The sequence below is a fragment of the Nyctereutes procyonoides genome, unplaced genomic scaffold (genome assembly GCF_905146905.1).
Source record: "Nyctereutes procyonoides isolate TBG_1078 unplaced genomic scaffold, NYPRO_anot_genome, whole genome shotgun sequence".
Taxonomy (NCBI): Eukaryota; Metazoa; Chordata; class Mammalia; order Carnivora; family Canidae; genus Nyctereutes; species Nyctereutes procyonoides.
In genome coordinates, this window is record NW_026575136.1 from 36804637 (window position 1) to 37092994 (window position 288358).

The 288358-nt window shown below is 47.2% G+C and overlaps 1 protein-coding gene across 6 annotated transcripts; it reads right to left on the reverse strand.

The window, feature by feature from the left end:
- Positions 1-82508: 82508 nt before the first annotated feature.
- On the reverse strand, positions 82509-200051 carry LOC129495510 (zinc finger protein 516-like). Of its 6 annotated transcripts, XM_055303090.1 has the most exons (6): positions 199952-200014; positions 185593-185697; positions 148247-150179; positions 100348-101805; positions 94707-94811; positions 82509-86792 (listed from the first exon to the last, which is right to left on the reverse strand). In XM_055303090.1, exons 3-6 carry the CDS (start codon positions 150003-150005, stop codon positions 86776-86778), a joined length of 3339 nt encoding a protein of 1112 aa, XP_055159065.1. In that variant the 5' UTR covers positions 150006-150179; positions 185593-185697; positions 199952-200014; the 3' UTR covers positions 82509-86775. The 6 variants fall into 6 exon arrangements, with proteins under 6 accessions (XP_055159065.1, XP_055159066.1, XP_055159064.1 ...); XM_055303091.1 differs by lacking the exon at positions 185593-185697 and having other exon boundaries at positions 199952-200051; XM_055303089.1 differs by lacking the exons at positions 185593-185697; positions 199952-200014 and adding an exon at positions 196318-196392.
- Between the last annotated feature and the right edge of the window lie 88307 nt (positions 200052-288358).

Sequence of the window (288358 nt, forward strand, 5' to 3'; positions counted from 1 at the left end):
CAACTCACTGTCACAAATGAGCTTCACCTTTTCATCTCTGGACACAACAATCCCCAAATTAAAGTATGCCTTGGCTGACAGCACCAATGCTCACAGACCAGAATGTTCTGTTCCACACTCTTTAACCTCCAGACTGACAGCCACTTATTTGTTACTTGTGTATATTGTGGGGAGAGTCACCAGAGCAGGAAGTGCAGACGTAGAGGGCAGGGGTCACACCTGTGTCAGAACACTGGCTTCCCTCAGAGGCCTGCTTTAATCCTCTTTAGTGTTCATTTTCCCCTCACAAATGGTTTTATTAATAGTTACCTCTGGGACTTAACTGGAGAATTAAACAATGTCACTGAGAGATCTCTGGGGAAGGACAGCTTCCCAAAGATCTCCTTTCCAAGCCAAGAATTCTTGGAGCCAGAAAGGGCAGCTCTTTCTCTCCTCCAAATGCACCACTCTGTTCCAGCTGGGAAGCAGAGCCTTCCTAAGGATGTGCTTCCCGGGTGATGGATGATGAGGCCACCCCCAGGTAGGGATTGGGAGCTCCAAGCCAGTGTGATCTCTTAATCTGTACGCAGAGAACCTCTTGCCCTCCCTTCCTAAAGTGGCACATTACGTGTCCCCTGAGCACTGGGGGGGAGGACGAGGTCATGGAAACCTCCAGGAGAATCACTGCCAAAAACCAACTTAGAGCCGCTGGTCCTCACCAGTACATTCTTTAGGAAATTACTCAGACAAGTCATGAAGCCAGGGCATTTGGATTGATTTGGTTGTTGCTGTATTTTGTTTGCTCTCCTTCAAGTTCATTTGCTGTTCATTTCCTCTTGTAATGATAATTATCTGCATTGAATTGATCAAAAGTGAAGACTTGTTTCCTTCTGATTGGTGCATCAGGGACCGGTGAGTGGTCTTCCCGCAGCTCTATCCACCCCCATCCCAGTGCTGCCTGAGGAACTGAGGTGTGACCACTGTCTCAGGCCTGTGTTCCAGCCCTACCTCAGTACCACCTGCTCTTGTGGTCAACTTGGGACCAAGTCGCTGCCTGTATCCTGCCACTCGTGATTGCCCAACCACGGGTAGATCAAGCTCTGTGCAGAAACCTCTCCTGTTCTTTCATAAACTCTCTGCTCCAACCTGACCAGTCAATATGCTCTCCTCTCACACAGAGAGAGGGCCAGGGGCTGACAAAAGCCTCTTCCGTGGCTCTCTGGGGATGCCTCGTGGCTTCAGGCAATTGTGTATCCCTGATGTGCCTTGGTACCATCTAGACCAGATGTTCTCTAGGACCTCTTTCCTTTCCAAAGCTACAGGTCCTGACACCATGCCCCTGCTTCTCTGTGGTCCCCACCTAAATGTCCCCCTGCCAATTGCTCTGCCTTCATTTCTTATCCTATGAAATGGGTATCATAATAGCACTCACCTTGAAAAATAACAAGGTTCAAACAAAAACCCTTCACATTGAGCATTTAATGGATTGTAGTAAATTCTCAATAAATGATAGCTTTAATGTTCATATGATTATCTTACTTTTACTTCCTTGAAACACCAGACCATATCCACCACCACCAGGAAGCCTTCCACACAAATTTGATCTATGATAATCTCCCTCGCTTGGGAATGTACAGCCTTAATTGAATGTTACTCTTGTTTGAGACACAAACACATACACTCTTCAAATACCATTTATGCATTCTTATGTTAAGGTGTGATGCAGTCCCTCTAACTGGATTGCTAAGGGCACCTCATGCTGTATTTCTTTGTAAGTGCCATGGTACCGTCCATGACGCTTTGTCTACCACCAAGCAGCTGGAGTTACAAACCCTAGAAACTCTCAGGGGAAGGCCGAGTGTCCCAGTGTGCCCAGAAGAGGGCATGTCAGGTAAGCTGTGAGGAGCCAGCTCTGGAGACCAAGAAGTCCACTTCACAAAAGGTCAAATTGGCCTTGATACATCCTTTTCCCGGGACCACTCATGGCAGAGCAGAACTGAGTAAGGAGATCCCCTTGGCTGCTTAATCCACTTGCAATGCTAAAAAAGTTAGGGAATCTTAGGGTTTAAATTCTGCAATGATATTCCTGTTTGCCACCAGTCATCAGTGAATACTGCATTGTTTGCCCATAATGACTCACCTCAACAGACAACGTGCCTGAAAGTAAAACAGAGGGAGAGAGACCAGAGAGCAAGGGTGGTGGTAGTTCACCGAGTTCAATACACCTCAAACACGCAGCGCTCCTGTGTCATAATGGAAACATCAATCTTGAAAGAATTACATCAGTCTCAGAAGACACCCGTTGCCAGGAAGAACGCCGCACCACAGAGCCAGTCAGCAGGGCTGGTTCTACTTATCTCCGAAGATCAAACACACAGGAACACTGGAATCGTCCACAGAGGGCCTCTAATGAGCCGCGCCTCGTGTGGAGATTGACAAGACAAGGCCCAAAGTTTTTCATCGATAAAAGTTGAACAAGAACAGGCAGCTCCTGCTTCCCTCGACCTCAGTTCTGCTTTAGCAGAAAAACACCCGATGCTGATATTTTCCATAAGCAGCTAGAAGTCATGTGTAAAGCTGCAGCACAAAATGGATGGAGCCTTCGGGGGCCTGGGGTGCCCACAGAGCATCACCGCAAAGGCAGAGGGTGCAGAGTATGCAGGTGAGCTCCAGGATGACAGCAGGAGAAGGGCCACTTTATGCGTAACTTCATTTTGGGAGGATTTTTGGCGGGTCTTCCCAGATTATGATGTCGTTATTTTATAATGATCTCAGGAAGTAGGAAGCATTATATATTTTAAAATAGAAAGAGATTTTCATCCCAGCAATGATGCAGCATCACAATAGGTGGTCAATTGTAGTAATAGCCCATTGTACTTGGGATAAAATGATGCTTCTCAACTATGGTGTTGGATTTTCTGAAGCCCTTTTAGGGAAAATAGTATAAACTTCTGATGTAGCTTTCTGGGGGAAAAGCTTTGGCCATGAAGCAAAAGTAATTTTATGCTAAAACAACTCAATGTGAGTTCTCCTTAACCACCAGGGCTAACCAGAACCTTCCAAAAGAGCCAACATAGATATTCTGAAGACAGAATGTTCTCAGTGGTCCTGGAAGATTAAGTCCTTGACAGTAAGATCAATGGCCTGCAAAAGAGCCCCTAAATCAGGATTTCTCAACCTTGGCACTATTGACGTTTTGAGGGGGATAATTCCTGGTTGTTGTGGCTGTCCTGTGCATTGTAGGAAGCTTATTGGCATCCCAGGCTTCTACCCACCAGACACGAGTAGCACCCTCTAGTTATGACAATCCAAAATGTCCATCGCGATTGCCAAGTGTCCTTTGGGTGGGAGTGACAAAATCTGCCTTCTGTTGGGAACCCCTGCCCTAAGTTAACAAGAAGGTCTCCTTCATTTGTGACATCAGATACCAGTCTATGCCTGTCTCCCAACTAAATGAACCAACGCATTTACACTAGGACACTTCAGCTTTGGGGATGGGGAGGGTAATCCCTTACATTCTTCCAAGAGATTTTCCAATAGGAGAACTTCCAAACGAACCAGGTGATCCCAATGGTCCCAGGGTTTCTCATGTTTCATGCATGGGACGTGGCCCAATGGTGCTCACCTCCTGCCTTATGACTAACTGTTTCATCCTCCCCAGGGAACAAATCCTCTGGCTTTCGAAGGACACCCAGACAGATTGCTTAATGATCATTGGGACATTGTGGCACCGATTTTTAAAATGAAACACACATAAATATCCTGAGCCTGGGGGTTATTTCTCTCTAATCTTGATGGCCTCTCTCATCTTAAAATAATTTACAGGAATCCTGCGATGATAGTGGGCCCAGGGTTGCTTTTCCTTGCATTGCTTTACAGAGATACTTATCAAATGCCCAAACAAGGCCCATAAATCGCTCACTTCCCTGGTCGGCTCATACAGTTCTGTGTCCCATGTGGTCTATCAAAGGGTCACTTGGTGAGAGGCCAAGCCGCCAGACGTCTTCCTTCATTGCTTTTTTAATTTCCTCTTTTCCTTCCTTTATTCTCAGAGATACTACATCTTTAAATAAAAGGCAATGTACAACTTAACAGGGAATTTCATTTTAAATAAAATGTTCTTGAATTTAAAAAAGAAGAAAAAAAAAGCAAAGGGGGAGGGGGGGGAGAAAAGCTTTTCTTGATAAGTTGCCTGGAGCTCTTGGCTCGGGGCATTGGCCTGCTTCCCACCACCGCGCTCCGCACAATCGCTTACTTTGAGACAACCAGTCAATGGCAGCAAAGCCAAACAAAAAGGGACCGGGCTCATTGACTATTTTTCCGAGGCCTTGCTATTTACAGGAGATGGGTTGCATCTGCCTTTGCTCGCGGCTTTCTCCGCCTGATGGCTGGCTCTTTTCATGGATGATGTGTCCTCCCTGAGCCTGCTTTGTGTGCCAGGCTCGCCTCACGCAGGTGGCCAGTGTCACATCCCCACAATGTCTCCTTCCTCTTCAGAAGGGTCTCTTCCCGGCCTGTGGATGCCCAAGACCCATAATGTGCACCTCATTCACCATTAACACCCAAAGCCCATCAGCAGGAGTCAAGTTCTGCTTGACAGATGACAAGGTCTATCTACATTGTGTCCCCTTTTTCTCTATTTATGAAGAATCATGCATCTCATGCCTGAATATGAAAGCAACCTGGAAAAAGGGTTGTTCTCTTCGTTTGGAACAAAGTTTCTTACCGCAGCACTGTCCCTTGGAATGGGATGCAGATGACAATGGGCTCCCTTCAGAGTGTAGGTTAGTTCATGATGTATAATGGTCCCTCAATATGTGGCCTTCACTGTTTTGTGCAGGACAGGTCCAACACATGGGCAAGTGACAAGCTGTCCCATGTTATGGCTGTGACATGGCATGATTGGAGTGAGGAAGGGATTTATGATGAACATGGACATCTCCCCACCTGCTTGCTAAGATACCTCCTGAGGTGTGTACACTCTTGGCAGAGAGAATACACTGGTGTTAGCTTGAACACAAACCCAAGAAAGCAATGATAAAGTGACCAAGCAACTGAAGGAATGAAAATCGGTGGGATGAAGAAGGGAAAGCAGAAGCCACCTCTCAAAATCCTCCTTGTCTATGACCTTCCTTATGACCAGGGGTAAACCCAGTACCGATGTAACTTCTTTTTGCACTCAGCTGATCTTATCCCAGGGACAAAGCAAGTATGAATTTTACATCTAAAAGCAGCTCATTTCCTCATAGAAAGGAAAACATGACACAGAGGGGGCTTTCTACTTTACCAAGGGCCACACAGATGAGATGATTGAGAAAATGCTGAATGGGAAAGCTGCCAGGACTACAAGCACAAAAATAGTCATAGGCCATCAACCATCATCAAAAACAGTGATAAAAATCTCCCTGAGTTAGAAGGTGATCATTTTGTCACATCTTTTCTCTCTCCTTGTATTTAAAGCTCTCCAGCCTCACATCAAGAAAGTATATTGTAGATCCAGATTTCTTTCAAAATGTGGGAAGTACCTGGGATGAGAACATTCACAGGATTTAGAAAAATGCAAACATTTTTAACTTCCAAAAAGATTTTAACAGTTACATTAGGGTCTTTTGTTATTGTTTATTTTTTAAAGATTTTATTTATTTATTCATGACAGATACAGAGATATAGGCAGAGGGAGAAGCAGGCTCCCCATAGGGAGCCCGATGAAGGACTCAATCCCCAGATCTGGGTTCACTCCCTGAGCCGTAGGTGTCCCATGTTATTGCCTATTTTAAATTCTTTTTGAAAAAAAGCTCAAAAGAAATTGAGAGACAGTGAGGTAGAAGTAATGAAGAGGAGCACAGAGGGAGGGAGGGGTTTCCTTATAGAGCTGCAAGGATAGCATTGAGTTGACCTGGAAGTACTGACATATTCAGCAAATAATATGATGCTTCATATCAGTCTTTTAAACATTAGTCTAGAGACTTACACTTCCAAAAATGTAGTAGACATGTTTTTCCTTGTCTCTCTCACTAAGAACAGCTAATCACTTATAAAACAAACTGCATATTACCTGTACACAAGGAGAGTAAAGGCTAGAGAGGTGTAACCATACCAGCAGGACCTTGGGACCCAAGGAACACCGTATGGTATCATCATCAGCATCATCACCATCATTATCATCAGCATCTTTTTTCTCGTATCTACTAGACTGGGTACTAGACTAGAGAAGCCAGGAACCCAGCAATACTAACTGGAGCAGACAAAAAACTAGTGACAGAAAGAGCCTGTTCTCACTAAACAAAGGGTCAATTTAATATGAGTGAAAAGTTTTGACAAAACTCATTCAACTCCAGCCAAATACTACAGAAAAAAAAAACTGTGGCCCACTTCATCTCTGCCAGTCAGTGGAGAGTTTAGATTTCCATCATCGCTGGACTATAACAAGGCATCCCACCTTCCCCCCCACCCCGCAGTGTCATCAAAGAAGGCCACTTGGGGAGCCTAGATTTCCAGCCTTCTGCAGAGTAGTAGGCAACCCTCCCCCTCCCCACCAGGGTGGTACCAGGAATGAACAGGAAGAGCAAAGTCACCCACCATGGTCACCACATGGGGAGCCCCTCCAAGCCAAGTGGTATTAGCAAAGGCTGAGTGGCAAGTCCAGGTGCCCCCCACACTATTATTCAACAGTAACAAGGGGCCCATACCTCTCCATTTTCCCATGTCAACAGAGGCCAAGTGAGAAGCATGGATTTTCATCCTTACCCTTCCTCACCCTAACAGAGCAATGTCAGACAATGCTTGCTAAACAGAAGAGATAGATATGATCCAGGACTCATGACATAAAACAAAAAATTAAAAGCCCAGCTTTTGATCAATAATCATTTATCATAATAAGAACCAATAAAATCTCAATTTCAATGAGAAAATACAATAATAGACCCCTACACTGAAATGATAGAGATGTTAGAATTATCTAGCAAGGACTTGAAAGCAATCATCAAAAAAATACTTCAATGAGAAGTTACAAACATGCTTGAGAAAGATGAAAAGAATAGAAAGTTTCAACAAAGCAATGGAACATATAAAAATAGAACCAAATAAAAATTTTAAAACTAAAAGACAATAACAACTAAAATTAAAAAAAAAACTGAATGTATAGGCTCAACAGGAGACTAGAAGAAGAGGAAAGAATCCATGAACTTGAAGACAGGAAAATAGAAATTATCCAGTGTGAACAACAGAAAGAATGTAGATTTAAAAAGAAAAGAAAAATCAATAATAGTAGCCAGAGCCTGTTGACTGCGACAAAATATCTAACATGCGTGGTGTCAGTCTTGAAAGGAGAGAAGAAGGTAGGATATTAAAAGTAGTCAAAGACTAATCACTGAAAATGTCCTATATTTGGAAAAAGGCATAAATCTACATACATATTCAGGAAGCAGAGAAAACTCCAAACAAGATAACCTTGAAGAAATCTGTGACAAGATGCATCATAGTCAAATTCTGAAAACTAATTTAAAAAAAAATCTTGAAGCAGCAAAGAGTGAAATGACATCTTACCTAAAGGAAAAAACAATTAGAATGTTAGCAGATTTATGATAAGAAACTCAGAAGGCCAAAAGGAATTGCCACCACATTTTTCATGCTCTGAGAGAACAGAACTGTCAACCCGTGATTCTATAGCTGGGAATAAAGGAGGAACCAAGTATTTTAAGATGAAGAAACACTACGAGAATGAAGAAAACACAACAAACCTTCCCAAAAAAAGATGGCTGAAGGAGCTCTCAGAAATAAAATACTAAAAGGTGGATCCTGGAACTTTAGAAAGGAAGAAATGCAAAGATTCAAAAAATAAGAGTAAATACAATAGACTTTCCTTCTCCTCTCATTTAAATTATACATCACAGTTGAGGCAAAAATAATAGTATTGTACAATGTAGTTTCTGTGTATGTAGAGGAAATATTTGTGACAATTGAAGTCTAGGAGCACCTGGCTGGCTCAGTGATTGAGCATCTCCCTTTGGCTCAGGTCATGATCCCAGGGTCCTGGAATTGAGTTCCACATCAGGTTCCCTGTAGGTAGTCTGCTTCTCCCTCTGCCTACGTCTCTGCCTCTCTCTTGAATAAATAATAAAATCTTTTTTGAAAAGACAGGTACAGTCTAAATCAGGGACAACAGATGACATAAAGGGAAATAGTGTTTATACTTCACTCAAGCTGGTAAAGTCACAGTAAGAACAAGAAAGACTCAGAACATTTGGAAACTAACAAAACTTCTAAACAGTCTGTGTCAAAGAGCAAGTCTCAAGGGAAATTTTTAAAAATATATTGAATGAATAATAACAGAAATATATCCAAATTGGTGAGATGTAGCTAAAGCAACACAATAAGGGAAATGCATAGCACTAAATGCTTAGCTTAAAAAAGAAGAAAATTCTCAAATCCATAATCTAAATGCCCGTGTCAGGAAACTAGAAAATCAAAGAGCAAAATAACCTAAATCAAGCAGAAGGAAGGAAACCATAAAGACAAGGACAGAAATCAGTAAGATTAAAAAGAGAAAAACAGGGGCACCTGGGTGGCTCAGTGGTTGAATGTCTATCTGCCTTTGACTCAGGTCATGATCCCAGAGTCCTGGGATCAAGTCCCATACCAGGCTCCCTGCAGGGAGCATGCTTCTCCCTCTGCCTGTGTCTCTGACTCTCTCTGTGTGGTGTCTCTCATGAATAAATAAATAAAATCTTTACAAGTAAATAAATAAAAATAAAAACAGAAAAAACAATAGTGAAAATCAATAAAACAATGAGTTAGTTCCTTGAAAGAACAAACTTCTAGTGAGATTGAAAAAAAATAAATATTTATATTAAATCATTAACATTAGGAATGGAACAGCGGATATCATTACAGACTCTGCCGGCACCAAAAGAACAAGGGAACATCACAAACAACGTACAATATAAACTTGATAACTGAAATAACCAGTTCTTCAAAAAGTAAAAATAACCACAGCTCATCCAATATGAAGTAATTATTTGAGCAGCCCAATAACTATTAAAGGAGTTGAGTTTCTTATTTGAAAACTCTTGGAAAAGATACCTCCAGGCCCAGATCATTTCACTAGTGAAGTCTGCCTAACTTTTAAAGGAGAATTTAAACCAAACCACACAATTTCTTACAGAATATTGAAGAAGAGGAATACTTCTTCTAGACAATTAAAGGGAATAATGCCTGTATGTGGCCAGTAACCCCTTAGTTCAGGGGGTTCCTGATTCATCTTATAATGTCAGTATTGCCTTGATAATAAAATCAGACAAAGACAGTATGAAAAAAACAATTATACACTGATATCTTTCATGAATATAGACATAAAAATCTTTAACAAAATATTAGCAAATAGAACTCAGCAATTTTATTATTTACTATTATATTTTACTATTATGATTCATAAACATGAACCTATGTATTTAGAATAAGCAAGTAAATTTTATTTCAGGGATGCAAGATAGATTCAGTATTTGAAAATCAACTAATATAACCCACCATATTAACAGACTAAAGGAGAAAAATCATATGACCACAAGAATTAATGCAGGAAAGACATTTGACAAAATTCAGCATCTATTCATGATAAAATTATCATAAAACTAGGAATAAAGGGGAACTTCCTCAACTTAATAAAAAACATCGACAAGAATCTCCACATCTAACTTCATACTTAAGGGTGAAATACTGAAGGCTTTTTACATAAAATTGGAAACAGGGCAAGGATGTCTGCTCACACCACTGCTGTTCAACATAGTACTTTTAGTTCTATCTGCACAGTAAGCCAAGAAAAAAATAAATAACAGGCACACAGCCTAGAAAATAAGAAATCCCTATTTGCAGATTTTTCTATGTAGAAATCTCCTGGAATTTACAAAAAAAAAAAACTGATGAAACCAGTAATTAAGTTCAGCAAGTTCTCAAGATAGGAGAGCAGTATACAGAAATCAACTGTATTTCTATGTAGTACAAATCAGCAAGGAGAAGCAAATTAAAAATGAAATAATAGTTTAGTCTTTCAAAAAATACTGAGATGTAAGTACAACAAAACATGCACAGAACTTGTATGCTGAGACCTAAGAAATGCTAAGGAAAGAATTCAAATAACATCTAAATAAAAGAGAGATATACCATACTCATGGATTGGAAGACTCAGAAGTAAAGATATCAATTGCCCTCTTGTTGATATACACATTTAACACAATTTATATCAAATCCCAACAAGATTTTTTGCAAATATTTAAAGATTATTCTAAAATCTAGCTTTTAAGTCAAAAGGCCACAGAATAGCTAAAACAATCTTGAAAAATAAAGTAGGATAAATCACACTACATGATATCATGTATCTGGCTACTATCTGGCTACAATAATCAAGACTGGATGGTATTGGTAGAGAGACAGACACATAAATCAATAAAACAGAATAGAGAACCCAGAATTACCCATCACAAGTATACAAACTGATTTTTGCAAAAGCAATTTAGTGGAGGAATTGTCTCTACAGCAAAAGGTGTTGGAGCAATTTGATATGCACAGGCAACAAAAGGAAAAAGCAATGCAACCTAAACCTCACATCTTAGACAAGGATTAATTTTTGTAAGTAATTGATTGAAATGTAAATGTAAATCTATAAAACTTTTGGAAGCAACCAGGACAAAATCTTCAGGATTTAGGATCTCACAACAAGTTCTTAGACATGATACCCTCACCATAAAAGAAAATTTTCTATGAGTTGGACTTGATCAAAATTAGAAACTCTCTACAAATGACCCTGTTAAAAGGATGCAAAGACAAGCTACATACTGGGAGAAAATACTTGTGGACCACCTATCTGAGAAGGGACACATATCTAAAATTAAAAAAAAAACTCTCAAAACTGGAAAAAAATTGAAATTGAAAACAAGAAGAAGACAGTAAGAGGCATGATCCCAAATAGGATATACAGATAGCAACCAGCCCATGAAAAAGTGTCCCACATCAATAACCAATAGTCAGTGCAAATTGAGACCATAATTAGATATTACTGTAGACCTGTTACAACAGCAAATGTGAAAATCAGTGACAACACCAAATGCTGGGGAGGATGGAAGAAACTGGACCTCTCATACATGGGGGCAGTGTAAAATGTGCATTACTCTGGACAATGGTTTGGCAGTTTCTTAAAACCCCAGGGATTGGGGATCCCTGGGTGGCGCAGCGATTTAGTGCCTGCCTTTGACCCAGGGCGCGATCCTGGAGACCTGGGATCGAATCCCACATCGGGCTCCCGGTGCATGGAGCCTGCTTCTCCCTCTGCCTGTGTCTCTGCCTCTCTCTTTCTCTCTCTCTCTCTCTCTCTCTCTCTCTCTCTCTCTCTCTCTGACTATCATACATAAATAAAAATTTAAAAAAAACACTAGACATTTACCTACCATATAATTCATTGCACACCTGGGCACTCATCCCAGAGAAATGAAAACTTGTATCCACATAAAACCTACACACAATTGGTGGCAGCTTTTTTTTTTTTAAGATTTTATTGGTTTATTCATGAAAGACACACAGAGGGAAGCAGAGGGACTCCCACCTCCTAGCCCAGGGATGCATGAGGATCATCCTGGCCCATGGACCAGTGCCCAAGCCTCTATGCCTCAGACCACAGGGCACTCCCGCAGGAGGGGCAGAGTCTGGGGGCAGAGGGTGTATTTCATAAGCAAACACCAGACGCCTTTCACATCCTATCCACACCCTCCAGATTATTGTATTTCTCATTACAGTTTAGCAGGTTTTCTTGCTATTGTGACACTCAAGAGGCATTGCTTACACTGGTGGATGATCCACAATGCAAGCACTTCATCATTGAACGTAACAAACAACTATTGATTGTCGACTATTTCTATTTATGTTAAATTTCAGGAAAAAGGGATAAAGCAGCCTATCCTATGATATCATAAAAAGAAACAAGGAAACATTTGATATGTGCTTTTCAGGTTTGTACAAAACCTGAGGTTTGAGCTTTCCTATATCCCAAAAAAAGAAGAATGGGTAAAACAGAGCCAACATTCTAATCTGGCCGATGGCTCCCTCAGAAGGTTTCCCTTTGGAAAAAAAAAAAAAAAGAAGGTTTCCCTTTGTACAGATTGTACTTATGTCCACATATTACATATATACATTTGAATTGAGATTCCATCACATCAAAATGAAAAAACTAGATCTCATTACCAATAAAGTGAATTAAGAAAATGTTTCTGGCTCCGAAAGTCTCTACTTCTTAAAAGGAACAAAATTAGAAGGGCCATAAACATTTTAATCATTTCCTTGAATGTGTGCCGTGTGTACCTGGTGAATCTCTTCCATAGAAAACACTAGCCTTTCCCTAATGGCACATTTTCTTAATGGCTTTGCTGTTCCTGACTTCATTTCATTGCACTGTTACTTGTTATATCCGATGTGAGTTAATATCACACTTAAAAATATTGAAAGGCATTTCTCCACCACATCAACTCTCTCCACCTGCAGAGCAGAGAACATGACCATAAGAAGAAAACACCTTCGATCCAAAGTCTCCAGGGAGTACTGGAGGAAGAAGACAAGATGTAGTAGGGCACCAGAATAAATACATCTCGAAACATGGAAGGGAACTGTCTTCCCCCAGAAAACACTCTCCAGGTAAATAGGGAACTTAGATCCCCACACTGCTGGATGGGAAGCTGGATGTCATGGCCTTGCATGCCCAGCATCGAGTGGCCCCTCCAAAAGTGCATGAAACCAGGCAATCTGGGAGTCCACTTAGTAACCCCCTCTTCCAAAATGGAAGCCCAGCACCAAGAAGCACATTTGGCCTGCACCCTCACAGTTGGAATCAAACCCCATCAACAACCACTTTTTCAGTAATAAGCTCTTTTTTGTTGTTTGCATTAATCGTGTGGCCGTGTTGTTTATCACAAATTCACTAATGACACAGCCATCTATTTACATGTAACCAGCGGATGCCTGCACTTAGCAAAGTCCCACAGAACTGAGGAGCATTGGGCAGCCCAGGTGGCTCAGCGGTTTAGCGTCGCCTTCAGCCCAGGGCGTGATCCTGGAGACCCGGGATTGAGTCCCGCGTCAGGCTCCCTGCATGGAGCCTGCTTCTCCCTCTGCCTGTGTCTCTGTCTCTGTCTCTCTCTGTGTCTCTCATGAATAAATAAAATCTTAAAAAAAAAAAAACTGAGGAGCTTCGTAGCAGACATCCTTAGGGGTCATCTAAACCAACACCCAGTCTGCCCCACACCTACAGATGAAAAGCCAGTCTAGAGAAAGGACTTCTCAAGTTAGCCCCTGTCAAAGCCAGCCCATCAACCAAGGTCTCCGAAACCAGCCAGGCCCTCGCTCCATTACAGCAGATGGTAATTCTCATTCGATGGAAAACAGAAAAGTTTAGAAGGTCCTGGGAGGCCCTTATTTCTTGAATGGAAAGTGAAGACTTGACATTCTTAAGAGTGCCGGTCAACTCCAGACAAGCCATATTAAATGATGACGTGGGAACAGGGCTGCAAAAAAGCTAAGGGTTGAGGGGAAGGGGGCATTTAAAAACAAAACAAAACAAAAAACCAAACTGCTATACATTTCAAAGCACTTAGAATTATTATTTGCCTTTCATATCCTTGGCTGCTTCTTGAATTCTGGGTCCTGTTCAAATGTTAGTTTTACTGGAATGCTTTATTGAGGCCAAATTAACATCCAAACTGGAATTAATGCTCACCTTTGTTCTGCAGACTCAGACTCCCAGATGTTACGGAGGTGTTGAACACATTTTAACACTCAAGAACATTTCACACCAGAAAAACACACCAATTTACCAAGAGGTGGGACCCTCAAACTCTTAAATCCTAATCTGTATTGGCTGCTAGAAAGGGATTTCCATCCCCCTCCCTCCCTCCTCTCTCTCTCTCTCTTTTTCTCACCCCCGCCCCCCGCCCCCCAGCTTGTGCTTGTGCTATGCCGTGCATGAGAGACTGCCGGAGGGCTGGACTCCTCTCTACAATACTCTAATCCCTCCAACCGTGTTGCCTACTTTATGTTCAGCCCCAGGCAGGAAGAGGGAGATAAATCTTGTTCCCTGTGGGTTGTCACATCGCCCAGCGTGCTGGGGCCTTCCACTCAATGTCTCTGGGCATCGGAGTGCCAAGATTCAACATGGCTGAATACTGGGTTTGGTTTCGTCTTGGCAGAGGCATGGACTTTCCGCAGACAAATTAACATCGTTTCATCTCATTTTGACACCATAATGTCTTTTCCATACACCTGCTCTGACATTTTCATGAAATCATTGCATCCTGATCAACTGAGTAGGGAATTAGCGTTGTTACACCAAACATTCTGAAGACTGCAAGTTATTTTTCATATCTAAATATCTCATCCCCATATGGCGCTTTGGAGAGATATATTCAAAATCTAACACCCTGCAAATTTAAAAGTCTAAAATATGCATATTTGATTTTTACAGTCTCTCTATTTACAATGTGTAAAGGCGTAGCTGCATTCATACTTGGGTAAATGGATAACTTTTATAAAGTAAATCCAATCCAGGACATTGATAGAAAAGGAAGTCTCCCATGTTTTGGCATGTTTAATTAAGAAATACTTCTGGATTGACATAACCGAAATTTAAAATAATAGTGATCATTACTGATGTAATAGGTTAATGATAATATTCTTCATTTTTGAAATTCTTTCACATTCCTCCTACCACGTATGGTACAATAAACTGCAGTATGATTCGTTGACTATAGGCTTAAATTTACAAGCAGAAAACTGACACTCAGAGACATCACAAGTTATGTTTAAGGCACCAACTCTGATTAATGGGGAGAAGGGGATGAAACCACGTTTTTGTTTTTGCTTTTGTTTTTGTTTTACCTCAAAGCCGTCATATCACAAAGCACACTGTGGAGAACACAGTTTTTAGGGACTTTGCATGCTACTGTTTGTGATTGTTGCATAAAGTGAATTTCTAGATCTTTGAGGCTTTTGCTTTATTTTTTGGTCCAAGAAATAGCTAACCTAAACCCTCCACGTGTGGGCTACGAGCAGTTAAGCAAATGCTCGGAAAGGCCCACACCAGAGAGCTTTGTGTCAAATACTGTGGCTGTGGAATAGGATGAGGTGGGAAGGCTTTTTAAGTAAAGTCTCCCAACTGTGGTGCCCTGTGTGTGTTGGCCAGGAAAACCTCTCTGGTTTGCTGATAGAGAAAAATGTAGAGCAAACATAACAAAATTGTTCTCATCAGTGTAAAATGGCAGGAACGGCTCTTGAGTTTGCCAGTGCAAAAACGCACATTTAACAAATTTGAAACAAGTGCTCTTCTGTCTAAAATGCCTAATTTCCACTTTCTCCTCATCCACCGCCAACACTTCAACTCATCCTACAAGATGTTAGCCAAACGCTGTTTGTTCTATTAGCTCTTCCAGATAAAACTAATAATTATTAACTTTTTTTATGCATCTATTTTCACCAAACACATTAAACTATGACACTTAATTCAATTAACTCATTCCTGTGTTCATGCCAATTTCCCATCCTCTCCACTCCCAAAATTTAGCCTGTACGATCCTACAGGACAGAGATGGGATGCTATAGCTTACAAATCGGATGCTATAGCTTACAAATCTCCAGTTATTAGCACATGAAAGCTTATTAAGTGAACAAATTTTATAGCAGCTTTCCAAAACAAAATATTACCCACCCCCTTCCTTTGCAAATGATCTCCCTACCTATATACCATGCAGGTAGAAAAATTATTAAATCAATATATATTCAAATCAATTCAACAAATATTGATTTCTGCATCTAGTTTAGAGATGCAATGCCATGCACAGACCTGCCATTTCCCACCACCCTCTTCCTAGTAATAGGATGGCTTTTATGCAATTTAGAGGCCATATTAAGATACTTCCCCCTTGAAATCAAGTTCATATGCAAGCATCTGCAATTTAGATACAAGGAATTTTGCAAAGAACCTGGAAGTGAGAGGTGAATCCATTCTTCTAAGATAAGTTTCTTCCCCCTGGCTCCAGAAATTGCACTTCCTGGAGTTTAAGGCATTAACACAGGAGAACGCGCACAGGAAATTTTCCGTCACTTGCTTGTAACCTCATCTGGGTCTATTTGTTCTACTGAGCTGTTAATTCCTCACACCTCTGGTCATTTTAATGGGTGTAAACTTGATGGCATTAATGACGTTTTTGTGGTGACTGTATATGGTTCAACCTTTCCAAAGTTTGCCATAAACAGCAAGGAGCTAAAGATGGATGATTTTTTTTTCTTTAAGTGCTAGGCAGTGAATATTAAAAACAAAGTGTTTCAGTCAGTATCATGGGTCAGGCAGCCTAATCCCAGTGAGATTATTTGTGTAGGCAATGGGTTTGGGGTTTCAGAAACCACCTGGAAACTTTTTGCAAGGCCTGTGTTTTTATGGATACGTGGCTGGAAGGTTGATATTTAGCCTACATCACCCTTGCTCTGGGGACATTTGTGTATCATGTTGTCAACGGAAGTCTTAGTTCTGGCCCCACGTACTCAAGGCCTGTGCGTGGATGGGACTCTCCCCCATCATAGGCTCTACCTTCCACCTATATTCTGATGCTGCAGAAGCAGAAATGGGTCCCAAACATGCACTCAACAAAGCATAACGATCCTGCTCCAAAGGCCCCAGTCATCAGCAAAGCCTCTCTTTTATAAAAATAAAAAGATTTATTCCCTTTTGCTGGAAAACCTGAAGGCTGGTTTCACCAGAAGGAACCCAACTCGAGAGTAAAAGGCCCACCCTCGTCTTCAACCCGTAACCCACATGTCTGAGTGAGCGTCTTGGCGTGGCCCCAGCCCCAGCCCCAGCCCCTGTGACATAATAGAGCCAATTTCCAAGGGCGAGAGCAGCAGTAGACTAATGACAGGCTGCAGGCATCAGAGCAAACTGTAGCCCGATTTCCAAGTCACTGGCAGGGGGATGGCATTAGGCCGTTCTCCTCAACTCCGGATTCCACCGTTACGTGTCTGAGCGATAGCACAGGTTTTTAAAATTCCAAAGGGTTGGTGGGGGATGATACCTGCCTTTTCAGCAGCATGAGCCCCTCTGCCCATGTCTATGAGACGCTGAATGAGCATCATACGTGTGAGAGAGATAGTAAGAAGCTGGAAAGTAGCACCCAGGGCGAGTGTTTCCAGCACTTTCTTGAACCAAGTGTTACATTCAGGAATCTCCATTCTTCTGCACATGCCCCTGACCATCTGCAAACCCATCCCTGTCCCCACTGGACAGGTTCCATCCTCCAATATTTAATGAAAAAACATCAATAGGGGTGGGATGACTGTCGATGGATCTTGGTCAGCATGACTGTGTCCGTGCAGGACAGGAGCTGGGCCTCCCCGGCTCCCATCTGCCTTTACCGTGAACACGTTCCTGCAGCCGTTCTGGGGAGAACACAGGCATCCTTTGCTCTGGCTGCTGTTTATCCAACATTGCCTTGGTCTATTTATTGGGAATCCGAAGCATCAAAGAGGCTCAATGGCAGATAAATGCTGGTTTGGTGTCAACGTGTTTGTGCCCAATTCCTCATAAATGGAGGCAACGTTTATGCCTTCGGATGCCTCCCAGACCACAGCTTCCTCCCAGGCATCTGATGGTGCAGCCAGAAGTGCACAGCTGACATCCCCCGTCTGTTCTGGCTGCTGCACAAGCGGAAAGCCATGGTGATCGGGGCCTCCTGAAGACTGGTAATAAGAGAGCCATTTAGAACAATGCTGTCCATAGTTATGGTTCTTTCATCTTGAAAACTAACAACACAGGGTCACTGCACTGGAATCACTCCTCAGAAAATTACGGCACTCGTCCGTTATTCGTATTTTTTATTGGTCATTGTTCAGCCAAGAGCCTAGTTGTGTGGGGATGAAAGAGAGTGAGCCCACACCAGATTTGGGAACCATCTGACACCCTATATGTGGACAGGTTTACAGAGAGATATCTCGAAACTGTGCGAGGTAAACATGGTCTAAATCCCCTGCTTTGGGAAGATAAGTGCTCAGGGTTCTGTGAGCTAAATGCACACTGCTAAAATTTGATTGAAAACTTTGTGACATGAACACTGAAAATCACAAGAAGGAGGCAGGCAGCTTTTAATCTTCTGTTGGATGACAATTCAGGAGGAACTGATAATGGTACCTGCTTCCTGATAAACCAGTCAATATTGCAGATGGTAGATACCAGCAGGAAATAGACACTGCGAAAACAACGGGGGGTGGGGATGGAAGTATTTCCATGCTGGCACCTGCTCTCAGCTCTGGTCTACGGTCAGACCTACAACTTGTCATATAGTGTTATTACACCACAAATCCAGAAATATCCAGATCCTTCCAGGTAGACCATCCTAACATATGCACAGACATTCTTGGGCCATATCATTGCACCATAATGGACAACCCATGTAACGTGATCTTCGAAAGAAATCTCTCTACCTCTAGGAAAGCCCAATTTTCAGGAAGAGAATTCCTAGTTCGTCTCTGCTTTAAATTCTTTTTTATGGCTTTAATGCACAGACAGGTACATGCACACCAACACAGAAGAATCAGAGCGATCACTGTGTTAGCCAAAAGAATCGAATATCCACACTGGCAGTGCATGAAACAAGGTAAGAGCGAGCCTAGAGTTTCTCATTGTGAGCGGGCGTGTGCATCAGCATGCATGCACTAGTGTGTGTGCATGCGCTCGTGAGCCCATACACCTATGTGTGTGTGCCAGCTGCCGGTGACACTCTTCCTGCCCCCCTTATCTGGAGGATATTTGAGAAGATATCTTTGAACATGGTTGTCTTAAAGGATTTTATTTATTAAATAACTCACTAGCCTTTCCTCCTGGAAAAATTTCCAACTATAACAGAAAGAAAGCCAAGAGAGAAGAATGTTTATGACAAGGAGGGGCTCTGAAATATCTTTGCTTCTAGATTCTTTATTAGGTAAAACTATGTCACACCACCATTCCTGTTGGAAACTGTTCATTTAATTTCCCTCTTTTGTAGATATTTTGTTTTCCCCTAAATGTCAGTGCTTGCTGGGGGAAAAATATTTTTAGTTGTTTCTTGTAGAGCTTCTTGCAGAATGCCTCCACCTGCTGGAAAGATGTGAGCATCTTTGTTAAGAGCAGCTGAGGCACTGTGCACTCGGGGATGCCTATTTTCATATCATAGGGGAAAATAGAAATTGTAAATGTGTAGAATAGATGTTTATTGATAAACATCACATGTAAATTAAATATTATGTGTCAACCTACCCCGAAAATGTGTAGTCAGGATATTTTAAATATAGTTTGGATTGAAAATAACTTCATTTTAGGGAAAACAGGGTTTACATTGATGCAAGCAATACAGAATATTTATCAAAATATAGTCAATTAAATATGAAATACAAATCATGGCATTAAACTTCTGAATGGTAACAAATATTTCCATTTCCTGAGCTACAGCGCATCATTTTTACCAGCGATTGGGAAAGAATCTGCATACTGGTCTATACAGCATGCTTGTTTTACACAACGGTGCATTGCGATAGGCATCCATGTGCCATGGCACATATATAAATTCTGAGATTTCGTATAATTTACCTGATAGATCAGGAGCTATTACAGTCAGCTGTGTAAATTCATATTTTGGCACTCTTTAAAAAGTGGATTATTATTGACCCAATAGACCATAACAGTTCCAAAGAAGCCATTACTGTCTGTTGTGTAAATCCTTCATGGTGTGTGTTTTATTGACCCTTCGGAGCCATCAGGGCCCGTCTTGTCAGTCTGGCTGCCATGTATGTGTACCAAATGCACAGCTAAAAATGCCTCAGAAATTGAAGCTATAGTCAAATGACTCTTGTTCCTGCCCAAGAAGCCACAGTGTGAAATTGGACATTTCTACTGCAGGTCCTTTTTCCATCTTCAGAATTCTATTTCACTGTATTTGTAAGGAGGTTGGAAATTTGAAATGTGGATAATAAAGTGGTTACTTGATTTAAAAATCAAAAAAAAAAAAAAGAAAGTGTGGATAAAATGTCTGTGCATGAAAAGACATCTCAAAGACCGAGTGAATTTACCAGTTTCCAGGAGGTTGGCAAAGACACAGTGAGATTTCTCTAGTTTGGGCTTCTGGGAATCCAAATGAGATCTTTATTTAACTGCCTACATGCTTATTTTGTGTTTCTCCACTTACCTGTCCTCTTCTCACATTAAAAAAAAAAAATGGGGACGCCTAAGTGGCTCAGCGATTAAGCGTCTGCCTTGGGCTCAGGACGTGATCCTGGACTCCTGGGATCCCACCTCAGGCTCCTTGCATGGAGCCTGCTTCTCCCTCTGCCTGTGTATCTGCCTCTCTCTCTCTGTGTGTGTCTCTCATGAATAAATGAATAAAGTCTTTAAAAAATAAAGATAAAATTAATAAAATTAAAAATGGCCACTAGAATATTTTGCCAGAAAAACCTCTTAGTTATCTGCACATTTGATAAAAAATAAAATGAGATACTTGGAGGCTGCCAGCTGTAGGTTCAGGGCTCTCAGTGCTCTCCAGGGCCGGCAATGGGTCTGAGTTAGGCCATCCTCACACACACACAAATGCCAACGTGTTCCAAGCGGTGAAGCTGTATGCTACTCTGCTTCCTGCAGTGACCAAAACTATGCAAATCAGCGTGGATTCCCAATCACCGGAGACAGGATCTATCCTAGAAATCATGCTACGAACAAACGTTCAGGCTGATGTTACCTGCGGGAGATGGAGACTTGATGTCATTAGGTGTACGTCCTTACTTTCTGGCTTCGAGCAGATGGTTGGAACATTTTTGAAGCTCAGGAGAAAGTGTTTATGGAATGATAGTTTCAAAACAGAGTCAGCAAAACCGACTGTTAGACAAGCCAATATTCTTTCAAGTTATAGAAGAGAACAAGAATAGAAAAAGTGAAATTAGCACTATAAAACTTTATTCTCTGCCCTAAGAAATAGTAAATACGTACCTTCTAGACTGTGTTATTTTGCTCTATACTTGTAATTGATAGTTTAAGATCCTGACGTTCAGGGGTGATGTGCCAAGCTGAAGGAGCTGGCTCTTTAGTTTATATCAAGTCACATACAGACAGGTAAGAACTGCACCTTCCTAAGGAATCGCCAGGGAGACTCCTTGGGAAAATTGAATTTATCTTCCTGTTGCAAATATCTGCTAACCAGTGCACCGTATCCCCTACATGCACAGGAGGAAGGAGCAAGGCACGGCTTCCCAATGCTGTGGAATAAAGCATGAGGAAATCCTTCACAGAGCCCTGGCATGACGGATCTCAATGGGTCATCTGCCTTTCTCTGGGGGAGAATCCATCTGAACTCATCCCAACGAGCTAGCTTTGTACCCGCGGTGTCCGGCGGCCACCCAGAGAAAAGAGCCATGTCACGAGAGTGTTGATATAGGCTGGCGGCCACCGCAGAGCTGAATGTATAGGACTGTGCATCTTGGGAGGGAATCCCAGTGCTTGCTGGTGCCCACTGGGCCTGTCCACAGCTTGCAGGTTGGGCAGGAGAGGGTTAATGCACAGCAGCTGCCTGGCAGGGACCAGCTGAAGCAGATCAGCTGGGAACCCTCCTCCGCCTCTGCCACATTAACCCTCGGAAACGATCCAGAGACCCAGGACAGACGGCCAGCCCTGCTGCATCTCTGATTCATTTATTCAGGACACACACACACACACACACACACACACACACACACACACGGCTCATTTTGCCTCATGATCCCTTTGCCTCTTGCTCTGATTTGAATAGGGAGTTCTATTTGCAAGCACAGAGCTTGCTAACAGGGCTATTTTCGCCGTACAGCATGCCAAGTTGCTGCCTGTTTAAAAAAAATATTTGCACACACACATCCCCCCAAGTGTGACAGCCTCAGGTGCTGATGATCCTGTCTCCTGCCAAAGGAACCCCAGGGGTAGACACAGTCCTAATGGAGCAAATACCCCCTGGTTGAGAAAGTCCTGCTGGCCAGTCAGGGTTGGTGCGGTTGAGGTCATGGAGGGTCCGGAGCTGAAACTCTCATCGAAGCTGAGAGTTATGGCACCCACGGCTGCATAAACGAGGGCTCGCCAGAGCAGCACCCGACCAGCGTTTCACAATCAAGAGGGCAAACATCTACTCACCTCGTTACCAACAGAACACAAAATTCCACTGCTCTTTCACTTTGAAAGAAGGGGGTGGAAGCACGAAGTTCGTTATTTGAAAAAACTCCAGGACAATTAATATTTTTTTTAGGATCCCCCTTCTTCCCTGTTTTTTTATCCAAATTCTGGTCTAGCCCATGTATAAGGACACCGGCACCCTCTGTCACCAACAAGTGTCTGAGCGTTTGGCAAAGTGGCGATGCGAGTTCTTTCTCTAATAGCTGGATAAAAGGGTTACAGACCCAGAAGGAATGAGGGAGATCCTAAAGGCAGTTCCACATGATCCGCATCTGAAGGGGATTCTGTGGCTCCGGTGTCCGCAGCACATGCCCACCCTCAGAGTGTGACAAATGTGTTTGTGCCATTGATACATCATAATTCTAACACTGTACTAATTACAAGGGCCACAATGTATATAATAAAAAGTGTATGCCTGGAGCCACTCAGCAGACTGCCTTCTGGGGTGTGAGGCTCACCCTGATTTCTGAGTGTGAAGACATCCACCCCTAATATGCCCTCGATTTTGATCTCAGGCATGGGCACAGCTCGCAAGGCTCAGAGTGGCTGCATCCTTTCCATCAATTCTGGTTGGATCCCACTATGTTTTCCTCAATTTTATTCGTCCTTGTATTTCAGGCCCAATGTGTGGATTTGAAAGCCAGAGAAACTGAACCTTGAAAGGAGCACTGCATTTGGGGCAGCCCTTCTTGGCTGCAGGAGGGGAGCAGAGATGCTTCTCACACAGAAACATGTGGTTTCTGCGGCACCATCTCGCATGGGGCAGCCAGCAGGTGCATGCGGCCCAGTCACTGCAGCCCAGCGGGGCAAAGCCAGCACCTCGCCGCGCAGGAGAGCACCCCTCCAGCCCAGCAGGATGGGCAGGGTGTCCTCGAGCCCCCCACCACCCCGCCCACCCCAGCAAGCCTGGCACCACCTGCTCCAGGCCTGGGCTCTGGGCCTGGGTTAGAAGGCACTGTGTGAATGGCAGCCACAGAGCACCAGGACGCTTCCTTAATAGGAATTTAAAAATCGAGAAACACTCGAGATCGTAGAATAGAGAATCTTGATTTTTCTCTCTTACTCATATCTATAAGTCTATTAAAGTGTATTAAAGTCTATCAGGCCTGCTGAGGGATGCAACTTTGTGCAGAGTAGGGAAAGATCTAAAAAAGCAGAAGTGGAAGCAAGGGTCCTCCTTCACACTCTGTAGGATGCCTGTTTGGGAAGAAGCCCACCCAGCAAATGGGTCACCAGGATGGCCCGCTCTCCAGCCCGAAAGGGAGACACTCTGGGAAGCATTCGCTGTTTGCTCTGTGGGAAGGAGAGAGACCTCTCAGGGTGCATGGGGGCGTATCCTTGTTCCAAAGGAGAGAGAACCAGCCCCATTTCTGGAATTCTGGGCATTTTGTAGGGGCTGGCTGGAGCAAGGGGATGGAGAGAGACAGAGCCAGCTGTGTGGGACCATAAGGCATTCCCCCCCACACACACACCCATACCTGCCCCAGCTCAGATACAGAAAATTCTAGAAGTCCTGGGTGAACCCTGACCCCATAGACAGCACAGCACAGCAGCAGTGGGTGGTGGGGGTCTCTGAGGCTGGTTCCTTAGTCGGCAAGTGGGAGTGGGACAGGAATCCCAGGGCTGACAAAACAGGGAGCCCCCAAGGGAGCTGATCCGTGGCCTCTACTTACCTGGACATCTTTAACACTCTGGTGCGCTTTGTGTTAGATCCGAAAAGTAAAGGATCAAGTCTCAGGCCTCCACATTTCAAGTTCATTTAGTGGCCTGCTAGAACAACTAAGGGGCCCCATGCTAGAGTAAGCCACCCCGGCCCACGCGGGACAGAGGGTCTCCACTGGTTCTGAGGCCGCGGGAGCTTCGAGGGCCCCTGGGAGTGGGGGCCTGTTCACAGGCACATGCTGGCAGATGACTCTCTGTGTCTCCACCGCGGGCTACATCATTTACGACCCATTATGTAATGACACAGGCCTTATAAATTGAAGAAACGTCTTGCAAGATGTTGTAAATAAACATTTCTGGAGAACAACTGGGGCCCAGGAAACGCGGGGAGAGGGCTGATTCTGGGGCTGGCTCCCCGCTTCGTCCTTCCAGGCCTGGCGGTGACCACCAGAGGGGATAGGAGCAGGGGAGAGGACAGGAGGCTGCACCCCATGAGGGCAGATGCACCCCTGCCCTGACCCACCTCCTGACCCGGACCCCCGGCTCGTTTTCCGGTTCCGACGCTCCCTCCACGGGTTCTCCCCAAACGTTCGGAGCACCCTAATTATCCACTTTACGTCTCCCTCAGGTGAAGATCCCCAGGAGCCTCGCTCTCTACTCTCTCGTGCCTGAAGCCAGCAGGCAAGCGGCACCGCTGACGCCGTCTCTGCCCCTATTCCCTGTGACTTCTCCCGCTTTTAACCTGAATCTCTAACCTATTTTAAACCTGCCATCGCTCCCACATTGGGAGACGCGGTTCTTTCTTCTCTTGCCATCTCGTCCCCGCAGATGAACTTGCAGCGCAATAGCGCGCTCAGCCTCGGACCCCCTGCCGCGAGCGATTGTCTCGGGGAGAATGGGAGCAGCCCGCAGCCTTTGTGGAGGGGGATGGAGAAGACAGACGTGATTATGATTTTGAATCCCGAGCTCTCCTCTTTTCTTCCCTTCATTTTTTTTCCTGGATCTAACAGCTGTTTCCCATCACAACTGGTGTTTGAAAGACATTGCAAAAATGAGTGTATCACTGCCACAATTAACTTTCTTGCCATCCATGCCTGATTTCATCACCAGGGCCCTGATTTATGATTGTTTGTCCCCATGGCCCAGTCCGCGGGGAGGGGACCCTGGGCACCGTGCCCTTTGGGGTGCTGGTGGTGGTGGAGTGCCCGCCCTCCCCGGGGGGAGGCGGGCGAGGGGCCCCAGGGCTCCTTGCCCAGGACAGCCCCATCACCGAGGGCGCCAGTGTCCTTCTCCTCCTCCCCCGCCAGCTCCCTCCTCACACACTAAGGTCAAACATACTTCCAAGCTTCACATTAGTTCAGACATGAAAGTGCCGAGCTTTGGTGGGGAGGCTGCTGTCAATGGTGCCAAATTATGCGTGTCCAGTTTTTGTGATGTGATCTACTACTGTTCATTAGGGACTGAGCTGAGACCATCGACTCATTTTTCTTAGGGCCGCGAGCTGGTCTGCAGGGAGCCCCAGCACGGAGAGGCCGATCAGTCCTTTGCTCACTCAGCAACTTTGCTCTTTGGATTTTTTTTTTTAATGAAAAATTTTCATGCAAAATAGCAGAACCAGGTCTTTGACGCCGGAGTGACTGGATCAGATCTTGCACACATCAAGGGCCTAGATCTTGTGGAAGCAGTAACCACTTTGAAGTGTTTGGGAATCTGGGTGCAGGCAGGCAGCGGGTCTCCTGGTCCCAGGTGGGAAGGCTGGGCCTAAGGACGGGCCATCTGTAAAAACAAGGCAGGAGGACTTGTCTCACTTAGGAATTTGGGAATTCACAAGGAATGGGATTTAGCACCTCAGAAAGGCTCGCAGGCCTCACTGATATATCCAGGTTCTCACCGGTCAGTGGACTCCAGAAGATGTAGGCGTCTTAGGAAAAGCATCTCTTTCCAAGCCATCAAGATAGAATGGAGGAGACTCAGGGGAACCCGCAGAAGGCAGGGGGCTGAGAGACTCCCTCCGGGGGCTGTACCCCGTCTCGGCAACTTCTGATGGCAGAGAACCGCAACCCTCAGGGCAGAGAAGGGGCATGGGGGGTCCCAGAGGACGTGGCGCAGGCCCACCGATGGGGGGTTCGGTAAGCCCCCCACCTGCACTTCCTCCCCCCTACCTGGAAACTCCCCCCAAGTCTTCACTGATACCGAGCAAATGGCCCGGCCCGGCAAGGCCCAGAACATACGGAGCCTGCAGAGTCCTGGAGAGCAGGGCCAGCCAGTCCCCTTCCTGAAACCCTTCCCGTCGCAGCATGGCCACACCTGCTCCGGTGAGGCCCAGCTGCGCCAGAGGCAGGAAGCGGTGTAGGCCCGATGACCCGTGTCCCCCACGCGTTCCCTCTCCCCCAAGCCCCAGGAAGTTACCTGCTATTTTACAGATTTTAAAATAAATAAAAGAAAGAAACCCTCCTGAAAACCTGCCCTCGGGGGGCAGTATAGAAATTTGTGCCCAGCCCCGGCCCACAGGGTCGCGGGTGCCAGAGCCCAGATCCCTGCAGGTAAAATCGTTGGTCACCAGAAGTAATCAAAACCTGTTTGCAATTAGTGGGGAAAGAGGGAAAGATCTGAAAGAGCTGTCCCCGAGGTGTTTACCGGTGCTCTTTGGCTTTATGTCTGTGTGTCTGATTAGCCCATGTTTCTGGAGAAACTAAGAAAAAACAGCAAAGCCTTCAGTCCCCCCGTTGTTCTGAGTTTTTGTTTGTCTGGTGTTTCCTTTCTCAGAGAGAGCTGAGCGGTGGGGACGCTGTTCCTGGTCCATCGTGCGGTCCTTACCTTACAAAATTCACGGACAGAGGAAGGAAGCAAGGCTGCCTTCAAGTGCCAAAGGAGGTGGGCATACGGATGGCCTCGTGTGCCCTCCCCTGACATCCCCATCCCCGTGGGCCAGTCTCCCCTCCTGCTCGGGGCAGGCCCGGGGTGGGGGGGTGGGGGTATCGCAGCAACTGGATACGCTGCCACCTCCCGAGTCAGGGAGGAGAAAATGAAAGAGCACCGCGGTCCATCCATCTCCCTCGGCATGTTTATACGTCCTTAAACCAAAAAAATAAAAAAATCTGTTTACAAAATGGAGTGTCACGAACATTGTGTAAAAGAGCACTTCTCTGCTGACTTTGATCTCTCTCTGAAGCTCCGTTAGGGAGACTGACTGGCGAAGGCTGGGGGCGGGGTGCAGTGGGGGGAAGGGACTTCTCCAAGAAGAAAAGCTGCTTGCACTTCCTCCTGGTTGCATTTAAAGCAAAAATCCCGTGAAATCCCTTGGAAGGAGCTGGCAAGGGCCCCTGGCCAGCTATCCCACTGCCCAGACGCAGCGTCTGGGACAGAGGAGGGCACCCAGCTCGCAGGGACAGCAGCCACAGTCTCCAGCCTCCACCGCCAGCCAGGGGGGCACCATGTACCCCTGCTGCTCTGAGGCCCCCTAGTACCCTGTACTTCATCTAGGCCCCACACTACAGCCACAAAACGGGAAGAGGACGGGCTGGCAGGGAGAGGAAGAAAATACCCATACTATTAGGATTTCTCCATCCAGTTCTAGTCTACATTTTTATCTGTCAAGGGACAAACAAAACTGTATCTACAAAGGGAATTCCACTTTGTACTGTTGACATTCAGGCCGGGAGGGTTCGAGGAAGAGCAAGAAGCAGCTAGGGAGAGTAGGAATTCATGAGAAGGGTCTGTGACCGGCTCAGGTGGTCTCATAGCCTTAGAGGGAACTTCAGAGCCACCCCCTACCCTCAAACCACCCCACTAAGTTCCTCTTCCTGGAACAATGCAAGGCCCTCGTTTCCATGAGTTGTCTTTGGAGGATCCAGAATTTACTTGGATCTAAGTTCTTCAAACGTTGCTGATTGTGTTGCCTCATAAGACATACTTGATCTTAATCATTGAGAAAGTGGCTCCATAGTGAAATGTCTTCTCTTAGGTGTGTGGTTGTTCATCTACCTACTTCACTGAACATCCAAACCTCTCCTGAAACCTCCACCCTCCACCCGTGCTGGGCAAGGTCATAGTTCCAGTGTAAGTTCTGGGTCATGATCGAAAAGTATAAGAACCTATTATTATAGGTCAAAGTGAGTTAACCACATAGAAATATGAGGCATAGCCCCTGTCCATAAAGCAAAGCAAAAGAACACTCAAAATAGGCCAAACAACCATCACAAACCATTAGTGGAAGAAATAATGCTATGTAATAAATGGTCCAAAATGTGGTACAGACCATGAAAAAGGGTAGCCAGTGAAAGCCAACTAGAGTGCTGACCATGAAGGTGAACTAGCAAGAGAACCCACAGAAGGGGATCTCTGGTGATCAGCAGGTCCTGATATAACAGGCAGTCCCGTCCCAGACCCTCAATGAACATTTGTCCACACTCATGTATACAAAGGCCTGCAGCACCATGAAGCAAGGAAAATATGGGGCCCACTGAAGAAATACATTCAGAAAACCACTCAGCACGGTTAAAGGGTAGACATGCTTACTTTTTAGGAGATTTGGGGAAAACGTCTGTTATCAGCTACATGGAAATTAGAGCATCTTCCCTGCTTACCCCAAAGGGATGCTATGGAGAGGTGTGATATAAACATAAAGCAACAAACAGTTGCCATTTAGTTAGAGTCCCTTTGAGTTCTACTGAGAACCCACCTGGGCTACTCTAGACAACCCAGCGTGGTGAGGCCTCTGGGCACTCACTATACTGAGGTAGATAATTATTCAAGGTCACCCAGCTACAGTGAGCCAAGGACTAGAATTTGGCCTCTGTGTGCAGACTCTACATTCTTTTCACTCTATTCTTTCTTTTTTTTTTTTTTTGGTAAGATTTATTTATCCATTTTATAGAGAGAAAGAGAGCATACACGTGCAGAGGAAGGGGCAGAGGGAGAGAGAGAGGCAGAGAAGCAGACTCCCCACTGAGCAGGGAGCCCACAAAGGACTCAATCCCAGAACCCTGAGATCACGACCTGAGCTGAAACCAAGAGCCAGCCAGCCACTCAACCAACTGAGCCACCCAAGTGCCCCTATTACATTTTTTAATAAATAACTAGACTTGACCACGAGCTCACATAATGCAACGTTTTGAGTGGTTACTTGTGAAACACACGCTCGGGGCACCTGCTAGGAAACAGCGTCCCCCACAGGTGGGGGTTCTGTTAGAACCGTTAGGTGTTCTCCTCTCCCTCCTTCCCACCAGCCTGGGAGATGCTCTAGCGGTCCTCCTCTTACAGAAGCTGGAATTATACAACCAGACACAAGCCAGAATTAAAAAGCAGGGTTACTGGCCTCAGATGGGCTCTTCACTCTGTCCTGGAGCTGCCATGACCCTTGAGGACACCTGAGCCTCGTCCCTAAGCTAGGGAGCAGGAAATCAAGCTGTGCAGCCCTGGATAAGGTGCAGTCATCCCCAGATTCCTCATCTATGAAATGGGAGCATGAATGCTGCCCATCAGAAGCTGCATGTGAGTTAAAGTAAAATGTTAAATTTAATTTTTTAATATAATATAAAATTAAATTAAAGTTTAATTTGATTTAATTAATTCAGATTAATTAAATTGGAATAAAATAAAATTAAGCTAAAATTAAAATACTACCAACCTAAAACTGTGTGTGAATTAAGGGGCATAATTTATGAAAAGCACTTAAAACAGTGCCTGGCACATTTAAGTGCTTTTCAAATGCTCGTGGCTAGAAGTATCATTATCACGATCACCATTATCATCATTATCATGATTATTTTGCTCGGGGCCAGGATAGGTCACTCAGATTCATACCTTTGGCCCAAAGAGTAATCTGTGTAGATTTTACACAGCAATCAACAAGAATATGATTTTGAAATCATTTCTAACCGTGTCCTGTGAACCACACCCTTATCTTACATGGGTATTTAGCAGAATAATCAAAGTCTGCGGTCTGCCCCCAGTACTGCTGATCATGTCTCATCTCCAACAACCCAATGATGTCCGACGTCAATTGACTCAAATAAATAGACAAGAAATTGAAAAATATTGTCTTAGGGAAGGAGACACACTGGAAAGTGCTCAAGCATGTGTCCAGAGCATTTGCCCCTCCTTCCCCGCCCCCGAGGCCTCTTCATTTCATTCTGAGCCTTGTCTCTCAGACTCAGCTCCAGACTCTGCACCTCTGGGAACCTTCCGACCTTTCACGGAGCCACACCAAATGCCTGGCTCTGCACTACGCCACACTCTGTGCACACGGTTTCGGGGCATGCTCTACAGATGGCTAAAACATCTGGTTACTCACTCCCTGCTTGACTATAAACTCCTCGTGGGTAGGAGGGATAGTCATATTGGCATAAATGCATTCCTGCATTCAACAAATTCTGCATCTGTCCCATCCCAGCACTGTGCTGGATGGTCCATTTCTAATGCTGCATGGTACTAGCCAGGTACAAGGGAGCCCAGAACTAGACAGATGCTCAAGGAATACTGGAAGAATCTTAGGCATTGACAATTTCCAAATAGCCCATCAATCTAGAATTAAACTATTTATTTTGATTTAATAATATTTTGACAGCATCCTACATGCCAGCTAAATTGCATGCTTCAGGGAATATCAAACTCTGCCCTCAAAGAGCTTTAAATCTAGCAGAGAAAAGGCAAAGAAATAAACAAAGAAATAAAATACAAATATAAATGCCATCAGAAAAGTTCAGGAGGGGACTCCTGGGCAGCTCAGTGGTTGAGCATCTGCCTTTGGCTCAGGGTGTGATCCTGGGGTCCTGGGATCGAGACCCGCATCAAGCTCCCTGTGAGGAGCCTGCTTCTCCCTCTGTCTGTGTCTCTGCCTCTCTCTCTCTCTCTCTCTGTCTCAAATAAATAAATAAATAAATAAATAAATAAATAAATAAAATCTTAAAAAAAAAAAGAAAAGAAAAGAAAAGAAAAGTTCAGGATCCTTCAAGAATTCAGAGGAGAGAAATTCACCAGCCATATCTCAGGTCAGAAGAGGCCCCGCAGCAGAGGCGCTGTAGGGGGAACATGGGTGGTGGGTGGGATTCCTACAGGACGAGTGGTGGTGGGCAGAGAGAAGAGAGGAGGAAGGTGCCTGGGTGGGACCCTGGGAGGCCTGGCCAGGGCAGGACAGATGTGGGTTTTATAAGAGTATGTGCATGTCTAGTGGAGTATATTGGTTTGCTAGAGCTTCTAGAACAAACAGCACAAACCAGGCGGCAGACAACAGCAGAAGTTCACTCTTCTCATGCGTCAGAGGCCATGCTCACTCCAAAGGCCTGGGGCAGGGTCCCGCCTTGAGGTCCTCCCCAGTTTCAGGTGGTTTCAGGAAGTCCTCAGAGCTCCTTGGCTGCTGGCTGCATCCCTCCAATCTCTGCCTCTGTCTCCACAGGCTTTCTCCCTGAGCGTCTGTCTTCTCCTAAGGACACCAGTCACTGGATTACGATCCACCCTACTCAAGGATGACCTCGTCTTCATTATTTTAATTTTATTTTAAAGAAGACCCAGGGGCACCTGAGTGGCTCAGTCAGTTCAGTGTCTGACTCTTGGTTTCAGCTCAGATCACGATCTCAGGGTCATGAGATGGAGCTCCAGGTCGAGCTCTGCGCTCAGCAAGGAGTCTGCTTGAGATTCTCTCTCCCCCTCTCTCTGCCCCTCACCCCTGCTCATGCTCTTTCTCTCTCAGTCTCTAAAATAATAAACAAACAAATAAATAAGAAGAGCTACAATAATCAAGGAATATAATATATTCACGATTTTTAAAATTTTTATCTTACTTTTTTAACTGGTGTGTACCTGAGGTATTTAATTGTACAGTTAACAAATTGTTTCACAATACCTCTACATATTGGATCATTATGTCGTGCACATGATACTAATGGAATGTTACATGTCAATTATGGCATCTTAACTTGATGACATCTGCAAAGACCATCTTTTCTAACAAGCTCACGTTCATAGATACCAGGAGTTGAGGCTTCAATAAATCTCTCAGGGCAGAAGGGACGCACAATTCAACCCACTGCAAGGACACACAGGAAACAGGTATGTAAAGGATGCTTGGGCCATGCTGTGCAAGGCTGTGCTAGCAGAGGGCTGTGGGCTGGCTTGCAGTGATGTCCCTGTTCACACTCCCCGGGCCATCCTAACACCCCAGTCCACTGTGAGAAGCTCACTCCTTACTCACATTAGCCCCCACCTTGGAAAGGGGATAGGCTTGGAGAAGGGGCAGCATCGCAAACCATCACCTTCCCCGGGAATGCTAACCACTCTCCACGGTACTTCAGGGGCTATAGGGACGGCTTCTGGGCCACTGAGCACTGCGTAACCCTGTGAGGTGATAAACCAGAGAATGACTCTGTGGTGGCCACGGGGAGGACGGCAGTCCTGTCGAGACAATGCAGGAGGCATGATCCATGCCCACCATGCTCTCGTCAGATATTGACAGCCCATCTGACAGCCGAACTCCAAAGATGCCACAGCGAAGCCCCGCGCACTATTACATATTCAGGTTTTCATTCCACTCCTACTGCATAGTCACTAGGTGACAGTTCCTCCATCAAAGTACATGTACATTAGGCCTAAAAATATCTATTAGGGTTTTTTAAAACCATATAACTTCCATGCAAAATGAATCCCAACCAATTTCTACTTAGGGTTGAACCACTCATAACTGTTGAGGTAGGGGCTTTATGTCTCACTGAGCAATTGTCACTTCGAGATGCATTAAAATCTTCAGAAAACACATAACTGCACAAAAACTTATTTTACACCCCCGATGATAAATTTTAATAAAAACACACCACTCAGGGGTACCTGGGCGGCTCTGTCAGTTAAGCGTCCAACTCTTGATCTCAGCTCAGATCTTGATTTCCAGGTTGTGAGTTCACACTCCGTGAAGAAAGAATACACTGCTCAAAGATTCAAGCCACAAAATATATACATTTTTGTAATTTAACATTTTCAACATACGATATTTTATATAGCCCCCTTGCCCGCACCTCCCCCATGCACTCCCCATTCAGAAGGACATTACTCTGTGCCCTGACACCCTGTCCAATGTCCGGCCCACCTGCCATATAAATGTGTAAGTGCTCACACCCCCTTTTCCTGCAGAGATATACAGATAAGTGTGCAGCCATTTTTTCCAAAAGTTTATCTCTTCTCTCAAGGTGATCCATTTAAAAGACGTGCTTCAAAGTATGGGTCTGTGTCAAGTGTGAAGGAAGATCTTGCCCTTCAGGGGGGTATGATGTACAGTGCAGAGAGGGGAATAACGAGGAGACGTATCCTGGGCCCCCAGTGCTTCCATCACGCAGCGGCCTCCCCTGTGCCCAGAGGCAGCCGCCAGCTCGGGCCTGGATCTCGAGCCTTTCACACAGATCCCTCAAGATCAAGGCAGCTGGTAGACCACAAAACCATTCTGCAGCCTCCTGGGAAAACTGGGCTTGAACAGTTGTGGCTCTTGGGTGGGAAACATAATAATGTCCAGTGTCAGAAGATCCTGCGGGAAAGAGGCTCGAAGAGGTTGGAGGCACAAAGCACCTGGATGTTGGTAGCAGCATCTCCGGCAGAGGGTGGGTTCTCTCTGGCACCCAGACCCCTTACAAGGGAGTTTAGTTTTGTTGCAACGGAGGCTTAGTATCTGTATGGTAGCGACACCAAAGTCGTGACCCTCTGATGGGATCAGACACTCAGTCCTGGGAAACATGCAAACCGTTCACGCACCCAGAGCACTTGAAACCCGGCAGGGAGGGCAAGCTGGCACTGGTCTTAGCCACCAAGGTATGACACAAGACGTCATCGGCACTCACTCCGTGACCTCTACACACGCATGTGTTTGTTTGCCCCGTCTGGGTGCAAGGCGCTGCTCGCTAAGCCCCTTCACACTGCTCGTCTCTGCTTGCCTATCTGTGTTTCCAGGGCATCAAGCAATCCCTACACGGCCCTGTGATTTGCATGCATTTAGACAAGAAACGGAGCCCCTCAGCAGCCTGTGTCGTCACCTTCAATAAAGATGCTGTAGAACAGTGTCTAAACAATTGAAGGCAACCGGGCTAATCCTGTGAGCAACGTGCTCATGGTACCGAAGGACACGGAGCAGTGCTAGTGACATCTTGTGGCTGCAGCCCGCGACAGCGCTCCTCACACCTCGCCCTGGTGACACAAGCCATCCAGGGGCATCAAGCACCCTCCTATGTCATCACTCAGACATCCACAGAGAGACATCCGGGGCGTGAATAGGCCACTGCCAAGATCCGCTCATGCACCTGCTGGAACCTTCTCTCCTTCCCTGTTGATGAGCCTCTCGATTCCCAGATGTGCCAGCTTCTTTCTCCCCGCAAAGCCCTTGAATTGGAGAGTAGTTGGTCGCTGTCACATCATAGTTCTAATCTTTGTTAAATTCATTCAAAAAGATTCTTTTTTTAGTGTCGCTGAAGTCAATACTTGAAAACCCGGAGCCCCTCAATGAGAACATTCCAGGAAACACCAGCAGGACCATCCTCAGAGCGACATGAGTTGGGTGCTTCCCATGCAGAGTGACACAGGGAAGGTGAAAGGTTAAGATATGAGAGACACCTAGTGTTTCCCCCATGCTCTTCCTGGCACTTACATTTTATTCAAATGAATTAAGAGACATTTTATATAAACAGTGAGTTATGAGTTTGGATAATTTTTGAGGCATTGACTCTCAGAAAAACATAACATTATTTAATCAAAGAAAGCAAATGGGATGATGTATTTCTTTTAAAGAAACCGCATTTCATGTTTGGAGGCCACCAAGATATCGAATACAAATGAATTTGTTTTACTTTGAGTACATACTATCTTTTAAATCTAATCTATGAAACATACTGCATTGGTGCTCATTATTTGCAAAGATAATTATTACAGCACATCATCTTGACTGCACCAATTTTACCATTCCAGGCATTTTCCTAACTATTGCATAATCTACTTTCAGGACAATCTTTCAAGGTAGGATATGGAGACATTGCCATACTCATTTTTTTTTCTGTAGAGTAAATGGAAAGATAGAGTTTTTCTCTAAAATTATCCAACTCATGATATATTAAGAACTAGTAGACCCCCCCTCCCTTATTGCTGGGCCTAGCACCACTTCCATAAATTCAAATCCTCTCAACAACCTCAGGACAACCGTGTCCCCATTATTTGGCAGTAGCAGCCACACCGGATGCAGAAAAGCCCAAGCTGGTGCTTCCCAAGAGAAGGAAATTCAGAGCTCCTAGAGGAGTCCACCCGGCCTTGTGTCCTTCATATGGGATGTTCAGTTTGCACAATGCACCTGTGTACACAGATAGCCCCTCCCGATGTGATGCAGTATACAGCCTGCACAGCTATCAACACCAGCTTCTGGGTATGTTCGATGCTCTGTACTTCAGCCTCATGGCCTGGGAGAGGCACGGCAGGGGTTGGGTCAGGTTGAGCCTTCTTTCTGTACTCCTACCTTCACTACTGGCCTAGATGCTGGCTCCCAAATGGAGGATAAAAGAAAATTTGATGGCTGGTGCCTCAAGGGAATTCCCTTTCCTATTCAAGTTTCAAAAGACAGTGAGAAACAAAAAGGCAGAGTTTTTTTTTCCCACTAAAAAACATTCAATTAATGCCCTAGAACCTGAGAATTGCACAATACAGGAGTCTATTATGTGTTGAAGCACTGCCATAGTCCCCTGTGTGTTAAACACAGGCAAGACGTAGGCCAGCGTCACCCCAAAATAGCCATGCAGTGTTCTCACAGTTGTGATTTTGCAAACTATGGGCAAGAAAAATTACTGTTTAATTGAAGGGTCTGCTTTTAACTGATCATGGGGCCATTTTATTGTCATAGTCCCCAAATCAATTTTATTCCACAAAAGAAATCACAAAAATATTAAATGTGTTGATGATCTACCCACACATTTTGTTCTGACAGCCCACTGGCCTCTGGTCTGGACCCCAAACAGCCCCAAATGGGGTTGCAGCCCTTTTGTTCAGGAGCCCAGAAGGAGGTCTGTGGCAGCATGTTCATTCGGGTGTCATCAGACTAGCTTTCAGCTTTGACTTCAGTTGCTTTGTACGTTCACAGCAGACTCTGAAGTTAGTTGGTGGTTGGATTGTTTCCTCTCCCTGGATATAAACTTACCAATAGACTGGAACTACTCCCTTGGATATAAGGGCTTTGGGAAGCGCATGCTGTAGCCCTTGCACTGGTGGCCGCGCCCTCACTGACATCCATTACTCGGTCAGAGGACTTCCCAGGCCTTAAACTGACCTCCCAGGGACAACTGGACAGAGAAGTACCCCTCTTGCAAGCGCTCAGAATATTGACTTTCCACACCATTCAGAAGGATTCTATTCAAACATTAGCTGAGTGACTTGCTGAAAGATTTACCAAACTTGACAAAGAAAAAGTTTTCAGTGAATAACTTCGTTGTCTCTGTTCTGCTATCCATTCCGATAAATATGGTAACGCCAGAAAAAAAGGTACTTAATTCTCAGGCACCAAAATGCTCTCTTCTTCTCAATGCACTGGTGCCACTTATTAGGCAGCCCCTACTGTGCGCAGAGTGCTGTCCTGGGTGCCAAAACACTGAGCCTAAATCGAGGCGATGCAGTCATGACTTCGAAATAGCTTAAAACCAAGGGAAGGCAATAAAAACATGGACATTTTAACCAGGACTGGCAGGGAAGACAGGCCCTGGAGCATAGCAACAGAACACATCACCATGACCAAATACCGAGCACGCGGCACTTTGGAGATTTGAAGAATGAACATGCCCCACCCTGTCGCAGCCCCCAACTCCCTGCAGGACACCGATGCTTCTCCCAGGGTGCATCGGGAAGTCAGGGGAAAAATGAAAAGGAAACATTGAACAAACATAACCAAGCTCCTTATTTGGACATTTCAATAAAGGACTAATGTATTTTCTTCCTGTAAATCAAGGCAAATGTGGAAAGAAATGATTTCTAAGTTGGATGCTGACCTCCCCCATCTCTCTGTGGCTTCGTTTCATAAAGCACAGCTAACCGAATGATAGATGGTGAAGTCACTTGGGCAGTAGCCAGTAGCTATCTCCTTCTGTTCTGAGACCTGCATCCAAATTTGAGCCTGTGAAATGGCTTGGGTGATCTTAATTTGACAGTTGTCAACATTTCAAAATCATTGCCAAGTTCAACCAAATGGAAGTCTTTGATCAGGCCTGGCTCTCTGTGTATGCATGTGCGTGAGTGTGTGCGCCTGTGTTGTGTGTCTCAGAGAGTTGCCAATCTGAGCCCACATAATACACCTGTGTGCCCTTCTTCCGTCATGTCTCGTTAGCATCTCTCGACATGATGAGTTCTGGGGGGAGGGAGAGAAAATAGCACTTCAACTCCAATAAGTTTGGTTCAAGAAGGAGACAAAATTTGCAGATGAAAATTTTTGGATAGTGGATTAAATCAATTAAACATTAAAATCTGAAAAAAAGAAAATTATTGCACAGAATATAAATGTTTGCGCACACACACACACAAAAAGAAAGGACATGATCACAAATGAAACAGTTCATAGTAAGCATTACTTCCTCAATGCATATATTTTTCAGTATGAGCATTTCAGTCTAAGCTGAATTTGAGGACAATTTAACCGATTCAACAGCCACAGAAAGGCAATAATAAAAGTAATGAAAATAACCAGGAAAACAAGAAGACTTTTCTGAGATCTGCCATGTACAGGATAACTTATTTGAAAATAAAACTGTAGGCACAGCAAATATGGAATCAGCATAGGGAAGTCGTTGAAACAAAAAGGCAAAAATATCTCATTCTTCCATGCAGGGAGCACAGCACTGACTTTAGGAAATTTTTCCTTTATCCTATAAAGGGCCCTCACGCAGAACCTACGGGTCATTTCTCCTAGTGCCAAATATCACAAAAGCATGAGTAGAAGATAAAGGATATGTTTTTGAGACATACTTTCTTTTTTCACTTCTTTCAATACGTTAGGATGACTATTTCCCAAAAGTTAAAGTGTTACATAAAAGTGTAGACACGTAAATACAAGGCCTTGGGTCAGAAGAACACATATTAAGTGTCTGACAAATATTTGCAGAATAAGTAAATAAATAGATGACCAATGGGCATAAACAAATTACATGGTTCCATAATGTGAGAAATATATTGTCTTTAAAAGCTGAGATACAAGTTACGGTTAATTTGTGTTTCCAAAACTGTCACCAGCTAAATCACACTGTGTCTCTTAGTCTCATGAAGATATTGCCAAGTGACTTGATATACTATAATTAGCTCACTGGAACAGTAACTGAGCAAAAGTCTCTGAAAGTTTCTCGATCTTGTGAAATAATGACACCAGTCTCCCTGCTCACATGCTTTGTTGTGTGGATGTGTTGATGACATGGGGTCCATCTGTCAAGACAACTTACAATTTCCCCTGCTGCCTTTCATACGTGGCCCAGCAGAGGTGATCCTGGGGTGACCAGATGCATTTTAGAATCTCCCCATGATGGCTGTACCTCCCTACGTGGTGCTTCCACTGCAAGGGCCAAATTTTGGTTTCATGAAGGAAAGAGAATTTCCAGAAATGGATTCAACAGTTTAGAGAAACAGAGGTGTCTTCGCAGCCAGTGTCTCCCATTTCTTACTGATGCTGAATGTTCATCTGAGGGCCTGCGGTGATGGTGGGCTTTCTAGATGTCCATCAGCAGCAAGAAAGGACAGAGACCACTGTCCCTGCACTGGGAGCTCGGTGTGTTAAAAGGAGCCCCAGACATCCTGCAGCAAATCTTGCAAATTCACATACCAATATCTCTGTTGTTGTTGTTTTTAATTAAACTTATTTTGAGGTAGTTGTAGACTTGCAGGTAGTTGCAAGAAATAACGGAGATCTCCTGGACCATTTACCCTGTTTCCCCAAAGGTAATGTCTCATAAAACCATAGCACAATAGCACAAGCAGGATGGTGACGTGGATTCAGCCAAACATAAAACATGCCAGCCCCTGCCTGCCTGGGTACAGCCAGTCTCTCACCCTTCCAGGTCCGTTCCCCCATACCTATCAACTTCCTCTCCATTTACATAGTTTTATCCTATCAGCCATGTCATATAAATGAAACCAAAGAGTACGCAACTTTTAGGATTGGCTCTTTTGACTCAGCATAGTTCCCTGGAGATTCATCCAGGTTGTTGTATCAACAGAAGTCCATTTTGTTGCAGAAGAGTGTTCCCTGGGTGGATGGACCACAGCTTGTTTCACCACCCACCCATTGATGAACATTTGGGATTGTCCCTGGTTGGGGATTCCTATGAACAAAGCTACTTTGAGCATCCATGTACCATGTTCATATGAAAATAAGTTTCAGTCCTCTGAGGTAAAGGCAAGGAGTGGAATTTTTGGATTGTAGGGCAAGTATACGTCAGGTTTTTAAGAAACTGCCAAATCCTTTTCCAGAGGGGCTGCCACATTTTACATTCCCATCAGCAATGTACAGAAGACCCAGTTTCTTCACATCTTCACCAGAATTTGATGTTGACACTATTTTTTTACTTTGATCATTATGATGAATGTGAATATTTCATTGTGGTTTTAACTGGTACTTCTCTAATGGCTAATGATGCTAAACATCTTTTCAGGCATTTTTCTGCCATCTGTATATCCTCTTGGGTGAACTGTCTGTTCATGACTTTTGCCTATTTTCTAATTGGATTGTCTGTTTCCTTACCATTGAGTTTACATCCAGCTCACAGATCCTGCCTCCTTCCCCTCATCCGTTACGCCCATCCATCGAGTTGTTTATTTCATTGATGATATTCTTCATCTGAAAACTTCCATCTGTTCCCTTATATCTTCTAGTATTTTGCTAAGACTTTCTAGCTCTTGGCTGAGATTCTCTATTTTTTTTTCTCATACTTCCTCTTTTTTCCTTTGTTTCCAGCATGTTCATAATAGCTTATTGACACAATTTTCCGGATATTTCTTTAAAATCTTTTTAGGTAATTCTAACATCCCTGTCATCTGGTGTTGGTATCTATAGACTATCTCATTTCATTCCATTTGAGATCTCATTGATTCTTTTTTTAATTTTTTATTTAAATTCAATTTAGTTAACATACACAGTATTACTAGTTTCAGGAGTAGAATTTAGTGATTCATCATTTGCATATAACACCCAGTGCTCTTACATCAAGTGCCCTCTTTTTTAAAAAAGATATTATTTATTTATTCATGAGAGACACACAGAGAGAGGCAAAGACACAGGCAGAGGAAGAAGCAGGCTCCCTGAGGGGAGCCCAAAGTGGGGCTCAATCCCCGGACCCTGGGATCACAGCCTGAGCTGATGCTTAACCACTGAGCCACCCACTGAGCCCCATCAAATGCTCTCCTTAATTCCCATCATCCAGTTATCCCTTACCCCCACCCACCTCCCTGATTCTTGGTGTGACGAGTGACTTTCAACTGAAGCTTGGACATTTGGGGTAACATGTTAGGTCAGGATTTTATCTAAAACTTGAGTTTTAGTGTGCTTCCTTTACACTGCTCCACCACCCCATCACTGCCAGAAGGGGGCAGCAGTGCGGGTCCCTCAACTGTACTCCATGGGCACCCAAGGGTGGGCTGTCATTACTGCTGGCAGGGAGTGGGAGGTAGTTCTGGGTCCCTTGGACCCACACCTTCTGGCAGAGGGGTGCTTTGTGTGGTGACCACTTAATACAAGGCCTCAGCTAACACCATGGAAGGGGTTGGCCCTGTTACTCCTAGGCAGTGATGATTGTCTTGTCTCTGTACTCAGTGGCTCTGACATCAAACCAGTGGAGATTTCTGGGAACATCTTGTTACCAGCTGATCCATGATAGGGGTTGTCCTGGCTCAGACTGCCATGCCAAGGTATCACACTCTGGACTGAAACATCAGACATGATTTTCTCTTGATTCAGGAGGCCAAAAGTCCAAGATCATGGGGCCAGCAGGGTCATTACTCAATGAGAACTCTCTCCTCATGTTGCAGATAGTGGCTTCTCTCTCTGTCCCCACGTAGCCTTTCCTTGGTGCACCTACTTGCAGGGGAGAGAAATGTCCCTTTTCCTTGTCATATAGGGTCACCAATCCTATCAGATCAGGACTCCAACCTATGACTTGTTTAATCTTTATCATCTTCCTAAAGTCCCTTAAAAGGTTCCAACATATGAATTGGGGGACCCATTTCAGGCTATGTTGGGGCTGGAAGTCCAGGCTTTAATGTGGTCTCCACTGACATGTCCCCCTGCTTGGCAAGGTTAGGGAGGCCTTCCCTATAGCCTAGCCAATGCAGTCATGGAGACAGCCATCTAGGCTTCTCCTGGGAGGGTAAAAGGGTGAGCAATGCAGTTTGCTGCAGTGTTTGGCCAGCAGTTATTGCTCAAAATTGTTTCTTACCCAGCGGCCTCTTTCCCTGCCCTTTTGGCTAGGGACAGCACTTCTCTTGGAGCTGAGATTTTGTCTGCGACATGGCAATTCCAGGTCACAAGCTTCTTCACCTCCAGGTCTTGGGTACATGAGGCAAAAGGAAAACCAGAGTCCTTCCGTGGGACCACAGTCCCAAGCCAGTCTCTTCTCTGTCTACCTTTCATTGTCTTCTTAAGTGTGCTTTCCATGCAATGTTTTTAGTTGTATTCAACAGAAAAAAGTAGGTTTACCTAAATATAGATATCTACTGTTTTTAAAGAGCGCCAATTAATTGTCAACATTACAAAATTATCTGTAAGTCTACTTCTATATTTTTTTTGAAAAATCATAAGTTTTCCCTGGGAGAAGCAGCTGGTAAGACCTACATTTGGTCCAGTGTTGTTCCATTTCCTTCAGTTGCCAATGATACATTCACCCATTTCCATTACCTGCCTGGTCCTGTGGGAAGAGACACAGCCAAGCTTTAAGGGAGGGTCTGATTTGTTGTCAGTATCAGTCAGGGTCCACCCAGAAAGACAAAACCAGTAGAAAAGATATATGGATAGATTGATAAATTATAAAGAGAGAGAGGGAGAGAGGGAGATTATAGATAAATAATTGATAGATTGATAGAGAGATAGATGATAGATAGAAGATAGATAAACTATAGGGAGAGAGATGATTTGTAGATTGATAGAAACCTAGAGAGAGATAAAGAAAGATGATAGATTATTAGAGAGAGAGGTAGGTAGATAGACATATTATAGATAAATAGATGAGAGATAGATAGATGGTAGATAGATAGATAGATAGATGATAGATAGATAGATAGATAGATACCTGTAAGAAGTTTATGACAAGAATCCACCTACATGATTGTGAGCCAAACAGATCCAAAACCTGTAGGGCAGGTAGTCAGGGAGGGATGATCCAACAAAGGAATTGCAGGTATAAACCTAGCTGCCTTTTGGAGTCTGGCTCAAGGAATGCCTGAGCCTTCTTTTACATGACCTCCCCTGGTACTTGTTCAGCCAACATACCAGGATAATCTCCTTTACTTGATTAACTGATGAGGGACCTCAATTGCATCTGTAAAGTCCCTTCACAGCAGGTGTACCCTAGTGCTCCCCTGTCTAAGTGGGCAAGGTGTGTGTGCATGCTACAAAATGGCAGCTCGTGCCTCCCATCTGTCCTCACTTAGCCAAGGTTAAATGACACATCAAAAAACCCACAGTGAGGGAAGGGGGTTTCTTTTCATCACAGACATAAAAAGCATCAGGACAACCTATTCTCACTCAAGGAATTATTCAAAATGTATCACTTGATCCACTCCTAGATATATGTTCCAAAAAACTGAAAGCAGGTACTCAAACAAGTCTATAGCACACACATAGCATCACTATTCACAACAGTCAGTGGTGCCAACAGCACAAATGTACATCAAATAGATGAATGGATAAACAAATTTGGATTTGAATACAATCCATACAATGGGATTGTATTCGGCCTTAAGGTAGGATGAAACACTTATTCATGTTAAAATATGAATGATCCTTGAAAACATAATGCTAAATTTAAAATGTCAGAGGCAAAATACCACAAATTTTATGATTCCATTTATACAAAATATCCAGAATAAATAAATCAATGGAATTAAAAACATAGATTAGTGGTTTCCGGTTTAGAGGTGGGCAGGAAGAGAGAGAAATGTCTTAATGGATTTGAAAAATCTTTTGAGGTGATAAAATTCTTTTCAGACTACTGAGAGGTGGTGGTTACACAAAATTGTCACTGAATTCCAGTGAATTGTTCACTTTAAAATAGTTAATTTTATGTTACATGAGGTTGACCTCTATTTTAAAAAAGGCATCACTGGATGAGGACATGCTCAGAGGAAGATAGTTCTCCCCCACACTCCCCTACATGCTAGTCTGAAATACCCAAGGAAGGTAGACCTTGTGCATGGGGGGATGGGGCCACTTGCTAGCAGGCAGTTTAACAAAAGCAGAACGGGATATCTCCCTAATATATCTCCCATCTCTTCAGCTTCAAAGACTGAAACACTCTCTCTCTCTCTCTCTCTCTCTCTCTGTCTGTCTGTCTCTCTCTCTCTCTCTTTCTCTCTCAGAAATGGTGAGTTTATTCCAATGTTTATATGATTTCTGGGAATTGACAGGTTTTTTTTAAAGAAAATGAATATCCCACAGATCCTGTATTGTCACTTTGCTCACTACAACTTGGTACCCAGAGGTAAGGAGAATAAAGCTTCAAGTTAGAAAAACCCAGAGACACCTCAGTGCATAAAGAATGAGAGGAAGTCAAAGTGAAGCAGATGAGACAGTAAACACACTTCTTGTATTTCTTATAAAGTCCTCTTTCCCTCAGGCTGCACTTCAATCCCCTCTCTGCCAGGCAAGGCTGAGCAATGAGCATCATGGCATCCAGCAGCAAGCAATGTCAGTCTGAAAAAGAAATCAGATTGGGGCCCAGAGGACAGAGAAGGAAGCAAAGCTACTGCACGGCAAGGAGTGAAGACCTCAAGCAGAGGCCAGTCTGCCCCATCTACCCCACCAACTCCCAGGACCTTCCAGAATCATAGGAGTCTCAGGCATAGGCAAGCACTGAGCACCATTGTTTGCTGCTGTGCGTATGACTGGTTTTACTCCCAGGCTGGTATAAATTGGGAGACATAGTTTCCCTACCACACTTGCTGCTTTTGTACAGCACTTGGCCTGTGTACTACCCTCCATGCCCTTCCCTGAAGCCTGAGGATCATTGGAAGGAGCCTAAAAGCTTGTTGGGCTTATTACCAAAAGCAAACGTTAGCACAAATTTTGGGGTTTCTCTCAAGGATGACAACGAAAGAATCAAAAAGGGGAAAGAAGTGACCGCACATGGCTGAGTATGGCTGACTTGGCGCTCAGCATTTACCCCTCAGGGGTTCAGCTTCTCTGGGGGCTTTCAGCACAAAGCCACAATGATTGGAATGAGTTAGTGCTTGCAGAATTGGTTAAGCTACATATTCTGTGCCTCTTATCCCTGTTTTCAAATAGGACTATACTACAACTAGACCAACTATCTCAAATATATGGGAAGTTATTGTATTTTCAAAGCATCCTTGGAGAGGAGTGTTCTATAATTTCCCTTGGTAGCATGTTCCAATCTTAATAACACTCAATATTTCAAGGTTGTTTTCCTGTGTCTCCTCTTTTTTTTTTTTTTTTACTAATAGTTTTTGTTCATTTGTTTATTTGTTCCATTTCTCAAGATCTTTTATTATTACGGGAAAACTTTGCAACTATTCCAGCCAGTTCACAAACTAAAGAGGTTACCTTAGTTTATTCTCAAAACTATTTACCCAGTTGTCATTTATAGAGTTTTCATGCCAATAGCCCATGATCCTTTGAAGTAGGTAGAATTAAATTATTTTCTTAACTCTGAAAAAACAACTTTAGGAAATCAGTGCTGTATTAATGAATGGTAGATTTTCTTTTTCTACAAATAACTGTTTGTGTACACATCCTTCAAATAGCAGAAACATATATGTAAATAATTGCACCTGTGACAGGTTATTTACAGAAAAACATCTGTGCTACTTGGGGTCAAGATACAGAAGGAAAGTCAATTCACTTCCTAGTGTTTATACATAGCAAAAAATATTCCAAAAGTCTCTCACATTCTTATCCCATAGTTACTTCGGTCATTAATTCTCAATAATCCTATAAATTGGTCCATTTTGATCCCATTTTACAGAAAATCTGAGGTTGAGCACCAGGCCACAACTCGTAACCCTATCTTTGACTAATTGTGGACATAAGTGACCCTTTGATTGATAGGGAATGCCCCAGTTAGCTATACCCCAGAGAGGGCCACATATTGATAATCATGTGGAATACTGTATATGAATATGAAGTATTTAACATTTCTAATATGAGATGTCTCCTTCCACTTAGTTACCTCAACCTTTACTAGAGAAAATGTGTGTGTGTGCGTGTGTCTGTGTATGCATGTTTCTCTTATCTTCTATAATTGTTCAAAGCAAATGTTTGCCTAAGACCAGAAATCCAAGGATCCTGGAGCTAAGCTGCTATTAGTTTTAATTTTACTTCTCTTTGTTTTGCTTCCAAAACTAGCCATATATTAGAATCACTTAAAGGTGCGTCTGAAAATTTCATTTCCTGGGCACCAACCCTGGAAATTTTATTCCGTATGTAACCATGTATAAGTATATAGAGTAAAAAAATGAAAGTTCTATTTAACCACACACACACACACACACACACACACACACACACACACACACACACCATTGCCCATTAAAATCAGAACAAGACCGGTACTATTGCTACCATTATTCAATGTTGCTTTTTCAGTCCATGTAGTGAAATGGAAAGAGAGAAAGGTACAGAGAAAGACAAACTCATAGTTGCCTTCCTAGTAAATCCAAATGATAAATCAAAATTGTCATTGACTTCATCCTACTACATGATAACTACATGATAATATAAAAGTTTATATATATATATATATATATATATGGTTTATTTTGCAAAATAAACCCAAAAATGTAAATAAAAGGAAGAAGATTGACTTTTTTTTTTTCAAGAAAGGGAGGAGGAGGGGCAGAGAAGGATAGAGAGGATCTTAAGCAGGTTCTACACCTAGTGTGGAGCTCAACACAGGGCTCTCTGTCTCATGATCCTGAGATCAAGATCTGAGCAAAAATCAAGAGTCAGACCCTTAGCCAACTGAGCCACCCAGGGTCCCCAAGGTAAGAAAATTAATTTCTTAATGCAAAAGAAACTACAGATTCCCAGGAATGGTAGTAATGTGCAATACCAACATTAAAGAAAATATAAACTTTACTGACAGACATAAAAAAATATGAATAAATGGAAAATCATTTTGCTGTGATGACTCAATGCTTAAATATATTATCTTTACTAAAATAAATTAATGAATCCCATAAAAATCTCAATTGATATCCCAAGATAATTTAATTAAGTCTGGTTAGCTGACTCCAAAGTACATATAACAGAGGGAATGCACAAGACAACTATTGAATTTAAAGTGACCAATAAGAGACAACTTGCCTCAGCAGATAATAAAAGCATAACAGAGCATAGTAATTGAAAAAGATTATGTTGTGGAAAGAACTGACAATAGAAGAAACAGAATCCAGAAATAGAAGTTTTCTCTGAAGCAATTAAATATAAAATAAATATTGTTCAAAATCAATGGGGAAAGATTAACTCTTCAATAAACTCACTAGAACAGCTGTCTCATTTCCCATGGTAAATTCAGGATGGCTATCATATTAATGTGAAATATGATGATATTTTTATAATCCCAGCTGGAGATATTTTTATCAAACAAATATTAACCAGAAGCTATGAAAGGAAAGATTAAAAGATATTCTCAATTTCTATATTTTTATTAAGAAACATTATAAATAAAGATAGAAAATACTTACAGTAGCTAAAACAGACCCAAAATGTCAATACTCATAAAATACAAGGAGCTCTTTCAAATCTATGAGAAAAAGCTAGGCAAAAAGGTAATGGATATAAATAAGCTTACAAGAGATTCAAATGGCACAAAATTCAGAAAAATATGATCATTATTACCAATAATAAGAAAAATGGAAAACAAAATAAGATGATAAATTCTACTTTAGTATGACAGAATAGCTTATATTAGACCAACCTCCTACATGTAAGAAATTTTAAGTCTGAAAAAAATATAAAAATTATCTAATTAGGGAGTGATCAAAAAAAGCATAAACTAGGTGAGAATTGGCCCTTGAAGGAGGGGAACTGCATAGAGTGATAAATGTAATGATGTGACTTTTAGTTGAGAGCACACACCCAACTGAGTCAAATGAGGCAGCTGAGACTCAAACAAAAAGCCAAGCATTACTAGCATGAGAAGTCAGTAAAAACTCTGGGGTGGTCAGATTGTTAGAAAGTTAAAGGAGGAAACACAGATAGGAGGATGTGTCTCCCATGAATAAATAAATAAAATATTTTAAAGTGGGGGGCAATTTTAGCTGATGCCCATCATAGAGAAGATAGGGCTTGGAATTTGAGTCTAGTCAGGTTAGTTGACTGCTGGAAAACTCTTCAAAAAAAATATGAAGTACAGAGTCCCTGCAATGTAATATCTACACTCTCAGTACACAATAAAAAATTAGTAGACAAACATAAAAAATAAACAAAAATATGACCAAGGTCAAGAGAAAAAATAGTCAATAAAAACCAACTCCAAGATGACCACCAATATTGAAATTTTCAGGAAATAATTTCAAATCAAATACAAATATGTTCAAACTCTTGAAGGAGAATATGGTCATAATGATTTCTTAAAATGGGGAAACAGCAGAGAAAGTGAAACTATTAAACAACCAAATGCAAATTATCAAACTGAAAGCTATACTAACTGAAATAAAAATTATATTGAATATGGTAAAAAAAAACAAAAGCAGAAGTTTCAAAAACTGAAAATGAATTGATAAAATAATGCAATCTGAATAACAGAGAAAAAAAGAAAGAAAAAAAGGAAGGAAGAAAGGAAGGAAGGGTGGGCCATATGAGTCAAAAACCTGAGGGAGAATATCAAGTCTAACATACATATAATTGGAGTCTCAGATGGGAAAAGCAAAAAAAAAAAAAAGTTAAGAAATGATGGGTGAAATTTTCCCAATTAAGCAAAGGTTATCAACTTAAACATTCAAGACTTTCAGTTAACTCCTAAGAGTAAAATGCAAAAGAAAGAGAAAATATTGACAGTAACTGGAGAAAAATGATATGTTATATATAAGAAAAGAACAATATAAATCATATTTACTTTCTCATCAGAAACCATGGAGGCTAAGGGCAACAGAACAACAGAACATCATTAAAGTGTTGGGGGGGGTACTATATAAATTGAGAATTCTTTACCAAGCAAAAAATATTCTTCAAAAATGAACTTAAATGCATTTATTTCTTGTTCCACATACTTGCATAACAAGAAATCCTAATTTTTTTAAGCTCAAGGTAGATAACACTAGATGGCCCTATGACCCTATAACAAAGAAAGAAGAGCACTAGAAATAGTAATTATAAGGGCTACTATTAAAATAATGATTTTTTAACTAATTTAAGACACATGACTATTTAAAACAAATATTATAGCAAATATTATAGACATATGTAGTTGTGATATATATAATCACAACAGCACAAAGGATGAGAAGAAGAGAACTATACTGTTGTAAATTTCTTAGCTATTACATAAAATAATACAATGCTAACCCTACACATAATGTTATTAAAGATGCTATGTGCTAGCTACCAGAGATACCTGTAAATATAAAAAGAAATATAAAATATATACAAGTTAAAAGTAAAATATTATATGTATATGTCTTTATCAAAATAAGCTTCAATGGCTATATTAATATCAGAAAAATAGACTTTGAAGCAAGGAGTATTATCAGAGATAAAGAGGGACATAGTTCATTATGATAAAAGAATCACCTTATCGGGAAGACAAAACAACCCTAAACATGCATGCACTTAATAAAAGAGCTTCAAAATACCTGAAGCAAAAACTGGAAGAACTAAAGGGAGAGATAGACACCCGTACAATCAGAGTTGGAGTTTCTGACAGTACTCTCTTAGTAAGTTACTGGACAATTAGATAACACTATTAACCACACAACTATAATCTATGTGTATTTTCAACTGCACCTGGATGGTTCATCAGGATGGATTAATTCTTCAAAATCTGTATTCTTTGTAGTGAGTGACCAACTAAGTCTCTACTTGGTTAGTTTAGACGTGAGCTAATGATTGGTGAGATTTTTTTAAATGCTTTAATCCAGTACGTCTTTGGCCTTTTGACAAAGAGCTCTAGTGCACAGAAGTTCCAACATCTGTATGCAAATATTTGTGGAATATAAGATGGTGTGCAGGTTCTGGAAAGCTGAACCAGGAGCAGGCACCTTGTTGGCTCCTATGTAGGGACATGACTTCAATACTTAGGGTGCAGATAAGCATGCATTAGCTTTCACTCCCTACTTCCCTATGGACTATAGGTCATTTGGAGTTGAAAGATGAGGTCCTTATCTTTCTCGGCTGTGCATACAGCCTGCACATGCATGTGGGCTTGCAGCCTACCAAGAAAAGAGCAGAGCTTTTCACAATCTTTCATGGACAATTCATTCTCTGGATTGTCCTTTCAGATTTTTGGCCATACTCTTGTTTGCACCAAATGATATCACAGTCTTAGGCAACTATGTCATTAAACAGAGCTGATTGTTTTCAACAAATGCCCTGGGGACAGAGCTTTTCCAGCAGAATGAGGTCTGAGTTAAGTCCAACTATAACAACCTATTAATGCAGTTCCTCCAGGCAGCTGCTCAGTTGGTGGGAATACTCTGGGAATGGAGCTTTTGGAATTCCAAATGTGTTCATCCTTATTTAGTAGCTGCAAGTCTGTTGGTTTCCACAGCAATCATGGTTGCAAGGCCACTTGTGTTGTTCAAGGCTGCAACAGAGCTTGGGAAGCCTCTGAGAGTCAACCATATTAAAATACCACAAACCTCGCCATTGGAAGTCTCAGTAGCTTTTCTTTAATAAATACTTCTTAGATCTAGTTGCAGCTTTTAGTTAATTTCTGCAGTTCTGGAAAAGTTGAATTTAACGATTTTGCCTGTATTTTTCCTTACTTACATAGAGGACTGGTACATTACTTTCCCACTATAACAACTCACCACAAATGTGGTGGCTTAAAATCATGCATATATCATATCTCAGTTCTGGAAACCAAAAGTCTGAAATGAGTCCTACAGGGCTAAAATCAAGATATTAGCAGGGCTCCATTTATTCTGGAGGCTCTAGGGAAGAACCTGTTTTCTTGCATTTTCCAGATCCTAGAGGGTACCCACTCTCCTTGGATGGTGGCCCCTTCCATCTTCACAGCCATCAATCACATCTCTCTGACCTCTGCTTCCATTGTCATATCTCTTCCTCTGTCTGTTTCCCCTGCCTCCCTCTTCCACATTTAAAGAACTCCTGTGATTACACTGAGTCTACCCAAAGAAGCAGGATAATCTCCTCACCTCAAGATCCTTTACTTAATCACACCTCAAAGTCCCTTTCACCATTTCACCAGGATAGGTAACATATTTACGGGTTCTAGGGACTAGGAGACAAACATCTTTGGGAAGCTGTTGTCCAGCCCACCACAAACAAATTTAAGGAGTTCCTCACTGTCATCTCAGAAGGCCTGCCCCTTGCAGGCCTTCATACCCATTCACACCCACTTAATCCTATAGAGTTGACTGTCTTCTGACTCATGGAAAGAGCCTGTGCCTCGGGCCTGTGCTGACTCCTTGCATCAATCAGCTCTTGCAGGTCATTCTTCATAACAAACAACCCCCAAGATCTCAGTGGATTTACAACAACAATGGTTTATTTTTTGCTTATGCTACATGTCACTGTGGCTCTACTGCAGTTCTACTGATCTCTGCTCAACTCTCTTCTTTATTCTGGTGTCCCAGCTAAAAAGATTTGCCCCCCAGGGACATGTCATGTCAGACATGTCTTTTCCCTTGATCTAAGACAGAGATTCTCAATCAGAAGTCATTTTGTCACCAAAATCCTAATTCGACTAGAGAGGTGTAGGGAGGACATTTTGCATCTCTGAATAAAATTATAGGTTGCTTCTGGTTTGGAGGATAACTTTAGCAAAGCCTAATGACCAAGATAAAATTTGTCTTCAATTGATCACTTAGTATCTTGTTCACATGACTGAGGACTTCCAGCATCACCACACGAGTAGATATGATTATATCATTATAGGGAAAAAGGTTGAAGTGAAAATACAAATCTGAAACATCTATTGCCTTCCATTACTTGTTTAGTTATAAGAAAATAAACTATATGAATGTTTGAATTAAGGAGGAACAGGGAAACATAATAAAACAAATATGAGCAATGGAGAATAAATGGATTATTTGGACAGAATATTCCAAATTTCTTATGCAAAAATAATTTACCAAGCCAATATATTTGATCGGCTCACAGATTCTTCAAACAGTTAAAAAGATCCATGTGCATAATCCCAAATTATTTGTCCTGAGATTGTATTATACTGATTTTGTAGCAGATTTACCATCAAAATGAAGCTTTATTCATGCTAATGGTAAAGTTGGCTTGCATTATTCCAAAACAAAGCACGCCGATGACAAGACCTCAGGCTGGGATAAAGACTATACAGTGTAGAGCCCACAGAAAAATTATCTGCATGCAGACATAGAATTTGATTGCTATTTACTTTCTCAAAACAGAATCTTGAGTTGAAATTTTTAACAGTTCCAAATATGTACAGTTGGAATATTATGTATCATGATGTTCCACCAACAAATCCAAGTAAGTTTAAAATTAGAACACATACACAGATTAGTTCACTCTGAAAGATGGAGGGTAAATCAGAATGTAAACATTTTCTCAGCCTAAGTTTGATGATAACTATTTTCGTCCACCTAAAGTATCAAGAATCGATGACCCGGCTTCACAGGGACAAGAAGTTCATTCCTCATCCGCTGCACGGTGCCTGGTCTAGTGCCAGCCAGGCTAGAGTTACTCTCTAAACGCTCACTGAATCTAAATACGGTTCCGGATGGGGAACATGGAACTTGCATGGGACTCAAGATGTTCGCTTCCCCTGGAGGACATGGGTCATGAATGAATGCAGCCAACACGGTCATTAAATTTTTATGCAGATGTCTAACCGAGAAGCCCTGTCACAAGAATATGGAAGCGACAATGTAAAGGTACCTCTGTTACAGGCTCCCAGTCTGACCAAAGGAAATGCCTTCCCTCTCCTTCCTTATCTGTACTTAAACCAGTTGGTCCAAAAAAATAAATAAATAAATAAATAAATAAGAGGAAAATAAGATTTTTGGCTTGTGGCTTTAAGAGGAGTAAAGTTTAGTTAAATATTTAAGCTGCAATATCTTGCTCTGTGCAAACCGAGATGATAACAGAGCCTGAGATTATTGTGTTTATTTTGATATTTACTTTCTTTCCCATTCTACCAGTTTGTGCTGGGAAGTTTCCCTGAGTTCTCAGACTCAAAAACTAAAATTCAAATAAATGGAAGCTGGGAACGGTTTATTTTTTGTTTACATTTTTTTGGATCCAGTTGCTGAGAAAATTGAGCAGAATGAAAACCCACCAAGATTGTTTTGAGAGGTGGGAGTGTCACAAACCTGTGAGCCTTGAAAATGTAACCTAATGCCCAAGGCACAAAAGGAAGAAGGGATAAGCTGAAGGGGTAAAAAAAAAAAAAAAAAAAAAAGGCTAAAGAGCAATAAAACCAGGCAGTGAGTCCAAAGGAACTGTAACTTTGCTCTTCGATGTTATAATTGCCTCACATTTGTTTTATTTTCAGGTGATCTGTGTTGCTCCAAAAACTTGCAACTTGGAGTCTCTTATTTCAGGACACGGTCAGATGGCCCAGGTCAGGCCACAGACAAATGGGAAGAGAAGGGTTCTGGAGTAAGACATGCCTGCTGGAGTGGGTGATCGGTGGAGAAAACACCCAGAGGGCAGGTTGAAGATGAACATCATCACTGTCCACCTCTGAACGAGAGGAATCTCCCAGCAGGAGGGCTGCAGTGATAAAGCACCTGAAAGCAGGTGATTCTCAGCAACAGGCACGCCCAGTAGGGTGGCATAGATGGCTCCTTCCTCTATGTGCCCAAGGCCACAGATGCTCGCTTAAAATCCTCCAGCTGCCCCCACCCCCGGCCAGGAACTGCCCCACACCATTCACCTGAGACTTCGCTAGGCCAGCATGACAGAGCTGCATTCCCCTCTAGCTCAGGTCTATCCCAACTAAAGATCAAGGTGGGATTGAGCTCCAGTTCCTTCCAGGAGGCTGCCTCAAGTCCAGCCTCGGTCCTCTGTTGAGATGAGCTGCTGGCTGTATGCCCCAGCCACACTGCATGGCCAGGCTCCTAGCAGTGGGCTTAGATCTCCAGGGCACATGGTTACAGGCCGTGCACAGCTCCCAAGAAGGGGCTGGTATCCAGAGCGGGGTGCAGGGCAGGACGACGTATGTCACAACAGATTCTGCACCACATGCATGCCAGCATCCCCCCGGTACTCTGCACGGGTTGGTCAGCTGCTATTTCACGCAGCAGTTTTGGCAGGTCCATCTGGCTCCACGGCCAAAAGTTCTGAGAGTGGTTCTCCGGTGCTTGGTGACAGTGAGGACACTGTGGCCCTGGAGACCAGAGGCATGATGCTGACTCTCGGGGCTGCAGAATGAGGTGAAGCAGGTGCCGTCCTAGAGATCGAAGCAGAGTGGCGGCTTCCTGCCTGAAGCCAAGGTTCCCTTGCTGAGCAGCTTTGCTCCACTGTTCCAAAGATGGTCCCAGAAGGCAGCCGCGTCTGCATCTCCAGCCCCCCAGCAATCCTAGGTGTCTAGTGCCCTGTGTGCAGCCCCTGTTGCCTGGTGCCTAGAGCGCCATTAGTGCCATCAGCTGAGCCTCCCGAGAGGGCATTGTTGTCCAGCACGATGGCAAGCGTGGGGCTGCTGCTGGGGATGGATGTGGAACCGACCAACACTGGAGATGGGGAGATTCTGGGGGTCCTGAGTGCTCCACGGAGATACCACTGCTTCAGTACCAGCTGTGCCCACCTAGAATGCACCTGCAGATTGTCTGTGAGCAGGCGCATTTCTGGAAACTATGGAAAACTGTTTGCAAGACTGCCCAGGGCACAGTCCTAGAGACTGGGCATGAAGTGAACTCAAGACTTGAAAGAGCATATTCCTGACCCCTCCCAAGCCTCCATTGAGAACCGTTGGCAGCCCATTGTCCCCTGAGGCAGGCTTTTCTTCCTCCGAGGGGCACAGATGGGGGTCCCGGCCCTGTGCCAGTCATCAAACATATAAATATGAAAAAATAGAATCCCTGATCCCCCAGATTGATAACCTGCAAAGAGATCTGGAAATATATAACCCACATGCTATGGATGGGCAGGACAGGGTTGGCATCAGAGCTGGGCTAGGGATCTGGGGCTGGGGGGGCAGGTCACCATGCCTCCACGATTCCTACCGAGATGGTGGTATTCGTCTCGGCTATTGAAGATGAGCGAGAGTTTCCTGTGAGTGGATGAAACAAAAGGCTGTTTGGGCCAATGGGATGACGTGTGGGGGCGTGCCACCAAGTGGGACACAGCTGGACCCCAGATTGCACTGGGCAGGGCAGAGGGAGCTTCGGCAAGAGAGTAAGCGGGAGCCCGGGCCCTGCTGGTTTGCGTTCTGAGTGGGACCTCACCCTGCGGTCGGTGGGGGGGCGGGGGGGTGTCCTCGCTCCCTGCCAACTCCAGCACAGTCTCCTTCAAACAGATTCACAGATCCTGTGCCTGGAGGGGAGGTTTCAGGCAACAGGCAAGGAAAGCCCTACACCGTGTTTCTCTAAACACATAAAAGAAGGCCATTTAGTTCTAAGCAGGAACATTCTAACAAGTACAAGGGCTGCTCGCAGAGAACAAGCGGCCGCAGGAGGAACGTGTGCAGCCCAAGCTCAGCATGCGGGCAGGGCCAGAGCTCAGGACGGTCACACATGCAGCCACGGGAAGAGCTTGCGAGGGAACGTGGGGACCAGGAGCCAGAACAACATCCGAAAATACTAACCCCGGTAGGAACAGAGGTTTGGAGACAAATCCTGACATAAAATTCAAAGGGATGTCACTGGGAGGAGTCCGATCTTAATTTTGTAAGGGAACACCGGGCCAGCCACTAGGAGGTATTTCCTCCACAACCTGGGAGCGACACAGCCCGACACCCCGCAAGACCAAACAGAGCCCTGGGCAGAGGTTTGAAGCCAGGGAAGGCTCCTGGCCTTCCAAAACCCGGTAGGGGAAGACTTGCTCGCACTACAGGAGGAGGAGGGGGAGACCTCCAATATTTAAGGCGATATATTGCTTTTTTGATCCAGCTGGAATCTGGGAAAATCACAGGATTGTCTGCGCGTGTGAATGCAGCCCCCAAAGAAAATACAGCTTCTTGGCAGGGATGCTGAGCTGCTGAAACCTCCCCAGGCCCCGCGAGAGACACAGCTTTGCTCTGACAGGCTAAAGGTCACGGGCTCTCTGAGCAGCAGGGTTTTATCAGCATTCCAGGAGATTCCACACACACCCTCTCACAGAATGGATTCTTTAGGAAATGAAACACTCCTTTTTAACAACTTTGCACGTGTCTGTCTGTCTGTCTCTCTCTCTCTCTTCCTTGGAGTCCATTGGGAAGCCCAGATGTGAAAAAGAAAAGACGGTTCTCTGCGGTCAATCCTCTGCTCCTCCATCTTCCTGAGTGGACGCCAACACTCAGGCAAGACTTTCATCTGTTTAGGTGTAAATAACACGGGATGGGGAGGAAACTCCCCCTTCCCGTTCATTACTGTCATGGATTTGAAGAGAAAAAAGCAGAGGTCATTTATTATAGGTTATTTTTCATGCAAAACACCCCATGTTAGCTGTCATTCAAAAGGATTCGGTCTACGCCCTCACTCATATATTAACAGGGCTTCAGGTCATAACCTTTTATGGCATTTGGAATTCCAGAACCTCTGATTAGTGCAATATTTACATATCCTTCAGGAAAAAATGTTCCTCCATAGAAATGCATGAAGTGCTGTAAATTTGTTTGGCCTTTAGTCTAGACTATGCATGAACTCTGAATTCAAAGCAGGGTGCATTAAACTATATTACTTTGTCTTGTGATAGCGTTTCCATTAATGGGACACCAGTTAACCCTTTAGGAGAGGGGCTAGCCTTTCAAACCAAGAACATCAATCGAGGGAGGTCTCTTCAATAAAATTAATAGTTGCCACTTACCCGAACTACCTTGACCATCTGATCCCATTTATATGTTTCTGTAGAAGAGAAATATTCCTGTCCAAATCAGGCCTTGATTTAATGGCCTCCATAGGATTTGAAATGGTGGAAATTTACTGGAAGTTTTAAGAACATCATTGAATTACTGCATCATCACCTTATAGAAAGAGATCACCAATCATGACTCTGTGATCTCCCATAAAAAGGGAGCACCTCCTGTTCCCTTTGCATGATCAATATATCCCCTCTTTTTTTTTTTTTTTAATTTGCCAAACTCCATTGTTCCACTGGCTGCGATGGCTATATTGAGCCTTCACCTGGCCTGTTACCTTGGCCAATGGGTAGATTAGTTCAAGGCTGCCAAACTCCCATATTAAAATAGTGGCTCCCAAAGCTCTATAGACTCAATGTTACTCTGCAAAGTGATATCTTAAAAATAAAATGTAACCTAGAAAAGTTGTCCAGAGTTATGGCCAAAGCCCATCAAGAACCAGACTTCAGCCTTCTTACCGGCATTTCTCTACCCTCTAGAGCAAGGAATATACTGTACTTTTTCAGAAACAGAGTTTACAAACCTCCCTTAATCTGATACTCAGAGCTGCACTGTGGTTTTGAAAAGACAGAAGTGTAATTGTTACTTTCTCCCCAAAATGGCTTCCCCTCCACCCCAGGACATCGCACATGTGCTTGCCTAGTGTAAGTTCAAATTTCAGAAAACATTTTTCTTTCACTTATCCTAACCCCCATCTGAAACCTTGAGCATCATTTAAGATATGTTGGTGTTCGATGAAGAAAGAGTTGTATTTTTCACTTGTAGGGTTTTAAGCTGCCTGCCGTGACCTGACTCTATCTTCCCGTGCGTAAAAGGACAGGCTCATGAGTGTGCAGCGCTAAGAAGTAGGAAAGAGGCTGGAGACCAAAAGTGGGTGTGACCTGTGAGCATTTATGATGCTGGACCCGATTCACACCCCCTTCAAAACAACTCTCGGGATTTCTCTCACCCTTTCAGGTCACATCCACACCTGCTTCCACTCTTTCACCTGATATTCCTTCTTACGCACCATTTCCAATCTTGTTCTTCTCTTTCCTCAAAAATGTATTCCATCTTTCTGACTGATGGTCCACGCAAAAACATGTAAAAAAAACTATAGGTATCTAATATATCCACATTTCCAAAACATCTGTGACAGCAAATAACAGTATTACACTTCCACCCATCTAAACAGAAAGAATATCATCTCTGCATTTTATTAGTTAAAAGAATATTTTAAAAAGTAGTCCAGGGATGCCTCAGTGGCTCAGCGGTTGGGCGGCTGCCTTTGGCTCAGGTGGTGATCCCGGGATCTGGGATCTCCTGCAAAGAGCCTGCTTCTCCCTCTGCCTCTCTCTCTCTCTCTCTCTCTCTCTCTGTGTGTGTGTGTCTCATGAATAAATAAATCTTTAAAATAAAATGTAGCCCATTCACCCTAGCATCTAGGAAAATGTGCTATTTTTTTTAGCTTGGTTAGAGAAACAAGTATGGTTGAGATAATACAAATTTCCTTGGCAATGAATCTTCACTTTGGAATATGAAGCATTCAGACTTTTTCTCCCAACTTCTGCGACATGTCTTTGTCACGTCAGGAAGCTGGTTTGCAGAGTGACCTCAGCAGCTGTCATCTGCAAGCTCTTACTTACTAGATGTCAGTCCCGGGGCTGCCCAAGGTATGTGTACCATATCATTAATAGTCACTCTGCTTACCTCCCTGGGGCTGAGATTTTGTTCTCAGCTGGAGACCCCAAGTTTCAGAGAGAGAAAAATCAACTTGTCTGCAATCATGGATAGGTTGGTGGTGGAAGAAAGGAATTTGAACGTGGGTCTGACCTCAAGCTCTTAACCATGAGTTTATTCAAGACGTGCACCTCCTCTCTTTCCATCTGTTGCCACGCCTGGCGCTCAGCTGTGATGGACCCGGCCAAGGAGGGGATGGCCTCATGGTGGACCACTTGTTCTGAGAAAGATCTGAACCAAAAGAGCTTAATGCTGCCCAGGCATGAAGGGGGGCAATAAATCATGTCTGAATGAGAAAATAAAATGAAAAGGCTCTATCCACAATGCTTTCAGAAACAGACTAGCCTTACCAAGCTTTGTTATTTGTTTGGTCCCCTTCATGGGCCTCTGAAAATGCAGGTACGAACATGCATTCCCAAAGCAGATGGAATGGCTGCAGGATCATCCAGTGTTTGGGATTATCCCAAAGGCACATTTTTATTACTGTGGGGAGTCACAGCAACTGCCAAAGTCAAAAATTTTCAGGCAAAGGAGAACAATAAATATCTGACCACATGACTAAACCAAGATCCAGCAAACTGGACATTGTTCCCCCCACCACCTGTAGACCTCATGACACACACCAGCAGCAGCTGAGCAATCTGTAAACCTTTCCAGAACAACTTGAACTTCCCAAAAGTAAACAGGCAATGAGCATGTCGTCTAGAAGGAAAGGAGGACTTGCAGTGCACGGATCACATGCAGCATGAGTCCGAGAGGAGCCACCCACTCTGTTAAGGGTCTAAACAGGACTTCGAGAGGCACAAACCAAACTTTGAACGTTGATTGCACGTCCCAACAACCTGTTGGCTGCACACACGGAAATAGTTTTACTATTTTGTTTGCTTATTCATAAAAGTGAAATTCTAGCATCAAGTTGAAAAGAAAATGAGCGTTTGTTATCACTTCTGGAGAAGGATTTTACCTCCACCTTGGCCAGGAAAGTCTCTCTGAAGGATGAGCTTGCAGAGAGGAAGGGAGAGGCAGGTGTGTGCAGACCCCCTCCAGGCCAGGGTGGGTGGCAGGCCCAGGGCAAGTGGCACCGCAGACAAGCTGGGAGCTGCACACAGGGCCAGCTTGCCCTTTCGGATCTGCCAGTGCTCGGGCACCTTAACAGCCACATCCATTCCACATGGCCATCACCCTCCTCCTTCTAACGGCAGAGACGGGGGGGGGGGGGAGCTAGGACCCCTTCCAATCACCTCTCTCATCTGGCCGGTTGAGTTCTCTTGCTTTCAGAGGAGAAGTGGCTCATTCTGTGCAGCATATGGATTTGATAAAAGTGCCTGGGTGCGGATGTAGAAAGGAAGGATGTATTTATTTTGCACAGGGATGAACCCGGTGGCTCAGCCTTGTCTTGAACAAGCCCTTCTCACCACAGAGAGAAATCAGTCCAGTCGAGTTTTGTGCACACATATCTTTCTCTTCCACAGGAATATTTGCTTGACTGACCTGACAGTTTCAGAAACAGATACTAATGCATCTGCTTATGGAAACAAAACCACACGCAACACTTAACTCATTACCATGATTTAGCAGAGGCTCCATGTTGCTTTTGGCTGAGGCTCTGGAAGAAAGCTTGTGTATACAGACTTAAATTTTGTGCCGATACTTTGTTTCCCATTCAAAATATTTCCCATCAAAGACCAGGCCCCACATCCTTCGGAAAAAGATGCCTACACAGGAATAACCCTGCCGTGGAGACGTGTGCCAAGCTGATTTTAAAGATTAAGTGAAAATAAACATTATTTTATGTATGTGGTGGCAGTGAGCTAAACAAGCAGGTGGAAGGGCAGCCTTGCTCCCGCTCCAGACGCCCTCAGATGACGCCTTCAGATGTCTGCTGAGCAAATGTACCACAGTGCTAACAATTATTGTACCCAAATGTACCCTTTCCCCCAAACATCTGTCTTCTTTCCCCCACCTCTAAAAAAACACACATACCCGAAAGGAAGTTACCATGGTGCGGAAGTTCAAAACTATTATATAAATACTGTCTGTTCTCTGATACTTTCTGTCCCTCTCTCATGGCTTTTTGCGCATAGAAGATATGAAATAGACCTTTGAGAGTTCTACTTTATGCTCCTGCAGCCCATAACGTGCACAGCGAGAGTCATGAATATAACTTTTACACCCAAAGTGAATCTGTAGCTGAGGCAGTGCTTGTCCCTTTGCCCAGTGGACTGGACTAGTTACATCGAGCAGACTCCAAGAGGGACTGTTGTCTACTTCCATGCCGACTGATTAACCTTGAATTCTCTTGTGGCCACAAACAGTTCACCTCATACCAGGCCGCCTTCTTATCAATGGGTGTTACGAGTCACAAAGCATTTGGGCAAGAAAATGGGGAGGAATCGTACCACCAGAGGCACAGAAGGTCGGCCTTCTCTGGAAAGGTAATGAAAGACCTTGTCTGGGCCCTGGGCCATTCAGATTAGTAGTTATCAGGCTTTTTGGTAAATCTCACTATGTAGCTACATGCAACCACTACCTACTCTTCCGTGGACCGACGGAGGCTTTTCTTTGGCAACGACAAAAAGGTGGCTCTCGGTACACAACGAGGAGAAATCCGTAGGCCCTCCCACAACACTGTCGTCCACTCCTTTACTTCTTGGTGAAACCAGTTCTCAGAGAACTGCAAACATCTAATAAAAATTTTTAAGACGCACTAAAGAACGCGCCGTTGGGGGACCGTGGATACATTCAGGTCGCGTGCAGAAGGCACTCGACACAAAAACAACGGCTCGAGAGTCCTCCTCCTGCCTGGAGAGAGCGCATCCTTTTGGCAAGTGAGCAAATCTGGTCAAAGAGCACAGCAGCTCCACTAGGGCCACCCGAGCCCCCTGGGGAAGGAGCACCCCGGGGGGAGCCGGCGCTACTGGAGCCCGACGCCGCTGAGCCCGCGAAGTGAGTTGGGCCGCGGAGAGCGAGCCGGGCCCGGGACGCCCCGCAGAGGAGCCGGCGTGGTGATGGGCAAGCGGACAGACTGGCTAACAGACTCGGCATTCTTCTTAAAACTCTCTCGTCTAGTAGCCCTCAGCTCAGAAATAACCACAGAGATTTCTAAAACACGTTCCCCAACTCACTAGTTTTTTGTTTCTTTCAAGAAGGCAACTTTTAACAGATCCGTTTCCCTAAGAAACGTGAGTGAGCGCACCAAGACATTTTTAACGACTCGCGCAGGGAAACCCTTTTTGCCCCTTAAACATACTAGGGAAAGGGACAGAGAGCAGCCATCGTGCTAAGTGTTAAGCTATATGAGCACATTTATTAAAAAAAATAATTCCAAGTCTAGGACAGGTTACTCTGCCTTTAAAGTAAAATATGCAGAGAGCGCATAAAAATCGACGGAGAAAAAAATGAAACCTTAGAGGAATAGCTCATATTCTTCCAAGGTCTGCAATTTTCCCAATCGCCCTCAGTCCCCTGCAGGCAGCCTGGGGCCGACCTGAGTCCAAACGACTCCCGCCCCGACCGCCAGCTCCATCATCCACCTGGAACCTTCCTGGCATCAGGACCCTTGTGACTCTGCGGTTGTCGTCGTCATCATCGTTGTTCGGCTTGTAACTCTTCTCCCCATTGTTACACTCCCCATTTGTTACACTAAAAATGCAGAATTAAAGAAAAACAAGAAAAGTTTAATGTTATAGGGAATGTGATTGATACCATTGTGTCACAAGAGTTTTAATATTATAAACTGAGTTTTACGTTACTCTCTTAGGATAGTGACATATTTAACATTTTAAGACTAGAGATAATAATTTGAAGGGGTAAAATAGATATTATTAGATGATTAGACTGTAGTGCTTTGTCAAATTCTTGTATATTAAGTACAAAAACACTACCATAAACACAACGGAAGTTCTGCCTTCCACTTGCGTGACAGATGCCCCACCCCGACCTATGCTCAGGCTGCGGCCCACCCAGGATCTGCCTCAATGCCTTGGCACCGCCCGGGTGAAAGCCGAGAACTGTATTTTCTGCCCATCGAACATATCAAACCATTTGTCGCCATGTCTGTTTTATTCCCAGGCAGCCCCCACCCTGCCAGCCCAAGACCCCCATTCCCAGCAGGGAAGGGCTTGGTTCCAAGGTGACCTGGAACTTGGAACCTACCACTCGGAACAGTCCCTCCAGGGCCGGCTTCGGCGATAGGAGCAGGTGCTAGGGTGTCCCCTGCAGGGATGCGACTAAAACCTCTGAGGTGACAGCATAAGTCAGAAATGCGGATGGGGAGGGATCAGATCTGGGGAGGTTCCAGCACTGGAAATGGAATGGGGAGGCCATGGGGAACAGAGTGGCTGTGAGTACCAGGTACGTGCAGGGCTAGAGCCATAGCCAAGCAGTGAGGCCTCCTTTCCTCGGTGCCACCAGTGGGGAGTTCAGCATTTTGAACAGATGTCGACTCATCCCATGATAGTTTTATAGGAGGCTCAGTCATTGTTCCTTTGCGGATTCATGAAACCCTTCCTTTCCTGGCACACGTGCTTCTGACCCTCTGCTCCAGCCCCACACCAAAGGCTGAATCCTGCTCACTGAGCCCGGACAAGGCAAGGAGGCACTCGGGGCTTCTTCTCTCCCTCTGCTTGTTGAGCAGGAAGTTACATACAGAGAGGGTTGGAAACCTAAGAAGGTGAGGATGCAGAAATTAAAATAGAAGATAAAACCGGGCCTTGCTAGCCCTAGTTTCACGTGGGCTTATGCGAGCTTGGGGGTTTGACAGCAATAGGCTGCCAGAAGTAAACCCAGCCTGTTATCACAGGCTGGTTAAAGGCACTGACAAGTCCTGCTAGCCATTGCCTCAGGAAGCAGCAGGGCTGTGCCAAGTGAAGAGACAGACAGAGAACCGCAGAGGTTTCCCACACCAGCTCACCTGCTAGTGACTCTCCCCAAATCCACTCCTTGCACAGAGGCTTTCATCACCCCCCCCGGAATTCACGTTCATCGTCTCTGAACCCAGAGGGGAAACGTGAAAATGACCTTCACTTTGAAATGCAAAAAACACAACTGCATCATAACCATCCTAATTATTTTCCTCCTCCTAGCTTCCTCCTATTGTCAAACATATGTCCTGTATCTATGTCATGTTGCTACGGATAGAATTTAATAGGATACAGATTTAGTTACAGACATAGGTACAGGCTCGGGTACAGATACAGACACAGGTTACACAGACATGTGTGCTTATGTTTCCATTAGCTTCAAATGTAAAGATCTGTGGCCATGGAGCAAGCCTGGTAAAGCAATGATCTAGCTAACTGTTCCAACAGTAAGAACATCCACCCTGGGTCGGCTTGGTTCACCCTGAGGTTTTCTGGGACCATCTGAGAAGGGAACGCCTGCCCAGGGATGGCCTATCCTGGTGCCCCCTCTTCTGGTGGTAACACATGGCACCAAAGTACATGCACGGTCAAGCCTATGTGAGAAAGTTCACGTCAGTGGCCAGACACATTGACCCTCGTTTCAGGTCCAAATGATAGATTTTGAGTGTGATTTATCACTTCAATAATTGAACGTTCCCTCATTCACCTGACCAGAACTTAAATCCAGGCAACCTCACGGGACTCACTCCCAGGGCCTCAGAAAAATCCAACACTCGAATTAAAAAGATGGTAATGCGACCAGCTCACCTTTTTTTGCTGTCATATTTTGTTCTTATGAGGCACCATGTCAATCAGAGCAGTTCACATAACCCTTCGAGATAGCCGTCTTTTTATCGTTGGGCTGAGGATGGGAAGGAAGTACGAACTCAGGGCATGGCATTTGCCACAATCTCAATCAGGAAGGAAAGACAGTCAGTGGGGGCTCAAAATTGACCCAAGGTAGCAAAACATTTGCACAGTGGCTTTATTTGAAAATTATTTGGAAGGCATTTGTCTGGTGTTCTACGTTCTAAAGTTCTGCTGGCATAGACCTCTTCTCTTATGTACATGGGGAGAGGGTAATCAACATGGAGCCAGCTCGAGGATCCCTATATTAACACCAGAGTTTTGGCCAAAGCATCAAGCAGTACTCGGGCTCGATGAAGAGTTTATTCACATTTCTCCCTTGTTAAGGAAAACCAATCAACGTACCAAACAAAGACAAAGAGATATTAGGAGTCAGAGTGTTGTGTATTTATCCCCCAGACTTGGGAACAGCCAAATATATAAACCGGTTCATAACAAAATTGAAGATACCCTATTGATAATACTGCAATAATAGTAGGGGGCTCTAACAGCCCACTCACATCAATGGACAGATGGTTTAAGCCGAAGATCAACAAGGAAACGAGGGTGTTGAATGACATGCTGGACCAGACGGACTTCACGCATATATTCCGAGTGCTTCGTCCTAAAGCAGCAGAAAACACATTCTTCATGCACGTGCACAGCACATCCTCCAGCACAGATCACATGCTGGCCCACAAATCAGGTCTCAAGGTAAAAAAAAAAAAACAAAAAAAAAAAAAAAAAAAACTTTGCTCAAATACTTTAGTTGATATTTTCTGAAGACTCAAATGGTTACAGTTAATTATACAAGTCTATTCAAAGTTTAACCATTTAAAGCTTTCAAATAGCCACATTTCGTAAAGGTAATAGTAAAGGATTTTGCATCTGTGCACCAGCTTCTGATTTTCAGAAAACACCCCCATCAGATGCTCAGACCCAGCTTCTGGGAGGGGTAGGTTTTACAAAGTGGGCCTGGTTTTCTTTTCTTTCCTTTTCCTTTCCTGTTTCTTCTTGTGGTTTTATTAAACCACAAAGCTAGTTGGAAAGAGCTGGAATGTCTCATACAGGGTTCTTGGTGCACTGCCCAACTTTACCATGGCCAACTCACACCCAGCGTTGGTCCATTCCAAGATCACAGTGTGGACTAAGGACAGATCCACGTGTCCCTACTTGACTGGACTCTAGGCTCCCTGAGTCAGAACCCACATCTGTCTTGTGTCTGCGTGCCAGGATCTTAATGCATGGATGAGGCCACCTGCATATGCCCGAACCCTGTGCCCCCATGATGCTGGGTGTGTGGCATGTGGTAGGCACTCCCAGACCCCATCAACAAAACCAATGATAAAGTGACAAGGCTTATGCTGGCTGCATTTATTAACAATTCCTTTGATTTCCAAAAAAAAGCAATATTCACATCGTTTCCCTGTGAGCAGCTGGGCACCCTACAACGCTGACGAGACCGGAGTCTCTATGTTGTCTGGCCTGATCCGTTCAGAGCATCACCACACCATAGTGAAAACAATCACACTTTGGAGCCACACAGACCCAAGCTCAAATCCTGTTTCTGCCACTTGTTTGCAAAGTTTGAAAAGTTTGCTGACCCCTGTGGAACCCTAGACTGGTGATGCTAGTATCTCTGAATCTCCAAAGTGCAAATAACAAAAATCATCCTCAAGAGGTAGGTAAAAACAAGATGAGTATATGAAGAGCACAACAATATGCTTAAGACTAAAATAACTCATTAAAATGCCACAAAAAGCACGGGTGAGTGGGAAGAGGACAGAATGAAAAGCCAGCTCCAAACTCAGTGAGAAAAAAAAAATATCAGAAGACATTTAGTGATCCAACTGCACTATTATTAATGTTATTATTTATAAAGCATGTTAAGTGAGTAAGACATTTTACCAAACACAGACAATAATATGGTCTCTATTTTTACTTAACAATTGCAAAGACATAAAACAAGCCTCCTGATGGTCTGACACAGTCAGATGTTTCGATGGTGCTTTGCAGCAAATGAAGAATCCAGTTCCTGCTGTTAGCACAGCACATGATTTACATCCACAGAGTCAGTACGTTACCACACCTCCTCCAAAGAACCCAGAGAAATGTTGGGGGGAGGTAGGGAGAAAGGCTGAATCTCGCTGTTGGCTGAATCTTTATCCCATAACTTAAAAAAAAAATTCCAACCAAAGCTAGAATAGAACCCAAAATGTCAAGAAATAGGAAAAAGAATTACTATTCTGGAAGAAATTACTAGAAGTGCTAGTAAGTGTATACTGTGGATATAAATCCAAGTCTTGGCCAAGCTACGGAGGATACAGGGGGATACAGAAACTTCAAGGCCTTTCTCCCTGGATGTGGCCTGGGGGAGAATGCGTCCCCCAACCCACTGTAGACAGGTGACCTCGTGGGCACTCACTTACCATGGGCACTGTCCTGTTGGACCCGCTGTCCCTTCTGCAGGTCGGCCACCTCTACAGCACTGATGACGATAAAGGCCGGCGGTTTATCTTGGCTCCTGTCCCTACTGAAACCAGAGAAACAGCCATCTCATAAATGAGGGTGTTTATAGGGAGCACTGGGATTGGGTTTCAAAATCTCAGAAATTATAAGACAGCCATTTCTACGTCTTTGTACCACCGAGCTAATTGCGGGGACTATTTTATATTATGACATGTTCATGGCACGACACGATGGTGGCACATGGACCTGTCAAAACAAATAAACCTTTTTTTTTAATGAAATCTATTGTACAAAGAGCTAAACAAATTATGGGGTAGAGGCAAATGTCTACACCATCAGCATCTAATACCTGGAGAAAAATAGTGGAAACTTTCAGGAATTTGATTGAAAAATGAATTGATCACGAATGAAAAGCTCTATCAGGAATGTAAGATTTGGCAAGAGTGCAGCCAAGATAACACACTCCTCTACCATTCAGATATCTGGGGTTTGGAGCATCTCAACACAATTTACAACTCGGATTCCAAATGACTCCGTGCAGGGTCTGAGAAGAGAGGTCAAGGCCCTGGTGTGCTAAAAAGAAGGGAAAGGAGACAATTTCCAGGTTATTGGGCTAGATTCATTCATCGTCACTAGAATGCAGAGATTGCTGTACGTATTCAAATTGGCACCTTGGATGTTTTAACCAGAGATTAGAGAACAGGCCCCAAACCGGGGTAGCAATTAGTGACTGATACAGTCAGTACAGACCAAATGTAAAAGAAGAGACTGCTTTCAAAGGACCTGCGTGACGGCGTTTGGGAGAGACCACACAGGTGTCGGGATGGGCCTGCCATACCCCACCAGAGCGGAGATGGAGCAAAAGAACCTTTCTTAAGGGTCACCTGACAAGATGTATGGGCAGCATTGAAAAAAAGGAGTAGCAGCTTCGTATCCAAGGAACTTACCAGAGAAAGAATGAAGTAGTGCCCATAGATGGGGGAGCAAAAGTGCTTATCAGAGCTTTGTTGATATTATTTTAAATAGGAAATAACCCATAGGCCCATCAAAACAGAGGTGAGTGTGCAAATAATATATCCACAATACAAATCGCTTTGCCACCACTTAAAATGATATCATAGATAAAAATCCTTAGGCATGGAAGATGTTTACATCATAGATGAAATAAACAAGTTCGCAACCAGTATGTAAAATAGCTTATTTTGGAGAATACAGTCTATCATATCCTATCCTATTAGTTATCATATCATATATAAACTCTGCTTGGAGTCCTATTTACCAAAATGCTAACCGCAGTTGTCTACTCATTATGGGATTTCAGGCTGTTACCTTTTCTCTTGTTTACCTGTCTTTTCTCATTTTTTATAAAATTAGCATATTTCACCTGATATTAGAGGGAAGCCATTTGGAATAAAAAAAAATAAAATGAAAAGGAAAAAAATGGTGGATACTAGTGAAAGCTAAAAAAGAGAGAGAGAGAGAGAAGGAGAGAAGCAGCCGACGCAGAAGAAACCCGCCGCCAGCACAGGGCAGAGGCGGAGAGCTGCAGGCATGTGGCTGTGGTGGCTACAGATGAGCCGTCAGCCTGTGATCGCCCTGGCCACTGGTTCCTGAAGTGTGACCCCAGGTGCAGGTCGCAGCCTCCTCCATCCCCAAGCGTAACAGGAAATTTCCCGTGTCCCAGCCGCCAGGAGCTGGGAGATTCTACAGGGCTCTGGAAGGTGCATTGCAAGGTTACATGGTTCATCATTAGCCGGAGACAGAGCGCACGGAACAGCCCAGCCATTGATTTTTTTTCTACCAATTCATTTAAGAGAATACTGTTATGCCATCTACAAGGGGAGGTGACATGCCTGGACAATAGTTACTCACTAGCCAGGCTGGCCCTCACCACGGTGACACGTCTTGAACTAACTGCGGGGAGAGCACGAAGCAGCCACACACGGATCTACGGCCAAACCATTGCTGGCGGCCTGTGGGGAAGTCGGGAGGGGATGCCAGACAGCCTAGGGGCTCGGGGCCGCCAGGCAACTCTGGCAGCACAGGGCGACGGTGGGGAGGGACACAGTGGCCCCGTCCCAATGCACCAGGCGCCCGCCTCCCGGAAAAGCTGCTGGTGGCACGTGAACCAAAGCAGAGGCTCCGGCCACCCTGGCCTAGGGACAGCCACTGGATGTCGGCCACACTTCCCCTTGTCACTTCTCTACCTCATCAATATTAAGGCCATTGCCATGATTTTTCCCTATGTGAAAAGTATTTCTTTCATTAACCTCAAGTCAGTTGAAAGCGGGCTGGTGTAAGCCTGCTTTCTCCATAGCACATTACTGGAAATGTCCACTTTTTTTTTTTTTCTAATCCCTTGCACGGTTTTGGTGTTGCTGCCAAGACAAACCTATAAAAGGATCATTTTTCAAAGAGAAAGGATTTGCGTGAATGTAACAGGGACTCGGGTTTGCTTCCTGGGTGAAGTCCCTGGGAGCCAGCCCCAGCTCTAACGGGTGTGCCAGATGCCAGTCCTGGGGCCCGTGCCTGGGTCCGCAGCACTCTGCCCCATGGGAGGGGCTTCTCAGGCATGTTAGCTAACGTCCTCCACATCCCTGAAAGAATTAGCCTAGCTTCGCCCTGACCCCCAAGTTGGAGAGCTTCCCTACCCGACACAGCACGAAGCCACTTCCGCGTGTGAAAACACACACCAAGCGACGTAGGACACTGTGTAAAGGGCCTGGATCGTTCCGACAAGGAGCCGAGGGTGGTAACAACTGCATTACCTAACCTGTTTTACCTTTGACTTTTTTCTTATCGAGATCGTGTGCAGGTCAGTGCCTCCCAGGGAGGGCCACCCCATCTCCAAAGAATCACCGACGTCATCCAGGGGCTTCCAGGCCTCACCCGGCGAGCCATCTCCCTCTCTGCAGGCCCAGGACGCAGTGTTTCTGGGGGCAGAGGTGAGTACGAATGCTAGACCACAGGTGCATGCGTGTCCGCCTCCCCGGCCATGGGCATCCCTCCCTGGTCCCTGCACCTCACTGGCCCGCACGAGTCCCCAGATGAGGACTCAGCTGCCAGCCCATCCTGGAACCCCAGGGAGGTGGCCCACGGGCAAACAAGGAAAGCAGATGAGTGTGGTAGAGAAGAAAGTATGGGAGCCTAGGGACCCTGGGAACCTGCCAGCCCCGGGGACTCTCCCGCTGCTTGCGAGAAGCGGTCATTCGCTCGATTTGATGTGTCCCCATGGGCCCACATGTACCACGATAGAGGCTAGAAAGCTCTGGAGACCTATGTCACGGAAGCAGCAGGTCTCAGGTAGCTCGCAGCCTCCAGGAGCCCCCACCCGACCCCCAGCCCTTTAGAGGGGCACATGATAGACCCCTGGGTCGTTAAGTCAATGCAATGGGTCCTCCCTATGTGCTGTGGGACTTTTAGGGTGAGGATTACAAGGGATCAAGCCTTTTTTCTTGGTGTATTTTCTTTCCTTCTCCTCTTTGGAGCCGTGTGCTAACGTTCCCAGGGGAACCTGCAGTCGGGGCCCAGCATGCCAATGGCCAGAAGGGAGCTAGGGGTCCTCAAGCTATTTGCATCTGCTACCTAAAAAATCTGACTTGCATGTCTTTCCATCTTCATTGGTCATCAGGTGAATATGAAGAACACAGAGCCCGTGTCCATGCCACCCCGCTGCATATGTGGGGAGTCAGCCTACACCTCCCTCAGCCGGGTCCCCACCCTGTCCCATCCATCACAGAGTCTTACCCCGTCTGCCTCCCAAACCCATGGCCGTACCGGCCACGTGTTGCCCCCTCAACACCTGGCCTGCAACTGGCTGTCCTCCCCCCGCCCCCGTACTTGAGAGTCTCTCCTTCCAACCCACTCCTCACCCAGCAGCATGACGAGCTTTTAAAAAATATAATTCAGCTCGTGTCATAACCTGCTTTAAAAAACATATCAGTGTCTCATATCTTCACTGAGCCTTAGGAGCAGAAGTCCTGCCCCACTGTCACCCTTACGTGCTGTGTTTCTGATGGCTCCTCATGTGACTCTACCTCCCCATTCTTCCCCTGCACACACAGCCTCCCATTTCCCCTGCTAAGTCAAATTCCTCCCTCTGGGACGCTCTTCCCTGACCCTCCCTTGGCAAACTCCTATTCACCCTTCTGGGCTCAGTTTCAACACTACTTTGGATAAAGGTTCCTCCAGAACCCCCATTTTTAAATGTATTTGCATAAATATTCATTAAATGCAAACTGTATTTGCATAAATATTCATTAAGTATATTAATGGCTCCCAGCTGCCTCAACCAGTAGCACGTGCAACTCTTGATCTGAGGTGGTAGGTTCAAGCCCAAGGTTGGGTGTAGAGATTGCTTTTTTTTTTTTAAGATTTTATTTATTTATTCATCAGAGACACAGAGAGAGACAGAGAGAGGCAGAGACACAGGCAGAGGGAGAAGCAGGCTCCATGCAGGGGGCCCTACGTGGGACTGGATCCCAGGTCTCCAGGATCACGCCCTGGGCTGAAGGTGGTGCTAAACTGCTAAGCCATCTGGGCTGCCCCTAGAGATTGCTTTCAAAAAAATAAAAACTTTCAAACCAAATAAACAAAGATATAGTCTGTGTGAACAAATACATAACCCACAAAGAGGTCTCATTTGAACTCAAGTCCAGCTTATATATTTTTTTATTTTTCTATGAGAATACCTGGACAAATACAGAATTCCTCTCAATTTTTTTTCTTTGCCTAAATTTTTTTTAAGTTTTCAAAGAGGGAAATGCAGTCAGACTCACAATACTTGTTTAGACAATTTTCATTTATTCAAGAGACAGCCCCAGAATGCCAAATATACCTCAGCTCTGGACTGGGAGGTGAAGGGGGGGGTGCCATGACGTGCTCCTAGTGAACTGCTTTCTGTTCTAGGTGCTCTCAGGCCATCTCCTTAATTGCGTCTTCCAGAAGACTACTCCAGCAAACCGGTAGGCACTCTGCAGATCACCTACCTTATTATTTTTGAAAATCAGAGCGACATGAGTCTGTTTCCTGGCACTTCCTCGATTTTCCCAACCCTACTAAGGTCACCAGTGGTGCTCTCATCTGCAACTTGTTTCTGTGTCTCCAGGTGGAATCGATCCAGTGTTAGGACATGTAAGCACATTTCAGATTATTTTGGAGACACTGTACAATTTCATTTTCTCTCCTTCTCCTTCCCTCTTGGCCCTGCCTGCTGCCCCCGCCAACCTTTGCCAGAGGGCCCATCTGCTGTGAGGTACCAGACACATACACACAGCTCTGCTTCCCGTCGGGAGGCTTTTCCCAACATACCAGCTCATGGTTAGAAAATCAATAATTTATCCCAAAATAATAAACAAGCTTATCGATTTCAGCCATTTTATATGACAATCACTTACCTATTTGCCTTGCAATTATTTTAATAAAATATTTAGGTGACAAGATAAACTCACTGCAATACATCATGATACACTGAATTTTGCTTTATTGCACTTGACGGGTAGCGCATTTTTTTTTACAAATTAGAGGTTTGTACAACCCCACACCGAGCAAGTCTATCAGCGCCATTTCTTCCAACAGCATTTATTTGCTCACTTCGTGTCTCTGTGTCACATTTCGGTAATTATTGCAATATTTCAAACTTTTTCATTTCTATTACACTAGATGTGGTGATGTGTGATCCATGATTATGACCCACTGAAAGCAATGATGATGGTTAGCATTTTTTAGTAATAAAATATTTTTAATTAAGGTACACACATTATTTTTTTAGACTCAGTGCTATTGAACACCTAATAGACTAGTATAGCGTAAACATAACTTTTATAGGCACCGGGAAACCAATAAGTTCATTTAACTCACTGTACTGCAATATTCACTTTATTGCAGCAGTCTGCAACCGAACCCACAGAATCTCTCAGGTATGCCTATCATTCCTGCAATAAGGTCACTACGTTCACCCTGCAATCTCACCCTTAACAGATCCTTCTTTATCATCTCCTGAAGTAGTGCTATGAGAAAAGAATCTGGAAATCCCCGATGACAACCCTCTGCCAAGAGACCATTTGCCAATTCCATCACTGATTTAAGTGGCTCCCAATTGCTTTCATTTAACAGTGCAGGTTTGAATTCTACTTCTCCAAGCAAACCTCTCAGAAGGGGCTCCTTACTTTGGCTGATTGCAAGCCAGCAGATACCCAGCAAGCAAAAGGCTTGACTTCCATGGGCAACATGGAGGCGCACAGGCAGGTGGATGGTGGACATCCTGCCATATCTGCTATTGCAGTAGGTGTGCTCCACCTAATGAATCCATCTCCATGGCTCCTCAAGACCCTCATCCTCACCTCAACAAGGATGGGTCTCCTTAAAAGCATAAGGGCCTCATTGTAGTTAGTGTGTGCCTGGATCTCACTCTACATTTCAAGCTCCCCTCCCTGGCAGCTCTCTCTGAACCTATAACTGGCTACATCCCTTCACTCCTGTAGGAGCATAATCTCCTATTGTACTCTGATTTCTTTTTTATTTTTGTTTTTTCCTTAGGAAGCTCACACATTTCCCTGGCTTTAGCCATGAGTAATGAGTCACACACAAATCTTCATTTTTAATCTTACCTCCTCCCTAAATCTGAGTTCTAAGTTTTCAGCTATTTTCTTTTCTTTTAGGACACTCATTTACATATGAGGATGATGGCAATGATGAGAATGATGATAGTGATTGTGGTGGTGATGGCGATGTGGATTGATGGTGGTGTTGGTGATGATGGTGGTGATAGTGGTGATGGTGGTGGTGATAATGATGGCAGTGGTGATAGTGGTGATGATGGTGATAGTGATAGTGATGATGATGTGGTGATAATGGTGATGATGATGGTTATAGTGGTGATGGTGGTGATAATGGTGATGTTGGTGGTGATAATCATGGTGGTGATAGTAATGATGGTGTTAGTGATGATGATGGTGGTGGTGATAGTGTTGATGGTATTGGTGATGATGGTGCCTCTGAAAGGGGCATCAAGCCAGGAGCTGACTGAAGTGAGGACACACAGTGAGAAAGATCTAAGGAAAGAAGTTTCCAGAAGCACAAATGTTTTGCCAAGGATAATGTTTTATGTACCACAAACAGGTTGCATACTCCCCAGGATGCTGCATGTTTGTTGACTAGAATATAGAAAAATATAGGGTTTATATTGAGCTTCAGCAATATTGTAAAATGATGACCAAAAACATTAGATACGAGTCTTTCTCCAAACCAGAAATATTTCTAGCATTAGTGGAATTAATTATGATTATGGGTAGATTTACTGTTAAGCTTTCATCTAGAAACATACTTAAGTTTGAAAATCTAGTTAGACCTTATAAGTTTAATCACCTACATTTGACTTATTCATTAATACCTGCTTTCCAGAATCTTCCTGTGACTTTTGTCATTTAAAAAAGTGAGGAAAACCCACAGTTGTCTGGAGTCACTCATCACAGACCAATTCCTGATTCGAAGGAGGGGCCTGTGTCCTGTCCCTGGACCTTCCACCCCATGTCCCAGGATTGTGGCCCTAGGACAGTAGTCGTCTTTCTGCCTCTCCTTAGTGAAATCCCAGGGGACCTCTACTCCTGTCACCAGACTGCCCTGGCCAGGATCCTGGATGTTGGTGGAGCCAAGTGGACAGAGCTGGCAGGGTGAGCATCACACACACTTGCCTGGCAGAAAGAGCAGACAACGTGGGGCCCCAATACCCCAGCCTGGCACTTGCACTTCTTTGCCATCACTTATTTTCAACGGTCAATTCTCACCTTTAAGACAACTCACTAACTTGTACATTCTTCATGAAACATTTAGGAGTAAACACCCCCCAGGGCCTGTGACAAGCATATGAACTGCCTGGCCCCTGTTAAGCCCATGTCAACTCTGCAATCAGCTGAGGGTGCACTTGTCCAGCCCCCTGTGGGCCCTTACATACCCAGATGGTGAGGCCCTGAGGCCACAGCTCATGGCCTGCTCCTGCTACGTTCAGCTGTGGCAGAGCTGGTCCTCAGAAGGCCGATGCAAGGCTAAGCAAGGGCAGCTGCTTCTGCCTCCCCCCATTCCCCACTGTCCCTGGGTCATGTCTCTGCATGACCAGCAACCCTCCCAAGTCTGCCCTCTCCCTTCCTCCCCAGCCTTTTCTTGGGGAGATGTTCATTATCATGGACTGTGTCTCCCAAAATCCATAGGTGGGAACCCTAACCCCAACTGTGGCTGTACCTGGGGCCTTCCCCTGCCTGAGCCCTCTTGGACCTGCTCCCCTACCAGCGGGGCTCAGCCTCTCTGGCCTCCTGGTCTGTGCACCCAAAGTGGCTTCCCCTTCAGCCCTTGGTCCTTCTCTCCCTCAGCCTAGACCCTCTTCTCATGGAGGTCATCCTTCCAGACTGGGGAAACGTCCCCCAGAGACCCTAACAGCCATCTTGTGTTCTCGTCCTCCTGACCCCTGGCCCTCCTCTGCTCATTGCACTTCTCTCATTTGGGGATTTGTGTGTGTACTTGGCCATCGTGTATACCCAGAAGAAGGTAAAGGCCCTTGAGAGACGGGAACTCAGCACCTGATGTGCCTCAGCGTTCCAGGTGCCTAGACCCAGGGAGACATGCAGCAGGTGCTCACACCAGAGGAAGGGAGGAAGGACTACACCCTCGCCACTCGCCTGCCAAGGGCTGTGCAGCCTGAGCCCCTTCACCTGTCTTCACCTTGGGAGCCCCTCGGACAGCAGCAGCCCGCTCTCTGGCACGCGGAGGGTGCTCAGTACGTGGTTGCTGGAAACAATAATGAAGAAGCCATGTATTTGAAATCAGGGTTACTTTACATTCATGTGTGACCACCATCTACCATCTAGTGGTGGGAGAAGGCAACTTCAGGGTGGTTTGCTTCTGGACAAGAACCAGGGAGGAGGCGGGGCAGGTCAGCACCCGTGGGAGGGCCCTGTCGCCGCCTTAGTGCAAGTGTTAGGGACTGTGCACGTTCCTGGGGGAGGTAAAGGGATGGCTGAGGAGGATAAGAAGGCCCAGCAGGAAATGCAGATGTGAGCTTCCCAGGGGATCCATGGGGAGGTTGTGTTCGGAGTTACACCTGATACCTCAGAGTGACAGTCCTGAGACTTGTGCTTTGCTTCTGATGTGTCAGAGATCAGATCCATAGAGAAGCTTTAGCTGAAGAATGTTGGAACGCTGTTTCCAGCTTCCTCAGTTGAGGAAGAAGGCTTGAGAGAACTTGGGGGAATTTAAAATAAACTAATGTTTTGTGAGGAATGCAAACCTGAGGGGAAGAACAGGATAAAATGCAGTAGAAATGACAAAGCCCCCACCCCCACCCCCAAGCATAAAGTCAAAAAGACTAACACCACACTTACTGCCTAAGATCACAAAATACAGAAAACCTGCAGGCCGTCAGGTGTGGCAGTCAGTAACCCCTCCAGACCCATCTCCATCTGTAAGAACAAAAAGTTTGGACAACATGGTTCAAACAGATTTTTCAACCTTCAAGTTCTTTAACTGTCTGATTTTAAATTAACTTAAGGCAAATCCCTATCCCAAACCTTAATGTATCTTCTTCCTAACAAGGACACGGCCTTTCGCTATGTCCTTGAATCACTGCTTTCTTCCTATGGGGGTTCATCCCAAACCGAAGGTGGCGATGGGGACAAAACATTATGTGATTCACCACCACACTGGCCTGCACCCAGCTTCTGTGAAGACCTGCAGAAGTTCAACAAAGCTGAAGACACACGGGGATCCAGGCAACGAGTGTCTAAGAGCAGACCTGTACATGACGGGTGGCAAGGCCTTGGGCACAAAGGCGGGCAGGCTGCGTTGCAGGGACAATCACATGTCACGTAGGCACTGAGAAACGCTTTCTGTGATGATCTCTCAGCCTGTGCATTAATAAATCCCAGGCATCTCCTTGACTTCAGGCCACAAAGACGACTATGGGACAGGAGCCAGTTTGATTCTTTGGGAAATTAGCAGGAAGGAGTCGGTTTCTGAGCTGCACCCCCTCCCACGCTTCCCACCCCACCCCCCGCCCACACTCTCAAAGCCGGTAATCGCTTACATATGTCCTTGTGCTAGAACCACAGAGCAGGGCCATCGCCTACCGAATGCTCATATGGCACACCCAGGCTGGCACAGAAACCCTCAGTGGGCGTGAAAAGAGCCCCTCAAGGTCACTGGGGCACCCTGGCACCCTGGCATCCTCAGCCAGCCCGTGCCAGCTCTCACTGCCCATCAGGTCCCAGATTCATCACCCTCTACACGGCCCCCCACCAGGCAGCTGCACAGCCAGCAAACTTCCACCCCTGATGCTCCACAGTGATGATCACAGAGCTTCCAGAAACCGCACCCCATCTCCCTTGGAATGGCCTGACCTTCCCTGCCCTTGAGAATTAACAAAAAAAGCCTGTTTTCAGAGTGTGCCACCATTTAATGACCAGGACACATGTGGAGTGGTCTGGTTGACTTACAGGCCCTCGCAGGAGCTGCCGCACTCCCTACATGAAATGTGAAGAAATTAGTTAGGCTTCTCCCTTGAATAGCACTATTAAGAGCCAGACGACAGAACACACCCCAGCAGACAAATCCAAAGGCACGCCACAGACCTAAAACGCAGATCTAACCCTCCAAGACTGTTCACTTGGTCTTCATGAAGTGAGTTTTGTCTACAGAGAGTACAATCAGCTCTTCTTCAATTATTGTCCAATAATACCACTAATAAAGCACAGTTTATTTCATTAAGTGTGTGATAGGCTTGCTTTTATTAGTTTTAACCTTGTGGATACAAGGAACCCAACTATCTTTGGCTGGTCCAAAAGCTTTGTGAACAAAGGAAAATGATCCATTTTTAGTATCTCAAGTAAGTAATGGAAAATTCTTGATTCCTAAGTGCAATACCAATTTTTTAAAAAGCTGGTATATAGAGACCATGTTACTTAATGATGATTTTATGGAACTGCAAAAATCATTCTTAAGAAATTTCTTGAAAGTAATTCCAACTTGCATTTATGTATCACATTAAAGGTTATAAAAGGCAGCGCATAACACCATTTGGCACAGCAACAGTGGAAGAGAGATGGGATTGAGAGGGGTCATCCCTGTATGGCTGTGGAAACTGAGGCAGGCACTGAAGGTTGGATACTGACTGAAGAAACAAACACTAGGGTCCTACTAGGGACTTTCAAGTAGCCCACCTTCTCTGCCTTCCAACAGCTCAGGGCTCAGTGGGAGAGGCAGAAAGAGCCACCTACTAGGTGGCTTTCAAGCAGCCCACCTTCTCTGCCTTCCAACAGCTCAGGGCTCAGTGGGAGAGGTAGAAAAGGTCTACTTACTTTCAAATGAGGGGATCCCAGTGTACTGCAGGGAGCCCAGAGGAGAGGTAGCTACCACCTTGAGATAGCAAAGAAGGTAGACCCAGCAGAGGCTTCCTGGGGGGAGGGGGGGGTTCTGCATGACCCAAGGCTTAGAGGAAAGAAGACAAAGAATGTATACAAGAGCAAGGCACCCTCACAAAACACCAGTTACTTGATATTGTTTGATGCTTTGCATGGCACACAAAGGAATTCAGCACTTTTCTAAAGGTAACAGAAAATTATTAATGAATTCAATCAGGAGAATAGAAAGATCTAACATGCATTCCAGAAGATTCTTGTGGTGGCCATAGAGGGAGAGTGAATTGAAGGCAAGTCAGTCCATGGCAGAAAGACCAAGGACGTGGTCCTCAGGGCTCAGAGGAGAGAGAGAGACCAGGGCTGGAGCAGTGAGTGCAGGGGAGAGGCCAATTCTGGTCTGCAGAATGGACAGGGGTGTGACTGAGAGAGAGAAAAATTCAGGACCACCCACTGATTTTTAGCACGGGTGACCAGTGAGCAGGTGGCTGTGCCATTTACTGAGACGGATTTGGGGGAGGAAGGCCTGAGAGGAGAGGTAGCATGTGTGGTCCCCGTACACAATTTCCTGCTAAGCCCCATATGGGTAAGACTCCCAGAGTGCAGGAGTCACATTCACTGCAGAGGCAGGCGGTCTGTGCCCAGCCCTCAGTGGATCCAGCATAAGAGACACACAGAAGAGCATGACACTGGCCAGGAAGACCAAAGGAGTGGGTGAGAGAAACCAAGTTGGGAGGGAGAAGAAATCCCATGCAAGCATCACAGAGTGCAAGGATTATGACATGAATTATGTTTTTTAAAAATACATCACTCAGAGATGAAGTATTTACAGTGGAAGCGTCATGTTTGGGAATTACTTATTAAAAAAAAGAAAAAGCCCAGCCATAACAACAAAGTGAAAGGCAGCAACAAAACTTGGCAAAATGTTGTAAATGTTTTATAAAGAATGTATGGGCATGTGCACGTGTGTGCTCTCCAAAGGAGTTTGAATGACATGTAGAATGAAAGGGGGAAAAAAAATCACGATACTCAACTAATAGGTCTTTCATAACCTAAACATGAAACAACTCAGTGAAGTAGGTGATGGTCTTCAAAGCTAGTGTGGGGAATGGTAAAATGGTCAGAAACTACTTTTTGTGGAAGATTCACCTTAAAAAGCCAGAACAGGTACACCAAATGGAGAGGGAACAGAGGACCAAAGGACCAAAGGTGGTGTTTAGGGGAACAGGATGTCTCAAGCATGAAGAAAAGAATCAACAGAGAAGGAAAGACCAAATCTGGGACAAACTGGCTGACAGATGCCCGTGTTCAGTATGGGACACACCTGGAACTCACACCCAGGGTCTCAGAAATCCCAATCCATGTTTTCATCCCTACATGTTAGTTCTGAACTTACATAAAGCCTAACCAAGGGATACTCTGATCCTGAAACAAGGGCTCAGAAATCTGAAACATCTGGTTCTGATACAGAACCAGATGGGTCACCTGCCCATCTCTGGAACACAGAGGATATCGTCTACACCCCTTACCTGGCGGGATCGCTGCCATGGTCCATGGGGTAATGGATGTCTCGGTGCTTTGGAAGGTGGTAACCCATCATGTAGAGATTATCGCCATTACTCACCTGCACACACAGCATCGAGGCAGGAGTAGAGGATGAGCATTCCCAATAGGCCTGGACCCCAGTGGTGTGTCCAGAAGTTATTGGTTGTGTCACTTTGAGTAACGTGCCCTTCTTAGACCTTCTACATTTTCACCCATAAACCATAATTAATAATGCCAACTTTGAAGGCTGCTGTGAGACTTGACATAGGATTGACAGTTCCCAGCACAGAGGCTGTCCTTGTAGACGTCAGCTCCCTGTGACTGGGTTCTGATTTTATCTCTCTGGACTGAACCAGATCTAGAGTGACAAGTCACTGTACAAAACTGTTCGACCCATGTCTTTCTCAACCCTGTTCTATCTCATGTTCAAGCTTCCCCTTCGTTAACCAACCACTGGATCACCCACCTCTGGCTTCTCTGCTTCCTCGAACTTGAAACACGGCAGGTCACAGTACTTAGAACAGATGCACATGACCTCCGAGGAGTGGAGGCTGAGGCACACTGCCTATCTCTTTGACACCTCACTTTGAGTTACGGTCTTCAAGGAATAACTGATGATATCGGTCCCTTTCCTCTCTCAAACTTGACAACTCAAAATATGTTCTAAAGGTACTGTGGGGTAGCTATCCAAATACTTTCCCTCACTGAAATTCACGTGTCACTTTTCTCGCCCACATCAAAGTCTTCCCGTAGATTACCCAAGTCCACGGAGGTTTGAGATCAGATGCAAATTTTAATTCTATGTAATCACCTCAATCATTTTATAAAATCATTTCAAAAGTTTCAGGCTGGTGCCACTGGGTCTCAGTGACACAGAAGCATTTGGTTGGTTTTATGAGATCCTCATCCTCTCTCCTCAAGTGGGCTGTGCCTCCTCCACCTACTCCTTGCAGCCTTCATCCATCTGACGTGGAACTCCTTGGATGCCTGCCTCCTTCCCCCGGTGAGAGAATGTCAGAGCAGGTTCCATTTCACTCATATTTCTCACCCAGCACCTAGGGCTTTGCGTTGCTGTGGCAGGCGCCCAAGATTCGTTGGAAGAATCTATAATGTCAAAAACTTCCTGTACAATTTCTACATTTTTAAAGAAGTCTAAAATCTTTTGATGAGACACATTCATCTGGTTCCAATTTGCCTCTCTGTGCAGGAACCTTGATCTTTATTTCCTTAAAAATGCACATGCCCATCCATCAAGCTTCTGCTTGACCTCTCCAGGGTCAGGGAGTTTATCAGGTTAAAGGGCAGATGGTCTTATGGTTACATGGCCTGACCCTCAGGTAATTCCGTATGTCGAGCCCAAGCCCATCTGTCCCTTCCACTGACTAGGCACAGCTCTGCAGTGCAAAATTTCCACAAGTTTCGACTTGCTATTTCTCTTGGTAGACATCTGAGATCTCACAACCACTCACCTGCGTTGTGTGAAGTTTTTCTTCTTTAAAAGACACCTCCTCTTTCGATTCCTGTTACCCTGTCCTGGACATATTCTGGTTCACCACTCTTTAATTTCCAGACAAAGAGAACGTGACATAAGGAGACACGGTGAAGCACCAGGTCAAGTGGGGATGACATTCCTTGTACCCTGAACCCTGCTCCTCTACTCACAAACCCAGAAACAGAAAAAGGCGAGATTTTTCTTGCCCTCTTAAAGTTGGGACTATTGGCCACCGAATTTGGGGCTTCCTTAGAAGCCTGTCAGGAGAGGGCTTGGAATGAGACACTCCATAGTACCTTCTTTGGTTGGAAAAAAAGAAAAAAAGAGTGTTCTCATTACAATCTTCACTTCACTCTTCCCATAAAGGAACCTGGAAAGGTGTGTGACATGATGGTCACATGCTGCAAGGTCCCCACAGTGCTTCCCCTGCCACGGACCCCAGCCATGGCCCTGCACATCCATGGGGAGAGACACCTCAAGAATCTGTCACACGGGCCCAGACCAGAGCATTTTACATTTTCTTTCAAAAATTCTGCTAATCTTTTGAATGAGAACTCACCTTTGAAAAGGTAAGGTTGAGAACATGAACAGCATAGGTTAGAAATGCACACCATTGTTTTCAAACAGCAAGACAGCAGGGGAAAGAAGGTGCTGTCATAAATAGCAGGATCTTTTTCAAGCGTGCGTGCGTGTGTGTGTGTGTGTGTGTGTGTGTGCACAGCATGGCCAAGCCCAGTGCCCACATTCAGCATGATATGTGGCAAATTACAGCCCAGCAAACGTTCAATGGCCACCTTCTGCCCAACTCCCAATGGCCAATGAGCCCCTAAACTCATGGCAGGGTGCCATGAGCTATTCAGCAACCAGCAGATAAACAAAAGGAAAGCCACCTTCTTGGAGAAAGGAGTATGGCTTCCTGTAGAAATCCCAGGCCTGGGGAAGGTGTGTCTATGTGGGTTTAAACCAATGAACTCACATGCCCATGTCATCTGGAAAGAGTTCCCCGAATCAAGGGAAACACAGAGATCTAGGCAGGGGATTTCTCCTTGATCACAGCACAGTGCCGTCCGCTTTTCAGTTAACGTCAGCTGCCTTCTCAAGTCACTGGTAATGCCAAGTCCTCATTTAGAATCAAGACCCTTCTCATAGAACCAGTTACCCAGCAGGCAGAGGTTCTCTGAAGTTTGAGCCATAAACCCCCTCTGACGAGGTCTGGTTCCACAGCCTACAAAGTCCTCAAATTGGTGCTCTTCCCCTAGAGTGCAGAGGGGCTGAACTCGGTGTGTGGTCCTTGCCCCCGCGGACAGATGCCAGCACCGGCCTGCGGCTCTGGGAAGTGCGGCCCTCTACTGTCTAAGCAAGAAGGCCATGTGCAAGTGCCCACACACCCCTTCTCCTTTCCACCAGCTGAGACATAGTTATACCCTCTACCTTTAAAACGCTTTTTATCTTTTTAAATTAAAATTCCATCAGTGCCTCTGAACCCAAGCCCTTGATACAATGATTTCATCTGACTCGGGGTTCCCTGCATGTCCATATCGTACATCCTGTGTGGCTCACACAGCAAGGGTAAGAATGGTGTGTGTACATGGGGCGGGAAAGAAGAGATAAGCAGGGGGAGAAACTGAGGTATTGTTGTCTTCAAAAACAAACAGTGTGTATGCCCTGGAGTCTACAAAAAAACCTTAAAAACTACTTTGGCCATCTTGACATAGTTTTAGATGAATGATCTTGTGAATCACACTAAAGCTCTCCTGCTCATATGAAGAGCGTTAACACTTTGCTTTGTGTTCTACCAAGAAAAATAGAAAACCACAGATCAAGACAAAGGATTTAGGCCACCTCCTGAAAGCAGGGGAAAAAGCTCTTACAAATCTCAAGAACTCCAAGATCTTTTTATTGATTTCAAATTCCAATAGAATGAATATGTTTTATCTAAATATTTTTATCACATAACTGAAACATTGATTTATTCTTTCAGAAATAGAGTTAAATACATCAATCTAGTTACAAATTCTAATATAAAGAGTACAAAATATAATGTTATAAATTGTATTTAAAAAAAAAAGAAATACAAATTCTATGGTCTTTTGCATTTTACTGCCTCAAAGTATCATTAGCAAAGTTGATGAAGAATGAACGTTCTCCATGGGTCCCCTCACACAGGTGTGCTGGGGCTCTGCAGTGCACTTACACCACCTCTCGAAGTCCTGGCCTGTGATTTTTCTTTTACTCAGTGAACAAAATGCTCTGCACTCAGAACTCACCAAAGTTAAAGCAGTAAAACAGCATATGCTACTTTGTCTGGAAAGTGGGAAAGTCAAACACATACAGTCCCTCTTGTTTGTACATCATCGATGTTTGGGGAGTCATCGTTTATTTTGCTTTAAAGCAGGACTATTGATAAAGTGAAATATGGCCACAAGCGTCCAAGAGGCGCAGTGTCCTTTGGGCACAGATTGACAGGTGCAGTTGCTGTCCACGATCCAGGGGACATGCATCCTGTGAGCCAGGAGTGCTCACTCTCTCGCTCTCTCTCATGCCTCTCTCTCCAGTGGGAAGACTGAGCAGCTCCCTGAGCCAGCGCCCTGGAAGGCATCAGAGAGACGGCACCGGTTACTGGCTGCATTCAACACTACATCCATCGGAAAGCAGTGCTAGATTACTAAATCTGTGCGTGTGTTGTGCCCTGACACGGACGCTTGTGCCCTGACATGGATGCTCCTATAAATGTACGTAGCCTGTGCCAGAGTCACCGAGTCTGAAGACGGCTCTTGACACCGTGGGCAAAATGAACAGCCCTTCACCTAACCCGGTGGCCGTGTGTAATTACTAACTAGAGTGATTTCCTGGAGCATGTTTTTATCAGGAAACCAGGGTCTTTCTTGGTTTCCAAAACAAGTAAGTATTGGAGGGACCTCTAAAAGCACTGAATACTTTTCAAAACTGGGAAGGCAAAATCCGCTTGCCTTGAAAATCTACTTGTGTTTTGACCAACAATGAAATGTCTCCGTCTGAGAGTGCCAAGAGACCTTCCAAAAGCAGGCAGGAAAGTGGCAAAACAGCTAAGTGTCTCCCAGAGAAGAGGCGTACCAGCCGATTTTTCAGAGAATGTAAATGTTCATTCTTCAAAATTAAGGAATATGAGTGAATAACCTGAAAGACTCCTATAAGCTCATTATTTACGTGTTACTTGACTTCGACAACAAGTAAGAGACTTGAGCGGGGAGGAGGAGAGGGCGAGGCGAGGAGGAGAGCCAGGCCAACAGAGCCGCGCCAGGAACAGCGAGAGCGCAGGCGGGGCGGGGAGATACACGGAGAAGCTGTAGTGTAGACAACCAAACCCTTTATTGTCTAAGTTACATTAGACGCCAACACTGTAAAAATCCTGTTAAGAAACAAGGAAACAGCAGATCGGTAGAGGTAGTAGAAAGTCTGTAACAGTCAGAAGGTGACTTACAGGAGAGATCATGCGGAAATTACCATTCAAAAAAAAAAAAAGCGAATCAAAACATATTGGCTAAATAAATAAGAAAACACAAATCATATTAAATACTATGGTCAAACTGACATAAACGCATTAACAAACCAATACAATACTGATGACCAGTGGAAGAAAGAAACCACAGTCAGGCCCGAGAACGGCGTGTCTTGGAGGGTGGCATCCTCGGAGGGTCCTCCTCCGTCTGATTAGTTACGTGGAAACCTATTTCTGCACTCGGCACAGCACACACGGTTACGTAAAATGACTCGGCTGCACACTCCACCAGCGGGACCCCAGGCACGCACCCCTGTCTCCACCAGGCAGCTCCAACTGCCAGTGGGGCTCCCGGGTGCTGCTTCTGAAACAGTAAGAATGTACACGACACCTCCGTGTCACTTTGGGTACAGAATTGCTTTTAATAACTAGAACACAGAGAAACAGACAGGACTGAATCACTAACCCCTGTGCATTCCTGAACTGTCACTATTCACTTTCAGCCAAGAAAATGAAACGCAGAAATTATCACTTTGGGGAAACTATCAAAATGATCAAACATAAGTCAACAGAAAGGCGGCATTCTGATTTCTAAGGTGGACAGAGGAATGTGTCTCTGCAACTTTGCTCAAAATAACTTTACAGAAACAGTCAATTACAGCTGCTCGATAGAATCTGCACGGATATTCCTAATTACACCAACACAACAGATCATTCTGGTACATATCTGGTGTATAAGTATCAGGAAAAAAATAAGTAGAAACGTTTACATATACACACATACATATACATGTGCACATACATACGTGTGTATACATACGTATGTATAGAGAAGCTAGCCAATTACATTGCATTGTTTGCAAGTGTTGCAAAGTAACCTGAACCTCAAGTAATTTAAATTCAGTAACAAGTAGAATTCAGAATCAAACATTAACTAATAACAACATCAACAATAATAATATAATAATAATTCAACAAATCATTAGAACAGGAAAACCACACTTCAGGGTTTGTGTGTGTGTGTGTGTGTGTATGTGTGTGCGTGTGCACGCACGTGTTTAAACAAATCTTTGTATCAGAAGCCCATTTTCTACAAAAAACTGCACTAATCCATTACCGTATTAAGTAAACTGTCGCTCTCACCAGTATTAAAGGTTAGGATAATTTCTGTACATGTAAAATTATTGCTTTTTTGAAAAATATATTTAGCATGCTCATTTTAATCCATTTCCTGCCTTTACAAAATTTCACAATTAAAAAAAACCTAGTAAAGCTTTTGCAAAAAATTTCACAGAACATTTTCATTCAAGGCAGCAGTAACTTTTGATAATGCATAAAATCATATGTGCAAAAATCTGAAACTCTCAGAAATATTACCATCACACATAGTGTCACGGTAACAGGAAAAGAAAATATTTATATCTGTGGAATACAATTTTAACGGCGTACACTGCACGGTTTAAGATCCTTTGTTACGGGCCTTAACCCCCACCACAAAAACTTGCATTTGCGGGACTGAGGAAGAGGTATATAAAGCCGCCCCCACCCAGGGGCCTGGGGACCTCCACGCTCTGGGGATGATGAAGGTACTCATCCTGCAGGGGTCCCCAGGCCCGAGAAGAAAAGACACCTACTTGCTGGGCTGGTGGAGGGACAGATGGGGGTGAGGTGGGGAGGGCGGGTAGGCAGGGAGGGAGGGAGGGGGAGCAGAAGTTTCCAGAGCACCAGGGCTCCCAAACCTGCTCAGGGATTCTCCCGCGATCAGTAAAACGGGTCTGGACTAGGAGGGTTCAGTGGCTAGAGAATTTGTTAAGACGGGCAGTCTTCCTTGATGAGCAGTTTGTAGAATGTAGCCCTGTGACAAAAAGGTCCTGAGAATAAACAAAGAAGCCTGCTTTTCTTAGTGTTCAACTAGCTCTTTTCCAAAGCAGAACAGAAGCACTCCCAGAGCTGCGTCTCCTCTGCGGGCTCACTGAGAGCAAATGATGGGAAGGACGGGGCGGGGGGTGGGGTGGGCGGGCAGGGGTGCCCGCAGGAAATGCACACGGACCCCCGAGGGCTGCCGCACGGTGGGGCCCCGTCACGGCCCTGTGCCACCACCTTCTGCTCTCTTACGGACCACTCTACGTACCCCCTAGGACACAGAGAGGCCGTGGTGTTAACACCTGGCCGACCTCAGCTCCACCACCACTGTGTCCGGACATTACCCAACAGTCCTCCTGGGTGGCGGCGGCGGCTCCTGCTCAGGGCTTCCTCAGTGTCTTCTGCACACACACGAACCTCTCTCCAGTGTCTCAAACTTGTCTTGAACAGCACAGACGCCTGTGCCTGCCGACACCACTGTTTATGGTAAGAAAGCACGGGGCCATGGTCGATGAGCACATATATGCATAGAGAATATCTACGGGTGACTCTAGAGTAGACACACCATCTTCGTTTATTCTGAAATGTTTAACAAGGAGGAGAAGCATTTCCCTTCGGTCTCTACTCCGGCTCAGCGGCTCCAGGATTCAAGGTGTCCGGGCGGGAGTCCTGCGGCTGATCTTCCACCACCAAGGTGGTCAGGGTCGCTGTGGGGACATCCGCAAGGGGGCTGCTGACGGCTATCAGGGGCACCGGGGTACGCTGGAAACGTGTCTTCAGGTTCCCTTCCTGAGAGGCACTGTCGGGACGGGATCTGCGTTAGAACGGTCTCTCCCCTGGAAGAGAGAAAGCACACAACAGAAAAGCTCATTTCTGCCTCTTGGCATCTAAGTGCATTTTTCCTATCGATTCCCGTATCAACACCCCAGAACGCTGACCATGACCTTCACACGGCAACCCCGCCAGGTCGGCCAACACCCCTGGTTTTAGCGGCAGCTCATTTTGCTCAAGCATGATGATTTTAAATGTGCCTTCCTGGCCTACAGAGACAGCTTTGCACAATCATTTCCAGGGATTCAGAGAGGATCATCAAACCTGTGTTTTGCATCCAGGAATGGCACATAATACCATCTGAACCAGCTCCAGAGGTTAAAAGGTGGCAAGACAGAACCAGGGGAGGTGAGGGGCGGGGAGATGCCCCCAAAAGCAGAATTCTGTAGTCCACAGCACATGTACAGGTGAACAACAGTGCCAAACAGGGCCATATTCAGAGGCTGTACGAACATGGTAAGAGACGTACAGCTCTCACGGGGGCCTGTGAGAAGCCACGGTGCTCCCGCTAATTTCCATAAAAAATCACCACGGCGGAAACACAGAAGGAGTGTTCTCAAGTGCACTGCGAGGTAAAAATGGGACGATAAACGTGAGCCTGCCGCCTTTAGAGAAGGCTCTCCAACGACATCGGAAGCATCGCTATTTGAACAATGGGTTTTACAATCCGAGGACAAAAACAACAGAGCAAGATTAATCTCACTCAACCGCATTAACCTTCGGCTAAAGTCTCGATGAAGTGAAACCAACCGCCGGAAATGAACATGCATCCCTAAACCAGAGCACTCCCTGGGTTCTAACTGGTTTCCAGCAATGCCTCCAGGAACCCTGGGAAGCCATGTGTGCGGGGCGGGGTTGGAGCGGGGCGTCTGGGTGACATAATGAATTAAGTGCTTCTCTTCGGTTACTAACTTCCGAAAGCTCCCACTTAAAACAAGCCCTACATTGCTGACATCCAGCAGTCAACACCAAAGGACATCTGGTAAGAGACCCAACGAAAATTTTTCCGGGGTTCAGGGGGTGGGTGTGGTGGCACGGACAGAGGCGTATGTGACATACGCACAGGAACTCAGCGTCCTCAAGTAGAAGGTGAATTTCCTGCAGGAAAGCTGAAAATGAGGTTTCGTGTTTTTGCACGGTGACATCCCATCACAGAGAGATCGTCAACCAGGCACTTTGAGAACTGCGTCTAGATACCTTCAAGGAAGAGAGGTGGCCTTCGTGTTTGCCAGGAGAGAAATGGGAGCTACTGTTAGTCATTGAAGTCTCTACAAAGTTAACTGTGTGTAGCAAACAGACTTGCTGGCGATCCCCAGCAGTGTGCATCCCATACAAGAGGGACTGCGCACCCCCCCCCCCAAAAGCTGCCTGGACTTCTCTTCCGTGGGACCACCGTACACACTCCTGCACGAGGCCAATGAAAACACGCCCTTAGAGCAGTAACAGGGGGAGGAGCCCACCTCCATAAAGGACAGAAGTTTTAAATTGCAAAGGTCAGAAAGTTTTTTTTAAAAAATGTTTATTTTCGAAGGACTGTGTAATCTGGAAAACCCTAATAACTGGGTTGTTAAAGTCAGCCCATAAATCTAGACACAGAGAGGTCTATTTTTTGCTTTAAAACTGAAGGGATGTGTTCAAATAGCATCTCATTTTTCTTTTTTTAAGGAAGTCATTTTCACTTACTGATTCACTGGGACCAACAGTGTATTATTACTCCATACATCTGTCCTACAGGCCTTTTAGGAAATGAAAGAAATTCATCCAAGAAATCAGGCAAAGAAGAAATACAGCTACAGAAGAAAGGAGTTACAGAAATACTTAAATTAAGTGCACACATAGTATCTTGACACATGCAGGTTGCTTTCTCAGTCCTATGAGACAGGGTACTCAGAAAATGAGAAACATGTTTTTAGAAAATTTGACTTTCTTTTTTGCTGCCGTGTGAACTGTGGGCTTTTCAGCTAATGCGGAAGGAAACAAATATCTTTCTTTAATGCATTTCAATGTTCTAGGGATGGATACTGACTTCTGGAACTTTATGAGGCTTACTCTTTTCCTTTTCATCTTTAAAAGGTTAAGGGGATGCATATGTACTCATGCATTGGGGGTCGATGACATAAACATGAAAAAAGCCTGGACCCTCCCAGGATACACACGAAACCCCTCAGTCTTCACGCATCTGACACACGTATCACTTTAGACAAATCACTCATCACATCCACAACTTTTCATAGTTTGCTGAACTTAAGAGAAAAATGGATAAAGTGTTTTTAAGTGTTTGCTTGGTTTTATGATTACAAAAGCTGCTTAGACACGAGCTGGATTTCGAATTTGATCTCTGACGCCGAGAATGTGAAAGTGATGGGAAACCAGACCGTACGTGTATTCAGGTACAACTGCTACGTGCCTTCTCCATCATCTGCATTATAATACCCATGGCTAAACACGAGATAGATTAGCGTCCCATTTATTTTCTCATTTCCTCTTATTTTGATTAATGGGATTATTTCTCTGAGCTTAACTATTTTTAAATAATATTTAGAATAATAAGAAATAAACTATTAATAATAGCCTTGCCTTTAAATTTTGGCAAGGAATCCAAACAAACTGAAAACACCAGACTTCATTATTCCAGCAAAAGTCAGTCTGGTCTTTTAAATCCAAAAACCAGGGGGGATGGGGGATTTGCAGGGAGAGAGGGCTATTTTTCTTGGTGCTAAATATTTTAATTTCTAATGTTTAACAACATAACAGAAAAAGACAATTTCTTCACGATACACACCGGAAGAAGCCTCCTAGGTTTGTTCCCCTCACCCCCAACATCCATATGACATGATACCAATATTTCAGCCTATTATTTTCAAAACACGTTCTTCCTAATGATGAATATTGGCGATTACCAGAAATTAAACATTTACTCAGTCATGCTAAATCTATGAAAAAGCACCTTGAAAATGACAATATGTATGAAGCCCTTCTCTCATTTAGAAGTTTGCTCCAAATATTAGCACCCTCATGATCGGAATTCAATGTATATTACTAGAAGCACAAACACTGGGCCCTGTATTCCTGAGGTTAGGGACAATTAGCCCACAGCCAGGTCGTGCCCCACTCAGGAGGTTGGTTCCTCACCTCCAGCACCCCAGCACGGTACAGGAGGTGCCAGTGAATGCCTGGGGAGCAGGCACTGTGACCCTGAGCCTCCGTCTGGATGTCCTATTATTGAATCCACACCGCAACGTCTAGGGGCTCGGAGATCGTCTCTACTCCACCTACGGAGGAATGCCTGCTGACCAGGGTATGTAAAGGGGCACTGCTCCCGAAACCACATCAAAAGAACATTAATTCACATCTCAAAGTGTCCATTCATTCTGACCTAATGGAATCAGATCAATTCTGACACATGGACCCGGACCTCGTGCCTGACGGACTTTCACGCAGATACGCAGTATATGATGATTCGTCAGAATCAGCCAACACTGAACATCCTGCTGTAAGATGGCAGAGTAGGGCCGCTGGCCAGACGGCAGCAAGTGTACAGTGATGCCTGCCTACCCTGGGGAGCACAGGGCAGCCCCCTAGGGCCTGATGTCTGGGTGAGAACACTGTTCTCAAGCCATACCCCCGCCCTTCATGGAACAACTAGTCTGTAAAACAAAGCAAGACAGAAGAAGAGCCTTCGGAAGCATGCTGCCGGGTTCTGGCAAAGCCCAGAGACCCAGAGGAAGGGCAACGGCCCTGAATGTTGGTTTCTGAGCCCCGTTCGTGAGTCAGCATCCCGCCCACCGGCACCTGCACGGCAGCATGAACCCTATTCCCCTTGCCCACAAGCACGCGCCATGTAGACGCTGCACCAAGGCTCCTCTGGTCACGGAGGGCAGGGGCTGGGCCCGGAGTAACCGCGGCTGCCAGTGCTCAGCCGGTGCTTCCATGTTACTGGTCCAGAAAGGGTGCCGAGTGCTACCGTCGCTGTCACTGTCACAGTCACAGTCACTTTATGGATGCAGGAACTGCATGGAGTCACATGCCTGGGGTGGATGCTCAGATTTAGAGCTTCCCACTCAGGAACCCAAGATCTCAACAGTTTATATCAGTTTGTATCATCTAGGTCTCTGAACATGGAATTCATTCCTCGTGACAGTTTTGACGCTGGAAGACACACACATCGCCACCACCACCAGGATCCCCTCGTCCTCCTCCACTTCAAACCCACATATTCGCGTTCCTGTTGGACATTCTGAGATGGATCCCCAGGAGGCACCCCAACCCAGGCTCACATGCGCCCATGACCCGGGTTTCCTCCTGCGCCTCCTCCAAATTCCAGGCTAGGGGCCAGACTCCTCAGGCGAGCTGGTACCTGCAGCCAGAATCGGGGTCACCTCCACCCCTTTCCCTTCCTTCCCCCACATCTCAGCTCCTGTGCCCAAACACCTGCATGCCCAGTTCCACCCTAACTTGGGCCCCCGTGTCCCATGCAGACGACCCCATGCATCACCAAAGTGGTGCTCAGCCACCTGTGTGGATGCCATAACCCATCTGAACCCTGACACCCCCTCTAAGGACACAACACTGATCATGCTACCCCCCGGCTCAGGGTTCTCCACTGCCCTTAAGAAGCTTCCATCCTCCAGCACCGCTGAACTCAGTGCGGCTCTTCCAAGGGAATGTGCTGTTCCACCCTTGGGCAGGCTCCCAAGGGCAGCACCACCCTTGCCCCCACATGGTCTTCCAAATGCCCAAGTCCAGGTCCAGGACCCTCACCTGCACCATTGCTGCTGTGCTGCTTTGCCCTGTTTCCTTGTCTAAACCGCCCCCCAGCCCTGAACACACAACAGAGCAGGAAAAGTATTTGCCGTGTGTCCCCAATATTCTGGTTGTCTCCCTAGTATTACGGAGCCTGGCACGTGGTAGGTGCTCAATAAATATCGTTAATGGGTGAGTAAATGATTTTAAAACTGAATTTGCATCAATTATGAATATTTGTAAAAGTCCATTAACTTTAAGTGTAACATCAAATGATTTCTGCATGAATACAAGATGTTATATGATCACAAAAAAAAAAAAAAAGCCCGGGGCAGCCCAGGTGGCTCAGTGGTTTAGCGCCGCCTTCAGCCCAGGGCATGATCCTGGAGACCCAGGATCGAGTCCCATGTCAGGCTCCCTGCATGGAGCCGCTTCTCCCTCTGCCTGTGTCTCTGCCTCTCTTTCTCTCTGTGTCTCTCATGAATAAATAAATAAAATCTTAAAAAAAAAAAAAAGCCCACAATGCACAGCCTCTCAAGCTGTCAAGAAAGGAATCTGACTTACATATTCCATTATTTAATATTAGGAAAGCATGCCACACATGAGAAAGAACATGGCTGGTAAGTAGCATGAGTCCTGCTCTGGACAAATAACCACAGAATGGCTCCCTGGATCTGTGGTACCCTAAACCTAACACAGCAGCTGTGGGTTTTTTTTTTTTTTTAACATTGAGAACTACAGGATGAGGGAAATACCAAGATGTAAACCTCTACCTGTGACTGATATGGTTTCCTGTCGTCTCAACAGACACACCTCTTTGAGAAGTCTGAAGGTTTAAGCTAAAGAAATGGAATTTTCGTGGAGAATCAGAACATTCAATGATTCATCGGTAACAGTACTGTGGGACGCCTGGGGGGCTCAGCGGTTGAGCGTCTGCCTTTGGCTCAGGTCGTGAACTCGGGGTTCTGGGATTGAGTCCCGCATCGGGCTTCCCGCATCCCTCATCCCTACTAGCAGGGAGCCTGCTTCTCCCTCTGCCTCTGCCCTTCCCTCACTTGTGCACACTCTCTCTCAAATAAATAAATAAATAAATAAATAAATAAATAAATAAATAATAAATAGATGAATAAATAAAATCTTTATTTAAAAAAAAGGCAATCATAACAACGGACAAAAAGTACTAGCAGAGGTCACCATCTCAAATGTGGACAATCAGGACTGAAAAACCGTAACACACAACAGGGCATTGAATTGAGTTCATATGAAGAAAAGGCTTTTTAGCAACAAACAGGAATTCTAAAACTGCAATAAAACAAGAACAGAGGCCCCGATGCGGACACGGCCATTCCAAGGTCCACCTGTACCTGGGAGCGGCCCGGCCTTACTGGTTGCATCACTGCTAACCTTCCAGACCAGGAACGCTCTAGCGGTTCCCGGGGCACCTCCATCACCATCGCCATCCTCAACAGCCTAGCATCCCCCAGATGGTCACGTTTGTCGGGACAGGATGTGCGCGAGCTTGCTCTGACCCTGAGACAGGGCCTGGATGCCTGTCTGGCAGCACAGAAACACCTCTGCCCTGACAAGGGGGACCGTGTGTGGACTCGGAGGCCTGTTAGAAAGTGAGAAGGTCCGCAGAGGATGCAGGTAGCAGGAGAGGGCGCAGTGACATTCTGTGAGGGGACCAAGGCGGGGGGCTCGTAGCCCGGGACAACCTGTGAGGTGGCCACGAGGATATGTGCACCCAGTTCCTGAGGGGCACAAGCTGAGTCTTCCAGTAGCACGTGCCCAAGCACGGGCACGTCTTGCGGACGCCGAGCTGCAAGTGTACGGGGGTAACACGCACATCAGGGGTGTGTGCACACGGGTACTTGTGCACGGTGGCTGTGCTGGCGGGAAGCAGATCAAGGAGGGGATGTGGCCACGGCGCCCTGGCCGCTAGCAGGGCACTTCTCGTGAGAAATATAAAAGCGACACGCTGAAGGAAGAAGACGGCAGAGTGCTCTGGAATAAAGTGGCACAGAAACCTCGTGGGGAGAAAGGTAGGACCGTCTAGTGTGGCAAAGCCTCACCCCCCACAGGACCCAAGGTGGCTGTGAGGACCTGCTGTGTCCTTGTAACTCGTGGCCACAATGGCCAACAGTGTCTGGCGAGGGTCCAGGGTGGTCCCCAAGGGCCAGATTCGGCACCAAAGCAACGCACAGGTCTTCACGCTTGTGGTACAAGCCCGTCGGTGCCCCGGTGATGCGGGCCTCACACCACCTCTTCCCAGCTGCCACGAGAAACCCCAACAGCTGATGAATCGAAGACCTACTTGCCCGGGGCCCTCTGCGGAGGCGGCGTGGTCTCCAGCACCTCGGAGGTCCTGAGACTCACACGCCACCGTGGGCACCAGGGGCGCATTAGCAGGAGTGTCCCAGTGATGACGCGCCGCCATGGGAGGCGAGGCCATCAACAGAAAGCACGGGCAGCAGACACATACGGGCGCCTAGCCTGTGGCCGGAAGCACCCACTTCCTTGGACACTCAGTGTCAGTGACCGGGAGCCGGGGCGCACTCGCCCCAATGCAGACCTCGCCGTTGTGACGACATTGATCATCGGCGCCGGCACACGGGCCCTCCTCCTGCACTACTTACCACTTGGCCTCAGTCAGCTCACGTCACACGGGCTTCCGACCCCAAGCCCTCCAGCCCCCTCCTCCCGGGGTGGGGGTCCCAGGGTGCGTCTCTTGCCTGGGCAGTGACGGGCCAGCTCATGCGGACAGGCCAAGGGCTTGTGCCACCACCCCAGACCAGCACAAGGGGCCCAGGGACCCGGTGCCGTGACTGCCCACGCCAGCAGGCAGGGACCCTGAGCCGCATGTTGGGATGACAGGGCCACGGCGACTCCCGTGCTGCTGGGGGCAGCAGGTGTCATCAGCATAGTCACCACCCAGGACTCGACTCTCTGATTAAAGTGGGACATTTGCAAACAGGCTAATGTCCAATTAAAGCACAGGGCACCGAGATGCCAAGGGAAGACTGACTGGGGGGCCGGATGGGACAAGCGGGCGCGGGGTCGGGGAGATGGCCGCCCGCCTCGGGCCAGTGGCCGGGGACAGCACCATGGCAGCGGCGGCTCCGCCCCAGTGCCCTCCCGGGGTCCGCGGAGGCCCAGGCCCAGCGGCCGGCAGGTACCTGTGTGCGCCTGCGTGTGCGCCCTGAGGTGGCTGGGCTGGTGGAAGCGCTTCCCACACTCCACGCACACGAAGTCTCCTTGGCGGGCCTGCGTCCGGAGCATCCCTGGGCGGTGGTGGCCATGGGTGGTGCAGGAGGGGCGGCGGCAGGGGAGGGGGAGAGGAAAACACCATTAGTCTGTCTAACAGGGTGACGGGGGCGCCTGAGGGCCTGAGGCGTGGCCGGCGCAGCATGAGGCACCGCGGCCCATGGAGTGCGGGGCCTCCGTGGGGTGCGGGGCCTCAGGGCACCAGGACGCCCTCCCACCATGCACCGCCGGCCGTCAGGGTGGCGCCGCAGGGACAGCCATGTGCGGGCACGGGGAGGCGGCCTCCTGCTCACCTGTCTCCACCGCGCCGGCCCCCCGCACCGACCGCCCACCTGGCCCCTTACCTGGGTGCCTGCGCCCTCTGGGGCACAGACAGGAGCCCCGGGAATCGGGCCGGGTGTAAGCCCCTTCTGCGAGAACGGGGTGCACGTGGCCCTCCAGGTGTGCGCCTCGCCTGCCTCACGGCGACACTCTGAAGAAAGGCTCGCCTACGGGGGAGCTCCCCGGGGCTTCCCGCCAGCCCCCTTCTCACTCGACGGGAACACAAAAACCCCAACCGGGAAAAGTTCTGCCTTGAGCAACAGCTATGGAAACAAACGAAGCTCACTGCACCAAGCGCGTCTGTCCCTAACACCTGAGTGTCAAAAATGTGGAAGGCAAATGGAAAGGATGACAAATGATCTCTGTCAAATCAGCTGAAACCAAATTCTCACCCCAACTCAGAGCGCGTTGACAGCATCATACGAAATTGCTGTTAGGCCGCAGACATCAGAACGCAAACATGCAGGCGCTGTCAGGCCACCCGTGTGGGGTTTCTCACCGGGCGAGGCGTGGACACGGGCCTTGGAGACCCTGCAGAGTTTGCCCACAGTGTCCTCCACCTCCCACTGCCTCATTAGGGGACCAGAACACTTGAACCCGCACTCAACACAGTCACCAATGCAACAGCACAGGGACCACGGTACACAGGCCTCGCCGGCCCTCACACAGGGAAGCATCACTGGCCAGTATCCTTGGTGCCCGGGATGGCCGCCGTGTTTGACCCCAAGCACCACGGGGACCACAGGCCTGCATCCAGACATCCGCACACACCCGGTCCTGAGCACACCTTCCTGACGTGGAAGCTTCACCAACGGCACTCGAACGTCTTCTAGGACTAGCCCTCTCCTCGCTCGGCGTTTGATCCGCAAAGAGCTCAACTTCTAAGGCGATTCTGCTGCCCAACCCTACCCCTTAGCAGCATGACTGAGGTGCATCATCCTACGAGAACGTTCACCAGCCAATCCCTCCAGACCCGTGGATTCTTCTCCATCTTTGTCTTCACACGCTAAGTCATCACAGTACTTTCTTGGACATGACTCTTCAGCAGCCTATCTCCTACCCAGGCTGCAGCTCTTCTGCTTGGCTGACCACACTTCCCTGCATCAAGGATGCGTCGGTGTGTGCGCGCCTACACACGGCCCTACAGTGCACTTTGCCTTATCGTCACCCCTTTGCCCTTAGTGGTCAATAATACTGCGCTCAAGCTACTCCACAATTCTGAGCTCATCAAAAAGGTTATAAACTTCATCTGAATCGAAGACTGTCTGGTGAGCAACAGCTCTAACACTGTGACCCAGAAACTTGGGGTGTGTGAGAAAGGAGGATTAGCTCAACCTGCTTAGGCTGCCACACACGTGCCCATCTGCAAGGAGGAGGAGGAGCCTGGACACGCTGTGTTGGGACTCTGCCCAGAGCCAAACGAAGGACGCACAGACCTCCACCATCCTCACAGCAACATGTCCTTGGTAGAAGACTTTGAGCCCCAGTAACAGGGTCCTGAGGTCTTATTCTGTCTAGAATCATCTCCCTCTAGGGATGCCTGAGTGGCTCAGCAGTTGAGCATCTGCCTTCAGCCCAGGGTGTGATCCTGGAGTCCCAGGATTGAGTCCCACATCAGGCTCCCTGCATGGAGCCTGCTTCTCCCTCTGCCTGTGTCTGTGCCTGTCTCTGTGTCACTCATGAATAAATAAAATCTGTTTAAAAAAAAAATAAAAAGAATAACCTCGCTCTATTATCCTCAAGTTTTTGTTCTAAAATCCATATTATCATCCCACATTGGCTGAACACAAAGTATGAAACGCAGATTGTGTATCATTTTATTACTATCCCAACAAAAAACTTCTCCTACACTGATCGATGTTTGCGAACCTGACCTGAAGGCCATGCTGCGGAACGGTCACAGGAAAGCAGCGCGTCTCTGACTTCGATGGCTGTAGCCTGATTCCTCCCAGGACGCAACGATGGTCATTCCTTGGATCACCCTGCCTCTCCTGCCAGGCCCTCTGCACAAACATCACCCCGTCCACGGACAGGTGGGGTAAGGCCTCCGAGACGCATCGTCCCTGACTGCCCCGATGTCTCAGAGGCACCTCCCGACGGCAGTGCTTGCCATGCCAACAAGAGGCAGGCACTGAGAAATCAGAGTTGCACAGCCACTCACAAACTCTTCGCGGATACACGGACGATGGCTCTACTTGGAAGATTTTCTCCCGTGTGTGTCTGCCTCTCCCACTACACAGTGACACTGGACGTGTGCTCACCCGGAGGCCTCCACAAGGAGCTGGGACCTCTTCTGCAGATCGAGCATGCGGCAAATGCCTCAGACCACAGAATGAGTCGTATGGACAGACTTGTAGGGTCAGACAGGCCAACGAGATGGCTTTGAATAGAGATGCACTGAACTTTCTAGATTTGCGACGCACAAACCAATGGAACAGGCCCAGTCCACATGGAACAGGCCCACAGCTGCCAAGTGGGAGGCAAAAATCTTAAAAATCTGAGTCCCTGGCATATTCAGTAACGCGTCAATAGTGTGATTTGGGGAAGCCGTCCACACTTCCCAGGCTGCAGTAAGGGGAACAGAGCCTCCCCAACAGGAAACATTCTCTGTCCACCCCTCAGATTTCCTTCCCCTACAGCACTTTGAGAGCCACACATAAACATTCAAACAGGAGAAAGGCGCCGGCCAAGGCCCTAGAGGAGCCGCTACAGGTGGGACACCTGAGAAGGGGGCAGACCCACTAGGGTGATGGAGAGTCAGTAGGACTTCCTACAGGAGCGCCCAGGCCTGGCCCCAAAGTCGACACTGTAGCCCTGGGGGAGCCTCAGAAGGAAGGGCTGCACAGGGGAGCACCACTCCCTCCCCGGGGCATCCCATCAAGCTACACGGCCCCCCACTCAGACACCAGTCCAGACGAACCGATCTCCGTTCTTCCCTAAACCCGGGAAGCCACAGTTCTAAAAACACACTGATTAGTATATTACAGCCAAAAACTTCAGAACACTCCCCTTTAGAAACCCAAGGCAGCATGAACGTAAACACCCTCAACTGCTGACTCACACCTTGCTGTATTTCGGTGCGCCTGCTGGAAGAGGAGCAGGCGCACCTCTCCCTAGAGGAGCACACCTGCATTATGAACAACTTCGCATCTTTCACATTCAAAAGATGAATATGTAACCTCTCTTAAAACAAACAAACCCATAAAACCCTGTGAACCATTTATTTAAAAATGTTTAAGGAATGAGAAAGACATTTCAGGCTACCATGTACTTCAAATCTGTCATCTGAAACTCTCCAAACCTTACCTTTAAATTCACTTCCTTTTTCTTTTTTTTTTTATTTTAAATGTTTTTTTTAATTTTTATTTATTTATAATAGTCACACAGAGAGAGAGAGAGAGGCAGAGACACAGGCAGAGGGAGAAGCAGGCTCCATGCACCGGGAGCCCGATGTGGGATTCGATCCCGGGTCTCCAGGATCACGCCCTGGGCCAAAGGCAGGCACCAAACCGCTGCGCCACCCAGGGATCCCTTTTTTTTTTTTTTTTTTTTTTTGAGGAGGGAGCAACACAGACCCACAGGCAGCACAAAGGGCCTTTACAGAAGCAGGAATGCACTCACTGGGCGTCAACTGGCAGGTGCACATCTGCATGACATGTCACAAGTCTGGGCACTAAATGGAAGTCATCAACACTGCGGCGCGAGCCCGGAGCTCAGGGTGCTGGGGGCCGCGGTCACCAGGAAGGACCAGGAAGAGGGTCCAGTTGCCAGAAACACAGGTATTCTTGAAACTTGCCCACCTGCGGGTGCCTACATCGTCTCAGCTTTCAGATCCAAGAAAACCCAAGCCTAAAGGGATGAGGTTGCCATCAGGTCTGAAGTTCAATCGATACATTATCTCATTTCATAGCAAATAATCTGCATGATTGGAAAACACCCCCAGACTATGAAAAGCTCACTTAATTTAACTGAAATCTGAAAATGTGGAAACGCTAAGCCACATGGCAGCCCTGCCGTGCCACCTGCTAAGGGGCGCGTGCCTGGCTACGCCCGCGCACGAAGCCCCTCTGCCTGAAGGGACCACACTCTTAGACACAAGGGTGCTCACTGTGCCTACAAGCTCCTCAGCAAACACCATGTCTCAATGATCCCTGGGCCTCCAGGCCGTTAGCTTTGTTCCAGAAAGCTCACAGGAAGTGCTGGCTCTGAGCAACCAGGAACAGACACCAGCCTCGAACAAAGGCCCTGCGGGCAAACCTCTAAGGCTGAGGAACCTCCGAGTGTTCTCCTAGTTGATAAACACCTTGGTTTTCCTCTTGAGCCAGCGTCATGGCTAACGGAGCCAGGATGCACGTGGGGATCCGGGCAGGTTCCAAAGTCCCCTGAGAAAACCTGGAACTTTGTGAGAGACCTGCCTTTCTGTGCCAGGCACCCAGGCCACCCGTGCATCCCACACAGATTTGGGATACCTCACTGGTCACCCAGCTTCCACCAAACCCTGAGCCACATTCCCCAAAAGTCCTTCCAGCTTCCTGGAATTTGAGGCTCTCAGGCCATTTTTGATGGTGACCTATTTTAATGGCGGTGCCTGATGAGCTCATAGGGGTTTCTGCGGACCTGCTTTTCAGTTTTTAATAGCAAATCCTTAGATTTCCTAGTGCTCTGTTAAGTGAGAGGTCAGTACTTAGACACCGGCAGGAAAGGAAAAAGGCCACTAAATGTGTATCTTTTCTGGAATTTTAGCTCAGTTGTCCCCTAAACTTTGTATGGTACATTTGTACTGGAGGGCTTTGCTCCCTGATGCCAGTGAAGTGGACTGGCTCAGTCGGTGGAGCACATGACTCTTGATCTCAGGGTCATGAGTTTAAGCCCCATGTTGTGCACAGAGCTCACTTTAAAAATAAAAATAAAAATAAAACGACAAAGGGCGACAAGGCTGCCTGCTGCTGTCAACCTGCAGCATTTCCAAGTGAACATCACCAGGAGGGAAGCCCTACAGGGGCCGTCAGGTTAATGGTCACGGCACCAGGCATCTGCACCCTAGCAGGCAGAGCAGCAGGGGCAGGAGAGGGGTGCACGTGCTCCTTCCTCTCTGTCCTGTTTTAGATACCCACCAACAGGCAGCATCCCAACCTCCTAAGGAGGGGCTCGTCTATGAGGCCTGAGGACTGGATGAGGATCATGGTGACAGCGCTCCCGCAGGCAAGCAGGGAGGGGGCCCACTCGTCTTACCTCTGTGCTCTAGTGCAGGACCATTGGCACCCCAGCTCTGGTACAGAGAAGCAAAGTCCTTTGGAATGTACGTCTTAAAGATATTGAGGATGTCCAGGCGCTTCTCGTGGCCGTCAGACGTGGGCTCCTGCTTGCTGGCGTGCAGGGCGGGCAGGCCAGGCAAGGCTGCATTCCCCCTGGGGCCCGCCCCACCACTGGCCGGTGGCCGCAGCTCCTGGCCGGCCTTGGAGGGGGGCTCGCGGGGAGGTAGAGAGGGGCCCCCATCACCTTTCACGTGTGGCTGACCCTGAGGCTGAGGGCTGAATTTGGCTTTCAGGGGGTCCGGGGCGCTGTGCTTATTTGGGGGGCCGAGGCTGGCCCCCGCGGGAGGGATGATGTATTTGTCCCCCGGCCTCCCACCAGCCAGGGGCTGGCTGCCCGCCCGAGCAATAACAGAAGGTGTGGGGGTGGCACTCCGGCTGAAGCCGCTGCCCCCCATGGGCCCGGGTCTAGGGCTGGCCTCCTGCCTGGGCTTGGGCAGGGGCGGCTGCGTGGGGGCTCCATGCTGCTCGGGGCCATGGCCAGGCTTGGCCTGCCGGTGCCCCTCAGGGCTGGCCACCCAAAGTGCGCAGGGGCCCCCGGGGTGGCTCTCCTTGCTCTTAGGCATGCTAGCGGCTTTTGTGGTCACACCCAGCGGCGAGGAACTGCTTTTGGGCCCTGGCGCCCCTCCCGGCACCTGGGTGCGCGTGAACCGAGCGATGGGCAGAGGCTGGCACTCCTTGCCCCCCAGAGCAGGTGGGGGGCCCGTGCGTCCACTCCGGGCTAGGAAGACCAAGTTGTTTCTGATGCTTTTGTAACCATTGGGCTGAATCCACTGGGGGGCCATGGAGTTGCAGCTGACCCTGTGCCAGACACGCTTGTGCATCCACAGGACCTCGGGGTAGTAGGTCTTGTGACTGCAGTAAGGACACGGGTGAACAGCCAGCGCGGCTTGCAGCGACGAGGCCAGTTCCTTACGGCTGGGGTCATCCCGACTCGACCTCTCACTGAGGTCCAGCGGGATCAAGTCTGGGGCCGGCCCCTTTCTTCCACCGCCTGCATGTCCCTTCATGAGCAGGTCGGACAGCTTCTCCTTCAGGTGGTTGGCTGGGCTCTCAGACAAGAGCTGCAGATCGGCTCCTTCTGGAAAAGTCTGACCCAAATGCAAAGGGAAGTTTGCGGCATCCCTCGAAACGGAGACCTCCTGCTTCAGGTGAAACCCTGGCGTCTTCAAGTCCACAGAAAACCTGGGCTGCTCGGATCTCTTGGAAGCATCCCTGCTCCTGTTTTCAAGGGTGGACAATGACGATGCATTCCCAGCTCTGGGCTCACCAGTGTCTGTTTCCGGCGCGTTACTTCCAGGTGCATGGCTCTGGTCTCCATTGGAGAGCACAGTCGGTGCTACCTCTTCAGAAAAGCAGAAGCGGTGTGGCTTTCCCCCTGGAGGATCAAAATGTAAAACGTGAAGTTACCATTTCTTGTCAGAACAGAAGGAGACACAGAGCAGCACATCCAGAGGTCTTGTGGCCCCCGCACAGAGGGCGCACTGGTCCTCAGGGACACAATGTGGCCACTCCCCAAAGCACTGTCAAGAGCTGACCAGATTTAAGGGCAAAAGGATGGTATTTGGGGTGGGGCTTCTTTTTTTTTTTTTTTTCAGAAGATTAAGTAACTCAGCAGACTGTCAGGAAATATAAAATCTAGTTGCCTATAATGACACAGCTACTAGTTAACAGAGGCTAACTAGTTACCTCAGGAACCAAGAAACACCTGCTCTATAACAGCACAGGGCCCCCTCTGCCCCCACTGTGACATTCAGACAATTCCCTAAATGTAGTCATGGTTAGGGATCCCGTGGACTTAAGGCAAGAAAACCCAGAGAGGTTGATGTGCAGCCCGTGGTCACACAGAGGCTGGGCCCCAAAACAGCTTCTTCTGCCCAGGGGATCCCGTGGCTGCCTCAGGAGTTTCTGGGCTACAGGTTGACTATAGACAGATCCAGAAAGGGCCCCTGTGACTCCCTTAAAGTCCAAAACCATGATACCCGAAGTTTTCCTTCAGGTGCCTGAGCAGGAAGGCTAAGTGAAGCTACTCCTCCCCTCTCCTCCCAGAAGGGATGCCCAAGAGCAAGAGCGTGCCCAGGTCAGGGACCCTGAACTCTCTGTGCCTGCAGTTTCCACCTGCAGTGTTCGTGCAAGACACATAGCCTGGTGCACCTGGATGCCTTGCCACAAGGAGGCCCACCTCCTCCTCAACCAGGCTGCAGGTGGGCATCAGCACCAGGTGGAAGCAGGGCTCCATCCCCTTCACACCATCGTGCTGGACCCCACCACACCCCGAAGGGATTCAAGACGACATGAGAAAAACCCCATTTGACATTTGGGGTCTGATGACTTCGGGTGTTGTGAGGTCAATGCCTGGAAGGTGTGCATATGCTTCTGGACAGCTTAAAACTTTCCCAACTACAGAACACGAGTTCTTCATCATGGACACACCACTGGGCATATTTTATCTCCTTAGATAAAACCCTGTCACCTCTGGAATGGGTGGATTAAAATGTCAGGTGCCTACTTACAGCAAGACCCAATATTCATGGTATTTTTTTATTATTTTTTAAAGATTTTATTTATTTATTCATGAGAGACACAGAGAGAGAGAGGCAGAGACACAGACAGAAGGAGAAGCAGGCTCCATGCAGGGAGCCCGACGTGGGACTCCATCCCAGGACCCTGGGATCATACCCTGGGCTGAAGGCAGGCACTAAACCACTGAGCTCCCAGGTGCCCTTTGATGGTCCTGGTGTAAGAGCATTTAGAGACTTAAACATTTGCAGTAGAACATATGTATCTATTTACAAAAAAAAAAAAGGTTCTTTAAACGTTTTCTAAGTATATTTTTTTGGAGTTAAGACTCAGGAATCCCATCAAATTGGTTTTTTAAAAATGTATGCCGAAGGATCTTCATGGCAGCAGGAAGGCATCCTTCAGAGAACGCACTTTGACACAGGTCAGGATGAGCACAGTAACAAATGTGCAGTTTCAATGCAGAGGTAGTTAGCAAACCACCCTCAGCAATTTTAAAGGATTCTGTCCACGTAAAACATGAGCAGCAGGTAGTGATGAGCAGAGGGATGAGGAGATAAGACACAAGAGGGATGAGCACTCAGGCTCCGGTTGGCTCCGGGATGCTAACAGGTAAGCCGCTTCGGGAGTGCCCACCTGTCCTGAGGATCACACCCTGCTCCTCGGAAGGTGGCTGATGCTGCCCTGGGACTCTCCACTTAACCTGGAATTAAACCTATGGAAACCTCATGGCCTTCGCTCATTGTGACGGATGCTCACAATGTCAAAGTCACTTTTACATTTTCAAAGAGAGAAATGTCGGGGGCTGGGGCCCCTCATGTCTCCTGTTTTAAAAGAACACAGATTTATGAAAACACACACCAGAGACTCTGAGTCAAATTCCTGAGTTGAAAAGGAGGCCAGCGTAACCCAACACTGCACATCTGTGAGGGTTTCAGAGCACACCTGCCCAAGTCCCCACGTTTTATACTCCCAGAAAGGATTATATACATCACGACAGAACTTCCAGGGCCTCTGACCAAGACACTAAAACACGAGAAGCACGGGATACTACACGGGGTCCATGGAGCCACTGGTGGGGGTGGAGCAAAGCTGTTGTCACAGGAAACCAGTCGTGAGAAAAAGGAACCTGGTCCTTCCCAATGGCCTCTAACTCCTGGAGGGCAGTTCAGAACGGGGACGCCGATGATCTGACGTCCACGGAGGGAAGGTGGGCAGCTGAGCAACCAGGTGCTTTTTTGAACCAGGAGCCGTCTGTGGCTCTTCCCTGTCCCCCCTCAACCCCCACTGGACCTGGAGCCCTTTCCATCGTGAGGTTCCCTGGCTCCGGGTCTGATGAACCCCAGGTGACCACCGCAGCCTGGCACCCTGGCACGCCCCATGAACCAGCAGGGTCACTTGTGGCTGCCGGGCTTCGGTGCACCCACCACAGGCCCCTGCCCCCAGGTTCCTGAGTGCCATCTCTGACTTTGTTCACAAGGCCAAGTCACCCACGGGGTGGACCTCCCATGGGCCACACCTGCCCGGCCCATGGGGCACCCACACTTCCCCACCCACTGCTCCATGAGCCACACCTGTCTCGGGGCAGCCCACACCACGGACTTTCTTAGGCTTCAACGAAGGGCAGGACGCCCACAGTGTGGATTCCACATCCTGCCTATCAATGGCTGCGGGAAACCTCGACCACGAGGCTGAGAAAGACACCAGCTCCGAGCGGCACAGCCCTCAGCACCCCTGCAGGAAGCCAGAGTCAGCACATCCAGCTGCAGCGCACCATTCTTGTGCAGGGTGACCTGGTCCACACGGCCCCGGGAAACACGCCCCGGTCACCACCCACATCCACACACTGAGTGCCACATGGGTCACCGCCACCACACACACGTACATATGTGCACACGTGGGTGCGCACACATGAACACATGTGCATGTGTGGGAAAACATGCGCATGGGTGTACATGTGGTAACATGCACGTGTGTGCATACAGGCACACACAGTAACACATGTACGCCTGCACATGCACAGAGTCGTTTTTCCAGGGTCTGCTCTCACCTCAGCCTAGATGATAATGTGTGAACTTCACACGCCTTAAATTTCTTGGTTTCTTTCTAAACAGGCCCCTCCTGGGAATGGTTTGCAAAGTGCAGCACTGATTAGGTTTCTGCAGCCGTGACATGTACCTCACATCTGGAGATACCTGGTGCTCACTGTGCATGTGCACACACAGGTACTCACATGCACATGTGCGTAGATCCTTTGGAGATGCCCACCAGCCCTGGAAGTTTGATGAAGGTGGAGACTGTTGTTTGAAATCCCTGCAGCAACACCTGACACATGCACACACACGTGCACACACACAACTACCCCTGAAACAAGAGTAATCTTGTTTCCTTGGTGTAAGAAAGATTACTCCCTGTTGACTTTTTCTTTTTTGATTTATTTTTATTGCAGTGAAACGTGCGTAACAAAAAATCCTCCATTTAACCCTCCTCCACGTCCCCTCTCACCTCTGTGACTGACCTGGGTTTCACTGCATGGCCTGTTTTTGTTTTCACACCCGTGTTAAGGCACTTACTTCTGAGTGGCTGTAGCTGCCTCCTTTCTTTCCCCCTTAGGCACAGACCCACAGCACGGAGCCAGCGAGTGTGTCCTCACTGAGCCGACAGCAGCAGGGCCGCGGGGCCAGGTGGGTCCTCACCAGGGCAGGGGACACACAGGCCACCGCACACTCCCTGTCCGCCCGCGGGCTCCCCCTTCCCCTAAGAAAGACTCCCACGTGGGTTACCCGCCCTCCCCGAGCGAGCTGCACTTCTGAGCTGCCTGCTCAGAGGTGCTTTGCAGGGGATGCACCCACCTCCCCCCGCACTTGGCTGCATCACGGTCCTCGCTGATCTCTGTGACAGCTATGATGTCCATGACTCCATACACATCATGGCTTCTCTTGTTGCCCAGCCTCCCAGTGCTCAAGTCTGCAGGGCTGCCAGGAGACCCATGAGCAGCCACATCCACCATCTCTCATGCCGGGCTCCCTGCAGCAATGGAGCAGGACGTGGATGACGACACGGGCGACGGCCAGGGCCACATACAAAGTTGGCCTCACCATGCTTCCGGCTGACAAGGAAAATGAGGGGGGCTGCCTTCAGGTTAAGAAAGGGTAAAACTTCAAAGCTATTAAAATTACACAAGGAACAAAGTCTGAGCCCCATTGCTGAGATGCTTTAAAAAAAAAAAAAAAAAAGCTGGTGACACTGCCCTAGTTCTAAGGAGTCTTGGAAACAACTGTCTTTACCCAAACCCAAAACGGCTTTACAGGAACGGCCAACAAGGGCTCCTTTAACAACTGTACTACAGCCTCTCATAAGGACTTAATCTAGTTCTTTCCAGCCCTTGATCACTATGATTTCCTTTCTCAACAGATAAATGAGAAGTTTGACTTCTTCATATCTCCCACTGTGGGTCCCTACAAACGGATGCCATTGTCCACATGTAACATCTTATCTTCACAACCGAACACCTTTACGGCTGCTCACAGCCTTCCAGGAGCCCGAGCGCATCACCCATGGTCGTCCCGTGCCACAGGGCTCCCTCCCATCCCTTCTGGGCCGTGTGCCAGGAGCGGACTTATCCTCCATGAGGACACAGTCCCTGCCTACACGGCCTGGTTCCTGTGAGGGAAGCAGCACCTGCGCAGGTGCAGCTGTGCTCCCAGGTGGGCTACGCGGCAAGGAGCACACACCACAGGGCCTTCACCTCTGCGCCACGTGCTCAGCTCAGCCACATCTAAATAAACCCGTGTTTCCGCGGCCCTGCCCTGCGAGGACAGGCCACAGAGGCAGGCAGGCACATCAGGTCCTGCAGCACACCTGCATGATGACTCTGAGTACCTCTGAGCTGCCCCATACACACCCGCGGGACCTGAATCCCAGGGAACAGCACCGGAGGCACCTTGTGGAATGGTGACACCATCAAAACATACTTTGAAACTGACCTGCTGAGCAAGAGTAGGTCAATTCTGCATGCCTTGGTGTTTTCGTTTATAAAATAGGATGAGTTTCAAAATATTTTATCCTGGGTTTGGCAATAAGACACCCAGCACCGTAAAAGCCTGTGGACTGTATGGCACAATCCCCTGTAGGGAGACGTACCATGCCAGTCACTCGGGGGATAGCGTGGGGCGTGGGCCTGGCCTCTCCTGATGGTGTGGGGATTAGGCGAAGGGAGGTTGGGTGAAGGACTCTGACGGATGCTATAGTGTCTGTGCTCATGACATCATTACCAGTGACCTCGATGAAGAACGGGGACTAGACAAGTTTACCATATCTGAGACTGACACTCCACTGGGAGAGGCAGCCAAAAGCTTCAGCAACAGAAGAAAGACTTGAAAGTTTTCAACAAGATGGAATAAAGGCTGGAAAAGAACACGAAAGCTCATGAGGAAAAAAAGAAAGCACAAGAAGCAAAAGGTCTGGCTTAAGAGCTGTGCTGTGAAAAAGACTCCAGGGCCCTAGACGACCACAAGCCCAGCGTGCGTGATCAGGAAAGCCTCCGCAGGCCGACATCGCTCTGGAGGAGCCCAGCCCCGGTGCTGAGCCACCTCAGCATGGGATGGATGGGAGCATGTCCAGAGAAGGCCTCCTCGGGGGAGGTTTCTGGAAACTGAGCAAGAGGGACAAGGCTTGTGAGGTCTCGGATGCTCCCACCTAGAAAATGGGGCTGGCAGTTGCACTGCTTCAACCTGACGCTCACTCAGTGTGGGATGAACAAAGGAATGATTTGTCCAGGGCAGCAATCTGTCTGCATGCTGGAACCATCCAGAAAAACATGAAGTATCCAGGTGGGAAACACCCAAGCCCAGACCTGGGGGCGGAAGGGAGCCATGCCACCCGCCTTTCCTACAAAAACCTCGAGGTGATTCACACTGTGGCCAAGACTGAGACCTGTGGGGTGACAAAGGACAAACCCGGAGGAGTCACGGACCCCTGGCCACAGGCAGGGCACTGGGTCCATGGGATACAAGGGCTGTCTGTGGGGGAGCCGACCCCACATCTCAGGAAAGGAGCTGGAGGCACGGCTGCCGGGGCTCCTGGCTGCTCTTCATGGCTCACAGTCGCCTCCTCCAGCCCCCACAGCAGGTTCTGGGGACTGAAGGCCACACATCTCCCACCAAGACCCCTGAGGAAACTTGACCGTGGCGGGATACAGCCCACAGCCCCCAAGATGAAAGATGAGAAACATAGCAAGATTTCCGTAGGTGGCTGGGTGCTCAGGTGCCACCACATCTGCTTGGCCTCGGCCCTGGGGCCGGTGCTGGGCTGGTCCGCAGCCGGATTCACGGGACAGGCCAGAGGGAGGAGGCGGACAGCCAGACAGCCGCATGCACCATCACAGGAGCATGAGGCCAAAGTCCAGTGAGGCCCGACAGAAATGCAAAAGGGTGGTGACTGTGCAAATAAGCAGCGCAGGGTCCCCTCCTGCCACTCACTGTCCTGCGGCAGTGACCGTGCCTCCCATCTGTCCCCAGAAGGAATCCGACCCAGACACAGCACCAGCTGATGACCAGAGAGGACACTTCTACAGCCACGCACCTGGCGCCCGGCGTGCACTGGACTCTCTGCTCTCTGTCCCCACAAATGTGAGCAGCTGGACTGAGAAGCGGAGGGGAAGGCGCACTAGGGGCCAGAGGCGCCGGAACCACAGGCCCAGGAACAGGTTTGGAATCCCGGGGTCAACCAGGCTCTTGGCGGCCACACCACGTTCACCAGGTTAAAAACGGGCTCCGGGGAAAACAGGATAATAAAGCTCCCCTAGGTGCTCATGGGGACAGGACGGCGGAGGGGGAGAGGGGGGCGAAGGCTCCAGGGCAGGGAGCCCCGGCGCCAGAAGGGAGGGCTCGCCCACACCAGATCAGGTCCAAGTGCCATACTGTCCCCCTAATGCAGCTACGGACAAGTGGTGGGAACCGAGGCTCTAGCCAGGTTCTGTGTGTCTCAAGGTTTCTTTCACACCCTGCTGCTTCAGAGAAACACGGGGATGAGTGTCTGGTCACAAAAGGCACAGCAGGGATGTTCTATAAGGTACAGAACAAAGTCACGGCCGTGGTCTGCAGAATGCCTCCTTAGGCCACAAGGAGAGAACGTTTGAGAAAGGCGTTCTCACCTAATCCAGGATGTCTGCTAAGAGTGCAGGGGGCCTTCCACAGCCAACAGCCACCACTGAGGCCCCAGGACTGCACCAGACTCTGCTTCCTCCCTGAGGAGCATCTCCCAGACCCCCTACCTAAAATCAACACCCCCCAGCACACCCACTCCCACCACTTGTTCTGTTTCCCTGGCATTGTCTTCCTCAGTGTTGTACATGTGTGTGTCCTCTCCACCGCTCCCCAAAAGGATCTGAGCTCCAAAAACACAAACCCCGTGTTACTCAAACACTGTGATTGCCAGCATCTAGTGCACCTGGTTGGGAGTAGATGTTCCACAAATGCACACTGAATTAATGAGTGAATAAAACAAACCATTTAACGTACATGATTCCTGTGCACAGGAAAGCACCCTGAAAAGTACGAAGTGGAATATGAATGAGTTAATGCAGTAAATATTTCTCAAGAGCTTGCAGAGATGAAAAGTAAAGCGGGTATGGGTAGTCGCGAGGCCTTGGGGTCCTAGCAACATGCCGCAAAACCACTCACCTAGTTACCAACCTAATGCATGCATTGGGGTGCGTGTCCTAGAAATATGACAACCCCATTACGGGAACAGGGGCACGCATGGCGGTTTTCGTGGTTTGTGGCGACTGGATCCCCGCACTGCTCAGACCTGGAAAGTCCTAAAGTGACCCCACCCTCTGGAATTCCTTGGTTCACCAATGAAACGAGACACCTGCTCCGGACATTACACACAATGGTCTGGCCAGGGCAATAACCTTTGTCTTGCTGTCACTAAAACATAAGGACTTCCTATTATTAAGACCGTCTTTCCACCGCCAAGTTCCCACAGACCTGAGAACAGAACTTCGGTTTTCATCACCGGCCATGACCTAACTCCAGCTCTGATTCCCCATGAGCTCCACCAGTGTCATCGATCTGGCTGCGAGCCAGCCCCGTGGGGGCCAATCCATCAGTACTCTGGCTGTGAGGGCTAACACCTGAACCAACCCACGGCTCCACCTTTGTTCCCAAAGACTGCATCCTCTCCTCTTGAAAAATAAATAGGATTTTTGTGATGAATGCGAGCGAAATATACAAAGGACAAAAAAAAATGACTTTTTAAAAAATTTCCCAGTTAAGACAGGAGCACTGTGCAGATATACAGCCCTGCAGAATGACCCACAGGATGGAAGCGATCTCAGAGGGGAAAGGTCTGATAAGCTCTACCTCGGAAGGGTGTCAGCCAGCCGCCTCCTGGCTGTGTGGCACTGAGCACCTGCTGGGGGAGAATCCGATGCCATGGCAGCAAGGCTCGGTTCGGCTTCTCCTGGGACATGACTATATTTAGATTGGGTGCACTTAGGGTAAAGCGTTGGGCCTCACAGAAGCAGCCAATTTCCAGAACTGTCCACATGGAACCCAGGCCTCAAGTCATGCAAGTCTAGAAGAGGACTTTCTGTCCAAGATAGGAAGCGGGAGTACACAGTGATGAGTAAAATTAAAAATGACATGAGATGCGTGGGTGGCTCAAGCAGTTGAGTGTCTGCCTTTGGCTCAGGTTCTGGGATCAAATCCTGCCTCAGTCTCCCACATGGAGCCTGCTTCTCCCTCTGCCTATGTCTCTACCTCTGTGTGTGTGTGTGTCTCTCATGAATAAATAAATACAATCTTTAAAAAAAAAAAAAAAAAAAAGACCGCACGTTAAACCCATCACCAGCGACTGGTCTACCCTGGGCAGCAGCAGCAAATGGTGAGGACCACCGGCCCACCTCCTGGGGTCCAAATGCTTAAGAGACAGGGCCGCTACTTCCTCCTGCTGATGCCCCACAACAGCCAGCGCCTCCCCAGCACCTCCCAGGGGTGCACCAGGCTTTGCCAGAAGCAGAAGAGGGGAAAAAAATAAGTCTCATATTTCCACAGTTAATATTTGTGACTTTCTAGTAACTTTTATATTACCAGTTACAAACACCTTGATGTGACAGCAAGAACATTACAGTTCTTGAATGGTTCTCAGCAGATTCTTCTCCTATAACTGTTGCACCTGCCTGACAAAGGGATAACCAGTAACCAAATACAGGCCAGAGTCAAGGTAAGATGTCTGGGGAGCAATGAGGTATCAAGGTTTAACGAAGCCTGGAGTTACTCAGATGATTGACATGCAACAAGTTAGCAAAGAGAGAACGGCACACATGTCTACATTTAAAAAATAAAAAATAAATTAAAAAAAAAGAGCCCCTGGAAAGATCCTTCAGTGAGAAAAATCTCAGTAACAGGAACACCAATTTTCAATGAAATGTGATGAAGATCTAGCACTCGGCATGAAAGGAGATGTGGAGCATTATCACCATAAGATGTTTGGGGTATGATGTAGAAAATGCTTATGAAACGTTTTAGTGGTAAAAACCACAGGGCCTTTCAATTAAAAAACATAACTCAGGCATTCCGTGCAAGTGAAGCAAAGGAAACACAGAAAAACACTGCCACAGGCTGGTTTAACCGTGAAATTCTCCTTCTGGGAAAAGGAGGGAAAATAACCAAGAGCCAAAGTCAGAGCAGGAACGGAGGGAGCCAGGAAAGCAGGTGAGCAGAGCACATGCCAGAGGCTGCATGACCAAGGAGGGGCCACAGCACAGAGAATGCAACCCCCCCCCCCCGGGACCAGTACCCCCAGCGCCGAGAGTGGAGCAGAAGCACAGCGACAAGCCCTCGTCCACTGATAACGACAACACACAGTGGCTCAGATGGGCCAGTGCCCATCAAGGGCTGGTCCGTGCCACAGCCAGGAAAATTTCTTCTACGTTTGTTAAATAAAGCTCTTTTACATCACCATGCGTGCACACCACGTGAATGTCAAAAAGAAGAAGAAAGCCTGAAAGATAAGGAAAGTGCCAGTAACTAAAATGATGGGGTGACAGCTAAATAATGATATTTTCAAGTCCTTATATAAATGAACATGTATTTATCCCGACATGCACCTGCTACTTTTCTGGTGAGCAGAGTGTCCAAGTTTTCATGTTAAAGAATCAATGCAATAACAGGAACAACTTGCAAAATGGTAACTTGTTTGCATTAATAGAAAAAGAGGAAGCATCTTTGCACTTTGGAAACCATATTTTGATTGAAGAAAAAAAGGGTTATTACAAGTCAAATACAGGATTTCTTTCTGAACAAATTCACCAGGTTACACAAGAAAGTCTCAAGCTTAAAATATGGAAGAGGGAAGCCTGGGTGGCTCATGGTTTAGCACCTGCCTTCAGCCCACGGTGTGATCCTGGAGACCCAGGATCAAGTCCCACATCGGGCTCCCTGCATGGAGCCTGCTTCTCCCTCTTCCTGTGTCTCTGCCTCTGTGTGTGTGTGTGTCTCTCATGAATAAAGAAATTCTTTAAAAAAATCTGGAAGAGAACTTTTTCAAAAACTTTACTATCCATTACGTACAAAACGAGGTTTTAAAGGTTAAACAGACACCTAGAGTCTCCACGGAGCTTCAGCTATGAACCAGCAGTCCATCCCGCCATCAACACAGTCGTATCCTAGAAATCTAGAACTCACTAACTGCTTCCTGACTCAACTGTGAAAACCCATCACTGGGGTGGTTGCTGTGTTTTTTGGTTTTTGTTTTTTTTTAAATCCTATCCTTACTGAAGTGAACAGAATTCAAGTCTATTTTCATAGCTTCCATCCTCTACATGCCCTCCTTCACCCCCAAAATCCAGCTGCCAACTACAACTCGTCTGAAAAAAATGCAGACAAAAGCAAAAAGAAATCATGAAATAAAACTAGACAAACCAGGCTCCAGGCTCTGGACAGAACAAACATCTCCATTTGACACAAACAGAAGGAAAGAAAATCAAACCTCCAAGAACGGCCAAAGGAACTGCTAGAAAGAAGGCACTTCTACGACTTTTGGATTCTAAAATGTCACCACGTTAGTACAGAGAAAGGAAAAGTGCGGGACAGCTCAGCTGGACGCCTCTTCCCCTCACCCTCCAGGGCCCTCCCTGCTCACAGGACAGAGCCTCGAGCTGCTTTCAGGTGAAAAACACATAACTAAAACCGCCTGCTCTCTCTTTCACAAGAAGTGTTTTCAGAGGTCGGGAGTGGGTAAGATTTGAGAAGAGAAGTAGCACTGTGAATCTCTCACACAAGAAGAGTAAGACTCACACACGCAAGCTGGCATTTACGCGGTTTAAAACTTCTTTGCTGCTCATTATCCAAAAAAAAAAAAAAAAAAAAAAACAAAACAAACACCTAATTCTGTGTATTTGCGAAGAAATCATAATCTTTAAAAAAAACTCAAGTTATTTATTGGAATAGTTTTCAGATCTAAAATCAGGACATGTGTCTGACTCCCAGGTCAGGGTGTGCGCTCCCAGGGACGGTGGCGGGGAAGCCGGGCTTTCCCGGCAGCAGCAGCAGCTTCGGGCTGCCAGGCGCCGCGCCGTGCGGGCCACCGACCACTAGATGGCAGCTGCTCACAATCTAAAACCCCAACACTCCCACTCGGCTACCTGTGTGGTCCCTGGAGCTCAGCAATGGGAGTAGAGAAGTATCTACTTTTAAACACGATTTATTAGCAACAGATGCACACCAGGAACATGCTTCAAACACTGGTCAACATAATCCTGCACTTTTCTTCTGAAAAGGCCTCATCAGGTCGTCCATCAAAAGGTCTCCAAGCACCTAACATTTGTGTGTGTTTGCTCATCCATACTTTTAGAGGGGTAAAAGGCAGAGGGCTTTAAACCAATGAAGCGCTTGAACCTCATGGCAAACATGAGGTTAGAAGACAAGCCTTCGGGGATCCCAGCCAGTACCCACGAGTGTCCAACGTGCTGAAACTTAACTTAGTAATCTAGGGATTGATCCGAAAGACTCTAGCAATTCACTAAATGCCTTGAAAAGTTTTATCAGCAGGTATTTCTACTGTGGATTCAAAGCAGTTCCTTTCAAGGTTAAGACAGGGGCACGTTCTAGGGGCGCAAGTGCCGTACCCGGCCTAGGAAGGTGGCTCTGTTGGCCTTGTTTCCTCCAACTCAAGTTTGAAGGCCCAAGTACTAGTTGCAGGGCCACCAATGTCTAATGTGGGAAGCCCCTCACCCAGGGATAACCCAGCTTGGGTAATGGCACCTCATTCAACAAGTAAGGTCTGCACATCTGGCCTGTGTCTCACATTCCACCCTGCAATGGATGAGTTACCAGCCTTTGGCTGGGCTTTGAGCTGGAAAACCAGGAACAGGAGTAATTGAAGACTGTATGCAGGATGGAGGTGATAACCTGAAAACGTTTCTACAGTTGGCTCTTCCGTGTAGCTGGTCCCCCGGATGGGGCCCTGCTGCACTTACCCAGGTGATGGACCACTGAGCACCCCAAGAGAATCATGAGTGTGCTCAGTGTGGACAGGCCCTTCCCCATGCACACTCACTCTAGAACAGCAGGAGGGCTCACCCACCCAGGGCCGTGTGGGGCAGCTGCATGCAAGGCCGGGTTCGGGAGACTGGCCCTGCTGGGGGTGCAGGGGTGGGGGATGGCAGACAGCTGCCATGGGCAACTGCCTCAAGACAGACTGCCTCAGAGGGGAGCATGGCCCACTGCATGCACGGTGTGGCCTGGTTTTCTACATCCTTCCACAAACAGAAACTTGGCGTCCGTCAAAATTAAAATCACTTCCATTCTTTGGGTTGTGTCCTGTGTATCTTCTGACGAGATGCACCGATTAGCTCTGGGGACCGCTTTTTCTGAGCACCCACCAAGATTCGCCATCTAAGTGTCCACAAAGTTAAAACTACTCATGAAACTAAATATATAAAATAAACATCAAGTGTTCCTTCCCTCATGGCTCTAGCAGATTCCAGACAGGGATGGTCCTGGCTTAGGATGTAGCATGAACCTCAAAGCCACGAGCAGAGAAGCGGCGGCAGAGACATTAACTAAGCTGGCCAGAGCCTGTGTAGCGGGTGGTCTCATCCACCGGGACACTGAGCCGGCGATTGTACAGCCTTTTATGGCTATAAATGAATAAATGAGTATAAAACATGTAGACTTTCTATCTCATACAAAGAGTTTCAACCATGATAGAACTATTAAGTCTCAACAGTTCCACTCCACCAGAGATACTTAGTGGAAAAAACTGTTTTATATTTCACTTAATAATTTAAGCAACTCTTCCTGAATCACATCACTGAATTTTTTCTGGAATCTCAGGCAGGCTGCCCTAAACCACATTAGGAGTTGTGGCCATGGGGTTGTAATTAGAACATTCTTCGTTAAAACGCAAAAGGAGAAAGGAGCTCATGTACATTCCTCCTTCGTGAACTTCTCCATCCCTTACTTTTCATTTTTCCTCCTCTTTTGATAAACAGGCAGTAACTATGCTCCCCTGCCTGTGGACTTTCAGCTTTGCTCCTGAATGATGGCTCATGTCAGCCTACCCAGTTTTTAGAAAGTCAAGACGGAGAGAATCACAAGCCTGATGGAACAATGCTCCTCAGAGGACCTTGGAAAAGCCCCGATTACTTCATTTATTTTCTCAATCATTTCAGTCATAATGCTATTTTGAGAAGGAGTTGCAAAACAGGATTTCTGAGATTGTTTACCAGGAGCTGGGTGACTGAGCCAGAGGCCTGCATCTATGAATTGAAACTTTACCACTAAGGGAAGTGTTTCCATCAAATTCTGTTAGCTGAACCCAAAAGGAAGGGCCCCGTGGCTCTGCCTGTCCGCGCCCCCCCCCCCGCCCGCATCCCCCTGCACGGAGATCACACCGGGGCCCAGCCCAGACCTCGGCCCACCACGGTCACCAGCTACCTGGGGCAAAGGTGAAGAGCCAATAGGCCAAGAAACAGAACTGCCCCTGGCTTCCCGGCCAGTGACTCACACCTCTACTGTGTTTCTCCCACTCATAGGAACATGGTCAGCTCTGCAGAGTGACCCAGGAAGCCAGGATTTCTGAACACGGGCTCTGTGCAGGCTATTTCCAGATAGCGATGCTGGCGCACGTGTGCATGTGTGCACATGGGAGGGCTCCGAGAACATACTTTGCGTGCACAAGTCACACCTCAGCCTTGAGCTTCCGATTTGCTAGACGTGTCACTGAAGTCAATACTATTTGCCCTTATAAGAACCTCAGGAGTTGCCAGTTCCTCTCGTTCATTCACAAGTGAGCCGAGTACACACCACCATCCGAACAAAGCTCACCTACCTACATGGAAGACGGGAGCTATCGGATAACCAGGAACAAACGTGCACCAGCAGCGTGGAAGCAGTACTGCCCTGAATCGGCCCGTGGCCTCCCTGAGCTGCGTGCCAGAGGCCCAGAAGGTTCTGCTAGCTCTTGGGGCCTTACCTGTTGTACCAAGTCTGTGAGCTGTTCTGGGGGCCTTGTGTGATCCGCCTTCTCCCTCTGTACCCTCTCCCCAAGGCCCCCACAGACGCTAGAAGCGCAGCAGAAGCCAACCCTCCCCAAGGGCTCGGTGAGCGGTGCTCAGGCAGTGAGCGTGACTGGTGGCTGCAGAACAGGACCAATCCCGGTGTCCAAATCCCGTCACCTAACGTCACTGGAGAACAGCGGTGGCCTCACTGGCTCTGCATCTCACGCTACATCTTCCCTCTGACCTCGAAACACCTTCGTAACAGCCTAGGTGGCTCAGCAGTTTAGCACCGTCTTCAGCCCAGGATGTGATCCTGGAGACCCAGGATTGAGTCCCACATCGGGCTCCCTGCATGGAGCCTGCTTCTCCCTCTATGTCTCTGCCTCTCTCTCTTCTCTCTCTCTCTCTCTCTCTCTCTCTCTCTCTCTCTGTCTTCCATGAATAAATAAATAAAAATCTTTAAAAAAAAAAAAAAAAACACCTTCATCTGGCTACTACGTTCCTACTGCCCCCAACGTATAACCTCCTTATCTGTCAGAAAGTGGGCAGCTCACAGTTTCATACAGGGCCACCAAGGGGTATTGGTCCTGGTGACAGAGCTGAAGCCATAGGGTTGAGAGCCATAAACCACATTGAAAAACAGACTGTGTTCATATATGTTAATTATCTACAGTGCTGCTGAGTCATCCTATCACCGCCCTGGAAATCACCAGGCTCGAGGCCAGATTACGGCACTCTCTACCGTGTGTCTGAGTCTGCCTGTCTTCACCCTGCACACCTTGCACACACGGTCACAGGGGCACTCATGCCACGCGTGTGCACTCACGGTGTGCGCGATGGCCCACCACATGTGATCACGTGCACACACGATCTCCCACAAGAGAACCATGGTGTGTTGGGGTGGGGAGGACCACAGGGATCCAACCAGGTCATTACCCACAGGACCGAGTCCTGAGAACTTGCTCCTTTTCCCACAGCCAGATGATTACAAAGTCCAAAATTTAAAATCCCGATAAGCAGACCATTCTTTCATTCTTTCCAAGGAGAAACTGTGTGTTGAAGCTATTTGTAAAAAAAAAAAAAAAAAAAAAAAACTGAGAGCATCAATCCATACTCAAGAGAGGGGCACCTGGGTGGCCCAGCGGTTGAGCATCTGCCTTTGGCTCAGGGAATAATCCCTCTTGTGAATAAATAAATAAAATCTTTAAAAAAAAAAAAAAAGAGCCTCTAAAGACGGATCTTCAGTGCCACCAGGAGCTAAGGGGCCGAAATCCGAGGTCCCATCTTCCTGCCTCCATTCACAGACCTCCGTCCACTTGGTGACTCACACGACATTCCCACACCAAAACTAAAACACGTAATGCAAACAATGAAATAAGTGTTATTTTTAGAATCTGGTTAAAACCCCTATTAGTCACATGCAACAGTCCTAATGTCTTCATAACCACAGCTCTGACCACCCCGCATCCAGATGGGTCACAGGTAGCTCTCTCCACCCCCAAAGAGTTCCCATGCCACGTGGGCTGATGTGCCACAGGCTCACCCACTCCCACGCAGCAGCGTCTGAAAGCACCTGCAGCTCGCCAGCCCTGGGACAGAAATCACGACACGTCCACTCTGCTGGTCAGGTGCAAGAACGAGGACCTTGGCCTTCCGCTCCTCCCCAGGGCCTCCTGCAAAGCACCTAGTGGGCAGGAACCAATTATAGGTACTGGAGGTTACAGAAAAGCAGCTAAGCAAATGTACCGATGAAAAGATCTGTAAAGACTCCAAACCCATGGCTTAGGCGTGCAGGGCGGGAAACAGGATCGACAGATACTTTCCTTGAAAGTGCCTGATGAAGCAGCCTCCCCCCTTGAAACCAAGGCAACAACACCACCCAGCAGCTCACAGGGGACACGGGTCCCCCAGAACAGGGTCTGCAAAGCACCACGGGTCAAAAGACACCTCAATGCCCGACCCCCCTTGCCAGACACACTTTCAACACATTCCAACAGGGTCTCAGCGTGGTTTAACTGTGAAAGGAGGCTGACTTTACCATTCAAGGAGTGCGCGTGTTACCTAATCTTTGTGCAAACTTTCGGATTTGGGTAGAAACTAAAACATGCTCAGGAAGTCTACAAAATGGCAAATGAAATACCTTCCAAGTGAACAAAGCACACAGTTTCTGAACAGATGGAAGCCACGGACAGGACTCACGAATGTGCCCCCACCAGAACGTTGGCTATGGGGGCAGAACGGCCGAGTCCGCTCTCCATCTAGGGTGGGGGCGGCCCCTCAGCCCCTCCCAGGCAGGACTTGAGAGCTGCCTGGGCCCTGCCCTCTGCCCCATGCTCCTGCGGCCAGAACACAAGACAAGAGCAAAGGCCTGGGGTCAGGCCTGCATCAGTGTCCTCTCTGGGGCCCCGAGCCAGGACCCCCTGCACCCGCCGCCACATCAAGCAGGGGACACAATTCAGCCAGCTGCATACAGGACTCTGGGCACGCATCAGACGCTCACAGTGTGGCCTCACGGTGCGACCAGGCCCTGCCAGGATGAACCCTCTCAATGCCAGAATCGGCCCAACTCTGCCCCTAGAAGCGACACACCTGGCGAACGTGAGCACCCCCTCTGCCACACCCCACCCATCCATCCTGAGCTATCACACACACACACTTAACACGGTGGGTCTTGGTGGCATCCTGGCCCCCAGGAGCCGTCTGGCAAAGTCTGCAGACCGCCTGGGTTGTTTCTGGTGTTGGAGGCTACTGGCACCGAGGGCTGGAAACTAGAGACGCTATGAGACACCCCTTGGAGCCCAGGACAGCCCCCACCACAAAGCCACCAGCTCGAAAGTCAGCAGCACGAGGAGGAGAAGTCCCAGGCTAGGGCCCAGATTTCCCAGGTATGCCCCTGCCCCCCGCCGGGACAAGCCCTGGCACTATGGGCAGGACAGGAACCCCTGCAAGGGCTCAAGCAGTACCAGCAGGCTGCCTGGTGATGGGGGGACCCCGAGGCCTCCAAGAGTGAGGAGGCACACTCAAAACAGTCAGATGGTGGCTGGGGGGACGGCGGCAGACCAGGAGGGAGGGTGTGCAGACCAGGAGGCTGGCACCGGACTGACAGGGGGCCCCCACAGAGGTGTCCAAACACGAGGGGAGGGCTCCATAGAGGCTCTCGCCCCCCTTTATCTTCCAGACGCTCCAGTGTCTGTGATCCAGCAGCAGGTCTGCTCACAGTTCATGTGAAAAGCACAATGAAGGATTCACCAGTTCCACAGACGACAACCAGTCATAAACCCTTTTGTGTTTTTACAAAACATCCCATGTTAGTTTGTGACTCAGGTGTAAAGCACATGATGCGTGCAGGTGTTGTGCCACACGTGCAGGGGCGACGGCCGGTCCTCCCTGACTCAACTGGGGTCAGAAGACAACGGCCTGTACTCTGGGCTCCCCCACCCCGTAATCCCAGTGGGGGACAGGCACGTGGCGGCCGTGTCCAGTCTGACGGGCTGGAGATCCATCTGGACGAGCGGCTTCCACTCCACCTGGACACACTGTGCACTGACCCAGTAAGTGATGCCACTGTCACTTCTGTCCCCACAAAGCACCACACAAGAGGCACAATCTGAAATCTGCTTCCAGGCTGCGTCCCTTGAGAAGAACCTGGTCGGAGGCCTGGCTCGTTCAAGCCTACCCGATGCAGGACACTCCCCTGTCACCTCTGAGCTGGCCTGCCTATCAGGGTCACCCACACGCCACAGCACGGGTCTGGCAGGATGGCCTCGCTGTTTCTAGAAAGGCCTGGATGCCTTTTCCCATGGGTTTCTGGGTGAGCATGGAGGAAGATGGGGCTGCTGTGACAGGAGGGAGAGGGGGACGTGGCCCTCCGGGGGACAGAAGCGGCCCGAGCAGGATGCACCCTCGAAACAGACGCAGTTCAGTCCTTGGCAACAGCCCCGCACCACTGTCACAATGCTGAGCTGCTACTGACAGGGCTGGCCAGCCCAGGAGCCAAGTCATGTCCCCTCGGGTCCCCCAACCACACACTTCCCGGGACCCATCCGCTCTGTGCGCCACCAGCCACTGGAGACAGCCAAGGGCTCTGGCATCACTCGCACGTGGGAGTTCTGACTCGTTCGCAATGGCCGCTGGGAACAGGCAGCAGCCAGGCTCGGGGAGGGACGTGCCCGCTGGCAGCCCCGTGATCCAGGGGACCGGGGACCGAGGCAGCGGGGCCAGGGGCAGGGGGGCTCGAAACTGGGAAACCTGCGCATGTTCTCGCTCCTCGCCGGAACCCACCTGCACGGAGCCGTCCGTGTCCAGGGCGGCCCAGCTGCAGGCACAGGAGGTTTCCTGGGGAGGTTCGGGCCAGCGGCGTCACGGGCAGCCCGGGCCTGGGAAGCACGGCCAGGGCAGCCCTGGGCCTCGAGGGGCAGCCGGCTGGCTCCGCGGGCGGGCGGGTGACTCCACCTCGGGGTCACGAGCTCAAGCCCCACGGCGGGCGCAGACACCGAACAAAGCTCCCTAAGCGGAGGCCCCATGGCGCAGTCGGCACCCGGACCCAACACGGGAACATTAACCGGATCCACTCGCCTTCAGCTACGAAGGAGGGCTGTGGAACACGAAGCTCACAGCAGTGATCATTCCAGACGCGTCCACAGCCGGGGCCTGAGTAGAACCCATACACACGTACCCCCCCAACATTCGCAGACACACAAACCCCGAGCCAGCAGAGGGGGCCCCGAGAACTAAGTTAACACCGCCCTTATAGTATTCATTCCCCTGCGGGGGTTCGTACCATAAATCAATGAAAACCCTATTTCTGTAAGATCGGGGACCCAGAGAAAAACTCTTGGATGACCAATGTTCCACTGTCAAATTTTACGATGAAAGTTTCATTACAAAAATTAATCAAATCCTACGGCCTTCACCTCATGCCACAAGACTACAGGAAATCCTACCACCCGCACAACACTTCTGCCAAATGAAATTTAAAAGAGAAAAACTATGAAGATTATCTTGAATTTAACAGTAAAACTTAATTTTGAAAAATAAAACAAAAAACTAGGCACTTGAATTTCACCTCAGGAAAGGTCACTGTGCCAGTGGGAACACCAAGCATTAATGCACCAAAATTAACTATATGGACAGGATGACAAAACTCTGCTCCCCAGCCAGCCTGAGACACTTGCTGGTGTCTGTGTGCAGGATGCTGGTACAGGGATACACAGTGCAGGGACACGTGGTACAGTGATGCAGGGGTAGAGATGCACAGGGATGCAGGGTACAGGGGCATGGGTGGAAGGATGTGGGGTACAGGGGCATGGAGGTACAGGGGTACAGGGGCATGGGGGTATAGAGGCACAGGGGTGCAGGGGCATGGGGGTACTACAATGTGGGGTACAGGGGCACAGGGGTGCAGGGGCATGGGGTACAGCGGCATGGGAGTACAGCAATGTGGGGTACAGGGTGCAGGGGTGCAGAGGCATGGGGATACAACAATGTGGGGTACAGGGGCACAGGGTGCAGGGGTATAGGGGTATAGGGGCATAGGGATATAGCAATGTGGGGTGCAGGAGTACAGTAGGGCATAGAGATACAGCAATGTGAGGTACAGGGCCATGGGGTACAGGGGTACAGGGGCATGGGGATACAGCAATGTGGGGTACAGGGGCACAGGGTGCATGGGCCAGCCTCCCGCCGCCTCTGTGGAGTTGGTGGCCTCCCAGACCCAAAAGAGAGCCACCCCCGAGCTGTCATGAGGCAGGCCCACTGTGAGCCCCTCGTCCTCGGGCCAGAGGCCTTGCACCGCCCTGCAGGGGTGGGGTGCAGCTGGCACTGCAGGCAGGCTTGAGAAGGAGGATGTGGAGCATAGGGGACCCGTGGGCCCCATACCCCCCCAGGCTGTCCCAGGAGCGGCCACAATGGCAGCTGGACAGAGCCTCCCACTCTGGGTCCCAGATCTAGGCATCCATTCTCCTGAGCCCTGGGTTTCCAAAGCAGTTTTAAGACTGTGAACAGTGGCTTCTTTATTTCAGCAGGGAGACAATTCTGGAATGTTCCAGGAGCCACCCCGGGAGGCCCAGCCCACGCCAGGCCCTCTCAGCCCGCCCCACGATTCTGTAAAGCCCTGTCCTACATGTGCCTCTGCTTGAGGACACAGACAGCAGTTCCTGTCGCCTGCACTAAGCCCCAACAGGTAACAATGCCTTGCCCTTGCAAGGGAGAAGCAGCCCGATGCCTCTGAAAACCTCAAATTATTCAGCTGGAACAGAAACTTCTCTCCTGCCCTCCATTTGCTGCTGGATCAAACATCCGATGGTCCTGTGTGGGTCGGGAAAGGGTGGGGGGCTCCACTCAGGAGCCCCGGGTGGCTCCTGTCCCCTGGGACAGGCTTGCTCACTCCCCAAAGTCCATCGGGCAGCCACCCTGCATGACTCACACCCAACCAGCAACAAGCCTCCCACGAGATTTTTTTTTAAGGTTTCAGGTCCAGGCAACTAAATACTGCACAGCATGAACACCTGCCCGCACTCCAGAGCACGCACAGCACATCCTCCGGTCCCTCTCCGTTCCTCAACCAGAGGAACGAGTGTGTCCTACATGGAACACCAACTTGCAGGTGCCAAAAGAAAGGGAAGAACAACTGGAATCCTACAACAGCTTCTCCTCTGGGACACATCATAGTCGGAGAAGCTGTGTTCTTGAGATGCTCAACAAGCACCTTGAAGCCATCCATGGTCAGCACCATCTGGTAAATGTGCCCCAGTGACAGACAGGCCCTGTCATCTCCCCGGTCCAAACCGTGACCTCAAGTGGCTGAGGACCAGTGCAGGGGACAGAGCGGCCTTAGGTGTCATGCATGTCGTCCTGGACAAACACACCTGCTCTACCACCTTCTAATGCCCCCAAGATAAACATCTGCCAGTGCATCAGCTATGACAGGACTTCTCTTCCTCCTGATTCTAGTAAGCATCTTCCAAAATACAAATATTAACAGACGTCCCCAACACCCCATAGGTCAGACGAGGAAACTTCCCAACAATTAAGCAAGCAGGGTGTTGCTTTAGTTAAATACACGTTAACCCAAAGGGTAACTGTAAGCTCGCGCTCCTCATTTGGGACCACAGATATCAGAGTTCATGTACAAGACAATGTTCCCTGAAGCAGCAGGGGAAGGAAGGAGGTAAAGCAAAATTACAAAAAAATTACAAAATCATGATCATGGGCTGTCAATACATAGAAAGGACAGAATAGGAGAAGTGAGATGTTGGTGATGGATAAATAAAGTCTTAAAAAAAAAAACAATAAGCTTAAATTGAAAATGTCTGAACCTGAGGCCATCAAACCTAAGAGTTTCTGAGGGGCAGAATGTGCCAGGCCACCACACACAGAGGTAAAGAGAGGCATGGCAGCAGCCGTGTCATTGGCCGCAGACATCATCCTGCCCACTGCTCCTAGAGCTTCCACGGTGGGGAGGCTGAGCTCCCTGCTGGGATGGGGGGGGCAGGGAACCCACAGGGACACCCCCACCCAGCCCACATCTACGTTCCCGGACTGCCCCTGTCACGCCCCGCACACCACCTCCAGCTGCAGGGGAACCAGAACAGGTGTGCACACACCAGACGAACTGGCTTGGTGACTGGTGGGTCAGCCCTGGGGAGACACTGGCTACAGATGTTACAGCCGTCTTGCTCCAAGGGGCTGCAGAACACTGGATTAACTGGGGAAGAAAGAGGACAGCAGACGGAGACAAGGAGGCCTGTGGCTGGAAAAGGCGGGAGGCCAGGCCTGCAGTGCAAGTGTGGCTCTAGTGACACAGCAACCAGGGCACCAGGATACTGTGGGCGACTTGACCCTTCTGGACACAATTTCTGGGTGGCCACAGAGGCCTGGGCTGCATTCAGATCACTCGTGTCCCTAAGAACTCAGCTTGGTTGTGGTGAAAAGCCACAATGGAGTCCAACATCTCCCTTATCTGCACTGCACGCAGCCCTGTGTCTCAGTCCCCAACACTGACACGGTGGTCAAGCAGGGGTCAGGCACACCTGCGGCCCCAACGTGCCCCCTACACAGAGGCCCACGGAGGACTGTGGTCCTCTGACCACATCTAGAAGACAAGCGTGTCGAAACCCAGGTCCTCCGAGAAGGACTGAGAAAGCATGATGCTGTAGAAACATGGCATGCTGTTTACATGGCCCAAAGATTCGAGATGCACAGGGTTTCCCTTCAGCTCCCCCATCACAATCGCAACCTTGCCCCCCAAAATTAAAAAGTTGTTTCTTAACTCTTTGAAGTAGAATTAAGTAACTAAATCTTGCTACTATATGACTTTAAAGTTCTATACACATACACACACACAGAACATAACCAGGTATTTACATCTGTGTGAGAGAGGCAGATAATTTGTGGATAAATACTGACACACCCCTCAATTCTCCTCAAAACCTCCTTAACATCCGCATGGAACCTCATTTGCCTCTGATTCCCTGCAGCACGAAGGCCAATGAGGGGCTGCTGAACCAATCGATTGATTGATAGGCACATCCTAGGATGAACGGAGGGAAAAAAAACCCATGTTCTCTATACAACCACATGCACACCAGTGAACTAAAATCACTTGTCAGGATTGTGTGGACAAGATAAAGAGCAAGTTTCTAAAAAAAAAAAAAAAAAATGCAGGATGACTAGGATGTCTACTTGCCTGTTTCCTAATATTTCCTAACATTTTTTGAGGCATTCCTGAGTTATTTATCCATAAAAATGAGACTTGGGTCAGGTTTTTATCCTCTCAAGTACTCCACCCTCTCACATCCCCACCCTGCCGCCCCCAGAAACCAATTTTATGCCAAGACAGAAAACGCTTCCTTAATCTAAACCCACTTCTGGCATAAGTTAAGGATGACCGGATAAAACTAAAACCAAAGCAGGTCTTTAAAGAATGACATAAGCACATAATATTAGTGAACAAGTAAAAACTCTTCATGAATCTCTGGGAACAAAACTGTTCCAACACAATCATGGATGTCTTTGGAACCAGTGAAATCAGCCTATTTATAAGGTCGCATTACATGGTTTCTCAAATTGATACAATATATAAGTTTATAGAACTACCAAATTGCTTAAAAGATTTCATATAAATTTTATTTAAAAAATGAAACATTAAAGCAGAGAGGGTTTTTTTTCTTTTTTTTTTTTTTTTTTTAGAAACTCCAACACCATCAAAAACCACATTATCTCTTGCCCTTGCTCTGAACAAATTCACTGTCAAGTCATTTCTCACAGGGTTTTAAAGACTTGTGTGTACATATAACACATATTGCTCTATATTTAAGTTAAATAAACTAGATCATTCTTCATTGTTTGGCTTCCAGCATTACTAATTGATTGCTTACAATCCTGCTGTGCAAAAATCCTATTTATTCTGAAACAAGTCATCGTGTTTTCGGGAGAAGCAGACTAGCACGTACTTAAGTGAGATTTCACTGAAAAATGATCTTATTTGAGGTTGGCATACTAGCTAGCGGTGATTTTCCTCATTTGTGGAATTTTTTCGAAAGTTTAAGTAAGGTTTTAAAAGTTAGCTGATCACAGGACAAACAGTCTCTGCCATATACACCACCAGATGGCGGAGGGACGGGAACATACACAAACAGCCAGCCTTCATGGATCTGGTGACCCTCAAAAGAGCTCGATGTTGAAGCCACAACCTACTGCCCAAATTGATGTAGTAGAACTGCCCACCAAAACCCTCTTCTTAGGGTTTCTTAGATTTTTCTTCACCTAAAAAGGGTTACTTACTTCACAGCACTGGAGATTTTCTAAGGACGTCCATCTTGCCAAATCGGCCTACTTAGAATAACTGAATTAAGAGAAAGGTAAAGTGAGTTGGCAAATTCTACTTCTGTTCTTAAATCACAGTGTTAATTTTTCTTCAATGACATGTCATGAGAAGGATGCTAATGAAGCATATATACTATTCATGTTGCCACTACACATTCTGTATTGAAACCCACAGTGAATCTGGCTCTTGATCTATTTTTCAAAAAAAATGACACCTACCTACATGTACACACACAAATAATCACAGTCGTATTAACACCCCACAGACCCACACAGGCTCCACCCATGCACACAGGTACACATGTACTCCCACACACAAACTCAAGTGAAACACTTCACTGTGGTGGGTCAACTTTGTGACCTACTAAGACCACATCCTCTGGAGCTGGCAAAGTGGAACTCTGACATTACAAAACTGAAAACTGATCCAGAAACATGAAGGCAGGACTTGGAGATGCAAGGACATAGCCGACCTATCCCTGTGCTCACCACTTCTCTTGACGACAGCACAAACCCGCCCTGCTGGGACACCTAGCTAACACCACTCAGTGTCAGGGTCCTCACCGCCAAGAGCAGCTCTCCGAACCAGTGCTGCAGTGGCAAGGACCACAGAGAGGGTGCAGCCGATGTCCCGGGGGCGCGGGGGGGGGGGGGGGGGCGGGGTGGTGTGCCGGGCAGAGGCCACATCTCCAGAGGCACAGGCCCTGTGGTTTCTGGGCCTCCTACAGAGGCCATGCCTGATGGTTCAGACTCAGACAAGGGCTTCCAGGACAGGAGTGGGCTTTCTCAAGAAAAGTCACTATGATAGGAACAGAGTCTGTTGGGCCCTTGGAACCAACGGCCAGACCTCCACCTGCCCAGGAAAGACTGCTTCTGTAGGGCTTATCATAAAGTCTATTTCTCTCATTTCAACTGCACAGAGAAACTGGCTAAAAGAGCATCAGGAACGTCAGTTCTACGTCCTAAAGACCAAGTTCACTTTCGAGTCTCTGACTCAGCACAGACTCTCTGGGCTCAGTATCCATGCCTGTCAATGAAACCTAAATCCTTTCCCCAAAGCACTTCTAGGAAAGCTAGCATCCCAATGACTGAAAAGGGTATGGTTTTAAGTGTTTCAGTTCCAACTACGGACCAGGTCTGTTTGCAAATGAGTCGATAATATAATGGTAGCAACCTCCTTCAGGAACTAGAAATTAAGTTCACTGATAAACAGGAACAGAATAAATTGTTTCCAACATTACAGCCTTCCACATTAAATGAGGGATTATTTTGAATAAAAGGTCACCTGGCATCGCATACAGAATTGCTATATCTTATAGAAAGGGAAGGAGAGACTTCCAAAAAACACAACTGCTAACTCAGGGATGAAATGCACTCTGCAGGAAGACATTTTATGGAGGTACTAGGAACGTCAGAGTTGGAAGTCACACTTGAGCCGTCCCGGAGGCGGCCAATTCCATAGGAATAATGTGTTTTCAGGCATCACACACTAGGAAAGAACCACAGCAGTCTCTCTCCGTTTCGGCAAAGCTGGTGAGGCTCCCCAGATCCATGGTCACGTCTCCATGTGCCCATGGGCACAGACAACATGGAATGGCGTGTGGGCTTTGCACAATGTCAGGGGCCATAGATTTCCCTGATGTTGACCATGGACAAGACGTGTAAGTTGCCCAAACTTACTGTTTGGGGATTTTTGGTTTTAGTCAAATATTTAATCCCGTTTCAAATCATAAAACGACCCAAGCCCAAATGCCAGATTAGAACACCGCAATTTAGATTTTCCCGCAGACCTCATGAAACACAAACCAAGAGTTCCCGAATATCTACCCTCAGACATCACCTGAAACATCTCAATATCTGAAGAGTAAATGGAAGGCAATAACCACACACCCGACCTCTCCTCTAACAGAGACTAGGGTTTAAAGTCTCGTACAAACTCAAACCTTATCCCTGGCAGTAGATACATGAATCTCTGAAAATACACATTTCCCTCCTTTTCTTAAATACGGCCTCTTTCCTGGGTGGATTCCAGACAAATATATACATATTTCATTTCTCTACTCTCCCTCCTCCAAATTAAAGGGGGAGGGGGGGCTTTCATCTCCAATTACCGCTGCTGTGAATCAGCACTCAAAGAGGAAAAGGAAATCTTGAGCCGTTCTCAGGCTTGGCAAACACAGCCTGAAAGACCTCCATAAATAACTCAAAGAATACACGGTCAGGACGGTCTGTGATACGGAGAAATAAACAGATTTTCACGACACTCCTCAGCTTGCAGCCATTCGATGGGACTTGGCAAAGGCCCTCCGCGAGGCGCCTTTGAACTCCGAGTGCTTCCACCCTGGAACAAACACTGAGTGGTTCGTCTGGTCCCCGTTCCCGACTTCAAAGAGCGGGCTCTCCCTCGTCCCCGCAAGGGCACCCATCCAGGGGCGCAATTTTGGCCCAAAACCTCCCAGTCCTTTCAACATTTTACTAACCCGTGACAATGTGGACACCAGAGCCATAAAGACGACGCCAAGAACCTCAAGAAATTTTTAAGATCCGAAAACTCTTCTGTCTTCACCCGATTTGAAAACATCAATGACTTTTTGTCTCTCCCAAGTGTATCTGCAAGCCAAATGCATCAGTTTCTCTAGCATGTGTTTTGTTAAAATATTTAAATACGTGCATAACCCGACCACAATTTCATTATCTTCAGCTGTCACCTTAAGTCATCCTGCATCCTGTCATCTCAAGAGTTACTCTTAGTATTTCTTTGCCACTCACAGCCACGAAGCCATAAAACTGGAAAGGATTTTTTTTCTTCCTATTTTGATGTCATCAATTATATTAACTCGGTAGCCTTCAATTAGAATCCCATATTAAACATCTTATTATTCCAAAAAAAAATCCCAGTTCCTTTTATGGAAATACTGACGTCACTGACTTTCTGCAGAGGTGTCAGAAATTCCATGATCAGAATTGACATCATCTCAACCTCTGAGGAGTGATCTATAAATATACAAAAGACAAAAGCCTGGTCACCCATTAAGCATGAAATCCTACAGTTTAGCTAATTATCAAGCTGTAAATCAAAAATGACTGAATTCTTAACTTCAAATTATAAATAATTTGTTGGCAAAATAAATGTGTAAGGTACGGGGATTTTTAAATTTCTCTTTCACAGTGCTTTTGGGGGTTTGTCCCCAATGTTTCACCATTGGGCATGGCATCTTTCAATAACAGTAACTCACTCAGATTGTGGATTAAAACAAACTAAGATAGGAAAAGAAAAATAGAAAAAGGAAGACTGTGTTTCCTGGGTTTACTCTACATGTGAAAAAAGAAATTAAGGTAGAAACAAAAATCTTTTATCAATAGCTTCATTTGAAACGTAATCGATCTCTAATTTCTCCTTTCCTATTGGAAACAGAATGCAACACTATGCAAGAGAAAAATGAACAATCGCTTTACAGTATATACAAAATTGACCTGTGAAGCCAAAATTGAAAAAACAATGGTAGACCCAGTTTGCCAGTAAGTGAGGACAGAAATGCTTCCTTCTAGAGATGAACACGGAAATGCATGCTGGAAGCACATGGGTGCTACCGAGGCGGGGAGGGGGGGTACCAAGGGGACCCCGATGCCCCAGCCCATGATGAAGTCCCGCTGGAGCCAGCACCCACATAGCCCCACCAATAAAGCCCATCTTTTGGGAGAAGTTGCCACTAAGTCACAACCGTCTGACCCCGAAAACCTCACCCTCCGACTGCCAGAGATGAACTAGGTCTTGGCTTTCTGAGACCCTGGGGGTGTCAAGTGTCCAGAACTGCCCTTGAGACTGGACACAGAAGCTCCAAATGAGGTAAGTTTTTAAAAGGTCAGTAAAGGGGCACCTGGGTGGCTCAGTGATTGAGCATCTGCCTTCAGCTCAGGTCATGATCTCAGAGTCCTGGGATCGAGTCCCACATCAGGCTCCCTGCATGGAGCCTCCTTCTCCCTCTGCCTACGTCTCTGCCCCTCTCTGTGTGTGTCTCACGAATAAATAAAATCTTAAAAAAAAAAAGTCGGTAAAACCACTCTTCTCCAGATGCATGCCAGTGTTTGTGTACACACACTACACACAAGATACGCACCTGCTAAATGTACGTGAAGAACACAAAGGATATGCCTAGAAAGGAACAGCTAGACCAAAACATCCCACCCAATCATCTCTGAGTACGGGATCCCTTCCTTCCTTCCTTATCTGCATCTTCCACAACGACTAACTTACATATAATACCCATGAGAACATGCACAATAAGAATACGAATCATCTCATAAACCGTGACCTGTCCACCCCCGTTCCTTACCTGACTCCAGGACACCGCTGCTGTGTGCAAGCCCCAGTGCACTAGCGAGTCGTCAGTGAAAGTCAACCCAGCCAGGGATGCAGGGGCACAACACGGCTCCGGGGGCTGCAAGGGTCTTTCTGGCATTTGTTCAACCTCTGCCTTTCTCAGCTCCCCTTCCCAGCAGGCGCTCATGTCAGCTCCCAGTCCTTCCCCCTCAGTGGGCTGAGGCTGATGCAAGCATGCTGGGGCTGCATGCTCGTGGTGGGGACACCCCACCCAGTCACGGTGCTCCCCAGGGGCCTCCTGCCACGGCCCGCCCGCCACTGCAGGGCATAAGCCACACACCTGAGTCCAGGACGGTGGCCAGTGGGGCTGCCAACAGCGGGAATGTGCCAGACACAGGAGGGAGAGCCCCTGCAAAGTCATTGTCGGGCATGTTTCCCAGTTTAAGTGCAGACACACTGTTGTGCGACCTCACTGACAGCAGGCAGGACACGAGGGTCCTGTTAGCTCACGGAAAACTGGGGATACCCACAAAAGTATTCTAAACCTGACAGATGCTCAAAAGAACTTGGCCACAGAGTCCATTTTGGTGCCTATAAAGTCTGAGCTTCCTGTGCCTTACTGTGCCTTCAGATGTCTGGGTGGCTACCCCTCCCGAACGTGTTACGTTGTTTTCTTAAGAAAGCATTTATAAGCTAGTTACCCAAAACCAAAAATGTGGTTCTTTATCAGAAAATGTTATATCTCGTAGTTAAGTTCCCAACGAAGCTGCAGACAGGTTCTCACGCCACAAGAGCACCAAAGGTTAAGGGAGCTTCCACAGCCTGGAAACACTTTGAAAACATGACTAACAGTCAAAACACAGTCCTGAATTCAGGTGATTCCCAAGGGGAGATACAGAGCAGAGAACAGAGGGCGGGATTCTGTGGACACCCGTAGTAGCCCAAAGCCCCTTGGACAGGGATGAGGTCTCAGCTCCCCACTCACAGCACAGCACGTGTCAGCCATGCTCTGCTCACGAACACCACCACGTGCACGGCCGCCCAAGACTCAGAAATGTCTAAGGAGGAAAGACAACAGGGAAGGAGTTGCAGAAACGAGTGCCTGGGTGGCTTAGTCCGTCCAACATCCAGCTCTTGGTTTAACTCAGGTCATGGTCTCAGCTCAGGTCAAGGCCTTGGGGTCATGGGATGGAACCCTGTGTTGGGCTCCACACTCGTTGAGGAGTCTGCTGGAGATTCCTTCCTACTCCTCTCTCTCCCTGCCCCTCTGCTCCTCCCTCTGCATATCTGCTCTCACACTCTAAAATAAACACAATCTGGGACCCCTGGGTGGCTCAGTGGTTGAGCATCTGCCTTCGGCTCAGGGAGTGATCCCAGATCCCGGGAGCGAGTCCCACATCCAGCTCCCTGTAGAGAGCCTGCTTTTCCCTCTCCCTGTGTCTCTGCCTCTCTATGTCTGTCATAAATAAATAAATCTTAAAAAAAAAAATGTTCAGGAAAGGAAGCTGGAGTCACAGCTTGAGGTGACATTCAGGTCATCCTCAAGACTGAAAGACACAGGAGGGGCCCCAGATCCAGTTGCTGCCCTCCTGGCCACCCCACGTAGACAACCTGTCCCCATGTCCAAGCAGGAAGTCAGAGGCACCTGCGGGTGGTGGACACGAAGCCAGCCTATCCTGGGTCAGGGCTTTGGGGGTGTAAGAAGCAGGTGTGTGTCCCTGAGCATACTCCGGGCCACCGGATCCAGCTGTGCCCCGGCTGAGTTCCCTCTCTATGCCTCGGGAAGAACCTGCTGGACTGCTCGAGAGCTGGCCCAGGGACACACAGGTCCACACCGCTAACTGCTGGTATCTTGGAAGCAGCCAAGCCAGATGGCACAGGACCATCGGGAACAAGGACATTTGCTCACTGGTATGGAAAGTACTTGAAGTTGTACCAGGTATTGTTTATACTTTGGCAACACTTCACATATCTGTGATTTTACTTACACTAAAAATGCATATATGGTGCCACAGAAGTTACAGTTTCAAAGAAAAGAAGAGTTTTCCACAGGGAAGACATTTCCATAGATCTTAGTTACACAAAGGGCCTAGCGCCCAACTCACCACAGGCTTCTCTGTGCCAGGCGTGCACCAAACTGCAGAACGTTGGCCATTTTAAGACAAAGGTTTTTCTTTTTAATCTTGAAAATCAATTAATACACCAGACTACCAATGATTACTATGGTCGTTTTAAGTCAAGCTAAGAGGACGTGAGCAATTTAAAGTAAACCCCGGCAAATCTCTGCCAAGTTACGATAGATGCTAATAAAGCCCAATCGGATTTGGGTGGCATTGCCTAGAACTTGGGGAGGCTAACTTAGCATCAGGTGCAGACACGGAGAGTGTGCCCGCACCAAGACAGGGGCGGTGCTGCCCCCCAAGGGAAGCAGGAGACAGCCCGTCCCCGCCACCTTGACAGTGTTGTCTGCCTGGGGGGCTCCCCACCTGGCTCAGCCCGAAGGACCCCACTATCCGTCCACACCATCAGACTGTGGGGGACACACAGAAGCGGGCCCAACCTGAGAGCACGTGACTGGAGCAGCTCTGCTTGGTCGCCTGGGATTCAGAAATGTTGGTCAAGGCAATGGTGACACCACCCACAAGCTCGAATTAAAATAACTAATGGGGGGGGCAGTTCTGAGGCTGCAAGAGCACAGGCCACCGAACATTGCAAAGACTTGGGACTGGGGACACTTGGCAGATAGACCAGAGATGCAGAAGGTGCAGGATCAGGGGGCCGAGAAGGACAAGTGGGACAACCTCAGGGGTGCAGGCAGGACACCTATTCCCAGTTCTCCCACTGAAGGGACCGGCCACAACAGGTCCCACTGCAGGCAGTAAAGGCGAGAAGGAAATCCTAGCCTGTGACACGTGACAAGTGATGAACTAGAACAGAGAAGAACCACCGACTAGAGCGATGCTCTTCTGCATGAGTCTTTAAAAAAAAAAAAAAAGCGCAGATAACTCATTTCTGGGATTGGTTCATGGAGTAGACCAGATGACCTCTCAAGACCCTGCTGACTTCTCCGACTATCTTGCCATCAAGCTGCCGGGTGCCACATGCCCAAGAGGACCCCAGGGAGGCTCGGGGACAGTGGGCCCTCACACCAGTGGCTCGCAGCACAACCCCACGACAGCATCTCCACACCGTCTTCCCATGAGAGGAGAGGCATATGAGTCCCCAGGAAACCACCGCAGGGAGCTTCCTGACAAGTTCCAAGGGAAAAGGCTCCCGGACCAAGGGCTGGGAGAGAACACAGTGCCAGGCACTCCCCACTATGGACACCTGTCCAGGCAACAGGGCACCTGGACAGCACTCAGATGAGGCCTCATCTCCAAGGAACACCAGGTTCCAGCACCTTCTATCTCAATTACAGACCCGTCTTTTATTTTATTTTTTTAATTTTATTTATTTATGATAGTCACACACACACACAGAGAGAGAGAGAGAGAGAGAGAGGCAGAGACACAGGCAGAGGGAGAAGCTGGCTCCATGCACCGCGAGCCCGACGTGGGACTCGATCCCAGGTCTCCAGGATCGCGCCCTGGGCCAAAGGCAGGTGCCAAACCGCTGCGCCACCCAGGGATCCCCAGACCCATCTTTTAAAACGAACCTAAGATCTCTGCATATTCTGTGAGGCCAGAGGAACAAAGGAAGCCTATGGTTTTTGCAATGTCATCTGTGCCGTGGAATCTACGGCTAATAGGTCAGTGACTCTCCACAGCTGGACACGGAACAAAGAAATCCCGAGGGGAGGCTGGCTTGCCGTGGATTTGTTTTTCCATGCATATTTACTTAGTATTTGTTTAAACCAAAGCTAAATAGAAATAGATCATACAGGGCAGCCCCGGTGGCGCAGCGGTTTAGCGCCGCCTGCAGCCCGGGGCATGATCCTAGAAACCCGGGATTGAGTCCCGCATCGGGCTCTCTGCATGGAGCCTGCTTCTCCCTCTGCCTGTGTCTCTGCCTCTCTCTCTCTGCATCTCTATGAATAAATAAATAAATAAAAATCTTTAAAAAAAAAAAAAGAAATAGATCATACATACGCAGACAAAATCCATTTAGAACCAGAAGTTGGTTTATGTGCCCAATAAACCACAGCACACGGACTGCCTCTTCTTCTGGGAGAGAAGTCCATCTGGGACCACTCGCTAGCTATTTCTTCTGAAAGTCACAGCCCAGAAATCGCGTACCAGCATGATCACAAAGCATCCCTGCACATCTCAAGTATGCTCTACACAAAGGATTCTGGGGTCTCTATTTTGAATTAGTGAGAGAGGCCCTGAGTTTCTGTGTTGAGGGCTCGGGTCTTCTGTTAACACCTGTGACCTTCAGCAGCTTGGCCAACACACACACACACACACCCACAATCACGGAAAGGCTACAGCCCCTGGGCAACCCCGGGGATCCTGACATGCCCATGAACAACACCCACACTGAAACCTCACCTACAAAATTCCGAACACTACAGAACTTTCCAGTCTGATGACAGACACCTGCACCAGAGAGGTGGCACCTGCAGCATGATCCCTCAGGGCATTGGCCACCAGGAGGAAACTCCAGCCATCCATGCTCCTTCCCGCCACACCACGTACTCAACTACGGCAGATCATCCTGATTCCAGAAACTTGACACAACCGTGTTTGTCTTTTTTTTTCTGAATTGAGCCAATGGACTGAGGTTCATTTTTATTTGCTCCTGAATCCCTTATTTCTTCAAGCACTGTTCTGACCCTCCCAAGCGCTAACGTGTGCTTAATTCATCAACAAGTGTAAACTGCTGAAAGAGAGCAAGCCCTACCACGGGGTCCTCTCCTTCTCCTCAGCTAATTATTCCTGGAACACTGACTGGTGTGTGGCAACCAGCATCCCTGTCTAGTAGTAAACAAACAGAGAGCTGCTCAACAAGCTTGAACCAACCAACAAGTAGGCCGGGCAACAAGACTAGACATTTCCTGTATGCATGAAAATAGCATCCTGCCTAAAGAAGAGATGGCTCACAGAGACATTCTGCAGAAGAAAACACAGGCCAGCCAAGTAGCCTGAATATCAGATACACGAGTCATTTTTAGCACAAGCAGGTCTCAAATATTCCACGGGACACACTGAAAAAATAACATTCGCTGCTTATCTCAAACCCATATTTAACAGGTATCCTCTATGTTTACTACTAAACCTGGCAACTCCGACTTGTTCTTATTGGAAACTTGTCATCTGAATGAATTACTTCCAAGGAAGCGCAGTGTGAGTTAAGACACACGGTCCAAAATGTGTAAATGCTGACGGAAACATCTGAGCATTGCATACGAAGAGAAACATTACTTGTCATTTATGCACAGTCTCATTCTCTCACTGATAAGAATAGTCTATTCGCAGGTAATGGAGAAGAGGCCATTACCTTCCAGAGCCCCAACCCACAGGTGCTCAGTGACAGGCTATAGTGCAATGGGGCCTCTGGGATGCCCTGTGACTCTGAAGGTCCCGTATGCACGTGCAAGGGTCCACCGGCAGGACCCGGCGGCCCTCCTGCGTCTTCCCTGAGCAGGCTGCTGAGATGTCACCCCTGGGCCTTGCTTAAGGCCCAGCTGCAGCTGGGTGGCTCTGGAGGAGAGCATAAGACGAAGGTCAGGACAGGTCGGGACTGCCCAGGAGCCGAAGACAGGCCAGGAAGAGCTCAAGGACGCACAGGACATGTCTCCATCCTCTCCTCCTGGAAACCCCTTCCCCGCCTTCCCTCACTGCCAGAGCACCAACCTGGGACTTGCAGGCTGGCCTCAAGAGTATTATTGGTACAACCTTAAGAAAGTCTCTCTGAACCTCTACACCTCAGCTACCGCATCCATATCTTAAGACGAGCACCTGTACCTGCTGGGTTTACCAAGCCTTCAAATGCTTGGGTGAAGCTGCTGGCCCATGGACATCTGCATAGGCTAAGGCCGCTATTTCACATTAGTAGAAATAAAGACTGATGACTGAATAAATTATATTGGAAACACAGAATAGCAATAAGGGAAAAAATTAAAAACGCCTCCCAGGACCAACCAAAAGTTCCACATGGATCCATGCGATGTGCAATAAGCACACAGAATCAAGCAAACTCACTTTATTCAGTGAAAATATTTTAACAGTAGGCCAGGGAATGTCTTTCTAGTCATGTGTAAAAACCATCAAGGAAAAAATGAACAGTTCTGACTTTTGAGACCTTGTACGATAGAAGACTTCATATAGTCAAACAAGGTAAGAAGAAAGTAAAGCTAACAATGAAAGATTCATTTCCATGATGTACAGAGTTCCTGTTAATAAGACAAGGGCAAACATCACATTATAAAAATGGACAAAGTGCATGAACAGGTAAATCACACAAGAAATGCAAATGGCCAGCAAACACGAAAACACGCTCTCTCCCCCCAGAAGCCAGAAAGATGGAAATTAAAGCAATAAAAAAATAAATAACATTTTCCATCTTTCACAGAGGGAGCTGTAGAAAATCTATAATACCTGACATTATGGAAGGTGGGGACAATGGCCAGGCTCGTGAGCTGCTGGTGGATGTGAGGATTACTATGACCTAGCTGGCAGGAGCTACTGAGATATAAAACATGCAAACCCCCCAAACCAGCAATTTCATTAAGAAATCGGTCTCGAGAAACTCCTAAGTGTGCTCAAGGATCCACATTACCAGCAGGTTTACTGCAGAACTATATGTAATGCAAGAACTTGAACGTCCATCAAAAGGCAAACAGATTATGACCATGGTCCACTTTTAGGCAGTTCAGAAGTGAAGCAGACACCTTTATGGACATGAATGATTTCCAAGTCATGACTATGCAGAAAGAGCAAGCTTTAGAATGAAACACACAGGATAATCTTCTTAGGTATCAAAATAAGAAAAATCTATATACACATATATACTAACACACTTAAGCACATTTAGAAGGACAAGAGAGGGCAAAACCCAAGTCTCTCTGGAAGGTGAGGGGGAGCAGTGGAGGAGGAGGATGTCTCATCTGTGCACTCCCAGACAACGTGGGTTATTTGCAACCAACAAACCTGTCGGTTTCCTGAAGAAGGAACAGAACTCTAAAATCAGCAGCACGGGCCCAGTACAGTCTGGCTCCTCCTCCTCCACCTCCCAGCGCTGCCCCAGGGAGGCAGCCTGGGCAGCAGGGGGGTGTGCAGTCCTAAGGCAAGAAAACCAGGTCCAGGGCCCCTAGCCTTGCCCTGTCCGCACCAAGGCAGCAGCAGGAGCTGAGATACGACAGGTTCACCTGCAGCCGGTATAGAGGGACTGGGCTTTCCCAGGAGGAGGCTCACAGGGCGCTCCATTCCTGGTGTTCCTAGGATGACCACCATCTGGGATTCTGTGTCTGGCCTCAGGGCAGAACAAAGGCGGCAAGCACGGGTGTCCTCCGAGATTAGACCTACTGCTCCCCAACATCATAACCTACCATGTGTGCTAGGCATTTGCTGTTACATGATGCCCTGTTTCCACACTGCCTTTGATCATTCTGAATGGAAGAGGAGGGAAAGGAGGGGCACAGAGGCTGAACGGGAAGGGGAGACAGTGACCAGGGGCCAGCTGTGAGGTGGGTGGGCGGTGCTGGACCAGGGGGTGACAGGAAGTCACCACCAGGGCCTCGTCTCCACCCAGCTCCCAGGCATGGCATAGCTCTGAAAACTCTTATGAATATCCACAGCAACCCCCCTCATTAGATCTTAAAATTCAAAGGTAAAGATCTTTAACCCAAAATGTGAGGAGAAAATAAATGAAAAGAGAAAAAGGCGAGAGAAAGAGGAAGAGAGAGATGAAGGAAGGCAGGAAGGCAGGAAGACAGGAAGGAATTCTGATCTAGAATGGAAAGATATATTCAGAACAGGGGCGATTTAGAAGGTACAAGACTCTAATGTCTGCCAAGTGCTGTCCAGCTTGCAAGGCAGTTCTGCAGAAGCAATTTTATCTATTCACAACTAACTTGCAAGCAGGATGCCCTTTTGTAACTGGGTTTCAAAACAATATCAAGAATTTGTTTCTAAGTGGTGTGTAGGCTTATCACCATGGAAACTGCAGACACTGTGCATACAACCTGTCCAGAACCTTCATGTTCATATATCCCAAAAATCTCCTGTCAGAACTTTGCAATGCCTTTAACGCTTAAAAATCAGGAATTTGGCAAGTCATATTTTGGTGACACATTGAACTGCTTTCTGAGAGTCTCATCGAATCCTCCCCACCAATACAAGAGGTTTATGATAAAAGGTTATGCCTCCTTTTCAACCTCATGGATCTCTCCAACCATACTTTGTCATTTTCGAGAACACAGTACCTGATATTTCTTTAAAATGGAGATGTTCCATCCACTCCACTACTACCAATTTCTAATCTGATACCAAACCCACTTGTAGATTATATCCCATAAGTCGTGCAGTCATCAACGTGTTAAAAACCAGCAATATTATAGATGAGTCTCATATCAACGAACTACGGTAACTAGAAGTGAAAACTAGAAATGATCATCATTTCAACATCACAAACAACGTCCTCCAGGTGTCCAACCCAATTAACGAACTATTCCAGTGATGCTCACCCAGGAATCTACTGCAGGATGCTCATGCACAGGAACAACACAATCTGACTACCTGGAAGGAAGCTGATGCCCTTTGGCAGGTGTCAAGAGCCACATCTGAGCACACAGCAGATTCTCTACGGGACAGCTGCCACACCAGAGGGGACCACTCAGTGATCATTTTAGAGGAGAGATCTCAATAACCTGTGAGGTCACCAATGATAACGACGATCATGGTAAATTTGGAACAGGTTACTCACGGTGCTGAAAGTAATTATTCTGTAGTCAGAAAGAAGACTCGGAGTAAGACTCCGCTCTGGCACACTTTTACAACAATGTATTTGGCAGTTTGCAATCAGCCCAAATGTCTTTACTAATCTGTGAAAATACTTTTCTCAAATCAACGTCTGCCTTTGTAAATAAAACAGAAGGTGAGACATCCTGCAAAATGGGAGAGGGTCGCACTGGCCTCTCACAGAATCAGGCAAGACTCTAAAAAGGAAAGGAAACTGTGACCTTCTAACCTTTCTCTGGAGAAGACCATGCCTCATCTTTCAATTCTAGTAAAATACAGATCTAAAACCACAATCTGTCTGAACACGCAAAGGCTTATGCAAATCGTGTATGCAAATACTGATCCTATCAGCAGCCTATGAAGGTTTCACCAAGAACTGGCCTCAGATTAGGATTAGGTCTAGCACATGCACATTAAGAAACATCAAAAAGAAAAAAAAAAATTAAACTTATAAATGAAACATTAAGAATCTGCGCCAGAGATGGGCACACAGCAAAAACACTTACCAAATAAAGGCTAAATGCTTGAAAAAAGAGTCTAAACTCACTGAATAATTCAGTGTGCCCGCCACGCACAGGCCCGCCGAGAAGGCCCACCGAGCCGCCGCTGCGGGGTGGGGAGGAATGTGGCCCACAGGGAGGGCCACCACCAGGGTGGGGTGCTCTGGACCGTCCAGATCAGGAGGGTCCTGCTGGTCCCGGGCCATCCACCTGAATGACATTCTGACCGCCTGCCACCTGCACACGCAGGATGACTCTGGGAGGGGCCAGGCCAAGGGTGCCATGCCCTCCACCTGTGCTAAGTAGCAACCGCTGGGGACTCAAGGCAGGGAGGTGGGGACCGCACAGTGACCTTGGTCACTGCTTCCCGACACACCAGCCACGAGCTGTGCCAGGACTGGTGGAGCACAGGCTGTATGTCCTCGGGTGCTAGGGACTGGACAGGCCCTGCCCGCTTCTGCACCCCGAGCGCAGCAGCGATGCCCCGGATACCAGCCACCACCTGGGACAGGAGGGCCAGAGCTCTGAGGCAGGCAAATTCCCAAGTCCCGACCCCAAGTCTGATGCTGGCGGGAAAGGCCAGATGTAGTGCACTCCTGCCACCCCAAGAGGCCTCACTGCCAGTCCACATCCACACGGCTAAAAATCTTGGAGGCACATGCTCATTCGTGTGAATATTTGCTCTCACCTGAGCCTTCCAGTCGGCAGTCCAGCCGCTATCAGTGACCTTGTGGCATCTAGAAGCCAATGAGTGCACTGCTCCCACGTAAACTCTCCCTGAGGGAGATGTGTCTCAGCGTGGCTCGATGCAAACCAAAGACAAGCCGTCCCAGTGCAGCGCCAGCCACAGCACAAGCCACACGGGGCTGGCAGGGCCAACAAGGTGAAGCTTTGTCCTCTGTGAGATCACCACTCAATGACAGGCACGGGACACGAGGACGCTGTGTGGCACGGGACAAACACCCGTGGAACTGAAACAGAAGTTCTAGGGACAGAGCGGGAGCAGTCGCTCTGCCGGAAATGACGCATGCAGCAACAAGGTGATCCAGCAGGGAGCTTGGGACTGGCCAACATGGCAGGGATGGGTTTCCAGATCCAGGGCATGTTCAGGCCGCACAGGGCAGGTAGGAGGTTCTGGACAAGGCATTCAGGGTGCAGCAAAGATGCAACAGTGGCAGCTAGTCAAGGCTATGGCTGTGGTCCCAGAAGGGCCGCGTAAGGAGCGGAGTCTTCCACCTGCTACCTCACCTGTGCTTCTAGCAAGTACCTGGTAGCAGTGTGAAGAAGTGGACACAGGTACAGGTGCCACATCACTGCTGCAGGGGAACTGCCATCATCGCACACACAGCAGGTGTGCAGACACAGGAAGGCCTGGCCGTGTCTAAGACAGCGCTGAGACAGGCCACATCTTCAGCAGGTGTTGTGCCCCCCCCCCACCTGGTGAACGGGCCACCCTCCTGCAGAGCTGACCAGGAATCACCCCCACCCCAACTAGCAAAGGCTGATTTTCCAGAAGCCGAATCAGTGGAACCTATTCTGCAGACGCCTCCAGACTGGGTGCAATCCATGCCTTCGCATGCCCCGCCTCATCTCCTGGGACCAGGGCGGAAGAACCAACTTGCTGCTGGATAAGACCCACAAACAGGAGCCCTGATATTTCAAGTGTGAACCGGAGAAGACCAACAGCTCCTCTTGGTGACAAAATGGCACCGGTGACACTAGAACCCGGACGGAGCCGAAAACCAGAGCCAGCATTGTCCCCACGGCAAAATGAGAGAAGCTACACCTGGCAGGGCAAGGGTCACACAACAGAGGACAGAAGCAGAGGCGCAAAGGCTGGAAAGTGGTCACATGTCAAATGAGACTCTCTGTAGACATGGCATGTGTTTTCACCAGAACGTGGGAACATCGTTCATTGTGCCCTTAGAGGACACCCACGCAGGGCGCCGGCAGGCTCCCAGGGGACAGATGGAACCAGCTCCCCGCCTCCAAGCAGCTCTGCTTCTGCACAATGCAGCACGGCAACCTCCACCGTGTCCCACCCCAGTGGAGACTGGAGATCCAGAACTGCACGGGGTCCGAGCCAGCCTCAGTGTAGACTGGGGATCCATATATGCACAAGGTCTGAGCCAGCCTCAGTGCAGACTGGGATCCAAAGCCCCACATAGGGATCCGAGCCAGCCTCAGTGTAGACTGGAGATCTGGGGCCTGCACGGGGTCCAAGCTCTCCCATGCCTCAGCAACAAACGAGCAGGACAGGGACTTCCCAGGCTGGAAGCTGGATGCTGTGGCCCCTGACTCTGGTCTGACTCAAGTCCCAACATGAGATGTGTCCACAGGATGCCCACAACAAGACAGGCAGCAGAGGACATGGCAGGGACAGCCCAAGGGGGTGGGGGCTGGACCACACGCCCCCACGCCACTGCCAGGAGATTGGATGCTCAAGAGCGGACCACAACCGCACACCACTCCTCTGTGCAAACGGTGAATTCCTACCCGGCATCTGCCACCGTGCTGTCTTCTGCAACGACACCTCACAGCTCCCGGCAAATCAGAGTACTGCCTTGTAGCTCAGTTCCCACCCTGATAAAATGGGGACAGATGAAACACCTCTTGTTCCCTTTCAGCTCTAAAATCCTGTAATCTGTCTTGTGTCAAAAAGTAAGAGAGAGAGAGAGAGAGAGAGAGTCAAGTGTTTGAATTATGCTAGGAAATCCAAGTGTTTGTGTGGTGTTTGTTTCACGATACCGGGTATGTCTATCTGGTTACGTTGTCTCTCAGTGATAGGAAGAAAACCCCAGAGTATAATCTCTAGAGTCTGATGCCTTTCACACTATAATAAATTCATTCTGGAAGGTCAGGGAATGCAGTATTCTGCTCCAGCAAATATTAGCATGCATGCCATGCATAGATACCAATGTATGAAGATGAATCAAAACAGAAGAAAACATACTCAAAAGACACTATTCTCATTGTAATTTAATCATCCTCCGATAACTCAGAAAGCGAGCCAGGGTGCTGGGTGCCATGTGAACAATTACCCTCACAGGTACACGCATGCAGCGCAGACACACAGTGGTTTCTGGTTGCTAAGACGCAGGCTAAAACCACAAGGCCTTCTGCTTCCCACTGCCAAGTGCATCTGAACAGCTTTCTTAAAGCCCTTCACTGCATTTTTATACTAAATAAGACATTAATATGAGGGTTTCCAACTCAGTGTTCACCATGGCCTAAAACTGATAAGAACCGCTTCCTTGCACGGCTCTCCTGTAACTGGGACCAGACCTGCTTGTCTGTCACCTCCGGCTCCCAGGACACTGGAATCAACTCTCAGCAGACCCCACTGTGGTGCTGCTCTCTAGCTTACATGGCACTGGGGGGGAACAAGGCCTCAGGAGGAGCCGCGGCAGGCCTGGCTCGAGCCACACAGCGGAGAGCACCTTGCACATGACAGTCTGGCACCTGCCGCCAGTGTCACAGCGTGTCACAAGGGCACTTCCTGAGCCGTCAGTAGTCTGTGGGGGGGGGGGGGACATTTATCAGATGTTGCAGGCAATGGCCTCCATGTGGCCAGCTCAAGAGAGACACTGGACAAAGGGAGGCTAGGTGACCCGCCTGGTGACTGGAGAGCTGGCCCTTAGAGGTTTGCTGCTCCCAGTTCCACGAGCTCATCTGTAACCAATGCCCCCAACCACCCAGGCCCCTCAGAAGTACCACCTGCCATCGCCCCGTCCAGCAGTGCTTTGGTGCATGCCTGGACCTGTCCCCCAATGTGCATGCTCTCCTTCCCCAGGTCAACCACAACCTGTGGCCTCCTGCCTGCACCTGGGGATGCCCCATCCCACCCCACTGGCTTTGTCCCCTCCCACCACAAGCCCTGGACTTGCTGTACCATGGTTAGCCTCTGTGAGGGGCCCACGCAGAAGTCCCTCCCACTGCATGGAGCCGCCCTCTGCATGGAGCCTCAGGGCTGACTCTGCCACTCAGGACACATATCCAAGGTGCACTGGCCAGAAGCACAGTGGGGACAGAGCATCCTGCAGAGCTCCCTCTGCTCGACACTGAAGCAAACTCAAAGAGTAGGTACTAATGAACGCTTCCCAGGTCAGCAGACCCCGTGGCCATGCACAGACACCTCTCACTGGCACACCCCATATCCATGTCGGCCTCTGTTAGCGAGATTCACCCTAAATCCTGCTCTGAAGGATGAACAGGATGGGAACACTCTCTCCCTGAGCTGTTCTAATGACTGCTCGTGCTCTGAATAGCAGGATGGTTGTTACCCTGTGTACCAGCTGCATAATCGTACTGGGCACTGCTTGGACCACTAGTCAGTCTCAAGGCCTGTACTTAACTACTATTTCATGGTTAAAAGATGGCGGTCTTCCTTCAATTGTGATGGGAAGAAGATGAGCCCTGACATACAAGGCTGTTGGCCTGAGGGGGCAACAAGCAGAGAAAGCCAGGCAGATGGGGGCTTTCTGAAGTAAATCCATTTCTTCCTTTGTCTTTCCATTCCCTGATGATGTGGCTTCATTCTGGAAAATCTCTCCCTAATTCTTCAAACTGCATATAACATTGTGGCACTTGCTCTAAGAACCTGTTGCTCTATCAGGCTGAGCAGGGCTTGACATCTTTATGGGTCAGAAACAAGTATTTGCGCTTTCATAGGACTTTATCTAAAACTTGTGGTTTTACTAGCGATTATGTTGCCCTGAGCATCCAAAAAGTAAGCAGGCACAACAGAACATGGATTTGATGTGATAGCAGAGTTCAGAATAACAAGAAATGGGCAAAACCTGGGTAGTCCCATAAGTGACTTTTGCAGAAACAATATGCAGATAGACGATAGGAAAGAAGTCCTCAGCATTTTGCCCAAAGGCAGGTTGAAACACCTGTGATGGCCGAGACTAGCCAGGCCACGCAAAGGTGCTTCTTACGATGGCACAGGTGGTGAACCGACCTCTTGACAAGCCCACCAGAGTCCATCATTCCTTTTTTTTTTTTTTAATTTTTATTTTATTTATGATAGTCACAGAGAGAGAGAGAGAGAGAGGCAGAGACACAGGCAGGGGGAGAAGCAGGCCCCATGCACCGGGAGCCCGATGTGGGATTCGATCCCGGGTCTCCAGGATCGCGCCCCGGGCCAAAGGCAGGCGCCAAACCGCTGCGCCACCCAGGGATCCCCGAGTCCATCATTCCTAAGTTACCCACCTGCTTCCTGAGCAGAATTCTGCTGTGGTTTATTTACTTATGAAATAACACTCTCTGGTCCTCATGATGACCTCAAAACACCCTGACTCGGTTTTGTATTTGGAAATGTTCATTTTTATAAATTTGAATTACGCAGAATTACACACCCTTCTAAAGCTCTTCTTCCCTAATTGGAAGGTTTTATTTTTTTCGTGAGCTCCAAAAAGTGTCCTTTCCATCAGTGCCATGTCACTTTCTTGGTGGAGGACTGAAATCTAACTCAATAATTTTGTATCTGATGTAATTTTATTCACAGGTTTGTTCTTCTACCATTTTTGGTCAGTAAAGGGGGCTGCTGGGACCCAGTTTTCTGTGGAAATAAAAGCAATGTAACAATTGGAGCTTTCCAAACAAGCACACGGTAACACTCGACAAAGAATGTTTCATGGAAAAAAAAAAAGGTATCTTTAATTAATCTGATAATGCAAAGCTTCTCTAGAGCCAAAAGCAGCATTTGAATCCATTCCTAGATGTCATGAAACCTTGGGTAAAATTAGGGCATGATGGGGAATTGCTAAAAAGGGTCACAAAGATAGAATTCTAATGTCAACCTTGCTTCCCCCAGAAGCCTGATGATTCTTATGGGAATGAGTAGTGTTTTGTTCTCAACTTCCACGTATTTCGTCTACCAGTTTTCACTAGCTATCCCATCAAAATTCCCTAAGTATTTTAAGTTTTGCCTCCATGTGTAAAGATCTAAGGCATCGTTTAGTAATAGCAAAGGCACGCTGCAGATTGCAACAGAGGATTCAAAATACTCATTTACTTTCCCAAAGTCCTTAGCCAAACCCTGCAAATGGGAGTGTCTGTCGGGTGTTACATACATGCAAAGTGCATCTCTCTCCTTAAAGAACATCTAGGAAGCAGCGGTTAATACCCACGCTAGACCAGTTAAGGGCCTGCTGAGCTTGAAAAGTCGGTGGTTTTAGACGGTAAGATTCTATCCTTCAGAGTCACGAAAGGTACCCAATGTGGACTCACATGTTCTTCAACACTTTACGCCATTGTCATGACATAAACTTCCTTCTCTAGCCGCTGGATGATCTACAATAGTCTGTTGATTCTACTGTCAACTTGTTGAACTCAACTAGGATACAGGCACTTGTTACAGAAATGTGATGTATCAAGTTTCTCAAAAAGCAGATCACACAGAGAAAAGACTAACAATCTCGTTAAGAGGTAAATGATTATCTCAATGAAGCTGAAATGAAAAAAAGTAAAGTCCAACGTAGAGTAAAAGAAAATCATTTGATCTTTCCAGCATCATGATTTTCAAAGCACTACTGAATCAGATTATTAATTATTTGACCACCGCCATGACAGATGAGGGAAAGGCTCAAGAGCTTTTCCAAATATTAAAAATACTTATCTTCCGGGAAAAAAAGAGGTTTAGTGTGCTCCAAAAAAACATAGTATTATTGGAATATCATCAGTAAAATCTATCATTATCAAAATTTTTAAAGAGAAAAACTAAGAATTACTCTTCAAAAATGCGAACGAAAGGTCGCGATTGGGTTTGCCAGACTTTCCGTGACAAACTGTTCCAAGAATCACAGAATGAGCACTGCATTTTCAGAGAGTAGTGTATTCTCCTGCTCCTTCCCACAGGTTAATGAGTAAGAAAGGAAATGGGAAACAAGGGTCAGGGCATAATGTGTTACTGTTCAGTTATCTATACGGATGCTGATAAGATGGAGGTGCGGGTTCAGCAGAGGCTTCTCTACGGGATTAGACAAACAACTTTCTTGTACACTTTTACTGACTCAATATAATTTGAGTGTAATAGACTCTCACACAATACACTGTATAAACCCACAGTAAACTCTGTTCCAGAGAATTGGCTAAATCTAATAAGGAAAAAATGACGCAGATTTGTGTTTTGTCTTGGAGAAATGCACTAGGGTCATGTTCCTCACTATAGACTATAAAATAGCCCTGCTGAAGCACTTGACTTTCTACATCCCTGGCCTATCAGGTAAAAGCAACATCCATGAACCAGTTTCCAGGGAGAAGAGAGGAACAGTCTCAGTTATGCAGAGAAAGGTCTAAGTTCTCTAACTGGAACATCACCTTCTCCTAAAAAATAATGAATAAAATATCAAAACGCTTAAGATTTATAAAAACTAGGAAAATGATGAAAACAAAGTCAGCCAAGCATCTTTAAATATTTACATAGCTACTCTTTGGAAAGTCATCTGTTCCAATGAGCCATCTCTAAACCCACAGGGCTACTTGAATCCAAGGAGATTAATTATAACTGCACACCAATCTGAAGTTACTCTTTTACTCGGCTGTCTGGTGCAAAAGAGAAGAGCAAAGTGTGTATGTGTACATGCATGCACATGCCGCATGGTGAGGGAGCAGGCTCTGGACTGTGCATGGAGGTGTCCCATCACCTGTTCTTTGCTCAGAAATGGCTGATGCCCCAGAGAAACCATTAATTCAACAGGCCAAAGGTGTTAGTTAATGTGAACACATATGGGCAAATTAGCAAGAAAGGAGCCTGAAGTGGAGCTGACCGGCACCTCTGTCTGCACGCACCAGCCTGAGCTCTAAGAATACACTAGCTACGTAATGGCTGGGTTGTGGGACCACCTGGGTCTGGGAAACCCAGGCAAGGGTTATCCAAGCACAGCATTACCTGGGTGCAGAGTCTACCCAGGTATGAGACTGCTATGGGAAACCAGGCCCCAAGGGTGCAGGGCTGAGCCCCCACTACCTGGGCCTGGGTTATGCGAGTGCCAGGACTACCGGGTCAGAGAGCCACCTGAGCCTGCATAACTTAGGCACATGTTACCTGGGCACCTGACCTCCCTGGGTTTGGGAACACTTTGGGAAGGGGGACCAGGGCACAGGGCTCCCTGGACCTGTGCTGCCTGAATGCCAGGCTCCTGGGCCTGGGATGCCCGGGCTCTGGGCCATCCCGACATGGGGTCGCCTAGGTGCAGAGCTCCCTGAACCCAGCCAGCCACCCAGGCGCCCACGCTCACCTGGTGCAGGGTCGGCTGCACCCTCCTCTCCGCTCTCATCCGCAGCCTCGTCGGCCAGGCCCGAGCCCGGGGAGTCGGCGGCAGCACCACAGGCCGAGCCCGGGCTGCTGGGCTGCGAGGCCGAGTCGCCCTCGCTGAGCGAGCCGCAGCGCACACGGGGTGCGCGGTCCCCAGGGCCGTCGCGGTCTCGGCGCGCGCGCCGGTGCACCCGGGAGTGCAGCACCATCTGGTGGTAGGTGCGGAAGATCTTGCCGCACTCGAAGCACTCGGACGACTTGCCGTGGCCCGCGGGGGCGGCGGCGCGGCGGCTGGGGCGAACGGCAGGCCTGGGGTCCAGGGGCCCAGGCGTGGGGTCCCCGGGCGCACCCGCTCGCTTGCGCGGGGGCCCCGGTGCGCCAGGCTCAGGCTCGCGCTTGCGCTTCTCCTGGCTCACCAAGATGTACTCGCGCCGCTCCTTGTCGAAGGCCACGTCCCCGGCCAACGCCTCGTCCCACGCCCCGTACTTGAGGTACTCGGCCGGCTCGGCCACCTTGCCCCGCGTGGCCAGCTGCCAGGCCTGGTAACTGTTGACTGGGTCCAGCTCGGCCACACGCCGCCCCGCCTGCCCGCGAGCAGGCACACTGGCCACGGCGGGCCGCAGGTTCAGGCACTGGAGGAACAGCTGCTGGGAGTCCGGGGGGCCACCCTGGGCCGCGCCCTCCCCGGCCAGGGCCCGCGTCCGGCCGGCCTCCACCCGGCGGTGGATGGCGTTGTGCGCGTTCAAGCTGTCCAGGTTTGTAAACAGGTTCCCACACTTGGTGCAGACTTCATAAAGGGACAGGCCCGCCACAATCGTCTCTTCCTGCACCACGTTGTTGATGGTGGCTATGGGGTCCAGCTCGCTCTTGGGCTTGTTCTTGCTGCCTGTCTTGGGGCCGTGTGCCTTCATGTGGTTCTTGAGGAACCACGGCTCTTTGAATCTCCGGCCACAGATGTGGCAGCCATGGTCGAAGGAGCCTCTGTGCTTCTTCATGTGGGCCTTGAGGAACCAGGTCTGGCTGAAGGCCTGGCCACACACCTCACAGGGAAACTCACCGGGGGTGAGCTCGGGCTTGCCGTTCTCCACGTAGGCCTCAGTGCCACTGGGCCCCTGCGCTGTGATGTGGTCCCTGTCAATGTGGCTCAGCAGGGACTCTTCCCTCAGGGTCATGTAGCTGCACAGCCTGCACCTGAATGGCTTGTGAGCCTGGTGCACGTGCTGCTCCAGGTCCTTCTTCCGCTCAAACTTGCACTTGCAGAAGGAGCACTGGGCTGCCACCTTGCCCTCCTCTGGGGCACAGACAGCCCCCTCCGCCTCCTTCTTGCTGCTCCTCAGCAGGATCTTGCTGTCGTCCAGTTGGGTGGCCCCGTTCAGGATCTTGTTGCAGGCTGAACTGCTCTTGGTAGGGCTGGTGCAGCCGTCCAGGCCCTCAGACACACGCATCTCACCAGCCTCTGGCTCGTGGCCCTGGATCAGAGTGCCTGTGCGGTGGCTGCGGATATGGATCTTCAGGTTGCCCTTCTGGGAAGCCCTGTGGTCGCAGTAGGGACACTTGTAGGGCTTTTCCCCGGTGTGCTTGCGCATGTGCTGAGACAGGGAGCTCTGGAAGGGGAAGCTCTTGCCACAGATGCAGCAGCTGTGGCTCATGGCCTTGTCTCCGTCCACCTCGGGGCTCCTGCTGGCCCTGCTGGGGCTCGGGCCCCTTCTCAGCTCCACCTCGGCCTCTCGGTTGCGATCCATCTCCAGGACACGGGCTCCCCGGCCGGGATGGGCACTTTCTGTCACCCAAGCCTGCCAGACGACGTCTTATCTCTCCATCTTCAGATGAGGCTCCTGCTTCCCAGCTGCAGAGACGCACCTGCCAGGACAGCCCGTGTATCCTACCCTGAAAGCATGGCAAGCAGCAGAGAGCACCTAAAACAGAAAAGACACAGAGATCTTAGGAACAAGGTTTCCCCCCGAAACAGGGACCCAGTAACATCCACAGGGAGTGATGGGGGCTCCTGAAAGATAGCGATCCAGTCCAAAGAAGACATCAACACAAATTCAAATAGATGTGCACGCAGCTGCTTTCCTCTGTAAGATCAATAATTAAACAGTTATTGATAAGTGTGTGCTAAATCATTAAATAATTGTACATGATTGCACCCTAAAATAGTATTTCTGAAAAAAGATGTCAAGTCTTTAAGGAGAGACAGAGTGAGTAACATTGGCAGGGAGGGGGTGAGAAACACAGGCCACTGACCAAGGAGAGAGTGTGGGGATAAGAACCAAGGAGACAGGACCGGGGAGAAGGGCGGCCAAGGACACAGGCACAGCTCGTGGCCAGGACAAGTGAGCCGCAAAGGCAGTTCACAAACCTACTGCTGTGTTTAGACGTCAGGGAAACAAGACTTCAGCTGAGAGCACAAGTGATTTACCCTGAGCTCATGCAAGGTCTCCACCTGGAAGCGGCTGCTCGGCACGGCAGCCACAACTGACACCACTCTAGCTGCCTATGGCCATGAAACCACTGCCTCCTAAAGCCCCAACCCTGTGGGCCCTTCCCATTCCCATCCTATTCTTTTTATCCTGCACCACCACCCCAGTCCCCCAAAGGCACCCTAGGCTCTTGCTGTAGGGCTAAGTCTGGGCCCCAGCACAGAACACCCTCTGGACCCCAGGAGTCTTGCAGTCACCCCCCCGAACCCCCAATTTCTGCATAGGTTCCCATAGTACCTTCCCAGGGAAGCAGGGTATGCCTCTCCCTGGAGACAGCAGGAGTCACACTGTGCCATCACTGTCATGTGCATGCCCATCCCACCTTCCAGAGAATGAGGGGCCACTCCTCCAGGTGTCTGGGTGTTTCTAGCACCCTGTGCACAAGCAGAGACAAAGCAGACAAGGGAGGTGGCCGAGTGCCGTGCCTGGCACACAGCGGGCAACCACCCACGCCGCAGGAAAGCCAACCTGAGTGCCTGTAAGCTGCCAAATGGACCCAAGACAGTACACACCAAAAAGCAATTATCTGCAGTAAAAGAGAATTTCCATCTGATGTGTGATCAGTAGAATAAACAAAACAGTGAGCCAATTAGAAAGGATGGGAGAGAGGGCATCTTTCCGAATAGTATTCTGAGGGGTTAGAAAGGGAGGCAGAGCTACACCACAGCTCCCCTGGGACGCGGTCTGTTTATCCTTCTTACCTCTAAGCAGAAATGAGAGGATTCTCAGGGTCTCCCTATGGGGGCAGGGGTGGGACCCTAGACTTGCAGAGAGGCACCCAGATGGGCAGATTTTCTTTAAAACTAGCCATGACATATATAAAAAGGAAGTCATGTTTTGTACAAACTCACAACCTCATACACACTAAGAACTCTTACTGTAAAATTTACAAAGCATGAAGAAGTTAAAGGTTTCTCGTTTTAAACCAATGTACTAATACACATTTTTTTGCTCACAAAGGAAAGGTTCTGTCCCAGAAGACCCGGTGGCGACTCCTTGTCTGCTCTGGGTTGTCCAGCCTGACCTGTCTTCTGCAGAGTAGATGCAGGAAAGAATCCTGAGAGTAGATCAGGGAAATGATGAGTATGGGGAACCTGCCCACCAGCAGGGATCTGAGCGCACGACACCTCCTGTCCACTTGGCCACAAGGGTGCAGCTGCCACAGCTGGCAGATGCCCCCCCCCACAGACCACACCCCTCCTGCTTCCTCCAAACCCCGCCTCCCAGAGACCCTTAGAAGAAATCTTAATTTAGTAGAAACTTAAATGTCTAAATTAAAATTAAAACCTAAATTTCTAATTATTAAAATTTTAAATTTTAAATTATGTACTCTAAGACAGGTCTTGACAAAGCGCCGTGCCACGGGTTTCCCAGGCACCTAAGGAAACCAGTGCAGCCAGAGCAGCAAAGTGCGGGAAGAGGTGGGAAGCAGAGAGGCACACAGGTATGGCTTACTCCTTACACTAACAGGTGCATGGAGTTCCTGCAGCCAAGAGAGAGCCCCCCCCCCAAAATCAACAACTCCAATAAGAGAAATAAAGAAAAATTCCCCGTAAAATTGGACAAATGAGGTTAAAGAGAACACCTCTCAGTGACGATTTCAGCAAACTTAAGTACTTTTTTCAAGCTGTTTAGGTCCTGGCACCAGTTCTGGATGGTTGTGTGTTATGTATGGGTTACATGGCAAATGATCCTCCTGCATCCTACCCCAAGATTTATTTCATCCCCTCGAGATGCTGACTGTGATATACTAATATATGAACGAAGAAACACACTATTCACACTTAGCTCAATGATCTAATCTGGGCATAAAGATTTCGGAGTTTAAAGAAGTGCACAGAAATAATTCTACGGAGGAAAACACCACTGGAAACTGGTGGCTCTGAAATGATCCTACAGACTTCACTGGACCTCTCACTGGTTGACCGACTATCAGAGGCAGACAGGTCTCAATTCAAGGGGATCAAACAGCCAAACACCAGCCACAAAGACAAGGTTCACGGAGTGCTGTGCTCAACTCACAAACGCACCTGGAAATAAAAGTGGATTTTTCTAGCAAGAAGACATGTTCCAATCATCACAAATGCCAATGCTCTGTGGTGGGCTGATTTCCTGCCTTCTTTGCCACCCCAAGTTCAGGAGCCCAGGGGCCGTGACCGGAAAGGCTCCCCAGGCTGCCAGGCAGCTCCAGGGATGGGGTGCAGCAGGCCGGGGTCCCGGCACCAGCATGGAGTGCGGCAGAGCAGACCCGGGGGCCCTGGCTCCCCATTAACCAGCCAGCTGGCTCTTGGGGGGCAGCCCTCACAGCCCAGGCTGAGAGGGAAGCCCCAGGGAGCCCCTCCCCTCAGGATGTCCCCCAGATCCCTGTACCCATCCGGAGGCAGCAAGCACCTACTGGGGCCAGACCTCCCATGGGACATCTGACGGCATCCTGCCTAGACGCCCCAGGCCCTGGTGAACCACAGAGGGGAGGCACAGGGATACATGCATCCGGCCACCTTGATGTCCTGCCTCCCCAGGCCCTGTGAGCTGCAGAGGGGAGGTGCAGGGGTGTGTGCACCAGGCCACCAGGGCGCAGGCACAGGACCTGCCAGGTGGTCTCAGGCCCCCAAGAGCCTGGGCAGCTGGGCTGCCAGTCCAAGGGAAGTGACTGCACTTCCCTTCCCTCCCAGGGGGGGTCCTCGTCCCCCGCTGTCCACACACGGCTGCCATCTTCGCTGCCTGGCAGGGCCGGTTCCTCCCCAGGTCTGGCCTCCTGAGGTGTCTGATTCCCAACAGCCCGATCCGCCCAGGACTGGGTACCCTCCCTCGGGGCCCAAACACAGCAGAGGGTCGGTTCTCACGGGCACCCTCCAAGACCAGCTGAGAAGCGTTAGCCCCAAGCCAACGGGGCCTGTGAGTTCCAGGAGGATCCTCAAGGAAGGACATGAGCGGTGCCCCTGCCATCAGCAAAACAAGCTCTTCTTTCTTTTGTTTTCCTCTTCTCACCCACCCCCACCTTTCAAAACTAAGCTTCGCTGTAAATCCCTGGGAGAGCTGCTCGGGCACAGTGTGAAAGAACTCAGAGATATTACCAAGGTGAAAATATATCAATGTGGAAATGGGGGGGGGGGACACTGTAACAGGAGTAATAACTTAAGCCCCAAACGCCACTATCTTAAGGAAATCGTAACATCAACAAAACTGGCTCCTCTTGAAAAAGGTCCCTAAATGGCCCCCTTCCTGACACCCACAGTCCACTAACAAAAGTTCCTTGAGAACCTTAAGAGCAACAGTCAGAAAGTGATTTCCCAGCAACTGGCCCTCCTTCATCAGCGGCCAAATCAACAGATCTTTGATATTCTTTTTAGCTGCAAGCAAAAACTGCTATTTAAGACAGGGTCATCGCTTCTTTTCCAAAAAAGAACAAGAATGCTGTCATCAGAGCTCTCAACTTAAAAATGCACCCCAGGCAGCCGCCCCCAGTTAGGAGGCTCACGGGGAGGCCACCAGCCCTCCAGGGCTGCTGGCTCTGCTCTGCCGGCCTTTGGAAAACACCACCCCAGCCATGGCCGTGGGCTGGGCCTGTGGGGTCTCAGATGGTCTCTCCACACTCATCTGGTTCCCTGGTGGGGTGCGGGTCATGTCCCAACACCTCCACGGGAGGCAGTGTCATCCTGCTCCGTCCAAGTCAGGTACATGGCCGTATGGAGCCGCCTGTCTTTGACTCCCCCAGATGGACAAGCACATACCAAACAGGATTTACCATTCCAACTTCTCCCACAATAACATATTAACCTAAAGATAACTTGTATTATAAAATGTATGAATAAATGTGAGCTCTTGATGCAGAACCAGAGTGATCCGTCTTCCAGAGGCATGAATACAAGGAGGGGAGGAGCAAACACGTATGCATTTTAGCTGACACAGGACAACACAGCACCCACACACATACACAAACCACAACCCCATCGGAACACACTGCTTGCCCATAATGAACCAGTCTTGTCGCGTATTACAAACTTTTTCTGGGGCTGTAATTGGAAACTTGCCAGGCAAGACTATAATTTAATTGTTTATGCATAAAAATGGCTTGCTGATTAGGGTTTTAAAATAGATTTCCAATGGATCACTCCCTGTGTGTGTGTGCTTCTCTACTGAGAATGGTCTGAAGACACTCTTTAAAAATATCTTCTACAGTTTTTGAAATGTCATTTTATAAAACGTAATTTCATCACATTTATAAAAAAAATAGGTAAAGTTTTTAAGAAAATAAAATTATGTATTCATAACATAAAAAAATGCAATCCAGTGGAGATGGAGACAGGTGTTAAGAGGCAATATGGAAAAGCTGTGAAAGTAAGACATGCAGCTAAACTTTACCGAGCAATTGTGTGAACACATAAATAAGCTACTAGGTCTAAATCCACAGACGCAACGTCGCTGTCACACCTTCCACAGATCCTCTCTCCACAGACCTGCAGAGCACAACTGAAATGAAGGGACTTTCTCAAGACTGCTTGCACTCACTGGATTTGGGATCAATTTACTCTGTGGTAAATGTTTCAACTAGTAAATCACTTCTCTAAGTGAGGATCCTGGCCCCAGGCAGGGCCCCAGCCCCCTGCCATCCAGGGATGCCTGCACGAGCAAGCCCTGCACACCTAACATCCCGGACAGACAGGGACAGCCGGACAGCCGAAGGACCTAGAAAGAGCCCATGTGCACCCCTGCTGTCTCTGCTAACAGCCCAAGCCCCCTCCCGGGTGAGCGCCTCATGGTCAGCCCCACAGGTCAGCAGCAGGGCCTGTTTAACAAAAGTTTCATCCCAGTTCCTGAGAGCCTACAGGGCCCAGGGCCACTTACAGGAACTTAACGTTTCAAAGGTAAGAAACCACCTTCAGCTCGAGAAAACCCAAAGTCAGAAAGGGAAACAGGTCAACACACAGAAAACAATGTACTGGCAGTACTGCCCAAGCACCAGCAGGACAGGTAGATGTTTCCAGAAGGGCAGGGAGGGACGTGATGACCTGAATTGACAGGTTGGCTCGGTATTTCAGAGAAGTTGAGGCTCCTTCCGGAATGTGGAATGCAGCAGAACTGAGCTGAGAGACCAACTCTCCCGAGGCAGGGACCCAACCAGGAATCCCGATGGTCCCATGTGACCTTGCCTCTCTCCTCCTTCCCATCAACACCCAGTGAACACCGTGGACGGCCTGCTGGCAGGCCATTCAATGCACTGCTGAATCCACGCACCCTGCATCTCAAGCCTAAAGACATTCCAGGTGCATACCTGGGCCGGCCTGACACATCTGCCCTTCACAGCGCTCATGCCCTGAAGATGAGGCCCCAACTCCCCAACGGGACTTACAAGGGCCTGAGCCCCTGTGCTGCTGGGTGTGTGTCCCCCAGACCCCCTCAATGACCGTGAGCTCTGCTACATGCCCAGGCAGATGCACACTCCCTCTCACCTCTGGGCCTACCATGGTTCTCAGCCCACCTACCCACGTGACCTGACCCCTGGTACCCATGCGACTCCATCAGGACCCTCCCCGAGGTCTCTGCATGGCCCCAGCACTACCCTAGCCCACATCTGTACGTGTTACTGTTACTGCTTCTTCGATTGGTCACCTGTATGTTAGAGGACAAGTTTTCCCCCCACAGAATGCCCCGTGCAAGCACAGAGCCAAGCACGCCCTGGTCACCGAGGTGCTGTAGCCCGTGAGTTTCAGATCAGACTACCCAAGCTGCAAACTCAGTTATCCCACTCACTCAGATGAGCCATATGACCCCTGTCTTAATCTCTCTGATCCTCAGTCCACTTCACTTTTTAAATGTAAATGATGGTAATGATAAACTATATAATAGTAATTTTGTGAGCTTTAAATTGATGCATTCTAGGTACGATATTTAACACATGGTAAATGGCTAACATGTTACATATTATCATTAATAACTGTTAGATAAGTAAATGAAATGTCAGTGCAGGACCCAAAGATACCTACTCACTGACAGTGACAATATTCAGTTTAATAAATTCATAAGGACAAAATAATAGAAGCTTAGGAAACTGAGTTAGAAATCACTAGTGACCCCTATGTGTTCAGTGGGGTCTGATGGGTCCACTACAAAAGGTTACTCAATACAACTCTAAGTCTTCCACCAGCTATAACTACCCACAGCAGACATGCTCAAACACATTCTAGCTCCCAAACTCTTTATAAAAACTAAACTTCAATAAAGACTAAATATTAAATAATATTTGAGGATTACTATTTTGTTAGGTTGGTAATATAGATAATATTCTAATTCTAATAAACTAATAAATTCTTAGTTTTTTTGGAAACATTATTAAATATTTTAGAAGTGGTTTACAAAAAAAGAGAAAGGCTAATACATCAAAATGCTAACAACTGGTGGATCTAGATAGTAAGTGTGGGTATTTTTATTTGTCTGATACTAAAACCAGACAAAAACACCACAAAAAAAATGAAAATTATCAACCAATATCCTTGATGAACAGAGATCCAAAAGTCCTCATCAGGGATCCCTGGGTGGCACAGCGGTTTGGCGCCTGTCTTTGGCCCAGGGCGCGATCCTGGAGACTCGGGATCGAATCCCACGTCGGGCTCCTGGTGCATGGAGCCTGCTTCTCCCTCTGCCTGTGTCTCTGCCTCTCTCTCTCTCACTGTGTGCCTATCATAAATAAATAAAAATTAAAAAAAAAACAAAAGTCCTCATCAAAATATTAGCAAATGGAATTCAACAATACTTTAAAAGGTTCATACACCATGATCAAGTAGGATTTATTCCAGGGATATAAGGATGGTTCCACATCCACAAATAAGTCAATGTGATACATATACTGCATTGACAAAATGAAGGATAAAAATCACATGATCATCTCAATACACGCAGAAAAAGCACTTGACAAAATTCAGCATCCATTTATAATAAAAATTCAACAAAGCAGGTATAGAGAGTACAGATTTCAACATAATAAAGGCCATATATGACAAACCCACAATCAACATCATAATCAATGGGGAAAAGCTAAGAGCTTTTCTTCTAAGATCAAGAACAAGACAAAGATTTCCACTCTCTCCACCATTATTCAACCTAGTATTGGAAGTCCTAGCTAGAGCAATAAGGCAATAAAAAGGAATAAAAGGCATCCGAATCAGAAAGGAAGAAATAAAACTGTCACTATTTGTAGATGACATGATATAAATACAGAAAACTCTAAAGACTCATCAAAAAACTATTAAACGGGGATCCCTGGGTGGCGCAGTGGTTTGGCGCCTGCCTTTGGCCCAGGGCACGATCCTGCAGACCCTGGATCGAATCCCACGTCGGCCTCCCGGTGCATGGAGCCTGCTTCTCCCTCCGCCTGTGTCTCTGCCTCTCTCTCTCTCTCTCTCTCTCTCTCTGTGACTATCATAAAATAAATAAATAAAAATTAAAAAAAAACTATTAAACGAACTCATTAAAGGATACAAAACCAATATACAGAAATCTGTGGCATCTCTATATGTTAATTACAAACTATCAGAAAGATAAATTAAGAAATCCCAGGGGCACCTGGGTAGCTTGATTGGTTGGACGGCCGACTCTTGGTTTCGGCTCAGGTCATGATCTCAAGGGTCGTGAGATCTAGCCCCATGTCAGGTTCCACACTCAGTGCAATCTCTTTAAGATTTCCTCCCTCTGTCCCTCCCCCAATTCATGCATGCGTGCACACACTCTCTCTCTTTCAAATAAATAAATCTTTTTAAAAAATAAATAAATAAATATTTAAAAGAAGAAGAAGAAAGCAATCCCGTTTACAATTGCATCAGAAAGAGTAAAATACCTAGGAATAAAGACATGTACACTGAAAATTACAAATGGTTAGATACAAATTTAAAAATATCATATACTCATTGATCACAAGAATATTGCTAAAGCATCAATATCACCCATAGCAATCTACACATTCAATGTAATCCCTATCAAAATTCCAATGGCATTTTTCAAAGAACTAGAACAAATAACTCTAAAATTTGTATGGAATCCAAAAGACCCCAAATAGCCAAAGCAATCCTGAGAAAGAATAAAGCTGGTGGCATCATTCTCCCTATACTACAAACTATACCTCAAAGCTATAATAATCAAAACAATATGGTATTGGCATAAAAACAGATACACTGACCAAAGGAACAGACTTGAGAACCCAGAAATAAGCCCACATGTATATGGACCATTAATTTACAACAAAGGCGCCAAGGACATACAATGGTGAAAGCAGTGTCTTCAATAAATGATGTCGGGAAAAGTGGGCAGCCACACGCAAGAGAATGCAACTAGTCCGCTATCCTACCATACACAAAGAGTAACTCAAAATGGAGTAAAGACTTGAATGTAAGACTTGAAACCATGAAACTCCTAGAAGAAAACATAGAAAGCTCCATGACATTGGTGTTAGCAGTGTGCTTGTGAATCTGACTCCAAAGGCAAGGGAAATAAAAGCAAAAATAAACATGTGGGAGCGCATCAAATAAAGAAGCTTCTGCACAGAGAAGGAAACAATCACTGAAACAAAAAGGCAACCTATTAAGAAAAGATATTTGCAAATCATATATCCAACAAGGGGTTAATATTCAAAATATATAAAGAATTCCTACAACTCAACAATCAAAAAAACAACCTGATTTAAAAATGGGAAGAAGAAAAATAAGAAGAATAAGGGAAAAAAAAGGAAAAATGGGAAGAAGAAAAATAAGAAGAATAAGAAAAAAAAAAGGAAAAAATGGGAAGAAGAGCTGAAGAGGCATTTTTCCAAAGACATACACAGATGGTCAACAGGCACAGGAAACGGTGTTCAACATCACTAATTATTAGAAAATTACAAATCAAAACCACGAGATATCACCTCACACCTGTTAGAATGGCAATTATCAAAAAGACAAGAAATAACAAGTGTTAGAGAAAAGGGAACCCTTGTACACTGTCAGTGGGAATGTCAAACCATATGGAGAGTTCTGAAAAAAATTAGAACTATGATATGATCCAGCTATTCCATTGCTAGGTGTCTACCCTACATGAAGAAAACAAAAAAAAACTAATTCAAAAAGATACATGCACCCCCCCCCCATGTTCACGCAGCACTATTGACAGTAACCAACATTTGGAAGCAACCTCAGCGCCCATCGAGGGATGAATGGGTCAAGAGGATGTGGTGCATATACACGCACACAATGGAATACAACTTGGCCATGAAGGATGGAATCTCGCCGCGTGCACTAACACCGGTGGACCTTCAGAGATGAGGCCAAGCAAAGTAAGTCAGACGAACAAAGACAAATACCATATGATTCCACTCACACACAGAATCTGAAAAAAAAATAAGACAGTATTAAAACAAACTCAGAGATACAGAGAAGAGATCAGTAGTGACTCCAGGGTGAGCGAAATGGGGGTCACCGTGCGCGGACAGATGGCGACTCGTCTTTTGGTAGCAATCACAGTGCAGTGTACACAGATATCAAATTATAATGTTGTACACCTTATGTGTGCATCGTGTTATATCCCAATTGCACCTCATAAAAAAACAGAATGTTGGAATATTATTCAGTCAAAAATAAATAAATGTAAATGAAGCACCTCTACATCATTTTTTTTTACTGTTAATTGCTGGAGACTCTATGTATGTTTCTTTGTCTTCCTGTTTTCATGGGTTTTTGGAAGTTTTTCACAAAAGAAATTTAAAAAGATTTACTCCCACTTACAACCCCAGTAAAGAACACAATTCAAAGAGTGGCTCTGGGGAAGCCTGGTGGGCATTCCCCCTCCCGCCTTTTCTTTCCCTCCCCTCCCCCGCACTCCTCCCCCCATTCGGGTCCTGGAGGAAGCTCAGAGAGCTCTGAGGAATGGAGTTTGAGAACACTACCTTTTGTTGATTCTAGAAGAAGGAAAGGAAAGGAAAGGAAAGGAAAGGAAAGGAAAGGAAAGGAAAGGAAAGGAAAGGAAAGGAAAGGAAAGGAAAGGAAAGGAAAGGAAAGGAAAGGAAAGGAAAGGAAAGGAAAGGAAAGGAAAGGAAAGGAAAGGAAAGGAAAGGAAAGGAAAGGAAAGGAAAGGAAAGGAAAGGAAAGGAAAGGAAAGGAAAGGAAAGGGGAAAGGAAAAGGAAAGGAGAAAAGGAAAAGGAAAGAAAGAAGGAAAAGGAAAGAGAGGGAGGGAGGGAGGGAGGGAGGGAGGAAGGAAGGAAGGAAGGAAAAGAAAAAAGAAAAGGTCGATCATCTGAGTAGTAAACTGGATGAAAAGTAGTATTTTAAGAGACTGCTTGCTGATGCTTCAGAGGCTTGCCCAGAGACACTCAGGAATCCACGCCAAGCTGGGTCACAGCCTTCCTGCAGACAGCACAGTGGCTTCTCCAGCCACATGAACTAACCCCAGCTGGTTCCTGGGACTCACAGTGACCCTTTCCACCACTTCCCAGGGCAAAAAAAAAAAAAAAAAAACAGTCATACAGCTGAGTTTTCTTTCCCACATTTTAACCAATCATTTTCTAACCAGTTAAATATGGCATCGCCAGGGGAAAAAGGTAAAATTTCCTGTATTTTTAAACAGTAAGCACAGCTCTGACTCTACAGGAAATCTTGCCATTCTGCTCTGTGAAATAAATCCACCAATGGATTCTGTACTCAACTGATTTCCCTAAAACTATCACAGATAATTCTATCAACATCTTATGCAGCACAAGCAACCCAAAGGCTGATTTTCAAGTAACGTCTAATATTTTGAGTAATTTGCATAATAAAACAACTCTGCAAGTTTCTTTAAACCCACCCAAGTTGGACAGGAGGCATACAGAGGGTCCAAGGGGCTCCTGGAGAACTGGAAGAGGCCTCTCCTGCTCTGGGCTGAGAGTTTTCAGTTTAGGGAAGCAGAACCTGAAGCCTGTCCTGTTTTTCAAAGAAGTCTCCAGTTGGGTACTTGTTCAGTTCTGGTTCATCAGTTAACCGTATCATGCTAGTAAGAAGTAGGTCTGCTCTCCTGGGCACCCAGGGGTCACTCGTCTTGCCTCCCTGGTCACCTTCTGGGGCGGGGGCTGGGTTCCGGGGAGGCAGGCAGGATTGGCCTGGGTAAGGGAAGAGTTGGTGAAATCTGAAAAGTCTCAGGGAGGCCGGGAGGATGCCCTTACAAAAAAAACAGTTCTCAGCACACAGCTCGGGATATTTACGGGAGTATTATGGCTCCAAGAGGCAAGTCATAAAATAAAAAGAATGAGTCTCCGGCCTGGCCTGGCCTGGCCTGGCGGTGCACGTCTGAAGGCGAGGCCCCTGGCGGGCAGGACTCGCTGCAGGGCAAGCCCAGCACATGGGCCCCAGTGGGTGCTGGGCCCCTTGGCTCGGTACACTGCCCGTCTGTTCGCCCAAAGACAATGACAGGAGCTCTACTCCTTACACTGTAGTATTATGGGCAGGAATTCAAATACATCATTAACATCGTGCACAGGCTTATCTACTGCGGAGACAAAACGCCCATTCTTTGTTTGTGGGTGAAGTCCCACAACAATGAGGAGTTCCTCTCTGCACACACCAATCTGGCCCACATGAACAATCCCAGGCTTATAGTCCGCAGCCCAGTCCGAGCCGCTGCATGAAGTGATGCATTCACTGCTCCGAGTAAGGACCGTCACTGACAAGGCCTTGAGGCTGCCTGGCTCAGGCCAATCAATAATCCATTATGAGCAAACTACATTTCCACTCTAATAAGAAGAAATGAATAAAGGGCCACCAGAATCAGCGGCATTCACAAGGAGCCCCACCCCACCTCCCCCATGAGGGGAAGGAGGACACAAACCCACTATCCTGGGGCCTAAGGAACACACAACCGCCCACGGGCACGGCAGGTCTGTGTTCCAACAGCCAAGAACAATGTGCCGGACGTTTCTGCCAAAGGCCCTTGTTTTCAAGGTGAGTCTCAAACATGCTTTGTTCAGCACGGAAGGCAGGAGACCAGACCCTGACGGCCACGAGGACGAAATCCCATTTTCTCAAACAAAGGTTTCCTGTGAATTCTCTAGCACCCAACACAGCAAGCAAGAGCCCACATACTCGGTAGTCCCCAAATGTAGTTAACTGTCTCTGATAAGGCTTTACTACGCAAACTCCGAGGCCTTGTGGCCAGACTCACCGCAACCCTGTAGCTCAGGCCCAGGCTGCAGCCACCGGCTCCATACACAGCACAAACGCCTGCTCCGACCTCACTGTGACTGCGAGGAGGCTCCCTTTTATGAAGTTGTTTACCACAATCTGTCAAACACCCAAATAAACTCCTGGTCCTGAAAAGAGAGATTCCATCATCACCTCCCAAGAGAAGGTGGAAATAGGAGCACACCGTTCACAACGGTATGCCCAGACAGTTCCAAAAGAAAATATGAGTTAACATCAGTATAAACGCTGCCCATAGGTCCTTTTACTAAACTAGAAAGACCGCCAGTCAAATCTTACCTTATGGGGGGATGAAAGAAGCAGATGAACACAATCTAATTATTGATTACATGCAGGAAAGCCCAAGAATAGATGGGGGAGGATATAGGGGTCTTCCCTCCCCAATCATTAATAACATATCCAGAAAAATCCAAAGTAGTCATGGAGACTTTAATAAGAGGCATCTGTGTGAAAATAAGCAGGGGCTGGATGTTTTAATACAAAAAGAAAGAAGCATGCTTTTCCTAGTTCTTTTTCCTTTGCTCTCCAAAATCAATACATCCCTGTCGCTGGCTATTTACTATGTCCAAGTCTTATAGGACGTAGTGACTTTATCAATCTATTTGTCCCTAAAAAAGTGAACTTCTCTAAACTGGAAAAACAAAAAAAAAGGAAGAAGGAAAGAAAAAGGAGGGGAAAAATGAAAAATAACAGGAGCCAGAGCTTGCTCTGTAAGGTTCTGCAGATCAATGTCCGGCTGGACCCCTGGCTGGCCGCGAAGATCGGGGCCCTGAGGGCACATGCGGTCCTGGAACCCCACCGCCACTGCCAGTACAGCTACTGATCCAGTCAACCTTTCCATCAAGAGCTCACATCCCCCAAACTGGGCGCGCGGGTGAAGTCTGCAGCCACCAGAGGCTGCTCAGCATTTTACAAAAATAGAGAGTAAATCATTCGCTTCATTACATGAACCACAAAAGCCGTCAAGTTTTTATGTTGACTTTTTTTCCATGCTGCATCAAGGGGATGAAAACCTAAGTTCTGATCAATTCGGAAGTGCTGAAAACATGGGGGATACCAGAGAAAAATCAAGACTCATAAATTTCTGGTTTTAAAACAAACCTGGAAGACGAGAAGGCTTTAGTAAACTGCAAGGGAAAAAAAAAATATATCCCATTTACAAGCAGAGGATAAGTTTTTACAGAGCGTAAACCCCAAAGTGTAGAAACGATAACCTAGTCAGTGCCTGGCAGAAATTTTTTTTTAACAGAAATTGTCAACTGTGAAAATAAAATAATCCCATGTAGAAACTTGCCATGTTTTCTCAGTAGGTGACACTTCCTGGTCTACTGGACGTAGCTTTCTGAAATCTGTGTCAGTGGACTGTAAACCGTATTTTAACAGAAGTAAGTTCCTATAAATGAACTGTATTTTACTCCATGGAAACCAAGAACAAAAGACAGTACTTGCCCCCCAACACATTCACACTGACCTATTTTTCCAGACTTTTACCTAAAACCAACATTTTTCTCCCAGCCTAAGAACACAGTCTGCAATGAATACCTATCGAACATTATCGCCTTCCTCTCTGCTTTTTGTGAACAGCCGTCAAATAAAGAACTGTGCCCAAGAATACAAAGAGAGATAATTATGTGCAGTAAACCATAAAACATTCTGTTAAACATTACCTTCCGAGGTAGTGCTGTTTAGCAGAGAAGCCAGCCCACCAAAAAAAAATCCCTTCTTTAAGAGCACACCCTGAGAAATAAACATTCCGTGATCAATTTTACTGAATTCTAAGCAACGGCACACCAAACGTTTTCTGTAAAGATACCCTGGACTGAGCTGCTTTTGGTAGGACGGCAGAAAGGCATGCCGCGCAAGAAATTATTTAAGACCCTATTTGCCCTTGTGCGGACACCAATCGATACTTTAGGAGGATCAAAATTAGAAACGGACAGATCTTCCCCAAATGCGTTAGGATCTAAAGCACATACAGGGTAACCAGCTTAAATTTTCCAGATCCATTACCGCCAATAACTACTGTAACATGACCTAGTTTATCACCAACACACAACGCACCTTTGAGAGCAGCTGGATATTTCAGCCTCTTAAGGAGAGCGATCTGTCAGAGAATGTTTACAAAGAGCAATTCTTGACAAGAACATGATGTCACATCGCCCTAGGATTTATCCTGCATCGCTTGTCTAAAAATATATTTTCAAGCACACTTAATGACACATCCCTGCAAGTTCTAACTTCTGAAGATAAAAGACCATGTCTACCTTTCTTGCAAGGAACAAAAAAAAAAAAAGGATAAACACGCAAAATACCACGTTAACTCCCCATAAGAATGGTATTGTGTTATTTGGCTACAGAATTGAAGGAAAGGCCATGTGTGAAGCGATCGTGGAGGAACTCCCAGAAATGGGGGCGGGATGCTTTCGAAGCCAGAACATCTTATCCACCAACAGCTTTGGGGAAAAAGGGAAGGTAAGATAAAGATACAACCCAGCTCGCTTTCGGATCTCAGAGCCCGGGGGACCCTTGGGGAGGGAGATTCGGGGTGGCCGCAGGCATCTCTGCCCTGGGCCCCGGGCGGGACCATCAGGGGATAGAGCACAGTGCTTTATTTAAGGGGCACAGTAGTGTCTCTGTAGCTCACTGCAGCAGGGTCCTCCTTCTCTGTCCCTTCGGCCCCCGCCCCGCCACTCCACCACCCCAACACCCAGCAGCGCGGCAAGCACTAGGTCCCCCAGCCAGTGGTCCAGTGCCTCGGGGGGACGGGCAGGCACTGCCAGGGGACAGACCAAGGTTCTAGGGGTGTGCGGGCCCAGCGAGGGAGCCAAGCGCACAGCTGGGTGTGGACCTGGGACGGGGCCGGGGGGCCTGCTCCTGCATCTAGGGGCAGTGCCATCCACACTGGGGACCCTGGCTCCTGAAAATGACTCTAGAATTCAAGTTTATGGAGACAAACTGGAAATGCCAATTTGGTGGAAGGGGCAGCTCCTCGTAAACATCCTGTTTCGACACGCACAATGCACATGACACACACGACACACACGTCAACAGGAGTCGGTGGCACAGAGATGCCACGTCACAGCACACCTGTGCTGCAGCAGCGGATCCCTCGTGAGCACAGACCTCCCCAAGGGGGAGCGCAAACAGTGGAAGGTGTGCAGTTCACCCGCCAAATCAGCCAAGTACTGGAAAAATAAAATACAATTGCTTTAAAGTGTGTTTCCAACTCAGTCATCCGAATGAACTCCTTTCCGTTACTTCCCAGTCACGACGAAGGAGCCCCTTCCGGTGCCCAGCTCCCCCACAACAACGGCCTCCTGCCCCGGGGGGGGGGCAGGGCCCACCCACCTGAGATGCTGTCAAGGCAGGTAAGGACAGGGTGACTCCTCCCTCCTCTCACGAGGACAAGAGAGGCTCCCGTTGGCTCTGCTCCTCGCCAGACTCCCGGGGTGCTGACCCCGTCCACGCGCCACCTCTCCCGCCTTTCCGGAGGGGTCCCGGGCACCCGTGCCTCTTCGGGGAAGTGTGGATTACTGCTTGAGAAATGCAGGCAAAGAGCTAAGTATAGCTGAGACCTTCCCCGACTAAGGGCCCCCCTCAAAAAATTGTCCCTCTCTGACTCATAAATAACTAAGAGCAACCGGGTCATGCACAGAACCAAACCCCACTCCTGGGGCTGCGTCCACACCCAGGCGTGAGCTCCGGGCAGGTCGGCCCCTGGAGCGGCCCCCGGAGCCTCCGTGGGCAGCACCGCCCCCGCCCCACGGCCTCCGGACTCTCACCCCGTGGGCAGCACACATCACAGTTTGGGTCACCGCCCGCGGCCATGGCCCCCACCCCGCCCCAGAGTGAGCAGGCAGCACCTTGCCTCCGCAAGCGCCACCGACTCTGACCCTCAGGGCTCCGGACCTGGTTTAAACGCCACCACATAGTTTACCCATTTGATGCAATGCACAGGCTCCATTCACTGATTCACGGCTGGGGGGGGGGGGGCAGTCCTAACGACAAATACGGAAATACGGGTTTCTCGGCTCTTCCCTTAACATCAGGACGGGCCGCGGGCCGTTCACATACACGTACACTGCAAATCACCTTCCATGTCTAACTTACACCAAGTTCTGTTTCTTGATTTATTTTTTTCCCCCGAAATCAGTCTGTTGCGCTCACCGTGCCTGGGCACGGAGCACCGGAGGCTTGGCGGGTCAGGCGCACGGTGCTGGCTGTTAATTGTGCAACAGTGCAAGCCACGGAAAGGGAGAAGAGCACCAGGCGCACTCGACACGTCGTGCCACCCAGGGAAGCTGACAGGGCTCACGGGAAGGCCTCACAGCCCGGCCGGGAGGACACCACACACAGCAAAGACACAGACTTTCACACATTTATAGGTGCGCACACGTCCAACCACGTACATGTGGCAAAGAACAAACATCTGCCTAAGATCCTTGCATGTCCACCTCCTTCTTCGTAGGCTCTCGGAAAGTGGCTGCAGGACCCGTCCGGGATCGTCAAGCTGCTTCCCCTCAGGCGGAACCTCCTGGTGTTTTACGTGAACACACAACACGTGCTCTCTTGGGTAATGACCACCTTCTCCAGCATGCTAAAGTCTCCCAAGGGAAACTGTACTAAAGAGAGGCCCTGCATAAGCATCAGGGGACCTTTCCACATTAGGACAAGAGTCAAACTCTGCTTTCAGGGGAAATCCGCAGGCTCTGATGTGGAGCTGGGGGTAGAAGGTTCTGGAAAAAGCAAACTTTTTCCTTGTTTTCAAACACAGATCTGCTCCTTTCGGGAGATGCCGATCCAGTCTTGCCTTCTAATGGAGTAATTCCCACCAGGGTCACACTCTGAAAGCACAGCTTCCCTAGGAAACACATGGAAAATAGCACTCTGCTTCGCAGGGGGTGAGCCGCTCACCTGCTGTCAAGCCTCTACGGTCCTCACAGCTTGTTTGAAATGAAATCTGCGCCTAGGAAATGCCTAGCCAGTGTGCTGCGAGCACCGCGGCCGCCTATGTGCCCACACTGGCTTCCTCAGGATGCACACAGTAGCAATAACTCACTTTGGCCAAGCTGGATGTGCGGCCCTGTCTCTGCAGGGGCCACACTCCTACAGAGAAGCCTCCAGAACAGAATCTCAGTCGCATTGTTCTAGAGGTTCCCGGTTTTCTCGGCAGCATGCACACTGGCAGCACACCCACCCACTGGGCACAGACCCTCGCCCCACGCACGCCTCTTGTCACAGAGGGGCACCCCGAGGAGGGGCCTGAGCACACCGAGGGGGTGGCTGGGCGCACATGAGCAGTTTCCTGCCCGACACCTGCACAGAACACCAGTTCTCTCGCTTGGTTTTTTTTGGAAGGGGCAGAAAGGATTTTTCAGGCCCCCTGGACTCCAGTGGCCAGCGATGGTTCACAGCGGCCACAGAACCAGGGAGAGACAGCTCTTCTAAGAGGTAGCTGTCCCCACCACAGCAGGCCCCGTCTTTCTATGCAGCAGGTAACTGCCGGCATCCTCCGGGGATCGGCCGTGGCATGCCCAGCTCTCTGTGCCGCCACAAACCAGAAACAGGAGCGCTGGTCCGGCATGCGGCAACGCGTGCACAAAGCCACCTGCGGCCTCCTCACCAGCCAGGGGACCCAGGGTGCCTGGGAACCAACTGTTTGAGACCACCCTATGTCTTACGGCATTTAAAGGAGATTTAGGTGGAGTCATTTGCCACATACGGTCCCACAGTTGTCAGAAATGTACTCAAAGGACGTTTGCAGACTTGTATTCCAAATGTAGAGTAAGAAAATGTACATAAAGTCCTTAGAACAGTGCCCAGGCCATAAGGGGCACTTGGCAAGGGGAGGTGCCCCGCCCCTGAGGCCCCAATTCCGAGGTTCAGTAGCAGTGTGAATGATCACACGGAAGCACCTGGGACCCAGTACCCGCTCACCACCCCACACAGGAGCAGCTCCTGCTACGGGAGTCCCGAGGCCCGCATCCTAGGTCTGCTTACTTGGGGTCAACAGATATTCGGAGTGCCCACCGCAGGCTGGGGCAGCCACCAGGTGCTGCTCACACCTGGGCAAGTGTGTGGCACATCTGGGCATCTATACCTGCAGAGGGAAGGTCCTAGGCTCATCTGTCCAGGTGGAGATGCTAAGAAAACTCCCTGCTCCCTCCTCCTCTGGCACTATAGCCAAATGATTACCCCCCAAGTACAGAGATAAAACCTATGAGCTCTCCTTTCCACCCTATTTGACATCAAAATATCTTTTAGATTAAAATCAAACTTATTAGTATTCTCCTTTGGGCTCATAAACTTATTCTCAAAGTGTTTTCGCTCCCAAAGTGCTCTCCAGGCATCAGTGGTGAGCCTGGGGTCCCCGATGGAGGGGACTCCATATGGGGCTTCAGTTCTCCAAATTTGGGAGACTCCATCCAGCAAATTTGAATCACACCATGGCACCACTTTCACCAAAGGACAGCAACACACACAATTACCAGAAAAAAAGAAAGAAGAGTTGGTGCTCCAGTACATCTCCTTATAAGGAATGCAAGCTTACTGCACTTCAGCTTCTAGAATGTCCCTTTAGGTGAAACACAGCACGGGGGCCTGAGCCCATGCACATCCCAGCACACGGCAAGCAGGCAGGCAAAGACTGGGATCTGCTGGGTACAAACCCGCCCAGTGAACACAAAACCTCTCCCCCCACGGACACCAATGGACATTCCCTCCACGAGTGATGGAAGGACTGACATCCAGGAGTTCAGCATTAATGGGTCCACACAAGGGGATGCCTCCCAGGAGGGACGGGCAGCTGCCAGTCGTCCCCATGCTCTCCGCCCCGCACACCCCGCAGCAGACGCTGTGCAAACGTGCTGCTCCCATGTAAACAATGTCCCTCAGGCCACACTTGCCCAGATAACAAAATGAAACTGCCTCAACACACACACACACACACACACACACACACACACACACACACGAGCACTGGGCTTGAGGATTTGCTCACATGACCGGCGCTCAGGAAAAATTCTTGAGCTTTTGGTCCACTCTACTCTGATCCCCATGAGCTGATAAACAGGACGCTCCCGTTAAGCTTCAGGCAGGTGGTCTTGTCGAGCTATTTCCCCATTTCCCACCAAACTCCTTCAAACATTTTTCCTGCCATGTCAGGAAAAGTGACCCCACACCAAGGTCAAAGTGAAAACTATTGTCTTAGCTTAAATACTCTCAGTCCCAGGTCTGCAAAACACACATCCAACAGATTAAACAGGAAGCTACCCTAATCAACCCAAATTTGACTTTCCTGTGACCAAGTCAAGAGAGTAACAAAACTGTCCTGATGCACCCTGACCAAGGCTGCTGCCCTCAGGAAAGGAGCTGAAACGCCCCCACTCCCGGACCTCTCCGACAGCCTGAGCTCGTCCCAAGTTCATTTTTCAAGTGATGATACTTTTTTTTTTTTGAGATGTTATATATTTTTAGTTTCTTCCCAATTTATTTTTGTTTTTTTTCCTCTATTAAGTGACTATACTTTTAAGAAAAGTTTGCTATTTTTTTTTTAGTTTGCTATTTTTTTAAAAGATTTTATTTATCCATTTGACAGAGAAAGAGAACACAAGCAGGGGAAGAAGAGGGAGAAGCAGACTTACTACTGAGCTCCATCCCAGGACCCCAGGATCATGACCTGAGCCGAAGGCAGCTGCTTAACCGACTAGGCCACCAGGTGCCCCTGCTACTGCTTTTAAGAAAAAAATGAACTACTGTAAATGCACAGAAATGGATGTTTCCAGGAGACATGCAAGCACCCTCGGGCAGAGGCCTGTAGAACATGGCAGGAGCCGCCGCTGCAGACAGGAGGCTTCTTGCCCCCTCTATGCACAGTGGCCAGTGGGAACAGCAGGTCAGAGTATCTAACTGCCTCTGCTGTGATCGCCTAGACTGGCCACCAACTCATCACCACTGAAAACAGCTGTGGTGGTTTTCTCCTGGCGTGCTATGCTCCACACACAGGTCATGCCTCTGGCCACCAGAGATGCCATGCCCCGTGGGTGGCTTGGTCTTCTGCTGGACCATGGATCTGAAGGGCAGCCCTGCACCTCATCCCACACTGCCTGCATTTACAAAGCTGACCCTCAGATCAGGGCTGAGTGTGCCTACCAATGCTGACCTATCCACTAAGCTGCTGTGCCAATCAAAAGAAGCATTTCATTGACATCTCAGTTTGCTTGGTTTGCAAGTGTTATAGTGCATGCCACTGCTCTCACCCAACTGGAAAGGCATTCCATGTATACTTGACAATGAGCTTTAAGATGGACACTTGCAGGGCGCCTGGGTGGCTCAGCGGTGGAGCATCTGCCTTTGGCTCAGGGCATGATCCCAGGGTCCTGGGATCAAGTCCCACATTGGACTCCCTGCAGGGAGCCTGCTTGTCCCTCTGCCTATGTCTCTGCCTCTCTCTGTGTGTCTCTCATGAATAGATAAAATCTTTTAAAAAAAAAAAAAAAGACACTTGCAAACATCTCTTACCATCTAAAAGAAAATATTTCTGCTGGATGAACCATAAGCAGCGCATGGAAGTCTTTCCTCTCAACCTGAGGTTGCACATACTTTTCTAAAAACAGGAAGACAGGTAGAGATCCTCCTAAATCAGATCTCATGCACTCCATCTTTCTGTGGTCATGCAACGTGTCCTCGTATCCAGGCTCAGGAACCAGAATTCATGGCAGGGTCGCGGAGCGTTCCTGGAGGCTCTGGCCGTGTCTCAGGCTGGTAGCTGGGGACCTCGGGAGGCCTGCTGACAGGTGCCAGGTCACCAGGGGCAGGAGTGCAAAGCCTCAGTGTCAATGTGGGATACGGGGCGGGGAGGGAGATGTGCCAGTCTCCAGAGCCTGGCAAGGCCTCTTCTGCTCCCCATGCTTGGTCACTTCACTTACAAAGAAGGTCACAGGTTTCCATTTATTTTTCCCATTTAAAAAAAATTATTTAGTGACATGTCTTTTGAAACCTGAGATTCATCATGGCTCCCTTGGGACACAGGCAGGGCCAGGTGTGGGTGGGCCCAGCATCCCAGTGACAGAGGGGGGAATGTGAGGGGGATGTAACCCCAGCTGTGTCCCAGGAAGGCAACAGCCACCCCCACATCTGCTGGCGACCTCAGGACAGGACAGGCCCCTGAGTTCTCTGGGCACCCAAAGGCCCTGTGCCAGACACTGGAGCCCGACACATGCAGTGGGCAATCTCATAGACCACACGTTGGGCAGTGGCTCTTCTATGTGTGGGTCCTTTGACCAAAGCACTGGCTTTTTTCCGACTATGTCCCTGACTAGAACAAGCATTTCAGAGCTACGAGTGCTGAGAGACCATGTGCCGTCCCTGGACACTTCGGATGCACTAAGGAGGAAGGAACATGAAAGCCTTTATTCTCGGGCAGGAATACTTTAGTCCAAGAAACTCAGAGGAAGGAGTCTTTTAAAAACTCAACCCATCATCTCCCATGAGCCAAGGAGTCCATGCACATCCCAGAAACGGGTGGATGCTGCCCCTTTGCAGACGGCACAAAGGAGGAAAGCTCCAGAATCAACTGTGATGTGCAGGAGGAGGACACAGACTCAGGTACAGCCTCCTTGCTCAGACCAGCACAGCCAGCACAGATAGAGGAAGTGGTGTTGGAATGACCAGCAGATGCAAGGAGGTCAGAAGACAACCTGCGGGGCACACTTGGTGGGTCCGTGGCCTCCCCACTGGATGGACAACAATCCACAGATCAGCTGCCCTGAGGCCTCCACATGTCCAGGTGCAGGGACGTCGGCAGGGCACACAGCCGGAGGCAGCCCGGGGTCCCGGGAGGGCAGGAGAGGCTCTGGCAGGAGACGAGGAAGGATGCCGACAAGGCCCGGGGCACACACACACACTGTAGTTACAGCAGGTGTCAGCGCAGGGACGTCGGGAACGCCAGACGACTCCGTCCACCCAGAATTACTGTGAAATGGTGATGAAACGGCGCTGCCCTGTACGCTGGGCCAACACACACCACGTCTTTCAAAATGGTCATTCAAAATAATAAAATGTGAGCATCTGGAAAATCATGCACACATATACACATGTGGATGTACATATGGGGGGTGAGTTCATCCTTATCTTCCAGTGTGTTTTCTAAATGTTTGCAGATAGAACCTGTGCAGATTTGTGTGTGGGGGTGATGGGAGTTGTGTGTTTATTTCCAGTGGGCCTGCTTGCAGGCACCTTGAAGATGTAGTATATCAAGTTTTCTGTCATCACACTGTTTTTTTCCTAAGACCAGTTTGTTACTGTTCTTTTAGTATGTGTTCTCATAAATAGTGAGCTTGTATTAAAGTAGGGCATTTTTTTCCTAATTAAAAAAAAAAATCACTTTTGTGTTCTGTAAAAAAAAAAAAAAAAAGAGCTGTTGCCCTATTTAAATAAAGTATCCTTTGCCTGTTAAGAATACACCAATAAAACAAAGTTACAGAAAAAAACAAAACCAATCTGTGAGGGGTGGACACCAATCCCCAAGCAAGGGAAGGTGCACGATGCTGTGGAGCCGTCCAGCCAACCCAAGAGACAGAGCTGCCCCCCGGTCCAGGGACCGCGGGCCCTCGTGGCATCCTCCGGAATCTCCATGCACTCACGTGAGGCCCCACGCCGGCCGCTGCTCAGATGCACAGGTAACAGCGCCTCCCGCGTGCCAGGTGCCATGCCAAACACATCGGTGCCTGTCCACCAGGCCCTGTGTGGTAACCATGGCCACGCTCTCCCCATAATGGACAAGGAAACCTGAGCCCAGAGAGGGTAAGCACGCTGTTGAATGCCACACGGCGCAGAGGTAGCCGGACAGGGGGTTTCAGTGCTGGACCCCTCTGGCGGTCATGGGAGGTTTGGGTGGCTTGTGGGTGCGTCCTTGGCCCGGGGGAGCAGCAGAGCACAGCTCCACACCTGCAAGGCCAAGATGCCACCTTGCACAACAGCGGCTGGAACGGAGTGGGCAGCAGGCAAAGACTGCCGGAGGACCCAAGGGAAGAAACTTCTAGAGCCAGAAACAGAGTCCTGATGGGGGAAGAAGAGAGGCTGTCCACATCCCTCAGCTCCCACCCTGGAGGAGCACAGGCACTAACTCCACGAAACACCAGCCGCACTCCTGGGCCACGCCAACCACCGACGCCCCTTCTGACTTTCCAGGTCCCTCATGAAACTCCCAGGGTCCTGTGGGTGCAAATACCAACCCGAGCTCCTGTGAGGTATCTCATTTAGGGCGTCCACCACCAGGATCACCTGTCTCTCTCCCAGAACCCTGTGAGGAGGCCCTGGCTCCACCCCCAAGGGCCCTCCACCCACCGCCACCCACCGCCGGCCCTGCTGCCCCGCGACTACCCTAGGAGGCTGTAGAAGCACAGGACGGAGACACTGTGGCCAGAGCCTTTTGTCCCCCTGGGGCTCCGGTGAGCTCCTCAAGGGGCCATGCACCCCGTGTCGGCACCACGCACCGGCCGGGCTGCCCTCTGTGACTCTGGGGTCCGCACTGCAGGCCGTTTCCTCTGCACAGGAGGTGTTCAACAAGGCCCTGCCTGGCGTCCAGGGGGAGAAGCCAGCATGGGACAGTTCAGAGGGCCAGACCCCGACACCCAGGACCCTGGGAGCACCAGTGTGGGAGCCACAGACACCAGGCAGAGGTCCAGGTCCATCCAGCGGGAGAGGGGTGCGAGAGATCCAGGGTCAGGGAGGGGCTGGCCTAGAGGGAGAGTATGCAGAGGGCAGAGGGGACTCTGAATCAGGGGGATGGTGCCATGAAGACGTCCCTGGAGGGACACACAACAGCCCCCACCCCAGCAGGTGGCGAGGACGGGGGTCGTGAAGGGCCAGGAAGACAGGCCAGGGGACAGGCAGTGAAGCAATTGAGCTTGAGGAAGGCCCTCGCCCTCCAGACTACCTCACATCAGACTCAAAGGCCACAGGAAGCCACCCAAGTCCTGGCACGAGTAGGTGACGAGGAGCTGGAGAGCTTGTCCCCAGAGAGGAGGGGCCACAGACACCAGGGGATGGTGAGGGCAGAGGCTACGTGTGGGGCCCGCCAGAGGGTGACAGGCAGACGGGGAGCAGGGCCCTGGGACGTGGGTCGGGCCTGGGGATGACCCGCTCCTAGAAGCTGGGGGCCAGGACCAATGGAGAATGGTTGGCCGCTCTGCTGGCCTCAGAGACCAAGCGGCGGGGCACCCGCCTTGGCCGGCCTCCCTGCCCCCCCCCCCCCCCGATGGCAAGCACCTGGGGGCAGAAAGAGCCAGGTCTCCCCGGCGGCCGCAGGTGACAACACAACTCAGAACTCAGAGCACGCCTGCCGGCAGCGCGCCCCAGCCCCGTCCAGGGGTGCTCTCTCCGTGACCCCCCCCCCAGACATGCCTCATCAAATCCATTGAGAGAGTCCGATGCCCACTTTTGCAATGCGCCTGGGCGGCCTCAGGTTTGAAGCAGAAGTTTGGTAACTTCCTGCACTGGCAGACACGTTCAAACCGTAAGTACATTCAATTCCTGATTTTTCTGTCCCCAAAAGAATTCATTTCCACATAGAAAGTAACCCCACGCATCCCAGCCTCCCGAGGCGGCCTGCCGCCGGCCGGTCCACGGATCCCCAAGCACCCCCTGGCCCTGGACCGCCCTCCCGAGAGGGGGCGGGCAGCGTATCCCAAACTTCGGCCTAGACAGACTGCCCCTCGGGGGGCCTGTGAGACCCGCACCGGGCCCCACAGGGAGGGCTCCACGTCTGGGGACCCCTGGGGCCAGAGGACCACAAGGCTGGCTGGAGCCCGCCCTGACGGGATAGAAAGCAGAAGCTCTTCTTCGGCTGCCACAGAAATATGTTTAGTTTATCTGAAATGAAAGACACCAAAATTAAGATCGGCGATGGCCTTCGACGTGTGTGATGTGGGGTGGCCCACAGTGGCTCAGAAAGCTGTCTCACGAGCTGCGGGTACAGCAGGGACTCCGAATCGGGGGGGCCGAGTCCTCAAAGGGCAGCCCTGGGCGTCCGGACTGTGTCGAGCGCCCCGCCACGCGATTGGGGCCTCTGCAGCCATAACAGGCCCGAGGTCCCCACCAAGACCCCCCCCCACTGCCCAGGACGTGAAGAAAGGCGCTGCAGGTCCCCCCTCCAACACTCCCACGTTCAGCTCTGTGCTCAGAATGGGCAGCGCCTCAGTGGCCCCCCAACTGGGAGAAAGCCTCCTCCCAGCACAACGTAAAATGAGCAAAGCGTGCAGAGCAGTGAAGTCACCAGCCCAAAATTACACCCAAACTTATTATTATGAGGGATTTGCTGTCCTGTTTTTTTATATTACCAAAAAAGCGACCCTCATCATACCTTTATATTTAGAGGGCTCTTTAAAAATAAGTTTCAGCAAAGATCTATGAATGTATGTATTGTACCCGGGGGACAGTTACAAGAAAGTACTCATGATTTTAGTTACATATTTTCCCTTCTACATTGAAATAACCAAAGACCTAGTAATACTTTCCACTACTGCATTTAGGGTAAAAGTGTTTTCTTTCAGTGTAACAAGAAATTAAATAAAATTACTGGGTTGAGCCAAGGGAAGACATTCACTCTTTAGATAAAAGGAATGGTGGTGATGGGAGTCCTCTGACCAGAAACTTTAATATTTTTAAAAACATAATTTAATGTTGGTATGACACAGAAACTTCAGTTCCTATTTTTATCCTAGAAAGCTCTGGAGTCTGACAGGTTAAGTCCCACTGTCCTCAGAAAACCAGACATGGTCGACTTAGGTTCCTTTCAACTGATATTCATTAATTATAAAAAACCAATGTGGGCACTGAATTGTATACTCAGTAATCATGAAATGCCAATTTTTACATTACATCTACTTTGCATCTACTACATTTTATACAAAATGCTAAATTAAAAAGTAGAGATTATAAATGCTTGAAGTCACTTAAAATGCCTTCATATTCTATTCCCAGAAAAAAATCATAACACAAAATATAAATGCCATTTTTAGGCATCTAAACTATTGTCCCACTTATGGACAACATGCTAATCTTGAAACAGCACTGTCCCAAAAGATGATGAGATTTGTAGATGTCCGAGGTCATCACCAGAATCCACAAACTGTTTAAACAAGTGTTGGGTTTTGGGTTTTTTTCCTCCCTAGACAAGGCCGCCAATTTTCACGCGCCAGATTTGGAACGGTCTGTCTGAGGATCACCCTGCTGCACTCTGCATGCTCTGCTGGGAGTTCTCTGCGCCAACAAACTTTAAAAAAGCATTTTTTTTCCCCTCCCTCAACTGTTCACTGAGCTCAGGAACATGTCGAAAGTTTCAGGACACAAACTGTAAGTCATATACATAAAGAACATGAAGAAGAGTTCCACAGAGGGTGCATCTCCATCCCACGTCGACACGCCTTCCCACAGCCACTCTCTGCACTCGCTGCTTGAGAAACCCCAAGTTCAAATTACTTTAGATCCAGCATTTATTTAACTGACACTGTGGCTTCTGGATCTGAGGAAAAATCAGCTTTGGAATGTCCCACTTCTTCCTGCCTGGAAATTCCATACGAGTCCTATTCTGTGCTCTCTGGTTTATTCTGAGAATTTTAATCCATTTCATTTTTTGTTACAAATATTTCACAGGCAGCCTTGGCCAAAAGTGCTCAAGTTCTAACTTAATTCACATTAAGAAGGTCTTACCTATGATTTTCGATAAACCTTATGTACCGTGAGGCCCATCCTGCCCTGGAAAATGTTTCCACAAAGCTCAATAAACCTGATTTCAGAAATTCCTTCTATTTCCCTTACTTTTCTGAGCAGTGTTCTTCTTTAAAAGTATTTTTGTAAGCTGACTGATTAAAAGACACATTTCTGAAGCTGCATCCTACCCACATCAAAGATGATGATTTACATTATTCCTCATCAATCTATTGGCCAAAAGAAATAAGAAACAGGAAAAAGATACTATTAAAAACTCTTATTAAAGGGGCACCTGGGTGGCTCAGTGGGTGAGCATCTGCCTTTGGCTCAGGTTGTGATCCCGTTGTCCTGGGATCCAGTCCCGCTTTGGGCTGCCCACAGGGAGCCTGCTTCTCTCACTGCCTAAGTCTCTGCCTCTCTCCTGGTCTCTCTCATGAATAAATAAAATCATAAAAAAAAAAACCTCTTACTAAAGAAAAATTTAGCAGAACACATGACGTATCATCAGCCCAGATACTATTACGGTCACCAAACCCTCTACCCTGAGAACTCGCAAGGAAGGCATCCTCTGCCACCATCGGGACACACGGCAAGGCTGAGCTGTGCATCTCCGGCCACGTCTGGCACCTGGCAAGAGACAGAGGCAACCCCACAGCGGGGGCTCTCCCCAGGCCTTACGCCCACATCCCAGGATGGATGTGTGGCCTTGGCCTTGTCATCTGAATCTGTGGCCCCTCCTATTCCCACAGGAGAGTGAGAGCTGGTAACCCGCAGGGTGTAAGGCTCTTCCAGCTGGACAGCTGGTTCCGTGGGGGTGCACGCCAGGCGCTGCTGGCACCTGGGGTCCACTGGGCCTCCCCCGCCCTCACGATAGCAGGTACATTGCCAGCTCACCAGGACTTCACCTTCCAATGGGAACCACTCACTCCTGGCTCCTCTTCCCTGGCCTCACGGGCTCTAGACTAGCCCCAAGCACCATCTTCTTTGATCATCTGCCCAGAACACACCCCTTCTTCACCTCCCCACTGGGGAGCGCCCTGCAGCAGGCCACCGAGGAGTCATGCAGAACAAACCCCGCCGCTGGTGACAACAACCTCTTGGACGGAGCCCCAAGTCCTCCCGATGATCCAGAGCCATGATTCTGCCTGCAATGACCTCTCCAACCTCACCCTCCGGCTACCCACCATGCATCACATATGCTTACACACACACCCCACTCAAGGCTCTGGCACCCCTCCCTAAGCAGGGATCTAGCGTCCTCACCAGCATGTCCTTTTCAATCTACTTAGAAAGGTAACAGCACCTAATAAAAGGATGACTCAAAGAACTCAGAAAAAATGAAAATGAAAGACATCTGATCATTATCACTACATCCAGTAAGCACAGCAGCATAAATATAATCGAGTCTAAATAACTGATCTACACAGAAAATAAACACGTAATTCTTATGTTTCCTGAACTAAAATATGTAAGGTAAAAAATCATAAATTGACAACAGTAGACTCAATCCCCTGAAAAGGAATTGCAAGAGCGATGTGTGGAGGGGGAGGAGATGGAGAAAGAGCAGAAGGTAACAGAAGTAGCCCATTTCTTCATCTTTCCCAAAGAGGAAGTCAAATTATATGGTTACTGAACTTGATAAATTGAGAAACACAGGTTTAAGCAAAAGTTATAAATATAACCACCAGCATAACTAAAAACATCAGACTTTCTGCAGGCTTCCTTCTGACTTCAAGAATTAAAGAAGAAATATATAATCCACAGACCAACAGACTTTTAGAAAATAAAAAAGGAAGAAAACATAGAGAAGACAATTTTTTTTTTAACTTAGGAAAGAGGACATCTGTTTCAATAAAATTATAAACGGAACAAATTTATTAAGGAAGACTCCATGATTGGGGAAAAACAAAAATCTAACTATGTGCTCTCTCCAAGAGACACCGAAAACTAAGGAACACACAAAAGTTGGGCCCAGAGACGAAATACACCAGAAAAAGAAAAAAACACGAGCAACAGTGAAAATGAAAATACCATTAAAAGTTTAATTCACAGTATAAAAAGGCACTCAATGCAGAGAAGTCACATCTACTAAGGGGAAAAAAAAAACACAAGAATATAGTTGTCCTAAAAGCTGTAAGTCGAATAACAGAATAAAATACATAAATCCCAATGAGTATATGGAAAGACCAACAAGAGAAAATAGATCTGGGAGAAATGACGAAACTCTCCAAAACACAGATTAAAAAGGAAAAATAATAAAGGACTTGCTTGCAGCAAAGGGGAAGGCATGCAGGACCCACAGGCTCAGCCTCCTCCACGCGTGCCAGACGAGCGGCAACCCCACCGCCAAGACGGACAAGGCCCCTCCGGGCTCCGCTGCTCAGGAGCCCGCAACGACCCGGTACGACGGCACCAACAGGAGCAAGTAAGAGCAAGACCAAAACTAACAACACTTCAGCCACTTGGAAAATCTGAAATTCTCCGCAACAACTCCCAGGGCAGAGCTCACACCCAAAACCCCTCCTGCAACCAACCCAGGTCCAAACCTACTGGGACACAAAGAAAGCTAAACCTTTAGCTACAGAGATTAAAAAATAAGGAAGACATATAAATGAAACCCTCAATTCAAAAAGTAACAAAGAAACAAACGTCTTAAATTTGAATTTTAAAAAGTAGCAATACATGGTTCACTCTCCAAAAATACAAAATAAATAAATAAATAAATAAATAAAAAGTAGCAATACGTAAGAAAAAAAAACAGTCAAACTGATAAATCAGTAACTATCCCTTTGGTAACTCTAGCAAAGGAGTTAAAGGACTAGCCAGCCTAATTTAAACACTTCCTTTTTTAAAAAAAAAAAAAAAAAGATTTTATGTATTTATTCATGAGAGACACAGAGAGAGAGAGGCAGAGACACAGGCAGAGGGAGAAGCAGGCTCCCTGTGGGGAGCCCGATGGGGGACTTGATCCCAGGACCCTGGGGTCATGCCTGCGCTGAAGGCAGATGCTTGACCACTGAGCCACCCGGGTGCCGCTAATTTGAATACTTTTAAAAAGTCAGGATAGGGGAGGGTATTAGGTGTAATGACCAACAAAAGAATAAAAACTGAAATAATACAATGTTTTCAAAACTCTGGGTGAAGATATTGATGAGATGAACGAAAGAAATGATTGATTTTTTAGTAAAATATAAGTGGTCAACATTTACTCAGCAATCGACAGAAAAAGTAACCAGACCAACAATCATGTAAGAAATCAAAAGATGTTAGATTCCTCTAGGACTCACATGCGAAAGAAATTGGTCAAATTCACACATCTTTTGAGAAACATGGAAGACACGGGCTATTTCGATGCTGCTGCAGCAAAAGGAATTTTCAGAGTGTAAGAGATAAAAGAGATAAACAGACACTTGGAGCACAAAGCACAAGGACCACTGCCCTAAGAAAACAACAAAGTCTGGATAACTGGGTGGAAAACTGACCAAGAAAATAAGCAGGCGATTCACATGAGAAACCAAATGATCTAGAAACATTAAGGAAATGCTCAACATATTCAAATTTTTAACACAACGAGTTATTTACCTTGTGTGATCACAAGGCCAAGACCTAAAGGATGACACGGAGTGCCGACAGAGAGAAAGCCATCACTCCCCTGGATGTAACATAGCATATCAGTATCTTTGCTGAGATATCTGACAATACCTCAACAATTAAAATGCCCCTTCTTGGCGCGCCTGCTGGGCTCATTCAGTAGAACATGCAACCCTTGATCCTGGGGTCATGAGTTCAAGCCCCACGTTGGGCAGAGACCTTATTTATCTTATTTTTTTAATATTTAAATCCAATTTGCCAACATATAGTACAACACCCGGTGCTCATCATGTCACATGCCTTCCTTAATCGCATAGACCTTACTTAAAATAAATAAGTAAAATGAAAGGTTCCTTCTTGACCAAAATTCCACTCCAGGGAACTCATCCTAAAAAAATACTCCCACAAGCACAAAGACCTATGTATCAGAGAGGTTTGCTGCATCCTATGAAGGAAGGGGAGCAGCGCAAACACAGGGCAGAGGAGAGAGGAGGGGCAGACGCCCCGCTGGAGGGTGGGTGCTGGCTGCCTCTACTGGCTGCTCAGATGGGGGAGAGCTGGGCCACACTGAGCATTGGGCATTTGGAAATCAGTGCAATGTGTGCAAAAAGCTGCACTCTACACACCTCTTGAAGAGAACAATTATTATTATAATTGTATATATTTAAAAAATGAGTTGCAGGGGTGCCTGGGGGGGTTCAGTTGGTTAAATACCATACTCTTGATTTCTGCTCAGGTCATAATCTCAGGGTCTGGGGATGGAGCCCCAGGTCGGGCTCTGTGCTCAGCAGAGAATACGCTTGAGGATTCTCTCTCTCTCCCTCTGCTCATGGGCACACTTGTGCACACACTCTCTCTAAAATAAATAAATAAATCTTTAAAAAAAAATGAGTTGCAGAAAAACTCACATGTGGTCCCATTGTAATGTTCTGAATTAAAGTTTATACATTAAAAATCTTAATATGTTTATTAAGCTCATGTATTTCAACGCCAAAGACAGTGACGGACCTACAGAAGGCGCTCAACAAATAGTAACAGGCATACAGTAAAATGGTATCTGCATTGTGAAATGTCTAACATGTTTTTTTCTCAAAATGCAATTTCCTCTTTAAGTTGTAAATATCCTCTAGGCAAAAATGATGAAAACTTCATAGTCTCCAAACTAGGCATTTTGTATAATTATCCTCAAAGACACAGTTTAATTTAGGCAGGGAGAACACTACCCTACATATTTGGCTCTAACTAAATTGCTCAAATACGTTGCTGAGAAATCAAGTAATGTGTTACCTGCTGTGAATCGCACACCACCCACCCCACGCCCCCTCCACGGTACTAACGCAAAAGTATGCCTCTTTCTACCACTTTGTGGACTTCTGAGTAACTTATTTTTTCAAATCTCTGTATCTATCTTAAAAGCAAAGTGCTCATGTCTCTCTTCCTCCCCTAACGCGAGACAAAGAGACAGTGTAAGATACTGGGTACTAGTTGTCAAAATTTAATTCTGTGTAATTAAATAATTAACACATGTAGCTTCATATTAATTCCCTGGAATAATGACATTTAGATCAAGGCACTGCCAACAAGGGGACTTCTGCGGAAGAAACAAAATCAACACTGCAGGGTTCTGGGAAAGGAAGCATGCCTGCTTCCAGCCGCCACAGTTCCTGACACCTGAAATGTAGGATCTCGTCCATATTCTTAGTCCAATCTCAGACTTTAAAGCGAATTAAACAAACTGACTTTCAGATAAATATAAAAGAAACCATGCCCTCAGAGATTCAACGTAAGCCTGCAGTTCTGTTTCTGTTCTCCACTAACCCCCAAATCCAGCCAAGAAAGGGTATTTTAATCAGAAGGCTTTATCGTGATACTGAAGTCCCACCAACCAGCAGATCTTGGTTCACAGGCCTGGACAGAAACGGTCTAAGCTCCTGAGCCCCCAGAGGCACAGCCAAGAGGGGGTGACCAGCTATGGAGGCTTTAATCATTTTCGAGATAAGGGCCCACTGATGAAATCTAACTCAATGAGATGCATGCGGATTCGCAAAACATCTCCAAGAATTTTAGGTCAGCACACCAGCACCTGGCAATCCTAACAGAGAAGGCTGACGTTTCTCTGTTAGGCAGCAATACCCCTTCACCTGAAGGTGCACCCGCCCAAAGCACCCTTATGCTGAGCCACTGAAACAGAAACAGATAAATAGCACTTTTTATCACAGCGGAACAAAGCAGACTCGGGCTGTGTTATTCCACCTGAATGCTAGTCGATCTTATTTTTTTTTTTTTTAAGTATTGAGTTTTCTTAACACTGATACTGCTACTCACACACGAGACAGTAAATAGAACCCCAGTGTGTCTCAACAGCATTTAACTCTCAAAAGAAGCACTTCTGTGATTGATAGGACAAGAAATGGAACTTGACCCTCAGTCAAAATAATAAACTTGCTGACCTGAATGTCTGGATTTACAGGCGGGGATAATAGGGAAGCCACAAAAAAACAGGCCCAGCCCCACAATGACGAAGCAATTTAACTGTGCCTCACCTTAAAAATGTGACAAAACTGAATAAGCAAAGGAACAGCCGTGTTAGGACACCTGGGATCAACGGCAGCCTAGTCCTGCCTCCTGAAAACAAGGCCGGGTTCTGTGTCTGTGTGCGGCCCATCGCCAGTTCACCAACACAGTGGGCTCCCCCTGCACCTTTACACCTGCCAGCCTCTACCTGTGCCCCTGCTGCCCCCCCAAAAAAACACCCGCCAACCCTCACAGCATGGCCTGCTCTGAAGTCCCTGGGGGCTGGGACCTCACAGCCCTCTCTGCACTCACAGAGCTCCTGCTGGCACCTGGGAAGCACCCATCATACTCACCACACACTGCTGGAATGAGGGATGTCTCCCCCTAACCCCCTTAAAAAGAAGCATCCTCTTAAAGGAGATTACTTCGCTTTCGCTTCTGAGTGAAGGACTCTGCTCTTCCTTCTGAGAAACAGCTTTTCTGAACCATTCTGGCTACCCATTTGGGGGAGTGGGAAATATGCATTTTCATGATTACTAACATTATTATATTGAAATGACCTACTGAAAAAAAGGACTAATCACATATACTTGTTCCAGATCCATTCCGAAGAAAAAGAGTGTAGCCTTTCCAAGAGGTCTCCTAATACGAGAAAAGCACAGCATCAGCATTTTCTCAAGGCAGCACGTAGAGTGACCCCTACTCCAACTGGGGGAGGGGGGGACCCTGGGGAAACCCGTGAGCTCCTCCATGAGAGGGGGGGCCATGAGCTCCTCCTCCAACAACAGGGGACAGGGGAAGGTATGCAGAACCAGCATCTTAGTGCACCATTCTGGCCCTCAACAGAAAGAGCATTTCGTCGCTAAGCCACGGCTACGGTGATGCCCCAAAAAACCCCACAAAACAATGAATCAGCTCTGCCCGGGTTTCCACTCCAGATATACCCTGAGCCCTAGCAGCGAATCCACCCCACGTTTTGTCCATCTGCGTTTCATCCCATGTGGTTAGCAAAACTCAGATTCTAATAAAACAGGTTTAAGTCTTACTAGGCAATATAAACACTATCTACCTAACTGAACAAAACAAGTCTTACCTCTTTTCTTAAAAAAAAAAAATGATGTTTTTTAATGTACAAAAAGGAAGAATAACCAAGTCACTCACAGGGTTTATATGCTGGATATCAAATTATCACAAGATGAGACAGAAAATGAACTCCTAGCATCCCAATTCTCCTTCCATTTGCTGCCAGTCTCAGGGCCGGCAGGCTTCACCTGCTAGTCAGCCGACCCTGTAACTAGTTCGATGCACGGGGATCCGGCTCCCTTTCTGTCACACCTGCCAAGCACCACACACCCTCCCTCGCCGGCCCTCAGGAAAGGCCACCATCCCATCCCACCCCCCAGATGAAGAAGTGAGGGCACACCAGCCCCAAGTCACCGTGGATGCTGGGCTGGAGACCACGGGGCCCCAGTCTATGGTCCCTGCTGCTCAGAGGCAGGTCCAGGACTGACCTGCCCCTTGACATGCTGGGTCCCAGCCGGGGGCCTGGCCACAGGAGCAGGGAGACAAGCCACACAGGAGGTCGTCCTCCCAGAAGCCCGCCTGGGCAGACGCCAGGGAAAGACACAGGGACGCTCCGAGGGTCAGGCCCCGGCCACCCGGCCCCCCAGCACCCTGCCACTGCCAGCTCCTGGCACAGGTCTTGAGAGGGATGACAAACAAGCTTTCTTCCTTTTAATTAAACTGCTAGGATCGACAGACATTTCCAAAGCATCTCCCCGCGGTGTGTCCTTGTGGAAAAACAGCTGAGCTTTCAGAGTGAAGATCTCTGACTCACCTCAGTGACTGGCCGTGGCGGAGGGCGGGGCGTGTCATCTCACCCCCTACAGCTGCACCATCCTATACAGCAGCCAAATGGGACTAGTCCAAATTGGGATGAGCCCTAAGTGTTAAGAACATGCCAGATTTCAAAGACTTAGTGTAAAAAAACAAAAACAAAAAAAATCTCAGTAATAATTTTTATGTCATTTAAATATTCAACTAACATTTTGCCTCTCTTGGGTTGTGTAAGACGTATTAACATTATTTATCTGTTTCTCTAACCTTTTCCATGTGGTTACGAGAAACTCTAAAATGACAGATGCATCAGAATTCTATGAGGCAGCACCGTCCTGGCCATGTCAGCACACTGCGGCCTCTAGGCCAAGTCCTGTCCTGCCCACCACCTGTTTTGTCAGGCTTCTGAGCTAAGAATGTGTTTTACATTCTTAAGTGGTTGGGAAAAAACCAAAAGAAGAATAACATTTTGTGACACATAAAATCATATGAATTTCAAGTTTCAGTGTCCATAAATAAAGCTTCTTTATTTGCTGACTTGCCGTCTATGGCTGCTTCTGCGCTCCAAGGCACAGCAGCTGCAACACAGAAGGGCTGGCCTACAAAGCCCAAAATATTTAATATCTGGCCCTTTACCGAAAAAGCCCACCAACCCCTGCCCTGGAGTCTTATAAATACAGACCCCTAGTTTCCAAAGCTCAATCCCCCACGGGTGGTCTTTGGCAGCACCTCGCCTTCCTCAGTCTACCTGGAGAATGGGCAAAGACTGACTGGAACCACTGGGGGGCTGATGCAGGAGCTTCCCTGCTTCAAATCCTCTTACCACCCTCTAAATCTCTATTTCCTGACAGATTACTCAAAATCTTTGTCCAGAGCAGATAGAACCACATATTGAGTCCACCATGTTCTGAGTCCCCAAGGGCTCAGGCAGCTGGTTCCCTCTCATGGGGCCTACACACTGGCTCCCAGCTCCTCTCCAGGGGTTCCTGGGTAAGCCCTGCCATCCTGAAGGTGAAGGAGCTTGGAGGGTGGAGGGACGGGTCCTCCATAATGTGATCTCCACACTGATACAACTCCAGATGGCTCAGATCAACTCTCAAATAAATAACATACCCTTTAGCAAGCATGAGGAAAGTCATAAACTCAAGATGATACACCAAGATGATAGCCCAGCTATGGGCTTGGACCAAGTCACCTGTGTGGATCTCAGCATGCTCCTGGGGGAACAGGGAGCCAAAAGGACTCCTTAGCTCCTGTTACAAATACCAAATGATACCCATAAGGAACGTGGGCCACCGCCTTGCTCATCGTGAGCATGTGATCAATGTTTGTAGAAAGGAAATGAGCCTTAACAGAGCACTTATGAGCTATTTATTTGGGGGCTGCTTATTTAGGCATTCACCAAATTTGATTCAAGTCTCTAAGAAGACATTAGTAATAAAAATTAAACTTCTCTAATATAATGGGAAACTGTAATGCTCAGTAACTTGGATCATATTTTCTTCTTTTTTTTTTTTGATATATTCTCATAGTGATTCAAAACCCAGCTCTCGGTGCTTTGGACTTTGTTATTAGGCCATTGGTTCTTTGTAAAATGGTCACTATGAGAATAACCTTTCCAAAGTCACTATCCATTGGCCATAAGAATATCAATGAAGGCACTGTCTACCTTTTAAAAAAAAAGTTATCTGTATAAAAACAACCAATATGAGAATCTATGTAAAAAGTTTCCTTTAGTGTGGGCACTAAAAGAGGCTTTCCTTCCACAGAACTGGTGAGTTTGCCCCTGTCATCAATTCAACAAATCAATGGTATGTTTCACTCTTTGTTTTAAAGAGCTACCAAAAAAGCTCCAATTCTAAATTTTGGTTGAAGTATACCCACTGGAAATGACCGCTGTGATATGGATATATAATCCTATTTTCTCCTTGTCACACGGTCTATTATTTCATTTCCTTGTTCTTGATTTCTATTAATGTTTCACTATATATTTAACGTGTGACCTCAGGTACACCTCATCCTATTTATGGAATGAGATGGGTACAAACCAGCAAACTCTTACTACTAACATACAAATAACAAGACTTCAATTACCAGATACTCAAATGAGCCTATATTCTCTTTATGGATGATTGTCCATAAGGTAGAACACTGATCAAACAAATCTATGCAATTCTGAGTTTATGCTGGACATAATATAGTTTTGTGGGTTTTTTTGTTTTTTGTTTTTGTTTTTTGATTTCTAGAAAGGCAGCAAACTACCTAGGATGTATATAGTTTTTGATAACCAATGAAAAAGTACTCAGTATTATCTTCTTCAGAAAAGGAAAAACAGATTCTAAACTGAGGTCTCAATTTACTGATTTTTTTTTTCCCTCTGAAGTGAAAACCTAGAATGTCAGCCCTTTTTGCTCACCTGGAGGATGCAAAATGGGGTAGGCTTTCTGAGCAGCTCTTGCATAATGAAGCAAAATTCATTGTGTTCTGGCCCGGCTCCCAATTTAACCAAGTCAAGCAGAAGGTTGGAGCCCTGTTCACATACTGGTCAGGCTGCCAGAGTCCCTCCAGCAACCAGCCAGTGCAATGGGCTGCTCTGTGGCCTCAGGCCTCAGTGCCATGGGAGAAAGAACAGGGGAACGAATGTGTCCCTGTGCTTGGCTCGCTCCTGTGCCCACCTTCCTTCCTCTCAGCTGCCATGCTGTCCACATGCACCAAGGATGCCGCTGCAGGAAAGGTGCCCACCGCCCCCTACCCTGCTCCAGCCAACAGCTCCCTTCCTGGGTCTGGGTCCTCCTCTGTCCCACCTCTCAGAGCACCTAGCATATCAAGACCCTTACACACCATCGTCCACTGCCGTTTAGGACCACATGCCCACAAGAAGCTGGCGCTTTATCACAATTACCATTCATCTTCTCTGATCCCTTTCCCTGAAATTTTTGGTGGCTTTTTTTTTTCTTTTATGGGTTTTCTATCTCATGCTAGTCATTTACTTTCTATGGTTACTGTCTGATTAAAAAGGGATGTTATTATTGGTGCTACCATTGGGTTTCCCAAGAAAATCTATATCCTGGCCCCGTGCTGAGCTGGAAATCTGTGCAAACAGCTGCTAGGTGTTTGGTGATCTGGGCTTCCCTCCTTGTCTGAGCTCCGCAATGCTGCAGGGACCTTGGAATGGGATGACCCGTCCGGTTCTCACACTAACACGATATCCCCACTGAGAGAGGCAAACATTTAGCCCACATTTTTTTCTTCTCTCTGGAGCTCATGCTGAGCATCAGAAGGTAAAACTAAAGTGGAGCATTATACTACCCACAGTCCTAAACACCCCGTCACTTGCCAGGTCTACACTCTGCGGTGCTAAATGAACCGCCGACAAAGTCACCTTGACGGTGGGCTTTCACCCACCTCCCCTCGCTGGGTAGCCTCCAGCATGTGTCGAAACTGGGAATCCAGAAACCTGTTTGAGCTCTGCTCTGTAGCCGTGGCCCTGGCTGAATCACTAAATCCATCTGTGTTTCAGGTCCTGTAAACCGTCAGGATTCACCCCAAACCATCTCTAAGTTTCCTACCGGCTATAACACAAAGAGAACCCTCAACATGAACCTTCTAAAACCAAGTTCAAAGAAAAATAACATATATTTACAAAGAAAGGTAAATTGTCACAAAAATAAATGTTGTCCTTCGCGGTCATTCTATGGAACTGATTTAACGCTCTTCACTGATAGGAAACTCATACCCTGGAGTAACAAGCCACACTGGCTCTGCCCCAGCCAGGAAGGTCCAGCTTCGGAAACCACCGCCCTGCTCGCTTCTAAAAGCTGCCCTTGTGGCTCAGAAGAGCTGACACACTCTCCAAAATGGTCTATTACTCTACTCCCACGGACAGTTGGAGACCTCAGGTAACGACTGCTTCAAATGCACGCTGACAACTGCCCCTCTACCGTTTGCAGCCAAACACCACACACGGACTGTAAATCATCTCCCGTGGGCAAACAGAATCCCAAACCCTAACTGCAGTCACTTCTGTTTTTAATGAATTCCTACAGATACTTAAAAATGCGCAGCTATTATAAAAATTAAACTTCCCTCCTAAAGTTCAGAATCCAAGCAGCCCATGTGATCGGTCATCAATCTAGAACACAACTGAGAAGCCAATCTTTCTGTGAAACCATTAACAGATTCTGCTTTTCTGTCACCAGGGTAATTTACTGAGGCCAATTTTAATCCTGCCACTAAACCACTAATCCCATGACTCTACAGTGCCCAAGTTTACGTTGCTACGGCAAGTACTTTTACATGAGGAATTCACTTATTTACCACCAGTCATGTTTTTTAAGTTGGCTCTAGGAATAAGATCATCTTCCTCGCCTCTTACTTTAAAAAGTAAAAAGCCATTTTTGGAATAAGGACACTCCTCGAACACCTGGGCTGCGCTGTACTCATCACAATAACACTAATGTAAATTACGCATGGTGTTACTCAAAGGGACAAATTATCGTCATTATGCTAATGGTCACGCTAAAGACATGAAAAGCTTTGGTGTGATGAATCTCAATCTGGTGGGAATATGATTATCAAATGTGAATGTTGATATTTTCTCAAACTGGCATAAAAATGTTCTCTCCGTGTCACTGATAATGTCAATATAAATTATGCATCACCAAAAGCAGCGTTCGTGCACGCCGCTGACATGCTATGAAGCGACACCCAGGCCCACCTTCCTGTCCACAGATGCCCTGCTCTGAAGGCACACACACACACACACACACACACACACACACACACACACACACGAGTATAAATGTGTTTACTTCTTCCCTTAAAACAGGAAAAACAGTCTGATTAAAGCTAATGAGACAGATTGAACGAGAAGGGCACCGAAAGACGCGTGAGCTCTGGTGGCAAGGCCACAGCCGTACAGGATGTTAACAATGGAAGCATAATCTTCCATGCTGTTCCCTCTTCATAAATTCCCGGGATGTCGCCTTAGCAGCCACTCTGGTGAATTAAACACAAGACTCTCCAAAAATTCAAAAGCAGTATCTGTAAACAAAACAAATCACTAAGTGAAAGCATCCCGGTCTGCCTCTGGATAATTCCAGAATAGCACCACAAAAGTTTAAACTGTGAAACCAGATTGTCCATCTGTTCATTGATTAGACCATCCACTAAAAAAAAAAAAAAAAAAGAGGCTGAGTCTTTAAGGGGGGATAAAAGCACATTTTTTAGGTCTAGCTTAAAATCACTGAAATAATCAGGAACTAAACAGGGAGTAGCAGACCTTTTGCAACCCACAGAAGTTTTAACTACTCCCCCTGGGCTCTGGATTTCCCTGAATTAACACAGTCAACATTTAACATCAAACTATTTCCCACAAAAATGATTTCAGAAAGAAACAAGTGACACTTGCTCACTACCCCAACTCATCAATCGAACAGGAAGCTGCTTAAGCCACGAGCAGTCTCTCTGCACCACTCTGGATGCAGCCTTCACTGTACTAAATTTCAAAGAACATTCTCGAATGCTGAAATCAATCAATGCCTAACACCATGCCAAGTCAGCTCAAGTAATATAGGTTAAATAGTGCCATATGGCAAAGACAGACACATGTTGCCCTTTCCTGAAACAAAGAAAAAAATTCCTAAACAAATATCCTTTATCTTTAATACAGGAAAAGCTGAAGACAGGGGTTTCCAAGTGTTCCTAAATAATGCTGAAAATCCTATTTTAATTCTTAGCCGTTGGGGAAAAACTAATAGAATTTTAACAGAGAACCTCAATTTTTCATAGTCCCTCTTTACGTCCTAAAAGCTAACACCACATGTTAGCCTAAGCTCACCATCCCCTAAATGAGCAAGAAAATAACAGGACAGCTGTATCCAAAGTCTGAGCTGACATCAGCAACTCCCCGGGGTGCCAGATCCACCAGAGACCAGCCTACCTGCTTCTGGAGGAATAACACACCAGATTAATTTTGTCTTAAAATAAAATATATTAAAAATCTAACCTGTGTTCAGCACTCCACTGAGGAACTGTCTGAAATTCATAATCACATAGAATACCTACACCTGAAATTTCGATTAAACTTGATTAAATTCTTGACCAAATACACACACACACACACACACACACACAGAAACAAAAAAAATCTACCAGACTGAACTCATATTTGAAATAAACAGTAAAATGTATCTAAACCCAATAGAGTTTCTAAAGGATTTATTTTTTTTACTCTCCTGTGTGGGGTTTTATTCCTTACTTTACATATATTTACATGTTTATGTTCTCAGAGTAGTTGCATTTCTAATTACTCCTGCTTTGTGATTTTTCAATACCAGTGGAATTGAAGAATAAATGCCAGATCTTCTTGGAAAACTACTTTTAAGGAATGTTGAGAGCCACAAAATTACACTTCTTTACAATTCGAATGTATGCCACTGGAAAACATCTCATTCTGGACATAAATATGACAGCCAGTTCCAGCTTTGGAAAGAAAAGCTTCAGCTGTTCAAATCACACGTAGCCAGATGCAAGGGATAAGAAATACACAAAACAGACAGTTGCAACTGCTAATTTTTACCAGTCCATCTAAAATATACTTGATATACCTTAGTGGGGGGTACACATTTTAAATACAAGCCATGCATTCATAGGGCCTGTACACGCACTCCCGTAGCTATTAAAGTCATACGCCTAAAATAGTCCCCTGTCAAAGAAAATTAGCTTTAAAATAAACATGCATTTTAAAGAACTAGAGGAGACATTTTAAATCCATGGTGAAAGTTTTTCTTTATTCTTCTCATATGGTTAATCTTATTAATAAATTTTCTATAAATAAACATTTGATGTGAGTCCTTTCTTAAAATGGGTTTGTGACAAGTCACCAATATTCCTGAAAACTGTAAGATAGTCCCAGCTAGAGTCCGATGATAAAGAGGGTATCTACCCCTACCCCCCTTGCTCATAGCTCACTCTCTCTGCTCTAGTGAGAAAGGCACCCCACCACCACCCCAAACTCACTTGTTTCTGGGACCAGTGAGAAGTGAGAACAAAGCTTGAATCAGAAAAATGTTGTCACCCTCGTGGCCCTGAGACACACTCAGACCCATAACAGGCCGCTGCCAATACACTGTTGGCCGTTGTCCATCGGGTAGAAAGGTTGGTGGCGACAGCCCCAGAGGGAGGCTAGGATAGGAGGAAGAAGAGGGTCACAGTCACACCGGTTGGCCCCTACCACCACTTAGAGCCAAGCCAAACACAGAGCAAGAGCTGAATAATCGCTAGTATCCAAACTCCTGGGCAAACCGAATGGCAGCCCATGGATGCCTATCGGTGGTCTACACTGACACCTGCTTTACACCCACACCTTTGTGGACGCTCCACCCTGCTATCGATCCCTGTAACACACGTGGAGATGCCGTCTAACCACCACCTGATCAGACCTGAGAACCACCCACATCCCAACGGTGCACTTCAGCTGAAAAACACAAACCCAAAAGGCATGTAGTTCCCCATGCAGAGAGTCATGGTCTGGGAGCCAAAGACAGTAACACAATCACCCTGCACGTTTGGACATCAGTGACTGGGGAAGCAAGGGTCAAAGGTGCCAAGTGGTAAGCAACCCACAGAAGGTCTAAGTCCCAGGTGCCAGTTCAGCAGTCAGTTCAAGTACAGAACAGTCCACTGGGTGGTCGAGCACTCAGCTCAGCGAGGGTGGCACACACCCCTAGCTTTCTCTGGACCACAGCCACTAAGAGAAGAGCTAATTATACTTTTCCCACAGCCTCTAGAACTTTTGAGGCGGAGGGGGTAGGGCAGCAAAGAGATGCATTTCTGAAAGAACTACTTGATCTTGTCAGAAGAGCTCCATCCAAGCTCTAAAACACATAAACATTTACAGCAAGTGAGATGTCTGCTTTTGAGGGAGGAATGTTACGTCTATATTCAAATATTTATAATGCAGATATGTAATCAAATGAATGTAACTTTCTTTTGCTCTCTTACATTATTTCTCTTACTTCAGCCTCAGTCCACGCCCTTGAGAAAGTCTGGATGTCTCCAGCTAAATCTGGCCTTCAAACACCGAAGAAAAAGTTCGGTTTCCTTCACCTTTCATACAGATGCTTTATTCAGTTAGAAATCTGGTTGCAAGCAAAACACCACTTTTAATGATATAATTAACACCTGCCCTCTTCTCCAAGGTTGAAAAAGGAATAAAATAATGTCATGTGTTGAACACTGAAAACACACAGACTATAAAAAGAAAACGCAGGCATTTGGACAAAGCTCCTTCAGGCTCAACGAAAGCAGTACTCTACCCCAGTGTCCTATTCCTAGGACATTAAGGTATAATGCACTTGAAACTCTACACACCATCTCCAGCCAGACTTAAAGCCACTCCCACATAACGCCTGTTTAAAAGATTCCTTCTGGTAAATTACAAAGAGGACCAATAGTTACCCTGGAAAACGAATACATAAAAATCCACAACAACCCATTAAACTGAGTGCTGGTTTTTCAAGAACAGCCCATGACTAAAACTCTATTCAACTTCCTAGGTCACATTACCACTTTTCCCTATTTGGTAAGACTGAAACCGTCTGGGAGAGCATACCTCATTCTAAAGTATTCCCTAAAGAAGTCTCTTTCCTTCTTCACATGACTTTCGCCGCACAACATCCACATCGAATGTGTCACCTATAAAACTCAAATATCTCCACAGAGAAGCAACTAAAGCAAATAAAGGTAACGTCTGACCTACAGAAATGGAAACAACAGGCTTTTCCCATGGACTGGCTCTTACTCTCCTCCCTCCATGAGGGTCTCTGGGACAACATCTTACAAAGTTAGACAGGTAGGACTTTAAAGTCCCAGGAAAACTTTAATCTCTAAATTGGCCAGTCACCTTTAAAGGTTGTTTACCAATGACAATGGGATTAACACCAATCATGTAAGCTATACTCACCGGTGATTAATACCAGTTACACAACAAAGTTAAAAGTTCTGGATCTGGTGTGTCTCGGTATTTAGAAAGAGGATTCTGACCAACAAAAGCTTTCAGAAATAAAAATAAGCAAAGCTTCTCTCCCCCCCCCCCCCGCCCCGAATACTGTACCTACCAAATGCCCTGCTTTGCTGCTTTGTTTCATTTTAGAGAGACATTCCCACTCCTCTGGGTTAGTTTTATTACACATCCCTTGGGACTGTTATTTTTTTTTAGAATGTTAATGTGCCCTCCATGTTTCAGTATATTCAAATGAGCAATTTCTTCAAATTGAAGAAAACAAGGTCCTACTAACCAACTAAGAAAAATACGAGACTGATTCGCTTGTGTCTGAGCCCATGAAAATTCTCATTTCATGAGCAAAGTCTTTGAGGCTTGCTCAGGGCTGCAGCTCGCTGGGCCCGTCCAAGATGGCTTGGGAGCCCGCTGAAACCAAAGACGTCCTGCTCGGATAACCAGCTCGCAGACCCAGGATGCAGGCCAGCGAGCTCCACTGGCTCCCCAATTTCACCAAGAGGGGGAAGCAAGCTCCCAATCATGCACAGCAGAGGCATGCGGTATATTCAATTCTAGCGGGTCTGTGTCAACATAAATAGCACAGCTATTTTGACGCCACAATCGAAGAATGTAAGGGAAATTGAAGGAGGAACAAACAAACGATAAAGTGAGCTTTTTTACGCGGCAGCAGAAAGTATCCTATCAAATAGCAGGCATGCCTAGTCCCTTAAAGTAGCACTTACATTCCTAAACCAAAATACTCCAATCATATTAATAGGGAGGCTTAAAAAATAATCTGGAGAGGATCCTGCTGGGGGAACATCCAGCCTCGCTTCCTCTCGGGTGAGTACTCCCAAGGCATCCCGGTGCTCGGGCACAGGACCGAGGGCCACCGGTTTTTAAATCATCTGTAACCAGGACTGCACGCTCCACGGCAGGTTCAGGAGGCAAATGCGTTTCCGAGGCAGATGTTTAATTAAGACCACGTCTAAAGTGCCTTTTGTGGCTTGCCTCGGGTCCCGCTGCCCCCGCCCTTTGTTGCGTGGCGGACCCCGCCGGCAGGCCGGGCCGCACGCCCTCGGGCACCTCTGGGCTCCCAGGACCGGCCCCCCGCGTCCACGCGGGCCGCTAGCCGCCGGCACGGAAAGAGGCCACGCAGGCAGGGCGCCACACCCACGCGCGGCAGCCCCTCGCGGGGACCGCCCGGGGCGCCCAGCGCCACCCACCCGCCGCCGCGCGGTGCCGGGCCGGGGCCGGATCAGGTGTGAGTACTTATGTAATCGTCCTCGTGGGCCACGCCTTTCCCACCGCCCCACCTCCGCCAGAACAAAGTGAAGTTTAAAATAGAAACCAATTACCTGGCCGCCGCCGCGCCTCGGCCCCCGGAGCGCGGCCCGCGCCCGAGCCCCCGCCCCCCGGCCCCCGCCCCGCCGCCCCCCGCCCCGCCGGAGCCCCCGCCCCGCGGAGACGCCCCCCCACGCCCCGCGCAGACCCACGCCCCGGCCAGACCCCCCCAGGCCCCCCAACACACACACACACACACACACACACACACACACACACACCCGGGCCAGACGCCCCCCTCCCCGCCCCCGCCCCGCGCAGACCCCCGCCCAGGCCAGGCCCCCCTCCCGCCCCCGCCCCGCGCAGACCCCCCCCCCGCCCCGGCCAGGTCCCCCCCCCCGCCCGCCCCCTCCCCAGCCAGTCCCCCCGGCCCGCACGGACCCCCGCCTTTGTTACGGTGCGAAGTTGGGCCGTGGGTCCCCGTCTCTTTCACTTCTTGGGTTACAGTGCAGGCGAGTGACGTCCGCTCCACATGACGGGGGCGGGGGGCGGGCGCCGGGGGGCGGGGGCGGGGCGCGGGCCGGGCCCTCCCCCACCGCCGGCCCTGCCCGCCCCGCCCACGGCCCGCCCCCCGGCAGCCCGGCGACACGCGGCCCCGCCCGCCCCGCCCGGGCGGGCAGGTAAATCCCCGCCCCCGCCCCGCCCCGCCCCCCAGCGGCGCCCGGGGCCCCGCGCCGCTCGCTCCGAGACGCAGAACTAGGAATGATGGACTCCGCGACGCCCCCCTGCTGCCCGTCCCTCAGTCCGCGAGTCCTCGGAGGTGGGGGCGGGGGCGCAGAACCCGGTCGAACCCCGGGCTGGGGGCCGACGCGGCCGGAGCCGGGCGATCGGGTTCGGGCGCTACTTCGTCCCTGAGCGAGGTCTCGCAGGGGTACGACGGGGGTCGCCCACGGACCCTCGGCGTGACCCCGGGGCGGCCGGACACACGGTGCGCGGACTAGGGCGGGGCGCGGCGTCCCTCCCAGGGGTCTCCCCGAGGGTTCTGCGGGGAAGGGGCCGTCACACGTGGGTTCTTAACCCGTCCGGGGCGGCGGCAGCAGCCATCCCGGCATCTAGGACACCGCAAGGGAGATGCTCGGGGACCAGGTCTGGCCCCTGCGCGTCCACACAGCTCTACCGGGACTCCCGGGGAAGCGGGTGCCGGAGGAGGCCGGGGCGCGCCGCGGGGCGGCCCGTGACGCCTCCGCCCCTGAATGCGCCCATTGTGCGCGGACACCAGGCGGGCGCTCCGCACTCCGGGCTCGGGCGGCCCAGAACTTCCACTGACCCGGAGCGGCTCACATTCTAGAATTTGCCATGGACTAAGTATGAACTTTCGGCGAGACAATAAAATACGAAGTTGTAAGGTTCGTGCTGTCCTTCACTTTTCTGCGGAATTCACGCCGATTTCAGCAGTCCCCGTTCCTTGTACGCTGTGCGCCTGGCGGGTGGGCTCCCCGCCACCCGGACCCCACGCGCGAGAGGGCGCGCCTGCCGCGTGGGAAAGACACGGAGGGAACAGCACGTTTCGATTCCCCGGCTGCTGAGAAGCATAATCATATCACTCCTCTTTTCTTCCCCTTCTGCAGGTTTCGACTTGAATCCGAAAGCACCTCTAAGCGCCCAATCTTTGCAGGAGAACACTCGGGGGAGGCAGGGTCTCCATGGGGACTGCCGAGCACCCCTCTAGCTGCCCAGACGCAGGGAACAGCTTGCCCGCGTCTGGGGCGCAGAGCTGGGCACATCAGGAACCCCGCGGATGCGCGGGGCTGGTCGCACTCAACAGTGTGCACACACATGGGCGCGTGCACGCGCGCGCGCACACTCACGCTCCAAATTACCTCCGGGATGGAGAAAGCCGCTGCGGATTGGCCGGCAGAGCCGTCACTCACGCCCAGGGGCAGGGAGACTTTGCGAGGCTGTTTCCTTTTTTTTTTTTTTTTTTTCCTCCTTCCCTCCCTACTGTTTCATTTAATGGTAAAACAACAGCAGAGCCCTGAAAGTTAGCCATCTGCGCGGAGAGTTTGCTTTCTTTAACGACGGGGGCGTCAGACAATATCCATTTAAATATATTTTGTACTTCCACAATGGATGAAAAGGGAAATTAGCAATCCCTGGTGGGGGCGGAGAGGGAGCGAGGGGTGAGGAGGAGGGGGTCATCCGGAGGGGTGGACGCAGTGGGAAGAGTTGTTCTCAACGCCCAAAAAAGACTTTGACCTTTATTGATCTCGAAATTAAAAAATGTTTTTCACGGATCAGATTATAACAAACGCTGGTCCTCATTTATGAACTCATGATTTTAATTTTTTTTATTTAAGCATGCGCCAGCAATTGTGTTTCCTTAAGAAAGAACTGACCTATTTTTGGCTGGAGATAAACGATCATGTTAACAGATGTTAATCTTGTAATCTGTTTTTCCTGTAAGCACTTTACATACCCGGGATTCAGACCTTAAAAATAACATCTTTTCCAAAAAGACCTGACGTCACAATTCACTCCCTGAAAAATCACCCCCCTCCAGTTTTTTTCCTCTGCAATGATTTCAAAGACATTAAATCTTTTTCACTTTATAAATGCTGATTTGTTCTGCCTCAACTCCCACAGGCTTCTATTTGCATTTCAAATTCCACAGGTTACACCAGTCGCCTTTTCAAAAAATGTAAACCAACAATGAAGCAGCAAATGGCTTTTTGTGCATCTGGATTAAATGAGGCACAGAATGAATATATTTAAAAAGAGGGCTGAGCGAGTTGATCTTTGCACACCCGGAGACCAAGTAATTCTTTATCAGTCAGCCAGCAGCATGAGTAAGATGCAGACACATAAACCCCTGAAGCTCCTGGTCTGATCCCGGTCTGCTGCGGGGAGCTTATTAAGGCGGATAATAAATGAGGCTGACTTACAGACCCACATTTTCGGGTAAAAGGCTGGGTCTCCCTGGTCCCTAATGGCAAGCCTCCACTGGCTTCCCTGCCCACCACCACCGATTGTCACCGCACACCAACCTCCAGCATAAACCACTGTTTTGAATACCCAACTCGGCTGGCGTTTAACAAACTTATTCATACAAAGTTTCTTTAAAACTTGACGAGGCGGTTTATTCTAAATACTGATGGTAACTATTCCGTCTGTTAGTTCTCCCTGGAAATGGCAGACGAGGCGCATTTCCAACCCCCCTCCCCATCACACACGCCCCACAGCATTCTTCCTTTCTCGTAGACACCCGGGTGTGTACCGCGATGGAGCCCTCCCCCCCCCAACCCCACTCCGACCCCCGCCAGGCTGCGTGCGTCTGCGAGGAGTCCCTGCCACCCCGACCCCTCTCCCCACCCCTCCCCGTCACAGAGGGGACCATCGCCCCCTGCCCCCACCCGGCCCTAACTTCCCTCCCGGGCGCACTCACTTCTGTAATGTTAGGGTCACTTAGACGCTCCCAGCTAATGGGCATGCGGCCAGGGGAGGGGGAGGCCCAACACCCCCCCACCACACACACACACACACACACACACACGCCGACACGTACCCGGGGCAGCAGCGCTCCGTGCCCGCGGGCATCGATCCCATCAGCCAAACCCTTAATAATTGAAGCGGCTCCTCGGGGCCCGCAGCCCCATCACCCACCTTCATTAGCTGGAGCGTTTTACTTTAAAGTAAGGCAATTTGCTCTTTGTCTCCTAATGGATGAAGAGCGCATCCGAGCTCCCCTCCTCCCGCGTCGCCTTTGACGAAGTGTACAAAGCCTGAGCCTCTTCCGCGCTCCCACCCGGCCCCCACCCCGCCCCTCCACTGCGGTAAAAACCACCTCCCGGCGCTCGCCTCGCCGCCCGAAGTTGCATCTTCCCTCTCCTGGAATTGCCGAGCCGAGCAACTACCCACAGGGCAGCCGAGCCGCCCTCCCGGCGCCCCGGGGCCCCTCCCCGCCCCCCGCCCCGCGGCGCACCCCGGGGACCCCCTTCCGCACTGCCAGGCCAGGGGCCCCGCGCCCGCGCCCCCTGCGGGCCCCGCGGCGCCCCCCCCGACCCTCCCCGGCCCCTACCTTGGCGGGAGGCGGCGGGCCCGGGAAGGAGGACGCGCACGCCCCGCGCCTCTGAAGGTGAAGCCTAGCGCCCGAGGCGCGGAGCCGAGCGCTGCACTAGACCGACCGCGCCAGCTGCGCCCGGGCGCGGGGGACGCGCGAGGGCGCGCGGGGCCCGCCACGCGCCCGGCCCCCTCCCCGCGCCGCCCGGGCTCGCCCGGGACGCGCCCGCCCCGCGGGGACCCCGGCGCCGTCCGGGCTCTGGGGGCTGCGCGGCGGGGGGAGGGGGCCGGGGCCCCGCGGCCGGGCGCAGGCCCGAGGCTTCCCCCAGCCACGGAATGGTCTGCCCTGTAGGAAACGCACACGCTCCACTATTGTCTCATCAGCACAAAGTTCTGCCACACTGCGGGCAAAGTCTGGAGGCTCGCGATGACTCAGACACAGATAATTCTTCCCCTAATAGCACTGAATCACGGCCCCAGCGGCCAGCGGTCGCCCCTTCCTCGCCGGGGCTCCGGCTGCCGCAGCTCCAGTTACGGGAAGCTGTTCGCGCGCGCACACGGACACACTCGCACGCATCCATACGTGCAGACGTGCTGGGATGCGCTTCGGCCGGCTCGGGCACCTGAGCACGAGCCGCGAGTCCACGTCTCCGCGTGGGTATCCTTCGGGTGGCCCCAGGCGCGTGTGCACTCCACCCGCCTCGGGGGCTGCGTGTCCCCGAACTTCCTGGTGAAATGTGTTGAGGATCCTCGATAGATGAAGTCCCGACTCAAGACCAAAGTCTGCAGAGACTTCAGAAGGAGGATTCTGCTCTGTGGCAATCTAAGAAGGACTGTGGGCTTTTATTTTTATTTTTATCCTTGGGAAATTCAACTCTGATTTTTCTGTTTCCAACCATGTCTCCCCCCCACACACACACACACACACACACCCAGCTGCTCTCCGCGGGGCCGTAGTTAGTGGCAGCAAGTTAAGTCTGGGAATAGAAATCCCACTGTGACTCCAAGAAACAACCACGGTCCACGGGGCGGGGGGAGGGGGTGCGGGCGGGGGAGGGGCGGGGGAGGAGGAGGGACGGAGAAAGACAAGGGGCGCGCCCCTGAATCAGCGATGACGCAGGCCGAGGGAGCTGGCCTGCGGAGGGGGGCACTGTCTTCTCCCACCAGGCTCCTGGCCATATTGTTCTGCTCTCCTCGTGATAACTCCGCAGTGGAGATGGATTCTGTCCAAGACACCGACGTAGTTCGGCTTCGCCATCAGCGCTGCAGGCCCGCGCTACCTTCCGCCCCGGCGATTTCTCCGGGTGCCCCCGGCTCGCTAACACTCCCTGCCGAGGCAGCCCGGGCCCTCCAACTTAGGGCATTTACAACAGAAACTACTAGGGAAGAGCTCCAAAGGGAGGAGCTTGTGCCTGCGAGCTGGCCTCTCAGACACAGAGGCCATTCTGCACGTGTGTGTGTGTGTGTGTGTGTGTGTGTGTGTGTGTGTGTGTGTGTGTGTGTGTGTTGGTGGAGGAAGGGGGCAGCTAGAGGGCGGAGAACCTTTGCAGGAAGGATCCTTGAGCACTAAAATGTAAGCTTCTCGGGATTAATGGTCGGCACTAATTTGGATAGCAAGGCATGGTAAAAAGTCGTTGACAATTGTTGCAGGTTTGGGTATGAATGCTTAAATGGGATGTATTCCTCACCAAATTTAAGTCTGATTCACAGAAAAGTATTGGACTGCCCGAAATGCCTGACAATACCCGGTAAAAATACACAAATGAAAATATGCCCCCAATTGAACTAATGACACAGATATGAATGGCATGGCATATACAGACGTAGATAAATAGTGGCATATTAATGTTTGTGCACCCACAGAGATTAAACTATGCATACTTGGAATTGTAATAGTAGTTTTTGTCATATTTTGGACAGGATTTGAGTCAATGCTAAAAATCTATGTTTATCTGCATTCTTGGGTCTATTTAAGACTAGAGTGTTGTACTAGTAACTTCCATGTGTTCAAAATTGACAAGTTAGATCAAGGAACGGTGAGTAAAACTTCCAAACCCTCCATGTAAAATTGTGATTTCCTTGACTTGCCTCCTTTCTGTGGCCTGCTTATCACCCACATGTGATTTCACTCAGGGCGGTTCTACAATAATACTGTGCTTTTAAAAGATTTCCTTTCTCTGTTTCTCTACAGTGCCTGCAGAATCTGAGAATGTAATTTGAGAGACGGTTGAGGGTTACATTCTGGAAAAACAGCAGCTTGAGGGCCAGCAGGTTTTGTTGCTGGTGAGGGTGGCATTTGTGGCAGGCAAGATGTGTTTACATCATTTGTACACCAAGTCACTGATGGTTGTTTGTTTGTCAATCACTATTAGCTTATTCCAGGGGCAAAAAAAAAAAAAAAAAAGTACAAAAATAAAATATTTAGCGAGAGTTCCCATAACTCCTACAACATATTTAGCATTGCTAAAATTTCAAGTGTTTAATAATATCTTCAAATATTTAAAGTAGCCATAAAAGATTAAGGACACTGTTTCAGCACAAAATACAAATCCCTGAAATCCCTCAAAAGAGCTTCACCTCGTTTGAAATGTTTAATTACAATATTTGGGTGGAGAACAGTTAGTGATATTAATAGAATAACAGTTGGATATATACTTGGCTATTTACAATTTTATAACATGATAATTCTGGTTAATGAAATAGATGGAGAAGAAAACACATTTTCTCTTGTGATTGTGTAATGAATTATTTGTTCAGCATTTGGGACTCGGCTCCTTCAAGCTAAGGAACATGGCTTTTTAATGAAACAGCGTTCAATGGCTTGTCTGCGTAGCTTAGAAGGCAACATGGTTGGTGAACGTATAGATCAGAAAGGTTTCTGGAGGGGTTTCATTACAGAATAGCTAAGAGTAAGAAACAAACATAAAAAAAGAAACCCCAGAAAAGGCCTGGTCTATCTGAAAGCTGGAGCTAAAACTCTCAAAACTGTGATATGAAATTCAAGACAAACTAAAAAATATTTATTAAATATGCATGCTCAAAAATTTAAGTGCACTGCTTATTAGTAAATATTTAATGTTAGTTCTATCTCCGTGCAAATTTATACCCTATATTCTAAATTATGTCTGAGAAAGGAGAATGACAGTGTGCACCTACGCTAAATTCTCACTCTTTGAACCAACTTAAATTTACAGAGGTAAGCGTGGAGTAGGGGTAAATTTAATTGAATTGTCAACAATATTCCAAGGTACAGACCATTATAAGAGTAGTACAGCTGCTGACCAACTTTATATTGTGTGGAGTAGGTAACAATTTCATTTATAAATGGAAATTGGCTCTTTGTTTAATCACTGATGGTTTCATAAATATCAGCCCAATCCTAACTTGATCTTTTATCCCTTAAAATATATAAATATATAATTTTATATATAAATATATATATATATATATTTTTACAGAACTTGAAAACTGGGAGAATACACCATCTTTAGATTATGGAAGAGGGGGAATTTAACATATGGCAATCCCCTGCGTAGAAGGGGCACAAAGTTGTGATTTTATTTTAAATAGTCTTCTACAAAATGGTTTCAAACATCTTGAATCTGGAGGTAACTAACAGAAGGTCTTATTCTTGGTTTATAGGAAACTATCTTAGTTTGGTTTTTTTAGGTTTATTCCCTTGAAGGTAATGAACTCTAGGAATGAATTAGATAATAGGCATTTCCTATAAACACATGCACACACCTCTCTAATTGATCTATATACACAGATTCTCCCATATTTATCATAACTTCTCACTAAGTTGCTTTCTCTTCTTCGGTCTTTTACATTCTGGATAATTTGGAGTCAAACTGGCAGTGTCTTGTTTTGTTTTAGTTTATTTCTTTGGATGGGGGCGTGGCCAGAAAAAGAGAATCTCCAGCCTACTCCTTGCTGAACATGAAGCTGGATCCCAAATCCCCCAAATCAGGGCCTGAGCAGAAAGCATGAGACCACTCTTACCCAGCTGCCGGGCCCAGGCGCCCTGGACTGGCTGTGCTTTAGGCTTCGTTAGTCCTGGTGGAGACCTGCGTGGTGTTGCAAGACTTGTATGAAGGTTTCCTCGCCTTTTCCAGGTATTCAAGTCTGAAGGTGCTTTCAACACGAAGCCATACCTGAGTTTTCAGATAGTTTAATAATCGGCAAAGCACCTCTCCAAGATTCTCTGTAATACGTACCCATACACGTGGTACAGACATCTTCCTCCCCACCGCCCCCCATTTTCCAAGGAATCCGCATTCTTCCCAATCTGCTCGTCGTCTGCTCAGAGGCACGCTCTGTGGTGACCCGGGACACTAGTCCAACACAGATATTCTTTTACTGATTGTCATGTGTACGATTTGGTCAATGGCCAAGGTGTCATTTATGACATCAGTAATAGAGTTAGTGCAGATGCACTGTTGTGGCGAGGGCATTGTAGAAAACACAGCAACGATTCAAGGGGTCACAGTCACGTTTCGCTACCATGTGCAGTTTCTGGTAAAGACCTCAGGACTTCCCAGCAGGTAGAGGGCCCTCAAATCTGTTCTTAATTTCAAGTTAAGTGAAAGACTTTCAGCAACAGCTGGCTGCCAGCGAGCTGATACAGAATTCCACAGATGTGGTTCTTAATGGTTTGAAGAATAAAAAAGGAAGGAGTCCATGGAGCAGGATTCATTTAAGGAAGGACAAATTCAGGAAACATTCCTCTCAGGAATGATTTCCCGTGTTAGCAGAGGGACTGTCTTTCTTATTATATTTTCTCATGATCGCTATAGTCTGTTAATTAACAGAGAAGTTGTGACCTATTAACATCACCCTGTCTTACTTACAATAGCACAACCATAGACTTTCTCTGCCCCCCAATCTCATTTCATTTCACCATGCGTAACTGATTACATGTGCATGTTTAGGCAAAGTTTGCCCAGAGAACCATCCTAGCACAAGGGGACCTGCAAGACCTCCCTGACTGTGGGCAGGCCAGGCACACTTCTAGGGAAGCTGAGGAGGAACACCTGGTCAGAGGCTTTGGCCAAGATTGCAAGTGTCTTGCCCCACAGACAGTTTGAAGGAAAGCAGAATTTAGCATTTAGGAGTTGGGCAGAGTTAGAACAACAAGGAAATAAGAGGTCCTTGACATAATTAAGATGTCAGAAAGTTTCCTCGATGGAGGAGGCTGGGTACGTTTTAGGGGGTGACTATTGCGGCAAAAGATACATAACATAAAATTTACCGTTTTTACCATTTTAAGTGTACAATTCAGCCCAGTGTTCAGCACATTTACAGTTGTTGTACAGTTGTGCAACTGTCACCACCACCCAACTCCAGAACTCTCTCCATCTTGCAAAACTGGAACTCATACCCATTAAACAGCTCCCCAACCCCCCCAGCCCCAGGAGCCCACCATCCTGCTTTGTGTCTCTGTGAATGCCACCACCCCCAAGGGGCTTCAGGAAGCAGGATCACAGCAATTGTCCATTCGGGTCCGGCTTACTCCACCCAGCGTGAGATCCTCAAGGTCCATCCATGCTCTAGCATGTGCTAGTATTTTGTCTTCTGCACAAAAAAAAAAAAAAAAAAAAAAAAAAGACACAGAGCTTATATACAAATGGAGGCAAGAACTTTACCAAATTAACTGATGAACAAAGTGAGTATAGTCTCCACAAAATCAATTTTCAACACTTTTTCATCTCTTCCCTGAAATGATCCAGTATGTGGCTGTCTTGGCTTGTCTTTGCCTCCTTGTCAGCTTCAGGAGAAATAGGAAGGAAAGCTCCATCTTCTTCCCAAATGGAGACCAGTACAGCTGAAGCTACATGGAGCAAACCCCAGGCTGAATTTCAGTCAAACATTCTTGGGGTTGTATTTTCACAGCTTATTTATCCCTTATACCCAGACAACTTGCCCCAAAAATGAAAGTTGCAGATTTTTTTTTAATCTAAAAATTAAAAATCAAAACCAACAAAAGGAACAGGGAAGTTCATGTACCAGGCAGCTGAGGTGGGTCAGAACCATAGAACCATGGGCAGCTCTGGGGCGTCCATGCCAAGATGACAACAGGCATTTGGATTTAGAATGGACTGAGGTGTTTGTGCCCCAAACATGTATCAAACCACGGCATTGCATTAAACCTGGGTGGCCAAAGTGGAATTGTGGAAAGAGACAAATAGCTGGGTCTCTTTTCTACCGAGTCACTGAGAAACACACTTTCCTGTGCTCTTGTTTTGCATTGCTCTCTGTATGGTAGGTAATAGTGTTAAGAGGGAACATTAACACTGTTAAGTTACTGAAGCATTTTATACAATGAAACATTTTTAAAAAGTTTTAAACATATTAAAATGTTTTAAATGTTTTAATTTTAAAATGTTTTAAAATGTTTTTTAAAAAATCAAAGAATTTTTATTTTTTTTTAATTTTTTTTATTTATTTATGATAGTCACGCAGAATGAGAGAGAGAGGCAGAGACACAGGCAGAGGGAGAAGCAGGCTCCATGCACCGGGAGCCCGACGTGGGAGTCGATCCTGGGTCTCCAGGATCGCGCCCTGGGCCAAAGGCAGGCGCCAAACTGCTGCGCCACCCAGGGATCCCCATAAAAAATCAAAGAATTTTTAATTAAAAAAATTTCAAGTTTCATATGCAATGAAACATTTTTAAAAAGTTTTAAACATTTTAAAATGTTTTTAAATGTTTTAATTTTAGAATGTTTTAAAATGTTTAAAAAAAATCAAAGAGTTTTTAATTAAAAAAATATTTCAAGTGTGCAGACATGATTTAGAGCACAAGATGACAGGGGGCGCCTGGCAGGTTCTGTTGGTGGAGGTGTAGCTTCCTATCTCTGCGGGGAGGAATTCGAGCCCCGCGTTGGGTATAGAGATCACTTAAAAATACAATCTTTAAATATAAATAAATCAAGCACATGATGACAAGAGTTCAGGAGATTTTACATCCTCAGCACCTGTGCCTTCGGTGGATCCCCCCCACCCCATCAGCCAGTCATCCCACCTTGCACACTCTGACCCTGGCCTAAGAGTCAGTGCTGAGAGTCAGGAATGTTTGTTATATGCTCACTGTGTAGAAAACCCTCAGTGGGCTTACATTTTATCGCATTTTATCCTACAATAATCCGGAGGCAGGTGCCACTGTCATCCCTTCATACAGGTGCCAAGGGACCAGCCTGGCATGTACTCCCAACCTGGTCTGCAAAGCAGGTGCGGGCCGGGGTTGCAGGGGACAAAACCAGCACCCAGGGGACCACCCTGGCCCTCACCACCAACCCTCATGTCGACTGACCCGCCAGCCAGACCACCATGGCCTGGGCTCTTTTCAAAGTAATTCTATGGATGGACGAGGCCAAATCTGTCTTTTCTCGTAGTCTTCTTAAGAACTTGTCACAACCTCTCATACCGAGGCTCATGCTCCTGTGTAAGTTATATTACACCTCCCGTGCCATCTATGTAACCCAAGCTGGCACTTGTCTCTCACAGAGGAACACGGTTGGCCTTACACACACACACACACACACACACACACACACACACACGGCGTGGCTTACATATTTGTGCAGGAATACCTACTAATGGGTGGGCAAAGAGTCTCTAGGAAAATCTCTTTTAGTTTCTCAAAGGATTTGAACTGTTGTGGTAGCAGTGTTTTTTGTTCTGTCTTGTTTTTCTTTTAATATATAAAATACAGAAGGGTAGCATAAGCAGTTGAGGAATTAGGTGAGGGAAATAAGAGTATAAAAAAATGAAATCCAGGTCCAGATACCCTCCCCCAGGCTTAAGGTAAGCGCACATTGATCCTGCGAGTTCTTAGAGGTGGCAGGTTTTCCTCTGAGCTCCTTAGCATCCAAAACAAAGAGGGAATCACTAAACTTTGACTAATTTGCAGCACCTATAAAATGAGAAGCGCATGTTTCTATAGACAAATAGCGTGTCCTAATTCTAGTACCTAAGTGAAATTTCTCCTACACTTTCTCAAAAGAAAAGATGATAGAATGGACTGCATTCCAACATTATTTTTACCCAGAAAATATTCAGACAGTGATGATCACCATAGTTTGGAAGCAAAAACATCAACCTGCAATACAGTAAGAATTTGCATTAATTACCTTATCCGAAAACTGGGAACAGCATTACTGTGAAGAGGAGGACTGATGATGTGAAATCACAGCTGTGAAACAGTACATTAGTGTGGACACGTGTCCGTTCTCTTTCTAATATTCGGGGTCTCCCTCACCACGGACTTGCTGATGGAATCGACATTATACAGTCCCACGTTGCTCCAATACATTGTTTTAAAGTATCCGAAGGCATCAGAAATGTTATCCCAGGTTGTACAAGATCTCTTGAAGTGTGGGCTATGTCTAGAACCATTCAATTTTTCTTCCCTGATTTTTAAAATTGGGTTTGTTTGGGTGGGATGTCATTGCAGGTCAAGCCTAGGCAAATGTGGGATTCACACCCCAATTCACAGACGTTTAAGAACTCAGGATCTTTCCACTCAGCATCTGATGTAGGTGTTCCCAAGCACGATGTGAAACGCGGGCTGGGATTCTGCTCCCCCCACACACCCCACCTGCTCCCCTCTTTGTGGGGCAAGGGTCAGGTTCCCGCCCCCGTGGTGCCCCAATCTTCCTGGCACAGGATGGGGCTTATCCCGACTCCAGAGCTCACTGGCCTCCTGTAGCCAGTGAGGCCTCCCCGTGGTTCTGAGTTTGCAGAAACTTCTGGGGTGTGGACATGGAGCATTCGCAGGGTCTGGGCGCACACTTTACTTCTTTATTTCCTACGGCTTAAGCTCTTTGGCTCCTAGAAAGCCTTTATTTAAAATAAATACAGGAAAGATGTGTTACACTGTGAGTTACAATACAATACAATCCTCCATTAAGTACCAAACTCTGTTCAAACAAAGTTCATGGCTGGACTGACAAATTTACAAAAGCAAGGAAATTCAAAGAGGAGGGGCTGCCACTCAGCCCCAGTCTCCCTGTCGAGCGCGAGCACCGTGCAAAGTGGCCCAACAGAAGGAGCGCGGCGGTTTTCTTCTTTTTCATCTGGTTTGCTTCTGAGTTATAATACCTCAGTAAATTGAGGGTATTGGTAAAATAAAGAAATCCTTAAAAGGAAGTCATTTTCTGTATGTTCCTTTTGTCTTTTTTTCCGGAAAGTAAATTACCCCATACTTACAGGATGGAAAACTGATAATCCCCGTTCCTACCCCTCTCCCACACTTCATTTTTTTTTTTTAGTTGCAATTGAGCTTATCAATTGTTTACATTGGGATTTCACCCAGATGGAGCAGAAAAGTAACTTTTAGGCAAACTGATAACAAACTTCAATTGTAGATCTCATATGCTTTAGGAAATAATAAAAACATGACTTCACTCATATTTCTATAGTAGAAAACATTTCTTTGGAACAATACAAAGGCAACATTTTAAAAAGACCTATTTGCAAAGTATTACAGAGGTAACCATTAAACCACTCTTACCTTTACGGGAAATTTCATCTTATTTTTAAACACAATTATGTGCTCAACCTATACCCACCCCCTGATTGAAAATTTTGATGAAACCTTCTTTCAATTACCTACAATACAAAAAGGATAATAAAAACTAAACTGTGCTCCAGAAGAACCTCTAACAATATAATTTCCGTTGACTCATGTGTTTCTATACACCCTTGTGCAATATTACTTCACCCTCCTTGCTGTGCAGAATCACGGGGAGGTTAATGGGGCAAATCTCCTGTTCATTTCAGGGCCACTCTAGTCTTGATTCACTGAACAGAGAGGAAACAGGGAGCATGTGTGTAAGGGGAACGTGAAAAGTCTGCCTCTCTAACACTATGAGAAAAAAGACTATCAGAAACCAAGTAAAAAACATTTTGTTTGGTGAATACACACAGAGCGATGATTTCCAAAATGTGGTGGGAGCTTTGTCTGGGTGGGTCCTGTCCACATTAGGATGGAGGGTAAAAGCCATAAAGACACAAGTAATTCTTTCCATGCGTAGAGATGCTATTTTCCAGCTCAGAGATAATATGTAGAGAATGCCCTGGATAGGAAGGTAGGGACAGTGAGTTCTAGGAGATTATTTACCAGTCAAAAGCTAAACAATCAAATAAATGCATTAACTGTGAAACATGTAACTTCCCAGCAGCCAAAGCACCGTTGCATGTGTGTGTCTGTGTCTTCTTGTGCTAGCTGTGATCAGAGCAGATGCCCGTTATATTCCTTCTGAAATACCAGGAGGGCTTTGTCCTGTCGAATTATATAATACTTACACATATTGGTTTGGTCTCTCTCCTTCATTTTAATTCTGCTCACAATAACAAAGTGAAATCGTTAACACCATTTAAAAGTTTAAAATTCAAGGGGCGCCTAGCTGGCTAGGTCAGAAGAGCATGCAACTCTTGATGTTGGAGCCGTGAGTGCAAGCCCCACATTGGGGTCCAAGATTGCAAAAAAAAAAAAAAAAAAAGTAAATAAACTTGGAAAATAAAATTAAAAAGAAGTCTAAAATCCATAGCAAAGTCGTTATACTTCCTATGTGATGCAGTCTAACAGAAGCAGAACCATTTGGAATTCATTCAATGTTTTTAAGAACTGTGTGTCTAAGCATAGAGTTCGTAAAATCCATTTGCCTCTCACACCACAGGAAGGTGTTTCCCTTGTGGTTGTATGATTTCACACTGCTCCATCCTAAGGTTTTAAGGCGGAACAGTGTCATTGTTGCAATCTGTATAACTCCTACATTGCCTGGTATATGGACACTGAGAAATCTTAGAACGATGATTCTTACTCTGACCAAGATTTTCTTACAAAATGTAGCAGTCCATGATGAACTGCAAATTTGGGATAGTTTCTGGATAGACTCAACTTTATCAACCAATGTCAATTGCGTGTAACCATCTTCCAAAAAATGAATGATATTAAGCAATATTTCAGAGGATAAAGGAATACGAGGAACATCTGGCTTTAAGTGCACACAGTATCAGCAAAACCACATGCAAGTCATAAAACCTAGCATGTTAATTTTTGACTTACGTCATGGCATATGACACTATCACAATTCTAATAATATATTAAATACACAAGATGAGCAGACATAGAGTCCTTCATTCATTCAAGAAATGTGTATTGAATTCACATCTGTTGTGAGGTATTGAGCTAGGCCCTGAGTCTTCAGCATGAGGATGCTCCTCAGGCCACAGGGTACTTGCCAGGCGCTGGCCCATCTGTGCCCTTCTCACAAAGGGTCTTCTTGTGGAGAAAGGAATCTGAGGTGGAGACATGGCTCTGCTACTGGTCCTGGAAGGCCATCACTTGGAGCACTGATAACGTGGGAGCAGGAGTACCGTGGCCACCTCCTACTCTCAGAGCAGACACCCTGTCTTTGTAACTTGTCCTCTTTGTTTTAACCATTCAGGTCAGGGTTTTCTATGTCTTCGAGTTAAAAGCAGCCTGTTTCGGAGGTAGCTCTCGGCTCTGTGACTTCCCTCCCCGACCTGTGAACCCAGCGAGTGTCAGAGCACATGCCAAGGGCAGAGCTCCACAGGGGCTGTGGACAGAAGGTGGACCGCCTGCCTTCAGGGCTCACCAAGAGTGCATTCAACGGGAGACGGACATGATCAGATTCAATTTTTAAAGATTGTGTGGCCTCAGTGAGGAGAATTAGGAGGTCAGATACCATTGAACCCAAAGATCAAAACTCTGAGTATCTCCCATCTGGGCAGAGGCAGGGAAGTTTTGAAGGAGTCTGAGAAGGAGCAGAAAGAGGCAGGTGGGAGTACTGTCATGGAGGAGAGAAGCTCACCTGAAGAAGGAGAGAGAAGTGGCCAAGGGATAAGAACCTGCAGCATGTCACAGCAACCAGCTGTTGCAGAAACCTCAGGAGAGAAGCTTCCAAGGGACACAAGAGGCACCAGCCAGACTGCAGGGGCCAAGCAAGGTTGTTGTTGAGATGAGCCTGGGTCAGTCACTACTTGGAAGGGCCTTGGTGTTGAGGCGGAGGTCTTTCCATCCTTGTTCTTTGTGTGAAAGTGGAAGAGGTGTGAGCACATTTAACGCAGATGCAAAGGTGTCTGAAGAAATGCAGGCAAATCAGGAGAATGAAGACGCCCCACAGGGGCATCCAGACCTCTTGGACATAGCCCTCAGGCTCTTTCTGCTCCTGGCTGATGGAACCACCTGAGGGGTCACAACCTACAAATATGTTCATGCTCACGCAAGCCAGGCACCCCTGCTCTGAGCAAATGTATTCATGGGACTTTTTGTTGAAAGGGTTCTGCTGAGTGGTCTGGATGTCAGAAATAAGCCTTTGGTCTCTTGTTGGGACCAATCTAACCTCCAGGCCCAAGACTTATCTTGATGCCCCTTCTAGACATCAGCTGTCGCTTCGATCTGCTCCCTCACTCATGAAAATCCCCTCCAAATGTAAAATTGGAACTTTATATTTTCCTCTCACCAAGTTTTGACAGGCTCAGGGCCGGGAATTCTTCTGAAATCCAGACTAAAGAAAATTGGAAGCAAAAAAATAAATAAATTTTCTAAAGACCCAGGAGTAGAAGAAGCATGGATGAGTGAAGAAGCCAGGAGAACGTATTGTTACATTTAAAAAACGTTAGTTACAAGACACGTAATAGTAATTATCTGGAATAATAAACCCCCCCCAAATCCCACAACCAAAGGAGGTAGAAAAAAGCAGGTCAAGGTATTGTTTGTGTTGGGTGGAAAAAAGTTTATTAATACTGGATATTGACAGAAAAGTTCACTATGCGTATTTGAAATTTATGAGTTGAAACTAGAAAGGAAATCAGAGAAAAATGTGTTAAAACCTAAATGGAGGGGAGGAGGGCGGAGGGTGGGGGTGAATGGGTGACGGGCACGGAGGGGGACACTTGACGGGATGAGCACTGGGTGTTATTCTGTATGTTGGTAAATTGAACACCAATAAAAATTAATTTATAAAAAAAATGGGCTCTCAAAGCCAAAACAAAAAAATAAATAAATAAATAAATAAATAAATAAATAAATAAATAAATAAATAAAACCTAAATGGTAATAAAAACACTGAGAAAGGATGGGAAATAGAGGAACACACAATATGCAGAGCAACTTAACACACGTTATGAATAAAAACAAGTGAGAAAGAAGACTCTAAGGCTGCATTTAACATCCAGTTACTTGCTCTTCATGAGAGAGAGCTCAAAAATAAATAAGAAGATTAAATACACAAGGATAGACATCAGGCAAATATTAATAAAAATGAATAAAATGTAACAATAGAAACAATAGACAGAAAGTCACGATGAACAGAAATTCAAAGAATATTTCAAACTGATAAAAGCTGTAAGATTAGTCATGAACATTTATGTACCCAACAACACAGCTTCAAAACACAGAAAGCAAGCATTATCAAATCTCAAGAAAATGGGCAAATCATCAGTTCTAACAGGGGACTTAACATATATATAACAGAAATCATGGTCTAGTAAATAAAATAGCTGTGACTAACACAGTCAATAAAGTTGAGCTAACAAAATATGGAATACTATAGAAGACAGAATAGAGACTCTCTGGAACTGGTCATTGTAAAAACAAAATGAGAGAATAAATGAACAAAAGCCACAAGGAACTGCTGATAAATTCCAAAGTGCAGAAATCATCAAGGTGCTATTCTGAGCCACAATGCAAACAACCAGAAATTAACAATACAGAGATAGTCAACTAGCTACTGGGAAAAATAATGAAAAATTAGTAAAAATGGAAAAAGCCTTAAATTCATATCTTGATCAGCCAGGGTCATTCGATGAGGCTGTGGGCAAACCTACAGAAAAGGAGACAGTTTCTGGGAAGGACTCAACATGGAGGAGAGAGATAGCACACACGGAAAGTCAGCCTGAATCCAAGATCTCCCTACTTACACTGCGAGGATCCATAAATAGCACAGTCATGGGGGCTAGGAAAGCAAAGATTAAGATCAATGAAGAGGGATCCCTGGGTGGCACAGCGGTTTGGCGCCTGCCTTTGGCCCAGGGCACGATCCTGGAAACCTGGGATCGAGTCCCACGTCGGGCTCCCGGTGCATGGAGCCTGCTTCTCCCTCTGCCTGTGTCTCTGCCTCTCTCTCTTTCTCTCTCTGTGACTATCATAAATAAATAAAAATTAAAAAAAAAAGATCAATGAAGAGACCAGTTAATTCACATAAAGTTTTTTACATTATTTTTACCATATTCCAGATTTATCACGAGGGGTGTCAAGAGCGTATGACAACTGCGGTCTGTGTCCTACTTCAGATACACAGTCTCTTCCTTGAACATTTTATTAAGATCATCCAGAAGTCATGCTTCTTTGTTTCATATTTAAAATGACAAGTTCTTTCCAACAAGCGGTGGTGGGACAACTGGACATGCACATTTAAAAGAATGAAGTTGGAGCCTTTCTTCACCATATACTTCCAAATTAACTCAAAATGGATCAAAGACCTAAATGTAAGTCCTAAAACTATAAAACTCTTGGAAGGAAATAAGTAGCAAGTCATCATGAACTTGGGGGTGGACAAAGCCTTCTTAGGTATGACACCAAAAGCACAAAAGAAAACAGAAATTAGACTCATTCAAAGTGAAAAGATCTTGTGGCTTCAAAGGACATTCTTCAAAGGAATGGGGAAAAAATATGAGGAAATCATGTATCATATCTGATGAGGGACCTGTAATTTGGTATATATAAGGAACTCTGATGACTCAATAATTTAAAGATTAACAACCCAATTTAAAAATGGGCAAAGGATCTGACTAGATAATTCTCCAAAGAAGATGTACAAATGACCAGTAAGCACATGCAAAGATAATCAACATCATTTGACATTAAGGAAATGTGAATCAAAACCCTAATGACATACCATGTCCTGCCTAACTAGAAAGGCCTGAATTGGAAGCCAGACATAAACATGTGTTGGCAAGGAAATCCTCATATGCTGCTGTGGGGGGCAAGATGGTGTAGCTGCTTTGGGAAACAGGCAGTTCCTCAGGAGATAGAAGAGAGTTACTGTGTGACCCGAGAATCCCACTCCTAGGTACATGATCAAGAGCAGGGAAGAATGCACATGCGTGGAAATGTATACATGTATGTCCACAGCAGCATTGTGCAAACAGCCAACACATGAGAACAACCCATGTCTACCCACCCACTGATGAACAGATAAACAAATGTGGTTTGTGCACACAGTGGGACACAACTCAGCCATGAGAAAGCATGCCGCCCTCTTACACGCTACAGCATGGATGAACCTTGGAGAACAGGGAAGGAAGTCAGGCACCAGAGGCCACCTATCATATGAGGCCATTGACATGGGATGTCGAGAGGTTGCCAGGGGCTGGGGAGCTGCAGGGAAATGTGGGTGACTGCTGATGGGGCTCAGTGATGACCCTGTTTTGGTCCTAGGTAGATGGAGGTCGATAGTTGCAAATACTGCATATGTGCTAAAAGCTGTGGAATTATACAATACAGGAGTCGTGGGGCAAGTGAATTATATTTCAACAAAGCTGTTATTTATAAAAATTGACAGAGTTGTTACCATTGGTTTTATCTTTATGCACAGAGGGGGTTTATTTATTAAAGATTTTCTTTATTTACTTGAGAGTGAGAGAAGGGGGGGCACAAGCAGAGGGGAGGGGCAGAGGGAGAGGGAGAAGCAGGCTCCCCACGGAGCAGGGAGCACAATGCGGGGTTCCTTCCCTGGGATCATGACCTGAGCTGAAGGCAGATGCTCAACTGGCTGAGCCACCCAGGTGCCCCAAAGAGGGGATGTAATGACCTGAAAGACAATGCAACTGTGTAGTTATCATGTTACAGCACAAGCTAGTTATTCTCAGGTGTTCACAACTTCCCTGGTCTTCTGGTCACTTAGAGAAAGGCCAAGGTCACGGTTGTGAAGAGTGCTAGCCTGGCATCTGGAGGAAAAAGATGAAAACAATGACTTTTTGCCCTGAGGTTGATACGACTAGCTGTGTGACCTGTGGCAAGTCTCTAACTGCTCTGGGCTTTAGACAGCTCACCTTGAAAAATGAAAGGCCAAAACTGAATAGATCCTCCTATGTTAGAATTTTATGATTCAGGGTTAAAATGACATATTTAATACAAACATAATTATGAAAGCAGAAAGATACTGTATTTTTAAAAATTTTTTTTACAATATGTAACAAAATTGGGATACTCATGGGCCTTAGTTGGTTAAATGTCCAACCCTTGAGGGCCATCTGGGTGGCTCAGTGGATTTAAGCCTCTGCCTTTGGCTCGGGTCATGATCCAAGGATTCTGGGATCAAGTCCGGAGTCAGGCTCCATGTTGGCTGGACGTGGAACCTGATGAAGATTCTCCTCTTCTCTCCCTCCTCTAAATTTTTTTCAGTCATAAAAATAAAAAATAAAATAAAATAAAATAAAATACATGACAAAATGTGAATTGTGGCTGATATGTGTGATGGTGATTAGTGTTTTACTCATGTGTGTTTCTCAATTCCTCTTTACAGGAGCATATTTAATATTCTACAGGAAGAAAGTGTTCTTTCAAAAAGCTTCGTATTGCACTAAAGTGTGATAATTTGATTGAAATACAAGACTGCTAAATCTATAAATACAGATGCAAGACATTTATAATTTTCCAGTGACAAGTGGATATTTGAAACCCCTCAGTGTTTTGTTTTGTTTTTTTATAGATTTTATTTATTTATTCATGAGAGACACAGAGGCAGAGACACAGGCAGAGGGAGAAGCAGGCTCCCTGTGGGGAGCCCGATGGGGGACTCATACCAGGTCCCCAGGATCATGCCCTGGGCTGAAGGTGGTGCCAAACCGCTGAGCCCCTGCCGCCCGCCCCTCCCCCCCCCCCCGCCCCGCCCCGGGACTGCCCCCCTCGGTGTTTTTTTAAGTTGGATTTCTTTTATACAGAATTAAATTCTCTTTGTTTAAACGCATTCTTGGTTTTCAAATTGAATATAATCCTTGGCACATCACTTTGCCTCTCATAATGTATGTGCCTGTGCTAACTTAATTTACAGACACTCATCTTTCCCACTAGAAGGGAAGAGTCAGAAAAATACTTCATCTGAGAGTTTCTTATGCAAAACTTGGTTCCTTACGATAGGTCTGCACTAATGACAAGACGAAAGCTGTGGTAAAATAATTTACAATATACATGCAGTAATGTGCTGATGAAGGAAGTAATAAAACAGCAAAGACCTTTTAGTTCAGATTTCCAAACCAGGAAGCTGTGATCTACATTAGGCAGAGAGCACTTTAATTCAACGGAAAAGGTTTTCTTTGACTGAAGTATTTTTAGTGTGGACATTTGAAATGACATAATATCTCTTTGAGCTTGAAACAAAATTCGCGAATTTCAAGAAGTAAAGGAAACTATAGTTGAAGATCGAAATATTGTTGGATATGGCAGATTTGGGAGGATCACAAACACCTGCCCACATGGGCCTCCCTGTGTTTGCTCATGATGATTGGAAGCTGATCTAGAGGTCAGAGAGGACCTCAGCGCGCCAGAGTGAGCGGGACCACAAGCGGCTTTTCCACTGGGCGGGGAGCCCTGTGCCACAGGGAGGGGTCCAGGACGAACACCTCCCTCACCTGTTCAGGCGTGCGGCTACGCGGAATCGCTACCCTGCACCTGTCTTTGTGTTTGCTGATTATTTCTGTGCCTGAGAATGCCCTACGTGGATGGGATTAGGAATGAAGCAACGCACACGTGGTGTCTGGTGTCAGGAGCACCTCGGTTTTGCCTGGCTTCTTCATTGTCTTTGTTATTCAAATATCCTGTTGTGTAAGTATAAAGACAGGAAGTGAGTTATACAAAACGGTACAGCCACAGCAGTGTCGAGTTTCAGATAAGCGGATGTGCCTAGTGTTTTGGGAATTGATATATATTTAGTTTTTTTGCAAATGCTAGAAAGTACTACATTTTCTCTGGGAAAAAAACACTTTCAGTATTTCAAAAGAAGCTTTGACAGGCGTACATATCCTCCGGTTAATAATTGCCGCCTGGGCCTATAACAGCAGACTTTAATTATTTAGCTCTGTGCTTTCTTTGCGTTTCTTTCAAAATACTAAAATCTGTCTTGAGAGGTGAGAGAGGGAGGAGGGAACTCAGTGAGCAATGTGGGGTGAGCCAGGCCCTGTCCTTGCCTGGGCTCTGCTGAATTTCCCCCTGATCACAACTTTCCTGCCCCAGCGGCCTCTGGGGAGGGAGGAGGGGTTCCTCCGCTGTGCCCCCCACTCCGAGCCCTGTTGCGAAGGGCTCAGGCTCCTTCCTCTTTCAGGGTTAGAGACAGAATAGCACTGGTCTGAGTCTTATTTACTCCTTTTCCCCCACCATGTGACTGTACCTGGTTGTATTCTGGCTGTAAGATTTTGGAGCTCTGTACCTTTTCCCGAACTGAGGAATACACGAGAATTTTGGGCTAGCGTCCAAAACCAGTTAGGAACACCTGTGGAATCCAGTTTCTCAACTCTGGTGTGTGAATTAGAGAAACTAGATGAAATGCAGTAAAGTGGCCTTGCAGGGGGGAGGGGCGGGGTCATGAATGTTATTCATTTTATTGACACACAAAATTGTGAACGACATAGTGAAGCAGCTCTCCCAATGGCCCTGCATAAAACCTTGAACTGAGGATAGGAAGTGGGGGAGTTTAAGGCTTTCCAGTAGTTTCTGAGCTCTGGGACTCCAGGATGCAGAATGAGTTCCCTGCTGGCCTCCGCCCCTGCGTCCACTGGGCTAAGAAGACAGGTTCCCTTTTCTCCTGAAAGGAGCTGAAGCCTCAGCACATGCTTCACCCCTGCAGCCAGCTCGGCGTGATGAGCATGTATCTCCCTGGGCACACAGTGGATGCACGTAAGCCCCGGCACATGACGAGCCCATCCTCAAAGTTCCTCTGACAAAGATCACCGCCTTCTGATGAGGTTTAAAAGGTTATAAAATCAAATGTTTGGAGGAGGAAATTTGCCACATTCTGCTACCACTTTTTCAGACTGGCAGTTTGAATTTGCGTGCAATTAGTTGGTTGGCAAACTTTCTTCAGGACCCACTGTGTGTGAAAAGTCATCTGAAGGTCTGAGAGAGACATCCGAAGGAACGGATTTCAAAACAAAATCAGCAACGACCTAATTTCTTGCTGCTAGTTCAGCTTTATTTTCCCTTTACTTTTTTTTTTTTTTTTTGGCAACAGTGTGTGAAGATCGTTATTTTGAAAGCCATGTGCACATTTATGAACAAATCATTTTAAATAGCTATTTGTACAAAACTTGAACTTAATAAGCTTAGGGAGAGCATTGTGCCGTCCTTGGACTGCATGTTGGCCACCCCTTTCAAGTGGCATTAGCGAATCCCGGCTTTCAAAGCTTAATGATGGGGCACATAATGCTCAGTAGGCAGTCTTGTTAGAAACTACAATTTGGTCCAAAGACAGCTTTTTTTATTTATTTGATTTGAGATTCCTCAGAATTAAGTAAACTGTTGCTGGACATATTGATTTATATTTGAATCACTTGAAAACATCCTTTGGCTAGCTGTTTCTGGGTTTCCTCAAACACTGAAAAAACAAACCGATGGTCTTTTGGCCACTTGAAGCCTTATCTTTATTTTATTTCCATGACATGAAACTACAGACGCACATTGTAACATTGTAATATGTGCATATATGTACATATAGATGTTATAATTATAATTACAATCAGATTTTAATCACCGTTATCTTCCAGCTGTGATTCTACTTTGTTTATAATTTGTTCTAAGAGCTCTACCCTTCCTCTTAATGTGAGAACAAATTGATTCTTCAAGTATTATTTAAAGGTCTTTAAGTTTGATACGGAATCTGTTCATAGGTTCATTCATGGGCTTTGCCACAGGGCTGTCTATCTGTAGAAATGTCAGACTCCCCAGGAAATAATAGCTTCTGACATTTGTAGTGTTAAAATATAGGATTAATGATCAGCTTTTAATGTGTAAATGAAGTATTCAGTATAAGGGTACTCGCTTTTCCTGTTACCCATTTTATTTGATCCAAATGCTCTGTTGAAATAAGAAGAGGAGGTCTCCACCTACACCGACTTGGGTCAATGAGCTTCTAACTAGATTTTGGGGGGGGGTGAAATGGGAAACTATAAGAAAGACTGCTTGAAAAAATAGCATATTTGTAGTTCCACTGAAATGCTATCAAGACCTTAGAGAAGTTAATGGTTAACTTTAAAAACTGCAAGGCCCAAATCTCAGCCCCAAAAGTAAAAAATGCTGACACCAGCCAAGCACTCGGAGTCCCCGCCTGGCTGTTGGGCCCCAGCCAGTAAAGTGGGAGCAGAGGGCAAACCTACGGCTCCCATGTTCTGTAAGAAAAGATTATCTTCCCTTGTTCTGAGTAAAACTGGAAAAGATGCTTTTCCCTGAAAACCTCTGCATAGTTCCCCACTTTCGTTAAGCTCTTAATAACATTCTTTGTCAGTGGATCTTAACAATTACATAATAGTATTTGCTCATGGCAACCTATTAAGAGGCTAGTTATATACACTAAACTATATGGTTAAAAACTATCATATATTTTTTTAAGTGGAAAAAACATTTGAAACCACAACGCTCAAAAGAGTCGTTTATCTATTGTCTTTGTCGCAAGAGGGGACATTTATTTCATGAAGGATATTTGCATTGCAATGACAAGCTTCACAGCTGACATTTCTCCTGCTAAATAAAGTCCCTTTCTTTCTTGAAAAAAAAAAAAAGAAGAAGAAGAAAAAAGAGATTATTTGCTATTTTCAAACCATCTCATTCCTACCATTTTGGCAGGCTCTAGGTTTCTTGGGCCGGTTTATTTGTCGTAATGTACACGATGGATTGTGAGGCTTTCTTTTTGATCCCTATCCTGTTTGAACGGATTTCTCAGTCTGGAAACATGGGTTTACTGGGTGCACTCATGCTCCACGCTAGGAGCAGGGGCACCCAGGAGCCTTTATGGGCCACACCCAGGGGTGCACCTGGCTCTCCCACAGGCAGGGGTGGGCGGGGGGGGGCAACCAGGAAGCGCTCGATGCATCAGGAGCACACCCCACATTTACAACTAGCAAAGTTTGGGGGTCGCTGTTTAGATCAAGGCCTCCACGCTAACAGAAGTACAATCAAACCACTGGGAACTTTATGACAAAGTGCCTCTAAATGGTTTCCGGGAGATTTATTTTGTTATTTCAGTAACAACGCCAATTTAAATGGATGCAACTGATTTCGGAGAATTCAAAGCAATAGGGTGTCCATAAGCCACATCCAAAGGAATCTATGGGGTTCTCTTTTCAGGACATTGAGATACAGGGCTTTGGGAGGCAGAGGTTTCACAGAAGCATCTTTTTAGATTCCCATGGCATTCACCGAATGACATGAGATTGTTAACACTGATACACATGTGAACTTTAAACAACACCCTAACCCGAGGGACCCCCTGGACAAAGAATAAACTCTATTTGTAATGAACATTGCCATGTGTGCCGGTTAATGGGGTAGGGAAGCTTGGGGGGACATGGGGAGAGAGCAGATCCATTCAGCAAAGGGGCTGGTGAACCCCCTGGTGTATAAAAGGCTGCCTTTCTTTTCAGTGTTGGGGGCCTACGGCCTTTCATGCTGAATCAAGACGCCTTCCACTCACAGAAGTGCTTCTGGCCTAAGTGGAAATTGTATTCAGGCACAGCAGCAGGTAAGAGCTCCTGGTCCGGTGCGCAGTAAGCTGCTTTTTCGATTTGTTTTGAAAGCAAGCAAAGCACGTCATTCCTAGAACCCGACGCTGGTGAACACTGATATGATAGACCAAGTCCTGGCGGCTACATCACACATGCATGCTTGCCAGAAATCCTTCTTAATGGTATCAAGATCACTTAAAAATGATAGTATTGACAATTATTCAAATAATTATCGCGGAAGGGCCATAATGCCAGAACCCAGTGAGGATGGTCTATTCTCTTCCTCTGTACTTTTATTTTCTGTAATACATAAGAAAACTGAAACTAAGGATGGGCTTTCCTAGTTGCTAGGAAACAGGTGTTGAAATTGTGAAGATGAGTATTTGCCAACAATCAGAAATTTCAACTACGCTTTCTCCATCTCCCCCTCTCCCAAGGCCCCGCTGATGGTCATCACCAGCACTAGTGTTATGATCTGTCAGCAGACCATGCAGAGAAGTTTCTAGTTATTTCCCTTCTCTTATAAATAAATCTGCAGGCTTGTCAACTTTGCACCAGCAAAAGCCCTACAATGATTTGGGGGACGTCAACATTTTAAGAAAGCATTTCCCTTAGAAGCTAGCCAGGTTCGACATTTGGGATGAGGATCTTGATTAGGACAAACCCACGAGGTCTTCCCACCAAAAGGGAACGACTTGCTTGAAAAAGTGACCTGTTAACTTAGAAAAGAAAGATCAAGTCTACTTTAACATTTTTAAAACTGTTTTCTGTTACCTGGAAACAACTTCTAAGGGAAGTTAGGAACACTTTAGTTCTTTAAAATTTAAGTGGAAAATTGGGATAAAAACTATTTCCAGGCATGAGAAGAATTGCTGTCTTGAAAAAATCTCTAACATCTATAATTCTGTTGAATAAATACCAAAAAGTACTCTGCAACTGTCAAGATGAACTGGCAAATTATTTTAAAAAGTTATTGCAAGGCCTGATGTCAGGCACCTGACCCTCTTCCACCAGAGTGTTTTCTTGATGTGTGAGACAACCTTGGGGTTTTCAACCCTTGAATCAAATAGAACTACGAGTAGATTAGAGCACAGGAGGATGCACACTCATGGCACACCCAGCCCACATAGAATTCACTCACACTTTGAAAAAGGGTGACCCAGAGGTGTCCCAAACACAGTGCAGGGGAGACGGGTATCACTTCCCCAACTGGCCTCAGATGTCACCTGTCATCAGCTTCTATTTTCCAAAGTAACTAAACAAATTATTAATTCTTAGCTTTCACCATATAATTTTTGCATTTAGAAATCTGTAGCTCGCCAATCTGAAAAAATGTTACTGACGTCTTTAAATGAAAATGTCCACCTACGTCCTTATCAAATATTTACATCTTCCAACTTTTTTATGTCCCTTAGAGACTGATCAGTGGCCCTTTAGCCAAAATCAAATACATCATTAAAAGAAATAAAAATAAAAGGCACACATGATACTAAGAAAAGCAAAACTTATAAACTGCCTGTTTATCTGATTCTCAGATGGTTGCAGAGGCAGCTTTATTATTTTAGAAACCAGACAAAAGAACTGTGATTTAGTGTATTAATTCTCAAGAGAAATTGCCCCAGCCAGGGGCTGTCTCCAGGGTCAGGGAAAGCAGGGTCATCACTCGCCCCCCACGGGGCTGGGGGGGTGGGGGGACACGGAGCCAGCTGTCGGAGGAGGGCTCTCAGCGGCTCCCCGTTTCTTTACTCACAAGAAGCCCGCGATGTGGGGTCACTCAAGCTTGCACACTCCCACCTGCGACAGCTCCCTGTGGGCTTGCCTGAGCCCACAGCCCAGCGCCGCGCAGGGTCACCTGTCGGCGGCCACCGGGAGGAGCAGGGACGCGGCTCGCCTCTGCGCGTGCGCGTGCACCTGCAGCCCGGCGCGCCGGGAGCCCGGGGGGGGGGGGGGGGGGCTTCGTGCCTGGCCCGCACCCCCAGGACCTGCTGTGCAGTCAGCAGTGCTCCGGAGCCCTACCTAGCTGGACTGTGCTCCGCGCCGGGCCTGCCCTGCTGCATCTCCATGGCAATGGGAAAGCCTGATGCGGGAGGACCTTCAGGGCCCAGGCCCAGAGCTGAGCCAGCTCCTCCTGGCCCTGAGCCCCAAGCCCCCTGTGCCCCAGACCCCTGCCCCAGCCTCCCTGTGCCCCAGCCCCGGCGTCCGGCACCCCTGTGCCCCTGTGCCCTGTGCTCCATCACCCCTGTGCCCCAGCCCATACGCCCTACGGGAGGGGCTGGGCTCATTCATATGAGACCCTTGGGGACCTTGGGATTCAGAGATCAAAAGGAGATTCTTGGAATGGGGGATATTTATTGTGTTTAATATAAATACAAACGTGTCCAAGAAGGGAAGCTGGAACCCTAACAAACATGTAGGGGTGGCTGGTGGGCACAAAGGACACATCTGAGTGTTCCAGCCTGGGGATGTCACCAACATTTGGAAAGCTGTCCTAATTTAAATGACGACACACACAGACAGCGACAATCTTCACTGAAATTGACAATACTGGGCAGCCCGGTGGCGCAGCGGTTTAGCGCCGCCTTCAGCCCAGGGTGTGATCCTGGAGACCCCAGACGAGTCCCACGTGGGGCGCCCTGCACGGAGCCTGCTTCTTCCTCTGCCTGTGTCTCTGCCTCTCTTTCTGTGTCTCTCATGAATAAATAAACAAAATCTTAAAAAAAGAAAGACGAAAGAAAGAAAGAAAGAAAGAAAGAAAGAAAGAAAGAAAGAAAGAAAAAGAAAGAAAGAAACAACAAATGAGTTGGAAATGTTGATTAACGATTCTGAGGGCCACTGTAGAATGCCTGGTAATACCTCCTGGCTGGAATGCTGGCACTACCATGTGCCCTTTGGAAATTTCTGGTCACCCTCCTGAGCTACTGGGGTTTGCCAGGAAGAGCGTTGGCTTCGTACTATGAGCTACACGGCTAACTTGGAGCCCGTTAAACAGCATTGATTTGACAAATTGTGGGATGGGGGGTGGGGGTGCTGGCTGCAGAAAGGGGCTTTGTGTTTCAGGGGCTCCATTAGCGAAACAATAAATAAGCCTATATAGTAAAACTGATATGATGGGAAATGACTTCTATTCAGTTAACTCAATTATTAGTGCTAATTGGGGCCAGGTGAAGCATGGATAATTGAAATTCACAGATAATCCAAAAACCTCTATTTAACCAATAACTTCAAACCTCTTCCCCATCAAACCAATTACCAGATGAGCTAACAAATAGAAAAAATGGATTAAATTGAATTTTGCCTCCCCAAAGATTACCACTATGATGTCTTTTTATTGATTAATTCAGAACAAGAGCCAAGCATTGACTATATTCAAGACATGAACTTCCAGATCGTCCCCAACAGTTACAAAGGAAAGGGCTCTATCCCAAAAGTTTATGACTTGGCTGTTTGAAACTCAAAATGCTTTTTCTCACAGAACAATGTTGCTCACTGTGGTTGGGCTCCAAGGCAGCCCCAAGAGGCCGCCTGCTGACCCAGTGACACTGGAAATATATTTAGAATCCTAAGTCCCTTAATCAATCCCCTCTGAATCCTGAAGCCTTACCCTCCAACCCCCTATATCTCTCTGAGCCCTAAATCTCAGGGTGTTTTTTTTTTTTTTTAAATTGAGGTAAATCACTTAAGATGACCATTTTATGTAGAGCATACACTTCAATGGCATCTGATACATTCACAGTGCGGTGCAACCACCAGCTCTGTCAACTGTCTGAACATTTATTTGTGTTGCCCCAGGAGAAATCCCTTCTGGACCTTGAATGACCATGGCCCACTCTCTCATCCCCCCAGCCCCTGGCAAGCACTGGTTCTGGGGCTTGGCCAGGGTTGGCCCGCCCTGGACATTCCGTATCCGTGGAATTATACAGCCCGTGGTCTTTGGTGATGGGCCTCCTTACTCACATAGGCTCTATCTAAGGTTGGTCCATACGGTGGCATGTGTCAGGACTTCGATCCTTTACGTTGCCAAATGACATTCCATCGTATGGGCAGACCGCAGCTCCTTGGCCCGGTGGTCAGTGGACAGACACTCATTTGGTTTCGTTGTGTGGCTCCATGCCACTGTCACCCCTAAGGTTGCAGCCTGACCTTCCCTGACCCCGAGGGACTGGGGCGCGCAGAAGCAGGGGAGTAGCAGCTGCACAGGCACCTGGTGGGGAGGCACCTGGTGGGGAGGCTCCCGGCTGCAAGCTGGGCCGGCACACCCAGGCACTGGCATCCAGGGCAGGCCAAGCCCTCCCGTCAGGCCTGCTGTGAGCAGGGACATTCCTCAAGAGGCATCCACAGTGAGGGGTAATTCGAGATGGGTCCACTATGGTGGACAAAGGGGCAGGGGGAACACAGGGAGACTGGGTCTCCTTCAGTGAGGGACAAGGGGGGGGGAGGAGGTGTCCGGGAGCCCCACTGGGAGCAGGTGCCTCCCATGTCCAAGCTTCGCCGGGTCCCAAGACCGAGGGCAGAGCTGGACTGACCCAGCCACAAATCTGGCAAATATTCTTGGCTTGCTTCCTGCTTTTCTGAAAACACAGTTGCCAGGAGAGGTTTCCATAGCAGCCGCCAAAGTGGGCACCAAACTGCACTCAGCAGGTAATTGTCACCCCAGTGTGTGACATGGGTGTCCCCGCATCCACAAAACCCGCACCTCGTGCAAAGTCCTCCTGCCTCGGAGCTCCACCCCCGAGGCGGGCCATACTCTGCCGCCCTCTGCACTCCAGGCCACGGTGGGAGAGGCTGGCCAGCAGCCACGGCACATTCCAGAATGCCAAATGCAAGGTCTTCCTTGCTCCCATGGTGCACACTTGGCATTTTTCAATGACTCCTGTTGGTCAATGTTCTGTATCAAGAACAGGGTGAGCTACATAGTTTCTAGCTGTGCAATTTGATACGTGTCTGTAAGCTTGTTGTATATATATGAGCCCGTATAGACAGAGCTACGGCCATATAAGCACATGTGCACATACGCACAAACACACAATCTTATGAAACAACACTTTTTTAAAATCCCTGTTTGCTATATTTATTCCACAAATATAATTTGTCCAAAGATCCAATCACAACAACACGTCAGCAATGAGTTCCATGCTATTTCCTTTTCGTTGGTGTCATAGAATATTAATAGCTTCCTCTTCTGCCTCTTCTCTTGTTCATCACATTCTTGGTGTCTTGTAATTTGTAAAAGGCATAGGTGGCCACATTCCAGGTGTCCAAGGGCCCATCACCGTAAGGACAGGCCCTGCCCGGTGGGTTCCACCCGAGCCCGGCTGCACCATGAGTTTGGGAGCAGCCAAGGGGGCACCCACAGACATGTGCCTGGCTTTCTAGTGCTCTGAGTCAGGTGCTTGTGGGTGCAGGGACCCCTGGCTTCCTTGCCACAGTGGCCAGGCTACTGGGGGAGCCCGGGGCACTCTACAGGGGATGGAAAGTCTCTCCTATTCATTTTTTTTGAGACGCAATAGGCAGGGACCTGCCCCTCTGTTGCCACAGGGACACCTGTGTTTCTGAAGTACGCGGCACCAAGAGCCTTTCCAGCTCACGGCACCCAGAGCCTCCAGTGTTCTGGAAACTCTTCCGGTCCCTGGTTTGCCCCATCTCAGGCCTAGAGCAGGACGGTGCACCTGGACACTTGGGGCAAAGCGTAAGCAGGCAGACCGTGGACGGAGTGAGGTCTCCTGCCCCTGCTCAGTTACCTGCCTCGCTGTTGGCCCCAGCCACACACACCCTGAGCCAACATGCCCTGCTCCCTCCTCCCTCAAGCCTGAGACCAGGTGGAGAGCTGAGGACAAGTCTGCCCCCTGGATATACTGCAGACCCAGGCTCCCAGCTTCTCTTAGACTCCACATGGCTTTAGTCATTCTTGGGTTTTGTTCCTTTGCCCCTGGCTGAATCTCCCTCAACCTCAAAATAACTTTCTGTGCCTTTTCCTCATCTCTGTAAGGAGGAGGGGGCTTTGTGTGCTGCTGCTAGACCTGGCCATCTTGGGGTGAGGGCCCGGGCAGGTGGGGCCACGGTGTCAGGCCCGTAGCAGGCCAGCATGGGTGAGGGGAGGGCGTAGGCCGGCACCCAAGTTCACCTTGTTCTGGTTCGAGGGACACCGCTTGTTGTAGCCTGATGTGGATGGGTTTGTTAGGATAGAACCCTTTGCATGCAAGACACAAGAACGAAGCACAGGGTGTAGTTTTATGTGAACGTGGATATTTGCGCTTAGTTGATCAGAGGCAGCATGGCGCGGCAGGCCACCTCCAACTGTGCCACCGTGGGTCAGTGAGCGAGCCTGCTGTGCCCATGTCTCCCTCTGAAGACGGTGATGGCACGGCCACCTTGGTACCTCGATCCATAAGCCTGCTGTGAGGTATAAGTGAGCTGGTGTCCTGGAAGTATTTGGAACAAGGCTCAACACAAAATAAGTGCTACAGAAGGCACAATAAAATAAACCTGGTGTGAAGATATATGACGAACACCTTGAAGAGTATCAGGAAAGGATCCAAAAACTCGATCTGTCGTACGGAGAAAACCATTCTGTCCTGCCATTGCAGGTCATGTACTGGATGTAAAAATGCAGTTGCTGAGAGCTCGTGTGTGTCGGGCATTCCTTTAAGTGTGGGCACCCAGGGATTAATTGCTCCCTAAAAAGTTGGCCAAGGACACAAGCAGACCCCAGGAAAACCTCAAGGAAGAGCACGTCTCATGATGCTGGCAGACCAAACATAACTGACTTTTGTTTCTTTCTTTCTTTCTTGTTTTTTTTTTTTTAAGATTTTATTTGTTTATTTTAGAGATAGAGAGCACGCGCAGTGGGGAAGGGACAAGCAGCATCCCTGTTGAGCATGACCCCGAGATCATGACTTGAGCCGAAACCCAGAGTCGGATGCTCAACCGACTGCTCCACCGGGCGCCCCATGTTTCTTTGTTTCTCTTCGGGACAGTCCCCAGTGGAGCTAACAGGCTACATCACAAGTGGAAAAGGAGGTGTGTCTCCAGTGCACACGCCCCCGGGGAGAAGGAGGTGGCCCACCAGAGGGGCCAGTGGCACCAGGTTGGGCCCTTCCTAGGGCACTGCTTCTTCTCTGCGCAGTGGCCGTGCGCTTGTCTGCGGAGAGAGCAGGACATGTCAGTATGACACTGGCCAGCACACAGAGCCTGTCTCTCCTGATCCCAAATGATTTGCTTAATGGCAAACCATCACCACCAGGGCCACTGAGAATTGGCGTCAGAACGAAGGCTGCCACCCAGTCTTAGCGAATTCCAGGAGGAGTATCCAATTGAATCTGCTCACAATATTAAAGATTCATTACATCTCCCCGGAAAATACAAATACCTAAATGAACATTTTTTACCTTTGCAAACCTGCACAAAGGCAACATTAAAATTTCATAGGAAGCACCCCAAGATGCGGATTTCTGGAGCAATATCTGCGTCATCACGCCAGCCGTGGCTATTTTTGATCACTGGTTTACCGTCCTTGGGGTCCCTCTGTGAGGCAATCAGCGTGGTGTATTCTAACTGGGATTGTAGATGGGACCATCTAGAACAGATCCTCTGTAAGGTTCAACAAAAACACCCACAGCCGGTACAAATTTGGCAGTGCACCGGAGTTTATATGGTATTCAGCAAGCACTGCAAATGCCTCCCAGGGTGCAGGGCCAGGAAATGGGAATAGTGTCCCTCTCTTGCAGAGCTGGCCACCCAGGAGGGGAGGTGGGGATCTGGTTGCATGGTTCGGGGTCACGGGGAATGTGGCAAGTGATGCTGCGAGGAGGCAAAGGGGTTGTGTTACCTGCGAGAGCTGGGAAGGCTCCTGGGGAAAGTGGCCGCTGGGTGGGACGGGCAGCGCAGTCCTGCTGATTCTAGCTTTGGTGCAGATGAGTAAGTATCCTGGGACATGGTGACACAAGGCTGGCTTGCAGGGGAGGGGTGGTAGAGGGGCTCGTTTCCCTGGCTGGGAACCGAGGGGCAGCAGGAGGAGGTGACAGGGAGTAGAGAGTGATGGATGGCAGGGCTGTGTCAGGCAGGGAGGGAAAGCTGCCAACCTTTGGGTTTCTGTGTCCATCCATATCCATGTTCCAGTTCATGACCGTCCCTCCCCACGCCCTGGGGCCCCTTCCCGGGCATAGACATGGCCAGAGGTAATAACCAGCTGGATACACTTCCTTTAAACCTCAGATGGGTGAGGGCTAGCTGGGGTTATTCTGAAATTTCAGTAAATCAGCCCTAAATAGACATGTTATCTGTAGACCCCCACCTGCCAATAATGAGATACAGTCATGCTCCCTTTGGCCCTGCTTCTTCTTCTTCTTCCTCTTCTTTTTAAAAAACGATTTATTGATTTATTTTAGAGAGAGAGCACGATCGGGGTGGGGGAGAGTCTCAAGCAGTCTCCGTGCTGAGCATGGAGCCTGACGTGGGCTCAATCCCATGACTTTGAGACTGTGACCTCAAAACAAGAGTCCAAGCCCCCCAGGCGCCCCCCGCCCTTAGCCCTGCTTCTATGTCACATTTTGTGTCACTTCAAGGTCAGCTTCAATATGGGACCAATGTTTGAAAAGTCAGGACGAGCATCGTGGCAAGGGGGTCTCACCCAGGAGGGCTGCACGTGTCCATGTCTGAGTGCAGATTTACAGGACGCAGACTAAAGAGGTTACTTGTATGTAGAGCAAAACTCAGTCCCTGTGTCCCTGCTGGATCTCACCCATTTCCTGGGAACTAGAACATTACCTAGCGTGTAATTTAAGTGTCGGAAAGAAATAATAGTGAGGAAAATAGGTCCAAAAATAGATAGATCTGACATTTTCAGTGTATTTACAAGAAATAGACAGTTTGACTTTTTACCATTTTGTTACCTTTGTGCTCTGAGCGTTGGAAGCACAAAATCAGGTTCTGCACTACAAGAGAAAAACATTTTAGTTGAAAACCCCATAAAAAGATGATGTCCCTTACTTATGCAGACCTTGTAGCTTCTGCAAGACTCTTGGCACTGAAAGTCACCGGGTCATCTACTAAGCAGTGCAGACATGGGCAAGTGAGATTTCTCTGGGAGTGTGGTTGTCATCTGCACTTTCAATACCTCTGTTTGCACAAGTATCTTTGTTTTCTCTGAGTTTGGAGCAAGTTTTAAACACTCTGGAGGGAGCCAGAAAGAAAGTAATGCCTAGCGGCAGAGGATGTGGCATGGAGCTCAGGTTCATTAAGAGGCAAACTGTGCAGGTGCTACTTTTATTTTATTTGATACAAGACTGCTGAGTCTGTGGAGTGAACTGTCGAGTCCCATCTGACAGGATGTCCTCAGCTTCCCAGAGACTGTCCTGCTGGCCCTGCAGCCTCCACCCCTGCCAGGGGGGAGCAAGCCCATCTCCAGAGTCCCTGAAGGGCACTCCCTGTCGCTCTGTGTCTTCTGGAATGATGTCAGCTGACTCCATGGGAGGGGAGTGAAGGCAACCTGGCTTCCCTCCTGAACCCTGGGGAGATCTTGCTTTATGGGTCTGAGGTTGGAAGGAGCAGCTGCGATCGGAGCAGAGGCATTGGATGGTCGTGCTCTTCCCCAGGTTGAGGTGAACTGCTCACATACTTCTTCCTCCACGTGTGAGGAGCATCCCAGGACCGTGGGGCCGTGGAGGGCGTTTCCCTGAATGCCCAGCTGCAGGTAGTGTCCTGTTTGTCCCAAGCCCTACAGAGTTCTTCACTGGATAGACCTGGATCATCTCTTTTCCTCCTTAAAACTTGAGTCCAAGATAGAGGCTACAGGACAGTCGTTGGGGACAGTTCTATTGCTTTCAAGTACTCATGTTGTTTGCAGGTATAGCTTAGTTAAAATCACTGCAGGCCCTACAAAAACATGGATCACTGGGCCCCCTCCAGGATGCCCGACTCAGCAGATTTGGGGCTGCTGGAGAATCTGCTTTTCTGGCAAGTTCCCAGGCGAGGCTGACACTCCTGGCCTGCAGATCCCACTTAGAGACTCGCTGGCGCAGAGGGAGCTGAAGGCCACAGTTGGGCACAGCCAACATGGGCAGGTTCTGAGGCATGTGGGGGATATGTGGGGGGCACATGGGGGCAGGTGGGGGAGGCTCTAACCTGTCACCTAACAGACTTGAGCATTTAACGTTTTTTTTTACAAGACAACATACTTGTACTTAACAGATTTCTTCTGTGGTTGAGTTTTTTTCATTGAGAATTTATTGCTCAGGAAATGGTATTTTTAATTATAATTAAAAAAATAAATAAACCTAAATGGTATCCTTGCCTTCAAAGAGACTAGTCATGCGATCTGGGTTCTGAGCAATGATCCTTTCAAACACTTTGTAGGTCCAACCAGAGGACCTCGCTGCATATTCCAGAATTATAACTGATGATCACCTGTGAACTTGGGTTATAAAGCACATAAAAATTACAAAAACAAATTTAGGATGATTTTTAAAGTAACAAGCCAATCTGGCACATGTTTAATGATATGCGTAATTGTTGTTGGTTTTCCCAATAATCAGGCAATAAGGGTAAGCAAAGTAAATAATTAGGTGGTTTTTTATTCTTAGAGCTCAAACGATTTGTTTTTAGGGTTTTGCTTTTCCTTGGTTCTCTGTGGTTTATTATAATCAGCACCATTTTTAGGAGCATTGTCTTAGCGATGCAACATTCACTCCTCATTATCCACCAGACCTGCAAAACACTCGTGGGTGGACGTGGAGAGGCCACGCCACCCTGTTCTCCAAAGACTCAGCTCAAGACTGAGGCCCACTATGCTCTTCTGGGACTTCCCAACAAAAGCAGAGATTCATGATGCTCATACAAGCAAAGCAGAGGGCAAAGAGGGTGAAGATGGTCATGAGGTCCTTTGTATGGGTTACGTCTTCAGCACAGGCCCCTGTCCTGAGTCTTTATGACACATTATCTTCTTTAGTCTTCTTGCAAACCGTGCTTCTAGGTCATACCATTCCTCACTTTAGAGATGAAGAAATAGTCACTCGTCCAGCGAATGCTAGAACAGGAAGGGGTGGATTCGAAGCCAAGCATCTCATTCTCCAGAGCCAGAGTCCTTTTCTCCATGAGGTGACCACATCCTGCTGGGGGTTGACCTGGTGGCCTGTGGGCAGGAGCTGGCTGTACTTCACCCTGGTTTTCATCTGCTAGGCTGCCTACCCCAACCTGCCCTCCTCTCCATCCATGCGGGCTGATCATTCCAGGTCCCGTCCAAATGGCCCTGACTTCTTTAGGCCTCTCCAAGGAAAGGTCTTTCTGCTACCTCTTCCACACAGACTCAGGAAGTGCCAAAACAGTTCCGAAAATCGTGGCAGAGTTTTTACATTCACTCAAGACAAAATCATGTTTTTAATTCACACAAACAGGTACATGCAATTTCTGAAAAAAATGTGGTATTTTAAGTCTGAATTTTGGCACCTTTTGTAAATTGGTGCCCAGGGCCGACTTCTCACTTTCAAACGTCCACAGTGCTTAGTATATACCACTCTGAAGATATTTATGACTTTCTGACTTGTCTTGGATTACTCTGTATCTCCCCAGAAGTCTTTAAACTCAAGGATCCATGAACATTTCAGCTTGACATTTCCCGCTGAGTGTAGTACTAGAAGGAACACAAAAATAAAATTTTCTGAATAAATGTTGAATTAACCAAGCCTCTCCACATTGCATAGACTTTTAGTGGTTTTCTATTCCAGACAAATAAAGTGCAAACTTCCGCATGGAGCCCTGACTTCTTAAAATTTCTTGTTTCAGGACCCGTGCGGTGGGTGGGTTCTGGAGCGAGTCAGAGTCCTTCCTCTTCTCTACCTGTATCTGCTCCTTCTCTCTACCTGGATTGTTCTTCTGATACCTTATTCTCTGTCTGTGACAAATTACCTATCCTCCAAAACCAGCCTCAATCTCACCTCTGCTCTGAAAGTTTCCATAAGCATGTGAATCATATTGAATTCTCTACCCTGCTTGCACCCACTGCACATTGCTTCAAGCATGGATGAAAAATAATTATTTAATTCTCCTGTTATGGTGAGTTCCTCACATTACATTTGAAGGCATGGTTGCATCTTATTCTTGGTCTGCCCAGGGTGGCGGAGGACCTTCCACTGGGGAGACAGGGTTGATGGGTGCACGGGGCATGTTCTATGGCATTGGTCTGTCATCTTCCTTCCACCCTGGGTCTCCTTGCTCCCGCATAGGACCACGTTGTGTTTCTCTCATGGACTATGTTTGCATGTGTGCTGTTTCTCATGTTGGACCATGAACATTTAAGGGCAGATGCTCTCATCTGCTAACATCAGTGGATCTTTACAGAGAAACTTTAAATTTCACTCATTTCGTTTCAAAAGAATTATCACTTGACATCTTTTTAATTAAAGTGGAGTTTTCACAATAGACTTTCCATTTTTTAAAAAGACTTTATTTATTTGACACAGAGAGAGAGTGAGTACAAGCAGGAGGAGCGGCAGGCAGAGGAGAGAGAGAGGCAGGGAGCCTGATGCAGGGCTCGATCTATCCTAGGACCCTGAGATCATGACCTGAGCTGAAGGCAGATGCTTCACTGCCACCTCCCCCTGCCCCTGCCAGGCACCTCTACTTTCCATTTTTTAAAAGCAAGCCACATTTCCAGAATCTAAGAATCTACTGTCTGTAGTCTGTGACCTTCTGTGTCTTTATTTCCATAGAAGTCTACTGGGGTCCAGGCAGGCCGGTCTTAGATTCCAGAATAAAGTCTGCTGGGAAACTGCCCAGCCCATCCACAGAGGGAATCCCAGGGATCCACCCATGCTCACCTGTGCCAAATCAGACATGGGTTTCACATATAAATCCTGTGCTGGGCTTTTCTTGAGAAAGGTAGAGACGAGGCAGCACCCGGGGAAGGCCACAGTGTGGGTCCTGGCTTCTGGCTGTGGGTCCCTGGGTTGCGTGTCTCAGGGACGGTGCCCCAGCTACCCAGGGGTCCTGCGGCCTCCCAGCCCAGGGCACAGCACCCCCGGATGCGGCCTGGAGTGGAAGTCAGCACCTGTTGTGAGGGGCTGGAGCCCCACACAGATCATTAAATGGTGTTCGTGTTACTCGACTTAGAGCTTATTGGGGATTTTCCTTTTCTTTTTCCTTCTTGTCACTCAGGTGCCACTGGGTATGAACTTTACTTACATGGATTGGTCTGTGAATTGGAATTTCACTATTTCATAGTTGTAGAGGTTTTTTTTTTTTTTTTTTTTCCAGAAAAGGATATTTTTTTTTATTCAAGTAACTGCAAATAGGAAACCAGATGGGGGGGCCCAGGCTGGGACAAATAATGACTACCTCCTCCCCAGCAGAACAGGGGGAGAAGGTGGCTCCTACACCCTTGACGGTCTATACAGCCCCCCCTCCTCACTCTGCTGCAGCATCCTAGGGACAGAGCCCCACCTTCCCTGGGACTGGGGTAGTCGGTAACCCAGCCTACTCTGCCCTGGGGCCCTTCCCCTAAGAGTCTTGGAGGAGGGGATGTGGGCAGGACAGGAGGAGGCAATGAGGATGAACATTTGGCGCTGGTCACAGCAACCTTGGTCCCTCCCTTTGGTGGCAAATGAACACAATCAGGTGGATACTGTGTCCTTAAAGTCAGAGAGTTGCCAAACGATCACATTTTCTTCTGATGGAAATTTACTGTCTCTTTGACAGAATCCATGTTGTTGAGACACTTCCAGGAAGCCTTTTGATGGAGCACGGGGCCTGCCTCGGTTGCCAGGGCCAATCTCCCAAAAGAGAAGTTTTGGTGGCATGCAGAGTGCTGTCTCCAGCTATGCCAGGAACACCCTTGAAGGGACTCCCGGAGTAAGCCAGCTCTGAGAGCACACCACGGACCCCAGAGGGCAACCTGCATCCTAGGCGATGGCCGTGGTCTGGATGTGGATCCTGCATGTTTGTACATGAGGACCAACAATTTCTCCAGTTGGTTAGTGACAAGCGACAATGCGACCTCTTCCTTATTTGCTGAGCATTGTGCAGAAGCAGGGAGGGCAAGACCTCTGGAGCTCCATTGTTGGGGTCTGAACCCTGACAGCAACCAGGTGTCTGGGGCAGATGACTTCTCCGGGCCTCAGTTTCCTCTCTGTTAACATTGAAGTGGTGCTACACCCACTTCCTGCAGGTGATTGAATATGACCTGTGACAGCTGTTCCAGACGACGAAGCACTCACTCTCTGGTTTGTTTTCTTTCTTTCTTTCTTTCTTTCTTTCTTTCTTTCTTTCTTTCTTTCTTTCTTTCTTTCTTTCTTTCTTTTTTAAATTTTTTTTCTGGCTACAGATTTACTCAACACAAACCCTGTCCCCCACCTTACTGAGATGGCTGACCATGCTTACGCCCACACCCGCCTCCAAACTGGAATCTGGCTGCTGACCCAGCCCCGACCTCAGCCTTCTCGGGGCCCAAAGGGCACTGCACTTTGGCTGCTGGTGTCCCCATGAGCCTCCCCCGGTGCAAGCCTGGCAGGCCACCCCCTCCCCATACCTGGGACCCAGGCCCACCCATCCCAGGATGGTTCCTGCGCAACATGGGGGTCATCACAGAGCTACTGGACACCCTAGTTGACAAGGTCACTACAAACGCCTGGTAATTGGAGGGGCCGTGTGGCCCTCACGCCATGAAGACTGGACCCACTGCATCCACCACCTCAGGGTGTCCGGACGTGTGGACGTCCTTCCTGGCCACCAGTGCTCCCTCCTGGGAGAGGAGATCATAACTGGTCAGCAGCTCTTCCTGGCCATTGGCCTCTGGGTAGCTGCTGGGTCGGGCCAACCTGGAAAGGACAAGGAGTGGGCAGTGTCTCTTCCCTGTGCAGTGACTATTTACTAGAGGATCTGGGAAGGGCAAGTCTTCACTCCATTGAAGGTACACAGTGAAAAGTGTGAAAAATCCTAGCGAGACTTGTTTTTTTTTAAAGGGAGAATTTCTTAATTACTAATTTTACCTTTTTTAAAAAGATTTTATTTATTTATTCATGAGATACACACACACAGAGAGAAAGGCAGAGACACAGGCAGAGGGAGAAGCAGGCTCCATGCAGGGAGTCCTATGCGGGACTTGATCCTGGGACTCCAGGGTCACGCCCTGGGCCAAAGGCAGGCACTTAACCGCTGAGCCACCCAGGGATCCCCGTGAGACTGTTTTATAATATATTCTTTTCCTTTCTCAGCACTCATTATCGGCCTCCATGAAGTTTTTCAAATACATTTTTATGTGAGTACAGTTGGCACACGACGTCACGTTAGTGTCAAGGGCACAACATAGCCATTCAGCTTCTCCATACGACGTTCAGGTTCACAAGTGTGGTGACCATCCACTCGGGGATGGCACTATGACAGCACCATGGACTGCATTCCCCGTGCTGTGCCTTCTCTACCCGTGACTCATTCATTCCGGAACTGGAAGCCTGGACCTCCCACCTCCCTTCCCACCCTCTGCCCATCTCCCTACCACTCCCCTCCACCAACCACCAGTTTATTCTCTGTTTTTTGGTTTGTTTGTTTTTTTTTAGATTTTATTTATTTATTCATGAGAGACACACAGAGAGAGGCAGAGACACAGGCAGAGGGAGAAGCAGGCTCCCTGCGGGGAGCCCGATGCGGGACTCGGTCTAAGACCCCAGGATCATGACTCAAGCCAAAGTCAGATGCTCAACCACTAAGCCACCCAGGCGTCCCTGTTCTGTTTTTATGGTCTAATCCTGCTTTTCATTTGTCGTTTATTCATTTATCTCATTTTTAATCATTTATTTTATCACTTATTAATTTTTAATTTGAGTGAAATTAATCTCTAGCATGATTATTAGTTTAGGTGTACAATATAGTGATTCAATGATTCTATAGGTTCCTCAGTGCTCATCACAGTAAGTGTACCCTTCATCCCCATCACCTGGTTCACCTACCCACCCCTCTACCTGTCTCCCCTCTCATAACCAACAGTTTGTTCTCTGTTTTTAAGAGTCTTTTTTATAGTCTTTCTTTTCTTTGCTTGTTTGTTTTGCTTCTTAGATTCCATGTATGAGTGAAATTATATAGTATTTGTCTTTCTTATTCTGACTTTTTTCACTCAGCATTACACCTTCCAGCTCCATCAATGTTGCTACAAATGGCAAGATCTCATCTTTTTATGGCTGCATAATATTCCTGCGTGCACACACCTGTGTAGGCATGTGTGGTGTGTGCATGTGCATGTGTTTATACATATATACCACATATTCTTTATCCATTAGTTTATTGATGGGCACTTATGCTGCTTCTGTATCTTGGCCACTAAAAATAATGCTGCAATAAACATAATGGTGCATATATCTTTTTAAATTAGTGTTTTTGCTTTCTTGGGGTAAATACCCAGGGGTGGAATTACTGGATCATATGGTATTTCTATTTTTTAACTTTTTGAGGAATCTCCCCAGTTTTCCACAGTGGCTGCAACAATTTTCATTTTCAACAATAGGGCACAGGGGTTCCCTTTTCTCCACATCCTCAACAACACTTGTTATTTCTTGTCTTTTTAATTGTAGCCATTTTGACTGGTATAAGGCAATATCTCATTGTGGTTTTGATCTGCATTTCCCTGATAATGAGTGACGTTGAGCATCTTTTCACGTGCCTGTTGGCCATCTGGATGTCTTCTTTGGAAAAGTGTCTATTCAGGTCCTTTGATCATTTTTTAATCAGATTGTATGTTTTGGTGTTGAGTTGTATCCATTCTTTATATATTTTGGATGCTCTTTATCATGTGTGTCATTTAAAATATCTTCTCCCATTCAACAGGTTGCCTTTTAGGTTTTGTTGGTTACTTCCTTCACTAGGCAGAAGCTTTTAATCTTGATGTAGTTTTAGTAGTTTATTTTTGCTTTTGTTTCCCTTGCCTCAGGAGATGCATCTAGAAAACTGTTGCGGCAACTGATGTCAGAGACATTCTGTCCTGCTCTCGTCTAGGATTTTATGGTTCAGGTTTCACATGTAGGTCCTTAATCCACTTTGAGCTTATTTTTGTGTATGATGTCAGAAAGTAATCAAGTCTTATTATTTTGTGTATGGTTCTCCAGTTTTCCCAGCACCGTTTATTGAAGAACCTGTCTTAAAAAAATAAAAATAAAAAAAGAACCTGTCTTTCCCCACTGTATCTTTGTCATGAATTAATTGACCATGTAAGCATGGGTTTATTCCCTGCACTCTATTTTGGTTCATTGATTTATGTCTCTTTTTGTGCCAACGCCATACTGTTTTGATGACTACAGCTTTGTGGTTTACCTTGACATCTGGAATTGTGAAATCTTCAGCTTTGTTCATCTTTCTCAGGGAAGCTTCAGCTATTCGGGGTCTTTTGTTGTTCCATAAAATATTAGTATTGTTTGTTCTAGTTCCATGTAAAATGCTGTCAGTTCATAAAATTAAAAAAAATCACATTATATCAAGAAATCATGTCTTAAAGTAGATCCTTTTAAGAGATGATATTAGCTGAACCACATGAAATCACCATTGTGTAAGTCAAAAGTGGTCAAATATCAGCAATTGCATGTGGTGCAGGTGCATACTTTTCTCAGATGGGCAATGTTTCAGTTGGAGATTATATTCCTTTTTAAAAATTGGTGTCAAATGATGTACCCACGATTAATATGATGCCATAAATGTAAAGCTGCAATAATTATTGGTGCCTACACTAATTCTAAACAGTTCACATTATGTTCCATGTCATTGCATTTTAGAGCTGAAAAGGATCTAAGAGATCGTTAATCTTACATTATTTCTAAGATATGGAAATTGAGTCTCCAAGAGGTTAATCACACACCCAGGACTGGAACTCCTATTTCCTGATTTCCAATTCAGTACTTTGCCCCCATCCTTAGGCCTCCCGCCCTCATACAACATGCATATTGAGTGGCTCCAGTGAACAAGGGCCCCACTGTTCCATCAGATTTGCATATAAAAAGATAAGAAATCACAGTTCTGCTGTAGCATAAATAAGACCTAAAAAAAAATCAGCTATTAAAATATTAAGCAAAAAACTATATGTTGCTCCCCTCTTTCCACGTTGGGACCCATCTATTTCACACGGGGTTTGGATGACTCTCCTCTGTCTGTACTGTGAGGGCTGGGCTGCTTGCCCTTCCTGGGGCTGCCATTCGCGGTCCTGAAGCAACCGAGCTCCACCCCCACCACCACCACCACCACAGAAATGAGGGAAGGATCCATTGGGCCTCTTGGCCTGCCATCCACTGAGTATTTCTAGAGCGAGCTTGCTACCACACAGGTTGCAGGTGTGACAGGTGTAAGCGGGACTGGGGTTGGGGGGAGGGCATGATGCTCCCAACTTGAAATGCTTCTATTTGCTTAACCAAAATCTGGACACAACTCTCATTCTTGCCTTCGTGAGGAGATATCCCATATTATGAGCACTCTACTCCCCAGGCAAAGACCAGCCTGCTGGGTTGTCCCCTTGGTTGTAGAGGGACAGACCTCTTCCCGGAGAGGGGCATGTGGAAGTCACTGGGCTCCCATTAAGCAGGGCTCTAGCGGAACTGTCTGGTTCTTTGTGCAACGATGTAGCTTGTTGCCTTGGTGAATGCACTGCAACCCAGAGTTGGAGAAGCCCTCCAAGGCAAGTTACAGGTTGAGGCCGAGGCTGCGATCCCCAAAGTGATGACAGTGTCAGACTCGGGGGCTTGGCGTCATGTGCACAGAGTCGCCAGTGGGGGCAGGTCTGTGTCAGCGCCCAAGACACAGCAGGAGAACCCCACAGCCATTGCGGGCTCCCCGAGGCATGTGCTGCTGTGCATTTTCACTGATCACAGCCTATTTTTGCTGGTGTATAGTTCCATGTCATGCCCGTGACCAGGAGGGTCTTCTAGGTGGGCAAGACCTATCTTTCATCTTTGCATTCCCCACACTCACCGCACAAAGGTATTTGGTGAATGTGTGTTGAATGAACCCACGAGTATGCGTGTGTGCTGGCCTGAGGACTGTGTTTTATGAATGGGCAGAGGACCCCATGTAGGATGGGTTGAGACCCCATGTAGGATGGGTTGAGTGGCATCACCTGCCACCAGTTTGTGAAATTCCATTAGTGAACATGGAGTTGGTAAGATAAAAGGGCTACTCTAGGCCGGCATGTGCTTTTGAGCCATGGCCGGGACGGGGGTGGGGGGGTGGGGGGGGGTGGGGGGGGCACCTCTGGAGTCATTACTACCCGTTAGCAGCTGAGTGTGAACTGGTTATCAGCTTACCTCCTGGCTCTGAGACTCAGGCCTCCCGGGGCAGGCCGGCCAGAGGAGGCAAGAAGGATTTTAGGGCTGAAATAAATTTAAGGAAAGGATGTCTGAGAGGAGAAGCAGAGAAACCTGGAGGGAAGGTCTCCAACAAACTTCTCCCTGCCTTCTCCGGATGGCTCTCCAAGGTCCCCGGAGGACCAGGAGGTCATTGTGTGTGTGCATTTGCTTTTCTACATCTTCTCCTCAAAGAGATTACCCATAAACTGTCCTACACTCCAGACGTGCTGAAAAGCAGCAGAATGAGAAAGGTGCGGCTTTTTTGCAAGCCACGCCCGCCCCCTCGCTGGCCAGAGGGCCACCAGCCTCCTGTCCCCCGCGCTGTTTCCTTGCGGGTCACATGGCGACATCAGTACCATCTACCTCACAGAATCCACCTGCTTCTGAGCTGCCCGAAGTCACTCGAAGGTTGAACAACGTCCATCACCTCCCTGTACCTGCGGCGCGCGCGCACGCGCATGTCTAGGCCTATCACCGCGAATCCGGAGATTTAAGTATTAGGCGGGTGATCCCCTTTGGGACAATGTTTTTAAAGAAATGTGACTCGTGAAAACCATTTTTAAAAGATCAACTCTGTCGTGACGACTCCTGAGTTGAGGGAGTCCCACAGGTGGAGATGACGGGAGGCCGGGGCGCCTGGTTTGTCTCCAGGGGATGCTCTAGACGCGCGCCCTGGGAGGGGCCGCCCGACCTGCGGGGACCCCGCCCGGGGCAGAGCCTGCGCGCTCGGGGCCAGGCCGTGGGGGCCTGAGCCGGTGGAAACCACACGGGGCAGGTGTGCGCAGCGGCTCGGAGCGTCGGTGGGTCCAGCCGCAAGGCGTCTGCGGGGTCTGCCCTGCCCTGCCCTGCCCGAGCCCCCCCTCCCCCGCCTGGGGGAGACCCGCGCTGCCGGGGCGCGGGGCCAGAGGACGCGCCTTTCGCACGCTCCTTCTCTGCTCCGCAACCTGGCGTCTAGGCGTTTCTCTGCCTTCCTTGTGTCTAACCAAGGGCCTCGTTTGCAGCACGTGAAACAGAACCGGCATCAACTGGAATCGCCCGGTGGTTTCCCACAGCCGGGGGAGGAAACCCGAGGGTGTCGTGCCTTGTCCCCCGTCCCGGCCTCGGGGGGATGACCCAGCCCTGGGCCCCGTGTCTCGGCGGCAGCTCAGGGCCTCGACGATGCCTCAGGGTCCCCGGCGGACCGGGGCCCTTCGGTCTGCTGCCCCAGACCTGTCCGCTGTCCGCTGTCCCTGGGGAGCGGGGTCCCCTACCCCGGGTGGGGCGAGGGGCGATCGTTCCCACGAGCGACTCCCTTCCCTGACTCTCTCCTCTCAGCATCTCCGCCCAGGACTTCAGAGGAACAGCCATGCGCAGGCAGACAGGCCTGTTTTCTGTTTTAAACGTGTCCAGAGCCAGGGATGGAAAGGATCGGGGTGCCCCTCCTTGCAGGATTCACACCGCGCTCTTACGCGCCTGCTGCTCCTTGCCCAAGAGCCACGAGCCACCGCGAGGCAGTGCGCCCCTCTGCGTCTGCCGGCGGCCTCAAGTCGGGGCGGCTGGAATCCAGAAGGGGGAGACCCAGCGACCTCGGGGCGAGGGCGGGCGCTGGGGCCGGGCCGTCCGGTTGCTCTGCTTCTGTTCATCCGTCTGCCCCAGGCCTCTCTGTCAACCAGATTCTTTCTTTTCTCCTGTTTTTGGGCAAACCTTGTTCGGCCAGGGCTTCCACGCTGTACCTCCCTCCCCCGACCACGAACCCCGGGAAGGGGGCTGGGAAGACCCAGAAGTAATGGCGAGGCCGTGGCAGAAATCAGGAGCCCGGGTGGCACAGAATTGTATTTTATTTAGCGTCTGCGCCCTGGAGCCCCGAGCTCGCCTCATGTGACTGTGCAATTAATCTTGACGTGGAAAGACGGGCCGGAATTCTAAACCTGAGGACCATGCGCCTCAGCAAAATCCCGCTTGATGTCATCACGCCCAAAGCGTAGGATGGGAAGGGAATTCAGTTAAGGAGCGTAATCCCACCCTATTTCTACTGCTGTCGTGGGCCTCAGCCTGCAGCTCAGCCTTCCTGCCTAGCCCTGCTCTCCGAGGGGGGCGGCTCTTGCGCACTCTGTGCCTGGGGCTTGTAGCTGGCCGCTCCCCACTGCCCCACCTCTGAGGCTCATGCAACAGTGGATCCCACGCTCTCCTCCAGCAATCCACTCCCACCGATACCCTCCTCTGAGCCAGGAGGGCAGGAGGGGGCCTCCCCGCAGCTCTCTGGAAACCTCTTCAGCTGCTCACTGCCGCTGTCCCCCCCCCCCCCATTGCCATCGCTCCTCTGAGTGGCCAATGGCATTTCTCAAAGAGCAAGGGCCCCTCATGTGCCTGGGAAATCTGCAGGGCTCCATCCGATACATCCCATCCTCAGAGAGAGACCCATAGAAATGGATTTAAACCTTTGCCCCCCCCCCCATTCACTATACACTTGAGATTTCAAGAGCAAACACAAATTTCACTAATATTCTATCTTCAGGCAGAGCGTGACTGCATCGCACACAGTGCAAATTTATGTAAAGCCACATATATGCAAGGAGTTACCGGCTCTCGCCAGTGGAAGGTGGAAGGACTGGTCGGGGACCCTGGGTTCCCTCGGGCAAGCTCAGCGCTGCTGGGGGCTCGCCGGGGACCGAAGGCAGTATGGGGGCCCCGGAGAGCAAATCCTCCAGGCTTGGGCAGAGCCGGGCAGACCTTGAGTTAATTATATTTCCTCCTCATAGTGGCACCGGGTCACCACGGCTCTTCCTTGTCTGTGATTCATTAAGCAACATCCACACTCCCCACCCATCCTTAACCTCATCCCGACCCCAACCCCGACCACCGCCCCTACAGTTGGTGACCACCTTCGTGTGCTTCACCTGTGCCTTTTTGTTCCTATGTTTTCTTGAAAAGTGTGTCCATTGGTATTTGAGTATTTCTAATAAGTGTGAATGGGCTCTCTGGGGCTTGTGTCGTTGGCTCAGAATTCTGTCTTCAACGCTCACCCATTCTGACCCTGTCCACAAATCACCTGTAGCTTCTAGCTGTGGGGAGTGCTCCACGGCACGAATTCCTTCCAGAATAACCTTGCCATTCTTCCGGTGTGGGCACTTGGATTCCTTCCAACTTCCAGCTACCAAAAGACCCCACCTGGATAAATATCCTTGTGCATAGTTAACACCCTTGTGGATGAAGCCCTTGTGGAAATGAGAGGGCATTTTGTTGGGAGCAAGTTTTGGGTCATGGGGTGGTGTGCAGAGTGTGCATGTGCTCATGTGGGTCGGGAGGGCGAGGTGGCCCTGCAGGGTGGCTCCACCATGCACACCACCAGAGCAGCTCCAGTGTACACAGGTCACTTAGGGAACACAGAAAATAGCTTCACAGGTCAGGGTGAGCACAAATTGCCGCTGACCCTCAGCTCTGTTCCCTTTGGTTTGTGTGCTTCTGCACCAATATCCATTACTATCCCTGGTGGATTTGGAGTTTGCTTACTCTCAAGCAGAGAGAATTCCCCTCTTCCTACTCCTTTCAGACTGACCTACTATTTTGTGGAGATTTATCCTTTAATATACAATTTTTAGGTCCTTAAAAGGATCCAACTTGAATTTTGACTGATATTGCATTGAGTTTATAGAATAATCTGAGGATAATTTAAAGCATTTAAAATGCACTATACTGCCAAGAGGAGATGTATTCATATCATTTATATCTCTATTCTTCTTTTTAAATGTCTCATTTTGAAATTACTTCAAACTTATAAAAAAAAGTGGCAAAAAAGGTATAAAAGTTCTCTCTATGCCATCACTCAACTTCCCCGGATGTTGACATAATGGACAATGATCAAAATCGGAAAATTAAGGGATACCTGGATGACTCAGTGGTTGGCATCTGCCTTGGGCTCAGGTTGTAATCCTAGGGTCCTGGATCTCTGCTTCTCCCCCTGCCTGTGTCTCTGCCTCTCTCTGTTCTCTCATGCATAAATGAATAAAATACTCTTTAAAAAAACCAGGAAATTGAGATCAAAATCATACTAGTCACTCCTCAGCAGATTTTACTGAAACTCTACCAATTGTCCCACACGTTGGTCCTTTTTCTGGCCTAAGATCCAATTCAGGACACCCCATCACACTTCACTATCATGCCTCCTTGGTCTCCTCCAATCTAGGGCACTTTCTTGGTATTTACTTGCCTTTCATAAATTTAACACTACTGAAAGATGTAGTGATGAAGGAAGAATAACTGGACTGCTATTTTGTAGAATGTCTCTCTATTTGGGTTTATGTGTTGTTTCCTCATGATTAAATTCAGATGTCCTCATGATCAAATGCAAGAATACCATAAAACTATGGTTGAGAGATATAAAACAGAACACCCAAATATTGCATGAGACAAGCTTATACTAAAAAATGTTTCGTTGTTTATTTGAAATTCAAGTTTTACTATGCCTTCTGTATTTTGATTTGTCAAATCTGAGAAGCCTGTGCATGAATGATTCCGGGTCTCTCTTGGGGCATCAGATCAAGGGGCACATAATTCTGATAGTTCTCATTAGCTTTAGTAACTTGGTTAAAATGGTGTCTGTCAGGTTTCTCTGATGCAAAGTTATTATTTTTCTCTTTTTAATTAGTGAGCATATTGAGAGATACTTTGAGGCTGTGCAAATATTCTATTTTTCATACATTTTCACCTGCTAATTTTAGCATCCATTGATGATTTTTTTTGCCTGCAACAATTATTACTGGAGTGTTTGCAAAATGAGATTTATATGTCCATCATTCCCTCTATATTTATTAATTGGGATTCTACTATAAGGAAAAGCTGTGTGTTCTCCTCCCCATTGATTTATTTATTCAATTGTTTCTTATATCAGCATGAACTCATGGATATTAATTTTGGTGTATGGATAATAATCTATTACCACCATTATTTACTGCTGCTCCAGGTTTGACCATACAAGATGACTCCTGTTTCCTCCTGTAGGATATGCCTCACTATTCCTTGAGCACTTCCTTATTTACTTCTTCACACCACATGTTCCAGCTTATCTCACATTCTCCCTGTCCCACTCTTTTCTTCAAGAAAACTCCTATTCTTTTTATTGGAGAATGGTATTTAGAAACCAAATCTTGGTGCTAGGTATAAGATATCTGTGTATTTCTAAATTTTTGTTCTTATTATAGATTTTTATTTAAAATGTCTATTTTCTAGTTTGATATTTCAGGTATAGAGAAATGCTTTTGTTTTGTAGAATTATATTCAACAACCTAATTAAAGCTTCTAACTTTTTTTAAAAAGGTTTTATTTATTTATTCATGAGAGACACAGAGAGAGAGGCAGAGACATAGGCAGAGGGAGAAGCAGGCTCCTCACAGGGATCCCTGGACTGGCATCACGCCCTGAGTGGAAGGCAGATGCTCAACCACTGAGCCACCCAGGTTTCCCTAAAGCTTCTAACTTATTTTAGTATCTATTGTATTTTTTTAGTTTTAGGTAATTGATCATAGCAAATGCAAATAATGAGGTCTAATCTCTTTCCTTCCAATTTAACTTCTTTTAATTTTCTTTCCTTATACCATTGGCCAGGGCTGCTATTACTGTGTTAAAATAGAGATATGATAGTGGTATTCTTGTTTTTCCCCCAAACTTAAAGAATGCATTTAAAGTTGTTTCTTTTTTTTAAAGATTTTATTTATTTGAGAGAGAGAGAGAGAGAGAGCAAGGAGTATAGGCAGGGAAGAGGGAGAAGCAGACTCCATGCCAAGCAGGGAGCCTGACATGGGCTCCTGGGATCATGACCTGAGCCAAAGGCAGTTCTTCAACCAGCTGAGCCTCCCAGGTAAGTCATCAAATACCTTCTTGCATCATTGACTTGGTGAGATAATCATATAACTTTCCCTTTTAAACAATTAGTGTAAGAAAGGCATTAATTACTTTTCTGATGCTCAACTATCCTTGAACTCCTGAAATGAACCTTTCTTGGTCACAGTTTATGATTGTTTAAATATAATGTTGGCATCTTTTGATTAATATTTTATTTAGGATTTTTTAAAACTGTATTTTCTTTTCTTATATTATCTTTATTTGATTTTGGAATCAAATGATATAATCTTCATAAAAATGAGCTGGGCAACTTTTTATTCATCACGGTATTCTATTTTAAAGAATTGTGTAGGAAGACATAACTATTTCTTAAAAGTTTGCCACACCACTAAAAATGCATTAGAATTAATAAACAAGTTCAGCAAGGTTATATTATAGGATATAAAATCAATTTAAAAAACAGTTGTATTTCGGGATCCCTGGGTGGTGCAGCGGTTTAGTGCCTGCCTTTGGCCTGGGGCACGATCCTGGAGACCCGGGATCGAATCCCACGTCGGGCTCCCGGTGCATGGAGCCTGCTTCTCCCTCTGCCTATGTCTCTGTCTCTCTCTCTCTACCTGTGTGACTATCATAAATAAATAAAAGCTTAAAAAAATTCTCAAAAAAACCCAGTTGTATTTCTATATACAGACAATAAGCAATCTGAAGGTGAAATTAAAAATTCCGCTTACAGTAGCATCAATAAGGATGAAATAAGAATGGATTTAACAGTAGAGGTGTACATTACTACAAAATGTGCACTGAAAACTACAAAATGTTGCTGAAAAAAAAATCAAAGACCAGAATAAATGGAAGGATATTCTGTGTCCATGGAGAGGAGTATTTGATGTTAAAATAGAAATATTCCCTACATTTATGTACAGTTCAATGCAATCACTGTGAAATTCTACCTGACTTTTTGCAGAAATTAACAAGCTTAACTTAAAGTTCAAATGGAAATGGAAGGGACTCAAAATCACAGAAACAATCTTGGTAAAGAATAAAGTCAGTGGATTCAAGTTCTCTGGCTTTAAAACTTACTACAAACCTACGGTAATTAAAACAGTATGGTACTGCTATTAAGTGAATGGAAGAGAACTGACTTTAAAAAATAAAATCCAATATTTATGGTCCATTGATTTTTTATTCAAATGTTAAGGCACTTCAATGGGGAAGAGTCATCTTTTCAACAAGTGGTGCTGGCTCATTTGGCTACCCACATGCAAAAGAATAAAATTAGATCCCTATTTCACACCACACAGAAAAATCATAAGTGATCAAAAAGAGACTTACAAATTGGATGTCAACAGTATTATAAGCTTTTATAAGGACATTGTCAAGACAGTGAAAGACAACACATAGGCTGGGAGAAAATATTAGTAAATTATATAAATGAAAAGAGGATTGCATCAAAAATACGTAAGAACACTTACAATGCAAAAAAAACAAATAATTTAAAAATGAGCAAAGGATTTGAATAGACATTTCTGCAAAGAAAACATATAAATGAGCAGTACACATATGAAAAGAAGCTGAACATTATTAGTCCCCAGAGAAATGCAAATAAAAATCGTAATGAAATAGCACTTAACATCCCCCCAAATGGCTGTGATTAAAAAGACAGACAATCGCAGGTGTTGATGGGAATCTGGAGAAACTTGAACACACATTCATTGCCAGTGGGAATATAAAATGGTGCAAGCATTTTGAAAAACAGCTTGTTAGTTTCTAATAATGTTAAATATAGGATTTTCATATGGCCCAACAATTGTAAGGGTATATCCAAGTGAAATGAAACATACGTCTATACAAAAACCTGTCCACAAACATTCATAGCAGCATTGTTCATGATGGCCCCAAAGTGAAAACAACCCAATTTCCATCAGCTATGAATGGATAAACAAAATGTGGTACATCCATATGATCAAAGGTTATTTGACAGCAATAAAATAATGAATTGCTGACATATGCTTCAATGTAGACAATTCTTGAATACACTATGCAAAGTGAAGGAAGCCAGTCACGGAGGACTACAGTGTATAAAACCATTTACATGCAATGTCCAGAAAAGGCAAATCAAAAGAGAGGTAAAGTAGGTTACTGTTTGTTTAGGGCTCAGGTGGGGAGGTGAGGTTGGAGAGGCAAATGGTGACTGCTGATGGCTTCTTCTGGGGAGCTACAAGTGCTCTACAACCAGACTACGGTAACTGTTGTGTAACTCTGCAAACATACTAAAGCAATTGAATGGTACACTTAATTTTTTTTTTTGAGAGACACACAGAGAGAGAGAAAGAGAGAAGGGGAGGGGCAGAGGGAGAAGGAGAAAGAATCTTAAGCTGACTCCACCCGGCATCCATTACTTTTTTTGGAAATACAACATATGCCATAGAGAGCATAAATCTTAAGGATGCAGCTGTGAAATTTTACATATACATACACTCACGTTATCATCCCCTGGATTAAGATAAACATAATTTCTGGTGCCCTGTGCCCTCTCCCAGTCATACCTCTCACCCTGAGGTAATTATAAAGTGGCTAGAAACTATCACAATAGAAAAAGCATCCATAGTTAAGCTAAAAATTCTAAAAGTATGCTTCTACAGGATAAAAAAAAGGGGGGGGGACATTGGGCCACGTTCACGCTTACAAGAGTCCCATCTCCTCAGGACCCGCGGTGAGTTTTTTGGGGGACGTGGGGCCATGTCCAGGCTGACAGGAGCCCCCGGCCTCCTGAGGACCTGCTGTGAGTCTTCCCGAGGATGTGAGGCATAGTCCACGGTGACAGGAGACCCGGCGTCCTCAGGACCCGCTGTCTATGACTCAGGAACACGTGGGGCCACGTCCGCACTCACAGGAGCCCGGCTTCCTCAGGACCCCCTGGAGGACTCTGGAGGCGCCATTGGGGGCCACGTCCACATCAGAAGGGACTCCTCAGAACCACAGGCTCACTCATCTGGAAATGCATCTTTATGGATTTGGAAAGAACTGAGAGACATTATCACCAATGGTCCTAGTATCATGTGAAGGATTCTTCCTTGAGATTCTTCCCCTGTTTCAACTGACACTGAAACACTGTGAACTCTTTAGAAGACAAAAGTCTTCTAAAGTCCCAGTGCAGGACTCAATCTCACGACCCTAAGATCATGATCTGAGCTAAAAGTCGGACACTGAAGCGACAGAGCCTCCCAGGCACTGCTGTAATTTCTATTTTTTATCCCAATGTTGTTGTGGAACAGATCTGAGCGGCCGATCCATGTTCGGCCTATCTCTGTAAATGTTTCACGGATGTGGTGTGTGCGTCCTTTGCAATACAGTTCTTTTTTTAATGTAACGGCTCAAGCTGATTGAGGACATTGTTGGGTCTTTGTCAGCTGTGCTGAGATTTTATCTTTTTGTTCTGTCCATTTTTGAAATACGTGTGCTAAATAAAGTCTCATCGATGATCATGGACTTAGGTACCGCTCCCTGAGGTCCCGTCACTTGTGGTTTGCACGCGGTGGGGCCAGATTCACGTTTACCATGGATGTAACTCTGGGTCTCTGGTCTTTGACCAGCAGGTGATGTCACCCTTTGGCTCTCGCTGTTTCTTGGCCTTGTAGTCTATTTTGTCAGATATTTAGATAACTACACAACTACCTTTAGGTTCATATTTATTTACTATGAGATTTTAACTCTTCTATGCTCATTTCTTTGTATTTTTGTCCTCAGTGTTTTTTTTTGTATGTTCTTCCTTTTAACCTCAGATCTGTCTTTTAGTCGGTGGATTTAACCTATTTGCTTTTATCATAATTACTCACAGGAAAAAGCTCACTTCTGATAGCTCATATTTTTAATTTACTGAACCTCTTATTTCCTCCTTTTCATTTTTGTTTCTGCTTCCTAGTATAGGAGCCCAGTTTTCTTCCGCTGGCTTAAAGCTTCGGCATTTTTGCGTTTTCAGTTGCCTTTATCTGCAGGCAAGTTCTCATGTGTATTGATCCTTCCTGATGTAAGGAATGTAAGGATCCTTCCTGACTAAGGAAGATCCTCATCAATATCTGCGTTGTTTTCCTCACAAGGAAGTAAGTCACTGCACTTCCACATCTCTTGGTGGGTGCTCTCCTCCTGCACCTTTGATTTTGACACCGCCTACAGGCTGGATTTCCGGTTCTCTCACAGAATAAATGTCTCCAAAATGCTTGGTTCCTTCAAATCCCCTCTTTGTCACAATTCTCTAGGGCTTGAGTTCTCTTATTTTTAGTACTTTCCCCCAAGTGTTTTCTCACAAGAAGTGGGTCTCCGTATGGCACACTACCAGAGACCTATTCGGGGGATTGCTTCTCTTATGCCTTCAAATTTGAATGACAGCTTTTCTAGAAATAATATTCTAGGTTCAAATCTATTTGCCTTTCATTATTTAAAAGCATCACTCCATTGTTCTTCTGAAAAATCAGCACTGCTGCTGAGAAGTTGGAAAGCAATCTGGGCCCTGTTCTTTGTAGGTGAACTGCTCATTACTTGTGGAAGCTTTTAGAATATTCCCTTTGTATTTGGTCGTCTGAAATTTCACTATATTATATCTACATTAGCAGTTTTCCTTATCCTCTCCATCTTTTTAAAAAGTTCTATGAACTTTTTCTTTCTGGAAAATATGCCTGCATTGTTTTTCCAAATGTTTGTTCCACTCTGGTTTTATCAATCCCCCCTCCTGGAATTTCTATTGCCCAGATATTGGTATTTTTACTGTCATTTCCCTACACTTTTCTTTCATATTTCCGGTCTCTCCAGCCTCTCCTGTAGCCTTCTGGGAAAATGTCTCAATCTTATATTTTCACTCATTAATTCATTCTTCAGCTCTTTCTAACTTGTTATTTATCCTCTTTATTATGTCATGTTTTTATTGTTTGTGTTTTTTTTAATTCTTCACTACAGCTCTCAATTACAATAGTATCATCAAATGTAGGAAAATAATAAACTCTGAAGGTAGTTTCCCTGTTTAATGGGAACTTGGTATTCTAAAATTTTGAAGTCAGAAATTAAGATAAATGAGAAACCACAAAATCTGTGCTAAATGGGCTTTGGAAAAAGTTTTGTGACATCATAATACTGCATTTGATGGGATTTTTTGGTCACAAGCGACAGAAACTCAATTCAAACTAACTTAAGGCTTACAAAAGTGAGGAGGGCATGTACTGGTCCACATGATGAAGACAGGACAGGCAGGGTCAGCGCGCCCTAGGTATGACTGAAAATGCAGGTGGACCTCCCCCTCTATCAGGGCTGGGGGCGGCTCCAGAGACGTGGTCTTCCAGGCCATCACTCAGGAAAGATTGTCTTCTCCTTGGGCTTCCACATGGGGCATTTTGGGGCGGACCCTAACTGCCTCTCGCGATCCATGTGCTCTCCACTGGTTCTGTCAGCCACCGACACGTAGTTCACACACCTTACAGTTCACCTACTGAAAGTGGGGTTTGTCTATTTGCAGAGTTTTGTGACTATGCCACTAATCATTTAGACCATGTCCATCACCCCAAAGGAACCCTGTGAGTCAAGAGTCCCTTCCCAGTACCTCTGACCCCCAGTAGTTTTGTTTCCCATAAAAATCCTTCCATACAAATCCTGCCCTGATCCAGGGCTGGTGTGTCAACTCATTTCCCAATGACAAGAAACAGCTCGGTATCATTCCCAAGATCCCGAACTATGAATTCAGCCTCCATTTATCCCTGTACTGGTCTCAGGCGGAGGCTCCCTCCAGGCTGTGGCTCTGGTCGGCCCGCTGGTCGTGGCCAGGCCTCTGCAGGGCCTCCAAGTCTTCTTGTGACAAGGGAGGGAGGGAGCACCTGCTGTCAAATGTCCCATGAGGACAACAGATAGATGCCACAGAGGGATTCTCTTTGATTCTTTGCACCAGCTGATCTGCAAGCTGCATGTCTGGGGCTGGTGGCAGCAGTGGCATTGGCTGGGTTGTCATGTTGCCTCCTATTGCTGGGGTTAGTGAACACTCAGCTGCTTCCCCAGGTCCTGCCTTCTGTTTAGCCCCCACCCGGGGTCCTAACCCCACCTGTCAGCAGTCCAGATGCCCTCTGGGCCCCGCATCTGTGTGCACACGGGCCCCTGTGTGCATGCTGGCACATGTGCACACACCAGCACCTGTGTGCACCCCGGCACCTGCGTGCACATTGGCACCTGTGTGTACTGGCACCTGTGTGCATGCCAGCACCTGCGTCCATGCCAGCACCTCTGTGCACGCTGGCCCCTGTGTGCACACCAGCTCCTGCATGCGTACTGGCCCCTGTGTGTGTACTGGCACCTGTATGCACCCCAGCACCTGTGCGCACCCCAACACCTGTGCACACCCCAGCACGTGTGCACACGCCGGCCCGTGGGTCATCTCCCCTGGCCTGTGGGTCATCCCTCCCGGCCTGCACAGTCTGTGGCTGCTCAGGACACATGTCGTGGGCATGGAAGTCGTTAACCGAGTCAATCAGGAAGTGAGAGAACGTGGGAATGTATGAGACGGTGCTGTGGCTGTTGCCTGTGTTTTCAAGTATAGGAATGGATGAAAATGAACACAGGTCAGTGACAGATCCAGAAGGGAATGAGTAACTCTTCCCTATTATTGATGATGTGTAAACAATGAAAGAGTAATAAAACTAACAATGTAACAGCAACAATGACTTTTATCAAGCACCCACCATGCCCCAAGTGCTGCCCTAAACCCTTGAAATTTGCTAATTTGTTCACTTTTTACAATTAGCATTGATTTGATAGTATGGTCTGCTGAGAAGTGTGTGTGCATGTGTGTGTGTGGAAATTTCTAGAAGGTTCTTAGCAATGGTCATCTCTGCATAACCATCAGTTGAGTTAATGCTTGAAGTGCCTGTCTTAAAGTGAAAAGGAATTAGAGAGTCAGAGGTGAAATTGAAAAGACAGATGATTTAAAAATTCTAATAGATTCTTTTTTTTAAGATTGATTGATTAAGAGAGAGAGCACAAGGGGGGAGGGGCAGATGGCGAGGGAGGGGCTCCCCGTCAAGGGAAGAGCCTCCTGTGCGCCTCAATCTCGGGACCCTGAGATCATGACTTGAACTGAAATCAAGAGTTCACACGCTGTATTGACTGAGCCACCCACGTGCCCTCAAATTCTCGTAGCTTCTGACAACAGTTTCTTTCAAACGAGTGGAGGACCAGGGAGACAGTGATTTATTTTCACCGATAAAGTTGTTGCCCACATATGCTTGGCTCCCTCTTTGCATGTGTGTGTTTCCTGCGTGTGTGTTTTGTGTCCCATGTGCCCACACCTGCTGGTCCTGCCCTAGAGGACAAGCAGCACTGGGGCAGGGCGGAGGGAGGCCCAGCCCAGGGCGGTGGTGCCAGGCCTTGGCGAGCAGACAATCGGCTACCGTGCTCAGAACCCATGGCGGAGTCGAGTGGGAAAGCGAGCTACATCCTCAGTCACGTTTGTGTGTGTGTGTGTATGACAGATAGTGTTTTGACACCTCTGCACTGTCCTTCCATGTTGGTCACCGTCCTGCTCTCCCCGGCCTGGGGCAGACGTGCAGGGAGGGCGGCCCGGGGTCCCCTCTGTCTTGGTGGTCGTGGGGCCGGGGCTTGGGGAGGAAGAGCGTCCAGTGAGCAAAGGGCTGGGCTCTGCTCCAACTGTCCCTGGACTTTCCCTTCCAGACTACACGACGTTCACTCCTACCACCTTCCCAGACACCTGCTGGGTAGGACAGTGGATGGCAAGTGTGAGCATCGTGGAGAAGGGGTGGCCCCTTGCAGGCGGGTACCACCTCTGTCTGGGATAGAATGACACATGGGCGTGTCAGTCCGGTTCCCTTCCGTGTCCCTGGAGGAATTCTGGGCTCGTGGGACCGTGACCGTGTGCAGTCCTGCCTGATGCTCTGGTGGGGGGCCCCAAGTCTCGCTGGCGGGGGAAGGCTTGGTCAGTCTGAACAGGGCCACAGTGGGATCTGCAGGGACAAACCCTGGAACGCCACGGCCCCCCACCCCCCAGAAGCCTATGGGGAAAGCCTCTGCCCCTCTGGGGTGGAGTCTTTCTGGAAGAGGCCTGGTTTGGGAACCTACCTTCCCTGCCCCTGCCCTTCCCGGGGCCAGAGCCCGCCTGACGTCTGTGGCCTGCTTCCCACACACCGAGTTTGGGGCAGTGGGAGTTCTCGGTGCCTGGGCCTGAATGTCTGTGTCTCCCCAAAGCCCTGCGCTAAAGCCCCGCCCTGCAGCGGGACTGTGTTTGGAGGTGGGAGGTGATCCACCGGATCTTGCGGTTTGGGGTGGGGCTGCAACCCAGCCAGACTGAGGTCCCGCAGGAAGAGGAGGTCACACCAGAGCCGGCTCTTTCCTGCGCTACTCACGCGCTGCAGGCGAGGGCACAGCGGGAAGGTGGTGTCTTCAAGCAGAGGGGAGACGCGTGGGCAGAAACCGGATCCCGCAGCATCCTGTCTCGGACTTGCAGCCTCCGGCGCTGTGAGAAGTCGAGTCTGTTTCTCAGGCGGCCCACCCCGGGGTGTCCGGCCGTCCGAGCAGACGAAGACGTTGTGGCCCTCACCCAGGCCCGCTGTGTGCTCGTCATTCCCCCGTTGGGCACCCGCTCCCACCTGCCACCAGAAAAGCCGGCGCCCGCCCCCAGGGCCAAGCTCTGCGAAGCGTCTGGTTCCGATCCTGTCCCACGAGGAGAGATGGGCAGCGCCAACCCGAAGCCGGGTGCTGCAGAGTCAGGAAGGCCCCCGGACCTGGTAGGCGCAACCAGAAGCAATGCCGCCTGGCTCCGCACCCCTGCCGGGCAGACGCGCCTCAGTCAGCTGGTGTGAGGGGTGCAACCGGAGTCTTACCCGAACCCACTTTATTTGGCAGGAGCAGGTTAGTCATCCTGGTATGTCAGTGGGAAGCCCACCCAGGGGTGACAGCGGCGGAGCGCCCCCAGAGCGCCACCTGCCTCGTGCCCCCAGCTGAGGCCGTGGCTCATGTGAAGCTTCCGTTGTAAGTGATAAATAACCAGGGAAAAATCATTACTTTATGGAGCTGATGCACCGCATGAATACCTTCCCCAGAATATTTTCCAAAAATCTTTAGGAAACGGGACTTTATGAGTAACCTTTCAGAATGGGAATAACTGAGGAGATGCCTCCTGGAGGTTAATTCTCTTTCAAGGTTGTGGAATCTCGCATTCGGTGAACTAGGCCCAGATTCCAACCGCGTGATCTCGGGTGAAGCATTTAACGTGTCCGAACTGCAGTTTCTTCCTTCGCAAAATGAGAAAACGACTCACACTCACACTCGCTGTCTCAACGTGAATGGACACTTACAACGACCAGTGCTAAAACGTGTGGCACAATCTCTGCGAAGCGCCCGTGTGGGTGACCTCAATAATGCAACCGTCATGACCCACCTCTGGGCGCGTCCAGCCAGCCCACCTGCCGTTCCGTGTGAGCCAGGCCAAGATGAGCAGGCATTTGTGTCTGTTGTCCTTAATTGTTTCTTAAAGGTGGAAATAACTGTAGCAATTTATTTCTCAAATAATGAAAAAGCAGTTTGTCATTAATATGTCGTTACTTACCATATTAGAGAAGACTGTTACGGGTGTAGCAGAATGTAGAGAGACTTGGGCTAGAATTTTATCTGTGCCTCTTCCTTTCTCTGTTATTTTGGGAAAATTATTCTGCTTCCCTGAGCCTCCATTTCTGCATCCATGAAATGGACACCTTCGTACCTATTTGGCAAGGGTCCCGTCGGGAGTGGGGGAAGCTACTGAGGGGCAGCCTCCTAACAGGATCTGCAGGGTGTCTGGCGCCCAGCCAGCACTGGGTCTGTGATCTTGATATTTTCTGCTACTCAGAGCGACACGTTTGCATGGGCTTCTCACTTGGCTCTCTGAGATGTCAGACGTCAGGGAGGCGTTGGCCTTCCAATGGCTGGAATATTGCCTCATAAATTCGCTAAAGCTTTTACAACGTTAGGAAGCCAAAGATATGCTTTAGCTAGAGCGAGAGGTCGATTTTACTAAACTTGAAGGCTAGAAAAAACAATTTGCTGATTCACTGCGTTTGCTGAAGAGGCAGGCTTTCTGTGTTTCTGTGCTAAAGATTTATTCAATCTCTTACAGTTTAATTAGAGAACGCATGTTTGCAGCCCATTTGTGTGTGTGCCACTTTGTCTCTTTGTCTTTCCATACTTTCTAGGAGAGAGTATCTTTCTTGGGGGGAAAACTGTGTGCAGGCAACATTGCTGAGATGTTTTATACTTTGAACTCGACTTGAGGATATTTATGGCTGGCGCTCGGGTTTCAGGTAGTGGAAGGAGAGGCGGGTGGCCAATCCCAAGGCGGATCTGTTCAGGTCATTTGCTTCTTGCTGCCCACTTTTTAGCCCCCCACCCCCACGAGGGTCAAATGGACCCTTGGGGAGTGTCATAGCCCTGGTTAAGATTTCCTTGTGCTCCTTGGCTGCTGGAGCAATTTGAGTAAGAGCTACTTTGCACATGCACGTGGTGCTCACACATGTAGACCATCAGAAGACTGCAAAACCCTGCCTTCCCTCTGTGCAGTTGCATCTGAGCAGGACCAGGATGATAAGGAACCCTCTCACCGCTGGATTGTTTTGTTCATTACCTCAGGGATGTATGTGGCTTGTTGTTTTTGTGGCTCAATGTGATGTTAGTACCTACAAAAAGGCAAATGTGTGAGAATGCTTTTAAAGCAAAATCCATTTTTGCAAAGGTAATGATGTTCTAAAATTGGAAAAAGTGCAACTCAAGCAAAAAGAAATGAAATAAACCCTAAAATGACTGAATTCTTTTTCTTTCTGGATTTTCTGAGCAGTTAAGTTTTTTTTTTTCAATGTGCTATCAGATTGCTTCCATTATTTAAGAATATTTTTAACACAGGAAAAAGTTAATAAGTTTCATATTTTATATTTCACAATGTTATCCAATCGTCTTCCGTTGTTCCAGATGTTGGCTTGCGCCGCGAAACCAGGCTTATGGTTTAAAATGGATCCTATAGAAGGATTCATTCCAAAGCCCCGAAAAAACGCTCAGGCTCTGCGAGGGCCTTGTATATTGTCACAGGAACCCTCTACAAACACGCACCCAGATTTGAACAGCACAGAACTCACTGGGAATGATAGCGAGATGGAGACTTTTTAAATGTCATGTTGATATTTGTATAAATGAAGCCTTGGGGGTAAAGAAACCACGAGAAAACACTCAACTGGAGTTTTACTTTGTGGCAGACCTGCATAAGCAGGCAGGTGGAAGCATCCAGAAGGACTGGCTGGGCTCGTTGCTCTGTGTGTCTTGAAGAATGTATGTCTATGTGAAAATGCCAGAAGAAAAATCTGTTGTTCTCTTGCAGGTGCAGACGGATTTCTGAACAAGCACTGTGCCCGTGTGCCCTCACATTCCTTGGCTCCCTGCCTCTCGGGGAGGACGGGGCAGGTGGTTTGTGATATCTATGGTTTCTAAACACCAGCAAAGAAACCAGGAGAATGTTCTTTCTCCTTGGAGGGGGTTGGAGGAGTAGCTGAAATGGCCACCAGCTCGAGAATGTTTAAGTGTAGGCCTGCCTGTAATTGGTCACCCAGGTTCAGGCTGATGTAGCACAGAGGCCCACCGCTCCTAGGTCTGAGCAAAGGCAGATTCACAGCAGGCCGAAGTGATGCCTTGCAGACCGGCCCTGCCTCTAACAAGCTGTTGAGAGGAACCAGTGTCCATTTCCCTGTGTCCCTGGGGACCCCCACTCAGGAGACTTCTTGGCCCTTCCCTGGCTTTCTGCTTGGCCACAAGCTCCAGGGGACCCTCCTCTCTCCATTCTCTGAACCAACCACCCTCTCCTTGCCTCTATGACTCTCGTTTGTCTCTTCGGTGGCTTGTTGCTCAGTGGGGTCCTGGGTACTGCCAACCCAAGGGGGACAAGACAGCGCACCCCTCCCTCCGCAGAGACCCAATGATCCCCGGGAACTGAGAGCCCAGCCACTGGCTTCCACTTGTGCAGGCGTTTCCTGAGGTGGCTGTCACAAAGCACCACAGACAGCAGCTCAAACTGCAAGAATCTCCTGGTTCATGGCTCTGGAGCTGGAAGCCCAAGGTCAAGGTGTCTGCAGAGCTGGTTCCTTCCAAGGCCAGGAGGGAGAGTCTGTCCCAGGGCCTCCTCCAGTCTACGGTGCTCTTTGGCTTGTGGGCGCCCCACTCCCATCTCTGGCTTCATCTTCACATGGTCTTCCCCCCACATGTCTGTCTCTGTCCACATGTCCAAATCTCCCCTTGTGGTGAGGACACGGTCTCACTGGGTCAGAGTCACCCTAATGACCTCACCTTAAGTGGATCACGTGCAGGGACTATTTCCAGGTAAGGTCCATTCACAGGGACTGGAGCCAGGACTTCAACAGCTTTTGGGGGGACATAATTCAAGCCAGAACAACTGTCAGGGTTGTTGCTCTGAGCCTGGTGCACCTGTAGGGGCTTTGCAACATCTGATGGTGGCCGGGTACAGGGTGTGTACCCCAGGTACAGCTGTCCAGGGAGAAGAGGCCTCACCTGTGTGAGGATCGAGGCCGGAGCTCTGCATAAGTCAATGTCAGAGAGGATGGGGAACCTTGCAGGCAATCTGGGATCTCATAAGTCAATGGCAGTGACATCCAAGACCCGTCACAGATGTTCTCATGGCCACTGATACACCTCTTACCGCAACATGAATTACAGAAAAGTCTTCACTAAGTAATAGGGCACAGTAGCATCAAGACACATCCAGTGATTAAGGAGGGATGAGGCAGGCCTCCATCAGTTTTGCAAAAACAGCTCTTTGCAGGATAGTGTGGAAAGTTGAAAGACACCTGATCCTGCTCTATCTTCTTGGGAAAATTGTTCCAGAAAAGAAAAAATCCAGTAACACCAGAAGCATTTATTGTTGAGTCTAAGGATTATTACATACTTGTAATTATAACTTATATATTGTGTAAAATAAATTAAAATGACTTTATTTATATAGTTAGGTTTCACTTGTTTTCAAGATAAAACATCAATAGAACTATTTTTTTCACTATTAGCTTTCATCCTCTTTTAAGGCAAGGAAGGCTTCATCTGTCTGGGAACAAATGTCCTTGAATGACCCTGATGTTCAGTCTCTCCCGTCACCTCCTGGGTTAAATTCAATCTCCTCCAAGAATGGCAAGTGATGTGTTACCTGGATAAGAATATAGGACACACCACAGAAGTTTTAATTTTGCTTCCTGTCATAATAGCTGGTATCTAGATTGGCTTACATTTCACAGCACCAAGTATGGGATATGGATAGATTCCTTCAGCTGAAGATCCCAGATGGCTGCCTGTCAGACAGCTCTTTCTGGAAGGAAATCCAGGTATGCGAAGTATGATGACCAGGGCAGAATCTTGGGATCTAAAACTTTGGAATTTTAATCTCAATTTAGATTTTGACATGCCCTCAGTTCTTCCATCAAAGGAATGGGGACAATATCAGTATACAAGTGTCTCCTGTTACAAATAATGCAAAATTTAAAATCGCCGCAAAGTAGTTTGTGAAAACATTAAGATGTTAAAATAAAAACTGAAGGCACTGAGATAGTTTGTGAGGTAATGCCCCAAAGTGGAGGACTTCCTAGTGATCCAATGGCACTGGGGTGAGAAATATCCTACACTCATCTGGGTAGTTACTGTTTGGTACCCATGTTACTCTAAATAGCTTGTACATTTATAAGCAATGCGGCAGAATGGGATGGAATGTGTAAAGAGTTAAAGTAGCCTTGATTGCATGCAGAAGCACAGTGAGCCAGCTGGGGCTGTGGGAGGAGCTCTGTGGTATCAGAAGGGTGATTCCCGAGGGAGGGATATGATTGGCTTGTTTGAATAATTCTGTGAGCTTCCAGGGACGTGAATCCCAATCCTGGGGAATGAAGAGGCACTGTGTTTGGTGCCTGTGATGAGGAGCATTGTTTGGAAGAGGACTGTGTCCATGGGAGCAGAATGGGGAGGGGAACACGCAGTTAGGCCATTTGAGGCCCTCCATGTATTGCCAGATGTCCAGGCACACAGATTCTTGGGCTTTAATTTTAGGTCTTATGTCATGGTTAAGAGCAGGGAGTGTGTCATTTCTGGTTACACAGAAGCCTGAGGCCACTGTGTTGGAATGAAATGGATAGAACGAGGAGAGAAACATGCATATGTAGTGCTCCTGGCCGGGCCACCCCAGCTAGTGTCTGGGAATTTTCTACAATTAATAGATTGGTGTTGACTAGGTAAGTGGGAAAGGGTGAGCAAAAGAAGGTTAAAGTTATTCCTCTTGGGATGCCTGGGTGGCTCAGTTGTTGAGTGTCTGCCTTTAGCTCAGGGTGTCCTGGGATCGAGTCCCACATCAGGCTCCCTGCATGGAGCCTGCTTCTCCCTCTTCCTATGTCTCTGTCTCTCTCTCTCTGTCTCAAATAAATAAATAAATAAATAAATAAATAAATAAAGTCTTAAAAAAAAATAAAGCTGTACCTCTTGCTTTGTTGGCTGGATTAGGCCTGAGCTTCCAGTTGGATGCCTTCAGTGAATACATTGGGAAAAACTAGCATTAAGGGAGGTAAATAAAAGGTCCATAAGGGAAAGTTTGTATTTTTGGCAGAAAGACCTGGGTTAAGAGCTAGAACACTCAACTTCATTTCACCACAAGGAAAGCATTCATCCCTGAAGTCATGGGATGTTCCTGATCTAAAGGGGAAATCACAGCAATACCAGCCCACTTGTGAGAATAAAATGAGACAATAGATGTGCAAAACTATGAAATGCTTTTCGGATGGAAGATATTGTTGTTGATAAGACATTATCATTCATCCTTGGCTTCGATTGGTTTTATTGTGAATGTGAATAACTATTTTAAGTTAGTACTGGATGGTAAACTAAAAGAGATTTTCAAATGTCATTTTGTTGTTTAAAAGAGTGCATATTTTGAGTGCTCTTTTAAAAAAACAAAAAGAAATGATACACATTTTTATTTGGACTTTTTTTAGGAGACAGGTAATTTAAAAAATAAAGAGATGATCATCAAAATCAGACAAAGACATTACAAGAAAAAACACAGACCAATTTTTCATAAACACAGGTACAAAAATTCCTCAGAATAATATTAGTAAATCAAATCCAACAATGCATACAATTGTACACCCACAACCAGGTGGATTTATCTCAGCAATGCAGTCTCAACATTTGAAAATCAATTAGCACAATCCATCATATCAATGGGTTAAAGAAGAAAAATCATGTGATCATATCAATAGATGCAGAGAAAGCATCTGACAGAATCTAAAGCTCATTCATAATAAAAATTCTCAACACATCAGGAATATAGGAGCATTTCCTCACACTCATCTAGGAAATCTACAAAAAATCTACAGCTAATAATACCACTTAATTGTGAGAAACTCAAATCTTTCCTGCTGAGGTCAAGGAAAATATTGAAAACAAATGGAATTTGAAATTAAAAGCATATTCCCATTTACATTAGCATCCCTCCAAAATGAAATATTTAGATATAAATCTAACAAAATATGTACAAGATTTATATGAGGAAAGCTACTTTGATGGAAGACAAAAGTAGAACTAACTAGATGGAGAGATAGCTCATGTTCATGGATAAGGAGACTCAATATTGTCAATGTCATTTCTCCCCAACTTGATCTATAGATTCAATACGATCTAGTTAAAATCCCAGCATGTTATTTTGTGGATACTGACAAATGATTCTAAAGTCCAGATGGAGAGGCAAAAGACCCAGAAGAGCCAACACAACATTGGAGAAGAAGAACCATATAAGAGAACTGACACTACCCAACTTCAAGAAATTACTATAAAGCTGCTACAATCAAGAGTGTGTGTGGGGGGAGACAGTGTGGTGTTGGCAATGGAATAGGTAAATAGATAAATGGAACAGAATGGAACAGAGTCCAGAAATAGACCTTCATAAAATCATCTGATCTTTGAGGAAAGAGCAAAGACAATATGATGGAGCAAAGATAATCGTTTCAACAAATGAGGCTATATATCCACATGCAAAAAAATTAATCTAGACACAAGCCTTACACCCCTACCTAAAAATTAACTCAAAATGGACTACAATCCTAACTGTAAAATGCATAAAACTCCTAGAATATAAGAGAAGAGTGTCTAGATTCAACACCAAAGACACAATCCATTAAAAAAAATTGATAAGCTGCAGCTCATGAAAATGAAAAACTTCTGCTCTGTGAAAGGCAATGTTAGGAGAATTAGAAGGCAAGCCTGGGAGAAAATATTTTCAAATGTTTTCAAGATTTAGCACATCTGTTAAAAAACTTGTTATCCAAAAGTATAGAGAACTTTTAAAACTCACCAATAATGAAACGAACAACCCAATTGAAATATAAGCAAAATCTCTGAACAGACTTCTCACCAAAGAAGATATACAGATGGCAAGTAAACACAGGAAAAAATGTTCAACATCACATGTCCTCAGGGAAATGCAAATTAAAGCCACAATGAGAACCCACCATGCACCTATCAGAATGGCCAAAATCCAGAACACTGACAATGCTGGTGAGGATGTGAAGCCACAGAAGCTCTCATCTACTGCTGGTGGGGATGCAAAATGGTGCAGCCACTTTGGAAGATGGTTGGTGGTTTCTTACAAAACTAAACATCCTCTAATCATGAAATTCAGCAATTATGATCCTCGATATTCACTCAAAGGATTTGAAAACTCACATCCACACAAAAACCTTCACATAGATATTCATAGCGACTTTATTCATAATTGCCTTAAGTTGGAAGCAACCAATATGTCCTTTGGTAGGTGACTGGATAAATAAACTGTGGTGCACCCAGACAATGGATTGTTATCCAGCATTAAAAAGAAGTGAGCTATCCAGCCATGGAAAATCATGGAGGAAACTTAAATGCATATCACTCAGTGAGAGAGGCCAATCTGAAAAGGCTGCCTACTGTATGATTCCAACTCTATGACCTTCTGGAAAAGACAAAACTATGGAGACAGTAAAAAGATGAGTTATTGCTAGGAATTGGGTTAGGGGGAGGGATGAACAGGTGGAGCACAGGAGATTTTTAGGGCAGTGAAACTACTCTGTGTGATGCCATTGTGGTGAGTATGTGACATTATACAACCCCTCAATTGCCCATGTCCTGTGATTGTAGACATGTGGATGCCAGATGTAGGTCTGGCCTTCAGGGTGGCAGGCTAGCCCCTGTGAAGGGACATGGACTGCCCACAGAGCATTAGAGCTGTCAGGTTGTCTTCACGGGGACCTGGGCTTTGGGCAGAGTCGACCTGCCAGCTGCACCTCCAGGGCTGGAGTGTGGGTCTTGGAATCAGGGGCTTCTTGTTGGATCCGGGGTGGGGTGGGGTACTCATTTGGTGGCTTGCTGCACCCAGGGACAGGCACTGTTGGTCCTGCCACCCTGTCAGTGCCTGGTGTAGAGCCGCACAGTTGTGGGTAGTGACCTGTGTGAGGGTTTGCAAGCACTCATGAGGTAGAGGCTCCCACCCAGCAGCTGGTGGCCTCATGCGGGGCTGGAACCCGGGAGGGTGCGGCAAGGCCAATGCAGCAGTGAGTTCAGCCTGGCAGCTCCCATCCTCTGCTGTCTCCTGTAGCCTGGTGGCCCTGGGCCGGGGAGAGGGACCCCTGTGTTCACAAGCTCCAGGAGCTCTACTTGCCTTCCTGGAGTCTCATCCGGGACTCCAGTAGACCTGTGAGTCAATGCTGAATAAGGCTCCCCAGCCTCGGCTCGAGGACACTCCCATAAATCAGTGCACAGCCCTCACTCTAGTGGCTGGAAACCTCCTGGAGCAGGTGGAGGGGCCACCCCAGGCCTCAGGCCCCCAGCCGCTCAAACGGTGCCAGACCAACACATGCACAGAGATGATGCCTCTCCTTTACTAATGCACACTGAGCGCCTCTTCCACAAAAATAAGGGGACACTTCATCCTTGTGTCTGTCATCCCTACAGATGCGCACTGCGTTGGCTGAATTGCTTACCTGCTCACTTGTACTTGCTCATGAGCTGCCAAACATGGGGGTTCCCACTGCTGACAAGGGTGTGGACTCCCATGAAAGATGGGAATGCCCCAAGAAACTAGGGTACCCACAGTCAGGTGACACACGCGATTCCTCGAATGCCTATCCTGTACAAGGCGCCCTCCATGGGTCTCAGAAAGCCAGCTCAGCTGTCCGTGGTGCCACAGAAGCCGGGAGGGCACCTGGCCTGGGCTGGCCTGCAGTTGGGAGCCATCCCCTCGCCACACCGGCTCCTCCTTGGGCCAGATGTCTGCATTCCTCAGTTTCAGGCCTCCTTCCTCCAGCAGTTTCTCTGGCTCCTCTTACTCTCCTTTCCTGGAGTGCCCTCCTCTGTGAGTGCCCCTGCAGACAGAATGGAACCAGCACAACAGGGATGCTTTGCCCGAGGCAGTCCCCTACTCAGCTTCACCTCTTCCTGCTCCATCAGGAGCCCACAAGCCAGTCCAGAGTTGGTGTGGATGGTGAAGCTTACAACCCCCTCCCCTCCGGCAGGGAGCCCCAGACAGCCCCGGCTCTCTCATCTCTCTTCCTGCTTGTATGGGCCTCAATTTCTGTCTTTGGCCCTTGAAAGGTTATCAGTGGAAATAGGAGGTCACAGAATCCCACACACCTTTCTAACAGGTGGAATGAGTAGCTCTTCATCTAAGGATCTGAGTACTGGAACACCCACAGCCCTCCATCTTCATTCGAGGACCTTTGAGGGGCGCCTGGGGGCTCCGTCGTTGGAGCATCTGCCTTCGGTTCAAGTCATGATCCTGAGGTCCTGGGATGGAGTCCCACGTTGGGCTCCCTGTTCAGCGGGAAGCCTGTTTCTCCCTCTGCCCCTATACCGCCCTGGCTCATGCACTTTCTTTCTCTGTGTGTCCCTTTCTCAAATAAATAAATAAATAAATAAATAAAATCTTTTTTTTTTTTAAAAGACTCCTTGAGAAATTAGTCTACTTGAAAATGAGTTTAAGGCATTTCATGTATGTCTATTTTCATGGCATCATTCCGTGATATCCTTCTTCCCACCTCAGCCAAACCCCCTGAGGGCAGAAATCATTCATGCATGTATATGTTATCCCCCCATACGGCTGGTGTGATGTATATTACTACGAACATAAATAAACTTTATTAAGATAGAGCTCTGAAAATGGGACAGTCTCCCCAGTTTTACTCACTCTGATAACCAGAGTATTAATGTTAATATTCTGTGTGGCTGAACACATCCAGTTATTTATTTGTTAATAGTGTTTGCAGGAGCTCTTAGGTTCTTTATTAAGACAGAAGGAATTTGTTAAGGTTGCCTGAAAACAACTCATCTAATTTATATGTATATCTTTAAATTTTATTTATATTTTTATATTATATATATATTCATAGATATATATAAAACAGACAAGAAAATATGGATTGGCTCACTAAGGAAACAGTGGTAAGTGACCTGGAATCTGTTCCCTGTATCCTAGTCTTGTCTCTGCTAGTAACCAGTCGGTTGGGAAAGTTATCTTGTGGCCTTCAATCTTCTCCTCTTTCTTTTTTTTTTTTTTAATTTTTATTTATTTATGATAGTCACACACACACAGAGAGAGAGAGAGAGGCAGAGACATAGGCAGAGGGAGAAGCAGACTCCATGCACCGGGAGCCCGACGTGGGATTCGATCCCGGGTCTCCAAGACCGCACCCTGGGCCAAAGGCAGGCGCCAAACCACTGCGCCACCCAGGGATCCCTCTTCTCCTCTTTCAAAGAAGAGAGTCCCAGTAGAAATGTTGTAAGGTCATGAAATGAACCTCTATTCAAAATGGTAGCAGGTCCTTAGTAAGCGCTTGAGGTACAAGGACAAGACTTCAGCTTTGAGTCCTGCCTCTCTGAGTCTCTTACTGGGACCGAGGAGCAAACGACTTACCTCCTCAGGAGCCCCCCGCCTCTCCTCCACCCAATGGAAACAGGAATATCTGCTAATGAGATGTGGGCCAACGTTCTTGGGATGGGAAATATGACAGCAGACGATAGCCATCTTTACAGAGTGCCTAGTGGGGGTTCAAGCACATGACAGGTGAACCGATATTTCCAGATCAAAATTCTAAATACCTATTGAGGGATTACATTGTTAGCTCTTGATGGATTTTCTTGGGGTGCTGTTTAGATCCAGGGGATGTTGGTGATGGTGAAAGTCTCTGGGAAGCCAGTGGGCTCATGGGGGGCCCCTGGAAGTTCCAGACTTCACCCTGTGGGCAATCAAGCTTATTCTGAGACATCTGAAGTGCCAGCCATGATTCCTGGATGCTTTCCAGCCATTGTGGGGGACCTTGAGTTACCCCCAGAACAGGGCAGGCTGTCAAGAGTGTCTCTTATTTGCCCAGTTTTGAAAATGATGTCTCTGAGGACTCAGGGTCCAACTTCCTGTGCCCGTGACCAACTCACACTCAAGCCCCAATGTCTTCCCCCCACCCCCAGAAGGGCCTCTGCCTGTATCCTGTGAGGTGGCCTCCGGCTCGCCCATCTCAGCGTGTCTCCAGTTGGTCTATGATCCAGTGATAGGGAGGAAGGCAGGAAATGCAAACACTGCTTCTGAAGCCAGTGGGCAAGATTCAGAGGGAGGACGGAGACATGCTTTGATGCCAAAATTGGAGAATCCCCTGTAGGTACGGTGCGGGCAGAACATGTGGGATTTGGGTAAACTAGAAAGTGGAACTCCCAAGGTCAAGATGGGCTTGATTTCACAGGAAAAGCCAAGCACAGTCTTGTTAAGTGTGTTTGTGTCTATTCTAAAGCAGTTTTCAATTAATTAAGTAATTATTAGTTTCAGGGGTAGAATTTATGATTCATCTGTCTTGTATCACACCCAGTGCTCATCGCATCACATGTCTCCTTGATGCTCATCCCCCAGTGACCCCGTTTCCCCACTCCCACCCTCCAGCGACCCTCAGTTTGTTTCCTAGAGTTCAGTGTCTCTTGTGGTTTTTCTCCCTCTCTGATTTCATCTTGTTTTGTTTTTCCCTCCCTTCCGCCATGTACATCTGTTTTGCCTCTTAAATCCCACATGTGAGTGAAATTATATAACTATCTTTCTCTGACTGACTTATTTCACTCAGCATAATGCCCCCTAGCTCCATCCATGTCACTGCAAATGGCAAAATTTCCCTTCTTTATGGCTGGGTAATAATCCACTGTACAGACAGGCCACATCTTTATCCACTCACCTGTCCACGGACGTCGGGGCTCTGTCCATTGTTCGGCTCTTATGGACACTGCTGCTAGTTTTATAGCACTGCATGTCTGTTTCCTCTTCCTCCCTCCCTCCCTTCCCGTCTATACCATACTACTCCGTGATTAACCTGCTTGCATAGACTGCGTTTTCTAAGGCCATCAAATGTCTGTACAAAATCTGCTCGCTAACGATAGTCTGGCTTTTAAGAAAAGCAAATGCATGGGATCCAGAGCATCTTTGCTGAAGGTCATGGGAGCTCCTCTGGGATGACGGGATGGTGAATCGGTGCCTCCTCCTCCCAGAGCCATGCTGTGGGTCTTTAAAAACTCTGGTTAGCCTCCCCTTTTCTCATCCGTTCTTTGGTCACATATTCTGCTTCTCATGTTTTATTTCTATTTGGAAAATGAAGCTGATGACTTTGTTTCATGGTTCTTATTGGTCACACATTGTCCCTCAGGGTCCTCCCGTCGGGCTGGAGAGACACCACATCAGCGCTGGCCGTGGAGTGAGGAGCCGCAGGGCCACCACCGCGTGCCACGACCGGGCACAAAGGGACACCTGCCAGGCGGCATGGGGGTCAGGAGCCCAAGACAACAGGGCTGCCATCGCAGACTTGGGGGTCTTGCGTGTGGGCACCATCAGCATTCCCCAAACACAACCTTTGTAATCTCACAGAAATGGTCGAGAATTCTTGTTCAAAGTAGTCGGGTTTACTTGCTCAGCGGTCACTGCCCCTCCCCCTCTGAAAATTGGGTGAACCTCCCCATCCCTACTTGCGCATGGGCCTGACTTCCAGGGTCACCTTCCACTTGGCACAATGAGAGCTGATGAGTCCCAGTGGGCCTGTGTGAGCTAGCTGGGGATGCTGCGAGACGGAGCTTCAGCTGGGGGATCGGGAGACTGGGGCACCCCCAGCTTTGTTGAGGAGGGCTGCTCCCCGACCTGCGTCTGCTAAATTCTCCGAGTCTCACTTTCCTGCTATTTATTTATTTATTTATTTATTTATTTATTTATTTATTTATGATTTTATTTATTTATTCATGAGAGACACACACAGAGAGAGGCAGAGACATGGGCAGAGGGAGAAGCAGGCTCCCTGCAAGGACGGCAACACGGAACTCGATCCTGGGTCTCAGGCTCAGTTCCTGAGCCCAAGGTAGATGCTCAACCACTGAGCCATCCAGGTGTCCCACTTTCCAGCTTTTTAAGGAGGTTGGCAATGCCTGATGTTCCTACCCCTGGAGGTTATGGTAAGTAAGGGTCAAAATAAAAGTGACAGGGGTGGGAAGAGTGCTTTGTAAACTGTATGAACTGTGTAAATATAAAATAGTATCTCTTTTTTTTCATATCAGCACATACAGACTTTCTTACTCCTAGAGTCCAACCTGAGCAATCTGAGAATCTGCTTCAACTTTATTTATGTGGGAAATGTAGATTCACTTTCTGAAATAACTGGGAATTGCTTCATTCTCATAACAGGGGCCCCCATGTGACTGCTTCCTCCAGGAAGTGTTGGGAAGTGCAGGGTTTATCTGACTGGCATATGCATCCCCGGGAATCCTGGGCAGGTGCGTCTCCTGCCCCGCCACAGAGAGGCCGTCTTGGGGAAAGTTATATATAGACTGGAAGGCTATTAGCAACGATCATGCTTATTTTGGTTCACGGTGCCATTGGAGGACCTGCTCTGGTTTTTCCCTGTGAGCAGAGGATGGGATGTCCCCCTGCTTGGGGTTTGAAGCAGCTTTCACTCCTGGCCGGGTGGTGACAACATCCTTACGTGGGGCAGTAAGATCAATAAAAAAAAAAATGCCACTTGTTCACAAAACATTTTTTTTTTTCAGCAAAGTTGTAAGCTTTTGTACCTTTAGCAAAGTACAGATCTTCTTTCTTCGCTGAACTATATAGTTTTGTGGGGTTTCTTTTGGGAAGGGTGTCTGTTCTTGTGAGTTAACTATTAATACTTGACCTCGCACTGTCTGTACTTACACATAGATTTGAGTGAATGTTTTTGAAGCTGTTTAAAATAACATTTAATTATCTCTGGTTTCCCTATTTTATTTTATGAATGGTTTTTCTTAGAATTCTACGTGAAGAAAATTGCACATGTACCCATCTTACAGTATTGAGCAAGATGAACCTTTTGTTTCTGGCCACAAAGATATATTTTATTTTGAGGTGCCTGGGTGGCTCAGTTGGTGAAGTATCTCTTCGGCTCAGGTCATGATCCCAGGGCCCTGGGATGGAGCCCCATATCAGGCTCCTTGCTCAGCGGGGAGCCGGCTTCTCTCTCTCCCTCTGCCCCTCCTCCACCTGGGCTCTCTCTTTCTCTCACTCAGTCTCTCTTTTTCAAATAAATCAATCTTAAAAAAAAGATATATTTTATTTTAGCTAGATTCAATTTACTTGGGAAGGAAGATTGTTTTAACCTCAGCGCTTTAGTTATGAGCCTCTGACCATATGATATTTGTATCAGTCAGGGTTCTCCAGAGGAACAGGAAAGAGAGAGAGACAGAGATTGAGAGATTTCAGGAATTGGCTCATAAGATGGTAGGGGGTTGAGGATTATGAAGTCTGCGGGCTGGCAGGCGGGAGACTCGTGGGTTCTGCAGTCCCGAGTCTGAATTCCACAGGGCAGTGGGTGGGAAACTCAGGCGGGGTCTCTGAATCTGCAGTCTGGAGAATTCCTTCTTTGAGAAACCGCCGTTTGCCTTCAACTGATTAGATCAGGCCCACCACACGACAGAGGGTGACCTACTTTGCTCAGAACCTACTGATCTGGATGTTAATCACATCTTAAACCTTCACAGTGACATCTAGACTGGTGTTGGACCAAATAACTGGGCACCATAACCTCGCCAAGTGGACATACAATTAGCCATCACGAAGGCTAAAGCAGCGTTTAAAAACCCAGTCACATGACTAAAATTTCAGCAAGGGCAGGTTTATGCCATGTGTTCGTTACAAGCCAGCTATCTGTGTCTGTTTTCTCCCAGAAGAAATAAAAAAAATGATCACATTGTGATTTTATGTGCCAGCAACAATTTGGACTGGCTTGTCATAATTTTGTTTGGGGAGACACACTGAAGCCATATGCAACGTTGTTACATCTTAGACTCTGAAGTAAGTGCTTTCATTGTGTTTTTCTGTTTTGATTATGTGCAGCACAAAAGTCTTGCACACGTAGAAACTTACTGGAAAATGAATGGTACCGTCACTGCATATCCCTATCTGGGAACAGGCTCAGAAAACACCCAGAACTAGCTCATTGCCCCTAAAAGGTCAGGCTGCTTTTAGGGAATTAGCAAAACAACAGAAAAACAAGGCCTCAAAATCCCAAACCAAAAAAAAAAAAAACCTTCCAAATCTCGCCAAAATGCTTTACCTGTAAAACTTTGCCAAAATATGACACTAGCCTGTTCTAAAACCAGCTCAACTTTGACGCCAGGTCTGGGAAACCTTAAAGTTTGGGGAGTGTGTTGTGGTTTTGTGAAGGCGTCAGAGCCTGAATGGTGGGCCCAGCACCCGGGAACATGCGTCTGTAAATGCTGCCCAGCAAGATAGGGTTGCACAGATCAGGATCCCATAGACCCCTAGCTGGGGACACTTTGGATTTTCCTGGAGAGCCCCACCCTCTCCTCAGAGGTGTTGTCACATACAAATCTTCCCCATCAAGATGAGGGGCTGCTCCTAGGAACCTGCTGTGGGAACCCCCAGGCCCAGAGGGCTTCACTCTTGGAGGGACTTCTGGGCCTGAATGGGCCCGAGAGCAGCAGCAGAGGCTGTGCATCAGGAGGCCGTACCCAGGGCTTGTGCTGTCTCTGTGACTGACAGGTGGATAGGCCTGAGGGGACAGCGAGGAATCAGGAGACACAGTGCCAGGGGTGTATGTGGCCTCTGGGCCGGGCCCACTGCAGGGATGCCAGTGAGGCTCGGTGTCCCCATGCCCCCCAGGATGGCCGTCCCCAGGGCTGGCACAGAGCTTCTGAGAGCTTGAATCGATTCTCCTATCCTAAAAACCTGGCCCAGTCCCCAAATGTGTATGCAGCTATACCTTCTAAATGACCCAAAGGTGCATGATGAATGGCCTGCGGAAACTCTGTGAAAGTCCTAACAAAAAAAAAAAAAAAAGAAAGAAAAGAAAAAGAAGAGAAAAGAAGAAAAGAAAGAAAAGAAAAGAAAAAAGAAAGGAAAGGAAAGGAAAAGAAAAGAAGAAAAGAAAAGAAAAGAAAAGAAAGAAAAGAAAAGAAAAGAAAAGAAAAGAAAAGAAAAGAAAAGAAAAGAAAAGAAAAGAAAAGAAAAGAAAAGAAAAGAAAAGAAAAGTCCTAACAGTTCTGGAGACTGTAGCGGGGGAGGGACACGCGGTGGGGGGGGGGGGGGGAGGGTGCCTTTCTAAAATTGCCAATTCTCTCAAACTGAATTGAAATAGAGTAAACTCTATTTCTGCACCTCTGCACTCCCTCACTGAGCGTAGGAATCAAAGAATCTTCTGTGATTTGTCCCTGAATTTCATTACCCTTTTTATTTTCAGATCCTGAAATTAAATTTGTTCCCAACTAGTTAATAATCAAAATGTACTTCTTAACCTGTGGCGGACGCTGTGTTAGGGCATCGTGTGTGGAGAGCAGCAGGCTATGGGAAAATTAGAAACTACGGTTCTAATCTCTCCAAGAGTGTGTGATAGTACAGCTTAGGTCGGGGTCGGGGAGGGAAACCGCACGTGCTCGTGTGTGCGCACATGTGCAGGTACAGATGTACTCGTACATACATGCACGTGTGCACACAGACATGCATATACGCACGCAAACGCACATGTGCACACACGCACGTGCTCACGCGCACACACACGAAACACCTGAGAACAAAGTCGGAGAATAGTAACAATCTACTCACCGTGTGGCACAGACTGTTCGTGCTTTAAGGAGTTCAGAGAATAAAAAGCTAAGGCCATTTGAGATGATTTCATCTGGGCCTCACGGAGCCACTTCTAAAGGCAAAGAGTAAGTCAGAAATGTGGGTCGCAGGGGGCAGGGGCAGGGGCTGTCCCCGGAGGACAGGCAGGGGGCTCTCTGCTAACCTGGGGCAGGGACAATGCAGGCGCTGCGGGGGCCGTGCTTGGGCCGCTCTGGGTGGGTGCACCCTGCAGCGGGGAGCCCGTGTCCTCCTGCGGAATGCTTGCCCCGTCCTCCTTCCCCCTCCTGGATTTCGTTCCCTTGCTCCACAAGCATATTAATTCCTTTCTAAAGCTATTAAAGGAAAGCTGTTGAGCGTCTTAGGAAGACTCACAACAACCAGTCTTAAAAATAGCTGCACTTCTAGAGAGCTTTATCGTGCTCGTGCCCTGGTTCCTTCCCTGCCATCACTCGAGGGCCAGGATCCAGCAGGGAGGAACGGTCGTGGACACTCTGGCCCATGAGAGGAGGAGAGGACTGCGGTCCCCCAGCCCCCCCCAGGAGTGCCGGGCGACCAGTGCCCAGCACGGTGCCCTGGCCCTCGCCCCTGCATGCAGCCTCCCCGGCGGCTTGGTGGCATGCAGGGGGCGGGGAGTGGGGTGGGAGCACCACAAATGTCCATCAGCCGACCGCACGGGGACAGATGTGCCCCGGCCATTCCACAGACCGTTCCTCGACCATAGAGAGGAAGGGAACTCTGGCCCATGGGTGACCCTTGAACAGACATTCCAAGTGAAAATAAACTGGTCACGAGAGGCAACATTTTGTGCAATTCCCCTCCTGTGGGGTCCAGAACAGACCAATCCATGGAGTAGAGAGTAGGTTTGGGGCCACCAGGAGGGGGAGTTGGGTGTGACCACTTGGTGGATAGAGGGTGCTTTTAAAGGGGTGACCGAAGAGCCCTGGAAGTAGGTGGTGGCACAGCATCATGAACCCACCAGATGCCACCCAACTGTGCCCTTTAAAATAGTTGATTTTATGCTCTGTGAATTGTACCTCCATTAAAAACAGTACTGAGCACGCCACCTAGTACCTGTTGAGCACTCAGGAAATGTGAGCCTGAGATGCTCCAGATTCCTGCACAACCCGGGCCTTCCACATAATCAGCGGTGTAGCTCTCCTCAGCCTCCCCCAGAAGCATGCAGAGCAGAACACGGGGGAAGCCACTGTCACACCTATTTTTAAACCACGTCTCCATCAAACTCTTGGTGGGAGCTCCAGCCCTGCCCCCGCCTGCATCCTCTCAGACAGGATTGCAAGGTGCCTGGATTCTTGCCTCCTCCTGAGGCTGGCACTGGGCTGTTCACATGTTTTCCTTCCAGGCCTGTCCTACGCCTGCATCTTGGTTCTTCCCACCCATCCCCACTGGCTATTCTGGAGGCCCAATGCCTGCCTCGGTTTCTCCTCCACCCACCTGCACTGTGGTGGGATCTGCCCTCTGAGCATCCTGCCTGGGTGTCCACGGCCCATCTCAGCCACTGTCAGTGGATCGCAGTTGCTTTACACACAGCCCCAAGGCCTCCAGGCGGGGCCCACCTCCCCAGAGCCCGACGCCAGGGCATTCCCGGGTTTGCTTCTCACCCATGACTCAAAATTCAGAACAGCAGGGAATTTTGTAGAGAACTGAGTTCAGACTCATTGCACACAGGTGGAGACTGTGTCCTGGAGGGATGTTGCAGGGCCCAGACGCCAGTGCTGCCGCTCACCACTGCTCGGTTCCTGGTGGAGGGCAGCCCAGGGAAGGAGTTCCCTAAAGCCTCTGCTGCTGGCGCCTCTGGGCCAGCTAGCTCCCTGGATCTGCTCACTCTGCGTTTGTTTGCCGTCGACCTTGGGGCTCCGTCACCTGGCTACAGCCACGTTCCACCGGAGCATCTTACTTCAGGAACAGAAATCTGCCCGCACTCTCTGCTGAGTGCCAATCCTCCTGTCACCTTGCAGACCACACCCTCCTAAGGGTCCGGTGTCCCCTCCAATGACCCCTTGCAGCCATGTGGTGAATCCTCTGCCACCCAAATTCCATAGAAGGTCTCGAATTTATTTCTAATGGTGGTTTAATTCACCTACTGTGTGTTGCAGAGTGACTTGGATTGAAAGCTTGGAGACATTAAAGATCCTGCTCTAAATCTTGCTCCGGATGTCCCTTACCAGGTGCCTACAGGTGCTTACAGGTGCCGCGCCTATAGATGGTGGTGGGCTCCACTGTGCTCTTCCACATGTACTCCTCTTTGCCTATAACAGGATGTAGCCTGTTTGTTCTCCTAGCTATTTTGAAGATTGACTTAATGAAGGCTGCAAGGAGCATGGACAGGCACTGGGGAAGTCAGGTATCAGGATTTTCCCGTGGAGGCTAGCCTTGCCCCCTGCAAAGCCCCTGGGGCAAACAGAAAATGCATTGCCCCGCAGAGCAACCCTGTGCACCACAGAGGCAGCCCCGGGGTGCAGAGGGCGGCCTTCCGGGCCCCAGTTGGTGTTAGATCCCAGTTAAGGATTAGAAGAAACCATTACCATCACCGGGGGGCAGCTGGGTCTTCAGATTCCAGGGCGAGGACTTCACATCAAAGAGAGAGCTTTGTGCCGCCTTGTGATGAAGGAACAGAGTTAATCACAGCACAATGTCTCTTTGCTGCCAGGAGGTCCCGGCAGTCTCATTCACACGGACCAGTACCCTGTGCTCAGGGTCAGGATATCTGGACAGCAGTAACCAACACAGGCAAGAGACTGTGCCTACCGCTTCTTTGACTTGGTAGCCTCTAGAACATTCTGGACAGAGGCCAAATCAAAATGCTAGGAGCTCTGTGCCCTGATTTAATGGTCGAAGATGCAATAAAATTGTTTGCACTCATTGTTGAAATACTTACACTCTGCTCCAGGAACAGAGTTGGTTTTTTTTTTTTTCTCAGCAAGATGATGAAATCAATGAAAGAACTGCCGTGAGTTTGGGAAGAAAACACAGGGATGGTGCAGCCTCAGCTCGGTGGATCTGGGAGCCAATCAATCAAATCTTGTACTTCTGCTTGCTTTTAAGGGAAACAGAGACAACACTTTCTGTGTTCCCTCTTCTCCATCGCCAAAAATTGTCTTCTTCCTTCCACATCTTTCAGGGGTCGGGGCTCTTATGGGAGCATTTCCTAATTTAGAGAAGATAATTTCTTTGAAAAAGAGATGGTCCTGCCTCTTCGATGAAATCTTATCTGCTTGTACCTCCCAACTCCATCTTTTCCTGCAGAAATTTTCTTCTTCTCTCAGTCAGGGGTCAGCACAATGCAGTTACTGAAATAGGGATGGGATGCACCTGACATCGTTTTGTCTCAATATTTTAAATAAAACTTGCAACTGTTTAACATGCATTTGCTATGTGCCAGAAGCTTTCGTGTTTATATAAGTATATTACATATTTGATTCTCTCAGCAGACAAAAGGAAACTGAGGCACGGAGCAGTTTTGGGACTTGCCTGCGGTCATTCACGCTTATAGACAGTGGAGCAGGAGTAAGAAACTGCTCCCAGGTCCTTGCTGTGAATCCTTACAGCATGTTCTAGAAAGCTTGGTAAATAAAAACAGGAAGACAGCCATATATAACCCCCGAGGATGGCCTCCTAGGTGTCCTTGTTCTGCGTGCACACTGTTGCACAAGGTCGGAGCGATCACCCACATTAACTTGTACATCCTGGACTCTGGGATTTGTTATGCAGTGGCTTTCCTGGCAACACGGTCATCTGGCACATGGGGAGCCCTTGCCTCGCCGTTCCCCTGTTATTGAGTATCGAGGTTGCTTCTGATTTCTCACTAAGAGAAATAATGCTTCAGTGACCAGTGTGTATTTTTGTATCATTTCATAGCTCAGATTGCTAATAGCAATAACATAATTTAAAAAGTGTCAAGATCTACCACTCGTCTAAAGGAAAATCCTGTAAACCCCAGGAACAAGTCATTGCTAGGCTATTTAATCTCAGAGCAGGATAACTCACTTTACAGGCACATACTGTATAAGGACATTAAAAAGAATATTAAATTGAACAAGCAAAAAAAAAAGAAAGAGAGCATTGAGCATTTCAGATAGATATCTGTTATGAAAATTAATGCAAAATTTTTACTTGAAATATGAGCCAAGTAAATGTGTGGTCCATTAAAAAACAAAAAACAAAACAAAAAACAATGTATCACAATCGAGTAGGTTTTGCTCTTGGAGACAAGGGTGACTCACTACATATGGAGACTAGAGGATATAAATGTTAAGTTCCTTCAGATAGAAGTTAAAGTAATACACATTTTTCAGCCATTCCTGATAAAGATCTTTATTAATAAAAATTATGAAAAAATTTCTAGGAGATTCAAGAGTGAAACAGACAACACGGGCTATATTATCTTCAACTCTTTTGGTGTTTCAGTTAAAACAAAAAAAAGTGACAATACTGGAAATGAAAAGATATAATCTCTGTGAGTAGAATACATGTAGACTTAGAAGAGCCCCAAACTTTGGCCAAAATATTATATGAAGTGTGTAGAAAAATGGCTGGGGTATATAAAAAGTATTCTCTTCTCACATGCACATGGACACATAACATTGTGTTGTATTTTCAGTATATGATTCACAGCAGCAATAGGACTGTATCACACCTAACATTTAATGTAAGAAGAATGATTATATTAGAAAATGAAAAAGAGAGCCTGAGAAACATGGAGACTATGACCTGTGCCTACAGAGGAAATTCAGCATTCTAGAGAAGTTCATTCTCCCCAAATTAAGCTCTAAGTTAAATCCAAATCTCACTTTTATATTGGAAAATATGCAGTTAATGTGGAAGTGCTAATGTCCTGGGGTAGCTAAGAAAAGTTTGCAAAAGAAGAGTGAGTGCCTTGGATAGACCTACTGCAGGCAGCTAGCTATCATGGAATAGTTCAAATGAGCAGAGAGACAAGTGGCTTGTGGAACAAAATGAAGAATATGGAAGTAGATCCACACACATCTGGGGATTTCATAGCTGCATGATAATGATTATATTACAAATCTAAGAATGATACAATATAAACTTGATTATACGATAAATCATAAGATATACTGGCTATCTTCAGGGGAAAAGAAAAAAGTTGGCTGCCTACCTTACACATTCATAAAGTGATGTATCAATAGATTAATACAGGTAATTATTAGAAAATAAAAATATATACCCTAGGAGAGAATACCTTAATTTGGGGAAGGGAGAAGGTTTTGTTGTTGTTTTAGTCTAAGACCAAGACCAGGAAGGTATTAAGGAAAATATAATTGATTTGGCTAGAGACATTACACAAAATAAATGACAAATGGGGAAAATTTATCCAATAGATGAAATATTAATCTTTCTGATACATAAAGGCCGAAAAGCCAAGAAGGAGGCCATTGAAGGCAGAAATGTGCAAAACACACCAACAACTCGTCCTTAGAAACAGAAACTCTCTAAGGATGCATGAAAGATGCTGGGGTTTGACAAAGAAACGTGAACGAAAGGAGCTGAATATTAATTTTCACCTATCAAATTGGCAAAGACTAAAATATTAATACTACCTTTTTGATGAACATGTGAATAATAGACACATCCTGCAGTGTGACACCACAGCTTTCAGAGGAAAACCAACACTATCTATCAAAATGTTAACTTTGCTCACCTTTTCATTTGGTAACTCCACTTATTCATTGTTGGGAGCACTCAAGTTGCTCCCAGGGCCCGATCTTCATCGTATATGTGTCTAACGTTATCTCTTGCAGAATTTTTTAACATGAAAATTCTGAAACATCAAAGGATTTATCAGAAAGAAGTTAGGCAAATAAATTATACTCTTGTCATACACTGAGATTTTACACCATTGGTAATAAAAATGATGTGACTCTATACCACACTGACTTGCACATGTGTCCGTATGTATTTCTGAGTCACGGAACAGAATGTGGACAGAGCCTTATCTGTTTCAATAAGATAATGTACATCTAAGTATCACATATATTCTGTACACACTGTGCAGACACGTACTATGTACGTTAGAAACACAAACACATATACATTTTGAACACACATATCTACTTCCAAGTGGATGAAAAAAGTCAGTCAGGATGTACAAAACCCTTGCAATTGTGAGTCTATGGGAATTATGGAAATTTTCACGCTCATGGTCTACTCTACTTTTTCATCATTTGAATTATTTACAAGTGGATTTCCTCTTATAATGTTATAAAAATAAGGCAAATATTTAAAAGTGAAGATTTAAAGGCCGAAGAATCTGAACCTTTTTTTATAGAGCTGGGTACCTAGTGCCAAACTGCTTCCAAACATGTTGGGCTAGTTTGCTCAGCCGAAGTTCCTCGTTGGCCGTATCTCATCATGCCCTGGTGAAAAGTGATCCCTGTGGCAGGAGTTTTAAGGAAATTGCAGGGTAGCTCCTCGGTGAGGCAGAAGGGGCCCCTCAATCTGTGATGTATCTGAAATCCTTTCTCCCACACCCACTGTCTACAGAAACTTGTCTCGACATCCGACCTAGGACAGATGCATGGGAAGAAAATCCAACAGCAGCATAAATGAAATCCCAATCTGGCCATTTTGCTCCTTATTTGGGCCACTCTTAACCAGATTAGGGTTGACGTGAGTGGCTAACATTCAGCAAGGGGGTGCGGAAGCAGCATGGGCTCTGCAAGGGGACCCACAGATTTCTTACCCTCTCTGTGCACACCTGACCTCCATGCCCTCCTCTGCAGTGACCCCCCAGCTCGTGGGCAATCCTCCATTCGTTTCTCACAACAAATAATGTACTTGCTCTTTATGTCTGTGGCTCATTGCCTGTGTCCTCCTGTTAGAAGGCAATCCCTTCAAGGGCAGTGACATTTGTGTTTTTGCACTGGCAGATTCCAATTGACCAGAGCAAGGCTTGGCACACAGGAGGTGCTAGGAACGGTCTGCTGATGAGCGAGCAGCTGCTTTTCTCTCGTAGAAATGTCTAACGGTCTTTCCAATGCACGCACAACTCACTGAGTTAATGCACAAATTTTAATGGATGACAAGCCTTAAGAGTAAGCTATCAGGTTGAAAAGATTAGTACCTTTTGTTGCTCACAGTTTAGATTTCTCAGATCTCAAGAACCGGAGTTCGTGTAACCCAAACAGAGATCAAACATTTGACGGCCCTCTGCAACACTGGCTAAGTACTTCCTCGGCCTGGACGTGACCAAGTCCAGTGACAGGACTCTCCAGGCCACGAAACACAAGCTTCAACTTAAAAGTCCTTCCTTTTTAAATTTGAACTTACATTAATCTAAAACCTGCCTCACCGTGACTTCCGGTTATATCCTCGTCCTGCTTCACCAGCCTCCACCCTAGACTAAGTCCTCTCTCCTTCCTACGCGGTGGCTCTACGTGGCTCTGCCGTCGTGGTGCTCTTCACTCCACTCCCTTTCCAGACCGATCACGTTCATACTGCCGATTGTGCGCCGTGTATTCACATTTCCAGATCTTCGTCTTCTCCACTTCTCACTTTTGGAGACAGTCTGGCTTGCCCATGACCATGTCTTACCCAGGGGTGAGAGCACCAGGGATGGGCCAAAAATGCAGCTGCAGATCACACTCACTTTTTGGAGTTTATCTGTGGCTTGTTTGTTCGTGACTCATGTTGCTCCACCCATTTTACAAGTGAAGATAAACTTTTCACAAGAGCAGAGACCTAGCCTTCTGTAAAGGCTTCTTGCTCTGACCATGTGGCATCACACAGACTCTAGGTATGCAAGAGGCTGACCTGATGTCCAAAGAGGAAAATGATGTCTGAATGTTCCATGAAATTGGTGAGACTCAGAAGCTGGGGGTGCAGGAGGTGACAGGACACAGCAGTAAGAGAGTGTAAGTAAGAGAGAGCAGTAAGAGAGCAGTAATAGGGTAACAGCGGCATCCACACCGCCCCAGGTGAGGACACCTGGGTCCATTTCCTCATCTCTAAAACTGAGCGAAGTGCACATAACAAAATCATTTGAGGACTTAATTTTGAAGCCCTCCAATTTATCGAACATGTTTCATTCAGTAAACAATGATTATAATGATTTCCTTTGGTTTAAACAATTGCATGAATCGGCACGGCTGATATTCCAATATTTAATGGCCCATGTGGCTATCAATGAAGCAGAATGGACAACGGATATGGACATAGCAGCAGGTCCAGGCGAAGATTAATCAGCCTTGGATTTCTGCTGTTTTACAGAGAAACAGACCCAGAGGTAACCATGTCAAATAAGTTTTCTGTATTTGAACTATGAGTACAGCTTGAGTGTTAGGAGAGATGGAATTTTTTTTTACCAACTGCACTACATGTTTGGGAGGGCCTGCTGCTTAGAACACTCCCCATTCCCAAAGCACTCGTCATTAATCTTTGGGAAGCTTCATTGTGAAGTCTGTCTCTTAATAGGCTTTGAGAAACGACATCACATTTTCAAAACGTGCCTGTGACTTACAATCTGCAACAGCACTATGTAAGAAGATAATATCTGACGTCCGTGTTGTCACCGCTGACATGACTTGCCCACAGGATGGGACCTGGCCATCGCTTAGGCCAAATGGGAGAGGAAATGAAGACAATGTGGATGGAGGGGCTCCCAAGCCTTGTCTGACACTGCACTTGGCTCAGGGAGAATGACCCAGAGTAGGTGCTGAACATGTACTGTGCACCTATGAATGCTCTGAGGATAAATGTTTAAGCCATTGCTTGAATCTACACGCTGATGTTAAATTAAAGTCATTAGCTTCAGGGAATCTGCTGCTGAAACGCACAGCATCTGTAAGCTGACCGTAATTCTAGTGATTCATATTGAACACACACCTATGTCTTTTTTTTTTAATTTAAATGTACAAAATGTGCTGAGCCCCCAGGCGTTTATGCTGAAATACATTTCCGATCTCATGACAAGTATGTCCCGCTACATAAGAATTAACTGCCCTCGATATTATTGGTGGGAACAGACTGTGGTATTTCTGTGCAATTTTCATTCATATTGTGTTAAAATGTCCACAATGCATTTTCTGTCAAAGAAAGTATCATTTTATAAAATTATTCACTATTACTCTATATGGAGATGTCAGACATTGCTAATATAATCCTCAAATTATTGCACAGAGTGTCTGTAGGGTAAGAGACATATTTCCTATGCTGTAGCATAAAGTGGTTTGTTCAGTCCATTCTTGGGGAAACAGTGTGAGTGTTGTTTGTCTTTACTTCATGCTTCTGTGGTGTCATCCCTAGTGAGAGACTTTTTTCCTTTTTCTTCATCTCTTGGTTATTCCTTAAGTGTAGAAGTTGAAAAACATAGTACAAAAAAAAAAAAAAAGGAAAAAGAAGGTGACTTATTTCCTTGATCATGTAACACTACTTCTGAGTGACTTTCAACTTTGCTCTGTATTAAGAACTCATTAAAATGGCTATTCCTGAGTCCAAGCTTTAGCAATTCTAACTTCAAAGGTCTAAAGGGGAGTCCAGTAGTCTGTATTTTTGACAAGAGTCTCAATTTTTTTGATAAGTGCAGTGTATAGGTCATGCTTTGAGAAATATTGTTAAGTACATTAATGTGACTAACATGATCCTATATTCAATGTAAATTTCCTTTCCATTTTTAAGATCCCATTGAATCAGTTAAGCTCTACAAGTTTTACCTTTCTTACTACCCTCTATCAGATCCATCCATCCTACCTACCTTCTTATATGTCCATTCATCTGACCACCCATCTACCCATCCATCCAACTTTCCTTCCTATTTGTCCATTCATTTGACCATCCATCCATCCATCTACCTATCCACATTTTAACCACTTTTGAGGGTTTATTATGTGTCTTAGGGTTTAGGGAGAAAAGAAAGACACAATCCTTGTCTTGAAGGGGCTCAAATACATAAGAAGAAGAATTAATGATCTATCTTGCTTTTCCTTTTTGTCTATTACTGAAGCTCTAAACTGTGCTCTGATTTAAACAACCAAATAATAGTAAAGCGAGTAAAACAAGACTGTTTTCAGGTTTATATGAATTATTCACTGTTACTTCCACCCCTGATGTACTATTGATTAAAATTGAGGAGTTACATTGAGCCATAGGAATCTAAAATCCACAGAGGAAGGAGCCAGGGCTGTCCTCTCTCACACACAGTGGTATGAGCACCGATGCATTGACTCTAGTGAAAATCACACATTCTCAGATTTGATCCATTTAGAATCAGCAGTTGGCACTTTGAGAGATCTTAAGGACCTGATCCTTCCTTTTACTGATTAGATGGGTCATGTGTCCTGTGAAAGGCCCCAAACAGCTTGGTACTTGTAATATACCACAACATCTTATTCCCCATCACCTTTGCTTTTTTCATTTTGGGATGGATAAATTTAGTTTGGCAAAAAAAAATGTGCAAAATAGATTACATAGAGTGCCAATTTTAATGTTAAAGTCAGGTATACACACTTTGCACGTGGATAATGCAAAAATGCACATTTTAATTATGGAAGTCAAAACCTAGGAAGCTATTCTTTTTACAAAAATAATAAGACTGAATCAATTAATACCTTGAAAAAATTATACTACCTGGGAATTCATTTGTGTCTAGTTGCAATTTTACTTATATCATTGCATAACTTCTTTTTCCCTCAAAGTAATTTTTTCATCTATTAAATTGCCATAAGCACATCTGAAGAGTTAAGATATATTCAGTCATATATATAATTTCTAAGGGGGTCTAAAATCTACATTTTTCCCTTAAATCAGGAATTTCAATGAGGCTGACAGCAAAAGTAGATTGTAATTGTAATTTGGGGAAAGATTTCTACTTTCTTAAAACTTTGCTTTTAGTAAGGTCTCCCAAGGTACAAATGTATCAGGGATGTACTGTTGGAATGCTTCCTCACTGGCTCTGCACTGGTATATGCTTATGTACGTATTTTTTCCCATTGTTACTCAGGTATCGAGCACTGATTGAATTCTTGTGAATTTTTAAAAGGATAAAAAGATGGAAAAGATGGCCTATTTTGAAAACTACAAGTAAAACCCATTATGTCCCTTAAAAACCCCACATCTGCCAACCTGTCCTTGTGCATCCATCCATCTACCCATTCATCCCACTATCTATCCATCCATCCTTCTATTCATTTATTCATTCTTCTATTTGTCTACCTATCCTTCTATTCATCCATATTTCCTCCACTTTTTAACAATTAATAATATCAAGACAAATGATGATTAACCATGAAAAACCCTTTACTGATCTTAGGCAGTGTTGGTATTGATCTGCCATTTGAAATCCAAAGGTTGATCTCTTCTTTAACTACCAGGGACTGCCACTACACAGAGTGGGTGGTACAGAGCCCAGCAAGGCATTACATGGGTGGGTTTTGTTCTCCAAACAAATTCTGAGTGGTTTTTTTTTTTTTTAAATCCTCATACATACACTCAATGGAAAGAATGATTTTGATTTTCACATTTTGGTCTTTTCAGTCATATCCACATACTCAAATAGGGACCATATTCACAAGGACCATCTTTAATATAAACATGTAGAAAGAGCCTCTGTAAACAACCCCAGGAATGTGAAGGGAAGGATTATGATCAGCACAATCTCTCCTCTATTCAGATGGTCATCTGGACTTTCCTCACTAGTAATGGAGACTTTGCCCATATCCATGTAGAATATCATGATATCTAGTAGAATATTTAAATTGTGTAAGTTTAAACTTCTTAACCACATTTAGCAACCTCTTTTTTTTTCTTTTTTTCTTTTTGGAAGAGAGATGGTGGAAACAGTAAAAAATAGATCTCTGATATTTCACTCAGATCTCAGATAGACACAGGTCTAGGGTATATAAATAATATATCAGATTTCCCTAGACCCTCCGTTGGTGTCAAAGCCTCCCCCACTGCCTGGCCCCCTACCCCTGACCTTTTAGGAACCTTCTAAGTAATATTGACTAGGTTCAAATAAAATTGGTCTTTATAAGGGCAATTGTGGGTAACATGAACGCCTTCCTTCAGAGGGAGCTACATTAGCCGCCTGGGTGAAGGAGCAAATAGTGCCATCGTGCAGAGACTAGGGCCAAACACATGACACCGTATGCATCACCACCACAGGACCACTTGGTGACACAGCCCCACAGATTTTAAGCCACAACAGAAAGGGAGGGAGCATTGCACCAAGCAAATTATGTCTTCACTTGTTTGTTCCCAGTCATGGCCCTCAAAGGACAATTTGTTTTCTGGTTTTTTTGTTTGTTTGTTTGTTTTTTCTTTTAAGTAAGGTAATTCATTTTATTCTTAAATTGTCCAAAATAACAAAGTGATCTCTGCTACATGCATTTAACAAAATACATAATAACTCACAATACAATTTGGATTTACTTCCCTGTTTTTATTTTTAGTTAAACTAAAAAAATGTATATATTTTCTTAGATTCCTGGCTGGCTCCTGAAATATTTTTTTTTCTCATTGTAAAACACATAAACATAAAATGTGCCACCTCACCATTTTTAAGGGTACAGTTTGGTGAAATGAATGGCATTCACAGTGGTGTGTGACCACCACCCCTGACCATTTCCAGAACTTTTTCATCACTTCAAAGGGCAAAGTTAAGCCCCATAAATATTCCTAGACTTAATTAAAGCAGATAAAAGAATAAGTGGCAAGCTGTGATGAGTGATCAAGGTGATACATTTATTCTGAACATGAAACTCCTGGGTTTTTGAGCCAAGTGATGAAGCCCGCAGCTCCAAGCAAAATCCAGAATTAGAGTCCAAGTTTGTGGCTTTCTCTCAGACCCATCGCCTTCTGGGTTTGCCCCTTTATCATGAATGCTTTTCTCTCACTCAGTTGTATCATTTGGAGACTTGGACGTTCCCATTGTACTGAATTCTAGGGGGGCTCTTCATTTACCCAGTGTTTTCTGTTTTGTTTTGTTCTTAAATTACTTTTTCCAAGAGAATACACTGAATCAAACAGAGAACAGACACTGTACAACGTTATAGCCAGTACAGTGCATTATTTCAAGTCTGGAAAACCATCATCAGTTTCCTCCTGGGCTGGGAGCACATTTTTGACCAATAAGTAGGGACTGCTTCTTGCCAGGGTCAGGATGGAGGTGGAAGGCCTGGCTCGCGCAGCAGGGCTGTGGACAAACGGGTCTGGATGTCAAGTTCCACCAATCCTTCCGAGCCTGTACCTAGCATGCCAACCTGCCAACCTCCAGCCCACGGGTCAAGTCCCTGGCGCCCCGCTGTGACTCCCGGAGAAGGATCCTGGCTGGATGGGTTGCCAGTGGCCCTGGCTCCCCCTTCCACATGCCCTTCCACTACCAGCATAATCCAGGGCTGATGGAGGGGATTTCTCCAAGAGGGACTACGCTGTTGTCGGTACAGCTGTATCTATGGTAACAGTAACATTTTTTTTCTTTGTGAATAACTAGAAAAAAAAAAGGTGTTCAAATCTCCCCTTGTAAACTGTCAATGCATAAGTTATTTCTGGCTTTCAACGTTATTTTTAACGAATACGTATTTTTACCGTGTAAACACTCAGGCGACTCTGTTTAGGAGTTATGTGCTTCCAGGGTGTGTAATGGGAGGTGTTTGGTTTCAGTTACGCACGACGGAAAAATGCTGTGAGTCATGGGAAAGAGTAAATATGCAAGAAAAGCGTTGTGTGAGTGTGTGAGTATGTGAGTGTGTGAGTGTGTGTGTGGGTGGGGGTGGTGAGTGGTTCTCACCATCACAGCCTGGGACAATGGTAGATCCAAAGGGCCTGGTGTTTCATGCCCACCTTACCGCAGCACTGGAAGCAGGGACAGGCAGCACAGGGTGGGGGGCTCCAGTCTGACCAGCAGAGTTGGTGGCGGGTGTCCCTGGTGGCGGGTTTCTTGCATCTGGGCCAGTCTCTGCCTGCGTGGATTTTCGCAGATGGGGGCAAGGATCTGAACTGGAGCCCTTCCCTCCATGTAGGAGGAGGGAAATGTTGATATTGGTGCATTTGGACCAGAGTGTACAACACAGACACACGTGGGGGTGGTGAGGAGGGAAGTGCCTGGAAGGACATGAAGACCACAGGACCAGGTAGCACCCCCAGCGGTGCAGCTAGAGCCCCTCCTTGCCCCCGTGGCGTCCATACCAACCCCAGCTTCCCTGCCTTCCCTGAACTGCCCACTCAGGTCCTGAACCAGTGACCGAGGGAGACCAAACTCTTTTCAAATGAGGCAAAGTCTAGACATGCATTCCTCCATACTGAGCTACATTTCCAATAAAGAAATGGGGACCGGGGCCTCAGGTTGAAGTGCACCTACTAAGCTACATGGGCAGGAAAAGCAGGCCCTCTAGTCCCGTCCAAATATTCACGATGAATCAGCACAGCCCCCTGGATGCATGCGTTACCTGGCCCTGTGAGAGCCCGAGAGCACATGCTGATGTCGCTGCAGAAGGAAGGGTGGGCCGGGCTGGGAGCTGGCTGCAGGAGGAAGGCACTGGTCCTGCAGGCCCAGGGAAAGTGGAACAGCCAGCGGGTCACAGAGCGTAGAAGAGAGCAGCAGGAGCACCCAAGGGACTTGATGGTGGCCTGCAGCCGCCAAGGCTCAGGAGGACATGCTCTGTTTCTGGCTACAACAGTGTTCCCCCTCGACCCTCTATGCTCCCCACCCCACCTGGCCGCGACCCAAACATTTCAGGTTGTGCTGGGAGAAGTAATGTGGGTAGGAGACCTAAAGAGTGAGACAATAAGAGGCTGGGAGTGAGAGGGGGTGAGAGGCGGCGATGACAAGAGTCGACATCCATAGAATGTCTTCGAAGCACCATGAACGAGCCGGTGGGATGGCGCAGCGACTCGGCAAGACGGGCTCAGCCCATCCGTCCTCTTCTGCTGCCGAAGAAATCAGGATGTAGGAGGTGGTTTGGTGAGAGCCCAGGCCGAACCTACTACCTCTTTCTACTATGGCCTGGTGGCCCGTTCACCATGTTGAGCAATGGGATTTTGCTCGGGGCAGAGAGACGCAGAGCCCTGGGCTGTCTGGCACCATCCCGCCTCTCCCTCTGGCCGCGGGGTCGCCTTGGGCAGGGCACGCAGACTGCCTTCTCGTCCGTTAAAGGGAGATGAAGGCCACAGTCCCCTCTGAGATGTTCCGAGGACAGGGCCTGATGCACAGGGATTGCCCACTACCTTGCTGGGCTGTAGCTATAGGCCATGCAGAGCCCCACAGGTGGGCAGCACAAACCTGGCCAGGCCCTGGGGTGCTCAGGGAGACTCCAGGTGGAGGGGGGACACTATGTGGGGGACACGGCAGTAAGTGCTCAGCAACCCACCCCAGAGGGCTGCGGGGAGCAGGTGCGTGCTG

What these genes read in the sequence shown, in the direction of transcription:
- LOC129495510 (XM_055303091.1), bottom strand. Translation starts at nt 150,005, where the DNA reads ATGGATCGCAACCGAGAGGCCGAGGTGGAGCTGAGAAGGGGCCCGAGC. An exon ending in TGCAGCCGACCCTGCACCAG is followed by an intron (nt 101,806 to 148,246) that starts GTGAGCGTGGGC and finishes TTGATCCTCCAG; the next exon opens with GGGGAAAGCCACACCGCTTC. An exon ending in TCCTGCACTAGAGCACAGAG is followed by an intron (nt 94,812 to 100,347) that starts GTAAGACGAGTG and finishes ACCACCGCCCAG; the next exon opens with GGATGCTCCGGACGCAGGCC.